Source organism: Setaria viridis, chromosome 5, assembly GCF_005286985.2.
Source record: "Setaria viridis chromosome 5, Setaria_viridis_v4.0, whole genome shotgun sequence".
Lineage (NCBI taxonomy): Eukaryota > Viridiplantae > Streptophyta > Magnoliopsida > Poales > Poaceae > Setaria > Setaria viridis.
Genome location: NC_048267.2, coordinates 10,493,187 through 10,769,449, shown reverse-complemented (window position 1 = coordinate 10,769,449; position 276,263 = coordinate 10,493,187). Strand labels below are relative to the sequence as shown.

Below are 276,263 nucleotides of genomic sequence, written 5' to 3'. Positions count from 1 at the left end.
TTTTTTCTCTCAAAGTGTGGTTGATTTATCTTGGTAAGACACTTCCACTATTTCCGCACAACCAGTATTATCCTGTATGATCAGGCTCATGGTGATACTGTTCTTTTCCCTCACAGGAGCCCTGATGGTTATTCACTTTTTGCCTGCTCCTTGGATGGATCGGTTGCCAACTTTCACTTTGAAGCAAAGGAGCTTGGATACAGGTTAAGTGACTCTGAAATGGACGAATTGAAGAGGAGCAGATATGGTGATGTTAGAGGACGTCAGTCAAATCTGGCTGAAAGCCCTGCACAATTGCTGCTAGAACAAGCATCAGCAAAACAATCAGCTGGCAAAAAGGGGTCTTCCGTTGCCCAGCCATTTCAAGCACCCTCAAAAGTTTCTGCAGATGTGCCTAACCCAGCTCCCGTTGTGCAAAGTCAGAAGGCTCCTGAAGCTTCACCTGAAGATGATAAGAAAATAGCAGGTCCCACTTCTGATGATGTAAATAAAGTTAACCGGTTATCTAGTCCCGTGAAACAGAGAGAATACAGGCGTCCTGATGGCCGGAAAAGAATTATCCCAGAGGCAGTTGGATTTCCTTCCAACCAGGATAACATACCCAACCGTTCTCAGAATCAAGTTGTGGATTTTTCATCTCTGGATCAACGAATGAATGGAAAAAGGCCGTCTTATGGCAGTAGTGGTAACTGTAATAACTGCGAATTTAGGGATCGCTCTGGTGTTACAGCAAGGGCAAACATAACTGAGAGTCTTGTTATTCAAAAAGCTTCAACTAGTGCTGGCAATGATGGAAGGCTGAGTATAGAACACACCGGATCTGTAGTTCCAGGCTCTTTGACCTCATGCTCTGCTCTTTCTATCCATGTACAAAATAAGAAAGACAATGAGGATTCTATACCAGTCTGCCTTGAAGCAAAGCCTGTAGAACGTGCTGCAGGTGATATGATTGGTGTCGGTGGTGCCTTTTCAACAAAAGAATCCGAGATAAAGTGTACAAGAGGTACAGAAACTCTTTGGTCAGATCGTATCTCTGGTGAGGTTACTGTCTTGGCAGGCAATGCGAATTTCTGGGCTGTTGGTAGTGAAGATGGTTGCCTGCAGGTGAGTAACATCACCTATCAGAATTTTTCTTATAAAACGATTCTGGTTTCAATTTGGATGCTACTATGCCTATCTAGTATTACTGGAATATGCCTTTTATTTTCTAACAATCTATTATTCTTCAACGCATAAATTTATTTTTCTGATTAGGTTTACACAAAATCTGGAAGGCGAGCAATGCCAGCAATGATTATGGGATCTGCAGCTGTTTTTATAGATGTTGACGACTGCTGGAAGTTGCTTCTTGTCACAAGGAGAGGTTTAATGTACATATGGGACCTCTATAATAGGACCTGCATTTTGCAGGACTCTTTAGCTTCTTTGGTTGCATCTCCAGATGAGGCATCGGCAAAAGATGCTGGTAACTATTTTGCATCGAGTCTTCAGTTCTCACGTGCTACCTGAGATGGCTAATCTGAACCTGGTTGCATTTAGATTCTTAGCATTTGTTGAAATAGTTGACGCTTACTAATTGTCCTTGCTTTGTTGACAGATACAGTAAAGGTCATATCTGCTAAATTCTCAAGATGTGGTTCCCCCTTAGTCGTCCTTGCCAGCCGTCATGCTTTTCTTTATGACATGGGCCTGAAGTGCTGGCTAAGGATCGCTGATGATTGTTTTCCAGCATCAAATTTTGCTAGCTCATTTGGTTCCACTCAGGGTGGGGAGCTAGGCAAGTTGCAGATTGATATAGGCAAGTTCATGGCTAGGAAGCCTATTTGGAGCAGGTCAGTGTGCAGAACTGTGCACCTTCGATTGCTTGAGTATTATAGGCTCTTGAAACTTGCATTGGCATCCTTGTGTGCTATGTATCAGAATTTTCAAATCAACTGGTGTGGGTGTTTCTGTTTCAGGGTTACAGATGATGGGTTGCAGACCCGTGCCCATTTGGAGACCCAGCTGGCAGCTTCTTTGGCTTTGAAATCAGCACAGGAGTACCGCCAATGCCTCCTGTCTTATGTACGGTTTTTAGCTAGGTAGGTTCATAATATATTTATTCACTTTCCATGTCTATGGATTACCAGTTAGCTTTTAGCATTGTTTTTGGTCCTCAGTTCTGTTTCCGAATTAGTTGAGAAAATATGTGAGTTTGTACATCTTGTGAAAATCTTTGCTGAAATGCTTCTTTTCATTTGGTCTTTTTTGCATGCAGGGAAGCAGATGAATCTCGTCTACGTGAAGTTTGTGAGAGCTTCCTAGGTCCTCCGGTGGGCATGGTTGGTTCTGTGTCATCTAGGGATCCCAAAAATCCGGTGTGGGATCCTGATATTCTTGTAAGTCTCCTTTTCCTTGGCCATTTGCATACTAGACTTGCCCACCTACATTTTTTTCCACAAAAAAGTCACTTTCAATTTGTCACATCTGACAAGTAGCGTCCTTGCTAGATAACCATGAGGTTTCATGAACTATAAATATACAGCACTCCTAGTTCTCATGTTTCTTAGTTGACATGATGTTCCAGTCTGTAAACTAACCAATGGCAACTCTGCAGGGGATGAAGAAGCACAAACTTCTTAGGGAAGATATACTTCCTTCCATGGCATCGAACCGGAAAGTCCAGCGGCTGCTCAATGAGTTCATGGACCTCTTGTCAGAGTATGAAGCTGCTGAGACCAAAGCTGACCCGATGGACGTCACACCGACACCGCATTGCACAACAGAAGCTAGCAACAAGGTGATACAGCCCACAATAGAAGCCAGCGACAAGGTGATGCAGCCGGCAGCAGAAGCCAGCGACAAGGTGATGCAGCCTGCAGCACAAGCCCGTTACAAGGTGATGCAGCCTGCAACACAAGCCAATGACGAGGTGATGACCTCGTAGTTGTTGCTGCCCCTGGCATGCTCCAGTCCGGTTGCTGGAGACTTTACTGACCTCTCGATTGGTAAGTATGATAGGATAGTTCGCTGCGGGATACAGCGTCTCTTTAGAGAAGTGCTTTTATTAATCAATTAGCTGTGCATGTAACTGGTAGATTGTTTACATGGCGACCTTGGGCAAACACTGACATTAGATGTAACGCTGAGTGTAACAGTAGAAAAGGAAACGAGGTCGCCTGGTGATTATTGTGTTACAGTAATCTGTAAAAGGACGGATAAACTCATGTCCTTTTTGGTTGCAAGGCAATATCGGCCTTGATGGTTTTTAGCTAAGGCTGTGTGCGTTTCCTTTTGTAGAAAATGCAGCAAGAAGAGCTTGCAGAAGAGTTGGAGTAGGATTATTCGGGCACGGACGTGAGTGAGACTATAGCTGTTGCCTGTTGGCAACTGAATGAAGATTTGCACTAGGCCTTGTGGGACCCTGTATTATTCTCCAAAACTGATTCAGCCGTTTTTCATATCTTGCCTTTTCAGCGCTATTAGCTGAACATAATTTGTTTGCGTGCATGGTTATCGATCAGGCTAACATCAACTTATGACAGTGGCACAGTGGATGGTGAATGGTGATTGAGGGAAGGCGAGAGAGAATTTCAGGCTGGCTTACGTGAGCAGAGCTGATCCACCATCAAATCTGCAAGTCCCAAGCAAATCACGGTGCGCCGCGGATTATATACGTACGCTAGGCGTGTGAATCATGCGCATGACTTGTGATTGAAGATGGCAGGAACTCGGAAGGCGTGCTGCGCTTCACCTGCTACTGTGTGGGCCGGCCGGCGCGCGCGTAGGCATCTGCAAGAAGACCCTGTTGGTGGATGCGCACCTGACTATGGTACGCGTATAAATAGAACATGACAAACAATTATTATAAATATGATAGGGTAAACAATTGTTGTCATATAAACCTGAGTAAGCAATAAAACATCGTACACATCGATTAAAACACTTGTTTAATGATGAGACATTAACAATCCATCTTTATCAACTAACGGATAGAGATACGTCAACTTTTCAAACAACCAGAAGTTTGCCGCTCAGCTATAAACACACACGATTCTAGCAATCCAACAATTCTTCTTAAATGCATAAAAACCAAGTACAAACAATTCGGTAGTCTTGAAACATATGGAAGCTGCAGGGACAAAATATCACAAACTTGAATATTAAAATGTACATGATAAAATACATATTCTAATGTGAAGAGGCAAATAACATATCCACGTTAGCGTAAAATTCTTTTACCGTCGGATGGTTGATTTACGGCTCTTGTCATTGGCTGAATGATCCGTCTCTTCTTCGGAGGATGACCCCACGCGTCAACACCTGATTCCCTTGGGTAAAAATATCTCTCTCTCGAACCGTTCTCTCCCAATCGCTGGAGCCGAGCGCCGCTTTGCGCACCACCGGTCCACCGCCGCTCGACGCTCGCGCTCCATTGCCGCGGCCGCCTCTCCCGTCAGCAACGCCGCCCGCAGCCGGGCTCGTTCCTCCACGCATACGATGGACATCCCTCCTCACCTGCTCCCTTGCGCCCTTGCACGCTTCCGTGCCGCCGTGCGCCCTCCTTGCCCCCGCCGCCGAACACGCCGTGGAAGCCTGGCTGGCATACCCCGCACTATCAGCCCCCGCGGCGTCTGCCTCCTTTCAGGAAAGGATGTCTTCTGTGGTCTTCTTCCCTAATTTTCTCCTTTTCTTCCACGCTTCCACACTGCTCCTGTATGCAAGGTTCTCCCTCCTGCCGGCTTCCCTCTGCCCCTTCCTTTCGGTGCCCCTGCTTTTGGGAAGCGCAGATTCATTGGCAGGGATTGGAGTTGCTGCTCTCTATTTTCCCTATCCTATTTCACCTGTATTTGTTTCTTTCCAATTTTCTCTTTCTTCCTGTCATACTGATTGACGTCTGCTCCAACGAGTTTTGTGTGACTAATCTTTTGTCTCTTTTACATCTATTGCTTCTTAAGGATAAGGTGCTGCTGGAGAAGAGGGATTGCAGCGCTCCCAGTTTAACTTGGGGTCAGTATTATATCTTCCTCTCTCCCCGGCATGTAAGTACAAGCTGGCACCGGAATTTCCAGGGTAGAAACAACTCTTGGTAGTATTATGCTGTCTTGCACAGCTTCTATTTTCTCCTGTCTTCCATTGTCCAAGCTCATAGTACATTTTGTCAGTTGTCACACAACGGGGAAGATGAACTAAAGTTAACAAAGAATGTTAGATGGTAAAGATAATTGCATCACAGTTTCAGTTTCCAAGCTGTAAGTCAAGGGCCATCTTTTTCGTAAGATCCTCAAGTTGTTGGGATTTTGGTCAACATATTTGACCAGATCCTTGAGGTATCATTCATATGTCTGATTACAATTGAATCATAGAGAAGCTCCATGATACCATTAGTTACATACCAACCTCTTATAAAAAGACTACTCTTTTATATAGTAGCCAGTGATATATCTGAATTCTTATTTTCTATATGATTTTTCCTATTTAGTTATATTGTTGCATTTCCTTAAGAAATTTAATAGATTGCAGGAAATAAAGCTTGATATAACTTAAATTTTCTCCATAAACGGCTCTTAATGGTAGATATTTGTCCATCTTTATGCCTTTATATAGATACCTCAATTTCTGATATGCTATAGACCTGCAACAGACACTTTTATGTAAAAAAAGATCATAACCAGTACCATTTGCAATATCATGTGTGGCAATTTCGTAGGTCCGTGTGATTTGCAATTTGAAACCATAGTTGAATTCAAAAGTCATTGGCTTGTGAAATTATATTCCAATATTGCACAGAAAATAAAATGCCACATGCTGCTTTTTGTCATGCATTTATTTGTCCCATTAGATCTCTTCTAGAGTATTGCTAAATTAAGTCAACTTACGCTCCATGTTTGTAACAAAAAAATTGGTGGCAAGCAGCTTGATGCAATGTAACAGTATTTAGCCTCACATTGCACCTTGTTCTCTGGAAGGGATCACACTTAATGAAATTATCTGATTTCTTTGCAGAGTACCATATTTCAGTGTGAACATGGAGAAGAGTAACAATAATTTCAAAATTGCAGTCTGGTAAGTTAATCTCACGCTTCTCATTGTTTAATCCAATCCATGTTTTTCCTATTTGTGTATTAGGTGCACAGATGTCCTGTTAGTTTAGCATTTCTTTCAACATCTCCTTTCCATGTAATGTCTACATTCTTTGTTTTGCTGCTGTAGGCTATGCTTTATCTGTTAGTGGATGGTTCTAGAGATGTATGTGGTTGATGCAACAATGATTCTGCAGCAAAAGGTAGTTTGCTCGGTCTCATGGTAATGCCAGACCTAATACTGCATAGTTTAAATGTTCGTGTGACAATACAAGCATCCTCTTTAAACTAGGCAGAAGAAAACTCTAAACCATGGGTTCATGCCTATTGCATTTCATTTCAATTCTGTGTGGAGTACATCATGCTACTAGCAGACTGAACATCTGTGTTTCCGTTGGCACAATTAGCTTTTACCGATATTAGCTTGAATGTGCATAACCTCTTTTCAATCACAATGGACTTGGTAATTCTTCTATGTTTCTGCCTCAGTATAGGTCTTTCTCTCATGCCTTTCTGGTTAGTAGAAATACTACAAGATTAATCTTAAATAGCAATGCTGGACTATTTACAGGCCAGAACAGTTTTTCCGAAGAATTACAATGCTCCCTATCGAGGGATGTGCTCTAAGAGGAGGCTTCTGTAAAAAGAGTGACCATCATGATGGTTCAGCTGGGGCAGTGTGCAGCAAGGTTGGAGGAGGACAATAGTGGCAATGAGTCAATTGAAGTGATAGCAGATAATTTCTCTGAAATTTCTCTTGGTTCTTTACTAACCGATACAGTGAGCCTTTGCCTGCAATCCTAATTGGATATAATAATAAACTTCTACCTACCTGTTGAACAGCTGATCCCAACCCTCCCTCTGCATTAGAGAGATGGATCAATCAGATGAGTACTCTTCAAATGTCAAGATCGGTGAAAGGCCTCCTTGGTGCTCCGAGGTACTGCAGCTGCAGTAGCATGGAACACATTTATTTGTAGCAGCCGAGAAAGGTATGCGTTTAATTCTTGTGAATGGAAGAACAGAGCACCCTGCAGTTTTCCAGTGGTTGAATTGAATGTGTCTTGAAATTCTACAACTAAATCGCTTTTTTCTAACTATACTGAAACGATCAGATCCTGCTTCTAACATGTATTATGGGTGTTATCTCAGATTTCTATGAAGTACATTTATACTGCCATAGCATCCGCGTTGTTATGAAGTAACATGATCCTAGAAGATGGATAATTTCACACTCAGTTTGATTGATTCAATAATTCTTCTAGAGACAAACTTACTTGGACATGATTTTTAAATTTATGCACTAATAGGAACTGTAGTATACCTATATATTTTGAACAGCGACCCTCAAGTTAGTGTTTTCATGGTGGTTATTATATGGCAATTTTATCTACCATGTCACAATTCCACACTGATGTTATAATGCAATGTCTACTTTATGACATTTTTTTTGGGTATGGTCTGCATCTCCCTTTTCTCAGTGTTTTCCATCATACTGTTTCAGCTGATCACATGTATGCTGTACAGACTAATGAGTGTTTCACTAACCACCAAGCCGTGTGGATTTCATGTATACTAATTCAGCAAAGGAAATAAGGACTAAAAATAGTATTTGTCTGCCTGCAATATTAGGAAGGATCCTTGCACAAATTTCTTTATCAACAGTTATACACGTCAAGCACTCATTCATAAAATTTTTGCTATGGGTATCAACTTCCACATGACAACCCATAGCTGGACCATTCTCTTTTGCCACCATTGATACTTTACAAAGCTGTATCTAGAAAGTTCGAGCCTCTTAAAACAATGGTCATGGCCTTTTAGAAGTGCTTTCCTTTTATCCAAGTCAATGCTAATACTTTTATAGATCTATATTTTGATCAAATAAAGGTAGCTGCTACTTATGGCAATGGTAATTTTCTTGCAAGATCCGAATGATCTTCTAAATTCCCATCTACTAACTTTATTGAACAATGCTATGCTTTAGGTGAACAGTCTCATCATGGGTACATCTAATGTATGGCAATGCCATTTTGTTTGCTAAGATGGTGATGAAAAAAAGATTATAATTCAAATTATCAAAACATGTAGACACTCGATCTGCTTCAAAATAACAAATTAAAGACTGTCGCAGAGGCAGAAGGCAACCAACGCCAACCGCCGCTCAACGACCGCGACAACGCCGACCAGGTCAGCGCCCGGGACAGATGCAGGCTCCCCGTACACGCCCGCAATCTACTAGCCGACCTCGAGCAGGCCGGCCACAATGTCTTCACTACCCCCTAGGCTAACCTGGAGGCTGTGTACGCCAACCTAGAGAATCTCCCAGATTAGATTCAGACCAAGTCTGGCGAATCCGGGCGCGACTCCAAGTTGCCAACGCCCAGATCGAGGAACAGGCCAACAACCAGCCCGCACACTCTCGGTTCACAGCTACCCGGCACTCTCGGAGCCGATCCGGGCATAGCAGATCCGACCACCACCGAGGTGACCGCGCAGGAGGTCGGATGGAGCCAATCCCCGAAGAAGTGGTGTAGCAAAACGCTAACCCACCCGTCAACGACAACTTTAACAACGATCGTCAGCGCAACAACAACGATAACCGCCGCCGCGGCAGGAGAGGCGACGATGAGGACCGCGGCCGACCAGATCGGCAACGCGATCTCCGTGATGAGTTGCGTGACCTCCGTCAGCGCCGCGACCTCTGCCCCGACCTTAACAACCGCCACAACGAGCGTGACGAGTATGAGCTCCGACGCCGAGCCGAGTACGACCGCGACTATGGTGCTCCTGGATTCAACCGGGACATAAATGCTAGGACCGGCGTCGCTAGGAAGATGAGATGCGCCGCCGCGCCGACTACGACCCGTGTACGGCGCTCTCGAAGACGCTTATGACCCGCCCAGGCGCGATCACGGCGGACGCCACAGGGCTCCACCAGTCTAGTACTACCTCGACGACGACGACGACACAATGATCGATGGCTTCGCTGCCTTCACTCCACGCCTCAGTGCTGTCGATTGGCCGGCCACATTCAAGCCGACAATCAATGAAAAGTATGATGGTCGTTCCGATCCCACCATCTGGCTCAAGACGTACAGTACCGTAGTGAAAGCCGCCAATGGCACCTACGACCAGATGGCTGCCTACTTCCCGGTGGTGATGGGTCCCGCTCCGCTCCTGTGGGTGGAGAACCTCCCTCCGAACAACATCGACAGCAGGGGTCAACTCGCTAGAGCTTTCACCCAGAATTACCAGGCTACCTACAATAGGCCGAGCAACACGAAAAAACTCAGCCAAGTCCGCCAGAGGATAGGTGAAACCATCCGGGAGTACGCCAACCGCTTCTTCGAGAATCGCAACAGGCTAGCCGGTGTTGAGGACTGCAACATCATCATGTATTTCCATTCCGGCTTGATGAACCGCACCATGTTCTGCAAGATGTACGAGGCTGCCCCCAAGACGGTCGGGCAGATGATGGAAGTTGCCAACAAGCAAGCAGACATCGAAGAGGCGGCGAAAGTTCAGTTCCAGAACGTCAAGCACCGTCCGGCCGACGACTATGATCAGCCAATCCATGACGAACCCCAAGCACGTCCAGAGTCCCGACTTCGAAAAAGGGCCCAAGAGGTCCTCGCCGCTGAAGTTGATCCCACTAGGCCGACCACCTTCAACCGGGAAGAATTCGACGAAACCCTCAACACTCTGTGCCCCTTCCATAAGGACGCATGTCACACACACTCTTCGAGATTGCACAGTCCTGAAGAAAGAGCTCGGCGTCCCGGTGGAGTACAAGCGGCCCCACCGCAATCGGGGTGACAATAGGCGTGGCTACCAAAGTCATGATAATTGCAACATCCGCGACAACTGCTGCCGCGACGGCCGCTACAACGATGACCGAGACCGCCGCCGTGACGACCACGACAACTGCAGGCGTGACGACCACGACGATCAGAATCGAGAAGAGCGCCGCGACCAGCCACATCAGGACGCACAACGGCCCGGTGCCGACCAAAACGGGGAGTTGCAGCGACCAGAGCGCCAAGTCAACATCATGATAGGTGGCCATAACGCCTTTTGCAGCAACCGCAAGCAGAAGTTACACTAGCGAGAGGTGCATTTTGTTTCTGTACATCTAGTCTAGTATCTGGAGAGGTGCACTTTGTCTCTATACATCCAATCTAATATCTGTGCTGGTGAGAGCAATCTATAACCTTCTCTAGTCAAGATCATTGGGTCCACATCCCAGATCCCGGGTCCTACCCGCTGGTGGTTTGCCCGACCATAGATCGGGCCCTACTCCCCAAGGTGCTGATTGATGGTGGCAGCAGTCTTATCATCATCTTCACCGAGACCTTGAAGCGCATGGACTTCGACTTCAAGCGGCTCTAGCCCTGTGAAGAGCCCTTCTACGACATCGTCCCTAGCAAAGGGTCCTATCCGATTGGCCGAGTTGTTTTGCCGGTCACCTTTGGCACACAGGCCAATTACGGCACGGAGTACCTCACATTTGAGGTGGCGAACTTCAAGACTTCGTACCATGCCATCCTTGGCAGGCCCATGTTGGCGAGGTTCATGGCGATCCCGCACCACACCTACCTCGTCCTCAAGATGCTGGTCCCAAACGGAGTCCTCTCCGTCTATGATGATGTGGAGACGTTGTACAAATGCGACATCGAGGCAATCCAGCTTGCAGAAGCCCTGGAGTTATCAGCTAGGACCATTGCCATGGTGGCTAAGGCTTAGAAGATCAATAAGGACCAGCTCACGATCCTTGAGACAGAGCTGACGCCCACGGCGATGCAGCCTGACCCTAAGGTCAAGAAGATCTGTCTTGGCCTGGAAGACCCGACCAAGACGGCCCTCATAGGGGCCGAGCTCTCGGAGAAATAGTAAATCGTGCTCACCAGTTTCCTTCGGGAAAACTTGGACATATTCGCGTGGAAGCCATCTGATATGCCCGGTGTCCCCAGGGAGCTAGCTGAGCACTCCTTGGACTTGAGCAAGACTGCGTGGCCGGTTAAGCAGAAACTTCACTGCTTCGTCTAAGATTGCAATGAGGCCATTAGGGTAGAATTAAATAAGCTCTTAGCCGTCGGATTCATCCGTGAACGTAAGCATCCCGACTGGTTAGCAAACCTAGTCCTTGTAAGAAAGAAAATCGGTGAATGGAGAATGCATTGATTACACCGACTTGAACAAGTACTGCTCTAAGGACTCCTTCCCTCTTCCACGCATCGACCAAGTCGTCGACTCTACGGTGGGGAGCATCCTGCTCTACTTCCTCGACTGCTACTTAGGCTATCACCAGATCGCCCTTGATCTTGCGGACCAAGACAAGATGGCGTTCATAACATCCTTCGGCATCTACTGCTACAACACCATGACCTTCGGGTTGAAAAATGCTAGCGCCACCAACCAGAAGGCAATTCAGGGTTGCCTCGCAGCACAGCTGCACAGGAGCGTCGAGGCTTACGTCGACGATGTGGTTGTCAAGATAAAGGATGAGGAAAGCTTCATAGCCGACCTTGAAGAGACTTTCAAAAGCCTCTGGGCTTACCGCTGGAAACTTAACCCCGGCAAGTGCGTCTTCGGTGTTCCGTCTGGAAAGCTCCTGGGCTTCATGGTTAGCCAGCGAGCATCGAGGCCAACTCTGTCAAGGTGGATGCGCTCAGAAACATGGCGAAACCATCTAACAAGAAGGACGTTATAAAAAATACTGGCATGATGGTGGCCCTTAGCCGCCTCATCAGCAAACTTGGAGAAAAAGTCTGCCCTTCTTCAAGCTCCTTAAAAAGGCGGACAAATTTGAGTGGGACGACGAGGCTAGCAAGGCACTTGAAGAGCTCAAGGCTTTCCTCATCACCCTCCCGTCATGACGGCCCTGGCTGATCATGAAACGATGTACCTTTACATCTCTGCACGACGCATGTTGTTAGCACCGTGCTAGTTGTGGAGCGCCAAGAGCCCGACCATACACACATGGTGCAGCGATCAGTGTAATACGTTAGTGAGGTCCGCAGCGACTCAAAGATCCGCTACTCACAGGTTTAGAAACTGCTCTACGCAGTTCTGATCGCATCAAGAAAGCTGCGCCACTATTTTTAGGCGCACAAGATCCGGGTGGTGTCATCATACCCTATCGGCGAAATTCTCCACAACAGGGACGTCAACGGCCGAGTTGTCAAGTGGTCCGTAAAGCTTGGCAAGTTGAACCTCGATTTCTGCCCGCGTCATGCGATCAAGTCGCAGATTCTGGCCGACTTCGTGGCTGAGTGGACGGAGATCCAGAAGCCGCTTTCTCTGAAGAGGCCAGAACATTGGACCATGTACTTTGATGGCGCCCTCAACCTCGAAGGAGCCGGCGCGGGGTCCTATTCATATCCCCCAAAGGCGAGCAGCTCTAGTATGTGCTCCAGATCCACTACAAGGCCACCAATAATAGCGCTGAGTACGAAGCTCTCATCCATGGCCTACGCATCGCTGTTTAGTGCCTCCACGGCTCCGCCAGTCCTCGTCCTCGAGGGCTGGGTGCCTAATTATGATCGGCGTGCCTCCGCGGCTCCACCAGCCCTCATCCTCGAGGGTTGGGCGTCCAATTCTAGTCAGCGTGCCTCCGTGGTCTTATACATCCTCACATTCAGATGTAGGGGCATATTTTTACTCAGGTACAATCCTCACGTACTCAAAGATAGCTAGCATCCCAGGATAAGAAGCTACAACGCAGAAAAAGAAAAAAATGCAATATAAGAAAGCTGCATGGAGCACCTTCCCACTAACAGTGCCTTTGAGAACCTCGCGGGGTTCACGATACAGCCTTCTCACGAGGATTCTTCTAGCATCGTTACCTCCAGGCTTCATCGAAGAGACTGTGAAGGGAAGGAGCATCCTAGATTTCTTCACGAGAATTCTTCTGGCATCAGGCTTTCAGGTGGGTGCCACTCCTATCAAAGACTACAAGTTTCACGCCTACGAGTGCTATTATTTGGGCCATGGTTCTTGTGATGACCGGTGGTCAATTTATAGCAAGATGGCTAGTGTGCCGCCAAGATGCTGCAGTAGATCCGTGAGGGTTCACGACAAGCCTCCCCCATACCGATACGGTTCTACAGTGTTCATGTGATGCTTGGCCTGATCCACAAGTACTGACGGGAATCTTGCAGTTGCTCAGGTGGTGTAGTACTCTCGTGACCAGGCGTCTTTATTGCTTGTCTATCATTGCTCCAATCCTTATCTTCAGAGATTTGGGTGTGTACTCTTGGTCAGCGGGCCTCCGTGGCTGCGCCTATCCTTGTGCTCGGGCACTAGGACTGGTCTCCGGGCTCAATTTTTTCTTCTTTGACCATTAGACCGATTATCCTAATCGCTTCAATGTTCGGGGGCTACTCCTACAGAATGCGTCTTGTGACGCCCTCCGTAACCTTCGCTTCGACTTGTTAGATGTCTGACCTCCATCAACTCAGCACTTGTCTTCGCTTTGCACGTTGGCTCTGCGTTCGCTCGGATTTTCTTCTTTTTGAGCACTGCGCAGCCTCTCCGTTACCATGACGCCATCGCAGCTTCAGCCGATCTCATTTCAAGTTTCGCTGTGATGACCTCAAGTTCCTGTTCGCTTAAACATCGCTCGGGGGCTCGAGGGATATGGGTACCCCATGGCTCCCTACCGATCAGGATACTGGCCGGACCTGACAAGTGGGCTCACCCGACCAGGGTGTGTGGGTCGAGGACATAAAGATACTTGGAGTACACGTCAAGGCAACAAGACAGTCCAAATCTACTCGAATATTGTGGAACGCGTATTGTAGTCCGACTCAGATTACCTTCCATGTAACTACCGAGTAGATTAGATTCAAACCGACTTGTATAGCCTATATAAGGCGGCCAAGGGCACCCCCGAGGGCATTTGAACATCCAACCGAACCATTGAGCAATATAATCCACCAAAATATAAGACGTAGGGTATTACTCTCCGGAGGTTCGAACCTATCTAAAATTCTCGTGTGCCCTTTGTGTTCTCGCGATGACTTTCGAGTTCTTGGTTTCGCAATCACCGTCACCTACAAATCAACCACTTGAGTAACCTCCGGTGGACTGCCGGGCTTATAAATCCGACGCTATTCTTTCCTGCCAAGATTACACCACTAGGATACAAGGAAGTGTGATGCAAATTAAAGAAAAGTGCTGATGAAGGATGCAATAGTCTATATAGGCAAGCCTGCAAATCTCTGTTCCCATTTGCTTGCTCAAATACTTAGCTCGCTGAAAATCACTAACAATGCAATTGATCCCTTAATGTGTCTGCTTTGAAATGCTTTCTTGTGTTTGGATACAGTTACTATGTGCATTATACGTAGATGAGGTGAAAACAAAGTTTCTGTTGATTATGTAATCTTAATTAACCACGGCGCAGTGGCTACCTAATTTTTTCACACTATATCTGCCCAATGTTCCGCCAACATATATCTAATGGTGACAATTATATATATGTTTACTAATAACACTTTCAGGCAGGTTCTCCTGATGCTGAAAGATTTGAATCCATCAGCCTTTTTTGACCGTGCCTAGAAGGAAAAAGCATGGAAATACTATCGATAACAGTTTACTAAAAAAACTTTGAAACTAACGCCTGTATTTTTTCACATTACCATTACCCCAGTGTCATAAACTTCACTAACAGACTATACTAAATATCTTTTGCAGATTTAGGCAGCGGAACTGTTGATGCATCCCACACTTGCGCCTGCAACAGCGAGCCAGGAACTACGTAATCATCGTCCAGGAAGGCAGGAACTAAGTACCTATTGTTGTCGTATGTGCTTGTGTTCAGCACTTTCTGTATGTTTGGTGAGCCACAAAAAATACTTACCTGTCCGCCTAAGCCTATAAGAAAATATATGGTACTCTATTATCTGTGATACAGCATGCGCTGTTACATGATCATAAACTTTCTGCCTTTTTGTATTGTAGATGCCAAAAACAATTAACCATCTGAAAAACAGCGTGGAAACTACCTCTCCCTATCCATATAATTGTTGTAAATTATCTGTGCCTATTTGAACTCTAACTATCATAAAACTTGATAGTCCTAAGTCATCTAGAACAATATCATGTGTATCATATATATGCTAACCTATGCTTATCTAATATGGTTCCGTCAATTCTTCACTGCCTGTTTTTACTACTCTATACACCCCACAACATTAACCGCATACAGCTACGCGCGCCAATCACTAGTAGCTCTGGAACGGAGAAGGTAGAACGCGAGCTATATGGAGCACGTGTTGGTGTGTAAATGTTTCAGACAAAACTCAGTACGGTTCAAGCTGCGCTAGCCGGGTAGCAGCCGGTGTAGGTGTAATTGGATCGTTCAAGGCAGACACGCTGACTCGAGGTCCATCTCACTCTCACAACAAAAGCCACAGGTTCGTGATCCAATCGTGCATGAAATTCTTGATCCTCCAGTCAATGCATGCGTGCAACCAGTAGGATCTTGCAATGTGTGTGTGGTGCGGTTTAGTTCATGCATCAGAGAACGAAGCGCGTGCACTTTTTCTCTACTGGATAAACAGTAGCACACAACGGCTCACCAGTGCCCACACAACTTGGTCTATGGATCAACAAGGCAGCTGCAACTGCAAGTCTCTCAGTGTCGACACAAATGCAACGTGATTCCTCGAATGCTTATTCAGAACATGAGCCAGACGTTGCTGGGAAAGAACAACGCGCACGCGTTTCATAACTTCATTCTTCGACTATCACTGTCGACCTTGGCCACGCGCTTCGACTCCGCGTCGTCCTGCGGGCCGGCGGCCGCCAGCTCCTGGCCCTGGCCCCCGCCGGCGCCGCCGCCTGTCGCGGTGGCGTTGGCGCCGCCTCGACATCGAACGTGCCAATTGCCGTGGTGATCAGTACGGGCTCATCGTCGATGTCTTGTGCTTGCGCCGACGACGGGGAGGGGGGCTCGTGCTCGTGCGCGAGCGCGGCGTCGAGCAGCAGGCTGCTCCGTTCGTTGAAGGAGTCGGTGAAGCTGATGACACGGGCCGGGTGATGCCGTAGTTGGCAGTTGAAGCAACGGAGGAGGTGATACGGCCAAGAGCCGGCCGGAGCCTGTTGGAAATGCCCATGGATTATGTATTCCACAGTTTCCAGACAGAGATCACTACCTCACTAATCACTATACCAGTCTAGCTCTAGCACGCACTAGGCGCTACTGCAACTAATTAACCTCAGCTAGTCAGTAGTGAGGGCGGCTGCGTGCGTGCTCGCTCTAATTGAATTTTTGGCAATCGAGCGATTAGCCAGCCATCCCTCGTAACGGCAGCCCACACGAGTTTATATAGGGAACGGTTAAGGAGGGTCCTAGCTTCCCACCGACAACGACAAGCATAGCAGACAATTTAACGTGTTAAATTAGATTCCGATCCATCGGTCGATGTATGACTTTATTTACTTCAATTTGTACTACTCCCTCAGTTACAATTTTTACTAGATTCATAGATGTTGTTATGCACCTACATATAGTGTATATCTAGATACGTAATAACTAGCAACATCTATCTATTAATAGAAAAAAGTTAAAACGAACTGCATTTTGGAACGAAGGGAGTACTGCGGAATTTGACTTCCTCAAAAGAGGCAATATTTTCAAGAATGATAAAAAAGATCTCATAGAGAAACAACAAAGGCGGTGAACACCTTACTAGGCGGCAACTGTAAAATATTTTCATGACACTCTATAAAGTTGTCAGGCCATATAATACATGCAAGTACACGCCATTCCTTAGGAGTCTTAAATCGATTCTATGATACATGTATTGTATCCATGATAAATGAGCTCAGTGCACACATGGTTTTCTTATTTTGATATCGAGCCCAAACTGTATTATCTTTATCTCTTCCTATTCCTATACCTAACTCTATGCCACGTCAAATTAAGATATCAGCAAGTATGGAGGGCAGCTTATTTATTATTATTACTTCTTCATGTTAAACTGTATAGCATATATTTATTTGTTTATATTTAAAAGAAAAAAAATGCAGAGAGCCGCCATGTCATGTGAGAAGAAACATACACCAAAGCTAAGCTTGCAAACGGACGCTAAAACATAACGAAACTAATTTAAGCGTTCTACTCTACCACCACGCAGGTACAGTATATATCACGGCTATAAATTTTGTCGCTTTGCTAATCTTCTTCAAAACTTCATTCTACGCTTCTACTCAGTAGATCGGAAGCATGTGTGTGATGTTACACCTCGTCACGTACCGAGCTTCCAAAATCCAAAGTACTACACTGCCTTTCATTCGGAGCGGAATTCAAACCAAAATGGATGGCATTGCAAGAAGCAATCCTCATCCTCCACACACCCTACCGGAGACGACGACGCACACCAAGCTGGCGGGCGGGCGGCGGCAGCACGTACATGCGTGCGTGTTGGAGGGGTCGAGCCGAATGACCGATGACTTGCGGCCGAATGTCTAGGCATTCACACGTACTACCACTCAACACCGAAGTTTATCTGCTTCGATTTCTTTCGTCGACTCAGATTTGCATCGGTCCGGTTCCGTACCACTGCGACTTATGTGTATCCAGTGGCGGGCGCAGGATTTGGACTATGGGTATTCAAAATTGAAGATGACAAGAAAAAAAACTGACAGACTAAAAATTATAGTTTTATAACACATAATAATTAAGTGGTAGCAACATCATTGATTAATAAAATTTATCAGAAATTGAAATTGTCCAGCTACTAATGATCAACATATCAAAGTGGCAACATGTGAAATAAATAGAGGCTAAAACAATAAAATGGTAACAAGATTACAACTTACAAGCTATAGGACAACTTTCCGTTCTGCAATGCTTTGAAAATGAGCGATGATGTCTTTATCTTTAGCTTGCATGAAGAATTCCCTTTCAATCAATGTGACCAAGCAACCATTCAAATATTTCTGCCCCATCTTACTTCTTCTCTTGTTCTTTATCAAATTCATTATAGAAAAGACCCTCTCAACACCAGTAGTTGCAACAAGGAGAACAAACACCAATTTGAGAAGTTTATAAACAATGTCATACCGAGAAACCTTTCCTTCTTTAACTAGCATCATAGACAACTCTGCTAGACTTCTCAAATTTTTGAAGTTTTCATCATTTCTAACATCATTGATATAGTGGTGCAACTGAAAATGAAGCTGGTTTATTTCTTGAAATTCAAAGTCATGTGGATAGAACCCAGCAAGCTTAACCAAGTTCTCAACATTAAAAGCAGAAAAGGAATTAGCTGGACTGAATGATGCCATGCATCTAAGTAGCTCTGTATTTACCTCATCAAACCTATTATTGAGCTCTTGAACTTGTCTATCAATGACACCCAAAAACATATCAGCATGAAACCGGTGATAATTAATGGCACCTCTGTAGAACTGCCTTGATCTTTGCATAGGAATATACTTCCCATTCATGTCAACAACTTTAACATTGCGCTTCTCACAAAAAGAAGTGACCTTGGTAAGAAATTCTTGCCATCCAGAATCTTGTCTCAAAACATCCAGTTCTACCTTTGTGAACTCCAGAAGATCCATTGCATTTACAATATCTTGCTCCCTCTTTCGCAAAGCATTGCACAAGTCATTGGTGTATCCAAATATTTCATTCATCAAGTGTAGCAGGAAAACAAACTCAAAGGACTTAAATACTGTGAGCATAGTTTGAGCCCCATTAGCCTCAGCCCCTTTACTTTCATTCCCAATCCTAAAGAGAACTTTCTTGATTGAAGGATACAAGAACATAACATGCATTACTGTTCTGTAGTGAGATCCCCATCGTGTATCACCTGGCCTTGCTAAGCCCATCTCTTGATTCAATCCTTGCCCGGTTTCAATTTCACCCAATTTCAATGCTTCAATCATGTATTCAGCTTGAGCAATGCGAAGCATACGGATCTTTTTACAAGACATCCCTAGAACATTCAACAAATAAGCAAGTTGCCCAAAGAACCAATCACAATCAGTATTCTCCTTAGCAACCGCTACAAGTGTTAGTTGAAGTTGATGGGCGAAGCAATGAACATAATAAGCAGAAGGGGACTCATCCATAATTAGTTTCTTCAAACCATTAACATGACCCTTCATATTACTAGCTCCATCATACCCTTGACCACGTACCTTGGACAGGGGCAATTGATATTTCATAAGCAAGGACTGAATTGCTTCTTTAAGAGTCAATGATGTAGTATCTTCAACTTGGACAAGACCTAGAAACCGCTCAACTGGTTCTCCTTTTTTATTGACAAAACGTAAACAAAGAGCCAATTGTTCCAGTAGGTATGCATCACTTGACTCATCAGCAAGAAATGCAAAACACTCATCACCAAGTTCGTCTATGATAAATTTGGTTGTTTCATGAGCACAAGCATCAATGAGTTGTTTCTGGATCTTGTGATCTATCATTTGACAGTTTTGTGGTGCATTCTCTAGTACCACCAGATTAACCTCTTCAAAGTTTCCTGCTAGCCATGCTAAAAGTTCCCGAAAATTCCCCTTGTTGAGTGAATCCTTTGTTTCATCATGACCCCTAAAAGCCAACCCTTGACGCAACAGAAATCTTATGCACTTAAGTGACCATGTCAAGCGAGCCAGATACTTAGCCTTGAATTGTGAAGTGTTTGATGCAACAGATTCACGAATTGATGCCTTAGGTCTCGTGAACAATCTATATTTCTCTTCAGCTTCACTATGAGCACTATCGATAGCACCAACATGCCTATGAATTCTCCTTTTCATATTCCAATTTCTAAACCCTTCAACAACAAAAGCATCTCCACCAGGAAATTTGCAGCTATCTTTGAACAAATAGCAAACAAAGCAAAATGCAGCATCTTTATCCACACTGTACTCAATCCACTTAAATTCAGCAAACCACTTATGTTGGAAGCGGCGCATACCTCCACAATCATGTTGCGGAAAAGCATCCCTCTTCATCTTTGGTTGACATGGCCCCAATGCAATGTATGCCCTTCTAACTGAATCTTGGTCATTGACATCATAGCTTGAGATCGGAGCCCTCAATCCAGGATCATGCTCAATGCCATAATCATTCTTGTCTTCATCACTAGAATCATTTTCTTCCACGGGTATGGATTCACCAATTTCTGTTGTACCGTGCTTTGGTGGCTGATTAGATGTCACAGGTTCAGGTGGTACCGTGCTTGTTTCATTACCACTTTGTCCTTGGAATAACACTACTTGCATTTGACTTTCATTGCAAGATTGATTAACATTCTCCGGTTCAGGTTGTCTCTTCTTTGCAGCAGCCCTTGCCATGAAAATCCTCAAATCAGTAGCGGCACTACCCTTCCTCTTCATGGTTCAAACCTAAAAGTTACACAATTTCAAGTTATCAGATATTTACAATTTCACATTGAACTAAATTCATGAGCATCCACATTTTACAAGTTGATGTGCTATTCCAATTTGACATACAATTGAAAATGCTTACCTCAATTTCACAAACAATTAGAACAATCAACAGTTCATAGAATCACAGATTCACAAATTTGGGGGCAGTACTGAATCGGACGGCGGCCAGTATAGCACGCCCGCGGCCCGCCGCCGCCTGCTCGCCGGCCGCCGGCCCGCCGCTCCAGGGACCAGTGGCGGGCGCGCGTGCCGGGCTTGCAGGCCGAAGGCGCCACCTGCCGGCTGCTGCGCCGGGCGCGCCGCACGCACCGTGCCGGCCAGCCGCGGCCCCGCGCCCGCCGACGCGCCTCCGCAGTCCGCCCTCCGCCCCCCAGCCGCCGCCTGCTCGCCGGCCGCCGTGGAGCCGCCGGCCCGCCGCAGCGCCGCTCTGGCTCCATGCGCGTGCAGGCCAGGTGCGCCGCGCCGGCCGCCCGCGGCCTGCCGGCTGCCACCGACGCGCCTCCGCCCCCCCCAGCCGCCGGGCGCCGCGCCGCCACCTGGCCGCCACCGCCGTCCGCCGGTCTGCCGCTGCCGCCGCCACAGGTTCACGAGCCGTGAACGGTGAATCCCTAGTGGCGGGCGGCGGCGGCCTGTTGTGTTGCGTGCTCAGGCGTGGGGGGCCGGGGGGAGCACTCGAGTGGGGCGATGGGCCGGATGGGCCGGTTGGCCAGTTGGGCCAGAGAGGGAAGTTGGCCTCCGGTGGGCCTTTTTGAGAGAAATATGTGTGATACTTCTATATTTTTGTTTTTTTCATACATATACCTAAAATACACTATATATATGAAATTTTTTGGCAAAAATAATGGGTATTCAATTGAATACCATTGAATCTAAGTGGGCCCGCCCCTGTGTGTATCCCGTTTGGTTAATGTCGTTTGCTTCAGCGTATTTACTCGATCCTCGTGTGCTTGCGGAGATCACCCAAGGGTGAGAATGTTTTTTTTGTATGGGAAATAATTCCATTAACTTAACGAGCCAGTGATATCACTGGCTACTGTAGTTGGCCATATGGCCCGCGGCCCGTGGGCCAGCCCACGGCACGGTTTTTTTGCCTAGCCCCGGCACAGCGACTGTTGTGCCTGTGCCAGCCCGGCCTACACCACGATAAAGGCCTGAGCCGTTGCCTCAGGCCGCGGGTTAGCCCGTCACGGTCTAGCCCATCTGGCCCTTGGGCCACCAACGGGCGGCACGGCCTGTTTCAGCCTGCTAGGCCTGTTTCAACCCGACTTCTGGCCGTATAAAAGCCACGGCCGGCCGCTCCTCCCCCCGAAACCCTACCCCCTTCGAGCCGCCTCTCCCGCTCCCTCAGCCCGGCAGGCCTCGCTCCCTCTGTCCCTCGCTCCTTCACCTCCTGTCTCGACACCTCCGCCTCCTCCCCTCGCAGATCCGCCGCCATCCTTGCCCATCGCCGGCTCACTGGTAGCCCCTTCACCTCCCTCCCCAGCTCCCTGTAACCGCTCCTCCCCCTGACCCCTCGCAGATCCACCTCCCTCCCTGGTTCCCTTGTCGAAACCGCTCCGCCCTCATAGATCTGCCTCCCTCCCTGGTTCCCCACCGTTGGCATTCGTCTTCTTCGGCTCCGGGCTCCGGCTGCGCAAGTAATCTCGTAGTCTTGTTCCTCTTCTTCTGATCCTCCTCTCATTCCCCTTCTTCTGAGTTTTGATCCTCCTCTCGCTCCTCTTGCAGGTCTCTATTGGGGGTCGCGCGTCATTGAGAAACGGAGCTGCCGAGGTGACGACATCAATGGCGGAGGGCTCGAGGGTGTGGTCTGGGTGTGCTTGAGGGCGAGGTGAGCTCCTGTAGTCCTGTGATCTTGTGATCTGTATACTCCTGTAGTCCTGTGATCTTGTGATCTATAAGCTCTATCTGCAAACTATGTCTTTTGATCTATGTCTTGTGCTCTGATTAATACTACTACTACTACTTCTGATTAATACTTCTATTCTTATTATCTTGTGACTAATACTTGAGGACTTCTGTTTTTATTTCTATAAACTGCTACTACTACTTCTGAGTAATACTTCTGGTCTTGTGATTATAGTCTTGTTATCTTGTGATTAGGACTTGAAGTCTACTGTTTTTATTTTGTAAACTACTACTACTACTTCTGATTAATACTTCTGTTCTTATTATCTTGTGATTAGTACTTGAGGTCTTCTATTTTTATTTTTGTAAACTACTACTACTACTTCTATTTAATATTTGAGGTCTTGTGATTATAATCTTGTTATCTTGAGGTGTACTATTTTTATTTCTATAATCTACTACTAGTTCTGATTAATACTTATGTTCTTTATTATCTTGTGATTAGTACTTGAGGTCTTCTGTTTTTATTTCTACTACTACTTCTGATTAATACTTGAGGTCTTGTGATTATAGTCTTGTGATCTTGTGATTAATACTTCTAAGTAATACTTGTGATCTTGGGATTAATACTTCTGTTTTTGTTTCACTGATTATGATCTTGTGATGTCTTTGTTTACTTGAGGATGGATGACGATTATTCAACCTGCTACAACGATGAGTTGCGGTTGATGGGGGAGACCGGAGATGATGATTCTGACTTGGAGGCGGATCGGCATGAGCTGCTCAGTGGTGTCGTCCCTAATGCCGATGCTGATGATTAGCCAGGTGCTGGAGATCCTCCACCGCCTGCTGCTAGCTCTAGTGCAGGTACAAGGACGGAGAGTACGGGCAGCAAGAGAAGTCGTTCTTGCACCTCTAAGGTATAGGATGACTTTGAGCCACTGTACGAGGTAAAGAGTGGCAAGAGGGTAAGAACTGATGCTAGGTGCATCCATTGCAAGAAACTCTATTCCGGTATTTTCTCTAGTGGTACTGGACACTTGCATAGGCACCTTCCAAGGTGCCCAGTCTTGCAAGGAGCTACACGTATGGCTCAGTCCCAACTCAAGTACAATCCTGATGGCCCTCTCCATCTGTGGGAGTACAATCCTGATATTGCTCGTATCCAGTTGTGTAGGTTAATTGCTAGACTAGACCTTTCTTTATGTTTTGGTGAGTCTGATGCATTTGAGCAGTATATTCAGGTTGCTCATAATCCTAGATTCAGTTCGGTGCCTAGGCAAACCACCACCAGGAATTTTATTAAGTATTTTGATGAGCGTCGTACTAAACTTGTGGCTTCTTTGCAATTTATTTCTGCTGTTGCTCTTACATCTAACATATGGTCTAGTAATGCTAAGGAAGATTACCTTAGTGTGGTTGTTGATTATGTGAATGCTGATTGGCAACTAGAGAAGAGGATCTTAGACCTTCGTTTAATTAACGATGTTTCTCATAATGCTGATAATATTGCTAAGCGTATAACATCTGTTGTCACTGATTATGGTTTAAATGATAAGATATTTTCTATAACATTGGATAATGCATCGGCAAACACTGCCACCATTGCTAAGCTCCATCATTCACTGTCTGGTTACATGGGTAAACTATTTTTTCATCAGCGTTATGCTTGTCACATTATTAATCTTATTGTTAAGGCTGGCCTTGATGTTTTCAAGCTTATGCTTAGTTCATTTAGAACTACAATTTCATTCCTAAATTGTTCTAACCAACATATTGTTGCATACAAGTCCTATTGCATTGTTGTTGGTATCCGCCCTTGTAAGTTTGCTTTGGACATGGATGTTAGATAGAATTCAACTTATCTCATGCTCAAGCATCTATTGCCCCATAAGACCACATTTCATCAGTTCATAACCACTCAATATGGTTTGGTTGAAGGCTAGACAATCATGACAGAATTACACTGGTACGTTGTTGAAAAGATTCTGATATTTCTTGAATAATTCTATGATTCTACTATTGTTTTGTCTGTGTTTATTATCCTACTACTCCATTAGTCTTGCATCATATTCTTGAGATAGCTGGACATCTTAATTTCTATGCTGATGATGCTGATCTGAAGCATGTTGTTGCACCCATGAAGTCTAAGTTTTTAGATTATTAGTCTGATATACCTATGCTTTATTCCTTTGCTTTTATATTGGATCCTAGAGCTAAGATTGCAGATTTTAGCAATGTTCTTCAGCCATTGTCTCAGCTAAATGGTAAGGATTATTCTAGTTACTTAACTGGATACGAGCAACATCAGGATTGTAGTCCCACAGATGGAGAGAGCTATTAGGATTGTACTTGAGTTGGGATTGAGCCATACGTGTAGCTCCTTGCAAGACTGGGCACCTTGGAAGGTGCCTATGCAAGTGTTCAGTACCACTAGAGGAAATACCAGAATAGAGTTTTTTGCAATGGATGCACCTAGCACCAGTTCTTACCCTCTTGCCACTCTTTACCTTGTACAGTGGCTCAAAGTTGTCCCATACCTTAGGGGTGCAAGAACGACTCCTCTTGCTGCCCGTACTTTCCGTCCCCGTACCTGCACCAGAGCCAGTAGCAGGCGGTGGAGGATCTCCACCACCTGGCTGATCATCGGCATCGGCATCGGGGATGGCACCACCGAGCAGCTCACGTCGATCCGCCTCCAAGTCAGAATCATCATCTCCGGTCTCCCCCATCAACCGCAACTCATCATTGTAGCAGGTTGGATAGTCGTCATCCATCCTCAAGTAAACAAAGACATCACAAGATCATAATCAATGAAACAAAAATAGAAGTATTAATCACAAGATCACAAATAGTACTCAGAAGTATTAATCACTAGATCACAAGACTATAATCAGTGTAACAAAAACATCATAAGATCATAAAACTATAATCACAAGACCTCAAGTATTAATTAGTAGTAGTAGTAGTAGTAGAAGAAGAAGAAGAAGAAATAAAAATAGAAGACCTCAAGTATTAATCACACGATAATAAGAACAGAAGTATTAATCAGAACTAGTAGTAGTAGTTTACAGAAATAAAAACAGTAGACATCAAGTGTTAATCACAAGATAACAAGACTATAATCACATGACCTCAAATATTAATCAGAAGTAGTAGTAGTAGTTTAAAGAAATAAAAACAGAAGACCTCAAGTACTAATCACAAGAAAACAAGAATAGAAGTATTAATCAGAACTAGTAGTACTAGTTTATAGAAATAAAAACAGTAGATCTCAAGTGTTAATCACAAGATAACAAGACTATAATCACAAGACTAGAAGTATTAATCAGAAGTAGTAGTAGTAGTAGTTTACAGAAATAAAACAGAAATCGTCAAGTATTAGTCACAAGATAACAAGAACAGAAGTATTAATCAGAAATAGTAGTAGTAGTATTAATAAGAGCACAAGACATAGATTAAAAGATATAGTTTGCAGATAGAGCTTACAGATCACAAGATCACAGGACTACAGGAGCTTACGGATCACAAGATCACAGGACTACAGGAGCTCACCTCGCCCTCGAGCACACCCGAACCACACCCTCGAGCCCTCCGCCGTTGATGTCGTCACCGTCGTCACCTCGGCAGCTCCGTTCCTCAAAGACGCGCGGCCCCCAATGGAGACCTGCAAGAGGAGCGAGTGGAGGATCAGAACTCAGAAGAAGGGGAATGAGAGGAGGATCAGAAGAAGAGGAACAAGACTATGAGATTACCTGCGCAGCCAGAACCCAGAGCCGGAGAAGACGAATGCCAACGGTGGGGAACCAGAGAGGGAGGCGGATCTGCGAGGGGAGGAGCGGTTTTGATGAGGGAACCAGGGAAGGAGGCGGATCTGCGAGGGGTTGAGGGAAAGAGTGGTTACAGGAGCTGGGGAGGGAGGCGGAGGAGCTACCAGTGAGCCAGCGGCGGGCAAGGACGGCGGCGCATCTTCGAGGGGAGGAGGCGGAGGTGTCGAGATTGGAGGAGGAGGGGTGAGGGATGGAGGCGGCTCGAAGGGGGTAGGGTTTCGGGGGAGGAGCGGCCGGCCGCAGCTTTTATATGGCTAGAAGATGGGCCAAAATAGGCCTAGCAGGCCTAAATAGGCCGTGCTGCCCGTTGGTGGCCCAAGGGCCAAATGGGCCAGGTCGTGATGGGCCAGGCTGCGGGCTGAGGCAGCAGCCCAGGCTCGGCCCGTGGTGTAGGCCAAGCCAGCACGGGCACGACGGCCGTTGTGCCGGGCCGTGCCTAGGCCGAGCCAAAAAAAACCATGCTCTGGGCCCGTCCACGGGCCGTGGGCCATATGACCAACTATAGCTGTTGGTGCCAAGGCGAATGAGTTGGACTCCAGAGCAAGCTTCAGCAACATGGAGTCCGTCTCGACCAATACCTTATTCATGCCTAGCTCCTTAGCTGCTCTGATGCTGGATATGCACGCAACCACCTCTGCATGGAATGCATCCAGTGAATGGGAGCACCTTCCTGCACATGCTCTAATCACCTGGCCTCCGTCATCTCTTATAACATATCCCCAGCCACCATCCCCCAAGTTGGGCGAATAGGATCTGTCAGTGTTTATCTTGAAGACCTCTCTATCAGGTCTGCACCATTTTTTCTGCCTACATGGTGATGGAATCTGTTCTTCTCTTCCTATTGCTAGAAATTCGTTAGACTATTTGGCTATTGTAAAAGCGAGTCCTAACACCTCCCTCATCCGTTCCCCTTTCTACACCCGGTTTCTCTCCAGCCACCATTGCCATAGCAAGTTAACAACTCGCATCTAATCGCCTTCCCCTCATTCCCAGTATGTGATGCATTACTTTCCTTGCTAATGGTTTACCTGACAGGACACTTCTGATGATTTCAAGTCCCAACTCCTGCCACACTGGTTTGACATGTTTGCAGTTGAAAAACAAGTGGCCTCCATCCTCATTCAGTCTTCCACACATTATGCATCTCGTGTCAAGTTCCATGCCTCTCCTCTGTAATCCCATCCTGAGTGCAATGGAATTGTGTGCCAGCCGCCAGAGAAAGACTATGATCTTTCATGCGCATTTAAGCTTCCACATATCCTTTCAAAATTTTTCCTCCATCATGCCCTCCTGCGCCGACGATTGAGCCCCCTTTCTACTACTGTGCTGATCGAGTTCTTTTTGCACTTTGTAGCAGACCTGACACAGAACATTCCTCTACTGTCATAGTGCCATGCTATCACATCCTCCAGCTCTGTATGCACCGGTAAGGACAGTATCAGCTTAGCATCTTCTTCTACAAAAGGTCTGCGTGACCACTTGGGCATCCCATTGGCCAGTTGCTGGGTCTATTAGTTCATCCACTCGGCACAACAGATTCCTACCCTGTGATGTTACAGGCCATCTAGTCCAACTCCTCGGGAGCTAAGGATCTGACCAGATTTTAATGCTTCTCCCATTTTCTACTCTCCATATTATTCCTTCCTTCAGCACTTGTATTCCCTTCAAATTCTCCGCCATGTATGTGACATCCCGTTTGAAGTCCTTGCATCTAGCACACTAACGTTGGGGAAATATTTTGCACGCAGCACACGTGCACATGGAGAATCCGGATTTTGGATGAACCTCCAACCCTGCTTGGCCAACATAGCTAAATTGAAGGTGTGTATGTCTCGGAATCCTAATCCTCCCTTCCCTTTCAGCCTAGTCAGTATCTCCCATCTGATCCAATGCATCTTATTTTCCACTTCCTGGCTGCTTCACCAGTACCTGCTGATCATCGTGCTAATCTGCTCACACATCTCCTTAGTGATATCAAAACAACCCATAGCAAAGGTTGGAATGGCCTGAGCAACAACCTTGATGAGAACTTCCTTTCCTGCACTCGACAACAATTTCTCCTTCCATCCTTGTATTCGCTGCCATATTCTCTCTTTTAAGTATGCAAAAATGTTTGTCTTTGACTTCCCTACATAAATAGGTAGCCCCAAATATCTTTCATTCATTGTTTCCTTCTGAATTTGTAGCTCATGCATCACCTCTCTTCACTTAGTCGAAGCTGTATTGGCACTAAACATTATTGCTGACTTGTCTTTGTTAATCATCTGCCCCGAGCACTCCTCATATAATTGTAGAATACTTTGTAGCTGCTGCGCATCCCCTCTATCTGCACAAAACAAGATCAAAGAGTCGTTGACAAATAGCAAGTGGGATACTCTAGGAGCGCTTTGTGCAGACTTGGACCCCCTTCAAATTCCCTTCCCTCTCAGCTTTCTCTAGTAACACAGAGAGGAACAGGTATGGTGACAATGGATCGCCATGCCGAAGACCTCATTCTGGCATGAAAGACTCTGATAGTTCCCCATTCACCTTGATACGATATGAGATGGACGAGAAACACTTCATAATTGAGTTAATCCATTGGTTACAGAAACCCAGCTTCACCATCATATCATGCAGATAAGTCCACTCTACCCTATCATATGCCTTACTCATATCAGTTTTACCGTTGCATACCCTCCCATTCCCTTCCTCTTATTTCTCATATAATGTGTTAACTCATATGCAACTAGAATATTGTCCGAGATCAGTCGGCTAGGGACAAAGGCACTCTGTGTTGGGGAGATTATCTCAGGAAGTATTCTCTTGAGCTGGTTTGCTAGTACTTTTGACACAATCTTGTATAGGACGTTACACAGGCTGATAGGCCGCAGGTCCTTGATTTTATCCAACTTTGGCACCTTCGATATAAGCACGATAGTCGTCTCGTTCCACCCATCTGGAAATTGGCCTCCATTCAACACACGTAACACTTCACCTGTAACCTTCTCCCCCACCACATCTTAGAACTTTTTATAGAAGATAGACGGCATACCACCCGGCCCTGGAGCTTTCATATCCCCAATGGAATCCAGTGCACATTTCACCTCCTCCGCATTGAATTCACGCGTAAGGCATGCATTCATCTCATTTGTGACCTTTCTCTCTACAGCTTGGGTAAGACGTTGAGTATCAGCCACATCATTTGATGTGAAAAGGTTGTAAAAATAGTTAGTGATAAAACTCCTCTTCTCCTCCTCTCCTTCCACCCAACTTCCATCATCCTTTGTCAGCTTTCTAATTCTATTACTTCGTCTCCTCTCAGAGCATGCTGCATGAAAAAAGGACGTATTTCGATCTCCTTTCTCCAGCCACCTAACATGGGCACGCTACCTCCAATAGACATCTATATGCTCCTCCAACTTTTCTAGTTTGTATCTCAAAACCTCCTCCCTTGCCAAATTATCTCTATTTAAGCCTCCTCTCCTACATCTCTCCAGCTCTACGTTAAACTTCTTTTTTCTCTTCTCTAGGTTCTCTAACACATTCCTATTCGAGTCCAACAGGCCCCCCGCTACCACTTTCAGACCATCATGGACTGAAATTGATGATCCTTCCATTGCTTCCTTCCATGCCTCTATCACCACTTCTGCACATCTTTCTTCTCCCAGCCAACTCGCCTCAAAATGGAACTGCCTGTGTGATTGTCTACCCCTTCGCTGGTCCATCGGCCTATCTGTTGTGATTATAACCGAACGATGATCCGAATGGTGCGGGTCCCCACTAACCACCCGCATTGCTGGGAGTGCACGCGCCAAAGATCATTTCCACTGTCTGGTCAAGTCTCTCCCTTATATACTCGTCAACCCTATGGTTGTGATTACGCCAAGTGAAAATATCCCCTTCAAACCCCAGATCATGCAGCTGGCACTCCTCCAGAGCTTCCTTGAAGTGATCCATGTATGCTTGGCTTCGAACTCTGCCCTCCTCCTTCTCATGTGAGAACAAAATCTCGTTAAAATCCCCTGCACATAGCCATGGCTTGGCCGGGCTTGTATTAAGATCGTGCAAGTCCTGCCAAGTTTTGTGTTTCTAATCGGTCTGTGCCTCGCCATACACCCCAGTAAACCCCCAAACAAGACCGTCTTCCTCCTTTATTTCCGTATCAATGTGATACTTCAAAACATTATGAAGCATCACATCGACTCCTTTCCTCCACAACACAACCATCCCCCCTCTTTCCCTACTACCTCCTTAACCACCATGTTTGTCAACCCGAGCGTCCACCTGAACTTCTCCATCTTGAGCCTGTCTAGTTTTGTTTCTGACAGGATGAAGGACCGGAAATGCGACCAGAGGGGGGGGTGAATGGGAGCCGATTCAATTTTTTTTCAAGAAACTCGGCCAAAAACCCACAATCCTCTCTTATAGCAAAATCAAGCCCACTTAGCTATGCACGAGCTAATGGACCTCAGAATGATGCTAGGAACCCAATTTACGAATAGCGGAAGCAAGAAAGTGTCCAAACAAGCTCCGGAAGAAGAACTTTGAAAACCAACACCTCTGTGCGGAAAAATTCGGAGAAATCTTCGAAAAATTTCGGACTTGCGGAAATTTCCGGAAAAACCTTCAGAAACTTCCGGAGGTCCGAAAATTTCCGGAATTACTTCCGGAATATTCTGGAATCCTAGATTTCAGCCTTCGTGAGGAGAGAAGAAAAATCCAAAACTCAACCAAACGACCTCCAAAAATCACGAAATTTGAACCATAGCCTCACAACAACATTCCAAAGGTGTTCCCAAAGTTTCAAGTTGAAAATCTTACAAATTGGTCACAAGATTCCATGAATTTGGAGAAGGGCACAAGAAGGGGATTTTTGGGAAATCTCAAAATCCAAGGTGCTCGTGCATGGATTTTCTAGGGGATCATCCTAGCTGTTCTTGCACATGTCCTAGCACCGATTTGCCTAAGAAAAACACCTCAAAACACTGCCAATCGTGAGATCCAAAAATTCACCCAAAAATGCTCCGAAAATGGGGAAAAAGAAAAACGGGAGAGACACAAGATTTAGCCATGGATATGACACACAAATTCAACTAAATCACGAGGTCAACATCTTTACAAGAGGAGGACTAGACTTATCCCTTCATCCACCCACTAAAATGAAGAAATCAAGAGAAAAGAGCAATCACCCTCTTATCTCCCTCTCTCCTCTCTCTCTCTAAGCACTTGGCTAGCCTCTAAGCAAAATGATTTAGGGTTTTCTCAAGAGGTGCTAAAACAACTAGCCCCCTATCCCTATTTATAGTCTTAAACTAGTTACTAAACTACCCCTACAACTACTACTAGGATAACTACCCACGCAGGGGTATTTTGGTCTAAGTTTTTAGCGGCGCATCGGACAGACACGCCGCCTTCACGACTTTGCTTTGCCTCGACGCAAGCTTCGTGATGATGCCACATTCCCTCCTTCTCGAAGCTCTGGCCGCACCGGGCCCGCCCCTGGTGCCCAAACCGAGAAACCTGCCTGCACGGTGGTTTTGAGGCCCAAACCACCCAAACCGTTGATCTTCTCTTGGCCGCCACACGACCTCCTCGATGTTGACGCGTGTCTGGTATCCACCAAGCCTTTGATGCCTCCAAGTTGTTCGCTCCCGGCTCCCGAGCCGCCTACTTGACTTGCCTCCGTCCCACTTGACTTTACCAACGCCGTCTCTATCACCGTCATGTTCTCTTATCGTTCCGTGCACCATGTGGACCGCCCATGACTCCACCCAGACTCCTCAAATCCATCGGTCCAAGCCTACTCACGTTCATCCTTCACCGCCCTTGGTCCATCGGCATGAACCTTTTTCTTGACCTTCACCACATGCCGTCGACCGTCACACCGCATCCTACACCTGCACATCACTAGCCAAGAGCAACATCAATCCAACACAACGGTTGTCAATTACTCATCATCCAAGGGTGACCACCACTGGTCCTCACAGGAATAGAACATCTGCCTTTTCTAACTTCTGGAGTTCCAGAAGTCCCTAAACTGTTGGGCAGTTGCCCAGACCCCAGCAGTTCCAAGTCACGATCTTCATTGGTTCTTGCAGGAATGGACCACTAGCCCAGCAAACTTCAACTTCTTATTGGTCACGTCCATCCTCAGGTCCTCCACACCATCTTCCTTTCCTCCCGACATATCTACCTCCATCAATTCCTCACCCAACCTTTTCTTGCTTGTTACCATTTCGCTCTCGTCCCCTAGCCTCCCATCACCTCCCACTCGTTTGTTGCATGCGGTCTTTTTGTATGTACCTTGTTTCTTCACCTTTTCATTTGGCTTCTCCTTCTCCTTGTCCTTGCTGCCATCCACCAGGATGGGTTGCTCAGTAGTGCTGGTATTCAACTCCCCATCCTTCACATTATCCAACTCCCTGGCAAGTTCCCCCAGTACAACCACCTTATCCTGTGTGCTTTCTTTCCCTTCAACCCCTTCCTTCTTGTGTCTATCATCCGCTGGAAACAAAGCTCGCCCTGGTAGCTCAGATTTGTGTGCCTGTACAACATTTTTTTAATGAACTTGTCACCTCTTCTCCATCAAAGTGATCCACCCCCTCCTTATTCTTATTCTTATTGCCTTCCTCCCTCTTCCACGATGGATCATCACTGCTGGATCGTCCAAAAGAAAACTTCGAGCCAGACTCTCCCGGATAGCTTCTACCCCCGCTTTCGCCTGATCTCCAAGATGGAGCAAACCTCCCTCCTCGTGTCCTCTCAGCACTACCCTCCTCTCCCCTTTTTTTTTCTAGCATAAACCTCAATTTCTTACTAAATTGTTGCTCCTCCCCCTCCTTTAGCTGCTTATTGCAAACTTTATCAATGTGACCGATAATCCCGCATGTATAGTAGAAATCCGGTAGGAACTCGTACATGCACCAATGGTTTGCGGATATCGATCTTCACCTTGATTCAAAGGAATTGTCCCACAGTTGTGTTATCCTCCTCCTTGTCCATCATCAGGAACTCTCCCAACTTGTGGCCAATGGCCTCCCCCGTCACCTTGTTCATCATTCTAAACGGAATCTTGAAGGCCCTGACCCAGATCGGAATGTAAGTGAATTCAATCTCCTCCAGAGTCTTCTCTTCATCATAATCCACCATGATCACCAGGTTCTTCCCAAACATCCATGGGTCTTCATCTATAGCACGCCATTTCCCCAACGCTTGGAGGAAAGTGAACAGAAAATGATTTTTCCCTAAATCCTTCCACGTGACGCCCTTGATTGGGCACCAAATCCTTCCCAGCACCTACGCCAGCCCATCAGTATTTACCAATCTCTCCACTAGCACCTTCCCAACCACCTGTGGGAGAGCCGGCCCCGACCTCGCTGGTCTTGCCATGGCGATCTTGGTGCCCTTCTTCTCTGCCGCTAATAGTTGCATCCATTTCATCATCCCCTCGACTGCCGCCATCCCTCTCCTTCCTTACAGTTTTGCCGATTATGAGAGTCACCTGCCGCTGCGATCAGATCAGGCACGGGGACATGAGAATGAGAGGGACATAGGAACCCTAGGGATGAGAATGTTAGCTCCTTGCATAGAGATAAAACACACTACCGTTTCCCAATTTGTTACCATCTCGTTGATGTAATGGTAAATAAGCACGAAGGCCTCCTAGCTGGGTCGCGCGCGAGAGAGAGGCCAGCGTCCCGTGAGAGATTCTACGGCCTGCAAGGAATTGGCTCGGTCCAGTCAAGCAGGCAACGATGAGGCTTTTGGTAGGTGCGCACGACATCATCGTCCGGTGGCCCTATAGCAGGCCATGACGGGCTTCGACGATGGCTCGAGACCGCAGGAATAGGCGTGGGCTGTAGGAAACAACGATGTCGGGCCGCAGGAATGGCATGTAGTTATCATTTGTTGCTCCAAAAAAAATCGAGAATCCTATTCATCTTCCGGAAGATGGGTAAGCGCTTGACCTTCAATCTTTAAGATTAGTGCGGATGTCTTCGGCCGCACGATCTTCTTTTCATTTCTTCTTCCTTCCGTCTCTCTCAATGCTACACGCCATCGTCGGGACCAAGGGGTCGGTGTTTTATACCCGACAACCTACCGAGGGGTATCCCAAGGTAGTAGATTGGTTGGTGAGGGATTGTCGGACCTGAAACTCTAAGGTAAAAGCGAGGACACAAGACACTGATTTATACAGGTCTGGGCCGCTAAATTGCGTAATACCCTACATCCTATGTGGGGTGTAGTATATTGCGCCCTGCGCTTGGGTGTTGTTTGTTGTTGAGGAGTTGGTCCTCTGTTGTGGTTCTATGATGTCTTAGCCTACCGATCTAGGGACCCTTGCTCTTCTTTATATACTTTAGGGGGTGGGATTACTAGTCGGTTAGAAGGAGGAGTCCTAGTATGATTATATGGTATGAGTCCTAGTATGATTACAGAGGAATTCTAGTAGGAGTCCGTCTTCTTCCTTCCTTGCGGGTACTGGGGATCTATCCCTGGCAAGTCCCCGAGTGCTTCATAGTCGAATGTAACAGTCTTCGAGTACTTTTCAGATTCTCACCGAGTAGTTTTACTTCTCCTCGAGTACTTTGTTTGGCTAAATCTTCAAAGTTCTTCAAAGCTACCATGAGGCTATGATGTGTTCAAACCCTTGATTGTCTTGATTTTGTAATCTTCATTGTGATATGGAGGGTGGTGAAAGTCGCACTCCAAATGGAGTAGCCTCTGAGCCTTAGGTTGAATCGAAGAATCAGGCTCAGGGTCAATAAAAATCTTGGGTATAGCTTATCAGCCCCTGAGCCTTGGAATGATTAAATAATTAATTTAAGGGTCTTTAGTCTTCACGCAAGTCATCTTTCAAGTAGTCATTTGGCGTCCAGCACCCGAGCTTATGCGCCAAGTGAGCCGTAGAGCCACGTCGAGTAGTTATTTGGCGCTTAGCCTTCGAGCTTGAGAGCTAGCGGAGCTACCGGAGGTATTCCGAGTAGTAATTGGCACTTAGCTCTCGAGCTGGGAGCTAGCGAAGCCATTGGAGGTACACTGAGCGTCCTGGAGAGTCGTCACCGAAGCTTGACCTGCAAAAAGAGATGCATACATTATGTAGCATATTTGTAGAATTTGGAACTACTGTAATTTATTCAGTGATGAATGTAATGTAAATGTTGTGTGTCATGTTCTTATTTCGACCGTATTTTTTCCGAGTAGTTAGCCTGTTACATTTAGGCTTCCAGTCCCTATTTAGCCATTGCCACTGCATGTGAGATTTTTGTCTCGTGTACATGTATTGACACTACTACTACGGAGATCTTTGTCTCGCATCCTAGCATTTAGGCATGGCAGAAGATCCGAGGCTTTCACGAATTAAGATGTGTTCTGCTCAAGGAGATTAGTGATCGCTAAGAGAAGACATTTAAATTAAGATGTGTTCTGCTCAAGGAGATTAGTGATCGCTAAGAGAAGACATTCAAAATAAGTAGTCAGCATTGCGATGGCAAAAAGATTGTGCGATTGCACGTAAAGTAGTCATTGAGACTTTTCTGCCTTTATAGCGAGGAGAGCGCATGTTGCCGCGCATAGGATTTGTGCCTCCTTAGGGTGGAGCCACTGCGAGTCTCCAGCACTTAGTGCACCAAATCCATGGCTGTAGCCTCCGAAATTCGGTGTACCAAGCATGAAGCGGAACTTTCAGAACTCAATGCACCAAACCCGTGACGATAGCCTCCGTAATTCGGTGTACCAAGCCCATGGTTGTCGGTCAAGCAGTCTCAAACTGTGAGGGGCAGACGAATCGATTCGAGTTCTTTAACCATGAATGGTGAACCTAACCTCACGACATCCGCGCACCACCGAGGGGCGCTTCCTGTGTCGGCCTTCCCCATCAATTCCCTAACCCGTGTCGGGCCCATTTCCTTTGGTGCAAGGTTCTACAGACCCGGCCTCTGCTGTTCTGTGACCACACTTGCCACCACGTGTGGCTGCAGGGGAAACTCCGTTCCAAGGACAATGGGGCGACCGCTCACATCTAGGTTCAATCCGGTACTAGAAGCGACGTGCGACGGATCTGATGGATGTGACCGGGGGAATGGCGCTAGAAGCGAGGTTGCTCAGGTGAGAAGACAGGCGGGCTGCGGCTGCGCGGGCGAGCGCGAAGCAACAGTCTGTCGGGGCGCAGATCTGGCAAGGCGGAAAGGAGCTGTCGCGGCCGGGGTCAGGGTTGGCGACGGAGGAATCGTCACGTAGCGCAGTCCGAGGCGGCGCGACTGTGGAGGGACGGCGGAAAAGCCGGGAGGCCTCAGGCCTTGTAGCCGGGGGTCCGGCGAGGTGATGATGGGTGCGAGGTGCGAGGCGCTGCAGAAAGGGTTGCAGAGGGCTTCCGCTGCGATTGGGGAAGAGGGCGCGAGAATCCATCCGGTCACGGCCGGCGACGGGGCGGAGCGGCGGGGGTCGGAAGAGTTGAGCCACGTGGCGGAGAAGCTCTGAAGCGGGCATGCTACTCGAGTGCGTCTGCACCGGGAGATCTGGGGGAAAGATTTTGCGGGTCCACCGGTCAGTCTCGGTTGGTCCACTGCTCAGATTGAAGGGAGACACTGTGGGAAGACTTAGAAGGATCCGGCGGGATGGGTTGGGGTCGGCAGGGGTCGGACCGGAACTGGAGGTTGAGCACTTAACTCGGGGAAGCTGAGATGGGGGATTAGGGACTCGGATTAAGATTAACTTGAAAGATTTTTGGGTCGGTCGTGCAATCTCTGGCTTCATTCCACTCCACCAGAAGATTTGACGGAGATCATGATACATCTTATTGCTGCCAGATGGATGGAGAACTTGGAGAGATGAGCTTCATCTAGGATTTGGTTTCTCAGATTGGGGTCAGACGGTACAACCAGTCAGGTTCCATAATACACCTTCCCAGTCTCATCCTGTCAGAATTGCTTATACCCTTCATCCTTCAATGAAATCTTCTTTGTGATCCACCTTACTTCCTCATCCTCTAACTGTGCTGACCCGATTTGGTCTTCTAAAACAGACTCAAGAGATATGTGGCCGAGGTTTCCAGGGGAAACAATTTCCAAACTGAGTTTTCCCATCTCATGACACAGAGTCTCGGTGAAGGTTGTTTCCAACAAACAGTTGCAAAAGGTCTTGCGGCTAAGAGCATCGGCCACCACGTTGGCCTTGCCGGGGTGATAGTGCACTTCCAAATCATAATCTTTTATCAACTCTAACCATCTCCTTTGGCGCATGTTGAGGTCGGCTTGAGTGAAGATGTACTTGAGGCTCTTGTGGTCGGTGTAGATGTTGCAGTGGGTACCCATCAGATAGTGTCTCCATATCTTTAAGGCATGAATCACTGCTGCCAACTCAAGATCACGGGTTGGGTAGTTCAGCTCATGAGGTCGTAACGCCCGTGAGGCATAGGCAATGACTTGGTTGTCTTGCATAAGAACACACCCAAGTCCAGTGCCAGAGGCGTCACAGTACACGTTGAACGGCCTAGAAGGGTCGGGTTGAGCCAAAACCAGGGCTGAGGTTAGCAAGTGCTTCAGGATCTTGAAGGCTTCTTCACACTTGTCGTTCCACACAAATCTGACCTCTTTCTTCAGCAGTTCTGTCATCGGCTTAGCTATCTTGGAGAAGTCCGGTATGAAATGCCGATAGTAGCCTGCTAGTCCAAGGAAACTTACAATCTGGTGCACTGAGGCGGGAGGCTTCCAGTCCATGACTTCCTGTACCTTGCTGGGGTCGACGGCTATGCCATTCCGAGAGATAGTGTGTCCAAAGAACTTGACACTATCTAACCAAAATTCATACTTAGAGAATTTGGCATAGAGCTGATGATCTCTCAACCGCTGGAGAACTACATGAAGATGATCGGCATGTTCTTCTTCGTTCTTCGAGTACACTAGGATATCATCAATGAACACCACTACAAACTTGTCCAACTCGGGCATGAACACCGAATTCATGAGATACATGAAATAGGCGGGTGCATTGGTGAGTCCAAAAGATATGACCAGGTACTCGTAGAGTCCATATCTTGTGGAGAAGGCAGTTTTGGGAACGTCACAGGGTCGGATCTAGATTTGGTGATAACCTGAACGAAGATCAATCTTGGAGAACACTCTTGCTCCAACTAATTGATCGAACAAGACATCAATGCAGGGGAGTCGGTACTTATTCTTGACATTCACCATATTGAGGGGTCGGTAGTCCACACACATGCGTAGACTCCCATCCTTCTTCTTTACAAACAGGGCTGGGCAACCCCAAGGTGAAGTGCTGGGTCGGATGAAGCCTTTCTCCAACAGATCATGCAACTGGGTCTTTAACTCGGCCAGCTCAGCAGGTGGCATCTGATAGGGTCTCTTGGATATTGGAGCGGTGCCGGGGATCAACTCTATGGAAAACTCCACATCTCTATCGGGCGGCATGACGGACAAGTCATCTGGGAACACGTCTGGGTACTGATAGACAACCGGAAGGCTTTCTAGCCGGGCTTCCGATAGAGGGTACGCACAGGGAAGTGCGTACTTAGGGTGTTTCAAGGGTAGGGTAGAACTGCCATGAAAGGGTGAGTTGATGTGGAGAGTTCGGGCAGCTGCATCTAGAACCACTTAGTGTCTGGTCATCCAATCCATCCCAAGGATGATATCTATTCCTTCCAGGTCAAGGATGATGAGATTTTCCTTGAAAAGAGTTTGGCCTAGCTGGAGAGGTACAAGAGTAACGATCTGGTCTGAGGCTATCTGTGGCGACCGACCCTGAAATCTCCCGAGTTAATCTTAATCTGAGCCCCTGATCACCTGCCTTAGTTTTCCAAGCCTAAGTGTTCAACCTCCAGTCCGGTCCCGACCCCTGAGACCCGACCCCTCTCTGCTGGCCTCCAATTCCGACCCCGCCAGCCCCAACTCCCTCCGGGTTGGACGGTCGAGTGGGATCCCTCCTCGAACAGCGAGGAAAGGGATCACTAACGTCTTGGCTGGCCTCACCAAGGACGTCCGACCCCTGCGTTTAGCTTCCGCTTGCTGTTTTACCTTCTGTTGTTTTCTTTTGAAACCTTGTAAAACTCTGATGATTTGTTTTCTTGGCCGAACTAAATGGTTAAGTTGTTTAACTTGGTGGACTTGTTGTATCCTCTGGAACCACTCACCTTCGTGTGAGTTTGCTAACTCGATCCTGTTCACGTGGTTAATCGGATGAAATCCGACGGCACTTCGTGTTAACTTGGCTTAGGCATGGGTGTCGCATGTTAGGCGACTTAACCCTGTTTAATCAAGTTAATCCGAAGTGGATTCGCCACAGCTGGTACCAGAGCCGGTTTAGCAATACAGAGAACCCAACAAGCCCTAACACACTTCTTTGAAAAGATAAAAGTTGCAAGAAACTTTTTGAAAACTGTCTCGTACGATCATTAAGGACGACTTTAGTGCGAGAGGCCCTAGGGGATTTTGGGTTGTTTTAGGTGGCTAATATTTACTTGGTTATCTTGCTAACTCTTCCAGCACTTCGCCACGTTTATCATACGTGTGCCGAGTTCTGCATCACGAGTATGCGAGGGTTGATAGGGAGTTCTATTCAAAGGACCCTATCATCGCGGTTGTTTCGCCCACGTCTATCATACGTGCGCAGGTTCCGTATGTAATCCATACGAAGGTTGGTACGGTTCGATTCCAACGAGCCTATCAGCACGGTTGTTCGCCACGTCTATTATACGTGCGCTGATTCCGCATCGCGAGTATGCGAAGGGTTATACGGTTCCATTCAAAGGGAACCTATTTCCACGGTTGAGTGCTGTCCATGCAGCCTTAAACGCATGGGTGCCGTTCCTATAGTGAACGGTAATGATTGGGAACGCTTTCGTGGGTGCTGGCACGAAAGGTTCGTGTGGCGGTGTTTTCTGCAGGTACACTAACCGCGTTTGCTTAGGAGACGTTGCTAGAACCGACTAGCTATTATAGGGAGAGACGTACTGGTTGACTTGCTACCGGCACTAACCGCGTAAGACCAAGTTTTGGCAGTTGTTTTGGTTGAGAACGAGGTAGGCCGTGCATGCGACATAAGCTAAGAATCTGTTAAGTCACCCTCCTCAAAAGCAACCTTGCTCGGAGAAGCTCTTCTTCGGTTCTAAGGATTTCTAGTTTCTTCCAGCTTGTTCTCGGTTAAAATCGAATGCTTTCTCTGTACGACCCCTGACCTTTGGAGTCCATCTCACGTGGTTTTGGTTTCTTGGTTCCAGATGGCCGTCCCCGGACACGTTCTGTTTGGAGCGGATGGCACCTTCCATTCAACGTGTCTACACTTCGAGGGCTTCCCCGCGATCTTGTGGGATACCTTGAAATGGTTCGGGTACCAGTCCCCACCGTTGTATGCGGGACGACTGTACCTGGAGCGAGGCGTCCAGACGTGCAACGTACAGGCGGTAGTACCTCCTCCTCCTGTGCGGCCCGACTAGCCCTCGTTCGGGATATCAGCATACGGTCTTGCTCCGGAGGACACCTGGGAGTCCGCCGCTCTTCAGCTCCTTACTCGTTTCTGTCAGCTACACCCACTGGAGGTCACCCTAGACCCCATCGGCTTGTTCCCTGCCAGGAACCGGTTGGACCCGGCGTGGCTCGATCGCGTCAGCAATATCGAGGTGCTGGCCACCACCTACTCTATGGTCACCATCACCACCAACATCCGGTGTATGTCAGCCCTCTATCGGATGATTGAGCTCCAAGGAAGGGCCATGACCATCCTTGCTTGGACCGCTGTGGATGCCCAAGGACACCTCCAGGCCGCTAGAAGAGACCTGGTAGGCCAAACCTATCAGCTTATCCAACGAGGCGTTCAGATCCATGACATGCAAGACAGAATCTCTGAGCTCGAAGGAGAAGTAGCCGACTTGGTGGACGGCATGATCGAGCTATCGGAGGAGAAGATGGAAGTGGAAATGGAGCTGGCGGTTGCCAATGCTCATCTAGACGAGCATCACGCCGAGCTCGATGATATGCACGCCCTCCAGGTGCAACTAGAAGCTCAAGAGGACCCTGAAGAGGTGGAGGAAGCGTCCAGTATGGACATTGAAGAGGACGACGCCCCTTCTCCTACTCATAGTGTTCATTTATAGATGGAGAGTTGCAAGGAACCCACTCTTTTGTTGTACTCCTCGGCAGCCTAAATTTTGGAAAGATCTGTAATAGGTTAGCCTTGAGTCGAGTACTCCCTGTGTAGGAACACCTCTGTAAAAAGATCCCAATGAAATCAAATCCTGAGTCTGACCTTTGACTCCTTGCAAATGTTGGAATGTTAGACTAAGTGAGTTGTGCTGCGACCACACACGCTGTTTTCTGTGGGTCTCTCCAAGTTGGCCGACCCCGGTTCGCGAGATCGGATGCGCTCGACCCCTCGAGGCAGTTCTCTGCCTCGCCCGACCTTTCGAGGCAGTCTCCGCCTCGCCCGACCCCTTTTTGGTGTGGATCGTTGCCGACCCCTTTTTTTTGGGGAAGATCGCCTAGCCCGACCCCGTGGCTTAAGTTCGGCTGTAAGGAAATTCCAGGAGTCTAGGTATGGTATGGTTCGCCCGAAGTCTAGTACACAGCTAAGACAGATGCTAACTAACATGGCAATGAGAAGAGTGTATCTCCCTTATGAGGACGTGTGTTGCTTTATCAGCAAGAGTTGCATCGGAGAATTTTAACTTATGCGTTCCATCTGTTGGAGTACTTCTAAGATTATGAATTTAATGGAACGTTAACTCTTGCAGATGGCGCATCGCACTAGATCTGGTTCTGTGCCCGGCAACAGCGAGCAGAGACAGGATCTTCCCCTACCCCCGCCCTCGTCTCCGCTAGAGGCAATCTTAGTGGCTCAAACCGAGCTACTGAGGCATCTTGTACAAGGACAACAGCAGCAGCCCCATGGGGAAAGGGCTCAGCAACAGCCCCATGTTGCTCGCTATGAGGACTTCTTGGGGACACAGCCCCCTTTGTTTCAGAAGACACAAGAACCGCTCGACGCCGACGCCTGGGTTCGTACGATTGAATCCAAGTTCGAGCTCCTCACCGCCCCGTGCCCCGACCATAACAAGGCTCGGTTTGTAGCTCAACAGCTGCGTGGTTCCGCCCGGCTCTGGTGGGACCACCACCATGCTATGTTGCCGGCCGGCCATGTGGTCAGCTGGAACGAGTTCAAGACCGCGTTCAAAGCGCATTACATTCCGGAAGGTCTCCTGGAGCGCAAGCTCAACGAGTTCCTGGCTCTTACCCAGGGAACCCGAGATGTCCTGCACTACGCCCAAGCTTTCAATGATCTGTGCCGTTATGCCGGCTATCATGCGGACACAGACGAGAAGAAGCGGGACAGATTCCGCCGAGGATTAAGTTTGGAGCTCAGAGAGAGGTTGAACCCCATCAAGGTGGATACCTACAACGAGTTGGTCAACCTGGCCATCTCTCAAGAGGATTGCATGCAGGCTCTCAAAGCCGACCAGAAGAGGAAGGCCTCCGTGGCATTTCCGAGCCAGCCAACTCGAAGGTTCAGGATGGTTCCTCCACAAGCACCCAGCCGACCCCAGCAGTCGGGAAGGTGGATTGCCCGACCCCCACCAGCAGCAGCGCCCCATTTTCCCGGCTTCCAACCACAGGCGCCCCGGCCGACCCCACCACCACCACCGCGCCCTGCAACTGGTAACCGCTGCTTCACCTGCGGCAATGAAGGGCATTTTGCTAAGGACTGCCCCAGGAACAGAAATCAGCAGCATGGCCAGAACCCCATGGCGAACAGAGGAAGAAGGCCCAAGGTGCAAGTTCGACAAGGACGGCTCAACTACACCAGCTTGACCGAACTCCCCGAAGGTGCGCCAGTGATGACGGGTACTTTTCTTGTCTTAAATCAAGCTGTTGTTGTGCTGTTTGATTCGGGAGCCTCTCATAGCTTCATCGGGAGTAAGACTAGAGAAAGATGTGAGCTGGATGTCGGTCACACTAAAGAATCCTATGTGATCGCCACTCCGGGAGGAAAGATAGCCTCGGATTAGATCGTTACTCTTGTACCTCTCCAGCTAGGCCAAACTCTTTTTAAGGAGAATCTTATCATCCTTGACCTGGAAGGAATAGATATCATCCTCGGGATGGATTGGATGACCAGACACCAAGTGGTTCTAGATATAGCTGCCCGAACTCTCCACCTCAACTCACCCTTCCATGGCAGATCTACCCTGTTCTTGAACCCTCCAAAATCCGCACTTCCTTGTGCGTACCCTCTATCGGAAGCCCGGCTAGAAAGCCTCCCTGTTGTCTACGAGTACCCGGATGTGTTCCCAGAGGACTTGCCCGGCATGCCGCCCAATAGAAATGTGGAGTTTTCCATAGAGTTGATCCCCGGCACCGCTCCGATATCCAAGAGACCCTATCGGATGCCACCTGCTGAGTTGGCCGAGTTGAAGACCCAGTTGCATGATCTGTTGGAAAAAGGTTTCATCCGACCCAGCACATCACCTTGGGGTTGCCCCGCCCTGTTTGTGAAGAAGAAGGATGGGAGTCTCCGCATGTGTGTGGACTACCGACCCCTCAATGCGGTGACCGTCAAGAACAAGTACCCACTGCCACGCATCGATGTCTTGTTTGATCAGTTAGCTGGAGCAAAAGTGTTCTCCAAGATCGATCTTCGTTCAGGTTATCACCAAATCAAGATCCGACCATGTGACATCCCCAAAATAGCCTTCTCCACCAGATATGGACTCTACGAGTACCTGGTCATGTCTTTTGGACTCACCAATGCACCCGCCTATTTCATGTATCTCATGAATTCAGTGTTCATGCCTGAGTTGGACAAGTTTGTGGTGGTGTTCATTGATGATATCCTAGTGTACTCGAAGGACGAAGAAGAACACGCCAATCATCTCCATGTAGTTCTCCAACGGCTGAGAAATCATCAACTCTATGCCAAATTCTCCAAGTGTGAGTTCTGGTTAGATAGTGTCAAGTTTTTGGGACACACTATCTCCAAGGATGGCATAGCCGTCGACCCCAGCAAGGTACAGGAAGTCATGGACTGGAAGCCTCCTGCCTCAATGCACCAGATCTGAAGTTTCCTTGGACTAGCAGGCTACTATCGGCGTTTCATACCGGATTTCTCCAAGATAGCTAAGCCGATGACAGAGTTGTTGAAGAAAGAGGTCAGATTCGTGTGGAACGACAAGTGTGAAGAAGCCTTCAAGACCCTGAAGCACTTGCTAACCACCGCCCCAGTTTTGGCCCAACCCGACCCCTCTAGGCCGTTTGACGTGTACTGTGACGCCTCTGGCACTGGACTTGGGTGTGTTCTTATGCAAGACAACCGAGTCATTGCCTATGCCTCACGGGCGTTACGACCTCATGAGCTGAACTACCCGACCCATGATCTTGAGTTGGCAGCAGTGATTCATGCCTTAAAGATATGGAGACACTACCTGATGGGCACCCACTGCAACATCTACACCAACCACAAGAGTCTCAAGTACACCTTCACTCAAGCCGACCTCAACATGCGCCAAAGAAGATGGTTAGAGTTGATAAAAGATTATGATTTGGAAGTTCACTATCATCCCGGCAAGGCCAATGTGGTGGCCGACGCTCTTAGCCGCAAGCCCTGTTGCAACTGCTTGTTGGCAACAACCTTCACCGAGACTTTGTGTCACGAGATGGGAAAACTTAGTCTGGAAATTGCCCCCCATGGAACCCTCGGCCACATAGCTCTTGAGTCTGCTTTAGAAGACCAAATAAGGTCAGCACAAGTGGAGGATGAGGAAGTAAAGCGGATCACCAAGAAGATCTCCTTGAAAGATGAAGGATATAAGCAGTTTCGGCAGGACGAAACTGGAAAAGTGTAGTATGGAAACCGACTGGTTGTACCAGCCGACCCCAACTTGAGGAAGCAGATCCTAGATGAAGCTCACCTCTCCAAGTTCTCAATCCACCCAGGCAGCAATAAGATGTACCATGATCTCCGTCAAACCTTTTGGTGGAGTGGAATGAAGCCGGAAATTGCCCGGTATGTTTCAGAATGTGACACCTGTCAACGTGTCAAAGCCAGCCATCTAAAGGTAGCGGGTACTGTGCAGCCCCTACCTATTCCCTCTTGGAAATGGGAAGACATCAGCATGGACTTCATAGTTGGACTGCCCCTTACATCACAGCGACATGACTCCATCTGGGTTATAGTGGACCGCCTGACCAAGTCTGCCCACTTCCTTCCTGTCCGCACCACCCACACAGTCAAGCAGTATGCAGAGTTGTACCTCGACCGCATAGTTTCCCTACACGGTGTACCTAAGACCATCATCTCTGATCGAGGAATTCAGTTCGTAGCACGCTTTTGGGAACAGCTACAAGCATCCATGGGCACCAAGCTCATCCGTAGCTCAACCTATCATCCTCAAACCGATGGTCAAACCGAAAGAGTCAATCAGATCCTTGAAGACATGTTGAGAGCTTGTGTCATCCATTATGACAAAAATTGGGACAAGTGCTTGCCCTTGGCAGAATTCTCCTACAACAACAGCTACCAGGCCAGTTTGAAGATGGCACCGTTTGAAGCCTTATATGGCCGGAGATGTCGGACACCTTTGAATTGGTCACAAACTGGAGAAAGACAGATCTATGGCCCTAACTTAGTGGTAGAAGCCGAAGAGCAAGTAAGGGTAATTCAAGCAAATCTCAAGGCTGCCCAAACTCGACAAAGGAGTTATTCCGACAGGCGAAGAAGGCCCCTACAGTTTGACATTGGTGATCATGTGTATCTTCGAGTCTCCCCGACCAAAGGAGTGCAACGGTTTGGAGTGAAAGGAAAGTTGGCTCCCCGCTACATTGGCCCTTATGAGATTGTGGAGATCTGTGGACCCGTTGCTTACCGGATCCAACTCCCAGAACAGCTATCGGCCATACATGATGTCTTCCATGTGTCTCAACTGAAGAAATATGTCCAAGTTCCAACCGAGATCTTAGAGCAAGAGCAGCTTCAGATCGAGCCCGACTTAACCTACGCCAAGTACCCAGAGAGAGTTCTTGACCAGAAAGAGAGACATACCCGGCGCCAAATAGTCAGAATGTACAAGATCCTCTGGAGGAACCACACGGAGGATGAAGCAACGTGGGAAACAGAAGAGTATTTGAACAAGCACTTCCCAGGTTTTCTGTCTTGTCAAGGAGGTAAGGACTGTACACCCTACCCTTACACCTGAATCTCGGGACGAGATTCTTTTTAAGAGGGGTAGGCTGTGGCGACCGACCCCGAAATCTCCCGAGTTAATCTTAATCTGAGCCCCTGATCACCTGCCTTAGTTTTCCAAGCCTAAGTGTTCAACCTCCAGTCCAGTCCCGACCCCTGAGACCCGACCCCTCTCCGCTGGCCTCCAGTTCCGACCCCGCCGGCCCCAACTCCCTCCGGGTTGGACGGTCGAGTGGGATCCCTCCTCGGACGGCAAGGAAAGGGATCACTGACGTCTTGGTTGGCCTCACCAAGGACGTCCGACCCCTGCGTTTAGCTTCCGCTTGCTATTTTACCTTCTGTTGTTTTCTTTTGAAACCTTGTAAAACTCTGATGATTTGTTTTTCTGGCCGAACTAAATGGTTAAGTTGTTTAACTCGGTGGACTTATTGTATCCTCTGGAACCACTCACCTTCGTGTGAGTTTGCTAACTCGATCCTGTTCACGTGGTTAATCGGATGAAATCCGACGGCACTTCGTGTTAACTTGGCTTAGGCATGGGTGTCGCATGTTAGGCGACTTAACCCTGTTTAATCAAGTTAATCCGAAGTAGATCCGCCACACTATCTTTCTTCCAGGAGTGGAGATCACATATGATCCTTTAGTGTGACCGACACTCAGCTCACATCTTTCTCTAGTCTTACTCCCAATGAAGCTATGGGAGGCTCCCGAATCAAACAACACAACAACAGTTTGATTTAAGACAAGGAAAGTACCCGTCATCACTGGCGCACCTTTGGGGAGCTCGGTCAAGCTGGTGTAGTTGAGCCGTCCTTGGCGAACTTGTACCTTGGGCCTTCTTCCTCTGTTCGCCATGGGGTTCTAGCCGGGCTGCTGATTCCTGTTCCTCGGGCAATCCTTAGCGAAATGCCCTTCATTGCCGCAGGTGAAGCAGCGGTTACCAGTTGTAGGACGCGGTGGTGGCGGTAGGGTCGGCCGGGGCGCCTGTGGTTGGAAACTAGGAAAACGAGGTGCTGTCGCTGGTGGGGGTCGGGCAACCCATCTTCCCGACTGCTGGGGTCAGCTGGGCGCCTGTGGAGGAACCATCCTGAACCTTCGAGCGGGCGGGCTCGAATATACCACGAAGGCCTTTCTCTTCTGGTCGACTTTGAGAGCCTGCATGCAATCCTCTTGTGAGATGGCCAAGTTGACCAACTCGTTGTAGGTATCCACCTTAATGGGGTTCAACCTCTCTCTGAGCTCCAAACTTAGCCCTCGGCGGAATCTGTCCCGCTTCTTCTCATCTGTGTCCGCATGATAGCCGGCATAACGGCACAGATCATTGAAGGCTTGGGCGTAGTGTAGGACGTCACGGCTTCCTTGGGTGAGGGACAAGAACTCGTTGAGCTTACGCTCCAGGAGACCTTCCGGAATGTGATGCCCTCTGAACGCGGTCTTGAACTCGTTCCAGCTGACAACATGGTCGGCCGGCAACATAGCATGGTAGTGATCCCACCAGAGCCGGGTGGAACCACGCAACTGCTGAGCCGCAAACCGGGCTTTGTTATAGTCAGGGCACGGGGCGGTGAGGAGCTCGAACTTGGATTCGATTGTGCGAACCCAGGCAGCGGCGTCGAGCGGGTCTTGCATCTTCTGGAACAAAGGGGGCTGCGTCCCCAAGAAATCCTCATAGCGAGCAACATGAGGTTGCTGCGGAGCCCTTCCCCCATGGGGCTGCTGCTATTGTCCTTGTACAAGATGCCTCAGCAGCTTGGTTTGAGCCGCTAAGATCGCCTCCAACGGAGACGGGGGCGGGGGCGGGGAAGATCCTACCTCTGCTCGCTGCTACTGGGCACAGAGCCAGATCTGGTGCGATGCGCCATCTGCAAGAGCCAATACTCTATTAATTCCATGACCTCAGAAGTATTCCAAACAGATGGGAACGCACATGTTAATTCCTCAAATGCGACTCATGCCGACATTGCAACACAACACAGCTTTATAAAGGAGACACACACTTCCTCTTGCCATCTCAGTTAGCAACTATCTTAGTTCTGTACACGACTTCGGGCGAACCATAACCATATCCTAGGAGTTTCATTATATTTGACCTTAGGCCAAGGGGTCAGGCTAAGCGAAACAGCACAGGAAGGGGTCGGGCGAAGCGAACCGCGCGAGAAGGGGTCGGGTGAAGCGATCCGCACCAGAAGGGGTCGGCGAAGCGAACCGCACAAGAAGGGGTCGGGCGAGGTGGACAATCGCCTCGAGGGGTCGGGCGCATCCGACCTCGTGACCCGGGGTCGGCCAAACTTGGACAGACCCACAGAAAATGGGTGTGTGGTCACAGCACAAACTCACACAGTCTGGCATCCCAAGCGTGTTGCAAAAGAGTCAAAGGTCAAGCTAAGATCTGATTTCAACTGAGATCATTACATTGCTGGTCTTAAAACACAGGAGGAAGTACTCAACTAAAGGCTAACCTATTACATGACTATCCAAAACTTAGGTTGCCGAGGAGTACAACAAATGATGAGATCCCTACAGCTCCCGACCTACGAGGGAACACTGTGAGTTGGAGAAGGGGCATCGTCATCCTCAATGTCCATGCTGGACGCTCCCTCGACCTCCTCAGGGTCTTCCTGCTCTTCCAATTGCATCTGGAGGGCATGCATGTCGTCGAGCTCGGCGTGGTGCTCGTCCAGATGAGCATTAGCAACTGCTAGCTCCATCTCTAGTTCCATCTTTTCTTCGGACAGCTCGATCATGCCATCCACCAGATCTGTCACTTCTCCCTCGAGTTCGGAGATTCGGTCTTGCATGTCGTGGATTTGTATTCCTCTCTGGATGAGTTGATAGGTTTGTCCCACCAGGTCTCTCTTGGCGGCGTTGAAGTGCCCCTGGGTGTCCACGGCGATCCGAGCCAAGACAGCCATGGTCCGGCCTTGAAGCTCGATCAGCCGATATAAGGCCGACATACATCTGATGGTGGTGGAGATGGTGACCAGCGAGTGGGATGTGGCCAACACCTCTATGTTGTTGACGCGATCAAGCCATGCCGGGTCCATCCGGTCTCTGGCAGGAAACAGGCCGATTGGGTCCAAGGTGACCTCAAGCGGATGCAACTGACAGAACTGAGTGAGGAGTTGTAGAGCAGCCGACTCCCACGTATCTTCCAGGGCGTGACCGTAAGTTGAGACTCCGAGCTGGGGCCACTCGGGCCGCACAGGAGGTGGAGGTACCACCGCCTGCACGTTGCACCTCTGTACACCATGCTCCAGGTACATCCGTCCCATGTACAAGGGCGGGGACTGATACCCAAACCACCTCAAGGTGTCCCACAGAATAGCAGGAAAACCTTCAAAGTGTAAGCACATTGAGTGGGAGAAGCCATCGGCGCCGTACAGAACGTGTCCAGGGGAGGCCATCTGGAACCAAGAACCAAAACAACATGAGATAGAACTCTAAGAAGAAAGGGGTCGGACAGAAAAGCATTCGGATTTGACTGAGCTCAAGCTGGAAGAAAACTAGAAATCCTTAGAACCGAAGAAGAGCTTTTCCAAGGCAAGGTTGCTTTAGGGAGGGGTTCACAGACTTTAGTTTATGTCGCATGAACGGCCTACCTCGTTTCTCAACCAAAACAACTGCCAAACTTGGTCTTACGTAGTCAGTGCCGGTGGCAAGGCAACCAGTACGTCTCTCCCTATAGTAGCTAGTCGGTTCTAGTAGCGTCTCCTAAGCGAACGCGGTTAGTGTACCTGCAGAAAACACAACCACATGAACCTTTCGTGCCAGCACCCACGAAAGCGTCCCCAAACATTACCGTTCACTATAGGAACGGCACCCATGCGTTCACGGCTGCATGGACAGCACAACAACCGTGGAAATAGGTCCCCTTTGAATGGAACCGTATAACCCTTCGCATACTCGTGATGTGGAATCAGCGCACGTATAATAGACGTGGGCGAACAACCATGATGATAGGCTCGTTGGAATCGAACCATACCACCCTTCGTATGAATTAACATACGGAACCTGCGCACGTATGATAAACGTGGGCGAAACAACCGCGATGATAGGGTCCTTTGAATAGAACTCCCTATCAACCCTCGCATACTCGTGATGTGGACTCGGCACACGTATGATACACGTGGTGAAGTGCTGGAAGGTTAGCAAGATAACCAATAAGTATTAGCCACCTAAAAACAATCCCAAAATCCCCTAGGGCCTCTCGTACTAAGGTCATCCTTAACGATCGTACGAGATTTTTCAAAAATTTTCTTTGCAACTTTTATTGAAAGGAAGTGTTTAGGGCTTATTGTGTTCTCTATCTTGCTAAACCTGGCTCTGGTACCAGCTGTGGCGGATCCACCTCGGATTAGCCTAATTAAAGCACGGTTAAGTCGCCTAACATGCGACACTCGACCTTAATCATGCTAACTCGAGATGCCGTCGGATTTCCTCCGATTTAACCACTTTGACCGGACCGAGTTAGCAAAACCCACACGAAGGTGAGTGGTTTCAGAGAAGACAACAGGTCCAACAGTAGATTACAAGTTGTTACACACTTAGTAAAAATCAGAGTTTGACAAGTTCTGAAGAAAAACAACAGAAGGTAAAAAATAAGCGGAAGCTAAACGTAGGGGTCGGACGTCCTTGGTGAGGCCTGCCAAGGCGTCAGTGATCCCTCTCCTCGCCGTCCGAGGAGGGATCCCACTCGACCGTCCAACCTGGAGGGATTTGGGGCGGCCAAGTGCCAACAGGAGAAGACTCGGGAGCTGCTGCTTCACCTGAAAAAGAAAGCCACAACAAGGCAGAGCTACTAAGCTCAACAAGACTTAACCGACCGGGAGTAAGCTACTCCACCACTTCTAGACATGCAAGGCTCTTTGGCTGAGGGGTTTGTTTGCCAAAAGCACTATGTAGATCCTTATTTTCAAAGTTTTACCTCAGATTCTAAGTTCATTATCCGGTCTAAGTTAGCAACTTACTCTAAGCAAACATAGAACCAACCAGAGGGTATATAACATCATCAAGACCATGTCATCATTAGATTCCTTTATTACTCAGCGTAGCATAGCGATCAAGCAGTCTCAAACTGTGAGGGGCAGACGAATCGATTCGAGTTCTTTAACCATGCATGGTGAACCTAACCTCACGACATCCGCGCACCACCGAGGGGCGCTTCCTGTGTCGGCCTTCCCTATCAATTCCCTAACCCGTGTTGGGCCCATTTCCTTTGGTGCAAGGTTCCACAGACCCGGCCTCTGTCGTTCTGTGACCACACTTGCCACCACATGCGGCCGCAGGGGAAACTCCGTTCCAAGGACAATGGGGCGACCGCTCACGTCTAGGTTCAATCCGGTACTAGGCTTCCTCATCCCATAATGAGTATGAGGTTAGTACTTTCAAACACTTGATCACGAACACCACCACTGTCGGGACTTAACAGATTTCATAGACAGACAGGGCGATCAGCCGACCACCAAAAGTTCACCAGAACCCTGCCCCGTCCACCGTCCTTATAGTTGTGACAGAAGGAGAACAACCAACTCCTACAACTCGCGAGTGACAGGAAATCACTCGACTTTTACCGCTTCCTATTTAAGCATAGCAACTACTCGGTCCAACAGCTAGTGTTCATATCAAGGGATCTAAGTTATGCATCTATGGTTGCAAACAACTCCTATATGTAAATGCACAAACATGATGAAGAAGGCATGCGCAAGTTTGGGAAACTGGGGTTCATGCTCCGGGGCTTGCCTTCAAGCGAGGAGGAAGGGAACAGGTCTTCTGCTGGGGCGGCTTCGGCTTCTGGAAGCGGTGGCTCGGCTACAACTCCGTCCTCTGGCGCCGGGTGCAGCTTGTAGACGCCGTCAGCGAGATGGAACTCTACACGAAAGCAAAAGCAGGGGGCTAGCACTTAGGCGGTTATTTCAACAGCAACACTTGCGAGTTTTTGCCCAGAAACTTTGTAGCAAGGCTACGGAAAAAGTGGGGAAGTTCACTTGAGTTGGTGGAGAGCAAGGCAAAAGGGTCGGATGGGAAGAAACTTATGATCTGACCCTTAGACTAGAGGAATAGCTGTGCTGGGGGTCCTCAGACTTAACACAGAGAAGTCCCCGATTTTTTCTACACATATACCCTCAGGTCAAGGAAAAAGGATACAGCCGAGTCCTCGGGCGAGGCGGAGAAAGGGTCGGCGAAATAGACAGGGTCGGGCGAGACGGAGAAAGGGGTTGGGCGGACAGACAGGGTCGGGCGAGGCGGAAAAGGGGTCGGACGAACAGAAGGGGTTGGACGAGGCGGAAAAAGGGTCGGGCGGACAGACAGGGTCGGGCGAGGCGCAAAAGGGGTCGGGCGGATAGACAGGGTCGGACGATTAGAGAGGGTCGGGCGAGGCGGAAAAGGGGTCGGGCGGACAGACAGGGTCGGACGATTAAAGAGGGTCGAGCGAGGCGGAAAAGGGTCGGCAGCTTACCTTCGGTTTACAGGTGAAGCTTGGGGTCGGGAAGGAGCAGACTTGGGCGGAAGGATGGAAGCACTAGGACTTGGGCAGCGGCGATGCCCGGCGGTGCTCCGGCGGCGGCGGTGCTTCTTGTGGACTACAAGCAAGCTCTAGCACAGCGCGGAGGAGCAAGCGGCTGGGTGGATTGGGAAAGGTGGGTGTTGAGCGGAGAGGAGAGCTCCTCAGGAACTTAGGTGGCAGCGCTTGAGCACGAAGCAGAGGAACGGCGGCAAGGCAGCGATGGCGAAGGGGGCTCCGGTGGGACTCTGGCATTTCCTTTTATAGCTGCGCGGGAAGAGAGAGAGCTGGAGCAGCACGAAGATCGGGAAGGAGCGATGGAGTGCGCTGCCATGGTGGCGATTGAGCAGCGGGGCGGCGGAGCAGGACTTCGGGGATGACACCGTCGGCCATTGGGCACTGGAGACAGGGCGGCGCATGCGCGGTTTTGCCGGTGGTTGAGATTTGGCGGAGGCGGGCGTCGTCGTGCGACGGATCTGATGGATGTGACCGGGGGAACGGCGCTAGAAGCGAGGTTGCTCAGGTGAGAAGACAGGCGGGCTGCGGCTGCGCGGGCGAGCGCGAAGCAACAGTCTATTGGGGCGCAGATCTGGCAAGGCGGAAAGGAGCTGTCACGGCCGGGGTCGGGGTTAGCGACGAAGGAATCATCGCGTAGCGCAGTCCGAGGCGGCGCGACTGTGGAGGGGCGGTGGAAAAGCCGGGAGGCCTCGGGCCTTGCAGCCGGGGGTCCGGCAAGGTGATGATGGGCGCGAGCTTCGAGGCGCTGCAGAAAGGGTTGCAGAGGGCTTCCGCTGCGATTGGGGAAGAGGGTGCGAGAATCCATCCGGTCGCGGCCGGCGACGGGGCGGAGCGGCGGGGGTCGGAAGAGTTGAGCCACGCGGCGGAGAAGCTCTGAAGCGGGCATGCTACTCGAGCGTGTCTGCACCGGGAGATCTGGGGGAAAGATTTTGCGGGTCCACCGGTCAGTCTCGGTTGGTCCACTGCTCAGATTGAAGGGAGACACTGTGGGAAGACTTAGAAGGATCCGGCGGGATGGGTTGGGGTCGGCAGGGGTCGGAGCTGGGAACCAGCGGAGAGGGGTTGGATCCTCAGGGGTCGGACCGGAACTGGAGGTTGAGCACTTAACTCGGGGAAGCTGAGATGGGGGATTAGGGACTCGGATTAAGATTAACTTGAAAGATTTTTGGGTCGGTCGTCACACGAAGTAGACCATTCTCGATTAGTTTTCTAGTCGAGATGAGTAGTCGAAGTAGACCATCCTCGACTAGTTTTCTAGTTGAGACGAGTAGTTGAAGTAGTCATCGGCGACTTGATGCAGCCAAACGTCGAGGTAGCAGTGCTCGCGTACATCTTCTATGTACATTAGGCTATGATTTTGAGGTATTGTGGTAGCCTTCCATCTGCGTGTAGCATAAATCCCTCAAAATTGCTTTTCATGGAGAGTAGTTGGAGCTGATTATTTGCCTCAATCCCCGCGTGACTATAACAAATCTTTGTCATCTTGGGAATTATGGCGTGCGTCCCTCGATCTGCCTGATCTCCCAACTTTGAATCGGATTTTCCTCTGCCTTGATTGATGAGCCGCATGAAGTAGCCTGCGGCGGAAACTGGCTCGATCTTCGATTGGAACGTGGAGCGCATCGATTCTGTCTCGGCGATGATTTGTCTGCTCGGAACTTCGACTCGGCGACTTGCTTCTTGTCAAGTAGATTGATCTTGATGTTGAGGTCCTTCAAGCTCGCCCGATGATCTCGACGATCACCCCTATCTAGCGCACCAGATGTCGGTATTTTATACCCGGCAACCTACCTAGGGGTATCCCGAAGTAGTAGATTGGTTGGTGGGGGATCGTCGGACTTGGAACTCTAAGGTAAAAGCGAGAACACAAGACACGGATTTATACAGGTTCGGGTCCCTAGATTGTGTAATACTACGTCCTGTGTGGGGTGTAGTATATTGTGCCCTCCGCTTGGGTGTTGTTTGTGTTGAGGAATTGGTCCTCTGTTGTGGTTCTATGAGGTCTTAGCCTACCGATCTAGGGACCCTGCTCTCCTTTATATACTTCAGGGGGCAGGATTACTAGTCGGTTATAAGGAGTAGTCATAGTAGGATTACATGACATGAGTACTAATAGGATTACAGAAGACCTAGTAGAAGTCCGTCTTCTTCCTTCCTTGCGGGTACTGGGGGTCTATCCCTGACAGGGGGGAGGGGGCGGAAGTGGCCGGCGGTGGCTGAGGCCGGTGGGGTGGGGGGTGAGCCGCGAATTTAGGGTTTTGGGTTTCTGGGGGGCGGGGCTCCAATGGCCGTCGGCCTTAGAGGAGAGGGGGGTAGGCTCAACGGCGGTGGCAGTACGACCGACGATGGAGGGTGAAGCAACGTGGGAGCGCCGCTAGCTAGGCAGACCAGGAAGTCCGGCGGGCAATGGATGGCGGCGGGGGTGACGTCAAGCTTCAGATTAGGTAGGGAAGGGTGGAAGGCGGCGGTGGAGGGTGGGCGGACAGCGCAGCGGTGTGGCAGCCGCCGGTCGGGACGGAGGACGAGGCTGTGGCGGCGGGGAGCGTGGGGAAGATGGAGAGAAGAAGGAATGGACCAGGACTTTAAAAATAACTCTCCTATCTATCTTCCTACTATATATACTGATAGGAACCAAAAAAATCTCCCTCGCCAGGCTCGCCTCGCCTGGTTTATCATTTGTTACAGTATCATTTATCCGAGCGCGACTACCACAGTGAGCATGTGCAGCTCGACACTTGCCGGAAAGAAAATACTTGCCGGAGTAGGTATGCTGCGGGTATCGGGACGAGCACGAGCAATCTCCCGCTGTCGCACTCGGGGAAGAAGGACCTGGGCGCGCCGTCCCCGGACCAGGCCTGCATCTGCCTGAGTGCGCGCGCTAGTGAGTGACGCGGGCAGACGTGTTGCTCCTATCCGCTAGTGAGTGACGCGGACCACAAACCAGAGGGAACGGATCGCCACGTCCGCGCACACAGACTAGCCAATCAATCGAATTCTACTCGTCTGCTTCAGAGCAGTTCGTACTAGTACTTCAGAGCTTCTGCCCTGGTAAAAAAATAAATAAAAAAAGGCCCCAACGAAAATTCCGCAGCCATAGCCCCCGCTTCCCCCGCGCGCAGATCTTTTCTCGCTCCCCTCCTTCCCCGGCGATCGCGCCGCCTTACCGGCGACCCCCGGGATGGCGACCTCCGGCGCGGCGGAGGTGGACCCGGGAGACCGGGAGCGGCAGCAGCACGACCGCCGCCGCCTCGCGTCGTCGCTGACGGCGCGGTACTCGGACTGGGTGCTGGAGGCGCTGGACGAGCTCCCGGGGAGCTTCCTTCTCACGGACCCGTCCCTGGCGGGCCACCCCATCGTCTACGCCTCCCGGGGCCTCGCCGCGCTCACCGGCTACCCGCGCCGCGAGGTGCTGGGCCGCAACGCGCGCGTCTTCCAGGGCACCGCCACCGACCGCGCCGCCGTCGCGGGGGTGCGGGAGGCCGTCCGCGCCCAGCGCGCGCACCAGGTCGCCATCCTCAACTACCGGCGGGACGGGTCCCCGCACTGGGTGCTGCTCCACCTCGCACCCGTCTTCCAGGCACGCGACGGGAGCCTGCTCCACTTCCTCGCCGTGCAGGTGCCCATCGATGCCGCCAGACGGAGGGCGGGGGCGGGCCGAGGTGCGCCGGGGGCGGTGCTCGCCGCGTGCCGGGAGGAGGCCAGGGTGGATGAGGATTTCCCGTGCGCGAGCCACGCGGGGAAGGTGTTCGTTGATATGGATAAGAGAGGTCAGTGTGACTTGCCCCTGTTAGTTGCTTAATTAGGCTTCCATTCAACTCTATTTGGCAGTAGTAAAGTATGGATGATTACTGGTACTCCATAGTGGAGTACTAATGAGCAATGAGACTGGAGCAACCATTAATTGCGAGTAAGTTCAGTTACTAACCATTAATTTCGAGTGAGTTCAGTTACTAACCATTTGTGAAATGTGTGTTACAAACTTGACCTACATAAGACTGCTCGTGGACACGTCTTTGTTTGATTGGTTAGTCATTTCGGCCACCATAATTTTAGTTGCACTGATCTTTCATGGGGATGGTCAGTCAAGCTGCTAGCCGCAGTGGCACATCACTCAGAATGCACCCTTGTTTCACTTCTTGATTTGAAGTCTTTTAGTTATGTTATACTGCTCCTGCTTTTCCAAATGTGGACTATGCGCAGTTGTAAACACAAATATGTAGGTGATAGTTCTCCCTTTGGTGATGCTTACATGATTTGTTCACCAAAAAAAGGAAGAACTAATAGGTCAAATCAGGACAAATCATATTATGCAATCCCCTGAATGAAGGTTCAGTAGCCAGCAATAGCTAAACAAGACACCTTAAAGTTTATCTGGGTTTGCCTTTTTTATTTGTTCTATACTGTCATATTAGCTCATTTTGTGGCAGAATAACTATACGGGCAATTTCAGCTGGGTGTTGTACTTGACCTACCATTTTAATGTTTTAACTCGCAGAATATCGAACAGACAGTAAGTGAATCAAGTTGTGAATATGTTGTTGCTAGTTTGCTGTTGCAGGACTGGAGGCTGAGGAACCGTGTGTTGCTAGTGATAGCGAGAAAGAGAAGGCAACCAATACAGCTAACAGCATTGTCTCTGCTCTGAACCGCTACAGCAAGCTAACTAGTCTAGTGGTCAGCGGGAAGAGATGTGACTCTGTTGGCATCCCAGCACTCAGTTCTTCATTAAACCTATCTCTCGGTAGAATCAAACAGAGCTTTGTATTGTGAGTTATTTGCATATCTTGTCACTATTTAGTTGTCTTGTCTTATTTCTTGTGTTCGAAATATTTGATGTCTAATCCATGCATGTCTCATTAAAATGATCCTTTTGAACTGTTCACAGGACTCACTCCTGCTTGCCTGACATGCCAATAATTTATGCCAGCGATGCTTTTGTATCATTAACAGGTAGTTGTTCTTGGACTGTTAGTACCAGAGTATGGATTCTAGCAACATTTTGAAGTAATGTGTTAATGTGATGCACAATATAATTAACTATGCAATATGTGCAAATTCTGATATATTACTGGTATATTTTCATATTGTTTTCGTTGGCTCAAGTTAATCAAACTGATTATAAATACTTGGTGCATCAGTACAGAATACTCGTGTCTTTTGGGATTATCATGTGAAGTAAAGAGCATATTTTTCACCCCTGCAACAGAGTGAATCCTAGGATGGTCTTGATTTAAAAGATGTAGGTTTATGGGCTATATTTGTTATTTCCTTCTAAAATGATGTAAAAATGCAAGTTAAAATCTCTGTCCTTAGTGATGTTATTGTGGTGACAGACTTATTGATGCATTTTTCGCATATAACCAGACATGATTTTGATGTAAGCTGTTTAGAGACCACACATTTCTTTCTTTGGCAGTTGTGCATGCTGGTAGTATTTTCTCCTTTTTCTTTGTTGTTATTCTTTCTTTGGTAGTTGTGCATGCTGGTAGATTTTTCTCCTTTTTCTTTGGTAGTGGTGTTATCTTGGCAGACACCAGTCCATTACTCTATGGTGTTATGCATTAGATATAACTAGCAAAGCATGAAAGAATGGTAGAAATACTCAAATATGTTGCATTGGGGGAAATTTACTTGGAGCTGTTTAGCCTGGACTGTGTGGAGGCTGCTGCTGGTTACAGGAATGACTTATGTTGCTCTTAAAACTTTTTCTTCAGGATACTCAAGAGAGGAGATATTGGGCTGTAACTGCAGAGTCTTAAATGGTCCAGGTACTAGCTTGGAGGTTTTTGAGGAGGTGCGGACCAGGATTATATAGCTTGTATGACCATTCCCTATCATTTTGCTTACTTTTTTCAATTTCTATTCGAAATTGGATGTACAGATAAATCAGCATATTTGTTCTGAGCAGGCATGCACCGTGGACCTTCTAAGTTACAGGTGCGGTTGCTCGTTTTTTGTACTGGTAGCTAACAGGTTCAGCTTATGTAAAGAACTTGACAGAAATTTTGCCTCTTCTATCAGGAAAGATGGAAGTTCATTCCGTGATCTTCTACATGTATCTCCTATCAGAGATGCTTCAGGCAAGGTTCGCTTAGATCTTTCTCAGGACTTTCCTGAATTCCTGAAAGAAGCTGTTTTCCAGATGAATTAAACAATTCCTGCAGAATGGTTAAGTTTTAGAGGGTCTGTGTTCTTTATTCATGTTTCGATGGAGCTTTAGAGCAGAATGGATTGGCAGTTTGCAATCTATCAGTCAGATATACTGCAAGAGCAGTACAATTTTACGACTGACTTCATGTATATGCAGGTCGCGTTTCATATCTGGGTTCACCTTGACGTGGGCGCAAAGCACGACTTTAACGGGTTGACCCCTGAGGTATGGCAGCTTGGCGCTGTTGGTGCGGTGAGAGTTGCAGTGAGAGGCTTGTCGGCTTCGGGTAGCCTGTTGAGACCTTCCCAATAGCGACTCGAGTCTCCTCGCCATCCTACGACTTGTCGACTTGCCAATGTACATCGCTGCTACCTATTGTATGTAAAGTATAACTGATTAGCACAACAAAGAAAACGGATTGATTTTTAAGGGAAATTCCTGGTAAATATACGATGTTGTTCCGATCATGTAACCATGCGAAATGAAGCAAAGAAATGGAAATAGAGGCTCCAGAAGTTCTTCGATCTCACTGTTACAACTTTAATTGGTTTTTTTGACCCCAAGTGCATTAAATTGATATGTGTCGGTTTGACCTCACAAAGGTTTGGTCAGATAATAACTGACTGTTCTAGTTACAGTTAAGTTTGGATGTTAGCACAGAGAATTCACTTGTCTCTTGTCTGGAACTGGAGTCCACAGGTTTTGATTTTTATTTGGTAGGATTAGGACGTCATGACTCATGTCGTACCCGACTCGCCTGAAAATGACCTGTCCTGCAATGCAATATACATCTGCAGTAGCAGGCTTCAACAATGGCAGCCTAATCTTATCTCTAAACTCTTGCGTCAGATACACTGGCACGAGCAACTGGTCCATCCTTCCGCAGCCTCTGCAACAACCGTATTCATACATGAACATGAAGCGCTTGCGATCTCCATAGCTTACTTCGTACACTAAAATGAATAAAACAAAAAACCAAAATAAAAAAATGAAATTCCCATAACTGACACGTGACGCTATTGCCCCAGAAGCACCAGATACTGCGTACGGGAACCTGGAACTGTGTTGGTGGCGATGGCGAGAGATTTTTTATTTATTTAGCATTAAAAAGATGACGTGCGTGCTTCGCAGATGACAGTGCTGGCGGCCAGCGACCAAGTGGATGCGCGCGCAAGCGAACAACCGCAAGCGCCACGACGGACGCCGCCTGCCGGTTCCTGTCTCGTTTCCTGGCGCGTCCGGCGAACCGCGAGAATTTTTGTCTCGCCGGAACGGACGCACGACGCCGCGGTATGCACCGCGGAACCCGAAGGCCACGACGTCCTGAGAGGTCGCTAGCTGCAGCCAAGGACGCCGACTGCTGTACAGTGTACACTCCGCTACTGGCACTCTTTGCAGCCGCTCGTGGCAAGGCAACAGCCTCCGAGGTCGTTCAGTCCCCGTCCCCGGTCGGTCACCGTCCGTCCTGATGCTAACGTTTTTGCTCCTGCCGTTACACAGCAACAGTAGAAAGTAGAAACATTTGGAGCTTTATTTGGACCCTCGGTCAATGCTACTAGTAGTGGTAGGCTGGTAGCAGGAGTGGTGAGACTTGGGTCCCCGTTCGAGATGTTGTTTCTAACCTGTCACTCTATCAGTACTACTTCCTAGAACGGCTAGGAGAAATTTTGTATGGGATCCGACAAACGGCGGGTGTACAAGGAATCGTTCTCGTGTCCTGGGACTGAATGGCAAGGCCACCCGAATGCCTGATGTGTCGAGCGGCAACTAGCCCGCGAATCCCATCGTCACAGCCGCGCGCCCCTGACGGCGAGGGAGCTAACAGTCCGCCCGTTGTCCTGCCCGTGCAATCTCTGCCGGAGAAGCAACGGCGCATGATCCGACGGCGACGTCGATCCGCGGAGCACGTACAGCTAGCTCGGCGGATGAGCACTGACTAGGATGTCCCTCAGGCCGCCGATGCCGACGGGAAGCTGCCGGGAAGACGGCCGGCCGGCCGCGTGATTAGCGGGTTCGATCTGGCGGCGCAACCGGCATATGCCAGTCGGCTCTCGCAGCGCGCCGCCGCCGCCGCCGCCTGGGACTGGGAGAGAGCGGGCGTCGTGGCAGCATCGGTGTCGCTGCCCCCCTCGTACGGGGTTGCGGCGCCTTCCATGCGCACGCCGGGACCGCCCGACCGGGGAGGACCAGATGCTCTGCTCTAGTGGCGGCTCGTGTTCTACTTATGTCTTAGCAGCAGCATCTGGGCATCCGGCTAGAGGGGATGGCAGCCAAAAACGTCTCTGTTTGGCTTCCAATTCTCCATACATGGAAAGGTGGCTTACGGAACCTGGCCATATTTAATGTCCACTCCTTTTGGATGGCTCGATGGTGCCAGCAGCGACGAAACATTGCACCTGAACTCCGGCTCCATCTCAATGAGGATGATTCACTCTCGATCTTATGCAGACGCCTGCGAAATTCGCAGATACACTATATATAATACAAAGATAAAACCAGAAATCCTGCTGTCACTAAACCCGCAAAGCCGGCGAAGACGGATAGATGCTTCTGCACTTTCTTCAGTGGTAGTTCCAGTGCCAGAGCCACTCAACCAGGCAGTAATTAACCAGCAACTAGCTACGATGGGTCCAGGTAATTTCCGAGCTAACTAAATCACACTCACGTGCTAAAAACCGGCCGGTCAGGGTTGGCAAACATCTAGATCGATCGACGTACGCATCACGCATGCTCGATCGGGCAATGCGTGGTGCCATCTAATAATTAAGACGAGACTACGCTAGCAAGATTCAGTTAATACGATGGCATCGCTGTCGGCCGTCGCCTACCTCACGCACGCACGCACGCACGCAGAATTTACTAACCGTCACAGAGATCAAAGTAAAACCACCGTATCATCACGAGGACGTCGGCACACGGCCACTTTTCTACTGATCCCACTGTTGCTACACCGGCGTGACTGCGTGAGACCGATCGGTACCTCATGGTTGGCACGCCGGAGACAGTACAGTGGTAGTAGAAGAGTGAGCGAGGTAAATGGCTACCAGGTTCGTGACAGGTGTCGCCTGCCTCCGGTCAGGTGCACCGTACCGTGCCCAATGTGCCAGTAGTGCGCGCGATCGGTCGGTCTACAGATGGCGGGAATACGGGCCATGGACTGGACTCGGACGCTATTTTGGACCTGAACAAGATAAGTTTGGACTCGGGATCTAGCTAGGTCGGCATCGGCACACGGCCTCGTTTCATCGGGCTTGAATTATTTTTTTTGAGCAAATATGGTAGGTGCTCTACCTTTTCATTATAGAAGAAAAGCAGGTAGGTAATCGACCCTTGAAACAAGATGTACATTCATGCTATTACTACACTGAAACGACACAGCCTATTCAACAATCCTCACTATCGAAAACCTCAAATTTTCCGGTGCATTTCCTCGGACACTCGGCAAATAATTCCTTTACCGAGTGCTGAGCTAAAAACACTCGACATATAAATTACACTTGGCAAAAAATATATTTGTCGAGTGTCGGAAATAAAACACTCGGCAAACAAAAACTCGACACTCGGCAAAGAATGGACACTCGGAAAAACGTCACCACGTGACCGCCACAAGGGCTAGGCGACGTCCGACATCGACTACAACCTGGAGGACCCACCCTCGTCGTACAACAATGCGACCATCCATAGCCGCCTCAGTGAATACACAACGATGGCAAGGGAGGTCCATGGGCCAGAGTATGATCCGAGCTCCTAGAATCTTGATGGAGAAGTCGTCATGAGGGTAGCAGGAGGCAGGAAGCATGGCCGATACTGGATTGGCGACAGCACAATCGACATGGCCAGTACTCCCACACTCTCCCAGATTCGTGCAAGGAGCATGAGCTCGACCCAGCGATACGCCCAAGGCCAGACACTGCACGCTTCCAGATGGAGGCACTCGAGATAATTTCTGTTTTATTCATCGTTCATTGATTTTTACGTACTTTTGCTTTGTATTGTAATATTGGGATGAAATATTGTAGGCCCAGGTGGAAGCATAAACGAAGCGACGATAGGAGTTGGAGGCAAGAATGGAGCAGATGATTCAGCAGAGGCTGAAAGAACAACGGCTGAGCATGGAGCAAATGTTCCAATACATGCAGGGTTTTGCATCGAGTATGAGTCAACCTTTGCCACCGCCACTGATGCTATTCCCTCCACCTCAACCACCCGCAACTACTCCTGTGAGTCACTTGACACCTTATACTGCAGATTGAATACTTTGACTTAGAGAACTTGTTTTTGTCGTAAATGTCCAAATGCCAAATGATATGTTAGCTCAAAGTGAAATATGCTATGATATGTTAGCTCTAAATGTTAGCTCAAAATAATATGTTAGCACAAATAGTTTTTGGCCACGTTACTTCCAATTTAGGAATCATAGTTTTGCCTGATTGTTGCTCATATTATATTATTAAGTGCATGAAATATAAATATCAATCTTGTCTCACACATGCAATCTCTTCTTCTTTGTGCAGAATCAATCGGCGGCATCGAATAATCAGCCTCAGGATCCGGATTTGTCGCAGTGGTTCCCATGGCCTCCGCATTAACTACTTGTGACTTAGTTGTGACTTACTTGTTACTTGCATTTGCATTTGTGGCTTAATTGATGCTTATTGTGAATTATGCCTGTGATGCTTATTGTGAATTATGCCTGTGATGTTTGTTTGAGTGGGGGGTTCATTATACGTGACCGAACCATAAAAATAGGAATTTTATGGTCGCTTTGCCGAGTGTCATATACGCAGTACTTTGCCGAGTGTTTGTCCTTAACACTCAGCAAAGAGACAATGCAATCTTTTCTATACGAAGTACTTTGCTGAGTGACACTCGGCAAAGTTTTAAATATTGCTGAGTGTTGTTCGGTTTAACACTCGGTGACATTTTAAATATTGCTGAGTGCTTTCTTCGTAACACTCGGTAAAGTTTAGATTTTTTTTGAATATTTTTCCGCTGTGATACTCGGCAAAGCTTAAATTTTTGCTGAGTATTTTTGACACTCGGCGAAACCTTCGTCACCGTCTTCTTGGATTGCCGCCGGCCTGTACCCAGATACTACTGGTAAGTCTACATGCTGATCGTCGTATACTAGTAAACCATGCATGGCCAGCCGTGCAATCATCTCGTGGTCATCCGTAACTAACGGTGGGTCTTGGGCTTTTAGCTCCCTAGCTCCTTTGACTAGGGGAGGGTTTGTCCCGTCGAAAATTCCAAAAGCGCAGGGCGGGGTGCGACACGTCGCCGTAGCAATCGACACGTGACGCCTCTGAGAACCTTCGGATCAGGATCCGGCCTGCGCCGCGCGCGCGCGCGCGAAATGAACCATCCATGAAGCCTCTGCTCGCTTCAGAGTTCAGAAGACTACTTTTATTATAAAAAAAAGTTCAGACGACTTCGAGTTCGAGCTCTCATCGTCATCATCACCAGCAGCAATCCACGGATGCCAGCCTCGCCCGGGCGTATAAATTGGCGAGCTCGACACGGCAGCAGCGGCAGCGGCAAAGTGTAGTGTGTAGCGGAGCGATCGCGAGCAGTCGGTGTGCCGTGAGCGTGCGTGTACACGGCGGCGTCGCTGGGGCTACTCGGCCACGAGGCGAGCTGCTACGCCGCAGCCTCCTACCCGCCGCCCGCGGCCTCCTCGTACTGCTTCCCTCCCGAGCTCGTGGCGGACAGCGGTGCCGTGACGATGGAGTTCCCGCCGGCCGCCGCCATCTCTGACTACTTCTTCCTCCCGGAGATCATGGGCGCTCGCGCAACCGACTACTACGCCTCGCCGCCGGCGCCGGTGTTCGCCAGCGGCGGCGGCACCAGCGGCGGCGGCGCCGCCGCGGAGAATGAGATGGTGAACGTGTAAGTTTTGCATCGTGTTTATACGACGTCTAGCTTGCTTGCGTGCAATGTGCGCCGTCCCGTGATGTTGATTAGGTGTGGTCTGATCGAGTTCAGGAGCTACGTGGACGATGACGGGAGGAGGATGGTGATGAGCGGATCGGGTGGGAATAATGGCGGCGGGCGGCCGTCGCCGCGGATCGGGTTCCGGACGAGGTCGGAGGTGGACGTGCTGGACGACGGCTTCAAGTGGCGCAAGTACGGCAAGAAGGCGGTCAAGAGCAGCCCCAACCCGAGGTAACGCACTTGCTGCCATTGCTTCCTGCACGCAGATTTCTTTCTTTCTCGATCGGTGGCTGTTCGTTCTTCGTTGCGCTGTGGCTGATGAGCGATCGGCCGCGGCAGGAACTACTACCGGTGCTCGGCGGAGGGGTGCGGCGTGAAGAAGCGCGTGGAGCGGGACCGCGACGACCCGCGCTACGTCGTCACCACCTACGACGGCGTCCACAACCACGCCGCGCCAGGGTCCGGCGGTGCATGCCTCGCCCCGCCGCGCGGGGCCCAGACCCAGAGCATGCCGTGCTCGACGCCCCTGGTGGCGGCGCCGTGGAGCGCGCCCGGCGGCGCTCCCTGTGACGCGTGGGGGATGCACACGCAGCTGATGCATGCCGCGACGGCGGCTCACTCGTTTTCGGAATCGTCGTACTGATCGGTCGCTTGTTCTTACTACGGGCCACCATGTAAAATGTTCAGAAACGTGGAGATCGAGACGAGATCGATCCCTGCTTTTTTGGGTTTGTACCATATTACCGTTATAGTTACACATACACACACTGAATCGGTTTCGCTTGACTATTCCCTTAGACTGGACATTACTGGCTCTTGTGTCATTGTGTGTAGTCACGATGTTTAATCTTACTCACTCCATTTTTAAATATACGATTGTTTAGGACAAGCTAATTAGTTCATTTTAAAATTAATTTGGTTATCATAAACGTATAACTATGAAGGGAGTAATTTTTGTAGTACTGATCGATTTGCTAATCAGGCTTTGCTAAGAACACAGCGTGAAATTCTATTATCAATAAGATGGGGGAGTGTGCCTTTTGTTTCTCAAGATGGTAATATAATGTTCTCAACACCCTGTTTCTGCTAAAAGGAAAAAAATGAAAATTAAAGAAAAGAAAACCCTATTTCAGGAACTGGCAGATATGATGGGCAGCATACCCTAGTAAAAGACAGTAATGTATTTGGCGAAGTACATATGTTGCAAAAACATCAGTTAGGGCGCCATTCATCAGTGCACCCTGTCGTCCTGATCCTCTTATGAGCACTCTGCAACTACGGTGGTTGGTTGACTTGGTTCAGACTTCAGATCAGAGTTCTAAAGTCCTGTTCTAAAGTCAAAACGACCTATAATTTGAAACGGAGGGAGTATGTGTCTAAAATCATAGCACTGTAAATATAGTTTGCTTGTCAGGTCTCAATACTGTGCTTTAAGTCACTTAAAACAGCATAGCGCAGGGATGCTAGGTGAATGATCGTGATCAACTGAGGATATCCAGCATCTCAATTACCTCGCAGCGGTCGAACTGAATGCTGGGCGCGATGGTGCTAGAGGGAGTCTGAATGATGTATATTGGTCTGAAAACGTTCCAGAAACTGAACAAATGGACAGAACCCGATTTCCTCTCGAACAAGACAGAACCCAGTTTCAGAAACTGAAGAAGACATGGGCAGAACCCAATTTCAGAAACTGAAGAAATGGACAGCACACGCATTAGTGCAATCAAGAGAGGATCGTAAGTTTCCACCGGTGTATATTTAGTCAGCTTTGATTGGTTCGCGGGTCGTTGTCTTCTCTGACGAGCAAGCAGCTGCCTTCCTGGCTAATTATCTCCAACTAGTACGGTGGTTGCTTGACCTGGTTCAGATCAGAGTCCCTCCAAAGCCATGCTAATCAACTTCGATTCAAGCTTGAAATTTATCTCTCTCATGTCTAGTTTAGCTTGATTGACTGGTCTTTTAACGCTCTCTACATGATTAATTCGTCTACGGCAGTTTAGAGATCGATCGAACAGCGCATGACTTGATCAAATGATTGTTTCTTGAAAGAATCAAATGTCCCCTGAACTGCATGCATTTCAAAGACCTCGCTTGGGATCTGCAAATTGTTGAATAATGGTGTTTGACCACTGCCCTAGCTCCATCATTATGCATTTATGCTCTTCATCATCATGCTGCACTTGCAGGCTCAGAGTTTAGTTTAGACCCCCATCAGATTTAGCTGGAACAACCTGATGATCAAAACTTCTTTAATCCCAATCATTCATGGTAGATACAGTTTACTCATCTGCTCTATGTATATCGGCTGATCACTTGATCCCTGTTACATAGATGATCACCATTTCTTCCCAGCCAATGACTACTAAAAATTCCAAAACTACTCCAATCAACAAAGTAAGTAACCACGATGCACTTATTAATTACATATGGACCACTGCCCTACACAAAATCTAGTCCGTGCATGCGCGCGTCGATCACTTCTGGGCGGCAGCGGCTCCGCCGCGGCCCATGACCGACGTGATCGCCGCCGCCAGCGCAGACTGGAAGCTCGGGTCCGACGTGATCGCCTTCGCGAGCGTGTCCGTGACGGCCGGCGCCACCGCGCCATGGCCGCCACCGCCGAGGCTGCTCGTCCTCTGCAGGTACGACTGGGCAGCGTACAGCTGCTCCGGCCTCGACGACACGCCCAAGCCGCCGCCGAACAGGTGCCCCAGCGCCAGCGAGCCCTTGGCGTAGTACGACGGTGGCGCGGCGCCGTACGCGAGGTAACCGCTGCTCCACGCCGCCGGGACCGCCTTGGACTCGTAACCGGCAGCGTAGGGCGTGGAGTGCATGAGGGAGTGCGGCGCCGCCGGGGTGGTGAGGTCGAGCGTGATGGTGGGGCAGGAAGCGGCGGTGGAGACCATGGTGGTCGGGCCGAGCAGCCCGGCGGCCGCGAGCGGGAGGTGGTGGCCGTGGGCGGCGAGCGAGGCCGGGGAGGAGGAGGTGGTGGAGCCCGAGGTGAGCATGGCCGCCGCGGCGGAGGTCGTGGACGCCATGGCCGTGGCCGCCGGCGGGAGCTGGTGGTTGTGCTGGCCCTCGTACGTGGTGATCAGGATCGTCGTGTCCTCCGCGCACCGCTGCACCTGCTTCCTCACCGGGCAGTGGGGCGCCACCGTGCAGCGGTAGTAGGCGCGCGGGCAAGGGTTCCCCTTGGAGATCTTCTGCCCATACTTCCGCCATTGGCAACCATCGGGCATCTGATCGATCACCACAACAACATGAATTAGCTCAGCCATAACTATCGCATTAATCTAGAGATCAAATTGATTATTCAGGTAATTGGTGGTGTTTGCAACGATTTCTTGTTCGTATAGTAGTGTGAGGTAGGAGAAGTGTCACGTACCGTGGGAGTGTCGCATTTGACCCTGACGGAAACCCTAGCCTTCTTGGCCTGCTGCTGCACCTCGTCGTCCACGCCCTCCCCGGCGGCGCTCGGGCTCTTGCGCGTGGCGCAAGGCGGGGACGCGGCGGCGTCGTCCCGGGCAGGCTTGGCGGCGTCGTTAGCGCTGCTGCTGTCGGAGCTCAGGTTCAGGACGCCAGGCGCCGCCGACGCGCCGCTCGCCTTGTCGTCGTCGGCGGGCACCCCGCTGCCCCGCGCGATGCCGAGCCCGAGGGAGAGCTGGCCTTCGCCGGCGGTGGTCTCGGCGGTGCCGGACGAGGACGAGGACCTCTCGTGGCCCTTGCGGCGGGCGCCGTTGGACCTCGTGCCGAGGCTCAGGGAGACGAGATCGTCGGGGGCTTCGTCGACGCCATCGGCTCCGGGCGCCGGCGCCGGCGCCGCCGGGAGCTTAGCCTTGGCAGCTTCTTGCTCGTGCACCTTGACGACGTCGAGGAAGTGCATGTGCAGCGACTGGTACTGGTTGACGATGCGGGACAGCATCGTCTTGAGGCGCTCGTTCTCCTCCCTCACCTCGCCCATCTCCGCCTTGGCCGCCTCTAGCGTGCGTTCTTCCTGTAGCGTCAGAACATCCATGCAGTTGAACCAGATGAGAATTACGTCGCCGATGCGATAAACATGACACGATCTTGCTAGCTCAAATTCTCAACCGAATTTCAATTCATCATGGAACCGAGAAGAATTCAATTACCTGCTTGATGCCTGCGTCGCTTTGCGTTGTTGCGAAGCTTTCGAAGACTATCGGGAGAGACCTCGCGCTTCCTGTCTGCATCCACAAAAGCCAAACCATGATCAGATCTCCGTTGCGTTGAACTAGACAACTAAAGAACAAAAGAGCAAGGAAGAAGAAAGAAGAACAGGGTGTGGCCGTGCGCTGAATTCATACCGCTGCTGCCATCTCCGGCTTGGCGTCGGCTCTCTTCTCCTCCTTCACCGGCGCCGGCCTTTCGACAGCGACCTCCATGGCAGCCAAGCTATCAATTAGCTTGACGAGAGCTCAAGCTACGACTAGGAACTCGCCGCACCGGGCCACGAGACGGCCGCCTGCCCCTTTTCGAGCAATAGCTTTCGGCAAGCAATGCCTTGCTTGTCCTGTGGCACTAGTACCTCTGCCCTCGCCGTCCTTATAAAGAAGGAAAGAAGGAAAGAGGCAACGAAGCTTAAGCCTGGAGTTTCTGACTCGCTTGGAGTAACCCCAGACTAAAGAATTGCGAGATGCCGCACCGTACCGAATCCCAGTGGCCCGGCCTATCGGGGGGGCCCAGTCGTCGTCGTCGCCTCGCCCATACGGCTGGGCGCATCAAAAATGTCAACCGGCTTAGCTTGCCATGCCAGCCCATGGCCGGGGGCGAGAGAGGCGAGATAAGCGAGCGCCAATAGAATACTCGTCGTCCCCGTTGTCACCGTCGTCTTCGTCGTCGTCGTGGCTGCGGTGGTCTCCCCCCATCCCAAACGTGTCCTGCATGTCGTTGCCGCCGCGTCGTCGTCTGCACTGGTCCACGCGCCAGGGCTCTCTACGCTAGCTGCTAATAAGCCCTAAGCTACTGCTACTCCGGCGACCGTTGGATCAAGCGGTTAGCCGCCGTCGCCGCCACCACCGTCGCCGCCACAACTTTGCAGGCAGGTTCGCGAGGTTGACGGGGATGGCAGGTTCTTAGTTCTGACTTGTCCAGCTGACAAAATGGATGCCGCGTTCTTATTACATGTCAGCTAGCTCCCGGCGGCCGGCGTGTGTACGTACGAACGCAGGAGCTCGATCGCGGCCTTGCATTTCTTTAGGGGTGTCCGGTTGACTTTGTACGGCCGGTGGGGAGCTAGGTGCTTGCTGCTATCTGTCAAGTTGAAGAAGCAACCGGGATGTTGAGGAATTGTTCAGCCAACCGGTGCGTGGATCAAATCTGGAGAAATTAAACACGCTAGGCGCATCGAATTATTCTGCTGCCGCTCACTGACGACGACGCTGCTTCGATGTCTTCGGATTTTAACAGGTCAGGTCAAGCTGCGAAAACTCGGACCTGGATGAAAAGTACAGGTGTGCCCAAGCAATCCACTTGTCGGCCGTTTACCTTTTAACCTTTCGTGGAGTATCTACTTTCGAAAGATCAACCCACACATAGGAACGAGAGACGGATAATTCATTTTATTTTATCGGGTTCGGAGCAGAGCGGATATTACACATAAACAAATAATTATTTCAAATGTCGGAAATGGAAACATAATTGGACCGGTGTTGGAGTGAAATCAGACTTAAACGCAGCATTAGTACTTGTAATCAGTACTAGTTCACATCATCATATCGAGCAGGTTCTTCCAAGAGCCCAGTGGGAGCCGTCACCATTGGGAGAGAGGAAAAAAGGTCCTTCCCCTTTCCTAAGTCGCGTGTGAACAGTACATCGTCGCAGTACTGCGTGTACACGGACCCACAGAGTCAGCATCACCCACGCGCGTATCTATCCACCATGTGCCGAATTGGAGAGGAGGAGGAGGGATCGGAGCTGGAACTGGAAGAGAAGAGACCATCAGGGGGAATAAAGAAACGCAGCATGTGACGCGAGAAGAGACCATCCTCTCGATCGAGCCCGCATTGATTAGCCGCGGATACGATCGATCCGTGCGCACGCGATGCGACCATGCACACACACTCCTGTAGCTTTTATTCCATCCAACTGGTGCCGCGACCGCGACAGTTCGGTGTTGCCATCCAATAATCGGGTTCAAGTGATTTAATTAGCCTAATTTTATTTTTTATTTTTTTTGGGGGGAGGTTTTGGTTGGCCTACTTGTTGAGATTCCAGCGAATCCCGTTGAAACTGTTGCAGCGCCACCGTACCCGCGGGATCGTCGACCTCCCCTTCCCTCTGTTTCCATTTCTTTTTGTGCCTTTTTTTTTTATATCGGCAGTCATGGAGGGCGTACGTGACCTCACCTCACCACCCCGTTGAATATCGGCATAGCTGCCCTGCCTTGATCCGTCTCCACCGCGACGTAGCATTAACCAAATTGGATGTGGTGATCGTGTTCCCATGGGTTGCTACAGGGTTTGTGCAGGTGGGGCCCACCGGCGAGGGAGAAACCATGGAGATGGAGTTTTTGCTGGAATCTTGGATCATCGGATTGGCGGATTGCCTAGAGAAAGTAGAGTGCACACCACCACCATACACACACACTCAAGAGCTCCCACGACTTTCCATCAATTACAGGATTTACGTACCTGGGAAAATGAAGGCGAGTCGTATTTCAGATCGGAGACTCTCGGAGAGCTTTCGCAATCAGGGGATTCGGTCTAAGGGAGGGATCACCCATGATGTATGGCCCCTATACAGATGGCGTCATGCAATAGCAACAGCACAATTTCTTACAAGGAACACACAACTTGGAGTTGAAAAAAAGCAGAGCAGCGGAGAAAAAAATGGCATAAAGATATGTAAGCACATGGATGATGGATGGACTCAGTTCAAGTAAACTGCATGTTTAGTCAACGGATGCATCAAGGGAGGCGTCTTTCCTACCTAATTCCTAAATGCATATACTAACCACCATTTCCCAAATGAATACAGCTAACACCCAGCCCAAAGAAAAAAAAAAGAATTGGTCTGATGAGTAAGCTGGTGAGCGGACCTTGTTTGTCGACGCATCATGTGAGGCCAAGCTTTTCAACGATCTGGTCAAATCTTTGGACCCTCAAGTGGGGTAAGCGATGCGGATTTCCATCACATTTTTCTTAAGGAAAGACCCCCATGCAGACGCTCCTTGCATAGCCTGGAGAAATTAGGAGGAAACAAATGCATTCTCTTCTTGTTCTCTTCCCGGTGTTTGATGCTTGGAAGCCACTGATACATCACCATTCGGCAGATTCAAAACCGGCGTCGCAAATTCAAGCTCACCCTACCGACAGCCCTCGCCGAGTTTTCCAGCTGTCTGTCAAATAATGCTGGCGGTGTTTTCGTCTCATGGATTACTGAGTCCTGAAAAGAAAACTGCGAAGTCAGAAGGACATCATTCTGAGAAGTCGTCTTTCACATGGATCAGTTCAGGGAACTGCCCTATGGGAACAATTGTAATGTAACTTAGCCACAGAACGAGTAGAATAGTAGCAAGCTCTGGCAACCTGTGCATTCAAATACTCGAGGTCAACAATTTGTCAGAAATTATGGAAGTGTCAGATCATGGATCTGTCACACCAGGACCGAACTGAAGACTAATGACGGACAGATATAGTATGTAATTCAATTGCTACAGATCATACATCACCAATAAAACTTGTTTGACAGATTTGGAACAGTAAAAGTAGTATAGGGAAAAGGGTCAATGGAACCCCGCAATACTACTTATTACCTCCATTGATCCATCAAAAACTTACCAAGCACAAGTAGTATAGGGAAAAACGTAAACCGACAAACCATCATGCGCCTCCAGGGTGACTCCCATGGCGTCCCCGACCCTGTCCACCAAAGCCCCACCAAATCTCCCAAATCCACCACTCCCATCGCTGATTCCACCCAATCCACACCAGATCTGAATCCGCCCGAAGCCGATCTACAATCTCATCGTTCTACCGTCCCGATTCACCTCAGAAAGGAAGAGATCAAATGCGTGAGGGGGTCAGCCCCATCTACCGTCCCCGCCGGCGAGGATCTCTCGGTGATGCTGTCTCTGCCTTCCCTGCAATGGCAAGATGCTCCAGCCATCCAAGTCCAATCCTAAATCCAAGCTGATGCAGCCATCATCCTCCCGGATCTTGCATGGGAGCTTCAAGTACATGACGCCCTCATGACGACGCACGACAACGCGAGGCTCGATGGCGGCCTCGAGGAGGAGGACCCTCTGACTAGAGACCTCATTCAAAGGCTCAACCACCAGAAGATTAGGCAAGATCCGCCACTGGTTCATGACCTCATGGCCACCATGAATCTCAGCAAGAGAGTTATGGAGAAAGAGAAGCAAAGATTCACTTGAGCAAAGAAGGGGAAAGGAATTGAATCAATTGCACCCACTGGTCACCAATCGCAAGGACAATAGTCGCATCCATTTCAGACAGAGAATGGCTCAGACAGAGGGAAGTTCTTATTGCAGGGGAATGGCGCAGCAGCAAAGGAAGTGAATGCTCAAGCATCAACACCTCAGTTTTGTTCCAAGCCATGGACCGGTGACCTACGACAACATAGACATGAGCTTCAGACAGAGAACAACACAGGTAGCAACAAGGTATTACTGCAGGGAGATTGCTCAACAGCAAGGAAAGTGGGGACCAAAACATCAATTCCTCAGTTTGCTCCCAGGCCATGGATCGGCGACTGAAGATAGCATTGCAAGGATCTCCATTCGTATCCAGCAACAAGTCTACCCAAGGACAGCTCACGGAACCCAACCACATTGATGAGCATGGCTTCCAGGTAGTTTAAGCCAGTATTCTGGTGGCACAAACTGGGATCTCATTCAAGGAAGGAGTATCAATTCCACCAACCAGAGGAGATCGAGCAGAGAAGGAGGTACATTACTCTGGTCAGAGGCAAATGCCTCAATTGTTTCTCCACTGAGCATAGAGTGGCAGACTGCCGGTATAGCACTAAATGCTAGAGATGTTTGAAAATGAGGCACAAGGCTCGATCCTACCCGAGAGGAGCAACCAGTTTAAAGAAGCTAGAGCTGCGCCTACACCACCCATCCACCGCTCCATCCGCCACAAACCCTCCTCCCAGTTCCTGCACCACAGCTGGTGTGGCCGTGCGCTCTTCCTGCTGCACCTACCTTCAAGCGGTCAAAGGAGAACCTGCTGCCATGGTGACCTACCCCAGCGACCCGTGCGCACCTTGAGCTAGCGATCTGTGCGATCTCTGTGACCGGGACCATCAAGCGCAAGAGGGACGCCATGATCGATAATATGGTCGTCTGTTGGCTCAACGGCAACAGACACGACATTGACACCCACCACATCGTCAACGCCCTCGACGAGTAGCTGCACATCGACCGACACAAGATCAAGGTGGTCAAGCACTTCCCCGAGCAATACCTGGTCTTCTTCTCCAACAGCAAAGTGTATCAGCACATCATGAACTACCCCAAGGTCTGGAGCAGGGGTCGGATGTTCAATTTCGAACCCTAGTCAGAGCATTAGGGGGCCGTGGAGAGCAAGCTGGAGTTTCGGGTGAGACTACATGTCGAGGGGCTGCTGGCACACGCCTAATCCGAGGAGGTGGCAACCAACATCATCGGCAACAACTGCGCCATCCACTTCGTCGAGGGCCACTCCCGCCGCCAAGATTGTACACGCACCTATGACCTGTGGGCTTGGTGCTCCAATCCTAGGAAGATCCCCAAAAAGTACTGCTCACCATCACTAACCCTAATGGGAACAAGCTGCAGACGCCATCGAGCTCTACCACAACCCGCCACGAGGTTGCAAGGGCGCTTACGACTACAAACTCCACATCCACCTGGATATCGTGGAGGACCTCTCCTTCAACGGCGGCCATGGTGGAGGAGGTGGGACGCACAACAGAAAGCCACGATGCGAGTTCCTCTGGAGCTATGACGCGCCGGATTTGCAGGGGGAGCGACGCCGGGGTCAGGGGCACGACTACTGCAACGGCTGGGACTACCGCCCCCGCAGAGATGACCACGGCGACCACGACGACAACTTCCACCATGGGGTGCGGCACCATCGCAGCCAAATCTCCTAGGGCAGGACCACGCGCTGTAGCGGGGCGATGGAGGACTGCTACAGCTCCAACCATTACCATGGCGGCAGACAGATCGGGCACCACAGTAGGGTCGGGGCCCCTGTAGATGCCACGAAGACATGGCACCAGAAAGATGGCACCAGGCACGTCTCCTTCGCCAACCCGCTGGTCCAAATACTGGGTTAGAATTTGCCTCTCCATGATCAAAGCCTGAAGTTTCTTCATTTGACCTCTTCTAGTTGTGTATTGCGGCCAGACTAGATGGACCCTATGAGGGACCAACTCCTCATCCCCCTTGTTAGTGCAAGACATCCCACCAAAGAGCGGTGCATTATGGACATGCTGAATGCAGCTCCGGGATGGAAACTAGTCATCTCGCCACCCTCCAGAGGTGGTGAAGGGGCGACAGCTACAGAGGAGGATTGGAGGAGCAACCTCACCCAAGTTGATCCCACCAAGAAGGTTCGCAGATTTGATGAACCTACCTCTGCTATTTCTATTCCTGAGCTTTGCATTTCATTGAATGTGAGAGAGAACATGGCAGCATCAAAGATCACCCCACCAGCCACCCAAAACCCATCCATTCCCTCTGCACCTAGCGCAACTGCTTTGGCCAAGGAGACCAACACTCTGAACAATCCAGTTCCTTGTGAAACCTTGGTGAATGCAGTGAGCAACACTCGTCCAGCTGCATCTGAACAAAATGCCAACAGTGAGCACAATGGTGAAAAGACACTCCTGCAAATGGGAGAGCACACCCAACCTTCTACACAGTGAACAACCCAGTGTCCGGTGCAACGCCGGTGTTTGCTGTGAGCATAACTCACTCACCTGAACACGATGAGAATGAACACAATGATAGTGTAGAGCACAACAAAGAAAGGACACCATTGAACAATGGAGAGCTCTCCCAACCTGATGACCTAACAGCCTTCATTGATTTCATTTCACACACACCCCCAGTACCAATTCTGAACACTCCTCCAAAAATCAACACTAGGCAACCCCACCAAGATCAACCTGAGATTACTACCACACAAAGGAAGAGCTGTTGTTTGGCAGACAAGGCCAAACTACACCCGAGGAAAGATAGTATCTGTTATCAAGTAAGCTAGGGGAATTATCTCCCAAGGTGACAGACTCTAATGTTGATTTTGATCACCTGGCGCAGCACCTCCCAAAGCCCCTGACGGGTATGAAGATGGCAGCCATCAAGATGCTGGTGGAGAAAAGAAACTAGCCCAGAAGCAAGAAGAAGAGCAAGATCATGCCGGTGACAGTGGACAGCCCAGCTCTGATGCATGGGCCAGAGGCCATGTAGGCCAAGGCTCGGAAAGCCTTCCTGAGGACCCGATCCTCTAGTTATCTTAGTTGTCTTTCATTTAGCTATGTTTTGCAGCAAACATTCAGAACTTCTTGAAGTTGTAATAGTTAATAGGCCGGCAATTAGGCCCTGCGGCTTCAGCGGCACTACGGTCATAGGCCCACTACCGACGTCCAGAAGCTCGCCAATCCGTGCGTGTTGCAGATCCACCTTGACGGACTGATGTTCTTTGGCTTTGTATTTGGTCCTCGCGCCAAGCCGAAATTGTTATCTTGTCCTAGTTGTGCTCCCTATTTCTAATGTCTCAAAAGGATTGTAATATTCTGTGTTGGAACGTTAGAGGGCTCAATGTCGTGACTAGAAGAGAGACCGTCCGCACCACGGTTCAATCAACGGGGGCAACCATCATCTTCCTTCAGGAAACGAAAATCGCACACTAGACGTCGTGACTGGTTAGTGAGATGCTGGGCCCAAGTTTTGCAAAAAAAATATGCAACGCTGCCGGCAAATGGAATGAGAGGAGGCATCCTACTAGCAGCAAGTGAGAGACATTTTAGTTTGCACAACATCTCGACATCCGAGTACACAGTCTCATCTACTATCACAATGGACACTCATAGGGGTCTATGGGCCTCAAGCTGATCAAGATAAACTAATGTTCCTAGAAGAATTAAAGACACTAAAAGAGGAAGTTCTGGACAAATGGCTAGTCGTGGGAGATTTCAACCTCTAATTCAAGGCCAAAGACAAAAGCAATAATAGACTAGACAGACGGCTAATGAACAGTTTCAAACAGACTCTGGATGAGACCCAAGTCATGGAGATCAAGCTAAGAGGGAGACGTTTCACCTGGAGTAATGAGCAAGACAACCCGGCGTTCATCCACATTGATCGATTCTTTGGGTCACCAGAATGGCTTATCCTCTTCCCAAACCTCGACCTACAGGCTCTTTCGATCATGGGGTCAGACCATTGCCCTTTATTCTTAACAGGGAATGTGGTGAGGCAGCATTATGCAGGGTTCTATTTCATTCATACTAGGTTAATATGCTGGGCTTGTTGGTGTTTAGACTCGACACCTACCGAGGTAGTATTTTGGTTGGTGGGGCTCGTCAAGATCAGGAACTCGAAGGTAAACGCAGACACACGATTTAGACAAGTTTGGGCTGCTACGTTCTATGTGTTGGTTGGATTGAATTGCTTTGGAGGAGGTCCTTGCCTCGCCTTATATAGTCAGGAGCAGGGTTACAGGTCGGTTGGTTACAAGAATACTAGTTGGATATGACTAGAAGAAGCCTACCCTATTACAACGAGTACTTTTCTAATATTTTACTAGTTCCTGTCTTTCCATGGAGACTACACCGTCCTGTGCCATGATCTCCAGGTCAGATGCGTCTCGGTATCCAGCCTCATATTTGGTTCTGTCCAAACCTTCTGTGGGCCAATAGATGTATGTACGATAAGCCTCCAATTACTTTTAGTCAAATGCAACAGTTCCAAGTACTTTTGTAGACTTCACCGACTAGTTTTAGTTCTATTCGAGTACTTCATCTGGTTGAATCTTCAAAGGTGCCCAAAAACTGCCATGCGGCTAGAATGTGCTCAAACCTCATTCAACTTATTCTCGTATCCTTGAACCTTGAATTTTATATGGAAGTACGACGAAAGTCGCACTCCATACGAAGTAGCCCCCGAGCCTTAGGTTGAATTGAAGAATCAGGCTGAGGGTCAATATGTAATTTGCATCAATTTCCCCTTAAAACCCGAAGAAAAAACTTTTTGTCGATGGACACGTGGCACACAGCCCCCGAGCCTTTAGGCGACTAGTTTGGTGGGTATAGGTCAAACTTGGTCAACGTGACCATCTTTTGGAATATCCATATATTTTTCCGAAATGAAAGAAACCACCAATCAATTTTCCTAGATTTTAGGAATCCTTTAAATCGAAGACCATTCACTTGCGCAGTTTTTACTATGCCACTATTATAAATAACGGAGAAATTTATTCGTTCTGTTTTATCCTTGCCATTCTCCTTTCCAACTTTCACACTGTAGCCCTAGCGCCGCTGCCACTATTCGATTTCCAAATGCTAGCGCCGCTGCCCCCCACCATGCAGCCCCCGAGCGTATGAGACTGAAGATGCTCGTGACATCAAGGATGGGGAGGAAGACCACTGCATCAAAGCCCGCCGAGGAAGTGAAGAAGAAAAAGAGATCTGGCAAGGGGAAGGATCCTCAGTTGCCAGTGCCCAAGTATGGCAATACCAATAAGACCGCGCCGCCCAACGTCGTGTGCTCTTGGAAAGAGTTGAAGGCAATCGAGGGTGACATCAACGCTCTTGTCACCGTAAAGTTGTTGCAAGAGCAATGCTATATTCAGTGGAGATCCGCCTTCGGGAATGGATACCCATTGGAATCATATCCAAACGAGATGGTAACCTTTATGCACTTTATTGAGCGAGGCCTTGGATTGCCCACCTGTGCTTTCTTCCAGGGTCTTCTTGATTACTCCAAGTTGGAGTTAGTGCATCTGAATCCCAAAGGAATTTTCCATACTGCTATTTTCATCCACTTCTGCAAAGCTTTTTTGGGGATCAGGTTGAACTTTCAGTTATTCCCGAAGTTTTTCCGTGTGAAGCCACAACCCTTGAGGGAACACACGTTGTTGGTTGGAGGTGCCGGAATTCAGATGTGGGAGATAGTAAGCACCCTGTATTTGCTTTACAGGTTGATAGACTCCAATGCCAGGTGGAAAGAAAAATGCTGCTACATTGGCAACCATGATCCGAAACTACCCAAGCTGACAGGACACCGCCCCTCTTGGAACAACCGGTGGCTTGATGAATCGAAACATGGAGATTGCCTCCAATTACCCGAACTTATGGATAGAATTGCCAAGTTGAAACAAGAGGGGATCACTGGAATTGGAGTAGCCTTTAGCTTTATGAAGTGCCGAATCCAGCCTTTATAGCAACGATGCCACTATGGTTATGAATACACTGGTCTCAATGATCCATCCAGATTTTCTCTTGATGAAATCAGCACAGATGAGATCATGTTTAGGCTCAAATGGATGTTCAAGAATGTGGGCGGGATCTCCACTATTGTGCAGGAATTCAGTGCCCTACACCCACCAAATCCTATAAGTACTCGTGACCGTGGCCCTCGAGTACTTATTTTAAATGTACTAGTCAACTAACTTGTCTCATTTTGTAGGAAGATGTTGTTTTGTACTTCTCCGCTCCTCCTCCTAGATCTGAAGATGTCTGTGAAGCTGCTCCTCGCTTGTTTACGCAGGAAGTCATGAGAGGCGAGGACTCCTCCAGTGGCACTAGTTCTAATGCTGCGGATTGATACAAAGTCAAGGCCTGACCGTCTGCTAAGGCTGGATCTTTCTCTATGGAAAAGAAACGCTCAGCCATAAATGAACTTGAAGTCGTGATCCCTCCACCACCAAAGAAGAAACGGATTGCCCTTGCAAAACGGGTCGTGAATAAATCCGTCACTGCGGATGATGTACCTCCCAAGGTAATTACCTATGAGGAAGGACAAGATCTTGGGTATCATGTACTCCCAAAGGATGTTTCCAATGTCACCATCGTGTCTACTCAGGATGACACTAGTGGTTTATATGTACTCGAGTTGGCAACAGAAACTAAGAAGGTAGCTGCTTTGGCTGTTCAAAACAAGTCGCCGATCACCGAGGAGGTGATCGTTGTTGAAGATGATCCAGAGCCTGTTGTTAGCAATGACAACTCCTCTGGAGGTGCAGTGAACCGTGCTAGCGCAGAGATGACGTCAACAGCGGGGGTGGTAACTAAGGCTGGTAGCATTAGGCTACGACTTCTGAGGCCGTGCCAAAGGCACCGTCTCCCACTATTAAGCCACTGCGCCTGATGGGAGAACCCAATTGAAACTAAGGATAACTTCAAGGTATCCTCTGTTGCTCTTTTGAGTACTTATTATGACTCGTAAGTAAGCTGTTTGTGATAGAATTATGTGCCCTTCTGCAGGAAATCCTCGGACATAGATTTGGCTAGGCCTGACTCCAATCCTATGACCAATGTACGAAATAGCGGGCTATAGCGCCGTTATTGTGGGCCTATAGCATTTTGGAGGCATAGGTGCTAAGCTACAGGTGCATAATGCCGATATGGCCGCTACGTTCGCTATAGCGTTAAATAGCGGCAATAAATGGCGTAGCGGCATATAGCCTGTAGCGCCGCTATGATGGAATATTCAGGCGTGGGCCAAAATGCGTAGGCAGGCCGATTTCCAGGCTTCCAGCACTTGTTCGGAGGCCCAATAGATCGATCATGTATATGTGCTACTCCTGCTCTCCTTGGGAACCCTAGCACCGGAGCCTCCTCTCTGTCATTCCCGTCCAAAAATCGTCACCGCCGTCGGCATCTAAATCGCCTGAGCTGAGAGACGAGACCGAGAGGTGAGAGTGTATCTCCCGTTTCCTGCCGTGGCTGCTTGTGCCTGGGCCTGGGACTCTCCTCTGTTGCACCTGCAGACGGCAGGTCAGCAGCACGCCATCTCCTCTGCAGCTGCACCTGCACACGGTAGGTCAGCAGCACACCATCTCCTACTTGTCTGAATGAAGTGTGTACTTGTTTGTTTTAGGAACTAAAATATTAATATTTGCCATTTGGTTATTTGATTAATACTTGTCCATGTATTTTTGCAATCCGCTAGATAGCTTAGCGTTGCTATAGCAGATGCTATAGCACTCATAGCGTTTTTGGAAGGCCTCTGCTAAGTTCCATAGCCCACGATTTTGTACATTGCCTGTGACTGATGGTGGCAACCACTTAGCTCAAGACATCATCCAGGCTCAAGTAGTCCTTCCGTCGCAGGAGCAAATTGTGGAGAAGCCGTCTACTCTAAGGGCTACGACTGCTGTGGTGGCTCCTATGCATGAGGCGTTGGCATTGTCAACCGATGTTGTGCCGCTAGCCTCTGAGCAACAAGTACTCGAAGAAGTGGCGGCGACTACTTCTAGCATCATTGCTACTCCCGTAGCCCCCGAGCCAGAGGTGGAAATTGAAGCAACTACAGTTTTGGAAGTCATGGCCGCTGACGCGTCCTCTGAGCCAGGTCCGTCAACAAACCTTGCCGTGGTTCCGCAAAGCACAACTGATTCTGAAGCTTGTGTAGATCCTCTGTCAGCTGGAGAAATTCGTCTTGAAGAAATCCAACTAATCGATAACCCCTTATTGAATATGGACGGGGTCGCTGAAATGATGGAGATGCACCGCCGTATCAGCAATAATGTAGAGGTATCTTCTTTCTGACTTGATTTGTTGATAGTTGCCTTGTAATTAGTACTCGTGTACTAATACGAGTAACTATTGTGTGTGTCGCAGAATGTCATCAAGCACTCCTGCCGCAAATCCCAAATGCTTAAAGGATATGGGGACACAGTACTTCGTGCTAAGGCCCTTGAAAAAGAACTTGCTAAGGAGAGGGAGCATTGTTCTCAATTAATGATGAAGTATGATGGAGCTGCCACTGAATACCGGAATCACATCTTGCAACTTGAAGAAGAGAAAGACTGACTCAGCAGATGCAACAAGTCCTTGAACCAGCGAATTAAAGGTAATTGTGCCACCAACAACCTGTGCCACCAACTGCTCCTTCTTGCCGCCGTGTGAAGATGAAGGATTTAAGAGTCGGCGACTCGACGCTCAGGCCAGAGGAGGACAGACTCCATGTCCCCACCTCTTTCAAGTTGGAGTGGCAGCTGCGTGACTAGGAGGGATCCGCCCAACACCACGGCGCGTCACCTAGAGGAGGCCCTCATCGCGGACTTCAGGCTACGCTCGGGCGACGTCGACGTCACTAGGCATCATCCTGAAGCATTCCTCATCCATTTCCAGAACAGGCACAGCTGCGAGGAGGTCAACGCAAAAAAGGCAAGTTCAAGTGTCGCGGCGTGGAGATCTGCGTCCACCCATGGTGAAGCCTCACGGGCGCCCTCGGGGCGGCGCTCTTCTACAGGGTGTGCCTCGTCCTCGACGGTGTTCCGAGGCACGCGTGGCAGCCAGAGCTCATCAGAGGATCGGCAGTTGCACCTGTTCGCTTCAATGCATCGACACCAACCTGTTCCACCCAACAGACACCCGCGGCATTAAGCTGTGGGCATGGACGGCCGACCCTAGCAGGATCTCGAAGGTCATGTGGCTAATCTTCACCACCAGAGCACTGGATACTTCTTCTTCCTCTGTGCAGGTCCTAGACACTCCCCCCCCAATGATGGCATCGAGGAATCAAGCATCGGGTCATCATCCATATATGGGAGATTCACGACTTCTCCAAGGTGTCGACTGATCAAGATGACCCGGACGTCACCATGGGTGAACCTGAGTAGTGGCGCCTCCCCTGGTACTGGGGTAAACGGGACAGCGACCAGGCGCCAAATGGCTGCGTTCGAGCCGTTCCAGCACCCACCGCAACCACGCGTACAGGAGCAGTGGAACGAGCGGGAGGAGGAGGACCGTCATGATCGTGCGCGCCACGACCGCGTCGACGACCACCCGAACTTCCACGATGTCTACGACACCAACGACCATGACGACGACGACAATGACCACGCACGACACCACGACGATGCCTATGGGCGCTACCACAACACGGCGCACAGGGAGCACTCCCGCTCACCACGACGCTAGAGCCGGAGCTCTAGCACCTACGGTGGATGCTGTTGACACGCCGCCAGCGACAAGGACACTCCAATGACACCGGAGGAGCTAGAAGCGCGTAGACAGAGGGACCTCAAGCTCCTCTTCTCCCTCAATGTCACCACCATGGAGGATGCTGCCAAGAAGCTTCTCAACCTGCAGTTCGTGCTGCAGCTAGTGCAGGACACCCCTTCACCATGCCCGCTTCATCACCTATTCTCTAAGGTGGTAGAAATGGCGGAGCACCCCGAGGAAAAAGCCTGGTTCGACGTTGCGGCTGACAAGCAGAGACTCAAGGTACCAAACATGAGGCCTAACTCTTTGGTGTCTGCACGCCTTGTCTTTTATCGCATCAAAGAGAAATTGCCTCCTCCCCCTTCGCCATCCATACAGGAGGTTGACGACGCCCTTGCCAAGCTGCAGGAGGCGGCTGCCAATGACCCAGTCCGCACACAACACCAGCAGCAAGAGGGTGGCAACATCGAGGCCGCCACCGTCCACGACCAAGCAAGCCCCATGGCTGCTGTCAACGATGTCATCGGCCCCATCTAGGAGCTCACCGACAAGATGAATGAACCGCAACACTAGCAAGAGAGGGTTGGCACGGTCAACGATGAGAGCAACGACAATGGCAACCAGATCCTTTAGGTTCCTCCACCAACCCCCAGCTTAAATTCACCTGGTTCTCCAAGAGGAATCGCTGACCTCTTCTCCACGCTGGATCAGGGGCTCCTCCAAAATCCACCAGTTGCACCAGGGAGGAGGGGTTGCTATCTCAAGAAGCCTTCAATGGAGATTGCATGTCTGCGCTGCAGCAAACGATAGGCTTGTAGCAAGATTGAGCATCTGTCCGTGGAAGAGAGGGCAAATCACATCCTCTGCCGGCACCTGGGCTACATCATGGACGACACTACACCAGCGGAGGAAGCCATCAGGGACTTCATCACCACTTTCCAGGGCCCCATGCCCCAGTACATCATCAAGGTGATGATAGCACTATTCCATCTTGAGGACGGAGACCTTTGAAGGGCGACCAACACTCTCATCAAGATCGAAGGCGCAGAAGCGATGGAAGCACCAGTGGAGATCAACAATACAGCCTAAAATGAAGAAATCTCTGATCCTTTTCTTAGCCATGTCTTTTGCTTCAGTAGTTGTAACGACTCCCCAGTGCGGCCCTCTGCGCAGGGCGTTCAGCAGCGCCGGTCGTGTCTTGCAAATTTCGATCCTACCATCTTCGTTGTCTACTTTTAGAACTATGAGCTCTGTAATATGCATGATGTTTGCTACGCTATTTCCTAGTGCTCCCTGGTTTATTGCTATGTCTTTTGCCTCATCACATCGATAGAGCTTCATGTTTTCTCCATATGGCAGCCAATGATCTTCAAATTTTACGTTGGAATGTTCGAGGACTTAACTCCAAAGCACGTCATTATACCGTGCAACAAGTCCTTGCATCATCACTGTGCCACATTGTGTGTCTCCAGGAAACGAAAATGTCATCAATCGATGACCAATTGATTCTAAACGTAGGGGGTACAAGCTTCGTAGCTCTACCTTTTTGCCGACTGGGAGAGCTTCAAGTACAAGGGGTGGCATTCTGATCCTTTGGAACAATGACGTTGTTGACATAGACTTCATCACCAAACGCGAATTCGCACTCTCCACTGTTGTCACCATAAAAGCGACTGTTGTATCATTATTGTTGACGATAGTCTACGGACCAACATAAGGCCGCGACAAATCACTTTTCCTACAGGAAATAAGAAGCTCAGCACACAACAGGGCATCAAATGGCTAATTCTTGGTGACTTCAACCTAATCTACAGGGCAAGAGACAAGAACAACTCCAACTTAAACCTCAACAGCATGCGAAGTTTCCGAGAAACTCTAAACAACTTTTGGCTATCAATGCCACCTGGGACTTGGCCTTCTCGTCACATGTGCTGCAAGCCCTTTCCACTTTGCACTCTGATCACTGCCCTTTGCTTCTATTGAACCAAGAAAGTCCACCACAACCACGCCATTTCAAATTCGAAAACTTTTGGCTATCAATGCCGGGGTTCAAACTAGTGGTCCAAGATGCTTGGTCTTCTCCAAACACTCACACAGCACATCGCCTAATCTTCAGGCTTGCCAGGACAGCGTTGGCCTTGAGAAAATGGAGCAAGAATCTATTCTCAGAAGCGATACTTTAATTTCATATGGCATAATCGGTCATCCTCCAGCTGGACATTGCACAAGAGTCTCGAACTCTATCCAACTATGAGTTAGCCCTGTGATCCAAACTGAAGAAAAGGGTAATGGGCCTTGCCATTTTAGAGCGACTACATAAAAGATAGTGCTCCAGAATAACGAACCTCTCACTAGGCAATGCAAACACATGTTTCTTCCACCTAAAGGTTAACTCTAGGAGAAGGAAGAATTTCATCACCAAGCTCCAGAAAGAAAATAGTTGGGCAGCAAGATAAAGCTAACGTCGCTCACACACACTTTGCCAACGTCTTAGGAAGAGAAATTGACTTCAACTAGGAACTATTCTCTTGGCCGTCCATCGACTTATCCTCTCTAGACGTAGAATTCACAGAGGAAGAAGTCAGAAGGGCACTCAAGCTCATGCCCAAAGACAAGGCTCCGGGACTGGATGGTTTTACAATTAATTTCTTTCGTAAATGTTGGGACATAATCAGAGTGAAGCTGATGAACATGATCAATGCTTTCCACAGCCTATGTCATGATTTCTTTGACATCCTCAATTCGGCCAACATAGTGCTAATACCAAAAAAGGAGGAAGGCGATTCTATTGCTGACTTCAGGCCAATAAGCCTCATCCATGCTATAGCGAAGATCATAACGAAGATGATGACCCTAAGGCAACAACCATTCATGAACACGTTGATATCGGAGAGTCAGAGTGCCTTCATTAAAACAAGAGCAATACACGACAACTTCATGTATGTCAGAAGCCTCGCTAGACGTTTCCACGCATCTAGAACCCCGTCCCTCATGCTCAAGCTAGACATATCCAAGGCTTTTGACTCCGTGCGCTAGGACTAACTGCTAGACCTCATGCATCATCGAGGTTTCCCCCCGAGATGGAGAAGCTGGGTAACAACTTTACTAAGCACTGCCACATCCAAGGTCCTCATGAATGGCGCGCTGGGAGAGGACATCCAACATGGCAGAGGGCTTCGACAAGGGGACCCGCTATCACCCCTGCTCTTCGTTTTAGCAATCGACCTGCTACAAAAATTGCTACACCTGGCAACCGAAAAGAAGGCCTTATCGAAATTGAGAGGTAAAAGTGCTCTCCTACGACTATTTGGCTGCGTCATCAGACTAAGCACCAACATTCAGAAAAGCTCAGTTGCACCCATACGCTGCAATGGTGTCGACCTAGATTCCATCTTATCATCCATCCCGGCAGCTAGAGCAACCTTCCTGGTTAAATACCTCAAACTACCTCTCTCCCTGGGCAGACTACAAAAGGTCCACTTTCAAACATTATCTGACAAAGCGAATGCACGATTAGCCAACTAGGCTAGCAAGCTCCTCACCCCAGCGGGAAGAAGAACATTAGTTAGGGAAGTCCTATCCCCACAGCCAATCTACTACCTTTCTACCCTGAATGCTCAAGCCACAGTACTAGAAGAAATCGATAGACAAAGGAAGCATTTCCTCTGGACTGGCACAGACCAGATTGTGGGTGACAAGTGTAAAGTGGTGTGGCACATAGCATGCAAACCAACTAAACTGGGTGGCTTAGGGATATTACATTTAAAGAAGTTTGCAAGAGTCCTGAGACTACGTTGGCTATGGAACGAATGGAAGGAACCGCACAAACCGTGGGTCGGCACGCCAACACCGTGCAACGAGAAGGACAATATTTTGTTCGCATCCACAACGACCATCACGCTAGCAGATGGGGAGAAGGCTAAATTCTAGGATTCAGCGTGGCTGCAGGGGGAGGCCCTGAAAAATATTGCGTGGTTGGTGTATAAAGTATCAAAAAATAAGAAACGGACGATAAAGGATGCCATAACAAATGACAGATGGATCTCGGACATAAATGTGGCCATTATATCATCAATGACACATCTTTCAGAATTCACCTTCCTCTGGGCTCGAACAAGAATGGTCCTATTAAACCTAGGAATGCTAGACTCCATAGTCTAGAACCTGACCAGACACGGCGAGTACACTACAGCATCGGCGTACAGCGCACAGTTCCAAAGCTTAGCACCCTCGGACATGAAGCACCTAATCTGGAGGATGTGGGCGCCACCCAAGTGCAAATTCTTCTCATGGTTAGCCTTTCAAAATCGACTGTGGATAGCAGATCGACTGATGACTAGAGGATGGCTCAACCAAAAAAAGTTTGTATGGTTTCCAATTCGCACGACGAAACATTATTGCATCTGCTAACAAAATGCCATTACATGGTACGAGTCCGGGATAAAATTTTTGAGTGGATGGCTGCACACGTCCTGCCTAGAGGAGATTGGTCTACATTTTCATATGTCAGCCAATGGTGGGCACAAATAGGGTCAATGACTGGCGCACCCCTGAAGGGTTTAAGATCACTAATTATTCTTGTGTCATGGGGAATTTGGAAGGAGCAAAATGATAGAGTTTTTCAGCACAAGTTCAAAAGCCTAGACCAACTACTCAGAAAAATCAAGGAGGAGGCACGATGTTGGATTTTAGCGGGAGCAAGGCACTTGGGCGATATCTGTCAAATTGAGGAGTGATCGCCTTTTCAACCACACATCTGGACATTCATTTATATTTTTTTCCTTTGTATTTTGGAGTAGGCCTTGTGACTCTCTTCTCTATTAATTTAATACGAGCCTAGCAATCTCTGCCGGGTATACAGTTTCAAAAAAAGGTAATTGTTATTCTAGCTGCTTTCCAAATACTAATTCTGCTTGTGGTAGTGACCCTTTGCTTCCTTAATGTGTAGAGATTGAGAAGTCGAATAAAGAACTCCAGGAGATAGCCACCGATTGGACCAATGCGTTCAATCGTGTGACTAACCAACACGACAAACTTGTATTGCAAGTTGAGAAGTTGGAGCATAACTTGGAGAAGGAGAAGAAGATGTGCAAGGATGGCGAGGTTGATCTTGTTACTGCCATGGAGACCATCAAAGATCGCGAGGCTAAGGCGAAAATTGCCACATTCACCCTAAATAAGATTTGTGAGGCCACCTGGCTGATTGCGGATATGATAGAGTACCCAGCTGAAGGTGCAAAGACTCGTCCACTATCAGAGATACTCAAGGATGCGCTAGAGAAGATTTTTGGCTATATTCAGAAGATGGTGAAGTCTATCTCCCAGCACGTCTTGAGCTTTATGAAGTCTTTCTATCCCTAGGTAAATTTACAACCCGTTGTTGAAGGGATGATGTCAGACTGCTCAGATGAGCAATTGAAGGAGATTATGCGGGAGATGGATCCCATCACTGAAGAATTAGCCAAGCAGCTAGACCTTGAGTAGATCTAGAGATGAACAAAAATTAGTATTTGTATAAATAACAATTGTCAATGCTTCTAATATATTGAAGTCTTTTATGCAATTCTTGTCTTGCTTTGTGACTTGTTATTTTTTAGTGCATCTCACAATTAATCCTGATCGTTGCTCGTATGATTAATGTGAGTGTCTACGCACAAGGCTTCTTTTGTTTGCCTCATCATATGCATATTGTAGAGTACTTAGGATGTGTGTCCTTTTGTGAAGCACGAGTACTCGAGCTATCTGGATAGTAGACTACCGGGCGAGTAGTCAGTTCAAGGTTTCGATGACTAGAGTCTATCTTTAAATCCTCTCTGAGTTGTATTGATGTTATGCTCTAGAAAGCCTGGAACTGCAGACTTGTTATTACAAGCCGCAACTAGACAGATTTATCTAGTGAATAGTCACTCAGGTAGTTAATTAACTCCTGAGGAACTGATGGCTTCTTTTTTGCAAGCTGCCAAGGGACAGATTTGTCGAAAGAGTTAACTAACTCATGAAGTTTACTGTATACTTGCTTTGCAAGCTGCAATTGGACAATTTTGTCCAGCGAGTTGAATAACTCAGGATGAATACTGCAAACTTGCTTTGCAAGCTGTGATGAAACAAAAATAATTAGTCGAATTACGCCAAAAATAAATTTTGCTTTATTGAATTGTAAATACAGCTAAGGTCGATGGCCGATTACATGAATTGTAAATCTAATTTTATGGATAAAAATGACATAGATGCTCGATGTTCCACAAGTTGTCGACATCTTCACCGAAGAGATATTAGAGCCTATACGACCTAGGTCCAGTGACCTTGGAGATGATGAACGGTCCTTCCCATGGTGAGTTTAGCTTGTGCAACCCCTTAGTGTCTTAGATACGCTTTAGGAACATATCGCCTACATTGAATGAATGTTCTTTGATGTTGCGATCATGATAGCGGCGGATCCCTTCCAGGTACCTTGCAGACTGGACGAATGCTGCACAGCGGGCTTCTTCGAGGCTGTCTAAATCTAGACGCCTTGTTTCTTCTGCTGCGCCTTCCTCATACTACTCGACTGTTGGAAATTTACACATGACATCGGTGGGTAGGACAGCTTCAGATCCGTAGACCAGAAAGTAGGGCGTTTTTCCTGTAGGCTTGCACGGCTGGATATGAAGCCTCCAGAGAATATTGGGTAGTTCTTTGATCCACTTTCCTCCTTTGGTATTTGAGATGTCGTGCAACCTTTTTCTTGAGAGCTTCCAGTACCATCCCGATGGCACACTCAACCTAGCCATTGGCTCGTGGATGAGCGACACAGACGTACCGGACGCCGATCTCGCTATTCTTGCAATATTCCCAAAACTCGTGATTGTTGAAGTTGGAGCCCAAGTCTATGATGATGCAATTGGGGAACCCGTAGCGGTGGACAATTTCATCGAGGAAGTTGAGTACTCAGTTTGCCTTGAGGCAGGTTATTGGCTTCACCTCGATCCATTTGGTAAACTTGTCAATTGCCACCATTACTCGGTTGAATCCTCCAGGCGCCGTAGGAAGTGGGCCAATCATGTTGATCCCCCAGCATGCAAAGGGCCAAGAGGGTGGTATGGTGATCAGCTTGTAGGCAGGGATGTACTGCTGCTTGGCGAAGAATTGGTACCCTTGGCATCAGCAGACTAGTTCCTCGACATCAGCGAGAGCTGTAGGCTAATAGAACCCTGATCTAAAAGCTTTACCCAAGATTGTGCATGAGGATGCGTGGTTGCTGCAAATGCCTTTGTGGATCTCCTCCAACATGATCTTGCCGTCTTGCCGTGGGACGCACTTCATGAGCACTCATGATGATGTGCCTCTTCTATAAAGCTTGTCTCCAACTAGAACATAGTTCTTGCTGCACTGTGAGACTTGTTCTACCTCTTTCTTATCTGAAGGTAGCTTGTGCTCTTTGATGTAGTCGATGAAGGGAGCGGTCCAGTCTACATCGATCATCATAACCTCCCAATATGGTGCGTTAGGATCTCGATCAGTGGTTGTTGATGGTGTTGGCTCCGTTATGGATGACTTGTGTAGCTCATGGATGAAAACCCCTGCTGGAACTTGAGCGCGAGTAGATTCGAGCTTTGATAGGACGTCTGCAGCAATGTTGTTGTCGTGGATGACATGGTGGAACTCCAAACTAGAGAATTTGTTCTCTAGCTTGCGTACTTCTAGACAGTACGCATCCATGTTCTCCTTGTGGCAGTCCCACTCGTCGTTGACTTGATTGATCACCACCAGTGAGTCGTCGTAGACCAACAATCGCTTTATTCCTAGCGAGATTGCCAGGCAAAGCCCGTGCAGAAGCGCCTCATATTCAGCTTTGTTGTTGGACACTTCCCAAAATATTCGCAGGACGTACTTGAGTTGTTCGCCTTTGGGAGATATCAAGAGTACCACTGCACCAACGCCCTCGATCTTGAGTGATCCATCGAAATACATGACCATATGCTCTAGACGCTCCACTAGCGTTGGTAGTTGATTCTCCCGCCACTCTGCCATGAAATCGACTAGGGCTTGGGACTTGATTGCGGTCCTCAACTTGAATTCTAGGGACAATACTTCAAGTTCTACCGCACACTTAGATATTCTTCCTATTGCATCCTGATTGTGGAGAATTTCTTCGAGGGGGAAATGTGTGACGACGGAGATCTTGTGCTCCTGGAAGTAATGATGTAACTTCCGCGAGGTGAGCAGTATCGCGTACAACAGCTTCTGGACCAGTGGATATCTGGTCTTGGAATCTGACATCACCTCGTTATGAAGTAGACGGGCCTCTGTAATTTGAATACATGGCCTGGTTCCAATCTTTCAACCAAGATCAACGTGCTGACAATGTGACTAGTCGTGGTGATGTAAAGCAGAAAGTCTTCGTTGGGGTTTGGCTCCGTGAAGCCCGATGGTTTTGATAAGAAGTCCTTCAATTGTTGTAGGGCTTGATTTGCCTCCTCGGTCCAATGAAACTTATCTTGCCGCTTGACTAGTTTGAAGAAGGGTAGGCCCCGTTCTTCAAGCCTTGAGATGAATTTGTTGAGGGCCGTCATGCATCCAGTCAGCTTCTAGACGTCCTTGATGCCTGATGGGGCATGAAAGTCAGTGATGGCAGAGATCTTCTCTGGATTTGCCTCAATTCCTCGGTGACTGATGATGAAATTGAGTAGTTTCCCGGACGGCACGCCAAAGACGCACTTTATCAAGTTTAGCTTAAACCGGAATTCTTGCAGGCTGGCGAAGGTCTCTTCCAAGTCAGTGATCAAATCGTCGGGATTTCTAGTCTTTATGACGACATCATCCACGTACGCTTCGACACTGTGGTGTAGCTGTTTCTTGAAGCACTCCTAGATTGCCCGTTGATAAGTAGCGCCTGCGTTCTTTAACCTTAAAGACATTGTTGTGTAGCAGAAAGCTCCGTATGGGGTGATGAACGCGATCTTGATCTGGTCTTTCTCCTTGAGAGGTATCTAGTGATACCCCGAGTAGCAATCGAGGAAATAGAGGAGGACGCATCCAGCTGTGGAGTCGATGACTTGATCAATCCTAGGGATCCTGAAGGGATTCTTTGGACAGTGCTTGTTGAGGTCTATGTAGTCGACAAACATGCTCCACTCATTGTTATTTTTTTTTTGCACCAAGACGGGATTAGCAAGCCACTCTGGATGATACACTTCTTTTATGAAGCCCGCCACAAGTAGTTTGGCCAGCTCTTTCTTGATGGCTTTCCTTCTATCTTGGGCGAATCGTCGTAGGCGTTGCCTTTTTGGTGTAGCTTTTGGATTCACATTGTGTGAGTGCTCGATCAACTCCCTGGGTACCCTCGGCATGTCCGTTGGTTTCCACGCGAAGATGTCTCGGTTGGCCCGGAGGAAGCTGACGAGTGCACTTTCCTATTTAGGATCCAGCCATGTGCCAATCAGGGCTATCTTGGAGCTATCACGAGTTTCAAGGTCAATGGCTTTGACGTCTACAAAACTTTCAGGCTTGAACTTGGTTGCCCCTGACTTCTTTTCTGGAATCTCGAGTTCTGATGGGGACAACTTCTTGGATGTAGTGAAGACTTGCATCATCGAGTTTGGTACTTGAATAGTTGCTGCTAGCTCCACGGCTTCTATGTCGCAATCGTATGACCTTTTTAAGTCTTCGTGTAGGGAGAGTACTCCCTTGGGTCCGGCATGTTGAGTACTAAGTACACGTAGTGCAGGATGGACATAAATTTAGCCAATGCTGATCTTTTGAGGATGGCATGGTACGATGTTTAGAAGTCTGCCACCTTGAACCAGATGTATTTTGTCCGGTAGTGTTCTTTGGTCCCAAAGGTAACTGGCAAAACCATCTATCTGAGGGGTACAGCCGCGTTGCTCGGGACGATCCCGTTGAACAGAGAGTTCATCGGGGTGAGCATATCGGTGATGTCGAGGCATCTTCTTCAGTGTCTTGGTGAATATGATGTTGAGATAACTGCCACCGTCGATGAGTACTTTGGTAAGTCTGGAGCTAGCGACAACCGGGTCCAAGATGAGGGGATACCATCTTGGATCTAAGAAACTAGTCCATTAGTCCTTTCTGGAGAAGGTAATTGGCACCTCGGACCACTGCTTCTTCAGGAGCTCCTTAAATGAGGGCCTGTCTTGGTTCTTGCCGACACCTTTCTTGGACGACTGCGAGATTGCCGCGACAGTATTGTCTAGCTTGGGCCTGTCGTTCTGACTTCCCAAGTAGTTATATCGGTTGTCATAGTTGGGCGATCGTTGTGGTTCTTATCATTGCGTTGGCCATTGTTCTGATTGTTGTTGTTCTGACCTTTGTTGTGATTGGACTCAAACCTTTTGATCTCCCTGTGTTCTTCATTGTCTTCTTCATATGCCCACGTCTGTGCCATGATCTTGAGAGATTTGACATCAGTGGGGTGTCTTCTGCCAAAGTGTTGAAACATCCATCGGTTGCGAAGTCCATTCTGGAAGCAGTTAATTACGTCGCGCTCCATGACATCCACGATTGTGGACTTCTTGTCGAAGAAGCAACGTAAGTAGCTCTACAGAGTCTCGCCTTCTTGTTGCTTGACCTAGGACAAGTCGATCCTTTTGCCAAGATGTTGCATTGCCCCCGCATAGTTGTTGGTGAACGCCACCTTGAGGTCCTTCCATGAGTTGATGGAGTTCTTGTCTAACGATTCGAGCCATGTGAGTGGCGCCACCACCATGCAGATGGGGAAGTAGATGACTTTGGTATCGTTATTTCCCCTAGCTAATTGTACTGACAGCGAGTAGCACCGGAGCCATTGGACTAGGTCTTGTTTGCCATCGTACTTGGTGATGCCCGAGGGTTTGAACTTTTCGGGTACAATTGTCCTCCTCACACGTCTAGAGAAGGTGGGGAACCCGTCAGTATCATCCCCTAGGTGTTCGACTTCTTGCTCACGCTCACGGCGCTGTTCATCGATGATGGTACGAGCATCGCGGCTGGTGTTGATCTTGCCACGGAGGTCTCCTACTGGGCGTTCAAGCTCTAGATTAGCCTCACGATGGCCATGGCCTCCCGAGGGTCCTGCCCGACTACCTTTAGTTCTAGTTTGGCATGGTCCTGCACCTCCAAGTTGACTTGGTCTGGATAGAGGGCCTCTATGGTTGCTGCCATGTTGACTTTGTTGGGATGCGAAGCGTTCGACTGACTGTATCGGATTTTGCTGATCGAGTTGTTCATACGTGAGTTCCACCAGTTCAGCCAACTGTCTAGTGTACTTGTTCTAGGGCATCGCGTGAGTGATGAGATCAATAGACGCGACGGTAGCCAGGGGAGTACAATAGTGACGCATTTGAACTGCTTCAAAGGCATTATCCAGGTTTTGGATTGGTAGATCCACTACAAGGTGGTGGCGGCGCTCTGCTCTTGCGGTGTTTCTTGCTCGTCGTCGAGTTCTTTGAGCTTTGGTCTCTTTCTCCGACAACATTGGTGGTGACCTCATTCTACGAGACGTCATCTGGGTGACGCTCATGTTGCAGGTTTATGTCCCGTTGCTCTACTTCTTCGTCCTCTTGTCCAGCAACAACAGCGAAGAGTTCTCACTCTAGAGAGTAGCTTCCCGAGCTTGAAGTGATGACATCTGTGGTGCCGCCTTCCTCATAGATGGGTGACAGAGGAGCTCCCTCCTAGCACGGGTGAGTGTCGAGGTAGGTGATGAGGCGCGAATCGTCGTCCTTGGTAAGAGCGGGTGGCTTCATGTTGGGCTAGTAAATGAATCTACCTTGTGGAGTTGATGTGATTACCAAGCCCTGCTACGGACCTGATAAAGGAGTCTCCTCGTTCGGATCCGAGTAGTAGTCGAGGTCCTCGATCGTATCCGTATCGGATTGTGATCTAGACAGGGCTTCGTGATAAGCAGTGGTCGTGTTGCAGAGTCTGAACGGGAATCGACTCTGATGGTAATCTGACTCACACGATGGCTTATGCGTCGGCTCGTGCAAGTCAATCCGACCGGCGGAAGTTGTACTCAGACTCGAACCCCCAGCCTCTGACTAGGTCAGAAATTAAAAATTCGCCAAAATTCTTAATGAGATCCTCCAGAGGTTGGCGCTGGAACTTCATGGTTTGCTGCTTCTTCTCCAGGACCGACGCAATGTGGCGGCGGAAATTTCTAGCGCCGTCTGCGTTGCAAACCCAGGAGCTCAAGACGAACATTGCGCCTGGTTCAAACACGACGATTGACTTGATGATGACTTGTGCCATCGAGTTTGCCAGTGGATTCTTGGCGAGATCCCCTACCTGGCACGCTAGCTGTCGGTGCGTAGACCCGGCAACCTACCGAGGGGGGTGCCCGAGGTAGTGTTTTTTTGGTAGGGCTCATCAAGATCAGGAACTCAAAGGTAAACGCAGACGCACCATTTAGACAAGTTCGGGCCGCTAGATTGCGTAATACCCTACGTCCTGTGTGTTTGTTGAATTGAATTGCTTTGGAGGGGGTCCCTGCCTCGCCTTATATAGTCGGGGGCAGGGTTATAGGTCGGTTGGTTACAAGAATACTAATCGGATATGACTAGAAGAAGCCTACCCTATTACAACGAGTACTTTCCTAATCTTCGACTAGTTTCTATCTTTCCATGTGGACTATGCCGTCCTGCGCCATGGTCTCCATGTCAGATGTGTCTCAGTATCCAACCTCATATTTGGATCTGTCGAAACCTTCTTATGGGCCCACAGATGTATGTACGATAGAGCTTTCTTGAAACCATTCAAGAGGTGTGGAACCAGCCGGTCAATACACAGGATGCCATTCTACATATGCATGTTAAGCATATTCGCACAACAAAAGCACTCAAGTTGTGGAAACACCAAAATATGGGTAATCTGGCCCTCCGCCTAGCTATAGCAAACGAGGTCCTCCTCTTCCTCAACAAGGCACAAGAACAATGCCCGCTCACTCCCGAGGAACTAGAATTCTGACGATATCTAAAGGCCAAATCTGTTGGCCTTGCGGCCATTCAGAGAGCACGTGCGAGATAACACTCAAGACTAATGTGGTTAAAAAAAAAGGAGATGCATGTACACGGCTCTTCATGCTACATGCTAATAACAAAAAAACGAAAACTCCACATTCCATCCCTAAGCACCCCACATGGCAACACATCTGACCACCAACAGAAAGAAGAAGCAATTTATGAGCACTTTATCGGCCTCTTGGGGTAAATGCAAGAGAGATCACTTTGTCTCAATTGGAGTCACCTAGGTTATCAACCGCATGACCTGATGGAACTGGAAGCACCCTTTGAGGAGATAGAGATCAAGAAGATAGTATTATAGATGCTGGCTGAGAAATCACCGAGCTCGGACAGTTTCATTGGTCTGTTCTACAAAAAATGCTAGCCGACCATAGGAACCAACTTGATGGAGGCTCTGAGCGCTTTTCATTCTCTAAAAACAAGACGCCTAGAACTAATCAATGAAGCCAACATAGTGCTACTGCCAAAAAAAAGATGGAGCAACAAACGTCGCCAACTTCCGACCAATCAGCCTCATTAGTAGCCTTGCAAAAATAATCACCAAGATCCTGGCGGATAGGCTCGCTCCAAAATTAAATGAACTAGCCTCAGTCGGCCAGAATGCCTTCATAAGAAAACGGTGCATACATGATAATTTTGTCTACGTTCAGAGTGTGATAAAAGCCTTGCACAAAGCGAAACAGCCATCCCTATTCATCAAATTGGACATCTCCAAAGTTTTTGTCTCCCTCAGTTGGACTTTCCTTATTGAGACAATGGGTGCCATAGGTTTTGGTCAAAAGTGGCGCAACTGGGTTACTACTTTGCTGGCCACATCTTCATCCAGAGTGCTCCTAAACGGAATACTGGGGAAAAAATTCAAACACGCTAGAGGGCTACGATAGGGCGACCCGCTATCCCCCATGTTATTCCTCCTGGACATCGATCCTCTCCACAAAATCTTCGAACTGGCAGTTGCTAGGAACATCATCAGCCCGATTCTTCCTACAGCAGCCAAGCTTAGATGCTCCCAGTAGGCGAACAACACGGCGATTTTCGCCAACCCGGACCGAGAGGAACTACACCACATAAATCAACTCTTGGAGATTTTTGGAAAGTGCTCAGGTCATAAAGTTAACATGAATAAGACTGAGATTTTTCCCATTCGCTGCACAAACGACCTCATCACCGACGCCCTGCCAACTTTCCTCGGGAAAATTTCACCCTTTCTCGGGGAATACTTGGGCCTCCCTTTGCACACACGAAAGCTTCGGCGAGTAGACGTCCAACCTCTAATAGACAAGATTGGTGCCCGGTTGCCGGGATGGAAAGGGAAAATATTAACCTCAGCCGGAAGGGTGACACTAGTCAAAAGTGTTCTATCTTCACAACCCATTTACCACTTAACGGTCTTTTCAACGCAAAAGTGGCTCATCAAACAAATTGATTGTATGAGGAGGAGTTTCCTTTGGAAGGGAGAGGAACTGAAAAGTGTCAATGGAGGTCACTATCTTGTTAACTGGCCGACTGTTTGCACACCTAAAGATTTGGGAGGCCTGGGCATCCTAGACTTAGAGCAGTTTGCACGGGCACTACACCTACGCTGGTGCTGGTTCCAATGGAGAAACGATGACAGACCATGGGTTGGGATGGACATACCTTGTAACAAAGATGACAAAGAGTTGTTCCATGCTTCCACAATGGTGAAGGTGGGCAATGGAAACAAAGCAAGTTTTTGGCACTCAAACTGGCTGGACGGGTCCTCACCAAAAAATCTAGCACCATTGCTCTTCCAAAGATCAAGGCGTAAAAAGTTCACAGTAAACAAGGCACTGCGGAACAACTACTGAATAGCATAGGTGTGCCCATTAACAACGGGGAAGAAATAAGAGAGTACGCAATGCTTTGGGAAAAAAATTCAGACCCAAGATTTTGATCCAGACTCTGACGATCAGATTCATTGGAGATGGATGGCAAATGAAGAATATTCAACACAAAGTGCGTACCGCATTCAGTTTGAGGGCTACACAAAAAAATTCAACATCGGGCCAATATGGAAAGCCAAAATAGAACTCAAATGCCGGTTCTTTGCATGGATCCTATTGCAAAAGAAAATATTGACAGCCCGACAATTTGGAGAAGAGAGGATGGCCAAATAACCCTCATATAAACTTTGCACCTCGGAACCGGAATCACCGACGCACCTATGCAAAGACTGCACGTTCACACGACAAGTCTGGGAACGACTAGTGATTTGGTTTAATTTGACTGGCCTTCCTCCAAGTTCAGTGACGACCTCGATTCTTGGATGGTGGAAAAAGTGTTGAGTAAAAGTGCAAAAACAGAACAGATCGACTTTTGACGGCGTCATGATCTCCTTCTGGTGGAATATTTGGAAAGAACAGAATCGGCGGACATTCAACCAAGAGTACAAAATAGTTGATGAAGTAGCATTCCTAACCAGAGAAGACGTTCAACAGTTCAATTTCGCGACACAACAGGCGGCTCAGTTTCCCAGCTAGTTTTTTTTTTCTTTCTCCCAATAGTTGTGTTTTTCTTTTTCGGTTGTGGTTCGGTGGGCGGGTCGTCGGTGGACCGCCTTTCAGTCGCCTTTGTAGTTTTATTTTCTCTTTCTTTTAATAAAAATTCGGCAAATCTCTTGCCGTCCATTCAAAAAAAAGTAATTTTTCTCAGAAGACTTTCCAATTGCTTGACCGAGATCAAGACTTGAATGGAAAGGAAACCATCAACAGAAGAGAAGTGGTAAAGTACACAAAATTTACTGTGTAGAAGAAGTGTCTGTTCCTATTTCACTTCCTGTAGAAACTACTAGAGAGGCTGGCTTTTATGACTATGACAGGACACCTTTGTCAACCAAGTCATTACGCTACCGAATATGGTGTTAGGTTATCGTTGGTATAAAAATCAGCATGTAGTTCATCACCGTTTGTTCACTGGGGAAAAACGATGCAAGTAGGATAGCTCATCAAAATAAGACATCAGACTCAAAATCTGAACAGAGATGTGAATCAAGATGTTGAGCAGCACCGCATGCATAGCTCAGAACAAACCTTCTTTAACACCGGAGATAACATCAGAAAAATTTCTGGATTGTAATGACAGCACATTGTGATCTCAATTTGGAAAACAACAATGACCAGCATAGTCAAACTGGGATCACTTAGTTTAATTAACCCAATGAGTGACAACATAAACTTCACAATTGATTTCTGGACTAAACGCTGACATGGAAAGGACAAATCTGTGGATGCACAATACAACCAAGGCTAGATCACCTGCTAATGCTAGTTAAACTGAACACTGGTGGTGTGTCGTGGCTTACATCATACAGTGGACTGCCTGTAATTAACTGAGTTGTTAGCAAATTAGTTAGGAGATGATGCTGATAGTAGCTTACTTGCTACTCAATATCATATAACTGTACACGAATACTGACAACTGTTGTTTGACCTGGTTGTTGATCTATCAAAATGAAGTAAACTTAAACAAAGTGCTACTTGGTGATTCTCACTATGCTTCCTTGAAAGGGTTCAGACAACAGCAATTGTACATTGTTAATAGTTCAACCTGCAGATGAAATGTGTTAGCTTTCACAGAACGTAAAAAATGTTAACTTCAGTTGACTTTTATGGATTAGTACCTGAGTTGTAGTGGAGGAATAGTTCAGCATGGTAGAATCAAGTAATTAACGAAAATAACATGTAATGTATGTTTATATGTTAGGTAAAAACGATGACAGGACAGCACAGACAGATGTGAAACTATGTAACGTCAGAATTTTGACCTTGGATTACTGAGTTTCAATGTACCAAGTACTATCCAAGTTGCATCTTCAACCCTGTGTGCTTAGCATAGACTATTCTCTTTTGGCATGGTCCTCACTCAACCATAATTTTACTCTTCATGCAGTGATTCAGCAATTAATTTATTATATGGCTAGTTTATTGCCCCTGTAATCATCATTAGCGATAACAGTGGGAATGAGCTAAAGATAAGGCTGCACTAGTCAGCTTCGAGGAAATAGCCCAAGGTTAACTTGTCTCTGTGCACACAAGAATGACGCAAGGTGTACTATTGTTCTCGCTTACTTAACAATGACTTCCTAAAGATCTGAAATAAAGGGCATATTTGGCAGTGCTGCATACCAATGTTTGAGGCAAGCAACTTTACAATTCTCTGGAGCATCAGGTTGAACAATTTTTTTAAGGAGGAGCTTTGTTTTCCATTTTCTAAAAATAGTATACTCTCAATCAAATTGAAATAGGAAACGAAATAAGTAAACATGCCATTTGAAAACAAAACAGAGGTAATTTGGAGAGCTGGCCATTTCCTTGCAAAAAGACAATGAAAAGCTATGATGGTTCTCAAGTCTACTTGGAAAGCATGGGCAAATGACAGCTTGTCCGCATCTAAGGTGGTACTGCTTAAGCAATTCTGAGAAAGTAGACCCAAAAATTTCTCAAGCAGATCAGCTTCAAGATTACACCTGTGCCAAGACCATTGATGCAATAATTGACGGCCTAATCAACGATCAGCTATATATTATAGCAGAATAAAGGAATGACTAATTCAAATGTCAACTGTTTAGGGGTGTTTGGATCTTTAGTCCGGACTAAAATTCATGTCATATCTAATGTTCGGAGGCTAATTAGGAGGACTAAACATGAGCTAATTATAAAACTAATTACACAGATGAAGGCTAATTCCCGAGATGAATCTATTAAGCCTAATTAATCCATCATTAGCACATGTTTACTGTAGCACCATATTGTCAAATTATGGACTAATTAGGCTTAATAGATTCGTCTCGCAATAGCCTCCATCTGTGCAATTGGTTTTATAATTAGTTTATGTGTAATACTCTTAATTAGTATCTAAACATTCGATGTAACATGAATTTCGATGTGATAGGAATTTTAGGAACTTCTAAAGAACCAACAGGGCCTTACAGTTGGTGCGAGAAAACCAAAGACGATCCGGTCACACCAACCTTTTGTCCAATGAAGATAAAATTGCAAGGGCCAAGGGGTGCTCACCTCTTTCTTCAGCAACTAAACATTTTAAATGTCAACCCTGGATTTGTAATGTGTGAACACATGCATCGGCAGCTTGGGCTGTGATAATATTGTACGGCAAATCAGGAGACTTCTCTTATCTCTGGTGACAATACATGTTTGACATTGTAACAGGATAAAATACAGCTACAATTGTGTGATGGATCAAGGTCTTATTCATACGGAAGCATAACTGTAACTCTGGGATATCCTGTGGGAAAGAACAAACAATTCAGTCCGAAGTGAGTAATATTTGATGAGTTTGAATAACGACGACCAATTAGTGCTTATCATTATGCCCCTCCATTTCTTCATTCTGATCAAATTTCTCCAAAAACACTTATCTGTCATGAAGCCATTAAACTACTGAAGAGACCATTTAATTATGCACGCCATCTAGATGGATAAGAAAGAACTCCCTATCTGCGACACACTTTATATACTCCTTGTGAACAGCGATGGAGTAATGAACGGTGGCTTGTCTCCTTTCCACTAGCTGTCTGGTTCTTAGCACATGCATCCTTTGCAGTTAGGGCTGCTTCTTGTGCTGCAAGAAAAGGTTAGGTGGTGATATTATTGTCCAGAAAAAGCATTAGAAAACAGAAATATGTATGATACTGGATATCTACAGCTGCTTCAGAAAGTTAAATATTTTAGCGATTAAAGTTAAGCCCCCTGCATTTTCATGATGTAAATAACGATGGGAAACTGTCTGCAAGCAGTTTTTTTTATTTGGGAATCAGTTCGCAGAAACCCTAAGAGTACAAACAATACTAAAACAAGTATAGTAACAAGAGTCCAGCACTCCAAGATGAATCCTAAACAAACAAGAAAGAAAATACAATCTGCTGGGGCAACTGGTAAATAATCAGAAAATAAGGACAGAGCAACTGAAAGAAAAGAGAATGATATCCAACTAATGTGAATCCCCAGACAAGCAAGACATCATGTTCCTTTGAATAGAAGAGTTGAATGTGTACAGCCAAGTAGCAAAAGCATCCAAAATATTCTGTAAGCAGCTGTAGCCGGATAAATCAGAGAAAAAATGTATGTAACCAAATTGACTATTTCACATTTCATTCATAGTAGGTAATTAAACCAATAATTCCCATTGCTTTCTTCTGGTACAGCAAATGGGTATGCATTCACAAGTGAAATTTATGCGCTCAGGAAAGAAGAACACAGACGAGATCCAATAATTCAACAATTTCCAACACTGCAGAAGGTCATATCAATCAGGCAACATTTTTGGCAACCCAAGAATGGGTACGACTAAATATCATGCTAACTGATAGATGCTACAGACTGAATACTGGGGGAAAGAACAAGAATATATATACACCAAGGAGCTACATAATCTATTGAGCTGCCAAGCACGTTCCTTGTTCTCATTGCTTATTACTAAGCAATTACAGTCTTCCAGTTGAAGTGATGATGATCAACGGAAGGCCCAAGGCCCAGCTCTCTATGTACTGATTTCATTTGATCACCTTCCTTTCAGCAATGTATTTACACCAAACACGTGCTCCAAGAAACCAAGGCAGCCTCACATGCACAGGAGTTCAATGGTCCAAAATTCTTGGGCCCATGTATGTTGATCCGACAAGATAAAAATCTTCTGGTGGTTCACTCTCCTCCAGCCACTCATATCTATCCGCTCCAGGCAATATCATCGAGCCTCCTGTAAAATGCACCTCGCAAGTCAGTTAGCAGTATTTTATCTTTCTGTTAGTATGCTTACAAGTTACAATGTGTAATATGACAAGGGAACACGGTACAGGATATTGAACTTAAGGTGTGAGTAGACAACATTCACAGTAGTTTTAGCACGTACTTTCAGTGAGTAGGAGCCTGATAGTTATTTTGGCACAAACAAAGAGTCCCTCTGGATTGAGCATTTTAGGAAGATATTGAACAAAGACATGACGCGCTTGCTCAACCAATGTTTTATATGGGACTACAATCATATAATTTTAAAGGACAGACAAACAAATTTAACAAGTTGGGCAGGTTATAGGATATGCATATCAATATCTTATTTATTTTATGCTAGAATTTAATTTCTATACACATATTTGGATAAGGATACGTGCTGAATGTTGAATCCAAAGATAAACATACTAGGCCGAGCCAAAAATTGCTGGTTTAAGAAGCAATGATATTCCATCTGTAACATCGAATGTATCAGCCATGTTAACTCAGGTAACAAATCTTACCAACAGAGATTGCAGAGGAAGAGACATTGTAGTACTGGCAATGCCTTCCCCTGCCATCATCATATGGAGGGCCAAGGACATCAAGCACGGCACAAGCATTCTGTGCGGTAAAGCAATGCATATTACCACCATCTTCTGGATATAGTACCGATGTTTCACGAGGTGCAGTCAAGATGCCATCAGCCTTTACTTTTGCCAAACGTGGTCCTTGCAATGGGACATCTAAGATCAAAGGAAAAGAGAAAACAAAAGAAATTTATTAGATTATGTGTGAGAACGTTATGCTTAGGGAAAATAATCATACCAGGTGCGTCTTGTTGGGCTGCCCAGTCATAAGATTTCACATGCATGGTTCCAAACAAAAGCTTGCTAAACACAGTCATCCCAGGGTGATTATGGAGAGGAATGACACCCCTTGAAGGCAAACAAAAGATGCCGATCTGTAGGAATAAGTACAGACATATACGCTTTAATAATCCAACGTGAAGCTTCAATATATGCTAAAAAATCAATATTTGTGGTTTTTTTAGTGATGAATAAGCATACCGAGAAAGCCTCACACTTGTATAGGTGCAAGTACGTGATTTTAGGAGTGCCACGGGGATCAACACGTCGAAAATATGACATGTTGGGAATTAGACCAACATCTGCTGCTGTGATACTATCTGCGGGACACAAATGGCGAAACCTATATCAGCAGAACAGAAAATATGCGTGAAACTTGGACAGTTCAACTCTCTTGCAGTTGCTGACTCTCTTAACTGGAACTCGGGAAGAAATTAACATCATAGTACATCCATCAGGAGGAATAAATAAATATTCTCCACCATTGCCATTATTCGAGAAACATGCTCAACTGGGCTAGCTAGGCAAGTGCATTGTCACTAACTATTCGTGGTACCTGGCAAGCTTTAGGCGGTCAAATGAAATAAAAAAGACCCCTGGTGCAGCTCCAAGATGGACGTAATCTTGATTGTATCCCACCCCCACAAAGCGAGATAATACCAGCAGTTTCATCATATGTGTGTGTATATACCATGGGCAGCACATGGTTTCTGTTATTGTCCCAGTAGTCTTTATTTTCACAAGGAACATACAACTGGCACAAGTCAGGCATTGCATTGTGTATTTCATTCTGACCAATAGCATGCTACATGCAAGCTGCAGCTAAATCACGCCACAAATTAACTGGCATTGCACATTTGCATCACAGCATGGTAGTTACATCAAAATCCAATGTGCTATTCCATTGGTCGCTTGCTGGTTTATTTATTTGCAGAAGATTTCCTTCTTGAGAAGAAGTAAGAGTCTAAGTTGGTGAATCCACCTCAAGCAATTGCATGTATATACTAGATGAGTCTAGAGTCTGTTCAGTTTTTTTGAGCGGCTCAACAATCCGTGTTCCCCGTTTCTACCGAAGTGTAATTCTCATCTCTAAAGAAAACCAGAAACTTCACCACAGGATCAGCATGGTTACTTACGTCCCCACCCAACGATGAACTACGATTCTATGAACGAATTGGACACAGATCTATAACGTCGAACATAACGCATGCACACAACCACGAGCACAAAGTCGCGATCTCCGGAACCACGAGATGAAGAGAGAATCAATTACCTAGAACGGACTTGACCCTCTCGATACCGGCTGGTGGTGGAACCGCGCCTGGATCAGCGCCGTTGAAGACCTCGCGGCACGCCTCGAAGAGCCGCTGCACGGCGGTGACGGGCGCGGCCATCGCTTGGGGCGCCCCCGCGCCGCGCCGCGGCCGTCGCTGCCGCCGCCGACGGATAGCGCCGCCGACCCTCGACGCCGACCTGCTGCCTTCCAGCTCCGGGAGGCCGCCGCTGGCCTTCACCTGCATCAACGCCCTCGCGGGAATGCGGAGGGCTTGAGGAGAGCTGATGGCGATGGGGTCTAGAGGCGAAGGGTTTTGGACAACGGCTGCCAAGCAAGCGTTCGGAGTTCTTGAGTGGGCTGGGGAAATTTAGGAGTAACCGAAGATTTTTATAGTGAACGTGGAGACTGGTGAGTATTCTGTACTTCTTTTTTAGACTTGTGAATATTCTATGTACTGCAAAATGCTTTTTGCTACACGGCTTCGTATTGAAACAAAATACTTCCTACAGACAGCAGCACAATCAATCATTTCAAACTTCGATTAGAAATTGTTGTTAGCGTGTTAAGGTTTGGATATTTAAAAGTTACATAAATATATTTCTCTTGAATAAAAATAGTTTTCTAAAATGCAATTTTTTTATATTTTGTAAATATTCCACAACTAAATGTACAAATCGAATTGTGAATGGTGTATTGGTGTCTGAAATTTGTGAAGTATGCATGTTCTAACTGCTACTAGTGGAATGTTTGTATTTGCGATGAATAAGAGGGCCATATCATTCAATTTGTTGTGCAATGAAAATGCAAAGTCACAACAATGAAACTACCAAATGTAAACTCCAAAGCGAAGATGATCAGCCCTGAGTGTTTTTGTCTTTGGTTGATCTCTCCTGTGTAATAGCAATCATGTAATGAGGTGTACGTGTTCGGTGCCATCTCTCTTGTTTGCGTTTTAAAATGTCGAATTCATCACATTGGAATTTGCGATGCAGATAAGAATGTCTCTGTGTCAACTTCCGTGTTGTTAGTAAGAGCTTAATAGCCACAGCGAGTTAGTAGGAACGCTACCTCGGTAAAAATCTTCCAAACAAATGACTTCGGGCAATGATATTTCTGCCTCCTATACGCTAAAGCTAAAGCGGTAGCAGAACTACTATTCTCGCTGCTTTTTCGTCGCCCTCGGCGTGCTTTTGTGTTGCCGGCGGTGACGCCACACAAGGAAAACTGGGTTCGAAGTTTTATAAGCTGCATGGAGAGAAACCAAACCAGAGACCATCGGCATCAGACATTCCTGTGGGCTGGGCTGCGAGCCAAACAGCCCTGGAAAACCTGCAGGGAGGGGGGTCCGGGTCCTTTTCTCCCTTTGTTATTGCATGCCTATTTTGTCATGTACAATGCAGAGCTGGTAGGATTCGCGTGCTCATGACGACCAGTGCTCGCTTGCAGAAACATGCCGTAGCCTTTGTTGCCTTTTGCACAGGATTCCTTTTGGATAAAAAGCCTGTGACTGTGAGCCTTTCCGGGTATTATGATATTCCCTCCGTTCCAAATTATAAGTTATTCTAACTTTCTTGGAGAGTCAAAGCATCTCAAGTTTGACCAAATTTATACAATAAAGTGCTAACATTCATGATATCAAATAGGTGCCATTAGTTTTTTCATTAAATATATTTTCATAGTATATCTATTCGATGCCATAAATTTTTATGATTTTCTCTATAATTTTGGTCAAACATAAAATGATTTGACTCTCCAAGAAAGTTGGAATGACTTATAATTTGGAACGGAGGGAGTCCTTTTTTTATAAGGCATCAAGATACTTTGAAGCTGATCTAAAAAAAGATGCTTGTAGCTGATCGTGTATGCATTTTTATTTATTACTTTACTGCATATAAACTATAAAGCCTGGGAATTGTCTGATCATTCCATGAAGCTTTGGAGTTGCAGGCATAAATGAAGAGCAAAGCAGAGGCGCGATACCTGGAGCATTATCCTTAGGAACTCCAAAGCAACGAACACAAACAAAGCGGTATGTTGACCAACACCAGCGGCGCCCATGGTAATGTAACCTCTGGTATACTACGTTGTTGCAGAATCCTGCACGCATGATGCAAGCGCGCTGGGCACCCAGGCCCGGTTGACAAAGATGCTCATCTGACTTGATGCACATTTTACACTACAAAGGCCAGTGGCGAGATATACTTATTAAACCTCACAAACGAATACATAACCTCAAAAATCACGCTCATTTACAATCATTTATCTCTTGTTTTACAACAGCCAGTAGCCAAAACTGAAGCTCCGGTGAGATAGCTTAACTAAATTAAAAATTATTCTTCATCATCGCTATCGTTGTAGCCGAACTGGGGCCGCCAGAACCTGGAAACCTCCTTGCCGGGCAAAGATACAGGGGCTGAAGACTTCACAAAGTCCCGGTAGTGAAACACACTGCCTTCTGGAGAGCTGCCCGCCATGGCGATCCTGCACCCGTCCACAGCCATGGCTGACAATCTGCTTCTCCCTCCCAAGTCTGCAGGCTCACCACAGCTCAATGTGTTCAACAGTTCCCCTGTTCGAGTTTCCCAGACATGGACCTCGCAGTCTGATGGTACCCCGGTCACCACCTTATATGGATCCAGGTGAAGCAGAGTCACTGGGCCATCTGAATGCAGTTCCGCCACTGCATTTGGGAGTTCTTGACCCTTGCGGATATCCCAAAGGAGAGCCCTGCTCAACAAATAATGATGAGTAGTTGTCTAGGTTTCACGATTTCAATAAAAACTGAAGCATAAAAGAAAACATTAGTTGCACGAATTTGGCAATCTTACTTGTCTTTTGTGCCGGTGCATATTAACCACTCGGAAGGCAGCATCTCACAAGAAAGTATTCCATGGTTGTGGAGTGCAAGAACAGAAGCCTTCTTCATTGTCCTCAAGTCGATCGCTGTCACTTCAGATCCAGCGACCATGTAGCAAAGGGATTCATGGCACTTCAGTGCAATTGGTGGACCGCTTGAGTTGATGTGAGTACTGCCTACACATGACGATGAACCACTGGAAGCAGCCACTGTATCCCAAACTTTAACCTGATACAACATACCAACATGAAAAGAATGTAGCACGGTTCCTAAAGTAAATGACTTAGTAAAGAACAGAAGAGATGGGCACTAACAAATTTAGGCTCAACTACATTTTCTCATTGTGGTTTACCAGATATTTGCTACTGCTGTTCTATTACCTTTGAATCTTTGGAACAGCTCACCAACAGGGAGGACTTATGCCTGAAAAGAAATAGAGAGGGAGAAGGGTTACTAAGAAATTGATCCGATGATCATGATTCTAATATGTCATAACATGGTATGAGTAGTTTTTTCCCTTCTATATAACGCAGGTACACGAAGCTGTGCAAAGTCAGAAACATATGCTGAAGGCACACAGTGAGAATCAAATTAAATGAAAATCATTACTTGAGCAACACTGGTACTCTATATGGAAGTATGGGTTAACAGCATAATATGAATTCTAACAGTCTAGTGCGTTGCATTAAGATAGTTCGAGAGTACATACCGAGTAACAGATAAAAATGACAATGCTTTTTCATGCCCATGAAATGTTGCTATTAGAGGGTGATTTTTCGCCCTCGTACTCATAGACCATAGGCGAATGGTGCAGTCTTCCCCTCCACTTGCAAGTACTTTAGATTCACCATCCACAAGCAACTTATCAACCAGAGCGGTGACTGGTGCTGAATGGCCCTTGTAACAGCGTGAGTGACCCTACATACAAAATGTTAAGACCCCTCATAACATCAGTTTTTGCATCCAATGGAGGTAAAGCTGACCTAACAAGGCATGTATGCAATGGACTCATAGTACACAAGTCAGACAAGGTCTCAAGTAAGATCAAATAGAAAAGCTTGAGATCAGCCAATCATGAAGGTCTACATTTGTATATCACATTACAATTGGCAAAACCTTCATCAGAGAGGGTGAAACCCATGTCAGAGGCTAAGAGAGGAAGCTTATCATAAATAGACTTTGTGGAAACTTGAGAAAGAAAGCCAAAAGTGTAAGTAGTCCCATTCATCTATGTGCCAGTGAAATTTGGAACTGCAAAAGTTTCTATAAAAAAAGACACTAAATATATTTTCAAAACCATAAACCACTGTAGATGTGCTTTCATTACTTATGTTGTCAAAAAAACATGCTACTTTAAATAATAAAAAAAGTCTCGCTACGCCATCTCAACCTTTGGCGACGTGTAACTGTGACACTTTCAAGTAATATTGTGACGCCATGGCCCATGGCAGATCTAGAAGAACCTAAGCATACTAGGAGTAAGAAGATAATATTGAAAAAAGAGTGACAAAAGATGCGGTACAACTGTACACGACTACAAGAGCGCAACAGCATGTTATAGCCTCACGCGGAAGCACACAGAAGGCTGACAAGGCAAAGTGAGGACTGAGGAGGAACAGAAGCACAACTTTCTATAATAATAGATACTGAAGCTAGCGCAGGTGAAGGGACTCACAATGGCATAGGACGAAGAACTATGGTTTATATACACACCAGAAGCCAGTAATGAAAAGGAAAATGGCATGAAAATTGACAATAGGTGAGGCAGATGCAATTGATCCCACTTAATGTAAGTTTTCTAACCAAAGGGAGAAGGCTTTCATGATATGATCTTGTCCTTCTGCGGAGGATATCCCCTCAAAGCATGTAAAAAAATGCAGATGTCCATAAGCAATGTTCCTGCTGTAGGCAAGGACAGCAGTATCAACAGGGTATTAAAATGTCAAAATGAGGTACCTTCCAACAAAGACGGATTGTTCTGTCTGTGCTTGAAGTGACTAATGCTTTTTCATTTTTTTGTGTATCACTTCGAAACAGTGGGGTATCAATCAGTGAAAATGACCTGCACGGTTAACAAAGAATACTTTAGAATCAAGTGCTGCTATTTCAGCTATCAGGGTGGATACAAGTAGCACATTAGCACTACATGCATCCGTATCGTAGTTGTAGCGAAGACACATGGAGAAATTATGAGAATCATGATTCAGGAAAAATGTCCAAGTATAAATATAACTACAATTACAAGACAGTGAAGGATAAAATTTTTACTCTCTTGATCATTATTTAGGGGATTATACTTGCGGAAAATCAAGGGCTTAATTGGCAGCCCTTAATTCTCCTCACAAATCAAGAATAATTATGATTGAGACTGAGGAAAGAACAAGTTCAACATTACATAAACTGGTCTGAATTATCTACAGATGGCAAATTTGAGCAACAGTTATTTGTTTTAGAGTTACCTCATACAAGTGATCCTTGCACTATGATTTCTGTGAGTCTCCACCACTCCAGATACCGGCCAATCAAAACTAAGTTTTTTGGCAACTGAACCCTGCACAGAAGAAACGACACATCATATATGTAGGTTCAGACAAAATAAGGTCTTGATATTAGAACAATCACTAGTAGTTAAGAGAAAGAGCAGATCTTCTGCTAAATAAAAGATGAAACAGATCTTATTATTTCTACTCACCTGAGACAACCAGACAGAGTTCTTATCAAGCATTAGGTGGCTCGGTGATGTTTCCGCAGGATTTAGGTGAAAAATAGCTGATAGAGGGTCATCAAATTTCATTTGATGTACTTCAGTGTGCCTACGGATGTATAGTTCTCTGAGCCCTACAGCTCCACAAATCTTCTCAAATGGCCATTGATCCCTGAATGTTTACATAATTACATGAAAACTAAGTGGACTATAAGATGAATATATCATTTTTACAACAACAATAACAAAGAAAGCCTTTAGTCCAAAGCAAGTTGGGGTTAGGCTAGAGACAAGACAAACAATCATGATATTATAGAAGGTTGATTTGTTAGGAGTGATCCGCCAAAGCCATTTTCTTGACAATGTATGTCACCATCAAGTTTCATGTATAATAATATCATTAAAAAATATCATGAACATAGACAATTAGAAATAACATCTCTACTTAATCCATTTGAAGCTGTTCACTGTTATTCAAAGGTTCAGCATCCTAATTTGTAAACATGGAAGATTGCATTGTTCCCATCATTGGTAATTTAGCAACAAAATGCATGGTCATTGCTGAAACTGAAAGACACTGAAAAACTAATCTTGTGTGGACATCACAAAATTGTATACAATTAATTGCTGGAGGTAACATTTTAGTGTTAATAGGAAATATATGTAATTCTGCATTGTCCAGCAGCAAAGATCATGTCCTGGCAAAATTCACCAGATTGGGCAAAACAGAATTCCAGGCTTAATTACCCAAAGAAGAAAATTACTAATCAGGGATAAATCACAAGCCCAACAAGGATGAGCTTCTTAACCTCTGAATCGAAACAAAAGCAAATGGAATTAGAAGATTTTCTTCACTACACTTAATAAATAGCCAGAACCTAAATAATCGTTCCTCTTCCAAGCTTGTGCTTTCCCAGGTCCAGCTTTAAATTTTGCCCCCGTGAAAGCTTTAAATCACATCCATAATATAACTCGATAGCATCAGCCCCGGAAGTCGCAAAACTTTGCCTAAGTTTCAACCTTGCACCATCTCCAAATCCCAAATTCCCAATCATCAATAAACAAAGCGGCATACCGATTGTTCCCAAAATTTTGCCCTAGACGAAGGCAAATGTGTAACGAGAGGTACCAACGCATGATGAATTCCATGTTCTGAACCATACAAGAGGGGGGGCGTTAAGAGTCACGACCTGAAGAGGCGGTACCAGACGGCGTCGCTGTAGGCGGCGGCGCGCAGGGGCCGGCAGGCCATGGCTAGGCTGGCGACGTCGCGGTGGCCGAGGTAGCCGGCGCAGTGGGCCAGCACGTCGCCATCGAGGTCCGCGAGCGTCCGCGCCGGCGGTGCCGACATCGCGGTCGCGGGCGACGAGAACCCTAGGGCTGTGCAGCGGTGGCCACCGTGCCGGGCGGGCGGCCCTGCGGCAGTGGCATTTGTTTCGTTTCCTATCTAGTTCGAGTTCGCCTACAATAAACGAGCGAGATCACGAGCCGGAAAGCCTTTCCCGGAGAATTTAAATTCTTCTATTTTAATTTGTAGGTGGTTTTACCTTTTCTAAATTATAATAATATATCCATACACCTAAAAATCAAAACAACCTACAATTTGAAACACGGAGGGAGTAACTTCTATAAAATAATTCCTCATGCAATTTTCCTTTCCTCAGCAGAATTTTTTCCTGATATCGAAGACGTCGGAAAATACAATTATTTTTTAAAAGGGCCTTTTAGTTAAAAAAAAGGGGAAAAGGCATTCGAGACTGGATCACTAACATCAGTTCGAATGAGTTATTTGCCACAAAAGAACTCAGATATAATTCAATTTGGAAAGAATTACTGAAATTAAAAAAAAATGAAATGGTTCGAATTGGTTTTGTACCCTTTTTCTTCTTCTTTAATAACATGATTCGACGAACTCCTGAATATTTGAGAAAAGAATAAATCATAAACATTATTGGAACCAACGAAATTTCATCAAGAGGTAGGAAGAGATAGGTGTTATGTAGGGGATGGGCTAATCTTATCTGGACTGTGCACTCCTCATTCCAACAAAAATGCAATTATAACTTTATCATACCATTTTAACTTCGATCAAGTTGATATAAAAAGTATTAACATTTATGAATTTGTGAAATTAAATAAGTATTACTAAACTTATCAAACGTGGACCACTCGCCCACTCTTATTTAGAGCATGTTTGGATCCCTGGCTAAACTTTAACCCCTATCACATAAAATGTTTAGACACTAATTAGGAGTATTAAACATAGACTAATTACAAAATCAATTTCACAACCCCTAGGCTAAATCGCGAGACGAATCTATTAAGCCTAATTAGTCCATGATTTGACAATATGGTGCTACAGTAAACATTCGTTAATGATTGATTAATTAGGCTTAATAGATTCGTCTCGCGATTTAGCCTAGGGTTCTGCAATTAGTTTTGTAATTAACTTATGGTTAGTCCTCCTAATTAGCATCCGAATATCCGATGTGACACGGACTAAACTTTAGCTCCAGGATCCAAACACCCCCTTAGGCTCTGAAACCATTTAAAGAAGGCCAAAGCTACAAAATAAGAGCTTCCCTCTTGTAGTTCATTTTTGTCTGTGAGAGGAGCCATGATTCCTTTGAATTCTAATACCTTACTATGTCCAATTTTTGAACAGTTATATCAACATCTAAAATTCACATGACTTTGAAAATTGAGAGAGAAGAAATTTTCAAGCGAATAGACATTAGGGAAATTAAAGTTAACGAGAGGTCAAAATGAGAGAATGAGAAAATAGGATCTACCTTTGGATTGACTTTCTCCATTTTGTTGCTAAAATTTTCTTTGTTCCGTCAAGATTGTAGGCTAGCATTGGAGTTAAGAAGTAGCCGAGGAGGAAAGACCATCAAATAATCAAATGGACAGTATACCCTTTTTATTGTCTCATATCAAATGGTACAGAAGATCGAATTTGCTGTCTAAAAAGTCGTATTAACCAAGATAATGTGACAAATAAATACAAACCAAAAGTAACAGCAGCATTAACCAAACAGAAAAGCGTCTTTGTGTCACCATTCATCTCCCTGCAGTCAAGTTTACCCATTTCATCATCATCTATAAAAGAAGGAAGTTCAGGGCAGGTCTGCCTTCATGCCACGGATGAACTCCTCGGAATGCTCCTTGGTGACGCAGCTGGCGAGCATCCTCGTGCCGTCGAGCGGCAGCGGCGCCTTAAGGATGACGACAGAGGCGATGAAGTCGTTGTTCACCAGTGGCCCGGCGAACACCGGTGGGCCGAAGCCGTAGTCCACCTCCGAGAACCCGAGCTTGCTCCAGTCCGAGACGTAGGTGGACTCGTAGTTGAACGTCATCTGGAACGGGTCCTGGTCGGTCTCCTCCTTGGCGAACTGGAAGAACTCCACGGCCATCCTGTCCTTGGCCTGCCGGATCATGTCCACGACCTCCATGATAGACGAGCCAAGCACCTTCTCGGCCGGCGCGGACATCTTCACGGGGAAGATGGAGTTGCCATAGTAACCCCTGTCGAGCTTGAGCAGGTGCCTGACACTAGCGAAGAAGCAGAGCTTGACCTCGGCGTTGGGCTCCAGGTTCAGAGCCCGGGTGCGACACTGCCAGAGCTTGGCAGTCAGCACGTCGAAGCCCGAGCAGAACTTGCCGCTGTGCTCCTTGTACTGCTTCTTGAGGCCGTCGATGTAGCCGGTCGGGAAGTCGAGGACGATGTAGTCCAGCGCCAGCACGGGGAGCTCCGGGAGCGGGCCGGGCTTGATCTTGGGGTTGGGGAACTTCTCCCTGTCCCAGACGGGCTTCACCTTGGGCTCCGTCAGACCCCGTGCCATGTCGCCGATGGCGTTGATGAACTGCGCCGCGCCCATGCCGTCGGCCGACGCGTGGTTGAACCGGAGGCCCATCACGAACCCGCCGCAGGTGAACTTCGTGATCTGAAACCATGCAAGAATGCCATTCAATTAAGCACCGAATTTCAAGCCACAAAGAAGATGTCACGCTACTAGTCTACGACAATTTTCGCTTGGAACTTCAGCAAACATCATGAAAATCCATATTTTGTTGGATATGGCACATTGTTAATTGGTTTATTCAGTCATATTGTTCTGCAAATAAATTATTGTTTTTATCGAACGAGACCAACGCCAATTCTGAATCGAGAAAAGCCATCGCTCTGTCTAGTCCTTCCAAGCCATAAGAGCTGACATGCCAAAGCAATGGCCATCACGCGGTGGCAAAGCACTCACAGCTGCAACCAACAGCACTAAAAGGTGTAGAGTACAGACTACAGTACTCGAGAAAGGTCTCCATGAGCGGCCTGTACGCATCTCATCTCCAACAACCCCAGCAAACCTGTCGGTGGACCAAAGTATCTAAAAGCGGAGAAGAAGCCAATTAGCCAAAAGCCTTAGCTCAAAAGCAACACATCCACGTATTTACGAGCACAGCGCCACTAGTACCTGGCTGGCAACGACACAACAACCGGCCAGCTACTGCCGGTCAGATCAGATGACCATGCCCCCCGTCGAAGCGTGCAGCGATCGGCAAGATCGCCATTGCCGTGACGATCGCCGGAACATCGTGGTCAGAGCATGGCCGGTTCGGTACGCCTCCCCTCGGACGACCACAAAGCCCGTGTGTTTAGGTTGTGCAAATGGGGAACGGAATGGACCCCCAGAGTATCATCTCGGGGCATCGCTTTCAGTTCAGGCAACGACGGAGAGGGAGTCCTCCCCCCGTCCACGCAAGTGCGGACCTGCCTACCAACCCACCAAACTCTCGACGCGTAAAGCGCCGCACCGAGCAAGCCAAGCCCGGAGTCGAAGCAAAGTCACGCCGCCGCCGACAGCTGTCGCAAGGCCGGTGATGCCGGTGGCTTCTGTCGCTAATTGCCTTTGTTCGATCGGCAGCCGCAAGCCTAGCACTGGATTCTACTAATTCTATAGTGTCAGTGTGACTCCGGCTCGGTTCCTCTGACGCGGCGTGCAGGTGAGAAATCTCGAGGCAATTTTTGGCCGTCGTCTGGCCCGGGTGGTTCCTCGCGCCAGAGGCCAGCCAGACCACGCACGCGCACGATCGCGCGGCCACATCCAGATCTGCGGCGGATCAACCTCACCGGCCGGCGGCCGGCGCATTCAACACCAGGCCGTCCGCTCCAACCGCCCCGCCAACTACGTGCACGGCGCGCCACCGCGCACCAGCCGTTAATTCCTCGTGCATTTTGTTTTTAGCCCACACTACTAATCCTATTTCTTCGAGTGGGAAAAAAAAAGATCGGAAAACTGAAAAAAAAAATGTGATCGTGCGACGGGAGTCAGACAGCGCGTGGGACCCACGTGGCAGCCTCCTTAACCGACACGGTCAACCTCCCCCACCAATTCACCTTCCCGGGAGCTTTTGACTTCTCGGTTCTGCTCCGCCCGCCCCCGTCGCCTCACCCCTCACCTCCTTCCTCAGATCTACCGCGCGCGCGTGCCCGGATCTGACAAATCCCTCCCGCACGCAACCGCAATCGGCCGGAGCCAGCACCACTAGCGGCTAGCGCTCACGTATCGCGCATGCTTCAGAAGGAGGGGGGGGGGGGGGGGGGGGGGCGGGGTGCGGCGCAGCTGGATGAGCAAGGGGGAATCGGATTGGATGGCTGGTTGGCGGTGGTTACCTGCATCATCATGATGGTGTTGTGGGGCTCGACGCCCCAGCGGTCGTCGCCGGGGTAGGGGACGAGGTCCTCCTTGGGCAACAGCAGCGGGCGCTCCAGGAACCGCACGTCCTCGAGGCTGCAGTCCGCCTCGGCCTCCGCGAAGTAAACGCCGTCGGCGGTGCAGCGGATGGCGGGGCACCCCGGCTCGGCGCCCTCCACGATGCGCCCCGCCAGCGGGTAGAAGAAGGCCAGCGCCTTGCCCAGCGCCTCCCGGATGACGCCCGGGGCCGCGTCCGCGCCCGACCGGAAGATGTGCATCGACTCCACCAGGCCACGGTGGGTCGGGTACCGGTCCACCCACGCCAGCGGCAGCGTCTCCTCCGGGGTCGCCGACGCCGGCTTCACCGGGCCCTCCGAGATCCGCGTCACCTTGAAGCTCGCCATGGCCACCGCCGCACCACGACGACGCCGACTGCTCGCCTCTGCTCTAACTCTCCCTCCCCTTCTCGGGTCTCGGCTTGTGGCGTGGTGTTTCGGGAGCTTCGAGCCTTGCTGTCGCTGAGCTTGAGCTCTGGTCTTAAATGGACAGGAGGAGGAGCTGGCCTTGCAGCGTGCAGAAACTGTTCGGCGCGTGTGTCGCTGGCGAGTGGGGCCCGCGGGAGAGCGCGTTGAATTCCGGTGCCAGTTCGGTGGCGGCGACGGCCGAGATCGGCCGCTGGATGGATGTTTGACGTACAGATGCCGCTTGCCGTTTGAGGCAGACGCAGGTGGTGTTGGATAGGATGTGATCATCATCTAGAATCTCGATTTGACAGATTATGAACGTGCTCGAGCAAATCCAGGGACTACTTCAAACTTCCATACATTTGATCAAGTCAAATGAGGTAGCTACGATGTTTCAAAGGTTCAAAATTGTTACGCCGGCGAAAACCCGAAATGGCCTGCAGTTTTGAGTAGCCATGCTTCTGCGCCGACACCGACAGTGCCTTTCCAGCAGTCTGGACTCTGGAGTCTGGACATTGCTAAAGTCCTCTCACGTTTTCATCCTGCGTAGCGTAGGAACCTTCCAACGGAGTCCTTGTTCTTTTTTTAATCCCTGGGACGCAGAGAGAGGTGCTTCATTACTATCTGGATCCTTCATTAGAGAGATCAATGTCTAACCACTGTAGTATTCAATGGGTGTGCATACTTTACAACGCGATTGCAGAACCAATGGAGAACAAAATACAGGATTGATTCCTTGCATAAGTAGTGCTGTTCCGCAGCCAGAAACACGACTTGTTATAAACACGCAAGGGGAGCGGCTGATTATATTAAAAAGAAGAATAAGTTCAGATTAGACAAACAACAAATAAACAATCCAGGATGATCAACCCACATCTTAACACGCCAACGCACAACTCAAACTCAACTCAACCACACAACATCGACCGGTTGGATTGGGACACAACCGAGTCTCTCTCAACTCTGCCCGGTCGAATTGGGGCATCAACACGAGCCTCAACGACGACTCCGCCCGGTCAGATTGGGACATCGACCCAAGTCTCCACGAACTCTGCTCGGTCGGATTGGGACGTCGACACGAGCCAGCACACAACCAACACCACAGACTTGATCCTCTTTTTTTCTTTTTTTAAAGGAAAGAGAAAGAAAGGAAAAGAAAGAAAACACCCTCTCAGAAACAACCATCGTCGAAGCAAGCCACCTCGCCGGAAATGCCTAACATCGTCTTCAAGAAGGCCATGACGTCGAAGACGTCGTTTATGCCAGCCCAACCTGGATTGGATTTTCACCTGGCTCATACGACAGGGAAGACCGGGCCAACCAAGGTCCGCGCAAGAGATGCTTGACGTCACCTTCAGGGAGGACATGACACTAATGGCACCATCGACGCCATCCCAAGGAGCGATGGGTTTTCACCCGCATCATCACCACGGTATAAAGAGACGGCCGGCGCCACCAGCCCCACCACCATGGTGCTGCTAGTGATCCTCCGCACGGTCGCAGCCAATGACACCACCACGGCGACGCTGGCATACGCCCGAGCAAACCGTTGTCGGCCACACCACCGCGGTGCCACCAACACACTGATGCACAACACCTAGGAGCCCGTCTACTGCACGGGCACGCCGCGACGCCACTAGAGTGACTAGCTGCCGCAGGGCCCGGCCGCAACCCCAGCCGCATCGCCATGGAGCCGCTGGGTGCTGCTGCGCGCCGACAGCGGGTGCTGTCGCCGCTGGACCCCACCATGCGCCACATGCGGGCGCCGCCGCAGTCGGGCACAGTAGGGCAGCCGCCACGCGCCGGCCGCGAGCCCCGCTGCAGCCGAGCCGTGCCTCGCACCGGCCGCCGACGTCGTCGTAGCCGAGCCACGCCGCCCGAGCCACGGTCGCCGGCGCAGCCGTGCCCGAGCCAATCCGCACGCCCGACGCATGCCCCGCCGTAGCTGCCCCGCCGACTAGATCACCGTTTACAATCTACACCCATACCAGTGATCTCGGAAAGCAAAAAAACTACAACAACACACAACTTGCGAATTGAATTTGCTTTTTAATTTATGTTAACAAGCTTTTCTAGAATATGACCCGTGGCGGGACGAATATGACATTTTTAATAATCAAGTTCGTCGACAAACTTTGGTCAAATTTGTAAGTCGTTATGGACTTATGGTCACAAGACTAATTAATTCGATCATTGATCAATGGGCACACGAATTGAGTTTTTGTTTTCGCTAACATGTTGCCATCCGTCTAGCAACATTTAGATTGAGTTGTGGCTCTGTTCTTCGAGTTCGAACGCAAGCCTTTTTCTACAATGTTTTCTTCTCTTATTCCCCCTCTTCTTCATAAATAAATCTGCTTCTGGTTGCAAAGATAAATAGGATGTGGTCGTCATGTACAACAAATGATCTTCACACAAGAACTCATTGATTTTAAGTTAACATATCTGCCTACTAGGGCATTCACGGTGCACTAGACCAAATGTTAGAGGCCACACACTCTCTCCAACTAGGATTTGGATAACTAAATGGACAATTTTTTAATTTTTGTAGTAAAAGAATCTAAGAATTGTTCCCTGCCTTTTCACACTCATCGCATGAAATGTAAACAACAAATCAATGTTGAAAAGCTCCAAACGGAAACTAAATATACTATAAAAAAGTGAGTGCATATACTAATGCGAGGGCCATCATTCTAGTTGACACAGAAATACTGGAAACAAAACGATTTACCCATATGTGACATATGGGCAATCAGAACCATGAGCTGATATGACTACCTCCCACTAATGGAAAACTGAGCATTGTTCCTAGCTCTTAGTACCGGTTCATTTTTGACTCGGTATTAATGTGAGTATTAGTACCGGATCCAACGGCTAGTTCCCCAGGAGCTCCCAGTGACCCTCTTGAGTACTGGTTGGGGGTTTCACCCGGTACTAAAGGATGCACATTAGTACTGGGTGGAGCCTCCACCCGGTACCAATGTGCAACTTTTAGTACCGGGTGAAGCCTCCAACCGTCAACATCACACAGGTCAATTAAAGGAGGAACTTGATTTCAAGCCTGAATTCCCGGTATGTGTTGAATTTCCACATCGTGTGATACTTTCTTGACCACAACAAATATTTCATAATTTATTTTGCCATATATATAGTGTTTGAGATAGAATTCGGGAAATAATTTATACGGATACGTATGTGAGTATGACCATGGCTTTGTAGATCCCAAGCGTATAACCGACCGCGAATTCAGAGTACGTACACAAATTTTTAACAATAAATTAGTTCTAATTGTGCAGACCCATTAATCTACTATATAATAACCTTTGCCAATGATACAGATGAGAGACATGAAGGAAGCACTCCTCGAGATGGAAAAAATCAGGGCATTTTAAGAACAACTCAGTGGATTTCTTCTAGACGAGATAGTAAATCCAGCAGGGGAGTTCCATAATGATGGATCAAATCTGCATCACCGTTAGGACTCGGGTTCAGAATAGTTGATCCAAAATGTTGAACTTAGAAAGTTGATGCAATGTAATATTATTCATATATGTGTATGCACAATATGTCTATATATATATAATATTATCTCAAATATAATATTATAGATAAATATAACTTTATATATATTAGCATATTAGAAATAGTATATGTAAAGGAAATAAATACGAAATACTAATATAATAGAAAAGAAAATGAGAAAAAAATATAGAAAAAAGAAAAAAGCCCTTTAGTACCGGTTGTTTATATCAACCGGTACTAAATTGACCTCCACCACGCGCGACGTGGCAGCTAATTTAGTAACAGTTGGTATAAATAACCAGTACTAAAGGCTCCCATTTAGTACTGGTTATTTGATCCGGTACTTAAGACCCTCCTTTAGTACAAAACTAACAATACTGGTTACACAACCGGTGCTAAAGGTGTGCTTTCGTAGCAGTGATCTAGAGGAGTTGATACTTCGAAATCAATGGGTCCATGACATCAAGCCTAGAGTGTGTGTGTGTGTGGGGGGAGGGAGGGTAATGTCCTCCCACCCGGTATACTATTATGTACACATGTATTTGCTTACCTTATTTGGTTTCCTACTCCATTCATACGCGCTGGTCGCAAAAGTACAGCCTGTTTGATCTCATGACTAAAATTCAGTCCACTAGTGGTCTAAATAGAGGACTAAAAGGTGGACTAAAAATTACTTGCGCCTCAACTAAATTAATCTTCCAAACTCATCTTGGGACTAAAAACAATCAAAAGGAACCAATCATACGAGAAATGACCGGAGTATACCTCTACCTTATCCCTTCGCGCACATGCAAACTGGAAGAATAAAATGAATTTTTTTTTGTCCCCTAGCTATCTTTAAGTCATGGGATCCAAATAGGATATGAACTAATTTTAGGCAGCTAACTTACATGCTTATCTTTTAGTTCTAAATGAATGATCCAAACAGGACCTTAAGTACTACTAGTAAGTAGGATGTTATCAACATCTAGAATTAATCGTGATATCGCACTTTATTAAGTTAAAAAAGAAAGACCAAGAGTATGTTCCGTTACTTCTATACCAATAAATGAACAAATAAAATTGGTGGGACCGGTTAATGTATTCCATCCGTTGCAAATTATAGGTTGTTTTGGCATTTCTAAATTCATAATTTTACTATGTATATAAATATAGTGTATATCTAAATGAATAATAAAATTATTAATTTAGAAATATCAAAACGATCTATAAATTGGAATGGTTGGAATGGAGGGAGCAGTATTCTTTTTCTAACTGCCGGCATTTATATCTCATCTTGTCGTCCTTACGATTTTCTGAAAGCGAATGGATGCATAGTGCATAGAAAACTTGCCCGAGTGCGTGCCCCGATGGAGACAACATTGCGTTTGCGCAGCCGCCCTCATTTGGTTGGGAGGATGAGCATGTGCGGTAGCCAGGTAGACGCGCAGCTATTGGCAGTCCACCAGGAAGGTGACCTCTCTGGTCCTCATCTCCAGACCTGTCGCCGGCCACTAGGATGTGGTGCAGCCTCTGGTGGCCGCCGGGTTCCATGGATCAATTCCCTGATATCCAGCATGTGTAGTTGGTAACTTGGTATGGTTTGGTAGCGTTCTGAATGGAAGAGAACACGATGTCGCACGTCGTCGTCGGTATTATTTTTGACCTACTGCGATCATATTATATACACGTAGTACGTAGCTGTAAATTCAGTAAGGCATTGGTTAGGTGTCGACTCCATTACATGGATCTTCAGGCTTTGTCAGGTGCTCTGGTTGCATTGGGTAAGGTCGTTTTCTCAGATGATGCGTGGTCACACACACAGGCTGTAGGCAATTTCAAATCATTGCAAAACTTGCGCGCACTCATCGATCCTGTCATTACCCGCCAACAATCAATCAGATAGGCATTAGGGTGAAGGCAGCCACGCACTCTCCATCAAAGGAAGCAACCACTACTGGCTGTGCTTTCGGCTGGTACGGGGCCGCGGCCCTGCTGCATCAACGACGTGGCCTAGTTGCAGGTTTGCAGCAGGCAGGTGCATTGACTTTGGAGCCCTATTTTAGCAGCTGCAAATTCCTAATCCTGCCCGGATTAAACTGTGAAGCAGTCAACGTAAGTGCCAGAAGAGCGCACAGCACAACGCGAACGGGTGGGGAGGAAGAGGAGGACCATGTAGTCGTCCATGCATGCGACGCACGAAGGTGCCAGACGTAGGCTGCAAGGGATGTTGACGGTCAGCTTGGCATGGAACGGAAAAGGATCTCGCGTGCCCGTGTCATGTGACGATGCAGGTTGCTGTTTCCCTTTAAGCTGGTGGATTTGGTGCGGATGTAACACCGGCAACCACGACCTACGATTGGTCCTGAAAGGGCTTTATGCCTTTATCCACACACACGGATGATTGGTGCCGCATGCTCTCGCCTGACGAAATCTTGGGTGAATCCGTGAATGCTGAGCCTGCATTGCTTGTTTTGGAGAAAAATAAACATGCTCTCTGCTGGTGCCTGGTCACAGGGACAGGGTTTAACACAACTTAAAAGCACCTGAGAGCTCCTTGGCATCAGCTAAGTAACGTTAGCTAGAGACTTGTTTAGTTCTCAAATTGGAAGTGGCAAAGTTTGCATTTTGCTATAAATACGCAACTGTAGCATTTCATTTGTATTTGTGAATTATTGTCCAAACATTGACTAATTAGGTTTAAAAGATTCGTCTCGCAAAGTACAACAAAACTGTGCAATTAGTTTTTAATTTTTTGTTTACATTTAGTACTCCATGCATATATTGCAAGTTTAATGTGATCGGGAATCTTCTTTTTGCATAGTGCCAAAGTTGGAAAAAAAGGACTAAACAAGACCTAAGACGGTCTGGCATTTTGTGGTCGACGAGTTTACTGTGGCCGAATCATGTCACCAACATTAAGCTGTTGGCTGTAGCATGGATGTCACTGTAGCGTCAGAGCTTCATCTTCGTCCAAGTTGGTTCAGCTGTCCATCCTGATCGATGAGGCACGGTCCATCATATCACCAACATGTTTGATTATACTCCTATTTTAGAAGCTTACAAAAGTGTAATTTTGAACATATTCCTGATGGATGTGTTGGGCACTATGAATTTCCCACGAGAAGCTCACCTGCAAGGGCTTATTTGGGAAACGCACTAGGTTACCTTAGGAATTTTTTAGGCGGTAGCTTTAGGAGCTTTTGAATAAACTTGAAGTTTGAACTAAATAAATACAAAAGGTTTAAATCGCAATCTCCTCTCTGAAATAGGCACGAAATTCAGCGCGGTTCGGGACCAAATTTTGGATGGAACGGACTATTTGCCTTTCGGGCTATTGTTCCGAGCACGATAATCCACAAATGAAAAGAATCAGGAGGAAATGATCCTCCTCACCGAGCTGAGGCGCCCTCCCATTCATGCACAGAGCCCACAGAAACCGAGGCTGGCCTGACAATGCGAATTCGGCCCACTCTTCTTATTTCTTTTCTTCAATGTTCTTTTTATGGCTAATGAATTAGAGGTTTGTTATGGCACTTGAGAGGCCACACCTAAATATTCTGAAACGTTGATCTTTCAAAAGGGTGCGATAACTTGCAAAGTCGATGAGCTATATCAGAGAAAAATTTAGGGGGAAAACGAGGAAATGTTTTAGCTCAGTGTGTAAAACTTATGGTTCACAATTTGTTTTCGAGGAGCAAGGAAGGTTTTTTTTTCCTCACCGAACAAGCAACTATTCCCCACACAATGCCGCTCCCACCCCGCACGTGCCACTTCCCCAACCCCCGCCGGCGCAGGCACCCCAGCCTGCGCCGCCCAAGCTCAAGATCCTCCGCCGCCCACCCTCACCCTGCAGCGTCGTGGTCGCCTTGTGGACCTCATCTAGCAGCCCGCGCAGCACCCCGTGTAGCAGCACCCAGACGCCTCTCCTTTCTCAGATCCCGATCTGAGGAGGTACTTCACCGAAACCCCACCGCCCTCGCCAGACTGCGGTCGCCCGCGACCCCGTGAGGCGTCCCAAGTGCCCAACACGCTAGAGGAGGTGCAGCGCACCTAAGCGGAAGTGGTCAGGGCGCGCCATGTATCTCCTCCACCACGCACACAACGACCGGCACGGTAGCAGCTCCAATCCACCATTACTATCCCACCCAGGAGCAATTACTTTGCTCAACGCCACCTGTCACCTCCGCGGCAGGCCTACCGCCGGTCTAGCCCGGCGCGGCATCACCCCTCTCCTCAGCCCACTGAGGAGCCGGAGCCACGCTGGAGCCGCGTTCAAAGCCGGCACCGCGCGGGTCGTTACCAACCAGAGGTACGGCGGAGCACGGCGCATTCAAGACACGAGCGACGCCCCACTTCAACCGGGACACATCTGTCTCGTCGGGTTTACAAGCTTTCCACCAGAAGACGTTGAGGACCAATGGTGGTCACCCTTGGATGATGAGTGATTGACAACGTTGTGTTGAATTGATGTTGCCCTTGGCTTGTGATGTGCAGGTGTAGGATGCGACGTGACGGTCGACGGCGTGCGGTGAAGGTCAAGCGAAAGGTTCATACCGATGGACCAAGGGCGGTGAAGGATGAACGCGAGTAGGCTTGGACCGATGGACCTGAGGAGTCCGGGTGAAGTCACGGGCGGTCCACATGGTGCACGGCACGACGGGAGAACTGACGAGATGAAGACGGCGTTGGTCGAGTCGAGCGGGAGGCTTGGCAGATGCCGGACACGCGTCGACATCGTGGAGGTCGCGTGGCGGCCAAGCAAAGATGGACGGTTTGGGTGGTTTGGGCCTCAAAACCACCGCGCAGGCAGGTTTTCCGGTTTGGGCCTCAAAACCGGGGGCGAGCCCGGTGCGACTGGAGCTTCGAGAAGGAGGGCACGTGGCGTCATCGCGAAGCTTGTGTCGAGGCGAAGCAAAGTCGTGAAGGCGGCGTGTCCGTCCGATGCACGGATAAGCTTGGACCAAAATGCCCCTACGTGGGTAGTTATCTTAGTTGTAGCTGTAGGGGTAGTATAGTCTTTCGTCCTGGACTATAAATAGGGATGGTGGGCTGGTTATTTCAGCACCTCTTAGCTTAGCAACTCATTATCTTTTAGCTTAGAGGCTAGTCATGTGCTTAAAGTGAGAAGAGAGAGGAAGATTAGAGAGTGATTACTCTTTTCTCTTGATTTCTTCATCTTTAGTGTGTGGATGAAGGGAGGAGGCTAGTCCTCATCTTGTATAGAAGATGTTCTCGTGATTTAGCTTTATTTGTTATCTCAAATTGTGCTAAATCTTTGATTCCCGAGTGTTTTTCTTTTTCCCTATTTTCGGAACTTTTTTTGGGGAATTTTCGTTCATCATGTTTGAGCCCGAATCTCGTGAGATTGGTTGAAGGGAAATGTTGCTAAAACCTTGGAGAGCATCCTTGATATGATCCCCTTCTAAATCTCTTGCGGATCCGGCTTGGATTTCGAATTTCTTCCAAATCGTGTTCTTGAGTTAGGGTTTCGGTTTTCTCCAAGATTAGTGATGTAAACTTGAGCTTTTCAGGATTTGCTTTATAGATCTATTTGCCCTTGGGGTATTGCATCCTTGTCTCAAGTTTCATCTCGATTTGTGAAGTATGGGAGGAGATCCTATGATTTGAAGTCTCGCCTGTTCTTCTTGTTCTTCTTGTGTTCTTGTTCTGTTCGTCTCTTTTCATTCGCAGGAATCGTTCCACCGGGAAGGGGCAGGCAGCAGGCACTCACGTGCGTGGAGCGAGCAGCCTGGTCAGCGGTCCAGCTCACGTGTGAAAGGTGGCCTAGCTGTGCTCAGGTGCTTGAGGCCTAGCGTATGCCAAGCAGGCTCGGGCGAGGTGGCAGCAGCACGCGGCCCAGTTCAAGCCTGCTTGCTGCTCAGGCCGGCCACCAGGCCAAGTAGGCCAGCGCAGGTCACCAGGAGCACCAGACCGTAAGAAAAAATCCACTAGCAGACCATGCGAACGTCCAGCACAGTGAGCACCTCCTTTTGGGTCGTTAGTTGATTCATGCCATTGCTAATTAATCTTTGCTATTTTGTTTAGCATTTTAATCTCTAGTGTCTCTTGCTAATCAGTGCTACTTGCGTTAGTTTTTTTTATCACTCTTTGCTAGTCATGCCTAGCACTTAAATTAATCTTTGATTATGCATGCTTAGCTAGATAATTAGCTAGTAGTAAGCTTGGTTAACCCGGTGTTGAGAAAACTTGGTGGAGTCAATTCATATCTTGCTTCCGCTATGTCTTGTGCGTCTCTTATCGTTCCTAGGGTGAGCTTGTCACGAGTTGACTTGCGTCATCTTGACGATTGAACTCACGGTGTGGTTTGGGGTTGCGTTTGGGATATAGGCCTTGTTCTCGTTGAGAATTTTTTATAGACTCCCATTCACCCGCCCTCTGGTCGCTCTTTCGGTCCTTCAATTGGTATCAGAGCCGGTTAAAGTTTCTCCATACCCTAATCAGTTTCGAAACCTATTATGGCAACCTCTGATCGTTCTTCCTCGACCGCTACACCCTACTTTGATGGCTCTGATTATCGGTATTGGAAAACTCGCATGAGAGCCCATCTAAATAGTAGGGGAGTAGGGGTTTGGGAAATCACTCAGGATGTGACTTATGTGATTCCTGCTACTTGTTTGACTTATGATGAAAGGGATAAGTATCACGCCAACAGCAAGGCGGTTGATATTCTGTTTGTGAGTCTGAGTCGTGCTGAGTTCGATCGAGTCGAAGATCTCTCTCTTGCTCATGAGATTTGGTCTCGACTTCAGAGTTTCCATGAGGGAAATAGTCAGGTGAAGGCTAGACTCTTTGAGACTTATAGGCGTGAGTATGAGAACTTTGTTCATTTGCCTGGTGAGTCTGCCGATGCTTTGTTTCAGCGTTTCTTGGCTATTGTGAACAAGATGAAAACAAATATCACCGTCTTACTCTACACTGATCATGATAGAGCTTTAAAGCTCCTGCATGCCTTGGATCACGAAGTGTGGGGTACGAAGGTTGATGCTATCATCGAGTCACCGAATTATGAAACACTTTCCACTGATGAACTCTTTGCCAGGTTGAAATCCATGGAGGTTAACAAGAGGCTCCGAGCAAAACAAGGAGGCCCTACTGATCCAAATAGTATGGCTCTCATGTCAGGCTCTGGACAGCCTAAGTCTTTGAGTAACTCTTCTTCTATGTCGTTTGCCTTGTCTTCTTTGGTTTCTGTTTTAGAGGAGCAGCTGGAGGTTCTTGATAATGATGAGCTTGCCTTGATCACGAGGCGATTCATGTGCTTCAACGACAACCGCAAGAACAGGCGAAGGAACAACAACAACTGCTTCGATTGTGGTGAGCCAGGCCACTTCGCCGCCGATTGTCCCGACAAGAACAAATCCAAGAGTAGGTACGACTACAACAAGCACAAGAACAAGGACGGCACCAAGAAGAAGAAGAAGTACACCGACCGCGAGAAGGAGTATCGCAAGAAGGCCAAAGCGCGTGCCTTCATCGCCTCCCTCAGCGACGTCGACTCCGACACCGACGACCACACCGACTCAAGCTCAAGTGAGGAGGACGATGACCGCAAGGCAAAGAAGAAGGACGGCAAGAACTTCAATGGCCTCTGCTTCTACTCCGGTAAGAACCGCGACGGGTACTGTGTCATGGCTCTCAACTCCAAGAAGGATGACAAGGAAAGTGACTTCGACACAGAAACTGAGGTAAAGCCTACTCCTGAACAACTTGCTCTAGAAGTAGAAGAACTTAATGATTGCTTGATCAATCAAGACAAACTGCTTAAGAAGGCTGCTAAAGAGCGAGTTGAGCTTAAGGCTAAGTTAGAAAGTGCCTTGATTGAGATAGATATGCTTAAATCTGCTTCTACTGTTTCTGATGTTGTTGAGTGTGGTGAATGTGGTGTTCATATGGCTAGCCTTGCATCATTACAATCTAAGCATGCTTTGTTTGTAGATGAATTGGATTTGACTAGAGCTGCTTTAGATGAGGTCAAGAATAGACCTGTTTTGCTTGGTGCATGTAAGTCTTGCCTTGCTTTGCAAGTTCAGTTGGATGATGCATGTGCTAAGCTTAGTGCTTTAGAGAAGTCTGAGTTCATTGCTAGATCTAAACTTCCTGAATGCACTGTTTGTCCTGAACTCAAGCTTAATTTGCAACATGCTGAGGATGAAAATTCTTACTTGCGCACTGTTCTTAGTTGGGTGTCAAGTAGGGAACCTCAGCTAGGCATGATGATTCAGGAGTTCAAAAGGGCTGATGGTTTTGGGATTGGGTCTGTCATGAAGGATTGTCATTTTAATGGGTTGCACAAGTTCTTTGATGGGTTGTGTGAGAAGGTGGGTCAAAACAGTGGTGAGAGAAAGAAACCAAGTTACAACCAGTGTGAGCCACCGGCTGACTACACCCCTCGAGAGTCACCCACTAAAAATAGAGAGCAACCCAATCTAGCTTGTGAGCAAAACTTGTCTGAGTGTGTAAGAGATGGAGTTTTCATTGAGACACCACCCAAAGCACCCAAGAAAGCCATTTGGGTGGAAAAGCCAAACCACCTCAAGAACAAACTTGACACACTTCCAGAAATTGCTCCTAAGAAACCTCCACCAAAACCCCAAGACAAGCCACAACCTAGAGTGAATCCTCAGCCAAAACAGCATGCTAGATTCCACTATGAGTATTGCAAGAGATGGGGTCACCTTGAGGAGTTTTGCTTTCGCAAGAAGAAGGCTTTGAGGCGTGAGCGTGAGTGGGGCAACAGGGACATGTACCACCCTTCTCATGGTGTACATGCGCCTAGAGCAGCTCCTCCACCTCGTCGTGTGGATAGTGTGCATTTTGCTCCTTCGCGTATTTTTGCCACGCATGCTCCTCGCCATGATCAATATGGCCTAGGACAACATGGCCATGGCTTTGAGTCTCGGAGCTACAACGGACCACGTTTTCCCCCTAGCGTTGGCCGTAGCCCTCCTGTGAGACGAGAGATGGTTGATTTTGCTAACCCCACTCTTGAGCAAATGGTTCGACACTGGTATTCTACTTGTTTTTCTAACCCCAGTGTTGAGTCATATGCTCATCCTTGGTCTCCCTTTGTTTGAGCAGGTCGGAGGCCTGGAGAACACGTGGCTTATTGATTCCGGTTGCTCTCGACACATGACCGGTGATCACAGATGGTTCTCCAGCCTCACCCCGGTGATGACCAAGGAGTACATCACTTTCGGGGATAATAGTAAAGGTAAGGTGTTGTCTGAAGGTGTTATCAAGGTGAGTGAGAATTTCATGCTCAAGCGAGTTGCTCTAGTTGATTCTCTTGGTTTCAATTTGCTCTTTGTGTCGCAACTGCTTGATGATGGTTTTGAGGTCCGTTTTAAGCAAGGGACCTCAAGGATTTTAGACTCTCGAGGCGATCTTGTGTGTATGATCGTCCCCGAGGGTCAAGTGTTTCGAGTTGATTTTTCCAAGTCATTTGGTCTATCTCGGTGTTTAGTGGCTGGCTCATCTTCTGAACTTTGGAAATGGCATAGGAGATTGGGTCATTTGAGCTTTGATTTGCTTTCCCGCTTGAGTACTTTGGATCTTATTCGTGGTTTGCCCAAATTAAAGTTTGAGAAAGATCTTGTTTGTGCTCCCTGTCGACATGGGAAGATGGTTGCTGCTTCCCATCCACCTGTGAATCAGGTGATGACTGAACATCCAGTCGAGCTGTTGCATATGGACACTGTTGGTCCAGCTCGTGTTTGTTCAGTCGGTGGGAAGTGGTATGTGCTTGTGATCGTTGATGATTTTTCGAGGTATTCATGGGTTTTCTTCATGGAATCTAAGGATGAGGCATATCCTTATGTTCGAGATTTGATCTTGAGGTTGAGAAACGAGCGACCAAAAGATGCCATGAGAGCTATCCGCAGTGACAATGGCACATAATTCAAGAACGCTCGTTTTAAAGCCTTTTGCAATGATCTTGGTCTTGAACACCAGTTTTCATCGCCTTATGTCCCTCCTCAGAATGGTGTTGTTGAACGGAAGAATCGGACCCTTTGTGAAATGGCTAGGACGATGCTTGATGAGCATAGGCCGAAGCCGTCAACACTGCTTGCTATGTGTCCAATTGAATCTTTTTGCGAGCTTTCCTGAAGAAAACTTCTTATGAGCTGATGCATCGACATTCCCCCAAAGTGAGTCACCTGAGGGTGTTTGGCTGCAAGTGTTTCATTCTCAAGCAAGGAAATTTGGACAAATTTGAGTCTCGTTCTACGGATGGGATTTTTCTTGGTTATGCTTCTCATAGTCGTGCTTATCGTGTGCTTAACCTTGAAACTAACCGGATCGTGGAAACTTGTGAGATTACATTCGATGAAACTATGCCTTGCACAACTCCTGTCTTTGAAGTTGCAGGTGAACATGAAATGGGGCAAAGCATCTTTGAGGAAGAGGAAGAGTGTGTAGATGGTGGTGAGGAAGAGGATGATGAAATTGACCGAGCTCCAGCTGTTGCACCTGTACCTTCTACTTCGACTACGAGAGTTGATGGCCCTACCTCTACTTTCACTACTTCGAGCCATCAACCAGTACCACTACAAGATGAAGAAGAAGAAGATCAGAGTGATCCAGCTGCTGTTGAGGGGGAGGCGACTTCAGAGCGAGAGGCTCCACGGCACATTCAGCGTTGTCATCCTCCACAACAGATGATTGGTAACTTACATGAATGCACCACTAGGCACAGCTCTAGGCAGATTTCACACTTTGCACATTCTGCATTTGTTGCCTCTTTCGAACCCCGAGATATTGGACATGCTCTATCTGATTCAAATTGGGTTAATGCCATGCATGAGGAGTTGGAGAACTTTGAGCGAAACAGGGTTTGGGTTTTAGTTGAACCACCTCCGAATTGCCATCCTATAGGAACAAAATGGGTTTTCAAAACCAAACAAGGTGAGGATGGGTTGATTGTGAGAAACAAAGCGAGGTTGGTTGCCCAAGGTTTTAGCCAAAAAGAAGGGATAGATTATGAGGAAACCTTTGCTCCTGTTGCCTGTTTGGAAGCAATTAGTATCCTTCTAGCCTTCTCTGTGGCTAAAGGTTTTAAGCTCTTCCAAATGGATGTGAAAAGTGCCTTCCTAAATGGTTTCATAGAGGAGGAAGTGTATGTGAAACAACCCCCTGATTTTGAGAGTCCTAAATATCCTGATCGTGTTTTCAAACTCTAGAAAGCTCTCTATGGCCTAAAACAAGCACCCCGAGTGTGGTATGCTAGATTGAAATCCTTTTTGCTTGGGAATGGGTTTGAAATGGGATCAGTTGATAAAACACTCTTTCTCCTCAGGCAAGGCAATGGCTTATTGATTGTTCAGATATACGTGGATGATATTATCTTTGGTGGTTCTTCTCATGCTTTGGTTGCCAAGTTTGCAGATGACATGAGCAGAGAGTTCGAGATGTCGATGATGGGTGAGTTGACCTTCTTCCTCGGGCTACAGATCAAGCAAAGCAAGGAAGGAACCTTTGTGCACCAAGGGAAGTACACGAAGGATGTGTTGAGGAAATTTGACATGGGTGATGCTAAGCCACTCTCCACACCCATGGGGACGATGACGGCACTAGATGCGGATGAAGATGGCGAACCGGTGGAACAGAAGGAGTACAGAAGCATGATCGGCTCCCTCTTGTACCTGACGGCAACAAGGCCGGACATACACTTCTCCGTGTGTCTGTGCGCTCGTTTTCAGGCTTCACCAAGGACATCTCACCGTCAGGCAGTGAAGAGGACTATGAGGTATCTCCGCTTTACCCCTGAGTTCGGTTTGTGGTATTCTGCCTCCTCGACACTCACGCTCCGGGGATACTCCGATGCGGAATTTGCTAGGTGTCGCTTGGATCGCAAGTCTACCTTGGGTACTTGCCAGTTTCTCGGTTCGTCTTTGGTCTCTTGGTCTTCTCGCAAACAATCTAGTGTTGCTCAGTCTACCACCGAAGCTGAGTATGTTGCTGCTGCTAGCTGTTGTTCTCAGCTGCTTTGGATGATTTCCACTTTGAGAGACTTTGGTTTGGATTTTACTCGTGTACCCCTTCTTTGTGACAGCACGAGTGCTATTAGTGTAGCCAAGAACCCCGTTCTCCACTCAAAAACCAAACACATTGATGTGAGATATCATTTTCTGAGAGATCATGTTGAGAGAGGGGACATTGACCTTGGCTATGTTGCTACCCAAAACCAACTCGCGGACATTTTCACCAAACCCTTGGATCAAGCCACTTTTGCTCATTTGCGGGGGGAGTTGGGTGTTTGCTTTCCTTTCTGAGTTGGGTTTTTGGAGCTTCTCTTGTATTATACTTGTATCATTTTTGTACAAAACTTGGTAGGATAGCCACTTCTTCATGATAGCTTTGAGTTCTTCATGTATATCTTATCATGCTATCTTTTGTGATATATTGTGGTGGATGATACATATGAATATCATGTCATGCTTTACCTTAGTTCACATTTGGGTATGGCATGTTGTTCATCTGTATCATTTTATCTTAGTTTCCATGCATTTTGTATCATATTGCATTTTGTATCATGTTGCACTAGATGAGCTTCTCCTATATATCTTGTGTACTCTCTTATGCTACTTGTGAGCTAGTGCTGTGGTTGGTGATTTTGATGCAATGTGCAGTTATGCTCTTGATGATATTGTATACTTGTTGAGATAACTGTTTTTGAAATTCAATGCTAAATTCTACTGTATTAACTTGCTTATCACCCATGTGTAGATGCTTGGTTATGGTTTGCCCTTGGTTGAATACTGGTTCCATATCTAGCTTATGTTTGGAATTCATGTTCTTTTCAATTGGGTCAAAGATCTAGGTATCATTGCAAATGTTTAGCCCATGATGCACCCCTTGGGGAAGCATGGCTTCTTTGTGCCGCAAAGGCACTTCATGTATTTTGCTTTGTGTGAATACTGAAAACAAAATATGCTGAAAACTTCATAAATTCACCAAGTTTTTGTGCTTAATGTGATATTATTGCTTGCTTAGTTGTTACAAGATGTCTACCAAAAGAAGTAGACGCTTGGTTTCAACAAGCTTTAAACATGACTTGTGATGCATATGTGGGTGTTTGCAATGATCTCTTGTTGAGAATGGATTTTCCTAGTATGAGCTCTTGATGGACTAGTCTATTCTTGCTTGGGTGATTCTTAACTGGGTGAATCCTCATGTGGTGATCTTTTTATACATTGCTAAAACTTGATACTTGCTTCACCTCCACTGTTGTAACTTGATATCATCTTGTTGGTGATGCTATTGTTTCTTATGATCTATCAAGCTTTATCTCCCTAGTAGCCTTTGAGAGTGCATTGTGATATATTTGAGAAGCTTGTTAGGTTCTGCATTTCCATGGCATGCACTTTGTGCTTTCATGCTTTTCTTGATGGTTGCATTGTCAACAAGGGGGAGAGAAATCTACACAAACTCTTTCATCTATCAAGGGGGAGACCTTGCATGTATGCATGATTTAAGGGGGAGTGCATATGTTCAGGGGGAGTATTTATGAGTTGTTGTTATACTCTTGTTATGCTCCTATGCTCTTGTACCGGTCGCGTTGAGTTGTTTACCTCTTCTTGAGGAGCCGGTTTTTGATTTGAGTTTGGATTTTCATGTGATTGGTGTTGAGCCCGTTTTCTGCCTCTTCTTGAGGGATCACATGATTTTGTCTCAGTTGTGCAGAACCTTTGCCCTTATCTTAGGGGACTGAGATTTTATATTTTGAGTTTCTTATTTTCAGTTTCAATAATATGACTTTGTGGGGTGTTGTCAATGCACTCATCAAGGGGGAGATTGAGGACCAATGGTGGTCACCCTTGGATGATGAGTGATTGACAACGTTGTGTTGAATTGATGTTGCTCTTGGCTTGTGATGTGCATGTGTAGGATGTGACGTGACGGTCGACGGCATGCGGTGAAGGTCAAGCGAAAGGTTCATACCGATGGACCAAGGACGGTGAAGGATGAACGCGAGTAGGCTCGGACCGATGGACCCGAGGAGTCCGGGCGGAGTCACGGGCGGTCCACATGGTGCACGGCACGGTGGGAGAACTGACGAGATGGAAACGGCATCGGTCGAGTCGAGCGGGAGGCTTGGCAGAGGCCGGACACGCGTCGACATCATGGAGGTCGCGTGGCGGCCAAGCAAAGATGGACGGTTTGGGTGGTTTGGGCCTCAAAACCACCGCGCAGGAAGGTTCCCCGATTTGGGCCTCAAAACCAGGGGCGAGCCCGGTGCGGCTGGAGCTTCGAGAAGGAGGGCACGTGGCGTCATCGCAAAGCTTGCGTCGAGGCGAAGCAAAGTCGTGAAGGCGGCGTGTCCGTCTGATGCACGGATAAAAACTTGGACCAAAATGCCCCTACGTGGGTAGTTATCTTAGTTGTAGCTGTAGGGGTAGTATAGTCTTTCGTCCTGAACTATAAATAGGGATGGGGGGCTGGTTCTTTCAGCACCTCTTAGCTTAGCAACTCATTATCTTTTGGCTTAGAGGCTAGTCATATGCTTAAAGTGAGAGGAGAGAGGGAGATTAGAGAGTGATTACTCTTTTCTCTTGATTTCTTCATCTTTAGTGGGTGGATGAAGGGAGGAGGCTAGTCCTCATCTTGTATAGAAGATGTTCTCGTGATTTAGCTTTATTTGTTATCTCAAATTGTGCTAAATCTTTGATTCCCAAGTGTTTTTCTTTTTCCCTATTTTCGGAACTTTTTTTGGGGAATTTTCGTTCATCACGTTTGAGCCCGAATCTCGTGAGATTGGTTGAAGGGAAATGTTGCTAAAACCTTGGAGAGCATTTGTTTATTTTGTTTAGCATTTTAATCTCTAGTGTCTCTTGCTAATCAGTGCTACTTGCGTTAGTTTTTTTTTATCACTCTTTGCTAGTCATGCCTAGCACTTAAATTAATCTTTGATTATGCATGCTTAGCTAGATAATTAGCTAGTAGTAATCTTGGTTAACCGGGTGTTGAGAAAACTTGTTGGAGTCAATTCATATCTTGCTTCCGCTATGTCTTGTGCGTCTCTTATCGTTCCTAGGGTGAGCTTGTCATGAGTTGACTTGCGTCATCTTGACGATTGAACGCACGGTATGCTTTGGGGTTGCGTTTGGGACATAGGCCTTGTTCTCGTTGAGAATTTTTTATAGGCTCCCATTCACCCCCCTCTGGTCGCTCTTTCGGTCCTTCACATGGAAACCGCCAGGGAGTCAAGATTCACTTCATCAAGTGGCGAAGCCTGAACCACGTCCTGGGAGTGATACTCTTGTATAGGGTTCGCCTGTGCCTGAACAGCGTCCTGGGGCACGCTTGGACAGAGGACATCGCCGAGAAGATCACCAGTAAGTCATGTTGCCTTGAACAGGTTGAGACCAATCTTATGCATCCTACAGAGATGAAGATGATTGATTTGTGAGCTTGGACTGCGAATCTGAGCGCCATATCCAAGAAGGTCTGGCTCACCTTCACCAGCAGAGCGCCTGACAAGCAGCTCGAGTCCGTCCTTGTGGCGGAGACACCGCCGAAGCACTGGCAGCACGGGCGCAAGTACTGCGTCTACATGCACCTCGACAAGATCCACGACTACACCCGCGCGATGGTCGACCACAACGGCGTCTTGATGCTGGCAAAGCGTCGGCTCCAAAATGGCATCTTGGGGTGGCTGATGGCGCCGAGGTGCCCAGCCGCCTCTTCGAGGCGTTCCCGCACCACCCTCCTTCCTCGAAGCCGTACTAGTTCAAAAAGGGCGGCGACAAAGGTGGCGAAGGGAGGGAGGAACGCGGGGACAAGGATAGGGAGTCGCACGGCCGTCGTGGGTATAACAATGACCACCCAGACGCGGACAGGTTCTTGAGCAGCAGGAGGTCGGATGACGATGACGACGGCGAAACACGTGGTTCCAGCACCAGCACAAGGCGGGGCACAACGACGCCTACCGTGAACGGGAATGTTCACCGCGCAGGCGTGACTAGAGCAGCAGTGGTAGGCACGGTGGGAGCGACAGCACACGGAGGTACCGGCTCCCAACTGCCTCCACTCCCTGACGAACATACTCTTCGCTCCAGAGGCATAGCGGATCTGTAGGTCCTCTTTGCGTGGCAAGCTTCGGCGCTCTAGGACGCCATGCGCAACCTCCTAGCAGCCTATGGTGAGGGGACGCGGGGTGGCGCACGTGCCACCGCTCATCTCCTGCAGGACTACATCCTCAAGGCGGTGGCGCTGGCCACGCAGCTAGGCCTGGGAGATGCCATGCTGTGCGGTGGTGATGGGAATGAAGCCTGGTCCCCGCTTGAGCAGGAGGTGATGGAGGCTCCAGTGGCCAGCCTTGTGGTGATGGCAAACGGCGGACAGGCAGCACACGGGGCTCGCGCGGTCAGCCATGTGGTGCCAGTGCACGACGTCTTGGCACGCATCAAGACAGCGCTGCACCACGACTTCGGCACCTCCCACCGTGATGACGAGGCCACTCTGTAGCAGATGGAGGCACAAGGCCGTGAGGGGCCACCTTTCTTCGGCCCCCTCCCTGAATCACCGATCTGAGCCGCAGCTCACAGTGCACTAACTGGGCAGGCAGCCCGGCACGCTCCAACTACTGGGCAGGAGGCTCGGGACACTCCACCTGCTGGGCAGGCCAGCATGCGCACCCCATCCCAACAGGAGGTCGATGAGGATGACCTTACTGACATCGCCGGCCTCTTCGTCACGCCACCGCAGCCGGCACTACGTCAACCGCCGCCACCACCATCGCCACGCCAGGCAAGTGACATACAACCACCTCCGCGATGCCACAAGAAACGAACCTTCAACATGTTGGCAGTACACCACAGTGCCCATCTGGCCAATGCGCCGCAGATGGATGACGTTCGCCGCGTGCAACGAAATCTTTGCCGCAAGCTGGGGATGTTTCATGATGACCTTCAAGTGGGCCACTGCCGGCGGAGATAATTGTTGAACTCACAGCAGTGTTCAACCTTGACGACAAAGAGGTGGAGCAGATGGACATCAATATGGCAGCCATGGTGGGCGACGGCATCGGCGACGTGGAGGACGCTGCTGCGATCCTGGCCGCAGCATAGTGTTGCTGTTGTTCGTCTCCGTGCGGTATCTATGCATCACGACATCAAGATGTGCTTGTATCCTATGTTTCACGCCAGGATGCCACAGAACCTAATTGGGTGGCGACGGCGCTGCTACGTTTCTGCTACTTGCTTTCGATTGGACTGTAAGCTTCGATTTGGTTGTAATCGCGACATAAAGACTTCTCGACACCACAAACGCTTCTGCGCCTGGATGTCACCAGATTGCCATCAGAGTCTCCTCCTTCCCAAATATGATTGGCTCTGACATCAGCATGCTCTGCTAGAACATTCGTGGACTGAACCAACAAGCCTGCAAGGATGTTGTTCACCAGACAATCACAACTACACCCTGCCACATAGCCTGCCTCCAGGAGACTAAGCTCCAAACCATTGATGCATATTGGCCCTGACATCAGCATGCTCTGTTAGAACATTCGTGGACTGAACCAACAAGCCCGCAAGGATGTTGTTCACCAGACAATCACAACTACACCCTGCCACATAGCCTACCTCCAGGAGACTAAGCTCCAAACCATTGATGCTCAAACCTCCTGCTACCTGGGAGGTTTCAAGCTCAGGCAGCACACCTGCAAGCCTGCCGATGGGCTGTCAGGAACCAAAGCAGGTCTCCTTCTCCTATGGAATGATGACCAGGTTGATGTCTCAGAAGTTGTCATCGGAGATTACCTCATATCGGCAACGATGCAGATGCGGGAATGCGGCACCCGATTTCGACTCTCAAACGTCTATGGCCCATCACGCCATGCCCATAAAGTCGCCTTCCTTGAAGAAATGAGATCGATAGTGCCAGCTCAGGGAACAAAATGGGTCATCATGGGAGATTTCAACCTTATTTACAAGGCAACTGACAAAAACAACCCAAACCTAAATCATTGTCTCATGTCCCTCTTCCGATACGCGCTAAGCGAGTGTGGCCTAAAGGAAATACACCTACAAAACCGTAAGTTCACTTGGAGCAACGAGCAACAAAGTTCGACCCTTGTCAAGCTAGACCGCATCTTCTCCAACGCAGAATAGGACGCTCAGTTCCGAACGCATGTCCTCCATGCTCTATCCACGTCGCATTCGGATCACTGCCCATTGCTACTAACAAATCAAAGCCCCCACGACGACCTCGAACATTCAAGAGCTCAAGATGCCGTGGTTCACTAAAGCTGTCCAGGCAGCTTGGAATTCTCCAATTGAGCATCATGAACCTTTCCACCGCCTATACCACAAACTTGGCACCGTAGCTAAAAGACTCCATGAATGGAACAAGAAATTCTTCCCTGATGCCAAAATGCAACTTCTTATGGCCGCAGATGTCATTCTCCAGTTGGACAAGGCACAAGAACTCCTACCACTTTCCGTTGGCGAGATAACACTACGCCAAAAACTCAAGCGTAGAGTACTCGGCCTTGCAGTCATCGAGCGCGCTCACCAAGCATCACGAATTACAAACCTAAAGCTAGAAGACGCAAACACAAAATACTTAGCAAGATCAACAGCAGGTGGCACAAAAATCATGTTCAAAGGCTAAAGAATGGAGTGGAATGGACAATCAAACATGAAGAAATGGCAAAGGTGGTGCAGGATCACTTCCCAAAAATGATGGGCCGGACAAACCAACACGTGGTGGACATTGACCGGGACAAACTGTAGTTACCAACCATAAACTCTCAAAACTTTGATGAGCCTTTCACAGGGACCGAGCTCAAGAGGGCAATTTTCGAAATGCCGGGTGACAAGACCCCTGGATCGGATGGATTTACAAGGGCTTTTTTTGAAAGCTGAGCTGATGTCATAGAGGCGGCGAATGCTTTTCACAATCTTCGCATGGGGAGCTTGCCACTGATCAACACGGCCAACCTTATCCTACTGCCAAAAAAGGACAGAGCAGAGTTAGTGGCGGACTTCAGACAAATCAGTCTCATCCACTACTTTATCAAGATCATCACCAAAACCTTAGCTCTAAGGCTTGCTCCGCATATCAGAGCAATAATCTCCCCAACGCAGAGCGCTTTCATAAAAAAAAGAAGCATACACAACAATTTCCTATCAGTCCGCAACATGGCTAGACGTTTCCATCGAAACAAAATCCTAGCGCTCTTTCTAAAACTTTACATTGCGAAAGCTTTCGACTCGGTGAGATGGGACTACTAGCTAACTTTGTTGGAGAAGCTAGGATTCCCAACCAGGTGGAGGGACTGGATTGCTACACTTCTGTCCACCTCTTCGTTGCGGGTCATGCTAAACGGAATCCCAAACGGGCTGATCTCTCACAGAAGAGGACTCCGCCAAGGAGACCCACTCTCCCCGCTACTATTTGTCATTGCTATTGAACCTCTTAGAGCGCTGCTGCACCTGGCGACGGAAAAAGGTCTCATCAGTAAATTAAGAGGAAGAAGCCTAAATGTCAGAGTCTCCATGTATGCGAATGATACGGCAATCTTCGTGAACCTGACAAGAGAGGACATTGGTGCCCTCAAAGAGCTACTAAAAAATTTCGGGGAAGCTTCTGGCCTAAAGATAAACTTCAAAAAATCGAGCGTATATTGACCTGGACCATGTCCTTGACGGATTGCCACTCATCAAAACAAAGTTTCCGACCAAGTACCTAGGCCTCCCTCTGACCACGGGAAGACTTAAGCGCATCCACTTCCAACCAATTATAGACAAAGCCATCAGCAAGCTCACTGCTTGGAACGTAAAGAACATAGCACCGGCGAGCCATCTCACGCTAGTCAAAGCAGTGTTAACATCACAGTCGGCCTACATCATAACAGCAATTAATGCACCTAAAGCTACCCTGGAAGAAATCGACACCATACGGAAAAGATTTTCTTGGGCCGGTGCGGCAGCAATCACGGGTGGGAAATGCAAAGTGAACTGGATCCGTTCCGCCCGGCCAACGCGGTTAGGTGGCCTGGGCATCCTTAACCTCAAGCGCTTTGCTAGAAGCCTCAGGCACAAGAATGGAAAGAGCAGAACAAGCCGTGGATAGGATCGGATATCCCATGCAGCAAAACAGACAAGAAGCTTTTTGCGGCGGCAACAAAAAGGCACAACGGCTGGTTTCAAGGACAAAGGCCGATTGATTTTGCGCCGAACCTGTTCACGATCTCCGGGAAGAAGCAAAGAGTGCTAGGCGACGCTCTGAGATATAACAACTGGATAAATGACCTCAACATCCATCATACGGGCTTTTCACTACAGCACCTCCAAAAACTTATTTGCCTTTGGAAGGCAACCCAAACCATCAACCTAAACCCGGGAGCACATGACGAAATCACATGGAAACCCACGGCCGATGGAAACTACTCGGCAAAATCAGCTTACGACGCTCAGTTCTTTGGCTCCGCGGCAACAAACTTTAACACACTCATTTGGCGAAATTGGGCACCCGCAAGTTGCAAGATTTTCTCCTGGCTGGCCGTTCAGAACAGGCTGCGAACAGCAGATAGACTACAAAAAAGAGGCTGGTCGAACCAATCAACGTGCCCCATATGCAGAAGTCAGCCTGAAACAGCTATACACCTTTTTGCTGACTGCAGATTCACTAAAAAGTTATGGGCATCCATCTCGGAGTGGCTAGCAATCTCAACATTGCACCCGAGGGAATGGGCGCAACATGATGGTGATCTCCATGTGTGGTGGATGAGTAGAGCAAGATCAGCTACCAGCTCGCGCAAAGGCCTCTGCTCCTTAATCACGTTAACCTCCTGGGTAATCTGGAAGGAAAGGAACGTGAGGATTTTTAACCGGAAAGAAGCCACAAGCGATAGAGTTTTCTTCGAAGCTAGAAATAAAGTAGATAGTTTGACGATGGTGGGGGCTAAACACCTCGTCACCCTTGCCGGCCGACCTAGCTAGTCCTGCGCCACGTGTTTTTATTTTCTCCCATCTAGATGCCCTTCTTTTTAATATAATTGGCCGCCTCGTTCAAGAACACGCCGGGCACCTTGGGCACGCTGTTGTGCACATTCACGACACGGAGTGCCCGCACGCCGAGCTCCTGCTCGAACCACTCCCGGAACTTGAGGTTCCCGACGCGCGGCCCCACGAAGGAGAACACGCAGACCGGCGCCGCCCTGCCGCCCGGCGACGAGGCATTCGCGCTGATCTCGGCGATGTTGAAGGCGTTGAGCATCGCCAGCTCGCTGCCCAGGCTGTGGCCGGTGACCGTCACGCTCACCTCCTCGCCCTTGCGGTGGTAATGCTTCACCAGCCTGTGCACCTCCGCCAGCAGTTGCTCCCGCGCCGAGTACCTGCAGAAGTGGCACTCCGCGTCCTTGCCGGTGTAGAGCTCCGTGAACCCCATCTCCACCTTCACGTCGGGGTCCGAGCACGGGATGCCCATGTCGCTCAGCCGCCTCTGGTTCACCGTCAGGTCGGCCACCCAACTCGAGCCGGGTGATCGTGCCACGCCACGCGACAACGATGTCCCGGCGACCAATGCGCGCCGTCTCCTCGTCGGTCGACACCGCCACGTAGTCGATGAAGGTGCCCGACACGCTCCACAGCTTGTCGGCGGCGGCGGACTTGTGCTTCCGGTTAACGAAGTTGGGGAGCTTGAGGTCATTACAGGTGGCGTAGAGGTAGCGGCTGACCTCGTACCCGGAACCAGCGAGGCCAACGTCCTGGAAGAAGGTCTTGGTCGGGACCTGCAGCTGCCACAGTAAGGGGAGAAGCGGTCGTAGTCGAAGCTGGTGGCCTGCACAAACTCGCTGTAGCGGATGACCTCAGCGCGGAGCACCGTGTCGATGGGTCCAGAAGCCCATCCCAGTTGCCGGCACCGTGGATCTCCAGCCACCACGCAGCCAATTGCTGGCGGTTAGAACTGCCCACCAGCACACACCGCTCTCTGGTGGCAGATGATGTTAGCCACCTTGATGCTTTCTGTGCTAGCAGTGTGATTACATCACCCATCAGCACAGACGATTTCTATGCCGTCGGGTGCTTATGCCGCTCGCCAGGAATATATATTTTCCCATTCAATATATTATTTCCGTGAGTTATTTATAATTTTTATTTCCCGTCATTTTTTAGCTGTCAAATTGAAATATGTATCTCCAACCACTTAACAACAAACTTGAATAATAGATAATTCTCATTATTAAAAATTGCATCGTAGATAATATATAATTCACATTATTAAAAATCCAACATTTGGAATAGAGCTATTCTTTGCCACGCTAATATTAAAACTACTACGCCCATCTACGAAGATTTGTGCGCTCGTCCGCCATCAACACGCCATCTTTATCAAAGAATGCTCCATCCTCATAACAAATCTCGCATAGGATGAACCTCACCATGTCCGTACAAATGTTGTCGATTTGTTTGTCTTCGATCTTGCTATAATTACTGTCAGGCATCTATAAATATACAGTAAATGAAGATTAGGATGTATTACCATTAAGAAGTTAGTACATGGCAGTGTATAAGAGACTTGCGTCTTCAGGGTTCGTTCGGTACCTCCCATTGTTTCTAATGAACTCGCACACGTAATATCCGCATAGCACAGAGCCGGGAGGTTGCCTGTGGCAATGCAAACAAATAGAAAAATGATGAGTTGTTATTAATGACAAGTCTACGTTATATAAAAGAACCAAGTTTTTATGTATTATGTTCTTACGAATCTATGATATATTATTTTCATAGGTTTCGTCCTTTTTGGATCTTTTAGTATGTAAAACTTGTATGCACTTTGAGGATATAAAGACAAGAATTAGTAATACAAGTTAGGTTCATAGAATGTCAACATGCATTTAAGTACCGCCAAGGAATATCTTATTTTTGTATAATGCCTATAAAATCCTTGTACCTATCTCTATGATAGCTGGCTGAGTCGAGGACCACTGCTTCTCCTATTTTGGGTAAAATAATGATGCAAATTATATTAAAATAATTTATATTATATACAGCATTAAATATCACCCAGTATATATATACCTAGTATATATATAGTAATTAAAACTAGCTTACTCAAAACCATAAAGAGCCGTGATATAGGCCCTGTTTGGCACGGCTCCACTTCTAAACTCCAGCAACTCCATCAAAAAATTCAGCCAAACACCCCAACTCCAAAACTTCATGGAGTTGCCAACTCCATGGAGCTGTAGTGCAAATGGAGGTGGAGTTTTGGAGCACCTCTTTTGCTACTCCAGAAACCTCTCTTTTGAACCTCCTCGTGGAGTTGGTGGGTAATTACCCACCAATGCCACTGGTTACAAAAAAAACGTTTCATTCTATTCTCCCGAGCCCCACTCGCCGCCAGAGCCCCGCCTGTCGCCACTCCCGTGGCCGGCCGGCCCCGCCGCCCGTCACCGCCCGCCGCCCAGCCCGCCGCCCGTGGAGGGTCTCCCGTGTGCGGCATAGTGCAGTGGAAAGGGGGGATGAAGAAGATGGGATAGAGAGGATGACAAGTGGGGCCTTAATTGGGCTGCAACAATGGCAATCCACACTGAAATCGATCTTTTTTGGAGCTGAGAGCACCCATCTAGCCAAACATCCCATTTTTGTTCTGGAGTTTTGGAGCGGAGCTGGCTCCATGTGGAGTTCTGGAGTGGAGCAGCTCCATCCGGAGTTGGAGCCATGCCAAACAGGGCCATAATCCTTATTAGCTTTTTTTCTTTATTACTTTTGCAATGTATACGAACACTTTGTGCATTTCTTCTCCGTGGGCTTTTATTTTTATAGCATCTTTCTCCGCTTATGTCTCTACTTCTATTTGTGCTTTGATCGTTTCCGTCATTTTGAGCTTGCACACTGGCTCGCTTATTCGTGCTGGGTCAAGGTACGCTACCTTGAACCTGTCGTGCATCAATTCTTCCTTCCTCCATTGCATCCTACAGAATAGGTTACTCAGGTACTTGAAATAAATAAAATACGTATGTATTTAAAACTCGTGTCCGCGGTACATGTGGATTTACAAGCACCATACGGAAATGAGATTCACGTCGAGATGTTGTCGACGGTAAAGTCTGTGAAAATTCTCGAAATCGATCACAATCTGGTATGAGAGAACGCCAACGCCAAGGAAAAGCTTAGTTGGGACATGCGCAGTGATTGCTCAAATGCCTTGCTTCAGTGCATTCATGATCCATACATGCAACTTATTCAGTTCCCATGGGCCCTCCAGCAGATCCCACCGATATAAGAATGGTTTGCCATGCTCATAATCCATTGGGACATCATCTGACGCAAAGAAATTGAGGTTTTGATCCTTTTCCTTTTGCCGAGAGGCGCTACGAGTTACAGATTTTTCACCGGAAAATGAAGCCTTCTTCTTCAATACGTTTAAAAACTCGACGTCTGCTGATGGAGCCTTTTCATATGTGTTGACTATACGAGGTGTCGCTGGCCTATTGGGAGGTGATGCCGGCAAAGGCGATGTTGGATCATTAACTTCTAAATCATCTACCCGTTCATCGCCTTCTAGTACTTATGTCCCATCATCCTCATTGAGAGCTTCTCGGACAGATGATAGCATTTGCTGCTCGTCCTCATTGTTAGCTCCCTGCACATGTGACAGCGTTAGCTCCTCCGTGTCAACATTTGAATCTGGAAGGGGTAGTTCTTGGCTCGGCCGTGAGGTTTCTGGCGATGCATTCAGAACGATATCTTGACGATGCTACAGTATGTACTGGTTCATCGCATCACCGAGAACCTCAATCCACTCATCAGTAGGGATGTCTATCTCGCACGACTCATCCAACACTGTAACAACTTGCACCCAGGCGTATTCTAGCAGGTGCCTTTGGGAACACATGATCCGTTACTGTCATGCTGGTTGCGACCTCTCGAAACTTATTTTGTTTCCTTTCATAAGGTATAACCAACTTGCATGGTGTATCCACTTGTATGTCGTCAACGGGATATCTCACATTTGCAATGGAGCCAGCACTACTCGGAGCAACGAATCCTGCCTAGGCAAGTAGCATGGTTGGTTCTGCCTGTCGTTGAGCATCAGATACCGTCGGGTCAGCCATCGTTTGGCTCATCGCATGATTGGCCAAGAACTCTAAGAACTCCTGCTTGTCATATAATAATGTCATAATTAGTAGTGATACTCTCAAGATTAAACAATGATTGTCATATATCCTCTAAAAGAACTAAATTACGCATTTGAAGAGGCTGGAAATTTCACAGGTGTGTCTACAGTGTCTGAAATAACTTTTCACATGAGGAATGGGAACTAACCGTCTGTTTTATTCATCTGAGTCTTTTTGGATTTGGAGCCTTTCTTTCGATAATCTCGAGATGGCTTGCTGTATAAATCCTTGTAATTTTCAAGCAACACTATCTTTTCTTCTAGTTTTCCTTGCATTTCGTATGCATCTCCAACTTTTCGTATAATATCTTTGCTTCGAGGTTTACGACCACAGGCTTCTAAATCTTTGAAGAGCTAAGTCATCAGCACAGGCAGGTGAAGTAATTCATATGTCATGCTATGAAATAAAAATGCATAAAAAATAAATCAAAACTGCATCAGAAAGTTACAAAGTTAAGGTCCAAACCTTCACAAGCCTGTCGAGCATATTGTTTCTATAGTAGATAGACAACATATGATGGCAGAATCGCCAAGGAACCGAATGCAGGTCATGGCTTGTTTTTTTCTGCCACATTATATGTGCTTCCTCAGCTCTATTATCCTTCTCAAGTGCACGCACTAGTAGCTCATATGTGTTCATTGTATTTCCTTGCCCTTTGCTCAGCATCCATTTTATCACCTGAGGATTTAGTTGCATGCAATTTATTCACGGTGTATAGAAGATAAATACAATTGAAGGCACCTTACAATATATAATACCTGGATAATTCTATGCCATTGTCCCTCCTTTTCAAGAACTGAAAGTGCTTGCTTTAGTGAAGCCAGAGGAAAATCCTGCTCAAAGGCAACCCAAGCATCAAGGGTGCTGTAAACAGCTTCCCTTGAATCTTCGAGGCCAAGGAGCTGCAGTTAGCGAATGTGGCATTTAGTAATTTTGTTGCACTGGGCAATAGCAGCTAAATGACTTCAATAAAAATGGTTTTTTTCTTGAGAATTTTCAATATGCACAAGTGCACACTGAATAAGAAGGCAGGCTATAATATCTGCACCCAGGTCAATACCAAAAGATTAACGCACTGTTTTCATCTTTTTATACACGGAGGATACAATCCTAATAGTCATTCAAAGAAGAGCCAATGGGTGCTAGCATAATCTACTTTCCTAGGACAACAATTCATCATATAATGAATTAGCCGCTATCATTGTTCTACCCGAATCATGAGAAATGTTAACTCACTACTATCTATTATCATGCAAGTGAAAGAAAACTGTACACACACATACAGTGTTGAAAAGAAATTTCCTTTTCTCCTCTGAAGACAGATTTTTTCCAATAGGCCCTTGTTCCAATTCCCTTGTGCTCTTTTGTATGCGATTGATTATAATATCAGTATCCTGTGAAAGAAAGATAAACTCTTAATCTCCACCTTATGTAGTGCCACAGTTTTGAATCTAAACAAATCCAAATGCTCATATGGAAGCAACCCGGATGTGCAAGAAGCTATTCTATGCAATCAGTGCATCCTAGTAGAAACACTGAAGAATTCCATCTAGTTTGAAAATCAACCAGGCTATTTGAATGCTGAGCAAATAAAAATAATATAGGATTTTCTGAGTAGTGAACAACCAGAAGGAAAAACTAGCAATACGAAATAATTATAGGATATATAGAAATATTTCAATAAAAAACAAAATGTGATAGCATTGTGGGTACCTTCATGGGCTTAGTTGATTCCAACTCCTTTTGAAGATATACTCCACCGCTGGTCATGTTTTTGGAAGTAGAGAAATCTCTGGCAGCATGCTTGTTACACCAACCAGAACCAGATATGGACTAAACAGATTTTAGAGGGGCAGATAGTTTAGGAGTAAACAAAATTAAGGAAGAGCAACTTCTTGCTTAGGATGCAGAGGAGTGTACCTGTATATGGGAACTCCAAAATCTGCACAGTGTAAATAAAAACGAAAAGTTTATCAAACACTATCTCCTTAAGAAACAATGAACTGTGAAGATAGTAAAAGGGAACTTGTAATTATAGTTTGTCAATCAAATATTTAGAAATACAATTTCTACCCCCATCGATATAGACGCTTGCAAATGGGGAAAAAACTACTTTCCATATATAACTGGAAATATTTTAGTATCAGAAAACATATCTTGATTTCCTCAAGGGGAAAAAAGGAAAAGAAAAAAAATCCCATTGCTAGTGGAATCAATGCACAAGCTACTTGTTTGAACAACTAGTAAAGAACAGTACTAGGTAGTTAATCGTTGAATTTTAGTGGGACCATCCAAGATAATTACTCCATAAAATAAAACTAGCAGGAGCGCCCAAATTCGAAACAAGAATGATGAGAGGAAAGAAAATGAGACGTTCCAAGTGTCTCTTATACTGTCACATTAGCAACTCTATTCAGCACTTGACAACACTAGGGGGAAATCTAGAGTGTGAGCAGTTGAGTTACCCGAAGACAGCCCTGATCACATTACTTGGAACCTCAAGGCTGATGGGGAGTACTCCACAAAGTCAGCTTATATGGCCCAATTCTACGGTTCAATGGACACCGAGCTCGACACCCTCATTTGGAAAACGTACACTACGGAGAAATGAGATGTGGGTATCCTAGTGTGAAGAGGTAAACAGGAACAGAGCGGGGTCCGGCACAAGGTCGGCATCAAGCAACAATCCCTTTCTGTAATCAAAAGTGAAATGGCCGTCCGACACCGCCACTACGTCTAGGTAAGTGGTAGCGGTGTTGATTTGCTGGGGTGCGGGCATGGTGAATTGGTGATCTGAATTCTCAAGGAAGGATGGAAGGTAGGGTTGTAGACTAATGGTAGTGGACTAGGGGAGTGGGTAACGAAAGAGACGGAACTCACTGGTGGAGGGGGACGGGTCTGCAGGCGGCGCGGCCGGTGATGGGTAAGCCGTGAAGAGCGCGGAGGGAGCGCCGGAGATGCCCAAGCATGGCTGCGGCGGCGGGAAGCTCCTCACCGCGGCCTTGGGTTGGGATTTGGGAGCGGCGCCGCTGGCGAAGGCAGAGACGCGACGAGCGGCGGCGTCGCTCTGAGATCCGTGTGGGCTGGGCTCGCAAATTCCACACACAAGAGGTTGTGTGTACTTGTGTGTGTGCTGGCTCTTGCTTGGGCCGTAGAGTAGGTCTAGCCCAACGAGCATAGCAAAAATCACAGTCCAACGAGGCGCAATAGCAAAAATCCGATTCAACGGATTCCCACCTATTTTCTCTATTCTAAATTCAATTGCAAGTTATTTTAACTTTTCTAAATTCATAACTTTCGTTACTCATTTAGATATACATTGTGTACAAATATATATTAAAAAGTATGTATCTAAAAAATTAAAATAAATAAAATGAATGGAGTATTTCCGTGGCAGCCAAGAAATTCGATTCAATCACAGTCCTTGATCTGTTGCTCGACAATTTTTCTGCTGAAAAAAAAGGAAAAATTTGGGAACGAGATAAAGTCCATCTCGCACGCATGTAATAACATTTCCCTTTTCCGAGCTCCTTCTTGCAGCCATCGATCCTACCTAGAAATAGTCGCACGATATGAATCCGTGCTTGTTCCCATGGAAAGACACTCTTCTGTGTACAGTACGTTTGACCCAGCGTGTGTAGACATCTGAACGTTAGCGTATGGACTGGGCCGGGTGTACCACAGGGACGTTTTGTCCGATCCGGTTGAGGTAGGTGCAGGCCCGGCCGTGGAACGCGCGCAGCTGCCACGGTCGTGCATGACTAGAGTCGCGACTCGCGACGCGGGGCGTGTCCTATACTTCATTCCTCCCAGCCAGAGGCGTGGTCATGCACGCGTCGTTGGTGCCAAGTTTTGACACGCATGACGTGCCAAAACCACTGTCACGATGCATGTTCAACTCATCCCCACCCACCCCATGCATGCCTATATATACACACTGCTTCCTCCTCCAAGCTCAAACACTCCCAAAGCAACCAAGGAGACAGTAGCACTGCACAAGCAGCTAGCATGGTCTCATTCTCATCTCATCGATCACACCAAAGCAACTGACAATGGCAGCCAGCTTCTCTTCCTGCCCGAGCCTCCCCATCAGCCATCGCCGGCCGACGCTGATCGTCTTCCAGCAGCAACAGCCCTTGACCGGGGGGCGGTCGCTCCCTAACGCGGCGCAACGCCATCGTTGTTCCTGCCAGGTCGCCTCGGTGGCGACAACCGACCGGTGGGCCCCGGCAGTGACCGGGGACATTGACCGTGGCTCTCAGTCTCAGCTCGCCGAAACGTCCGGGCGCTCCGACGACGGGCAACTGGCCGCGCGGTGGCGGGAGATCCACGGCAGCAGCAACTGGGAGGGGCTTCTGGACCCCATCGACCCAGTGCTCCGCGCGGAGCTCATCCGCTACGGCGAGTTCGCGCAGGCTACCTACGACAGCTTCGACTACGAACGCTTCTCCCCCTACTCAGGCAGCTGCAGGTACCCGGCCAAGACCTTCTTCGAGGACGTCGGCCTCGTCGGCGCCGGCTACGAGGTCAGCCGCTACCTCTACGCCACCTGCAACGAGCTCAAGCTCCCCAACTTCGGGAACCCGAAGCACAAGTCCGCCGACGACGACAAGCTGTGGAGCGAGTCGGGCACCTTCATCGGCTACGTCGCCGTGTCGACTGATGAGGAGACGGCGCGCATCGGCCGCCGGGACATCGCCGTCGTGTGGCGCGGCACGACCACCCGCCTCGAGTGGGTGGCCGACCTGACGACCAACCAGAGGCCTTTGTGCGAGATGGGGATCCCGTGCCCGGACCCCAACGTGAAGGTCGAGATGGGGTTCGCGGAGCTCTACACCGGCAAGGACGTGGACTGCCGCTTCTGCAGGTACTCGGCGCGGGAGCAGGCGCTGGCGGAGGTGCGGAAGCTGGTGGAGCTCTACCACGGCCGGGGCGAGGAGGTGAGCGTGACGATCACCGGCCACAGCCTGGGCAGCGCGCTGGCGATGCTCAACGCCTTCGACGTCGCGGAGACGGGCGCGAACGCGACGCCGAGCGGCGGGGCGGCGCCGGTCTGCGTGTTCTCCTTCGCGGGGCCGCGTGTGGGGAACCTTGGGTTCCGGGAGCGGTTCGAGCGGGAGCTCGGCGTGCGGGCGCTCCGCGTCGTGAACGTGCACGACTGGGTGCCCAAGGTCCCCGGCGCGATCTTCAACGAGGCGGCGTTCCCGGAGGCGGTGCTGCGGGCGGTGGACGGGCTGGGCGTGGCCGGCGTGTACACGCACCTGGGCGTGGCGCTGGAGCTCGACCATAGGGCGTCGCCGTTCCTCAAGGACACCATCGACATCACGTGCTACCATAACCTGGAGGCGCATCTCCACCTGCTCGACGGCTTCCGGGGCCGCGGCGAGGGGTTCGAGCTCAGTGGGAGGGACCCGGCGCTGGTGAACAAGTCGACCGACTTCCTCCGCGACGAGCACAAGGTGCCGCCGGTGTGGTACCAGGCGGAGAACAAGGGCTTGGTCAAGACGGAGGACGGACGATGGGTTCTGCGGCCACGCCACAGGGACATCGCCGAACACCCGGAGGACACCGACCACTACCTCCAGCGGCTCGGTCTCACCACGTCAAGCTTAATTATGTGTGGCCTATCAACTCCCCTTATTCCGAAGTTCCTGCCGCGCCCCCTGGGCCTGGCCACATCGCCCCTTTTTCGCGGCGGTCCGATCGCAGACAATCACGTGGTCCGGAGGCTGCCACATGCGCACACAACTTTGCGAAAAATCCCTTAAGTTTTTCGCTAATCAATTTCAGATCCAGGGGAGGCCTTCCGTCTACAGTAAAGATGTCCGCCCCCTATGTTCCAAAATATTTCTATACAAGAAGAGAAAACCGCCCGCATGCCATTTTGCGAAAAAACCACCCCGCCGCCCACCCTCGACGCGTGCCAGCGGCCCGAGCTGCCATCTCCCGAGGTCCTAGGCTACGTGCTCTCGTCCCGCTGCCTCCTCTCGAGCTCTCCCATTTCCTCTCCACCGGTATCCCCTTGCGGGCTCCTCCTCCCTCCCCCTCTCTCTCATCTCTCCTCATCAAAACCGGCGGCCAGGCACGAGGCCCCAATCCGACGCGCAGATCCGGCGCAGGGCTGGCTCCAGGCATAGCCTCCCCCGCGCGGGGCCGCGCGGGGCTCACGGGGGGAAGCGGGGCACCGACAACGTCTACGACGCGCACTGCGTCTACGTCGCCGGCCAACTCTATGGCGTCGTCCACAAGGTGTCGCCCAATGGTGAGTGAGCGTGATTGCGGGTGTATTTGGTTGTATGCACCACATGATGCATGTATGGATGATCATGGAGGGTAGGGTTCAACCAATTTACTTGTACCATATGGTTCACTCTTATTATTATAATAATATATTAAGTGGGATGGCTTCATCCTAGATGGGATGGTACAATTCACCCAACCAAACAAAAAGATCATTATTATTTTATATCATTCCATACATTAATCAAATGATACACCTAATCAAACCCACGCTGCGTGAACGAGTTCGTCCGCCCCCTCCGTCTTCGTGCGTGCGTGCATGCCTCGTTAGTCTAATCGTCTCCCTGCTAGCAGTTCCTCGCCTCGATTGTCAGTTAGGGCATTACCGGTTGGTGGATGTCTGTAGACTTGGTCTCATTTATGTTAGGCTTGCAATGTTAGGAACGCCTTTCGCATTCCGAGTGAGGCCCCAGTAATTGCCTGGTTGGATTGAGATTTTGCCCAGAATTTTCCGGCAAAACTTTTGTACGAGTAGTATGGAGTGGTGCCATCATACCATGCAGAGTTAGGGGGTATTTGGCAACACTCCGCTTTAGAAAAAACAGCTCCACTTCACCAACTTCACAAAATTGCCTGCCAAACACGTCCAGCTCTACAAACTCAAGCTCCAGAAAAAAACGTGGAGCTAGAGGTTAGATCCATGTTTTTCCTAGAGTACCTTAGGAGGTGCTCCAAAAACATCGAACTTCCTCGTGAAGTCGGGGATTATTTACCCACATTTACCACTCGTTACACAATGTACCGGTTCATTTCTAATTTTTCCACGTCACCCCTGCCCACATCAGCCGCGCCCACGCCACCTTGATCGCCGAACCTCGCCACCCCTTTCCTACATCGGCCGCGCGGCCCCTGCTCGCCGGACCGCGCCACCCCCACCCGGCAGCGGCGTGCTGGCCACGTCTCCCTGGCCGGCAGAGGAAGAGGAGGGGAGGAAAGAGTCATCTCCCTCGCCATGGGACTGTTCTGCAGTTGTGGACTTGGATTGAAGCTTCGGTGTGTTGGAATGGGAGAGCCCGCTGGCTGCTTGGATGAGCTCCAATGTAAGCTTGGCTCCCTGTACTACAGGTGCTAGATTTGGTGAAGGTCGTAAACAAATGGGTAGATTAAATTGAGGAGAGCTGCTGGTTCGGAACAGATGAACGGCGAAGAAAGGAAATGTGCTGCTTGCTGCTGCTATTCGGATTTGAGAGCAGAGCAGGGAAAGATGCCGAAACAGCACGGCATCCTCGTGCTCCAAGATGTACAGACCACTGTCGCGCCTCAGCGCCCGCGCGATGTACCCCGCCAGCCAGCTCGGTGCCGTGTTCCGCGCGTGGCTGTGCCTCCCGCGCGGCGACCCTCGCCTACCCGCTCGCCGCCGTTCATGGGCCCCACCGCTCGCGGCAGGCCGCGCGGACCAGCGTCGCCGAGGACAGGGAGGACCGAAGGAGAAGAGAGGAGAGAGGCGAAAGAGAAAGCTTGGCAGTGGTTCTGATTACTTCCCAGCCACGTCTCCCCTCTGCGTCTCCCCCTTCCTGCGTCGGCCGCGCCGCCTCTGCATATGTGGTTCTGATTACTTCGAGCGCAAGCAGAAGAAGAGGAGGGAAGGAAAAAGAAGAGACAAACATGTGGGTCCGTTCACAAAGGGTAAAATAGACTATTCACAACAAGTGTTCATGTTTTTGGAGCTGGAGCACTGTCACCAGCCAAACATGTGCAGCAGCTTCATGTTTTTCTGAAGTTGGTGGAGTGAAGCTGGAAAAGTGTGGGAAAGTGTGAAGTTGGTGGAGTGGATCTGGTTTTGTGAGGTGGGGTGCTGCCAAACACCCCCTAATTGTGCCTGAGAATTTTGCTACTTGGAAAAGAAAGCTGTACAGGCATTTTTGTTTTGATCAATTACTTGTTTTTTCTTCTGATTTCTTGCTACAATTTCTCGGTGTTAGGTTATACTACTACAATTGCTGGAGGTCTCTCATCAGGGCCTGGTCACAGGGATGGACCAGCGCAGAATGCTACCTTCTCTCCAGATTTCGAGCTTGCTTATGTCCCCAAGATTTGTGCATTGTTAGTTGCCGACGGAGGAAACCGGATGATTAGACAAATCAATCTAAAGCCAGAAGATTGTGCACGTGAGAAGCAATCAGGTAAATGCCGAATGGCTTCGTTTTGTCACCTACCTAACTTATTGTGTTACTACTGCCACCTGTTATATGGACAAGATTTATCCATTATAGTGCTCCTGTCTTTCAATTTACTAATACCACAGCCTGGGTGCAAAAAGGTTGGTAAAATGTACTTTATTCTTCCATTGTATATGAGTAGATTTCTTGATTATATGTGTTCTGCCTCATCTAGATATGCATCAACATTTTCGCTTCCACTATTGAACTTGAATTTCACCATATTTAACTCAAACTGACAGAATGTTTTAGGGGTTCAATTATGAAATTTTGATTCTTTTTTCCCTCACCCCTCTTGTTTCTGGGCTCAAAACTTTCCCCCTATGATCTATTAGCAAGGCCTGACAGCGTTATAGTTGGAATAGTGATACAATGTTCTGAGAACTCTCTGCTCCGCTGTTGGTGGAGAAAATTATAAATATAAACTACTCCACTGAATGGTCTATGTGGCGGAGGCCGAGTCTAAAATTTGAACCTCAAGCAGACCACATCTTTTTTTTCGATTGCCATTGGTGTTTTGCATGTTAAATTAAGAGCCTCCAAACAGGGCCTGGATTATATCTTCAAATTCCTCATAAGTCTAATAACCATGTCTTGTATTGAAGTATTAATGATAATGTTGGAAACCAGAGAAAATTATTTTCAGAGTAAGATCGAAAAACACCAGTACTCTCTTGACATTTCTTTATTACCTTTTGAAGATTTTTGGAGGTGCTTCCAGCATTGACAACCACTTCTACACATCTTCATTTGAGAAAAATATACCTGTAAGTGGCTTTCATACATACAGTGGTTAATTTTTTCAGATAATCAGCAAAGTCAATGTCACATGTTCTATAATTTCTGGGCAGGTATTCCTTGGTTTGCTGAGTGTGTGGAATGTTTCATTTCTTGGTTACCCAGCTAGAGTAAGCAACTTCTCCATTGCCGAATTATTTCCAGTTATGAATTAGTTATTGGTACATGTTCTGAGTAGTCTCCTTTTTTTGTCTATTGAATGTGTGCTAGGCAATATTACCATATTCCCAGGCACTTGAGAAACTGGCACCACATATTCAACACGTACTTTACTATGCTTTCTTTTAGTACTATCTGAACATTCTCTTTTGTTTTTTTGGTCGTGGCATGCTGACATATGATTATTATGTTATAAAGCTTAGTATGGAGAGTAACGGAAAAGGTATCTCCATTGATAGTGTTCAACTTCCCTTAGAGATCGGTGAAATCGATTTTGGTGAACCTGGAACTAATGGCCAACACAGCTTCTATCAATTAATCCATCAGGTAATAATATTACTTCCATACATGTGGCAATGTTACCAACTTGTAGCAATTTGTAAAGTTGTACCACTTGATCTACATTATGATGTGCCTGACACGGTACTATATCATGCATGAGAGTATGCCATAGGGAACTTTACTTCATAATCTTAGGCTGCTAAAATCAACTCGCAGTTAGATCTTGATAACATTTAACTGTACCCTTCCTTTCATGATTTGCCATATGCTTCCTCAGAATGCCTTAAAAACAAAATAGAAAAAAAATGACAAAAGAAATTGATTTAGTATGTTATCATCCTGTCTGTATTGATATTTTACCTTTGCATGTTTGCATTTTATTTGTCTGCACTAGGATTCCAATTATTTCTAAGTTATATAGCCAGCGCATTTTTTCAATCTGTATTGCTGGGTTGATAAGTGATAATTTCTCAGAGTAATGTTGAAGACAGCCGGTTTTGTTCAGGCTTATAGAAATTGTGAAAGAAACTCGAGGATAAGTCTGTCCACCTATTGTGAATATGTATCTTTATTGATTGTAATTGTATTGGACCATGCAGGGAAGGGTCATCCCTTGCGATTTTATTGTAGCCTGTTTACTTGAAAGGTATTTCCCTGGTACATCTGACTTCCGATGCTCTTGTTGACATTGTAATTCTTCAAATGCCTTTTAAAAATTAAAACATTTACAACTACACGTCTGTTATAGGGGAAACTGTGAGTAATCATGATGAATTGATGTCCAATTTCTTTGCCCAGCCTGATGCACTTGCTTATGGAAAGGTACATGCTGAATGCCTATACTTTGGACATGTACGTGTTTGATAAATTTTCTTGCTTTGCTTACTGAAACTAACTGCTTTTTTCAGACTCCTGAACAATTGCAAAGTGAAAAAGTTCCGGAACATCTTATCCCTCGTAAGGTGATTATTGTTCACCTATTACTTAAATCGATGCATCAGCATTATGCTTAACAGTATATATTTATCTTTTCTGATTGAGCCATCCTGACATCTTTTTGTTAGCAGACTTTTAAGGGAATTGGCCATCGCTAAGTTTGCTGCTGCCTACACTATCTGCATATGAGATTGGACAGGCCTGTTTGCGTACATCATTTAAATTGCAACCATTCAATCCTCAATAGGATTCTTGGCTTGATATGGGGAAGTAACAATGTATATATTCTTCAGCTTTTATCCATCTACGAGCACCGGATTGCAGTTCAAGGTTTCATATGGGAAATTAACTCGTTTGATCAGTGGGGAGTGGAGCTAGGGAAGGTATGTGCTTGATTTTCTGTGTCTTGCTCCCATATTTTCATTTTGTTCAAAGTTCCAGTTGTGTTGGCCCCCCATCTGGCAAGTCCCACGTTACTTTATTTCTGTGTTAACACGTTTGTACGTTGTCTTCTTGGCACCTGATTTTGATTATGTTCTTCTTGGAATTTTAAAATCATGGTCCTTACTTCTAAGCCATCTCTGGGTATTAATCCAATGCTAAATTAAAAACTTTGATTGAAGTCCTCCAGTCTAATTATTAATTTCACTCTACTAAAAATATTTATTAAAATGTTTTGTTTAGGGAATATATTTTATTTTCTTCTGTTATGGCAACTCTTGGCATTCGGATCATTAGTGTCTGATGTAAGTCTCTCTCCTTCCTTCATTCTCTGGCATTCATTTAACATTTTCCTAGCTTTTTGTTGCCCTACAAAATTTATTTCCAGTTTCCTTCTAATTAGAAATTTCTCTTAGGTTTTCATTTTTTCTGAGATGCAATTCAATGTTAGTTGTCTGAACTCTTGTAATCAGTAACAACCAATAAGACCATCAATGTATGTAATTGAGATGTCTTATTTGTATCCTTCACTCATAGCTAAATTACCTGCAGCAAGTAAGCACTCATATTTTTTTCGTCTGTTCAGTAGTAAATTTATTATTCTTTCTTCTCATGCTTAATGCCATGACACTCACAAAATAGCTCCAAAGAAGGCACGATGATTTTTTGTTTCTAAATTAAACTGGCTTCTTCCGTTTCATTCACTGTGACATCATGGCTGACTGGCTGTGTTGCAAAACCACACGTATGACTAAGATGGGATGAAAGGAGAGATTTCTTGTGTTCAAAACATAAATGGTCGAATAACTGGTTTTGTGATAGGCTCTTGAGGTAAATTTATTGTCCCTGAGAAAGAGTAGTATGCAGTAACGAGAGCTATCAATTGCCTTATTGTAACTCTGCTGCCTTATTGTAACTCTGCTTCTGTAGATCATATTCTTGCTTGCCCTTGTTAATTATCTCAGACCTCATTCTCCAAGGTGATGCGTGGAATACCTCGGGCAATTTTCAGCTGTTGAGAAATGTTAGTGGTGCTGGGACCATATGAATAATTTGGGTGGGAGCATCCTATTTAGCCTGGCAACCTCTCCTTTGCTTTGATTAAAATTATATATATCAACAAGACAACAATACTTCCCTTGGCAAAGAAAGTTAACTATACTGTGTACATGTCTTCAGATTTTTTCCCCCTAACCTCCTGATGTTGGACTTGCATAATCAGCTAACATTTCTTTTTTCTTGAGAATTTTTATAAGATATTCTTGCATCAGAATCTCCTGAGTTGGTAGGGGTTGCTTTAGTCAAGCTTCTGGTTTCAGTTGCTTTGGCAATTTCATCAAGCCTTTTTAAATATAGGTCTTACTGCAAAAATATTAGCGTTCTTCTTATCTTTCCTTTAAATTTGGTTACCTGCAGTCCCTTGTCTTATTCTCATTAGTGTTTCATCCATATTTGCAGCTACAATAGTATGTGCTTGGTAAGAATGCTACCTCCTGTTGTCCAGCTACGCTACCTTTACCCTAAGGTTTTGTGCTTTCTTTACTTGGAGTTTGCTCCATAATCCATAATTCAATGGTACTGGTTGCCTTGCCTCTGTATTAGGTGTTAAATTGAACCATAAAATTTGATTGTTGTCTTATGCAATTTTTCCCACTACATTCCTACTGTCCAGAAAACATTTTTTAATCATCATATGATGTCGTTTGGCAAGAAATACTCAATTTCTTATCAGAGCAATACATATTGCCGTATAGATGCTTTTAAGACAAGATTTATGTGAAAATATATATGAAGTTTATCTTTTTGGACTTTAGTTAAAGGTGGTTGAGTTTTGGTGGCTGCCAACTCTTCAAAGAAAGTTTCACTGTATGGTAATGACTCTATTGATTCTTACGGGGGAAAAAACCCAATGGACAGTCCACACATTTTTGCAATAAGAAACTCAACACTTCATGAAATAAAAAGAGATCAGTCTGACAAATGTTGATACATCAATCTTGTCTTGTAAATCTACATCTGTGCTTAACTAAGTTTTCCTGTTAATTTCAGATGAAGTTAACCATTCTATAATCTGAGGTGAGTATGTTATTCTTAGTGCTATAATACTTAAAAAAATCTAAGTGTAATAAAACTATTACTTGGATGACAAATAGAGTTACCTCATAACTACTCTTTTCAAAGAATACGAGTGTTTCATCTATATTAGTTTTTCCTATGAACCTAACAGAACAAATAGTGATTCATCAATCCATATGTATTTTGCCTAGACTGTGCACTCATGCCCCCCCCCCTCCAATAGGTCACCTTGGTTTACCCTCGTAGTGTGGAGAAATGTGTAAGTTGAGTTTGTGGTCCAGTACAGTTTTATTCACCCCACTCATTGGTAACTGATTCTTATGCTGTACATTTTTTTGCAAACTTTTTGATCCTAACTACCTAATGGTTGCTTTATTATCACCTCTTATTTAGGACCAGTCAGGTACCTCCTTTTGCTCTCTGATTATGTTTTTGTTTCAAAATTTTCCATATATGTGCATCGCTAATTAGTATGGTTAGAGAAACCTAAATATTAACTATTTCAGGCCACTATGCATTATTTTCTTTTGATGATGACAGTTACATGGTGCAAACAATGGAATAAAACACCCTCTATCAATTGATATTCATCAGTATGTACTCTTAGAAGCTTCACTTCCCCATGTTATCCTTGATTACATAATGATCGATGAATACTGGTAAGTACATCATAGCGAAAGAGGACCTGGTTTTTCGATCAATCTCTAAATTGGTATTCATTTCATAGTATGTTTTAGGGTTAAACGAGCAGATGATTTTTTTCATTCGTATGCAGTATTTGGTCCAGCTTGACCATATACAAAACAGTGAAATTTTATGCAAGAAATTTCTAGGAAGCATTTGCTATGGTGTTTGCATTTGTGGGAACCTTGACTGAGAGATTCAGCATGAAGAGCTTTAGCTTGAATTAGCATGGATCAAGGTGACTGATATCTTGCATTAGAGATGTATATCTGCCTAGACCAGCTTCCTCTTCTTGCAATTTCCCCAAAATCACGCAATGCTCTGCTTTGAATACCGTCACACTTACATACATAGAAAATACTCCTCCACAGTCTACTCTTGAGATGTTTACCGATTTGTCCACTTGATCAACAAATATTGTTGTTAGATGTATTTATTTACTTTAATGCTCACCTTCTATCACTACTATTTAATTATATACTATGTTACCATAGCACTTATTTCAATAACAACTTGTTTACTTTTCCATACGAGCAAAGGCAACGTGATTGTGATTACTATACAATTATGCTACTTGATTCCCATTCCAATTTCCTACCTTCACATTGATGAATATATAGGAAGAATTACACAACTTTTTCAAAGTTAATGCTTATACTATCACATGCAGGCATTAATTGTCATTATTAAAATCATAATTTCTTCCGTCACATCAAGACATAAAGAACTAAATATAAGTGCATGCAACTGCCTAATTAGTACCACTAATTTTATTGTTTCCCCAAATGACACGACGAATACACGACAAGAAAATTAGCCACCACGACATTTCATACATGTCCACCTTTACCTACAGATGTTTGTAACTAGGACTATCTTATATAAATAGCTATCCAAGATGCAACGCACTTTCATCTCTTCAGACTATGACCTTTCCAAATGGTAACCACCTTAAGAACGAAGTAAACACGAAGGCGTCATTGTAATATGCAATAGGCAACCAAAAGCGTAGGTATGAATTTTCCCTTGTTCAAATCATTTCTTCTGTCGTACAACGCATCAAATCGCTACTACTCCAACATGAAAATTGAGAAGTTACTTTAAATGCTGCAGAATTATGTCATATGTTCAGATACCAAAGAAGCTATTTTTCGATCAAATTGCGCAAGAACTAGGTCTTTATGTGTCTAGAACAAATGTGAGAGAAATGAGTCATTCCATCTTCACTGCTTCCATTACTATTATGGGAACGCAGTGAACACCTCCTCCGCATAATAAGGAAGCAACTTACTACAGCGATTTCGTAGATACTGTAGGCGGAGCAATCGAATTAGCCTATGACGATGCCATTCACAGTATCACAAGCGAAGGGAAATTGACTTTGGTCGATCACAACCATGCCAACCTATTGAAAACTCAGAAAGAGAAGGATCAGCTATGTCTTGGGCATGAATTTTTGAAGACATATGTGTCGCTCAGATGAAACTCTTGAAAAAGATAGAAAATCAACATCACAACTTCATCGCTGAGATCCAGAGCTATCCGCCAACTTCAGCAACGCACTTCCTCTTGCAATTTCCCCAAATACAGGCAATGCTACTGCTTCAAAAGCCGTCACACTTACATACACAGGAAATACTCCTCCATAATCTACTCTTGAGATGTTTATCGACCAGTTTGTCTACTTGGTCAACAAACCTTGCTGTTAGATGTGCTTATTTACTTTAATACTCATATTCTATCACTACTATGTAATTATATACTATGTTACTATATCACTTATTTCAATAACAACCAGTTTACTTTTTCATATGAGCAAAGGCAACGTGACTGTGATTACCATACATTTATCCTACTCGATTCCCATTCCAATTTCCTATCTTCACATTGATGAATATATAGGAATAATTATGCAACTCCTTCAAAGTTAATGCTTATACTATCGCATGCGGACATTAATTGTCATTATTAAAATCATAATTTCTCCTGTCACATCAGAACATAAAGACCTAAACATTAGTGCATGCAGCTGCCTGATTAGTACCACCAATTTTATTTTTTTCCCAAAACATATCACACTCTTGATGCTAATACACGAACATCAATCCTTTTAATGAAAATTTGTCATAATTGGTTAGAAAATTGGCGTGCCGGAGGCGCGCCCTAGACTCTAGTGAGTGTAGTGCCGTAGTCTGAACGTTACTGTATGAAGTACATAAGGTTCATTTTCCCTCAAGCTCGCAGATTATAGAATCAAGATTTTACAGTCCAATCTTGTGATGCAAACACCCTCTAATTGCGTCCCACCGCATCAAGCAGGTCTGAATATTTACAAAGTACATAAGGTTCATTTCCGCTCGACGTGACTAGGGCATGTTTGGATCTCTAGATTATAGAACCCAAATTTTACATTGCGTGGTCCACAATGGGGTGCGGCTAGTAATCACTGAACGCAACAAATTCACCACTTGTCGCCTTAAGAATGGAACACAAGCACCTAGCGGGAGAAAACTATGCAAGAAAAGATTCTGCATGCAAGCAAAGACAAGATTGATGACATCATCCACATGCATGCAGTTTTGAAACAAAAAAAGTCATAAATCATAAACCGAGCACCCAAATTAAATTGTGAGTGCACTACTGCATTTTGTGAGTGCACTACTGCATTTCTTACGATATGAGCTTTGAAACAAGATCACACTCAGACTATGTTTGGATGAATTTTTTAAAAAAATATTTTTTAAATATGAAATATTAAATTTGATTACAGCAAATAAATACTTGAATAACTAGAACAAATAATTGTCTAATATGAAAAAATAACAGGATGGACAAATGATTATATACAACGAATGGAATACTAAACATCACTAAGATTGCATGATGCAAATAAAACAGACGTAAATTAGTGTACTGTAAATAAAAGATTGAAAAATTGATTGTGTAAGATAAAACAGTAGAATATGAACATCAAGTTAGAAGATTCTTTTAAGATATATACACCTAGAACAAATTATACGGACTCAAATATTATACTAATTGAACAAGTTATATAAACTCACGGAACAAATTATACAAACTTACAGAATAAAATAGTACAGTACACATCTAACACATTATATTAATTCACAGAAAAAAGATTTATATACCTTAAACAAATTGTAGGAACTCATAAAACAAGTATTTATACACCTAAAACAAATTATATAAACTCACCGAAAAAAAATGTACACTTGGGACAAAAATATTATGGATATATAACGGTATTTTAATCCACGAGTCTACATGCTTAACCATTTTAATGGATAAATACATTATATTTAAGAACGGAAGGAGTATTTATCTAAATAAATTATATAAATTTAAGGGCAAAATACATACATCTTAAACAATCACATTGTGACTATAAATAAATATCAATACATTAAGAAGTAAACAGATAAAATAAATATTATAGTTCATTAAAGTAGAAATTAATAGGAAAAATGAATACAAGAAGAACTAATATAAAAAAGAATGGAAAAATTTGAAAATATAAGACACCATACGAAAAAACGGAAGAAAAGAAACACGAAAGAAGTAGAATAATCATCAGAAGAAAGAAGAAAGGAAAAAAATAGAGAGAAAAAGAAAAAATGAGAAAGAGATTATAAACAGAAAAAAATCAAAAAAAGAAAAGAAAAAGGAACCCACCTCGGTGGTTCGCGTGCGGCGCGTCTCACGCTACTATTCACGTGCGAATGGTGCGGTGAGCAGCAAGCGGTAGAAGGTACTTGTTGGGCTGATTTTAGGCCACATGCCATTTATTATTGTTGGGCCACACCGGAAGGAGGAACCCACGCAGCAGGGGAGTAGAAGGCGACACGCGGCTATTTGCCACGTATGCGACATATAGCCGCGGCGCCACAATGGTGGTTGTATCCTCGGCCTGCTTATGCTTGGAATTAACCCTAAAATTGATGCCATGTGTTTCACACTTTCACTAATGCGGCTTTTTATTCATTGTTTTGGAGACATTTTTGTTGTCAACAATGAGGCGCTTGTGCTGTTTTTGCTGATCTCAACATTTATCATTCCAGGCTTGGGTAAGCGTTGGTATGTTTGTGTTTATGCGTGTGTCGATTTTATACTTGTGCATACGCGCTGATGATAGATCTTTATGGAAACCTGAAGGGAATCAAAGCAATCTATTTTTGGATAGTGAATGAAAGAATTGCCCTCGTATGTAGAGAATGGATGGGCCTAGAAGCTTAGTTGAGTTTGGGCTTTAGTTTGCCCAAGATAGAATTCAGCCCTCATATCTTGTAGACTGGATGGGCCACGATATGGTTGTTGCAATCAAGCCCAATACGCGTCTGAGCGCCTAGTAGCCCAACAAGCAGTAGCAAAAATCAGAGTCCAATTTTTGCGCTCATGCTCTCGAGCAACGATAGTGCAGAAAATCTCTGGTGCTCCCAACTTCCGAAAGACCAGAAAGGCAGAAGATACTACTCCTACATCCTACTCCCTCCGTTCCAAATTATAAGTCATTTCAACTTTCTTGAAGAGTCAAAACATCTCAAGTTTGACCAAATTTATACAATAAAGTGCTAACATTCATGATATCAAATAGGTACCATTAGTTTCTTCATTAAATATATTTTCATAGTATATCTATTCGGTGCCATAAACTTTTGCGATTTTCTCTATAATTTTAGTCAAACATAAAAATATTTGACTCTCCAAAAAAGTTGGAATGACTTATAATTTGGAACGGAGACTACTTATGCGTATAAAAAAAATACCACAAAACACCAATGCCGCGAGTAGTGAAAATATCTAACAAAAAAATGGTAGTGCAGTCCAATATGCTCTTGGTGCATCCACTCAAGAAAGAAAAAGAATGGCCGTGAATGGAATCAGATCCGGCCGTTGGTAAGGTCGACATCGGCCCATGGTTTCTGAACAGAAGAAGCAGAGAGCGAGATGAAGTCCATTGCTCACGCAAAGCTTCTATTAGCTGCATTTCCAACGCAAAGCCGATGGATCGATGCGACTCTGTCGGCTCTACACTGTGGCACCGATTGGTTTCTGGCAAATTTACTATCGGTAGAGTCGTCTTATTGAGCCGGATGTCACAAATTTGGTTTATCCCGTTGTTTTATTGAGTTGGATGCGACAAATTTGTAGCCTGTTCGTTTCAGCTTATCAGCTGGTTTATCAGCCACCGAACAATATTTTTTCTCTCACAACAAATCAGCCGTTTCAGCTTTTCAGCCAGCTTATAAGTTCAGCCGAACAACGGTGGTTTCCAGCTCTGACAGGCGATGCGCTATATTCTTTAATCAATCTGCTTATCGGTGTCCTGTCAGGATAAGCACGCTGTTAATAAACTTCAGTCAAATGTCACATGTCTTTGACCGGAGAGACCGAGGGAGATTAGATAGTACTCTCTCTGTTCTGATTTACTGTTAGCTCAAATTTGAGACACTCCATCCGTCGCTTTCAACTTACTCCGTAGACAGCAGTCTCGACGCCAGAGAAGAGAGATTCTAGGCTACTCGGTGGATTCTGGAATCCGATCCGATGGATTCAATTCCGTGGCAGCCAAGTCCAGTCCTTGATCTGGTCCAACAAATTCCGTCGCCCGCCGTGTGACGCGCACGCCCACGCGCCCCTCGCTGGTGAGCCCGGCCTGTACAAGTGGGCCTCGATATATAGCACTAGTGGGTGGTGACTTGGGTTTAGTCCAAACCCACGCCACCTCCCTCCTGAATCCCAATCCCTCCAGCGCGAGGCACGAGCTCCTCTCCGCCGCTCCGCTGCCTTTCCTCTCGCCGGAATCCTAAACCCTAGCGCCCCCGCGCGCGCGTCGAGAGTCGAGACCACTCGCCCGGACCCGGGAGGAGATGGGCACCGGGGGAGACGGGGAGAAGGCGGCCCCGGCGCTGCCGCTGGAGGCGCTGCTGGCGCTCGGGCTCGACCAGCGCACCGCGGAGAACGCGCTCGTCAACAGCAAGGTCACCGCCAACCTCGCCGCCGTCATAGCCGAGGTGAGGATCGCTGCCCGGTCGCGCTCGCCGTTTTGGGTCTCCGCGGGGGGTAGTGTCTACTGTTGATGCGGAATTTCGGGGTTTAATTTAGATTTTAGCTTGTCCCGGGTGTGGGATTTGGTGTTAGAATGATATGGATGCAGACGTGCGCACTTTTTTTATGCGTCTCGTATATGATTTTTTTTAAAATCCGTACTGCCCAATTTAGCTCATTCCAGCTCGATTGTGAACTGTGGCGAGTAATTCTGGTTCCTAGTTCTGCAAATCTGCTACCCGCTTCACGTTTTGTCACAGCACCACCACCATTTGATCCACGCTTGCTTGGTTTCATCAGTACCGTTTGTGTGATCTGCTTAATGCTTTGCCAAAAGTTTCTCTAGGCTTGTCTTGTGCTGCTACATTTTAGCCTTTTCCCCACCTACAATCCTGTTTGGATAATTTTGCAGTCCTTTATGACAGACATGCCCAGCACAACTAGTCATTTTGTACATAGTGTGCCTGGTCGAATTCAGTACAACTCGATGTGATTTAGGATAGGAATTCGGACATCTTGAATGCTAGTTGTTACTGTCACCTTTTTCATGAACTTATCCTAGCATGGATATTGATGTTATCTTATTGTTATTCTAACAGTTTGCACTGCTAATCTCATTGAAACATGCTGCATTTTCCCATTTAATTAACTGGTCTTACCTGTCAACAACAGGCTGGCATAAAGGAATGTGACAAGTCAGTTGGCAATCTTCTCTATGCAGTAAGCACCTAGACCAATGGATCATGAGTAATCTACTAATTGAGGATTTTTTATGTGTAACTCATAAAGCTGAACTTACTCATGTGTAAAACAGGTCGCCACTAAGTACCCAACTAATGCACTTGTTCATCGTCCTGTCCTTATTAAATATGTCTTGTCAATAAAGGTATGCCCCCGTTTTTATTCTTGAATTCTGTGAGTTAGTTTTGTGGGTGCCAACATAGTGTTTTCTTTTTTCACCACTCATTGTCTTGATGATGTGAACATGAAATCCCTTTTCAGATAAAGAACCCTGCACAGCTAGATGCTGCTTTGTCATTTCTTACCAATACAGGTCCTGATTCTCTGGATGTCGAGAAGTTTGAGGAAGCATGTGGTGTAGGTATGTTTCCTTTGAACGCCCTGTATCAATATGCTTCTGCAAATTATAATGTATGCGATGCATAGCTCTTAGAATTTTCTGGTATTGCTACGAGCTTATCTGTTTCTTCTGATACTGATGAATTTTTTCTGTTTATACATTTGCTGATTGAAAGGGTTTGTTGTTATTGTTGCTTTTGCTGCTCCTGCTATACGTTTGCTGATTGAATGCATTTTCCTGTTGAATATGAAAAAGGGAAGCTCTCAGGAAGTAGTTTATTCTTAGACTCGGTCCATTTCATCGGAAACACTGGGTGCTAAGACAATAATGATTAAATTGACAAGTTTGACTATTGGATATGAAACGACATTTACTTTTGTTAATAGTTTATTCTCAGTTCATATCACCTGACCATTTATAACTAGGCCACAATACTGTGCCTGCAGGTGTGGTTGTTTCTATTGAGGAGATTAAATCAACTGTTACTGATGTTCTTGAGGAGAATATGGAAGCTATAAAGGAGCAGCGGTATCACATGAATGGTTTGGCTTCCAATTCGACTTGCATGATAAATTGCAAAGAAGTTTATGATAAAAAATCCGCATTATGCTAACTGTTTTGTATCATATTGAATGCACATACACACTCTTAGTTAGTTTAGTAATTTATACTGATGGATGACCATGGGACCTAATCCTTAATCATGTCCTTTTCCTCAGTTGGTACCCTATGCGGACAGGTTAGGAAGAGACACCCATGGGGTGATGCTAAGGCGATAAAGGTGCAAAGCATATATGAAACATGATTGTTTGGGTTGTCTTATTTGTTTTGAGCACCAATATATTTGGGTTGTCTTTTATTTGTTTTGAGCACCAATATAATCTGCTTGTACAGGAGGAAATTGACAAGAGGCTTGCAGAAATACTAGGTCCGAAGACAGAAGCTGACAATATAAAACCAGTGAAAAAGAAGAAGGAAAAACCGGCAAAAGTTGAGGTTGGCAAGATGATATGTACTATCCAAGTTCAAAGTAGTGTGATTTGATTTATTGCACCACTTAGTTATGGTTTCTGTGAAATGCAGGAGAAAAAAGTTGCAGTTGCCACTTCTGCCCCACCATCTGAGGAGGAATTAAACCCGTATACTATATTTCCTCAGCCAGAGGAAAACTTTAAGGTTCTGCTCCACTCTTCTCTGGCATACAAGTCATAGTTATGGCACTCAGGCACACCTATAGAGTTTGTTATAGTTTGTTTCTTTTTCCATCACAGTAAGTTTTCTTCAGTGATTCTGATTTCTTCGTATGATCTAGGTTCACACAGAAATATTCTTTAGCAATGGGAACATATGGAGAGCACATAACACAAAGGAAATTTTAGAAAAACATCTGAAGGCAACTGGAGGAAAAGTGATGACCCGTTTTCCACCAGAACCCAATGGATATCTTCATATTGGTCATGCCAAGGTTTTGATAATCTCCGTCATGAATGCATTTCATGGACATCAAATTTTTAAAATTTGGGGGTATATACTTACATGCTTCATCATACAGGCTATGTTTATTGATTTTGGGCTGGCTAAGGAGCGAAATGGTCATTGCTACCTTAGGTAATAAGATTTCCATTGGGAATGGTTTCCTCTAGCTAACTAACCATTTTTAGAAGTGTTCATTCATGGCTGTTGATGCTACCTTCAGTATAATTTTAGTATAAAAATGCATTGGAAGAATTCCTTTTCAGCTTTGTCCAAATTTTCTGTTGTAGATCATGGAAATTTATGCTTTTCTTGTTTATACAACATTTATTTACCCCTACATTGCTGTGAGACTTGTGCTCAGTTTTGCTTGATTTGTAATTTGATGAAGACATTGATGTTGCTTCAGTTCTTTTACATTACAATATTTCATGTTTATTTGGACAACAGGTTTGATGACACAAATCCAGAAGCTGAAAAGAAAGAATACATAGATCACATTCAGGAAATCGTCCATTGGATGGGATGGGAGCCCTACAAAGTAACATACACAAGTGACTATTTCCAAGCTTTGTACGAGCATGCAGTTGAGTTAATACGGAGAGGGCTAGCCTATGTAGATCACCAGGTACATACCACCTCTCCTGTTCACCATTTGATCCAATAGTGATTAAAGTGCAACCTGTGTCATCATGGGGAAAGGATGTTGATGTTTAGTCCTTGAGAAATAAAATGCCTGCATGCTGACTTGTATACTTACCAGACCGCAGAAGAAATCAAGGAGTACAGGGAAAAGAAGATGAATAGTCCATGGAGGGATAGACCAATTGAAGAGTCGCTGAAATTATTTGAAGACATGAGGCGTGGGTTGATTGCTGAGGGCGCGGCAACTCTCCGAATGAAGCAGGACATGCAGAATGACAACAAAAACATGTCTGACTTAATAGCATATAGAATAAAAGTAAGTATGGTGCTCAACTGAGAATTTAATTATCATAGCACAGAACATCAGAACTCATTGTTTATACACGTACAGTTCACCCCTCATCCACATGCTGGCGACAAGTGGTGTATCTATCCAAGCTATGACTATGCTCATTGCATGGTTGATTCTCTTGAAAACATCACACATTCGGTAATTTTTTTTTCTTTACCAAATAGTTTTGAGTTGGGTTAACAATAACATGTGAGGGACTAAGCATGTTTTTTTCTCATTTGTTAGTTGTGCACACTTGAATTTGATATACGTCGCCCTTCATACTACTGGCTGCTTGTTGCCTTGGACCTCTATCAGCCATATGTGTGGGAATATTCGAGGCTAAACATATCAAATACTGTGATGTCTAAAAGAAAGGTAAGTAAATGAAGCTAAATGAGAAGACCAATGCTATGCTAGTTCGTGTTATGATGTATGATCAATAATGTCATATTCTTGTCCATTTGTCGTTGTTCTGGTGCAGTTGAATCGACTTGTGACAGAGAAGTGGGTAGATGGGTGGGATGATCCCCGCTTGTTGACATTGGCAGGACTCCGGCGACGGGGAGTATCATCAACCGCGATTAATTCGTTTATCCGTGGAATTGGGATAACTAGAAGGTAGAAGTACATGAGTTGCTGTTTTGGAATACTTATAGATATGTTTTGGTCTATCCATAATCACATAATTTTTTATATACTTCATTCTGCTTTATCTGAATGTATTTTGTCATATTTTTTATACAGTGACAATAGCTTAATTCGTGTTGACCGTCTGGAATATCACATCAGGGAAGAGCTTAATAAAACAGCTCCTCGAACGATGGTTGTTTTGCGCCCTCTAAAGGTTTGGTGTTCAGTTCTGGTTCTAGATTACGTTGTGCCTTTGTGGTCCATTATTGTTCATTGTGCTACCTTTTTTATTTTTAGGTTGTAATAACTAACTTGGAAGAAGGAAAAGTAATGGATCTTGATGGGAAAATGTGGCCTGATGCTTCTGATACTGATGCTTCCTCCCACTACAAGGTATCTCTCATTTTTAGTGTATGATACAAGAACAATATGCCTTTTTGCTCTATGTCAACTTAAAATGCTGTGTGCAATGTGCTATAAGAAAACCATAAATTCACTGCTCTGTGGCCTTCAAATCTTCCATAGTGCATAAATGTATCACATTCTTTCATTATGCAGGTTCCTTTCTCAAGAACTGTCTACATTGAGAGTACTGATTTTCGCCTAAAGGACTCAAAAGATTACTATGGGCTAGCCCCTGGTAAATCTGTCATGCTAAGGTACCTTTATTTTTGAGAAAGTTGTTCTGGATCTACTTGCCTATCAATTTCACATTCTGTACAGTAACATGGCATTTTCCCCTCAATTACTAGGTATGCATTCCCCATAAAATGCACAGATGTTATCTACGGTAATAGCCCTGATGATATCGTTGAAATTCGAGCTGAATATGATCCTTTGAAGACTTCTAAACTTAAGGTAACAGTCCACTGGAATCTTTTCAAAACTGTTAGTTTGATTCTGCTATTTGGGCATTTTGCAAGTAAGATAAATCTAGTTTGGACACCCAACAAAAGAAATCTGGATGACTGACTTGGCTTGAAACTCTTACAGGGTGTTCTGCACTGGGTTGCTGAGCCAGCACCTGGTATTGAACCATTAAAGGTGGAAGTTAGATTGTTCGAGAAATTGTTCATGTCAGAGGTATTGTGCAGCTTACTGTTCTTACTGCTGTTCCAAGTGCTTGTTACGCTGAGAGTCACCAACATCTTTGTTGCTCTGCATCTAGAATCCTGCTGAATTGGAGGACTGGCTGGGGGATCTTAACCCACACTCAAAAGAGGTGATAAAGGACGCCTATGCTGTACCGTCACTTGCCACTGCGGTTCTGGGTGACAAGTTCCAGTTTGAGCGCCTCGGTGATTTCAGAACTAGAGAACCTCATGTTTTTACACCATTCAATCAATGGGTTTTCTTGACTCAACTAATCGTCCTACTTTGATGTGGATTTCAGGCTACTTTGCGGTAGATACCGACTCCACGCCTGAGAAGCTGGTGTTCAACAGAACAGTTACCCTCCGCGATTCATTTGGCAAAGCTGGACCCAAGTGACCGCGTCGGTTTTGTTTGGGTGCAGAGGCGCACCTGAACTATACAGTTTGTGAAGAAAATGATAGTTTAATCCATGACAACAGTTTAAAGGCCTTCCACCCTGTAAAATGTGCATGTGACTGCTGTTTGCTTGCTTTGATTGAATCTGATTTTGTATGATCTTTTTAGTGGTAGGGTACCCAATTTGTGTCAAAAGCTACATATGCATGATTTGGGATGTCCGCAATCAAAAGCTGCATATACTATCATTATTTGGAGCTTATTTCCGGCATGGTTGTTGGTGACATAAGAAGTAGTGGCAAACTGTCCTTATAGCATATAAGCATACTACTACTAATTCTACTAATTCCGTTCCAAATTACAGGTTATTTTGCCTTTTATAGATCCTTTGTAGCTAGATTTTGATATGTATCCAGAGTAAAATTATATATCTAGAAGAATTAAAACAACTTGCAATTCGAAACGGAGGGAGTACTGACAACCTGTAATTCAAAATGGAGGGAGTACTTGCAATTCTTATAGATCCTTTGTAGCTAGATTTTGATATGTATCCAGAGTAAAATTATATATCTAGAAGAATTAAAACAACTTGCAATTGAAAACGGAGGGAGTACTGACAACCTGTAATTCAAAATGGAGGGAGTACTTGCAATTCGAAACGGAGGGAGTAGTGGCAACCTGTAATTTGAAATGGAGGGAGTACGTAGCGTAACTAAAACAACTTGCAATTCGAAACGGAGGGAGTACTAACAACCTGTAATTCAAAATGGAGGGAGTACTTGAAAAAAATGGAGGGAGTACTTGCAATTCGAAACGGAGGGAGTACTGGCAACCTGTAATTTGAAATGGAGGGATTACGGATAAAGGTTCTATTTGTTCTAATTTTGAAATGCGACGCATGCACTGGGGGTTAAGAAAATTTGAAAGATCAAACACGCGTGATGACAATGAACAAGCTCGCATTCTAGGCGGTAAGATAAACCAGTGATGAGAGCTAGAAAGACGCGACATGCCATCTCACTCTAAGCACTAAGCAGTCATAAAAATTATCTAACCTACTATTTCTACCTAACTCAGAGCTCTACAAAACTCGGGCAAGGCGTGGGTAAACGCATCCTGCCTTGCTTGATCACCCTCTCTTAATCAAGGCAGAATCGAACGTGCCGCGCTGATGCCTGTTGACCGAAGCATTCTTTCTGCGCTAGCGCTAGGGCTGGTTGATTCTATCGTCAGCAGCTGCCCGAATCCCAAACCCTGTCGAGAAACAAAGATTTCCACGTGAGCCTCCAGCAAAATGGAATAGTTCCCTCTATAATTACGTCAACCATTTTCAGAAATAGTCCAGCCGAGAAAAAACAAAGGGACAGAACTAACCGACGACTCTGAGCTGCTGTACCCTATTCGCCTTACTGTTCGTTGCAATCCTTCCTGCAACAACCGAAAAAAAAGAGAGAGAATCAAACGAACTGGCAACCACATACGAGCAATGCTATTGAGGCAATAATGAACAAACTGCACTTGGAATGCACTGCTCATGCTCCAGGAATCCTATCATTTAAAAAAAATCAACCAAATTTCTTCTCCTTGTGTTCTTTCTGACAGTTTTGCATTTGGCAACATTATCTTGGCATGGAGACTTGAGTTTGGTAGGTGCATGCAGTCGATATATCAAAAAGGAAAAATCGAGAGCTTAAAATGTAGTGGGATTAGGAAGTGCAATGAGCTGTCAACAGATTATACTTGAAAAACAAGTCTTAACACAAGAGATTCCTCTTATTCTTTTTCTGTCTCCTTTAAATTTTTTTGTTATGTGCAGTCAAGCTTTTCATAGCAGGAAAAAATGGTCATAGTTCATTTTTAATGGGAAATAAATATTTCACCATACTTTCTATATCAAAGTATCTATATGATTTTCTACAAATAATATAGGATAAGTGGCGTGATGAATTCCAAGATGTTGGCACCAGAAATAGGGGAGACATACCACGCGTTCTGGCAGCTTCTCACCCCTTTGTTCTATGAATTTGCAGAGATAATTCACAGCCGCACACGAATAGTTCTGTTGATAAGATATTGTTAGTCATCATGGAAGAAGACAGTAGTTTACTGCACTTTGTTTTATATCATGCATCGAGGAGGAAAGACAATGGAATCCTTTACTTCCACTGTCATACAACAAGTTGAGTTCATAATCCACAAACAAGAAACTTTATAAGCCTGCTACTAAATTTGCTAGTGTTCAATTCGAGAAATTAAAGATTATGTAGATGCTGCTCAAAAAGGTTATAAGTTACCTGTTTTGCTTCAATTGAATCCATCTTATGATCCTGCAGGAAAAACAGATAAATGTATGCTAAGACAACTAGAAAAGTGAAAAACAAGGGTGAATGAAATACAAGCTCAATTTCTCACCAGACCCATAACCATATTTTTTATTTTGTCCATGTCTGAACCAATGCTCTTGATTTTCAACTTTGCTCCAGTAACCTGAATGAAGGGGTTATATGAGATTATTCATATAAAGACTACTTCACATTGGTGCATGGATGTCCAAGCCTAACTCTTGCGGTTTCAAAGGAATGTACAATCTTCCAGGATTACAGAAGTTCAAGAAGTACCTGATCAAAAATTTCGCCAGAAATCTCCTTCTGCTGCTCCAATTTATCATCCAAGTGCTGAATGCGTTGCGATAAGTGCTTTTTAGCAGCCTGCACATGTTGCATTAAAGTATTAAACACATTTAGATTATTTGAGAATCCCACAAGCTATTTAATAAAATAGGTATACTTTCAAACAAGGCAGTTACAATATCACTTTCAATCCAAGTTGAAGGTGCACTTGATTTAGAAAAAAAAATAGAAAACGTGCTTAAATGAAATCAAAACTGATTAGCATGCCCTTCAACCATAAGTTGATGCAAATAACTAATCATACATCTATTTTGAATAAACTAAATAAGATCAAGGCTTGTTTGAATGATGAGGACTACAAAGGTCCTAAGTAAGTTCAAAAGAATATTGCATTTCTTTCTAATTTGTTGAGATACTTCATTTAAATCTTAGTTCAGCATCCAACTAATTTATTAAATACACTTGTGTGGTTGAATATTCAAGAACCTAAATATGAGCACACAAAGAATACCATTATCTATTCAGAGAGAAATATGTCATCCATTTTATAATAATATTGTGGCACGCCATTATCTAGAAGCTTGTGTGATAATCTTCATTCATTCTGAATAATAAAGGGAATTGAATGATGACTTTGCAAGGAAAGGGATGTTGTTAATACTTACAGCAAGAGAGCCCTGCACTTGTTCTAGATGTTTAGTCATGCTTGCAACAGCATTAGCCATATTGCGCTTGGTCACATACATCAGGCTAGAGAAGGAGATACCCTGAAAGTGTGCATTTACAGGAGAAATTATGGTTGATCAAACAAGAACCACTAACTCCAAAAGGCACTCAACCAGAACAGAATAAGCTCAAGTAAATAAAAAATGGCCTAAAATAATCCATAACATTTTTAATTGTGTAACTATGTATGATGATGACGTCATCTAGCTAGTTTTGGATTTTATGAGGCTTTATATAGTTCAACAAAAAGGCACACAGGACTTCAGAATCAGATCACTATGGCCGAATTGTAACAAGCATGTGCCATGTGACAGATAAATGCCACTTGGAAGGAGGCAAAACCTATTTCCAGTTTTTGCTAAAAGAGAGTAATGGTAACGAGTATATATCTTAAAGCATAGAGGTTGAGGAAATAGAAATTTTGTTAAGATAACTGGAATTGTCATTGATGAATTAGGACTTACTTTCCACCACATGTAACAATAGCCGACTGCACCAACAGCCACAGCAGGTAATATCAAAGCTGATCCAGCTGAAAAGAGATAAATTGAGGGTTTTAATCATGTGGAATTGTGTACATAGCATAAGCAAAAGGCATGCATGTTCATATTCAAAAAATAGCCAGTGTGCACAAAATTTATTTATATTCCTGCACAACCCTACATCTCACATGCAGTGCTTGCTTACTTAGTTACTTTAATATGTTGGCACACGCATGCTTGCTACCAAATTACAGCGATGCAAATATGGAAAATAGCACAAAACTTAAACAATTAATATGTATGAAGAATAGCTAGTGTGAAGACAATTAGTCATATTCGATGCATGTTAAGACAGGATTGGATGGTAAGACAGCAAAACTGAAGTGTGGACAGAAGAAACAATTTCAGCGCAGCAGCTGAGTTTGACAGACCTCCCTTGCCCATATCCACCTGAATAACAGCGTTATTATTGGACGATAGCAGCCGAAGCTGCCTAGTCATCATCTCAATTTGGAGCTGGGCGAGCTGCAAAGCCTCCTAAAAACAGATTGGAGCACAAGCACACAGCTGGTCATATAGGTGAGATAGATCAACGAACACTGCATTGTATATTCACAAGCACCGCGTTGCGCAATGCGCGCGCGCGTGACGTACATTGCCGACGTCGGCGACCGATTCCGCCCCTTTCTCGCGCATAGACCCCTGCGAGACCACCGGCAGCACACGGATCAGGATTCAGCTCACAAAGCATGGAGCGAGAACGAACCACACCAAAATTAAGGATCAGGATCGATCGGGGAGTGGTGCGGCGATCAAGGAAGCAGTCCGTGATCAGTAACCACACGCACGCACGCACGTACCTGAAGCTCGACGAAGATCTCGGCGACTTTGGGGAGTTGAGACCCGACCAACCCTGCACGATCCAACAGGAAAAAAAAAAGTGAGGGAAAAGCAGAGCGAGCGGGTAGGAAAAAGATCGGGAAGCGCAGGGGCAGAACGGAGCCGATGCCGATGAAATAACCGGCGTGTATGTATGGATGGCGTTACGCACCGACGCCGACGAGGAGGGCGGCTTTGGTGAGCTGCATGCCGGCCTGCGCCATCGCCATTGTGCTGGCTCTGCGCGCGATCCGCGGCGAGTGTTCGGGGCGACGACGAGGCGGTAGAGGGAGGAAGAGGAACTGCTAAACCCTAGCTTGCTTGGGCAGGGAGTTTTAAGGCGCCGCACGTTTTATCGAGGGTAACTCGAACGTGTTCAGCCCGGGAAGTGGTTGCCCTGTCAGGCTCGATCGCATTTTCTACAGCGAAGCGAATCAAGGGCCTGGCACGTGTCCAAGATGGGCTCGCGGTCGCCGGCCTAGCGGGTCGGGTCGTCCCGCGGTCACGTCGTGATTTGGTTCAAATTCCTCTTGCATACGCCAACTTAAGTTGGCCTCACTTTTTTATTTAAAAAAAAGTTGGACTCAACTTTATATCAATAGACAACCGGGTTCATCTCCGATTTTGGATTATGTATGGATTAAATGTACTTTCACCAAGTCCAGGCTAATAACCGTCTAACTAAATGTTCTCTCTTGCGAATACCGTCTAACTAAAAATTGGGAAATGCAGAAGCTTCAAAATAAAATCAACTCTCATAAACCAGGCATGAAAGTTATACAGAAAACTCACTTAGACTACACTCGTACGATCTTTGCACTGCATAGGTACGCAACAAGAAACGCCTCTTAGCAATGCTCCAGGCAAGTAGTGCCGCCGGCATACACATGGTACAGCAATTTCACATGATGGCAACTACCGTTTACATGGTACAGCAATTTCACATGATGGCAACTACCGATTACATGCGTCACTAGAATTTCATTCAGTGCCCACTGTACCAGATCAAGAGCTGAGATAATTTCAGGCCACAAACTGCAACAACAGTCAGCAATTTCCTCCCATGTCTCAGGTGCAGGAGGGTGTGACTCTAGTCAGAGTCATTGCCGGAATCCACATCAACTGGTGCTTCACCACGATAGACAGCGGATTCCTTTTCATAGCGTTTCTTGTCAACCTGGGCCTGCTGAATATAAGGCTGCTTCTCCTCGCCTGCTCATGACAAGGAAAGAGGAAACCATAAACACGTAAATTATATTTTTTTTAGCTGTAAACATAACAGAAATTTTTTTTGCAAAATACACCTCACAGATGAATAGATGCTGGCATTATTACTCAAAGTGAATATAATGGAGAATGGTATAGAATATTACTTGACATCTTTTGCCACATCTCCCCAAGCTTCTTCGCAATCTCGGTCGTAGGCAAATCCGGGTTGCTGCTCTTCATGTTCTGCATCATGAAAATAAACTCTAAACTCCCGTTTCAAGATCAGATACCTAGCATCTATGAATAGTAAGTTTCCAGTATTGGAAGGTTTCTGCTCCACTCTCAGTGCCACAAATATCTTATAAACAAAGAACATGTTACAAAGTAACCTGCAATGTTGCTCAACTGTTTCTTAAAAACAGCTCTAGCTAAACTGTATCACCCTTGCCAAAGTTATGTACTACTATCTACTATGCTGGGAATTATTAACCAAAGGAACTTACTCCTCGCTCAGCCATTGAGAAATACATGAACGGCGTCATTGCTCTTTTCGGAGCATTAGGATCTTTTTTCTTCTTTGCCTTTTTCTTCTCTAGACCATCCTCATCCCTGCCCTTAGGCTTCCTTTTCTGAACAGGCTTTGAACTGCTTGCTTCCTTCTTGGATGATTTCTGGGGACAAAAACAATGACACATTACCGCAATGGCTTCACACTTCAGGCTTGCTACAGGCCTACAGCAACAATAAGTTACCTCTTTTTCACCACCGCTGTCACTAGCGTCTGAATCCTCATCACCAGAATCATCAGTAGGAGATCCACTGTCATCCTTATCCGCGACAAAATCTTCGTCCTAACATGAAGATAAAGAAAAGTACATGGAAGGGCTCCGTAACAAGATTAACAAGTCAGCATCAACCAAAACAGGGCACAATACCTCTTCATCACTTTCCTCATCCCCAGCCTGATTTTTAATGCGCTCTAGATGTGGGTCAACAGCATCATCATCAGTGTCCCTTAGAACATCTGTAACTACACCACTCGTACCTTGACCATCTCCTCCAAGGTTCATTATTTTTATGTTCTTTCCACTAAAAAGAAAAAACGCATAAGTTTTCTGTACAACAAGAAAGATGACGAATCCAATAAAAAGGAAACATACTTGATGAAGTTGAAGAGGTTGTGGTATTCATTCCTTTGAATATTTCTGAAGAGATGCTCTTGGTCATTTTTCAGTTTGACAAGGAGATCAAAATAGTGAGATGACATACTGGCACCCCCAGCACCATGCCGTTCAAATTCGACGAACTCAATCTGCATTGAGTATGTAATGGGCATGAGCATCAGTTACTATGATTGGACACTCAGCAATGCATGAAAACATGATTACTAGTTTCTACGACAAATATAAAATGATACCTCCTCATGCAGAATGAGTGTAGGAGGCTTTGGCAGAAAGAAGAAACCCTTTTCAAGTGGATACAACAGTCCATCTTCAGCTTTGAGTGAAGATTTAACTGCATATCCATCTTGGCAACTTCTGAAAGAACCTGGTCTTGTGACTTTAGCACCAGATAGCCCACGAAGGACTTTGGTAAATACCTCATGTATTAGACCCTATGGATAAATAAAAAACTCAGTATAAGAAAAGGATAAATTTAACACTCAGGTGTAGTTACCAGTAAGTATCAATTGCATACTTGTCCAAAAAGCAAAAAACCAACTATGACTGAACCTGGCATACAATAGATAATCAAGCCTTAATTGAGACCAAATGACATGAGGATTACATAGAACTAGGCTACTGTAACGATAATCCAGTAGATGAAAAATTGGCTAAATAACAAATTCAAGGATTTCTGAGGGAGGGAGGGCAAAGATGGTGAAGTGATGGAGCCTGAATTGACCAAGAAAACACATTACCAAAAAAAAACATGCCAATACACTGTATAAAAGCAGCAGACCATAGAATTTCAGAATATCAATATTCACCCTTCGACCATCGATCTGATCGAAACCTTCTCCACTGAATATCTTTCTACATTTATAGCAGGACATACTACAACCAATAATTAAACCAACCCCTCCATATCTAAAATAGTATGATTTTAAACTTCTTCAAGGAGAGGCAGCACATTATTATGTATCCCTACTAACACCATCTCTCATAGTGCCCAATGGCTTGATAAATTCGTCAAACTCGGATCATAAATTGCATATTAGCATGAAAAACATTTGGAATAAGTACACTCTCAGTCCCTCGTAAGTTGATATTATCAGACATAACTAGACCATTATTTTTTATATGGAGAGAGTAGGTGGAAGAATAGTTCTTTTTCTCAAAGTTCTTTTTTTCTGAAGGAACTTTTTTCTCCAAGTTATTAACAAAAGCATGTAATGGAACAAATACTGAACACGAAGAAGGTAAGCTTAAGAAGATATGAGCATAGTTTGTCTCAAAATGATGCAGCACCAATCTTTCAAACACAAGAGGCTGTTCCTAATTTTCTATGACAACATTTTTCCAATAGATAGGATCAAATACCATAAGAGTAATTAAGTGCTTGCTCAGCCTAACTTAAGTATCAGCTTCAAATCCAAAAATATGTTTGACAAAGGCGAAATGTAATAATTATTAAGAAAGCATTAAAGGAAAGATGCAATATGTTAATGGAAATAGCTCACAGGTGACTACAATACAACATCTGTCAACAGCATACATAATGCTTGAGATGGAGTTCTCCAAGCTCAGAAACTTTTTTCGACATGTGCCTTCTAAGATTTTATCTTACAATCTACATTTCAGATTTTAACTGGAATGAATCAAGTCAACAAGTAAGCTGTATTTTTTAAAGTAACAGATACCTCACCTTGTAAGATTCCTCAAGCCTGTCTTTGTATTTGTCAGCCAGAACCTCTTTACTCAATGCCAGATCCCTTTCAACTACTACCTCCGTCTCAAACTGTTAAGACATAGGGGAACAAATTGGTCTATTCAAAACAAATCTGAAACCAAGTGGTAATAAACTGAAAACAACTAAATATCATGAAAAAATTTGCAGTACAATACCTGAATAACAATGTGAGGATACAATGTTTGTCCTTTACGGATTGGTGGATCAAGAGTGATAACAACAAATGTATGAGGATTATTTGACTGCAAAACTCAACCATGCAATGAGTTTAGTTACATGTCAATGTGCAATATTCTGCACAGCACAACACAGGATACAAGAATGGAACCTTTGGCAAAAGAAAGAGGCGAACAATGCTGCTGTATTGGATTTTAAAATCATTAGCTTGCCCTTGGAGTCGTAGAAATGACAGATGAAGCTCAACACTATAGCGTCCTCTGCATTGACAAAAAAAATAATAAATAAAAAAATTCATTAGCTTCCTAGGGAAAATACGAGACATATCATCCTGAACAAATCATCTTGTGTTTCTCATAAGATAAAAGGTTCATATTTCCACCTTGGTGTAAGAATCGCAATTCCTTCAAAGGTGACAACTGGCTCTTCAGAGGATCCAACATCAGCAAATTTCAATATAGTCTCCCATAGAATCTACAGAAAGAGGAAATTTCAGTAGTTAGTATCTGCAACTTCAATGTGCTCCATTTACACAGTGCTGATTGAGCGAACTTACATGAGCCGGAGGGCGATTCTCATCCCCGACAAACTGAGTATTTGAAGTAGGCACATGAAAACTTAAATCCATGAGCGAATCTTTCTACAACCATGAAGGATTAAAATTTTAGCACAATACTTGATGATGTATACATGATGAGCAAGTAAATGACAGTAATACCACAAACAATATAGTATTGGATGGCAATCAGAAAACACGAGTGCATCCACTATAACTACTACAAACCTCATTGGCCCCAGTAGTATCATCAACATGAAACTCTAAGAGAACATCTGTTTTTCCTTGCATCTGGGTTTGTGCAACATCTGGTAGAGACACTTCAAATGCTTGCTTTGTACCAACCATAAAGGTAAGCATGTTTCCTACAGAGAAAGGGTGGCATACATTAAAATCAACTTGAACAAATGTTAAAATAAATTAAAAGATCACCCAATTACCATCGATATCAATCCCTCCCCAATTGTGACCACTAACAGAAAGCTGTTTTTCATCTGGTGTGACGCCCATATTCTTTTGTATGAAGTTGGTCAAACTGCTTACATCCTATGCAAGAAAGGACAATATCAAATACTTTTGTCAGGCAACATTAAGAGACGAACATTAACGTCACCAGTCATCTTTACTGACAAGTAAAAGCATACTCCCAGAAATAATTGACAATACTTCAAGACAATAATCTAGGAAAATCTGATAACTGGAATATATAACTTTAAATTTACAATCTGCAAATAACACAGCACCAGTCCCAAGTATTATACTGCGCCATGCAAAATCCTGAAGATTATTCCTTGAGAATTTCCATCGGTATTTTCTTAACTACATGATATATTGTATGCACAAAAGATAGCATATTCTGAAAGACTCCTGCAAGACAGGTATACCAAGTGGCACAAATGAATATAGCAAACAATATACCTGTTCAACATAATTTGAACAAGGAGTGTTTGCTTTATTAGTGGATAAAGCTAGAACAGCTCAGGTTTTATAATCGACACACAATGACTATATACCAAAATAAGATAGGACATGTAGCATGACTGAAATTATCCAAGATCTATGCAAAATTAGTTTCACAGAGAAGTAGCTTGATCTATTTCATATTACAGTGATATGCATTATTAATCATATGCCATAATAAGAAGGAAAATCTTGCCAGTAATGTCGATTGACAAAAAGAATACTAAAAAACTGAACAAAGTTAGTGCTACTTTTTACTTTGTAGGTTTTGCGTCAAACCAATTTATTCTAATTTCATTTCAAATATCAACATCATTAATAAACTACATAGTATTAAAAAGAGAAAGGACACCTGTTCACGGAAGCCAATAAACCTGTAGAACAGGCCATCTTTAATCCTGACTCCAAGTTGATATGCTCTGGGGACTTTCATCCATGTAACTGAGGTTACATCAGCTTTGTCAATCTCAATGGTCTTTCCTCCACCTTGTCTCTTCCATGCAAGTCCACCTGAATGCACTTTAAACTGACCGGGGTTCTGCATAGATGCAAGAGTCATGACAGTATGTCAATATCCCAAACATTAACAAAACGTATTAAATTGTATACCGTTCAAGAGAAAAACACAGGTGTACAAACAGTAATAGATTTTGAAAGGAATGAAGGCATAACATGTAGTCTTAAGGTTCACAAATACAAGTATAATAAAGGTGGTCAGGTGTCAATACCGGATCATCTTCCAATGCATGAGTGGTACAAGCATTGCGGGTATTATCAGATCTAGGTTAGGGCAAGCATAGGTATATACATTCAGATGAGCGCAGAAAATATATTGGCGACAGGGCAAACATTGATTGTGCATCAATGGGGAAAAAAATTATAAGCACCGAATCTAGCACAGGGTGTGCTTTCTTTTTATGGGGTGCGCTACAAAGGCATTCTGCTTGTAAGCTTCAAAAAACGCACAACCGATTTGTAATTCATTTCCAACCGTTAGTTATCGACGGTCTCATATTCTGCAACCGCATAGAAACCTCAAGCACAAATTGGGTCATACCCAAGCCACAAAAACGAAATCCAGCAAACCACAGGAGGAAGCAACCCCCCCCCCCCCCAAAAAAAAAAAAGGAAGAAGCATTGAATTTAACCAAATGGAGCAGAATAAAACAAAAGGCGAGCAAATTTTGGCCTAAAATGCGGTGCAAACCCTAAACCCGACCAATACGCAGCCGCAAGTAATCGTAGGGAAAAAAAATTGAGCCAACAAGTTCAAATCAAAAGCTAATTAGAGAGTTGCCAGCGACGACGTCATCTCGCGATAACCTATTTTGGAACGAAACCCTAGAACCAAGCAAACGACGTTGGCGGCGGAGGCTGAGGAGCTTACCGTGCCGCCGCGCCCCCCGAGGAGGATGTTGTTGAAGTGGTGCCCGTCCGTCATCTCTGCCGACGAGGCGCCTGCGGCCGCCGCTTGCTATTTCGTGCGCGCCGCCTCCCCTCGAGCTCCGCTTCTCCGGCGGGGGGCCAAGTCGAGAGGCTCGCTTGCTTCGGTGCGGCTCTGCGGAAGTGCGGAGGCGGTAGAGGCCTAGAGGGGGGGCGCGGCGCAGCGAGAGCTGCTTCTTATAGAGCCGCAGCGAAATTTCTCGCCCACTCACCGACACGCGGACCCCACCGGCCAGAGGCCTCGCTCCGGCTCGGCTATCAAAGCCGGGCCCACAAGTCGGGCCGGGCGTGCTCGATTTCTCCTCGTCGTCTCGTCCCTTCGCTTCTCCACTTCTCGCCGTCCCCCTCGCGGTTTTGCGCATCTCTCTCTATCTGCGCTCGTGGTGCTCGGCCATGGCGGACTACCACTTCGTGTACAAGGACGTGGAGGGGACGAGCACGCAGTGGGACGACATCCAGCGCCGCCTGGGGAATCTACCCCCGAAGCCTGAGCCCTTCAAGCCGCCGGCTTTCGCCCCCAAGGTCGAGGCCGACGAGCAGCCCAAGTCCAAGGAATGGCTCGACGCGCGCGAGCCCGAGGAGCTCGAGGAACTCGAGGACGACCTGGACGACGACCGCTTTCTCGAGCAGTACAGGTATCCCCTCTCCTTGGACTCGATCCGGTCTGCGTTCTGATTGCTGATCCGTGATGGTGTCCTTTTCTTTTCTGTTTCCGTCTGTTCTTGGCTGCATCTTGAGATGCTCCAGTGCCTGCAGCGTTTGATTTGATCTGACTCGCATGGTCAAACGGTATAATTGGTTTGCTTCCTATAGTAATCTGATATCTTTCCATTGTTGATCTGGATCCGGTGCTGTACTACTGGGCTTTGGATTGTTCGTTGCGTTTTGTGATTGGTTTGGTATAAGTGGGAATTTATTCTGGCAATTTGATTTAATTTGATGTTTGCAGGAAGATGAGGCTTGCAGAGCTCAGGGAGGCAGCAAAAGCCGCGCGATTTGGCAGTATAGTGCCAATTACCGGATCGGACTTCGTGCGTGAGGTGTCTCAGGCGCCATCAGATATCTGGGTTGTGGTCTTCCTCTTCAAGGACGGGTAACTCTTTCTTCATTCAATTTACTGCAGCCCTTGACGTGATATGTCAACAAATAACTATTTATGGTTCATTCACCTAATTGAAATTGGAGCAGATAGAACTGTATTCAGATTCTAACTGCACTGTATCTATTTGTGTTGGTTTTCTATGGCAAATTGCCTAAAAATCTAGGACCATGAGTTATGGCTATGGTTGACTGTAGGATGGGAATTCTACATTCTTTGCTGTGTCTCATAGCCAGAGATTTTATGTGATGAAATAGGTTCTAGCAGTTCCTGACCTTCATACATGTGATTTATGAGCATGCTTTCATCATGAACTTAGATCGCTTAGCAACTGTTCCAAAATGTGTTCCCTTACCATTTTTTATCGGACTTACTGGACATTGTTATGTTGATTTTGTCCCCTTTAAGTTGCGATGTAATTAGTGGTATGAACTCTCTGTTCACTCCTCTTTCCTGGAAACCTTGATTCGAAGTTGTAGCTTTGTAGCTAATTTGCCAAGTATCTATTCTTTCAGCTTGGAGGATCTTCCATGAATCTGGTGTGCTCTTTTCTGTAGGCTGTTTTAGTGTTTCCAAAAGGTGTTTACACCTAAATTATACAGAAAAGATATCTGGATTCATTAGAATGTAATGAATTCCATACGATCTGATGCATGATTTCTTTTAGTAAATTTTGTCTCTTATCAAATTCTATAAAATCTGATGGCAGGATACCCGAATGTGGGTTGCTTCAGAATTGTTTGGAAGAATTGGCTACAAGATACCCAGCGACAAAATTCGTTAAAATTATCTCCACAGACTGCATTCCCAACTACCCAGATAGAAATGTTCCTACAATATTGGTGTATAACAACAGTGCTGTCAAAGGGACTTATGTTGGTTTGCAAAAGTTCGGTGGAAAGAGATGCACACCTGAATGTAAGTTATTACACAGTAAAATTTGTATCCAGTATCTGATTTCCTACTTTCCCTTAGTTCATTGATTCCAGTTGCTCCAGTTCTGTGCTGTTGGTTTGGACTTTTATTTAGCGCATACAATATTTGACAATGGAACATGCTTATTTAGCACACCAATCAGCTTCTTTCCAAACTTCCTTGACTTGAGCAAAATATTTGACCTTCAGGTGACAAGTTTTAAACTTAAAAGTACACAATTTGTTGTGACATACACCTCCAGATCCAGTCCTGATGTATTTTTGTGTTGTTCATGTGTCATAGTTAGATAGTGTTTGTCTAAAACTGCAACATGATGATCCACAGTTATACATTACTGTTAGCATATATTTGATCCTTTTCTGTAATTAGAAATCAGATAATCTATCCTTTACTTGTTGGGTGACAATCTTTCTTTCACTGCATCATGATTCCTAGAAAATAGAAATATCCCATTGCCATACAGAGGTTCCATCTACTTGTGCTTTTACACTAAATCACCGTTATGTTCCCTTCAGCTGTTGCATTAGCCCTTTGCCAGTCAGACCCTGTACTGAATGATGGGCATGGCGGTGGCGATTCATCCCGGGACAATGTCATAGAAGGCGTTCGCAGGAAGTTCATAGAGAAGGTTGTGGCCCAGCATGAAGAGCGGGAGGAAGAGGATAGCGACTGAGCTTATACTGTTTGTGTTAGTTTGTCTCAGCTGGCAGGTCCTGTTTGGTTCCACTTACTGATCTTATGTGGTTGTGTGGATGAATTTTATCGCATTTTACTGATTTTGTCTTGTTTGCTGATCTGTGCCTGGTTTGGTGGTTAGAGTGAAAGATCTGTGAATTGGGGGCAGTAAAATCTTGGTGTCAGTAACCTTTGAGATGTAACATTACTCTTTTTTGAGAGATCAGATATGATTATGGAAGTTGTATAATTGCATGGGAAAAGTTCCACCCAAACCTGAATCCACAGCATTTGAATATCCAGACAACCTTTCTCAACAAACATAACGTCTTGCCTTAAATTAACTGTTTCATATATATGCATCAGTGTAACATTTGTAAAGATAGTAAAAAGTTCTAACTTAAACTATGTATCTAAGAAAGTTTGTGACGCGGCATGTTAACAATCTAAGTCCTAGGGACCGAACCGATTATCACGATCTATCCAAATTCCAAAGTGCAGAAAATCATGTTAAGGAGAACTGGTCAACGTAGGGTCTTGCCAATAATCTTAGTCCAAATTTTGGACTAATTCAACAGATTTTGTTAGTGGTTCCTGTTGTTACCTGCTTGATTAACCAGGTCTCATTTCAGTCATTTGCTTAATTTACTTGCAAGATAATTAGGTAATTCGGTGGAAGAGAGTTTGGCTGTGATGATGAGAAAAATTATCTACAAGCCGGTTGGAGTATGATAGGTTTGTGGCTGTGAGGAAGATAATTAGATGAGCAAAATTTTAAAAAGCAGAAGGACGATAATGGATTTGATATTTTGATCAAGCTAGCTCCCCTTTCTTATGCAAACATTTAATGAGTAGAAGGATGATAATGGGCTTAATGGCTTCCCTTTTCTTATGTTAAGAACTGCATGAAACATGCTACATTGGCACACACGACTATACTGGGCGATTGCGGTGGGAGGAAAATGATTGGATGGGTGAAGTTTGTCATGGTTACTGATGTTTTCTGCTTGTATTGGTGAAATTCTGGCTTGTTTTCTGGTTGCGTGAGTGAAATTTGTCTCAGATTACTGATCGTTTTTTTTTAGTTACTGTTAGTGAGGATTGTATGTACAAGTTGTGTCATAAATTAGTACTCTTGTTTGAAAAAGGAATTACTGTGCCATTTGTATATGATGAAGGGTCCATCCAAACTCCAAAATTCAGATAACATTTCATCAAGCAAAATCTGGTGCGGATATAGTCCATTTTCTCGACATTACATCACAATTAATTCTTACATTAGGCAAGGATTGTATGTGGCCCATAAGGGAAAGAAACTGATGCGTTCAAGAGCGATACATGTAAGCTCCGGCTGCCTGGCTCACGGAGCCCTTGGCCGCGTCCTGGCGCGCGCGAAGATGATGACCGCGCTGACGAGGATCCACGGCGGGAAGATCCCGTTGATCAACCTCGACGACCGCAGAAGCTCCGGCACCCCGTTGACCGCTACCGCCGCCATCACCGCGGGCACCAGCAGGCCGGCGACGATCACCGACACCGGCTTCGTCCACGACTCCTACAGCAAGGAAACGGAAGCAGCTGTGTGGGTTCTGAAGTATCCATGTACCGCGAGGTGGAAACCGCAAAAAAGAGGAAAGGACACTGACCTTGGGCTCGCCGTCGAGGGCGATGGCGGCGCCGTCGCGGAAGGGCAGCGCGGAGTAGCCGGCGGCCGGGTCGCACCTGATCCGGAGGCCGCGGCGGGATCCCTCGGGCTTGAAGGCGTAGAGCGCCCGGAGGCCGTGCCTGGCCTGGATGCAGCGCACGTCGAGGCGGTCGCGGCGAGGGCCCGCCAGGTCCGACCGGAAGATCGCCACCGGGCCGGTGCCCCGCCGATACAGCCGCACCTCCACGAACGGGTCCAGCCGCCTGGCGCTCCGCTCGAGCAGCGGCGCCGCCAGAGATTCGCCTTCCGCGGGCGCCATCAACCAATCGCCCCTGCTCCTGATCTCTTGAGCTCACTAGATTCTACCAGAAGTGCCATCAACCAATCGAGTGTAAAGATGGCTTTGACTGAACGCGGTGTTTTGAATAAAATCATCACATCTTAGCTCAAAATTGATCTAAATCCCCAAAGTTTGTATGGCAATCCCGTTCGTGTGAAATATGATATTCTACCAAACCTTTCTTAGGTTACTTCGTCCATATGCACAGAAGACACGAGTTCATATAAAATGTTGGCATAATGCTAGATTAATTGAGTTTGTATTCCAGATCCAGCACAGGGTAAAAAGTCTGGGACGGAGCAATCTCCACCGGTCCAGCCAAGATTAGAGAGACGCACGGCAAAGCTCATACAGGAGAACAGCAGTCACAGCTGAATTCGGCTGTTTTTTAGTTACAAGCACAAGCATTTTGGTATGTAACGGACGGACACGGTGAGCTGCGAGATGCAATATTGCAATGCATCAGTCTGCCGTCCAGCTCTGCTCCACAACCTCCCGCACCTTGCGGTTGTACTCTCGCTTGTTCTCACTGAACATGCGGGCGGCTTCCGAGTTAGCAGGCGAATTCGGGTTTGGATCACACAGCAATGACTGCAAAATGATACACCCTCAGGTTAGTCACATAGTGTAACATCAACATACATGGCTTCAGCTCAAAAAAGAAAAGGAAAAGGAAGATATATTATATATATGGTTTAGAAAAATCACAAGGGTCAAAACAGAACTAACACGGATCAGCAGACATACAGATTCATAAGTAAGCAAGAACCATGTGCTTAAAACAATAAATCTTAGAAGAGTTCAGTGGCTGAAAATTCACATAACATTGAAGGGGTATCGAATATGGAGTATGTCCCATGTCTAAACTATGTACCATGCTATGGGTTGCAATGTTTAAATGTCATTGTAACAAGAAAAGGTCACAAACACTGGAACAAATAATCTGGGCTGCTAAGAAATAAAAGATTTCTTGTACAGTGTACCTGGATGGATGTAAGTATGGCAGCTACATCATATATTGGGCTCCACTGATTCTGCAGGATATCTAAGCATATACTCCCATCAGCATAAACTGCACACCGTAAGGAAATTATGTCAGTGTGGCATTTAAGTGGAGATTAGAAGATAACATTATCCATAGATCATAGCAGATATATCAGCATCCAGCAGAAGTCAAGACAACGAAAGGCGGAGTGCCGTTGGTTCAGAATCAAAAGCACCACATGCACTCCAATATGCTGCATATGCATGCTTTACAGATGCAAGCACGGTTATTGTAAAATCATAGGTATTCACAGCACAAATACACATCTACAAAGAGGATAATGAAAAAAGCACATAACATTTGTCAATATACCAAGTTTCTGATGTCTGAGAGCTTAGAACAGGTGAAACCTGGGAAAACTAAAGATGCCTTGAAATTGGGAATAGTAAAACATACTGAGGAAAAAATCATATCTAATTGTTTTCCTGAGCAGTGAGCACCCACATACTATATATGAGAAAAGACAACTTACTGTTAGGATGAAACATCCGAGAAACAAATCGCACAGTTGGTGGCTTGTTTGGATATTCTTCAGTAAACTGGAGAGTCAGCTTGAACGTACCTGACAATAAAACAGCATATCAGTGAAAGGAGAGGAGTTAAGCAATATAGTATGCACAAGCAAAGCTATACATGATCTAAGTGAGATGATGTGAGTCACTGTATGTGATTAGATCCATTTCCAATTTAACAATTTCCCGATTTATGGACCAACAATACATGACCAGTTAATTCCAAAGGGTAATGTTATGACTTTGCAAGCTTCGAGAGAATTACTACTATACAAATTTACATATAAGCCATATGCAATTGGCACCACAAGAAAGAAACCAAAATAAGGTGACAAGCTGCACACAGACGAAACATTATATTCCAACAGAGAGTGCATTATGCGATAGCTAGAAATGGCAGAACATTTTGGTGCAGTGTATCTGTTATCTTCTACTGAAGCAGCTCACACTACAACAATGATGACAAGGGGACAACTGGACAAGAATGTAGCTATTGATTACCTCCATTAACATAGAATAAATATTGCATTTCCGTTTTGGCACAAAATTCGTTCCCTAAATATATGCTTTTAATCAAGATTTCATGAGAAAGAAAAAGTTATAATTTCAATAGGTTTAACAGTAACTTTGTTGGCTACTATTGCTCTTTGCTATAGAAGTTAACTTGGTACCATTTTCAACTTATCAAGACTACGACACACTGATATCAGCATGTTACATCATGAAGTTCCATTAAAACTGTGGTCAGTCTCATGTCAGCTCGAATTTTTTATTCTAGTGTGCCATGCATTTGACAGTAAGGTCAATAAACTCAGTCACTCGGATAATTGGAAATTTCTTTCTGCCAGAGACCAATAAATGAATCACTTCTCCTATTAGTGGATTAACACATTCCGTATCATCACTTTATAGTATTAGTAAGTTAGGCGTTACACTAGCATTGCCGATAGCAGCAGCATACGCACGTGCACTTAATTGTTTGGATATGTCACAAGAAGCACTTAGCAACCAGCACACAATGAGTTTGTAACGCAAAAGAATGAAGCATAAATAATCAATCCGTAAAGGAAATTCAGATTAACTAACCTCCATCCCATGGAGTATCGTCAGGGCTGCAAATGAAACCAACATATACAAAGACGTTGTCAAATTGCTGTCCAAACTAATAAGGGGAAAGAGATGGTTCTGCATCATACCCAAAGATCACAGCATTCCATAGCAGTATGTTGCTATCCTGCGGGGCGCCACTTATGCCGGCCGGAGGGTCCTGCATCAGCCGCTTGAAATCCCTCATCAACCGCTTCCTCGCGGGAGTCGACATCCTCGGATGTCTCTGCACAACACAATCTCTACGTGAGACAAAGGATCGTACAAATCCATCACCGATCCACCACCACCAACGCGCCCCATCCCATACAAAAATCAGGCGCGAGATTAACAGCCCAAACGAAAATTTGGGGGGGGGGGGGGGGGGGGGGGGGGGGTGTGCAGGGGGCACTAAAGTTGTTAGCATCCCCCACCGCGCAGGGGAACAAGCCCGCAACAAAATCGATGGATCGTATCCCAGCCAGGACGACATGGATTTGAGAAATCGCAGGAAAGAAAGATCCTTCGGAGCTTACCAGGGAAAGAAGAAATCAATCCAGGTCCGGCAGATGGATGGATCCCCAGTCCACACTCGTGAGAGGAGGTAGGAGGAGCCCCGGAACGCGTGAGCTCGCGGAGAGGGCGATGTGCCGATGTAGTGATGTCCGATGAACGGATTGGGCAGATCGACGAAGTGGTGGAGTCAGAATAAAGGGGCGACTGGTATTATTGATTTTTCCTGGGGTTTTTAGTGAATTTATTCTTTCTATACTATAGTTTTGTTCTGGTACGCGAGGAACAAAACTTGATCGGCGTTTTCTGTAATTTTGCCACTGGCCCACTGTGGCTAAATTATTTAGAGTTGTTTCCCTGCTAAAATTTTGGCATGCCAAAGTTTTGGCAAGCCAATATTTTAGTCACCAAACACCAACATTTGGCAACTTCTCCTATTTATCTTACTAAAATCGTGGCAACTTTTTTGCCCAAAGTTTTGGCTTGGCCTACCCAAGTTTTAGCAAGCAACCAATCAGGGTCTTAGAGCCGCTTTTTGGACACCCACTGTGCTAATCCATTCTCGAGGCCTGCTGGGCCATCGAAGCAATGCCCAACGTATTGGGCCGCTATTTCATTCAGGGCCGCTCACTAGGTATGCACAAATGCCCTTCCTGTTCTCTGCTCGATTCAGCTCTGGCAGGGGCCGTTCCGTCTCAACACTAGAAACCTGGCGCGGCAAAGCCGCGCCTTTTATTGGTTTAGCCAGTGTTTTCTTGTTATAGCAAGCACTTGTCCCTGTCAGATTACAGGTTGGCGCTGTGTTCCTGCCAGTGAGAAGAAATTTGGTGATTTACTTCGTGCACACAACAAGCTACCCAGAGGAACGCTTACATCGTTGATCAAACATGCACATTTAGTATTCACTCCGTTGTTACATGTCAGGAGTTAATCTAAAGTTTGAAGGCCTACGTGTTTATATCAAAATTTAAAAAGTCAAGGGCTGAACCTGCACATAAATGGAAGTCGAAACAGCTTCATAATAACTCCTTTTTTAATTATTACAGTGAGCAATCGCAGACAACCAGTCGATGGCGAGTGCAATCGTGGAGGAGCAGCAGATGGTGAACGCAGTGGCTGATCTGCCGGCCGCCGTGAACACCTGTGCGGACGACGACAATGAGCCGGCCGGAGACTCTGCCGAGCGGGACAAGAAGATGAAGCAGGAGGAGGAGGAGGAAGAAGGAGATCATCATGCCGCAGCGAGAGGTTGACTACGCCTTGTCCTTCGAGCCCATGGCGCCCTTGGAGCCGGAGTTGCTGGCGAGCTTGGAGGCGATGGGTTTGGGACTGGATCCTGACCTGGTCGCCTTCAGAGAGAAGCAGAACAGATGGATGCTCTCAGTGCAGGAGGATTTCATGCAACAGATTGCGGACAAAGGGTACGTCTCTACCGCGGTCGAGGTGAATGATGACGAAGACGGAGAGGAGGATGGTGAGTACGAAGATGATGACTACGATGACGGTGACATCTTGGCCTTCGGTCAACAAGTTCCGAGTGCCGCCGTGAGCACAGCGGTGGACGCCGCGGAGAACAAGCTGGAGGGGAACAGGAAGAAGATGAAGGAGATCATGATGCCGCAGAGCGAGGTGGACTACGTCCTGTCCTAGGAGCTGGAGACATGTGACCCGGAGACAGAGGCGTGGTTGGAGGTCTTTGATCCTGAACTGTACGCCTTGGGAGAGAGGGAAGATCGCCGCATGCTCGCGGAGCAGGAGAATTTTAAACGACAGATTGCATTGAAAGGCTACGTCTCTATGATGGTCGAGGTCGCCGATGACCATGAAGAGGAGGAAGACGAAGGAGAAGATTACGTTCTGGATCATGAGACGCTGGAGGAACCTAGAAACTAAATTAAATCTTTGTTGTTTTTCTTTAATCGGTAGGAGAGCATCAGTAAGTTTTTATTTGGTCAAGCACACCGAGGTTAATGGAGTATGTTAGTGATCCCTTGTATGGTGCTGAAAGAATTATGTTTGGAGATCAACCAATGCATCGTGAAGTTTATTCTTTGAAATGTTGCTTCGTCAACCTTTAATAATCTGTGTAAGAAAGTAATGGCCAATGTGTATACTTTTCAAAAAAACAATTCAGATATAAAATAGTATGCCAGCAGTGTTTACCCCCACAATTATAAAATTGATATTTGATAACAATACATCATCATAACACATTATAAAAGCACAGAAATTGCATACATGCCTTTTCTTCTCTGGAGCCATGCAAATCTGACTAATGACCACACACATGAACAGTTTACGCACCATCCTTTCCCCCCTCACTGGTAGGAAGGGATAGAAAAAAAAGGAGAAACAAGAGGTCAATGCATTTTGTTACCACCAATGGACCAAGCTATCCATGGAGAGGCATTGTGTGATCAAACTGAAGCACATTCCCCAGCGATTGAAGTCCATGATCGGGGCCAGCAGTCGCACCAAAGAAACAGTTATAGCTATTGTTGTTAGACTGGGAACAATATTATTGGAGGTATTTTTGCCTTTCGTTGGTTGCATCTTAAGCACATCGTAAGAAAAGATGCGTTGCAAATTGGATATTATTCACGTGCTTGCAAATTTACAGTCGTTAACATAAATCATTATCTTGGCATCACATCTTTCAAAGAATAACGCAAGAATGGACAAAATGGTCCCCTCCTACCATATAGACCAGTGGTGTTGTTGTATTTCAGTTACTTTGTTCATATGATTTGATAAGATCAACCTTTCAGATTTCTTGCAAATTATTGCTTATATGTTGCTCTCAAAAAGGCTTTGGTAATATTATATATCCTTGCAGCATTTTGGTTGCATGATGTCTTGATGTTGGATACAGGCCTCGTGTAGTATATGGCATAATGCCTTGGTGTTGGATACAGGCCTATTGTAGATGATGACAAACGTCCAGCTGTGAATCTCGCTCCATGTGAAGCTTCGGTTAACATAAGCTTGTTGTTTTTTCTTTTTATTAACTATTTTCATGGTTTGGTCTGAATTTTTCTCCCTGTGTTTACCACTTTACCTATGTAGATATATATTGTCATGAAAATCTTAAAGTAGGTATGTTGTATGAGCCCAGCTTAGATTGAACCATTATATAGTCAAATAGAATTATTAGAATCGTAGGACAGATATCAGGTAGATCTGTATAATCAGAGAGACAGAAACTGTAGAGTGAGAATATTGGCCTTGATTTTTGCTGCGGGTAACAAAAGCCCTTACGAGGAAAATGCAAATGGTCTTCTAACGATGCATGCTAGTTTTGAAACGGTTGTCTTTTTACTGTGTAAAACACATGTAACTGCGTTACCATAGGCACAGTAATGCTTGAAAACTGTTGTCCATTTTCTTTAGATGCTATATAGATTTGCTAGTGGGTTGCTTGATATTCGAAATTTTGATGCAGATACTACTGGAGGATAAAGAACATGATGTAGATGGCTGATAATGGAAGATAAGTTTTTTGTTTGTGGATATCTGTTATGACAGGATTTTTTATTCGCTTAAGCGTTACAATTTTTGTTTACAGAGTTTTATTTCAGTACAGTTCATTAGTTCATATGCTCCGGTTGAGGCCTAAAGTTGAATGTGCGGCATCTTTTAGGTTTTCACATGTTACCTAATGGCTTGCTCCAAGTGGTTAGAGAAGCGACTGCAGAGTATTCTCGAAGTAAAAAAATAAAAAAGTTAAGAGAGGCTTTAGTGGTGACAATTGGAAGCTTTCCTGTGGTTGAGATGAAATTTCTCATTTGTATTTGTATTTTCCTATCAGTATAGCTCCTCAATGAAATACTTCCATGGTTACATTTGACAAGTTATTTGGTAGGTATATACGCTCCCTAGCCATGAAATTTATCATTTCCCCCCATACTCTATAGTTTCACATGTTCTCATCTGATCAGGAGATTAGCCAGCGTGAAAAAGGAAAGAACAGAAAGAACTGAAGAAGAGCAAAATTTTCTGTACTCTTGTTGATTATTATGATTGGTGACAAGTTGAGATTATAGAATATTTACAGATCTGGACTACCTGACTTGTAGAATATTTTTGTGTTATTTTTGCTACTACCTGAATTATAGAATATTTTTGTGCCTGACTTGTATGATATTTTTGTGTTATTTGGTATAATAAGTTGTTTCTTGCTTGACCTTCATGTTTACTTCAACTGATGTTGGGGCGATGCAAGGATATGAATTTGGGTCTTTAGGATAATGTGCATAAATGTGGCATGACGATATAGCACTGCTTTGGGACTGGAAAGTATTTTCCTATGGGTGCAATGAATTGCATTTTTTCAATGCTGTACCTGGGAGGTGGATACAATGACTATGGCACAGGATACTGATGGTGGTTGTAATTTGATTAGCAACTGGATCAGGATGCAAGCACAATGTTGCTCCAGTAATTCTGAAATTATTTTGCAGATCACAGTCTGCTATACGACTTCTAATTCTTAGCTTTGACGATGATTGCAGGAAAAATGGTTTGCGACAGGGTTATAACTTATAAGGGCTGTCAATCCAATAGCGATTAAAGATTTCATAATTCAAGTTGGTGACTTCTCGACGGTTCGTCACGCATGCTATTTTTCTTCGATAACTTCCCCACTAAGATATTTCTCCAGGCGTCTATTCGTCAGTGGGCCTCTATACATCCATTTTTCTTACAGGATTGAAAAGAAATTTGCAGCATATTGTCCATTCAGATCAAGAAGAGGGAAAGAAGTTAAACGACATGTTACTCCTCTTTTGGCAGACCTTCTAAGCGAGATTCTACTTTCCCAGCATATAGGATTAGATAAGCGGTTAGCTGTGTGAAGCTATCTCAAGTACAGCCCCATAGATTTAAACATCAATATTGCTGATTTCTCCACACCAAGTAAAATTAACATTAATGAGATCCATGCAGGTACAAGATGCAGCGAACGCCTGTTGACAGTATGGGCTTTGCATGCTTATTTTGAATTTTGTTTGTCATCAGGACTTACATCAGACCCAATCACCCAATGATGTTGCTGCCTACTCCTACCAATCTATCCAGCGACATTAGAGCACCTGCTTCCTCACTGCAGCTGGCTCAGAACATTTTCTTTCTGTGTGTAAATTAACGAGGAACTGGCATGGACGCGGCGAAGGGCGCCACCCATGCTAGTACATTATAATGAACTAGGAATATGGGGTATTCAGGGCTTCAGGCTCACAAACATAGTTTGCCTTTTGGTGCTCTGATTCTAATCCAATACACCAACGAGTCAAGGAGCATGATAGTTTCAACTTTCAACCTGCTTCAGCCGTTGCCTCTGTATATAATAGCTGCTCCCTCTGTTCCAAGTTACATGTCGTTTTGGACTAAGTTCATGAATGTTTATATGCATCCAAATATAGTGTATGTCTAGAAAAAAGCTAAAATAACCTACAATTTAGAACGGAGGTAGCACTTTGTTCTGAGCGCAGCTCCTTTTGGATGTTGTGGATGCAGCGACTGCCAGAGTTACAGACACAAACAAACCTGTTCCACCAATAAATTTTGTTCCAATCCGATTAGCCAGATAAGTACCACCCATCACAATCGTTTTATACCAGGAAAAAGTGCGCGTTATTTGTCCGCAGGACGAAGAAGGTCTGATGGCACGAGTAAGCACAAATCAGCAACCACAGAATACATTCCGAGAGCACAATTCGAGTATTCACATGACGACAGTATTCTAAGGGATAACGGTACAATTTACATAGTTTCCACGAACTAAATGCTGTACAAAAAAACAAGGTCGAATACCAGAGCCATTACAGGTTTACAAGCTTAAGCAGCACGCAACGGAACAACTAACCCAAAGAACCTTGTTCCTGTGGCAAAACACAGTATGCAGAATACCCCTGTTCTAGTTAAGGGGGTTTACAACCTTCGGGACCATGCAATGATGCAACATCATACTCAGTCCAGCTAAACCTGTTCTTGTTATGCCTGCTGCATGTTCTATCTAAGTTCTGTTCCAGTCAAGGGGTTCATTGATAGGCTTTGATCCCCGCTCCATCACAGGGCAACGAATTGTGTACGATGGCCCTCCTGTCGTACATATATCTATAGGCCCACCAGAAGGTTTGGACATTAATTGGATATCGAGATGCATCTGACATGGAGACTGTGGCGCAGAACGGCGTAGTTTACATGGAAAGACGGGAACTAGTCGAGTATTAGAAGAGTACTCGTAGTAAAAGAGTAGAACTCTTTTAGTCATATCCGATTAGTATTCTTGTAACCAACCAACATGTAACCCTGCCCCCGGCAATATAAGGTAAGGCGGGGACCCCCTCCAAAGCATTGGGTCATGTATTTCGATGGATCACTCAAACTCGAGGGCGCCGACGTAGGAGTACTCTTGATATCTTCCAAAGGCGAACAACTCAAGTATGTCCTGCACATCATTTGGGAAGTGTCCAACAATGAAGCTGAATACGAGGCGCATCTGCATGGGCTCCGCATGGCAGTCTCGCTAGGAATAAAAGCAATTGCTGGTCTACAGCAACTCACTGGTGGTGATCAATCAAGTCAACGACGTGTGAGACCGCCATAAGGAAAACATGGATGCATATTGCCTAGAAGTACGCAAGCTAAAGTTGAGCATATTTCAAATATCGATCACTCCATGTCTCTAGTACCTCATATCAGAAGTGTAACTGCTGCATGAGTGGTCCGCAACAGAAAATAATTGTTGTTAAATTTACAACAAAATGCATAGAAAATAAAATGGGTCAACAGACCGCAACGTTATCGGCATCCGACATCCCGCTAGGATTCTCTCGAATGGCATCAGCATAGAAGGATGAAAACTTCCCCACTTCGGCCTTGATTATGTCCCAACGGCTCTATAAAGACCTCAAACTCCTTTTTGGGTAGGATCCCCTCCTCAAATTGTACCGCTGCACAATCCTATCCCACATGCGATCTTTTTTTTTCGCGGTACTTGTAATTGGGTCACAGCTTATTTCAAGCCATGACTTCACAATGTTTACATCTTCGTCTGGGTTGAAGTTGCCTAACTTGGTCCTATTGACAGCCTTTTTCCTCCTTCCTTTTTCTATAGGAGCTAGCGCTGGAGGGACGAGCACTTCCTCCACATCTACCTTATCATTTTGCACAGATGCATGTGCCATTTCAGCTGGATGAAACACTTATGGACCATTGGTACTTGGATAAATCATTGGGACATTGGGTGGAAGCTGCTCGAATCCTTGGGGGAACCAAGATGGAGGACCTTGGTAACCATGCATGTATGGGTTCCAGGCAGCCTGGTAGGGAGAATTGTTGCCACCAGAAAAAGCTCCCTGTGATCCATCAGGAACATTGGACTGGTTAGAGTCCATCCTGAAATCACAGGCAAAAAAGATATCAATAGTAGCACATGACATGATTTAAGCATGATATGTGAGTATGTAAAGTTCTCGTGAGCCACCAAGTTTAGATTAAATGTAGGGCACAACTTACTTTTTTCAAGTAACTGATCAAAACCCACCAAGTTTGTTCATGGAAAACAGAGTCCTAGTACAAAATTATTTAGCATAAGAAATGACCTGATAAGCAGAAAAATTCAGACAAATAGTGTTTAACTTTATTAACTCTATACATGTTTTTTTTCATTTCCACTATGTGATCTTGCAATTATCTTCTCAGGAACGCAAGACAAAAAAAACTCTCAAAGAAGGCAATGGTAATGCCATTATCCCTATGCCACTTATGCTGGATAACGAAGCAGAAGAAAAGGCATTTCAGAGAAGGCACTAGTAATGAAGCAGAAGCTCCATATTAGAATGGCATGTCTGGTGTTCAGGCTAAATGTCAAGGTTTGGTACCTATTAGATTAAGGCATAATATTTAGATCTTTATTTGCAAATACTCATGTGCCTCTGTAAATTGCCTTAGCATGTTCTTTTCTCCGAGATGCAACATAGAAGCAAGCTAATTATTAATTAGCAGCAAGTGCCAACAAGCAACAAGTGGGAACGTGCCGGCTGCAATATCCTCAAGCATCAAAACCCAATCTAGTTAACCCTAAAAGATTTGACACCGAACAACCTAGATCTTGGACAACCGCAGGGGGTAGCAAGGGTGAACATACCTGAGTTGGGCAGGACCCCAGTTGGAGCGCGCGGTGGAGCTCTCATCGGATGTGCCCGCCTGAACCGGTGAACCTCGCCGCCGCCGCTTGCACAGATGGCTGCCCTCTCGCCGAACCTTTCCACGCTTGTTTCCACCTGCCACGCTACTCTGGCCGCCAGATCAAGCCTCCTCCTTCGCTCCCCCACCTCCAAGGCCCTCGGATCTAGGGTACAACCTGCCTTCTCCAGGATGGCACCCTTCTCTTGCGCCGAATAGATCGGTCGGAACTGCCGCACTCGGCCTATTCAGTGCGACGTCGGAGGCACACTCTCGTCGACACCCTCCTTCGGCAAGTCACAGTGCAGCCTCTCTTCGGTTCCGAGCACAGGCGCAAGGGTGGTGTGGTAGGGGCTGGCGGCGGTGGGAGGCTAATGGCATATCCCTGGGAGTCCAGTGGAAATAGAGGGACGGAGCCGATAAACTTGTTTACCGTGACGCTCTAGTACCGCGGTGCGGGTAAATTTACGCTATATATGTACTGCATGAACGGGTAACATGGCTATTTTGCCAACAAGAGACATGCGAGAGCTAAAGGGGGATCAGGAAGCGAGGAATGCACGGCGAAAGGGGTTTGGGGGAGTGAGGAGCGCGCGGATTACCTCGATGGTACGTGGGCGCAGGCATGGGGGCGAGCTGCGGTCTCTTCTCTAGCAATGGTGTCAGGAGGTGGTGATTGTTCCTCGCGTTTGCTTCGGTTCAGAGGTGAGGGGTTCAAGAGGAGGGATCGATATTATCATCATGCTTCGAAAAGCCCCGGCGCCGATCGGCTTGTTGATCCGCGATAGGCTGGGCGAGGAGCGGCCAAAGGGCCTCAAACGAGGCGCCAACAGACTTGCTGGGCTCCTACATTGCCTTGCGAGAAATGTTCTCATTTTGCCTGCATTACGAATCTGCAACGCAATGGAAATTAGCCGGACGAGCGAAAGGGAATTCGAATTCAAGTTGCGGTTTGCGTGAATTTGAAGGGGAAATGGATGCTGGGAGCATACAGTACAGTGTACCGGTTGATGTTTCGATCTTGGCTTGGCAGGACAGAATCCATCTTCAGTCGGCTGCCTCCAATGGCAATACGGGCTGAAATTGCCAGAATTGGCCCAAGGCCCTCCTTCGGCGACCCCATTGTATATCAAGCCCGATGGAGGCTGAAAGAGGCTGCCAAGAATTAGAGGAGATCTCAGATTTTGGGATTGGGGGATTTATGGGATGAACAAATAGGGATTTCTTGATTTTCTTGGGAGCAAGAACAAGAGATCTTTGGGGTGACAAACACGATGAAGCCATGGTATGTGTGAAGCTAGGGGGATGTTGTTGAGGATGGTTGTGGGGGAGACTCAATTGAATCGAGTGAAGGAGCGAGCTTTCAAAGAGCCTCTTGTGTCCAGACTTCATAGAGAAAAGATGGAGGTTGAAGAAAGGGGTGACCGAAGGATTGGCATGGGGCTGAGGATGGGCCCACGTAGCAGTTGCTGGGCCACGGCCCACGTGGTACGGCAGATCAGTGGATCACAGCAGGCAAGGCGCACATCCAACCAAAATAAACCAATGGTAAGAGCAACTACAAAAGGCTGCTAATCTTACCCCAAAACCTTCTTTAGGGAAAAAAAGAGAAAAAAAGAACTCCAACAGTCCACCTAAAACTCCCCAGAAGATTAGCGGCGGAAAAAAACACCCTTCACCCCGCATATATTCGTGACGCCCAGTCTTCCCCAATCCGCCCATGCGCGTTTTTTTCCCGGGCGCACACACTAGGGCGCCGGCCGCCCCGCAGCACCCACCGACCGCGCGCCCGAGCAGTCGGACCTTCCTGCGCACGCAGCGGCGGTGGCGGGGTGAGGGGCTGCGGCACTGGCGGGGCGAAGGGTGGTGGCGGCCAGGCGAGCGGCAGCAGCAGCACCAGCGAGGTGAGCAGCGGGGCGAGCTGATCCCCGGGTTGTCGGAGGAGGTGGCGAGGGAGTGCCTCGTCCGGGTAGGCTTCAACCTGCTGCCGTGCTCCGCCGCATCTCGCGCTAGTGGAAGTCAGAGGTTGCTACGAGCGAAGCTTCCCGGTTTCCGGGATTTTGGGGTGCGGCAAGGGTCTGGGCAAGGGCGGCGCCAAGCACCACCGCAAGGTGCTCCGCGACAACATCCAGGGCATCACCAAGCCGGCGATCCAAAGGCTGGCCAGGAGGGGCGGCGTCAAGTGCATCTCCGGCCTCATCTACGAGGAGACCCGCGGAGTGCTCAAAATCGATGCAGTGTTGCTCATGGCTCTATGTTGTGTACAATTGTCTTGTTGTTTCTTTGGAGAACCCATCAGAACTAATCAACCTGCAATCTGAAGAACCGCAAGAATTATATGTATCTGTGGTGATTTTTAATTTGTTGGTCTCCTTGGTTCAATCTGCAAAGTTGCATTCCTGTGCTGATTGATGCTTGTTTCAGGCTTCAGTTTGCGCTATTTGCTTGGTTTCTTTGCCTGTTTCAGAGTCTGGAAACATTATGTTCTCTGCAGCCAATTGATGGGTGCTTTTGTGTAATGCTATTCTAGACTCAATTGTAAGCGTAAATTCAGAAAGCTGCAAAGTGAAGAAATGAGTATATTGACGTTCACAAAGCGAGAATGGAACAAAGGTCAAGGGGTACGGGTGCTTGTTTCAGATTTCTACATGTTTTGAGGCTGGGATCTTCAGTTTGGACCATTTGTCTGGAACTTTTGCATTAGCAGTTTCAAACATTTAAATTGGACCTCAATGGTCCGGAAGCGACCACATGCCTCAATGGACATAAATCCTTACTTTGATCCGGCGTGACTTGGAGGGTGCAGGATGCAAGGGCTGCCGGCGTGACTTGTCCTCCGTGCGTAGGGGCTGCCGGTGTGACTGGAGGGCGCAGGACTGCTCCTCCGTGCGCAGGGGCTGCCGGTGTGATTGGAGGGCGCAGGACTGCTCCTCCGTGCACGGGGCTGCCGGCGTGAGTCCTCCGTCCGCAGGGACTGGTGGCGTGAGAGGGGTACCGGACGAAGGATTTTGACGGGTACCGTGCGCACAGGGGTTGGTGACGTGAGGGGGCTCCTGGTCGTGGTGGTGGGGAAAAAAAAGCAACGGATTCTAATGGGCCCAATACGATGACATGGCCTGTTTTGAATTATTAGGGGATAGTTTTTAGCGATCTGTTGTGGGTTGATATGTTTTTAGGAGAAAAAAATTTAGTATAGCTCCCAATATCTCATTTAGGAAGAATTTTTTGAAAACTCCTGGAGTTGCTCTGACACCAGATTATTATCACCGTGCAAATGAACTTTGGTAGGCGTTCAACCACAAAACGGTGGAACAAACAATATATCGAAATAACAAGTGACAATGGACAAGTAAGAGTCAGCTAAAAACCCTTTTGTGCATGACATGAAAATAGCTAAAATCATAACTATGACCGTGTGGCACCAGACACGCACCACTATGGTAATCAGTGGAGTCAAATGTATTCCTCAGCATGGATCAATCCCTTTGCAGCAACAGCAACCACCCCAAATGGACCGTTAATTTGTCGTTCGCTTCCAAACCTTTTTGCATGATCTGAACTCAAAGTAACTAGCCCTATCTGATCCTGCACTAATTGGAAATAGGCGTAGCATGGTCATGAGGCCCACTGGCAGTGGCACCGTTTGGATCGTGCTCTGGGCTCTCTCTTCTCCACTGGGTAGCTCGGGCCCGGTTCGGGACGGCTCCGTGCGTATCCGCAGCACGAGCAGCTCTTATCCGCGCCCTCCCCTCCCTAAACCCTCAACCAGTCACCCATGGCGATGGCCGGCGCCGCCGCCGCCGGTCGCTGCCTCCTGCTCTCCCGCCCGTCCCCCCTCCGCCTCCGCCTCCTCCGCGCGGCCCTCTCCACCGCCGCCCCCACCCTCACCCCCACCTCCGCTCCCGCTCCCCCTCCGCGGCACGAGCTCCTCCTCGAGCGCCTCCGCCTCCGCCACCTCAAGGACTCCTCCTCCCCCGGCTCCCCGAACCTTCCCCCGCGGGGGAAGGCGGCGAGGGGCGGGGAGCGGACCTCGCAGCACCCGCAGCAGGGGAGGAGGGTCGAGGCCGCGGAGAGCTTCGAGGAGCTCGGGCTCGGGGAGGAGGTGATGGCCGCGCTCGGGGAGATGGGCATCTCCAAGCCCACGGAGATCCAGTGCGTCGGCGTTCCCGCGGTTCTGGACGGCACCAGCGTCGTGCTCGGCTCGCACACGGGATCCGGGAAGACGCTCGCCTACCTGCTCCCTCTTGTTCAGGTACTTCCTTCTTCTCAATATGGTGTTGCTTGCCTGTACAATTGTAATAATCGTGGAGGAAAGAGTAAATTGCTCTGCATTATGCATTCATTTTTATTTCACCATTGTTAGCTCATGATTTTAGTAAAACGATGGTACACGACTTATGTCATTGAGGATCATTTCTTGTCCTTTGAGACGTTTTCCACTCATTTTGTAAAATCGATTGAGGTGCCATGTTTTCATCACTACGAATTCCTGATGGCTGCTTGCTGCTATATCATCTAAGGCTATTGAAGCCAAGAAAAAATTTATCGCCCATGCAAGTCATCTAATGACAAAGCGTGATTACAAACCTAATATGTTATAATCTTATTGGATTTGAATAAAGCAGTTTTTTCTTTCTCCAAACTAGAAATTAGGGATTTTCTCCATTATATATATCTGTGAGTCAGGATATGCCTAACAAAAGGTAACCATGGCACTTTCTTTATCTTGTAGCTACTTCGGCGTGATGAAGCAATGTTGGGAATGTCAATGAAGCCAAGGCGGCCAAGAGCAGTAGTACTCTGCCCCACAAGGGAGCTAACTGAGCAGGTTGGTCATGATACAAACTATTTTCTGGTAACAATGCTATATCTTGGTTGCAGTAGTAGTTCATGCACATTGCTCAAACTACAGGTCTATCGTGTTGCAAAGTCCATCAGCCATCATGCGCGTTTCCGGTCAACGATGGTTAGTGGAGGCACCCGTCTAAGACCCCAGGAAGATTCTTTGAACATGCCTGTTGACATGGTTGTTGGTACTCCTGGAAGGATCTTGGATCATATTAAGGATGGTAACATGGTTTACGGTGATATTAAGTATCTGGTATGTTATTAAGTTTGTGTGACAGATACATACCATTTTGTGACATCTTCACTGTTCTCCTAATAGTCTTATTTTGAATTTGTTTTTTTTTTTTTTCGTTTGCAGGTTCTGGATGAGGCAGATACAATGTTTGATCAAGGCTTTGGACCAGACATACGGAAGTTCCTTGCTCCATTGAAAAATCGTGCCACAAAGCCTGGTGATCAGGGGTTCCAAACTGTATTAGTTACTGCTACCATGACAAAGGTCTTATGCTCACCAATCATCCCTCCCTCCAAACCTATCTGATTCTCTGCTTGTAATTCATATATGGCATACATGGTTAGTACACACTGCTTATTGGTCCACCTTTAAAGCATCTTACTTGCTGCACCAATTACTATTTAAGTACAAAATATTTTGACCTCTTCCATGTAGCAGTATTGATACTTCAGATATACATATACTCCGTCTGTTTTTAAATATATGATGTTTAGGACAAGCTAATTAATTGAAAAATGAATTAGTTAGCTTGTCCGAAACGCCATATACTTAGAAACAGAGGGGGTATTGTTTAATTAGTTATTGTTATTATGTATTTTAATCCCCTTTTTTCGGTATTCCTTTACTGCAGGCTGTACAAAAGTTGATTGATGAGGAATTTGAAGGTATTGTCCATTTGCGGACATCAACATTTCAAAAGAGAGTTGCAACAGCACGACATGACTTTATCAAACTCACTGGCTCAGAAAACAAACTTGAGGCTCTTCTGCAGGTTAACTCTTCACTCCTCTCCTATGCACATACACCTGTCTTTCCATCCAATCCAAGCTACTTTCGAACTGGACATTTTTGAAAGAAAATTCAACAGACTAGTTTTGTATTTGTATTCTCCATTTCTTGTTATATCTTGTTGTCAGTACAATTATGTTTCTTCTTTGTAAGACATGTGTCGTTTTCTGGTACTGTGTTGTTCCACTCTGCAAGAAGTCCGAATGAGAATCTTGCACCTCCTCCTTTTTATGATAAATATAGCAGAAATAATTCAAATAATTGCAGCCTCTGACAACTCATCCTCTTTAATCTGCTTGGACACGCTCCAATACTCATAGGAAAATCCCCAGCCATATTCAGTATGCCTGTGCCTGCAATCAAATAAATTGCCCCAAGGGCCCCATACTCTGTTGGGTGGATGAATTTTATGCCAATTTTTGTGAAAATGTGAAGTTGTGAACTATGAATGAAATAGTAAACACACTATTGCATCTGGAATTCAATTAAGAAGTGATCTTTCTCAAAACATCTTTGGCCTCCTGCTAGTTTGGGCCTTTGGGGTAATCTGCGAGGCAGAGTCATTCTTTGCTTGCTTTTATCATTAATCAAGTTTTATTTTGTCCTATGTGGACTTTAGTATTGAATGTGGCAGAGTCGGAAGACAGAGGCAGAACTGCAATACACATATATTTAAAACTATCTAACTCATGAGATAATGAAGAACTCTATTTTATGTAGGTTCTTGAGCCAAGCTTGGCGAAGGGAAACAAAATTATGGTGTTCTGTAATACTTTAAATTCAAGTCGCGCAGTGGACCATTTTCTGACTGAGAATCAGATATCTACTGTTAACTATCATGGAGAGGTCCCGGCCGAAGAGAGGTTTGTTGTGTTTCTTATTCTGTTCTGTTTTTTAAGCAGGTGACTTCATTTTTATGAGACCTGGTAATCAATTGTAGAGTTGAGAACCTGAACAAGTTCCGTAATGAAGAGGGGGATTGCCCAACATTGGTATGCACTGATCTGGCAGCTAGAGGTCTGGACTTGGATGTTGACCATGTCATCATGTTTGACTTCCCATCGAATTCGGTATGCGTTACACTTACTACATGGTCTGATTGCATTTACTCCCATCATAGTGATTCTTATGCACATCTATCTTGTAATTATCTTTTGTGTTTTTAGATTGATTATCTTCACAGAACTGGAAGAACTGCACGCATGGGAGCCAAAGGTAACGATTCTCAGCTATAACTGTACGCATTTACTTGCTCTTTATCATTTCTTTGCTAATCATGTATTCTATTCACTATGATCCGTTATATTTTTGTCATGACCTCATTACGGACCAGAAACTACCCTCCATTGTTGAAGCTTAGGTTACCATTTCAATGTCTTCGCTGCAGAGAAACTTTGCTGTTCATTCAGTAAAAGAATTTTCAATTGTAGTTTGGATAAAAAAAAGTCAGTTACACTTTTCAAGCTTAGAAAAAAAAAGGAATAGAATAAAGGGAGTTTGAAATGGCTCTTGTGAAACAAAATAATATGTGATTTTGTGTCAGAAGGGAGATGGGTTAGCAAAAATATGTTTGCCACTCAGAGATATCCACAAACAGTGAGTAGTCGTGGCTTTATGATCTTTGGACAGGGAGCAGTTTTGCATTTTCATATTCTGTCTACTCATGAATCCTCATTGTCATCCCAAATGCAGGGAAAGTTACAAGCCTTGTGGCTAAGAAAAATGTGGCTTTAGCTACAAAGATTGAAGAGGCCATGAAGAAAAATGAGAGCTTGGAAGCTCTGACAACTAACAATGTCAGAAGGGCTGCGAACCCACAGAGTGCGAGCACCAAAGGAAGGACCTCAAGGTCGGCTAAGACTTCAAGTGCTCTTAAAGTTGTCAATCAGAAGGGTAGAAGAGGAGTTGTGCTATCTAGCAAGTCATCTAGGACTCCCAAGGACACGACTTCAACCCGAAGGCGCTTACCACCAAAGATTCAGCCAAAAGCGAAAAAATCGGCAGCACCCCAGAAAGCGAAGCTGGTGAAACCCGCAAATAACAGCGTGAAGGTTTCAAAGAGCAAAGCAAAACCAGCGGGTCGAAAGGCGAAGGGTGATATTCTGAACAAGTTGGGAACTAAGCTCAGCGTGGTCGGATTTAGAGGTCGCAGCTCAGGCAAATCTGCGCAATCTTCATAAGAGGCCTGGAGATTTTTGTCCCTGCTTAAGAAAAGGTTGAGATTTTGGATAGGGCACCCTGTAAATATCTGGGGCTTATTTCTTCAGTTTTTTTTTTCCTTGCGGGCTTACAAGTTAAAGAATAGAATCGAGATCTTAACACAAATCTTGTAATATCTTACTTCTGCATAGACTTTGGAATAATATGTTGTATTACTTTTACCCACGAATTCTGTCGAGTACTCGGGTGTATGTATGCTCATTGTTTTTTAAATTCTGGAAACTAGCCTTGCCTACCTTCGATATCCACCATTTCACATTGCTCAGCACTCTAGGACTAGCATCTGAATGCATTTGCCCACGTCAGATTGAAGACGGGTGCTTTCATAGTTGTGCTCAGTTTGTTACAAGATTGAAGCGATCGACAAATTTCAAAATCTCGAATTCTAGAATGCTTCTAGAAGGATCGCTAAAAAGAACTTTCCAGAAGGGAATGGCACAGAAAAGTGGGAACAAAGCGCTCGAAAATATCTGTTCGGAGACACGGATAGGACCACCAGACACGTGTTATCACTCCTCTATGACATGTGGGCCCAGAAACAACACTGCCTCCTAGAGAAAGACCATTCGAAGGACAGAACTCTAATCTATTCTAGATTCTTCTCCACCCACCATCAACACCCACGCTTACGAGGCGCCCCTGCACACTCCACCAGCTTTCAGAATGTTCCATCACCTTCTAGACTCAGCTCTCACCACCAATATAAATCGCCTCTCCTGTCCTGCCTCGTCACAAGCAACAGAAAGAATCACACAAGTGCAAGAACAATCCACAGATCAAGAAACCAAGCAACCAAAGCGACTAAGCGAGATCCCCAAAGGAAAGAGCGACCAGGATCCGCGGCGGCGAGATGGACGCGAGGATGTTCGGGCTGGAGACTCCCCTGATGGCGGCGCTGCAGCACCTGCTGGACGTTCCCGACGGCGACGCCGGCGCGGGCGGCGACAAGGCTGGCGCAGCGGCGGGCGGCCCCACGCGCACCTACGTCCGCGACGCACGCGCCATGGCGGCGACCCCGGCCGACGTGAAGGAGCTCCCGGGGTCCTACGCGTTCGTGGTGGACATGCCGGGGCTGGGCACGGGCGACATCAAGGTGCAGGTGGAGGACGAGCGGGTGCTGGTGATCAGCGGCGAGCGGCGGCGGGAGGAGCGCGAGGACGCCAAGTACCTGCGCATGGAGCGCCGGATGGGCAAGTTCATGCGCAAGTTCGTGCTCCCGGACAACGCCGACATGGACAAGATCTCCGCCGTGTGCAAGGACGGCGTGCTGACGGTGACCGTGGAGAAGCTGCCGCCGCCGGAGCCCAAGAAGCCCAAGACCATCGAGGTCAAGATCGCCTGAGAGGCTGAGAGGATGAGCGAGGATCGATCAAGCCTAATAAGTTCAGGACTTCAGGGGAGTGTCAGTGAGTGTGGTGAGGATGAGAGCAGTAGTGATGTGGGGTGGCATGAGTGATAGTGACTAGTGTGTTCATGAGAGTTTCTTCCGTTCTTTTGTGGCTGTGCGGTGCTCGGTATGTGGCTTTTGTGCTACGGAATGCAGAAGCTGATGTGAACTGCTTTCTGAATAATTAAATCTGCATCTTGTTCGTTTCTTGCTCTTTTCTTGGATGCACATCTCACTCTGAATGGCTTGTACAAGTAGAATTGTTAAAACGCCGTCACCAGATGACTCAAAACATTGTTTAGGACTAGTGCTCGAGTAAGCAGAATCTCTGTAAAAATGTTTTGATTTCTGATGTACCAGAAACATGTTTTGAGGACACGGCCACGCCTAGTTTAGGAAATGTTGGGAGATGGTTTAAGAGTTTAGACGCGCTGTTGTGGTGTAGTTTTGTTGCTTGCGCTGTGGAAACCTTGGGGATAAGATTTGACCACAATTTGATGAAGCATCCAACTGAGTCGCCGTTGTTCAGAAAAATTAAGGCTCCTTAACTGGAAAAAAATGATCTACGATCGTGTTGTTTAGTGGTGGCTGCTTTTTCCGATCTGGTAGCTGTCTGTAGAAATAATTCAACCCATAGCATTTTGGTGGGTCATGTACTCGAGTTATGGGTTGTTAGTTCGTGGTGTTTCCACTATTTCTGCATCATGTATTGAAGCAACAAATGCTTTCTGATGTTCCTCAAGCTGCAGGGCAGAACTAGCTCAGATGCCAGCATATCTCCTTCAGGATTTACTTACCGCTTAAGTTTCATCGGAGTTGTCGTCAGACCAAAAAATGGACAAGATTTATATTCTTTTAGTAAAATTTTAATGAAATTTTAAAAAATAACGAGTTCCATCCAAATGAGAAGAGAATTTCTCTAAGTTCGGGAGCATAACTTAAAGGTGAGACCTAACACCTTACTAACAAGGGGCTCGGTTGATTGTTAGTGGACTGAGCTCCAGTAAAAGTGATGGGGAAGCTAAATCCTACCCAGTTATTTTCACCGGCAAAAAACAACCCTCTTCCGCATTAACATTTTTCTTGTTACAGCATATGAAGCGATCGCAAAATCTCCTTTCAAATTCAAAAGTAGAAGTCTGGAACTCTCTGGGCAAAAGAACGGAAAAGTGGAGCAAAAGCCCAATAAATATCTCAGCGGAAAGACGGACGGATAAAGACAGGGCCCACAGACACGTGTCATAGCTAGCGAGATGACAAGTAGGTCCAGAAAAGTCTACTGTCTCCTAGATTTCCAACCGCAGAAGCTCTATTATATTCCAGATGCTTCTCCACCATCATACCCGCGCCAACGCCGCGCCGCGCCGCGCGCACAGCCCCTCCCCCCTTTCAGAACCTTCCATGGCCTTCCAGACTCTACCTCCTCCCACCGGCATATAAGCCATCCCTCTCCCCTCCTCACTCCACGCAGTACCAAGAAACACACGAACACCTGAGCAATCCGCAAATCAGCAAACCAAGAAACCAAAGCAAATCGAGTGAGGGAGGCCAAGATCCGCGGCGGCGAGATGGACGCGAGGATGTTCGGGCTGGAGACTCCCCTGATGGCGGCGCTGCAGCACCTGCTGGACGTTCCCGACGGCGACGCCGGCGCGGGCGGCGACAAGGCTGGCGCAGCGGCGGGCGGCCCCACGCGCACCTACGTCCGCGACGCACGCGCCATGGCGGCGACCCCGGCCGACGTGAAGGAGCTCCCGGGGTCCTACGCGTTCGTGGTGGACATGCCGGGGCTGGGCACGGGCGACATCAAGGTGCAGGTGGAGGACGAGCGGGTGCTGGTGATCAGCGGCGAGCGGCGGCGGGAGGAGCGCGAGGACGCCAAGTACCTGCGCATGGAGCGCCGGATGGGCAAGTTCATGCGCAAGTTCGTGCTCCCGGACAACGCCGACATGGACAAGATCTCCGCCGTGTGCAAGGACGGCGTACTGACTGTGACCGTGGAGAAGCTGCCGCCGCCGGAGCCCAAGAAGCCCAAGACCATCGAGGTCAAGGTCGCCTGAGGCTGAGGGGATCATCGATCGAAGCTGGGGAAGCAGTGCCAGTGAGTTCTGCCCAGTGTTGAGGCCAAGCAGCCATGCCGTAGTAGTATGCTTATAAGTGCTTGTTTCGTTATGTCTATCTACCACCTACCTATGCGATGTGTGTCTACTTGCTTTTGTTCGAGCCATGCCGGGTTTGAAGCTTTGTAATGCAGAAGCGAATGCCCTGATGCTTTTTCTGAATAAATAAATCTTTTGTTCATCTCTGTCTCGATTACCTTTTTTGCCAAAAGGGCCGTGTCTCGATGAGTTAAATCGTCAAAATATAACCAAATATGTCGGGATGAACCAATTCAAAGTAAAATCAGGAGTAACTTGCCATAAAATATGGAATTTCAATGTATCCAGCAAGTTAAAATCAGGAGTGCAATGACGAATTTGACATGGCATTCGCACAGGTCACAAATCTAGCTGACTCAATCTAGGAGGCAACCGGCAGCTGGTATCTGGCACTACAGTTGCGTTCATGCTCTCCGGTACGGAACCATCAGAAACAGGTTTGGTGATGGGCGGGGCCGTCATTCTTCTCCTTCCTTTGGACACAGCATGGTGCCTGCCTGAGCTAACCATCACCAGCATACAAATCCCTTTCTGATATCTTGTGCAGTACATTTGTCGACATGTATGGAGACACATATCCGCGGACCTGGATTTAAAAGAGGATGAAATTTGTTAAAACAGCAGAGTATGGCCAGCGTCGAGATGGCTTTGCAAGAGGATGAAATTTGTTAAAACAGCAGAGTATGGCCAGCAAGAGGATGAAATTTGTTAAAACAGCAGAGTATGGCCAGCGTCGAGATGGCTTTGCGTCTTAAACAAGTCTTGTGTTTGTGTGTTTCTGATTGCAACTATGAGCAACAGAGATTTTATCCCTTGAGAAGTTGCCTAACATCTCAAACAAGTTTTGTGTTTTATTTCTGATTACAACTTCTTTCTTGATAAGCAATATGTGATTCTTAGAACACATGCAGGTTACCCATTAGCTACATTAACCAATGTGATTATCTGTTCGAGAAAAAAACCAATGTAATTATCACAACATGCGGTAGCTACTCTAAAATCTCCTTGACAGAGTCTTGCGTCACCTCTATGTAAAACACCAAGCCTAATGCCAGGAGAAAAAATGTTACCTGCAAAAGACTAGTTGGTATCTCAATGAATCCCTGCTGCAAGAGATCTACACTTTGCAGACGTTCGAGAGGGACAGGAGTTATTACATATAACAGGCCTTTTTGAACGTCAACGCCTCTTATGATGCCTGCACAAGTACATCGTTATTATTTGCGTGAATACAACATAAATATCACAGAAAAATTGCATTCTGAGCTGCTGAAACCACATTATTAAGAATAAACTTGACTTTGTTCACAACCTGCATGCTCTATCTAGATTCTAGATGAACTTCCCCCAGCTGTCGACTGGTTGGACCCAGTCACCCAGGATTTTAATAACCAGAAATGTGAACTTACAAGCCAATTCTGGGTCCCACTCCCAAATGAGCTAGCTATCCTGATTTAAGATGTTTTTGCAGTGAAACTGAACAACAAAATAAAAGGGCAGCTGACAGAAATATTACCTAGCCCAACGCAGTAAGGGGTTGATCTTGTGGCCTCAGATGCACTGGAAACTGCCAAACCAACTATTGTTGCGTTCAGACAACGCCATATCTCACCAGCAGGTACCTGGGCAAAGAGTTACCATGTTGATGTCCAGGATTTTCACCAGCCATAGAAATACAGCGTAAACTACTAGCACATTTTCTGCCTTTACAATCACAGTGAACTCTACGTAGATCTTTGAGTATGCAAATCCACGATGTTGATAATGTATTTTTTGTCAACGACTAACTGGTAACGCATAAAACTAATGTATTTTTTGTCAACGACTAACTGGTAACGCATAAAACTAATGGCAAGAGCACGTAGCAGCAAGGTCAAAATGCTATTGTATTTGCATCTCTAGTCAATGATCATTTGTTTGAAACTTTGTTTACGAGTTGAAATAAATTATAGGAATTGTCTAAAAATGTTCGGCTTCAGGTGCCTTAATTATTGGACATTTCATCATAGGAAGGAAAGGCCAGTGACTAAACATGTCATTTCATTCAAAACTTACGTTGAACTCTGAAAAATGTAAATAACGAAGAAGCAATGGGAAAGCTCACTGACCTCGTGATGAAGATGCATAACTGTAACATCTGAAAATGGTACTTGATAAGGTGGAAGTGAAGCTAGGGCATACGCAAGTTCCTTATTAGTTGATAGAGATATGTTGCTTGGAAAACATCGCTTCAAGTACTCTACAAGCTGACGTTCACGCGTCGCACAGGAATCTTTCATAATTAACAACCTTGATAATATAGAGATGATGTTAGCCATTGCTTCCTTAGAAGCTCATGTCATCACTTTCTGTGAAAATATACACAAACTCATCAACTGCAAGCTACGTGCAAGCTGATGCATCTTCATAGTATGAAACAAAGTATAAGTTTACATAATGATTATCACTTTAAAACAAGACACTTGCATAAGTGAAGTTATTAACAGATAGGAAAACAACAATTCGTGACTAGAAACAATCCTGGTAGGAAACACAAGGATTTGGACACAAATTAGGCATTCTATGCAGACAGAGTTAAAAAGTGGTATAAAATTGCTGGGAAGTATGGAATGCTTTATCTAATCAACAATGTAGAGAATATGTAAGACTTCCTCAATACAGCTATATTGGGGGTGCAATCACTATCATGTGCAAAACAGCATAATGTTCCTAGGCACAAGCTTACATCAATATCTCAAAATACAGGAAAGACTATTTCAGTTTTTTTTAACTTTAAACTGGAAAAAAGATTACTTACGATCTATTCGAGGCATCACGAAATGCAGCGTTGATGTTAATCATCTTAGGCCCTGTTTGCTCACCATCTAGCCAAAACATTCCATCAGGGAGATTCTTGCTCTCCATTGTGATGCGTATCTGAACAACAATTGTGGGGCAGATATATCTTAGCATCTCTACAAGCATATCAAAACCAGCACCTGCAATAACAAATAGAAATACAAAAAGAAAATGTTATATTTTCACTGACACAAGTGTGTGGTAAGACAGAGCAAATCAACTTTGGAATGACCAAGAGATACCTTTTACCCAGCCAGGAGTGTTGACAATTAGAGGCACCATTTCATTCTCGTTGCACCGATATTTTCCAACGAAGCAATCGTACAAATGGAATAGGCAATTCAGATATGCTTCTGGATCTCTTTTCGAAGAAATGTCACCAAAGAAGCAGCACCTGATTGGATTGAATATAAAAATAGGAATACATGGCATTAGTGAAACCCAAGCAAGGATAGCATAAGTTTGAAAATCCTAACAAAACAATAGCCCGGGTGAAATCTTAAAAATTACGTGGTGGCACTAACACAATACTACAATTGTTTCAGTAGTCTCTTTTAATGAAGAAATCCTACAACAAAAATTGTGCGCAAATTTCTGAAGTGAAGAAATTAAATTAAATTACCACCCTACAAGCTAATCAAAACTTGATACCCTAAAACACAAATGAGAACAGAAATTAGACACCTTTCAGCTTCCCGTAGAGTTGGGTTCAGCAAATCTGCACAAAAGCCAACAACCATCGTGTCAGTGACCCAGGAACCGAGCTTACGCTACGGCCAACTTGGGATAATCGCCTCAACCAACACCCAGTCCTCACACGCTTATATACTAACCTGCGATAGCTTCCTCGACGACGTGGAACGAGAGGCATCCCGGGGGCGCGAACTCCGGCTGCCCCACGTCGGTGTCCAGATAACCAACCTTCCCGTACCTGCAGAGCACCACGACACCAGAAGTTAGAGAACCACCAGCATCGCCAACGGACTCGTGAGGGCGAGGGCTAGGGTTGGGCTCTGTGGTGGCTTGCCTGGGGAGCAGCGCGTTGAGGAGGATGCGAGAGAAGGTGGATTTGCCGCTGTTCTTGGGCCCGCACACGACGACGACCGGAGGCGTGGGGTCGGAGGAGACGAGCGTCACAGCGGAGGCCCAGTCCGGCGGGACCACCGCCTCGGTACGGGGCGCCGGCGAAGAGGGGCGCGGCGGTGTCCGCGTCGGCGTCGCGCGGGCGCCGGCCATGTCTGGTGCCTCCTTGCCGTGGTTTCGCGAGTAGCAGAGCCTAGGGTCGGGGTCGGGTGGAGCTTCCGCGGACCCGCCCCCGAAACCCGAGAATAAAACCCGCCCCGAACCCGAACTGAGGTTCGGGTGATAACGTGCACCCGCCCCCGAAACCCGAGCAACAGTGACAGAACACCGAAGGACTGGGGGGCGGCGGCGCTCGGGGGCGAGCCGGCGAGGGGCGCTGGCGGCGGGGCGCTCTCGGGCGAGGGGGCGACGGCCGACGGGCGCGGGCGGCCGGCGGTGGGACGAGGGGCGGGCGGCGCAGCGGCAGCGACGGGGGATCTGGGGGTGCGCGCGCGGGCGAGGGGGCGACGCGGGCGGCCGGCGCCCGGCGGCGCGCGCGGGCGAGGGGGCGAGGGGTGCGGGCGGCGCAGCGGCAGCGACGGGGGATCTGGGGGTGCGGCCGTGCGCCCGTGCGGGAGCTGTGCGGGTGCGGCGCACTGGCAGGGAGACGGACTGGAGGGGGAAGAAGCGGAGGGTGATATACTTAGGCCTGTTTGTTTTGTTTCAGCCAGCTTCTCGTCCTCGGGAGCTGAAAGACCTCAGGAGCCGAAAGACCAAACGAACGGTAAGATTTTGAGCTTAGTTTATCGTGGATCAAAAACTCTGACTTTCCACGGTATAATGGAAAGGTGGAAAACAGAGAAAAACAAGCTTCTAGTGTTATTTACTCGCCTGCCATAAGTAATGTTGCGAATCGGTATGTTTCTTTTTCCTCCCTCCGCCCCTACCGTCCTCCCTCTGCACCACATCGAGCCGCCGCCATCCTCCCTCCGCCCCTGCTCATCCTTGTCGCCCGCCACTTTCTTCCCTTCGCATCGGGTCATCGCCGCTCTGCATCGGGTCGCCGCCCTCCTCCCTCCACCCAGTCCCGCCTCATCCTTGTTGCTCGGCCCCGCCTCATCCTCGTCGCCCGACCCCTGCTCGTCCTCATCCAGCTTTCAACCACGAGAAGTTGGGTTGCCAAACGGATCCCAACTTTCAGAAAGCCAGCATTTTAAGACGAGAAGCTAAAAGGCAGCTTTCGGAAAGCAAAAGCTCAAACAAACAGAACCTTAGAGTTATTATTAGACTGAGCTATACCTATTTCTTTTGCCGAAACGTACACTTTGGACCCCGTGAGTCACCCGTGGAGGGAAATATAACCCACCCCCAACCCGCTCAGTTTTAGGTTTCGAACCCGCAAACCTGCGTGGGAAACAGACCCGCCCCCACCCATCGGGTCTAAAACCCGCAGGTTTCGGATCAAACCCGCCCCACTGCCATCCCTACAGAGCGGCGGCGCGCGCGCGACGCTACTTCTTCCGGCGCAATCTAGCCCGTTAAGTTCGACATCGGACAGCGGGCATAAACGTCCGTCCTCTCTCTAGGCCTTGGCGCGTGCTCAGCCCATTGAAGACTCCTTGGGCTCATCCGGAAAAGAACAAGTTGGGCCAAGAAAACAAAATCAATTATCGGGCTCGACCCATTTTCGAGACAATTCAAAATTTTTGTTGAACTACGTCGCATACTTTTTTTTTAGGTGGCAACGGTGGGCCCAACTGAACTCAATTGATCAAGGGCAGGAGCCCATGTAGTTTTACAACGCCGGCGCTGTGTCAGGGATACAAGGTGAGGGGGAGCACTCTAATTTAGGCCCTGTTTGGCACAACTCCACTCCTAAACTCCAGCAACTCCATCAAAAATTCAGCCAAACACCCCAACTCCAAAACTCCATGGAGTTGCCAACTCCATGGAGCTGTAGTGCAAATGGAGGTGGAGTTTTGGAGCACCTCTTTTGCTGCTCCAGAAACCACTCTTTTGAACCTCCTCGTGGAGTTGGTGGATAATTACCCACCAATGCCACTGGTTACATAGAAAAAACGGTTCGTTCTATTTTCCTCCGATACTCCACGCACTCGTCTCCACCGCGCCTTGGCCGCCCGTGGCCCCTCCGTCCTGCGCCTTGGAGCCCCGCCGCCGGCCGCCCCCAACGCCGCCCGTCGCTCCCGCCGCCGGCCACCCCCAGCGCCGCCCGTCGCTCCCGCCGCCGGCCGTCGTGGTCCCTCCGTCCCGCGCCTTGGAGCCCCGCCGCCGGTCGCCCCCACCGCCGCCCGCCCTAGCCTCGCCGCCGGCCGCACCCCCCGCCGCCCGCCCGAGCCCCGCCGCCGGCCGCACCCACCGCCGTCGGCCCGAGCCCCGCCGCCGGCCGCACCCCCCGTCGTCGAGCCCACGCGCGCAGGAGCCGCTGCCCGGCGTCCGTCCACGCGGCGTCGTAGGACGCGGACACGCACTGCAGGCAGTACGCCTCGGCGTTGGGGAATATCCGCGCCGCCTCGGGCGCGGCGAAGGAGCTGAGGCGGTCGTACAGGACGACGACGCGGCGGGAGCGCGTGGAGAGGCTCGCGAGGAGGCTGGCGACCGGGCCGCGCGCGCCCGCGACGAAGGCGTCGCACATGGGGATGAGGTGGGACGAGAACGGCGAGGGCGCGGCCGGGTCCGGCGGCGGGGAGGCATACGCGGGGACGGGGACCTCGAGCTCGTGGAAGCGGATGCGGCGGAGGGCGTCGTCGCCCCAGCCGTGCACGCGCGCGCGTGCCTGGCGGACGTGCGCCCCCGGCGCCACGTAGTGCACGGGGAGCCCCCGCGACGCGAGCTGCAGCGACAGGTGCAGCATCCCGTTGAGGTGGCCCTGCGCCGGGAACGGCACCGCTACGACGGCAACGGATTCCATGGAGGTCTCAGGCTTGGGCGACAGAGCTTGATGTTGTAGCGTACAGTAGTTGGCCTCCGGCTCCATGTACTAGTGGGGATAGAGAGGATGACAAGTGGGGCCTGAATTGGGGGCAACAATGGCAATCCACACTGAAATCGATCTTTTTTGGAGTTAAGAGTATCCATCTAGCCAAACACCCCATTTTTGTTCTGGAGTTCTAGAGTGGAGCTGGCTCCACCTGGAGTTCTGGAGTGGAGCAGCTCTACTCGGAGTTGGAGCCATGCCAAACAGGGCCTTAGTTTAGCAAAAGAATTGAGCTCAATAAGTATCAGGCTGAAATATTATATAATTTGGAGCTAAATATATATATGGCTGAGTTGGATTGTGAAGAAAGCATGAGAGCCATGATCCATTACCACCCCTACCGTACAACAGAGTACCCCAACCGTACAATAGAGATGGAGGGAGAGGATAAACACCGATAGTCTAAGGGTGTGTTTGGTTCGGAGACGACGTGGGATGGGATGTCCCCGTCCCCGTTTTTTGTATGGGATCGTCCCGTTTCGTGTTTGGTTGGGAGGGATGAGTCCATCCCAGTTCATTGTTTGGTATGGAGGATTGAGAGAATGGGATGGATGATGATTTTAACACCAATAGCCACAATAAATGGACCCCACCTGTCATCTAAAAAGTAGACCCCACTTGTCATTGTGTATTTAATATTTTTCCTTTTTTTTCCTTAGGCTTATCATTCTTCCGGCCGTGTCAACCTGGGCCACAGCCATGGGCGTCGCCGCCACTGCTCCACCCCACCTCCCCTGGGCCACAGCCGCTCGCGCCGGGGGAGCTCCTCCACGCTCCTTCATGCCCGCCGAAGCAACTCTAGTGCTCCCGCCTGCCGGCGAGAGCTTGTCCTCCTCCTCTTTGCGTTGGCTAGCTGTCCTCCTTTGCCCGCACGGAGATGGGGTGAACCGCGTGAACGGGGGATGACTCCGTCCGCCACTTTTAGTGGGACAGAGGCATTCCGCATCCGGAGGGTATATCCCCTCCTAAGGATATCCCCGTCCCATATGTCTGTGTACCATACGCGGGATGGAGGAGGAGGATCGTCCCGTCCCGGGTTTCACAGCAATCGCAGTACAACTACGTCACATACTCACGTCGTCTTTGCATTTCAAGTACGTGTTCATGAAAATCATTTACCCGTTCTCTTACGTGTATGTATACGCTAGTCAAAAGCCCTTGCTTATATTGTTGTAATTTTGCGGAATAGTATTCGAAAGCCCACTTCTGAATGGCGTTCCAGCTACTTTTTTTTTTCTTATATGATTGTACGTGGCAGTATTACTTGTGTAACTCTTCATCAAATTGCCACAGGGATGGAATCACCTTGCAAATTTAAACTCCTCCCGGTGATCAGAACTCACAGACCTTGGTGTCCTGAGATTTCTCACGTACGTATCCCCAAGCCAGCATCACCGTACTCCCCGGCGTCGCAGAGGAACAGCAAGACGAACCCACCGGAAGCGACGAGAACCGCCATGCCGTAGACGAGAAGGGCCAGCGGCCGCGGCATCGCCGCCGCCACGCGGCAGGCGAACATGCCCGTCAGCGCCGCCGACAGCGCCCAGACCAAAACCCTGAGCCGCCCCCTCGCCTCGCCGGTGGGCGCCGCCACATCGTGCCTGCCGAGGCAGAGGAAGAGCAGCGCGAGGGCGCCGTGCGTGGCCGCGACGAAGGCCACGGCCCGCGGTTCGCGCTCCTGCGCGGCGCGCGCGAGGTGGGCGGCCGCGAGCACCAGGCAGGCAACGTGCGGGAGCAGGACGCGGAGGCGCGAGCTCTTCTTCTTCATCCGCTGCGGCGACGTCGGCCTAGCTGCCTGCTTGCAGCCGTCGTCCATGGCCATCTTGTGTGGCGTGCTCCTGTCGATCTGCGCCTTGTCTTGGCATTAGTAACGGAACACCACCAGATTTATAGCCTGGCTGAAAGCGTGAAGCATGGGCGACGTCGTTGGCGGGGATTTCATCTGAAGTCAGGAGGACGTTGACCCAGGTCCACTTCTTGCTTTAGGTCTCCTCCCGTTCAGACACAAGGGCAAAAAATGAGCAGAGATTAGCAAGTGTTGTTTCACCAAATTACAGTAAGTTAACAAGAAGCAAATAGATGAAGCAGTCAACAGAGACCTGCTGCTTCTCCGAGTGATTAATGATGAGCTCGATAACGAACGCGTACGATGGGCAGAAATTTCACGGCCTTGCTACTCGCATCATCGGCCGCGTTATCTCGAAATTGATTAATAATGATGAGGTTAATTGCCGAAAGCTTCTGCTTGACTTGCTCCGTCCAGCATACGAGGTCAGCGGTCGTGGCGTATAAAACCGTCTTTGGGATCACTGGAAATGGCGCTGCATTTTTCCCGGTGCTTTCGTCCCATCGTTTACGCTAGTTCTCGTGGCAAGCGAGCTTTTTTTTTCTTTATCCGGTGAAGATGGTGTGACCAGGAGAGAGGAACAAAGGAGTAGGTCATTTTAGTTTTTTCAAAGATATACGCTGTATAGAAAAGTTAAAACGATCTACAATTTGGATCGGAGGGAGTAGTAGTTTTATTTTAGTCGACAAGCTCAGGCGTGCGAACGGATTTAGAACAGCTGATCGTTTAAACCTGCAAATTGACCTGGTTTCGGTTGAGAAATCATCACGTTTTTAGCGGCTAAAGAAGACTTTACCGAACATGGCAATAAGAACTCCTGCAGGCTGCAGTTGCTTCGCATGACATTTTACATTGTTTGCAGTTGAAGAGCAAAGAGTAATTACATTCCTACTTGAGCGTTTTACGTTTTACATTTCTCAAAGTTTTCCAGAGAGCAGAATGAAAATAGCAAGAGGTACCCACAAATAATAACTTGAGGGGTACCGAATTTCGGTACCAATGGTGCCATCTTTCATACCTAGATATAAAAAAATAGAAGTTTGATATTTCTTCCTTGGAAAAAATAATACTACCTCCACCCTCAAATATACGATATTATGACAAGCAAATTAGTTCATTAGTTCTTGTATGTTTTGAAGGACCGTAAAAGAGGCTCACTAGAAATGCAAGTGGGCACCTAATGGGTAATTTTGGGTAACTCTCTTAGTTCATTTTCTATCACATTCTCTTTGTCTTGAAATTCAGATTAGTTTAATTAAATGAGTTTTGGATCCCTTATTCCAAGTAGGGCAGTACCTTTTTTTTAACTCTTGGATGTTCGTTTGAACAAATGGAAAGTTTATTTTTGGTCTTTACAACGATGGTGCATGTATTAAAGTTTGAAATCTAAGTTGTAGCATTGACAGGAGATCGACAGCTAAAGAAAGAATAATATGAATTATTCATCAACTGGAATACATGTTTAATTACAGGCTACAGGGCACACCACGTGATCTTTGCTTCATGAAAGACTGTACACAATTATTATTTGAAATGCCAAAAGAATAAAAGAATAGCGAGATTTCCAATTTCCAGGATGTGTTGCCGTACAAGCGCGCGGGGGCTTAAACACATGGTTCGTTAGACCTTCTCCTCCGGAGACAGCACGTGCGAAGCCGTCGCCGGCCGGCGGCCGGCGTCAGCCTGTCCACGGCCGACCTCCGCGTCGCAGCAGCCCTCGGCGTCCTTGCTGAAGAAAAGGAAGTAGAACCCGAGCCCGAGGACCACAGCGGTGACCCCCCACACGGCCAGCTTCAGCGCCAGCCTCGGCATGGCGTCGGCGACGCGCGCCGCGAACGTGTTGGCCAGCGCCACCGAGACGCCCCACACGGCGATCCTGAGCCACCGGCGCTCGGCCACCCTGGCGGCGGGGTCCCGCCGCAGATGCTCGAGCCTCGCGACGCAGCCCACGAGCAGGGCGAGGAGGGAGTAGGCGACGAGCACGAACGCGAGGTCGCGGGGGCGGTGGCGCGCGCGGTACGCCGCGAACGCGAAGTTGCCGGTCACAGCGAGGGCGAGGGCCACGGCGAGCGCGCAGCGCGCCGGGCGGCGCCAGCCCCCGCCCTGCTGGGCCCGCGCCGTCTGGCCCGGCTGATGCGGCGGCACCGGCGGTTCTTGCGCGGCGGCGAACACAGGCTCCATGAACGACGGCGACCGTGAAATGGGGATGGGGCACTGTGACCGCCGGTGATCTTCGGAAGTTCAGAGAGCTCGAGTTGCCGTTCGATCGATGTCAATGGAGTGTTGCGGACTTGCAGTTGCAGGTGTCTGTTTGTTGCGTTTGGGAGCTCCACTAGGCCGGTGCATTTTATAGGAGCACAGGGCCGCCGGAACAAGCCAAAGAAGTTTCACAGAAAGCGCAGAGAAAGTGGCGTGGTGTGGTGCTCAAAGCGTTGTTCCCCGCGTCCCTCGGACGTGTCCACCGTTGCTATATCTGAAATTCTGAATGTGACAATAGACTATTCAGAAAAGAACTCGAAATATTTTTTGGCAAGGAAGAAACCATTTCAATTTAAAAATCTCTTTTGGACTTCAGGTGTAATTTCCCTCCCTAGTTAAAAAAGTTTGACTATTGTCACTACCACGAAAACACGCCATTGCGCTCGGTCAGAAATCATGCACGCTACGGAGCACCTTGGCTTCAAATTCTACCTTCCACAAGGAATTTCAGAGAATTTTGAATGAGTCTTCAAAAAAACGGTTCACTTCCCGTAGAAATGGAGAAAACATCTCTACTGAGGCCTAGTTAGTAGTGGCATGCACGAGCACGACCCACCCCCTTCAAAGTTGCAAGTTGCTAGACTTTCTTATCCATTATCCCCATTCCCTTTTGCAAGATCCGAATGCTGAAAGTGTCCGAACCGATAGTCACTGGATGAATCAAATCGACAAGCAGGATCTAAGTTTCTTCTGGATGTTGTTGGCAAAGTATGGCATTCAGGCTTACCTTTTATGCCAACCGCTGCACCCTTTTGTTTCAAACCCTGGACGTGTAAATATCAGAATCTTTGTGACACAAGTTTGTATAAAGGACCCTTCAGGAGCTTACAAATGTTGCACGTCACAAGATACACAAATGATTTCCAGTCTTATTTTGCACAACTGAATTGGCGATGACAAAAAACTTACAAGCCCCACTTGTACCAAACAGACAATCACAGAAGATACGTCCAGGTGAGTCAAAAGACAGATCAGAAGTGCCTAAAAGAGGATGCTGAATTTGTGGACCAAAATCGTGAGTGCATGAAGATGAATGTCTTTACGAACTGATTACAGGAGCATTAAGGGGGCAACTATACTGATGTTTCGTGATGTCCGATAACACTAATGTCCCTTGAGTTGACCATGAAATCTGATCCTCAGAGATCCAATGTTAACAATCCTGGCACTTTGCCTACTTCGCCTTCTTGATAAGAGTTGAGGTACGGAATTCAGCATCATCCTTAATGAAGCTCCACCAGAGATATGTGAGTGGAATGGTACTCGCATGCCATAGTGAGTGGGCATCAGCATAGCCCATGTACGGCGGAAAGTCGTAGAGCTCAAGAAGCATAGCCAGCGCTCCACCAAAAACAACTGTCCAAAGTTTGAGTCGTGATGGATGTCGGGTTACACCAGCCCAGATTGCCCATGTCAGAAGTTGAACCACAGCCATCACCACACAAACTTTCATGTTCCACCCTGACAAAAGATTCATCAGATAAACTTCGGAGTAGCATGTCTAAAATTGCACAGATACAACCAGTTTGTGTGAACCAAAACTGAGTAAAACCAATACTTGTTCTGTTGTTCACTAATGAGTAATGGCAACATTTTGTGATGGCTTTTGTTAACAAATATATAGCTGTACGTAAAGGAGGTATATGGTTGTATATACAAAAGACACAGTGAGCAGTAGAAGATTGGTAAATCTTTGAAAATAAGCAATTGATATATAGGTGAGATTGATCTTTGTGTACTGAGGGCAAATGGTTTAGCAAGCAACTTTACCATAGTCAAGCTCGTAGAAGTTAAGATACAGGATGTGTGTTGTAACAAACGCCAAAATAGGGGCTGCAAACATCACCCTGGTAGCCTCATCCTTGACATTGAAAGCCCTTAGCAGTGAAAGGATTAAAGAGTACCCAAGCAGGGCAACAGCTGAAGAGTAGTCCAGTTTCTCAGTCAAGTCGATATCTCTACAGAATAAGAATGATGAATTAGGTATCACAGATTACAGCAGTATCTCCAAGTTGCAGAGTATCAAAGGCTTTGGAAAAGTTCATACCTAGTGTGGAAGATAGAGCTCCAGAACCATGCATTCATTGATAAGATTGCATAGATATGCCATAAGCTAGTGTATTCATAATAAGTTCTCTTGGTCTGGGGTCTAAGGGGCAATTTGTACTTCACTAGAAGGAAAAATGAAAGCCAGCCAGTGAAATGCATCAATAGGTTGATGGCAGATAGTGCAGCTGAAAGAGGTTCCTGATGAAGGATGTCAGAGTTAACTGAGATGTCGACAAAAACTAGTGCTATAAATAGCTGTTTCACTGTGGATCATTTCAGCATAAGACATACCTGGAAGACAGAAATACGTAAGAACGGCCATTTTCCATGATATTTAACAGGGTTCAGACCAAGCGACTGGCGTTCACCTTCTCTCTGCATCATGCAAAAGTAACGACAGTCTGTCCGACAGCTCAGCTGTTTCCACTGACTGTAGATTTGCTCCTGGTTGTACCAAGAACCTCCAACAGATGTGTCATTCTCTTTGTTCTGGCAGTGGCTGATGATATTCTCCCCAATAATGCCTGTAGTTTGACACTCCTTCACGCAAGTTCTGAAAGAGCAGGATAAAGATTTTCATAAGCTTCTAAATAGTAGTAAGTTGAAGTAATTCACCACAATAAAGGGTAATAAATAATCTCAACATGACATCAACAAGGATGGACTCACAATGTGACACTTTTGTGCATATTTTATCTAAGGCAAATCGGAAGCCAAAACTACTAAAATCACTTTCAAATTCCAAGAGTGCTATCAGTATTAGCATCTGCAAAATGAAAGGAACCTACAAGAAATAAGTACGGCAAACATGCAAACAAGAATATAATAATCATGACAGGCAAAAGGAATTATAAGCAAATCTCACGATAGTGATAAAAAAAGACATTAGCATACATAATTGCTCCTCAAAATGCGGCATATATCTACTTAAACATGAAATTTGGAGATTCGGAGAACATAATAACATTACAGGAGCTTGTACCCTCTTGGCACATGAACTAGTTATGCTGCTTTTTAGTACAACATATGCATGGATTGAACTTCAAAGAAAGCTTTGCATGCCCAGTTTTAGTCATCTAATAACACTGCACGTCTGCACGTGAGGTAATACAGTGGAAATCCTACAAGCCAATGCAATAGCATCAGCAGTTCACCAGGACCATTGTCATGAAGGGCCTGGTAAGAACTTTCCTCCTAAGAACTAGTGATTGGTTTTTTTTTTATTTGGATGTTGATAGTTGTTCTGCATTAGATTCTATTGTCAGAACCAGCTCCGTCAGCAGACCTAACGACACATTATCTCAGACAAGCAACAAAGCAGTCCGTAAGCCCACCATCTACCCCACTCTGTCTCATCCTCTTTTCCTAATGTTGCACCAAAGGGTGCATGCAGTATGCTGTTTTATATGTTGTTTAACTACTTATAGAAATGGATATACTTATGCTCAAATAAAATCAAATAATATGGGCATTCAATATCACCGATTTAAGCAAGATCCATTAAAAAACACGAAGAGGTAAATATGCCTCGTAGCAACCAAAATAAAAACGGGGGAAGAAGAAGAAGAAGGAACAAAAAACAGGACATAATGCTACCATCATGGATCAGCTGCAGTAAGAACAACGACAAATTTACATAACCAACTAAATGGGAAAGACATACTGTTCACTAGGTTGAATTCATCCTAAAACAGGGAATATTATGTATAAGTTGCAGTTTGGAGTTCAACTATCACAGGCATCCATAGCATGAGAGACAAATCACTGTGAAAATTAAAAATTTCAGTTTATGCTATGAAATACTAGGAATATAAATAAACAAAACCAGAAAACATGTTGTTCACTTCTTTCCTAAACTGAAACAGTAACCCTTCGGAAAATTATAGTCTGCTATAAAGTACACTTTAAAAAATGCCACAGGTGGACAGGTATATTTGGAAGTCACGCTGATGAGCAAGCATACTACCTCAGAAAAAATATACAAAGGCCAAGAAGAAAAACAGTCCAACCATGAATACCCTCTCTGCAAAGAAATACTGGAGGGATCCACAGCCTATAGGCTATAGTCCCCGTATAAGGGCCCTAGTCCAACCATACTGCCTCAGAAAAAAAAAATATAAAGGCCAAGAAGAAAAACAGTCCAACCATGAATACCCTCTCTGCAAAGAAATACTAAAGGGATCCACAGCCTAGTCCCTAGATGCACAAGGATTGGCTTCAAGTCTTAGGCATAGAAAATAATTCGCACCAGAATACATTACCACTGCTGGAGACCAGTCAAAATCGAAGAACCACACTGAGATGCGTCTCACCTGTACCGCGGATCAATATCCCCGAGGCTGGCCTCGACCGAGCCGAGCACCAAACCAAGCGCAAGAAGGGAAGCCAATCGAACAACCCAGGCACCTCCGCCCATCGCGGCGGACGCGCCCTGGATCCTGCGACAATCTTTTAGCGAAAAATCGAAGTTAGTGGGCACAATACACATGCGTGTAACTGGGTCAGATCCGAATACTACTAGCTTGGGTGCTTGGTATAGCATAGCGGGAAGGGAAGGGGACTACCTGAGGATGCTCGTTGCCGGCGAAGGATCCGACGAAGACCTGGCGAAGGGCGGCGCCGCTCGCTCAGCCGCCGGCCGTCGCCGAACAGAAAAGAAGACCACGAAAGAGGGGGCTCCCTATACAGTAGCGCATACACATACTGGAAGTTGGATTAGCACTGTGTCGCACGGCCCACCGTGGCCCAGCAGCGCATAGCCCAAATCAGGGACACGACCGATCCTTCCTTTAAAAAAACTAATCCAACATTTTGAAAAGCCTAATTCAATGTTTTTAAAAGAATGTTGAAATAATATATTAAAAATATTGAAACGATGTATCTAAATGTTGAACCATTGTATTTGAAATGTTGAAATAAAAAAGTAAAATAACATACTGGATCTTAATGTTTGAAATTCATTTGGTATCCCATCCCACCTCCCTCCTTTGGTGTTGTGACACCTATCCCATGCATGAATGAGCCCATGCCCCCTTCGTTCCACCGCGCGGCCGATCGGCCTGCAGTCCGGATAACCCGGATACGAGTTTAAGCTCAGCGGAAGAGCTGCCGTGGGCCGGGAGTTGCGAAAAAATTATTGTGGGTTGAAAAAATTATTGTGGGTTGTGAGTTGCGGAAGGAAAAGAATGAACTGTATCATAATGAGTGGCAGGTGGGTGTTTTTATGAAAATATCGATCTCACAGCCGGCCACAACATGTCCTCCACTGCTGTGAGAATTGAACTAGCTAAAAACCGCTTTTGGCTGTGACTTTGGATGGAATGGTTGGCTTTTGGCTTTTTGAGAATTTACAACAAGTTGAAAAGTCTAACCAAAGGGAGCCAGTCTATTTGTTTGAGCTGCAGTTTTTGAGCTTTTCTGAAAAGCTGCTGCTGGCTTTTCAGTTTTGAAAAACCAACACTAGCTTTTTGGAGATGTATTTAGCTTTCTAAGCTCAAAAAAGCTAAAAAAAAGCTCATGAGATTTCCAGCTTTCCATATAAACTCAGCTTTTCTAGACTTCCAGCTTCTCGGAAATTGCATGAGAAATTCGCTATTTATTTGAGCTTCTGGCTTTTCATACTGACAAGCTGCCAGGAAGCTCAAACAATTAGAGCCTTAGGGGGTGTTTGGATCCTTGAGCTAAAGTCTAGTCCATGTCACATCGAGCCTTCGGAGGCTAATTAGGAGAACTAAACATGAGTTAATTATAAAACTAATTACACAGATGGAGGCAAATTCACGATACAAATTTATTAAGCCTAATTAATTCATGATTAGCACATATTTACTGTAACATCACATTGTCAAATCACAAACTAATTAGGCTTAATAGATTCGTCTCGCAAATTAGCCTCCATCTGTGCAATTGATTTTATAAATAATCTATAAACATTTGATGTGATAGGAATTTTAGTCCGGTGTAAAGAACCAACGGATCTCGAACTGTGGACGATATAAAATCTTGTTGACGATGGATATAAATCTCCACGAAATAGAGGATGTCTTCACTGTTCACCAATCGACCCAACTCACATGACTAGAAAGCATTTTAACCAAGCAAACATTTTCCAGGGGCAAGACGAAAATCGTTGGCACTTTTGTATTCACAAGAAATTACAATAAAAAAAGGTATCGTGACAGAGAAAAAAGTTTGACAGATTTCCTGCCGACCGTTTCGTCAGAGAAAAAAAATCGTCAGCGACACAAGTAAAGTCGAGCGAGATCGCCACGTAGTTTGACCATCACTGCCGTCCTCCTCAAGGCGGGGGAGCCGGCGCGATGACTCGTCGCATCCCGGCGGTTCCGGACTTGCAGCCTTGCAGGTTACGTTGCGTGCTCGTATTGTGGAGGGGAGGAAGCGGACGACGGGCAACCACCTCCCCGCGCCCACGGCCCACCACCCCTCTCGCCGCCCGTGCTCCTCCGCGTCGCTGGCCGTTTCCCTCACGGCGGACTCGCCTCCCATCGTCTTCCCGCGTCACATCCGGCGGATCCCAACCAAGGTTGCGTGCTCGCCTTGGGGACACCGCGCCCACGGTCCATCATCCCCGCACGCCGGAACAACCCGCCCATCCCTCTCGCCGAACAGTCATCTCATCTTCCCTTCCACGAAAAGCCCCAACTCCAAGCGACTCGATCCGTCGATCATCCCAGCGGCGGCGATGGCGTCCGCCTCCCTCCCGGCGCCGGCCCCCGGCCGCGCGGCGCTGCTCAAGGCCTTCGATGAGTCCCGCACGGGGGTGCGCGGCCTCGTGGAGTCGGGCGTCTCCTCCGTCCCGGAGATCTTCCGCCACCCGGACCCTTACGCTTCCATCCCGCTCGCCCCGCCCGGCGCCTCCATCCCCGTCGTCGACCTCTCCCTCCCCTTCCCCGACGCCGCCGCCGCCGCCGCCGAGGCCGCCCGCACCTGGGGCTTCTTCCACCTAGTCAACCACCACCGCGCCCTCCCGCAGCCCTCCACCGGCGACGACTACCCCGCGCGCGCCCTCGCCGCGGTGCGCGCCTTCAACGAGCTTCCCGCCGCCGAGCGCGCGCCCCACTACGGCCGCGCTGTGGACGGCGGGGTCAACTACTCCACCAACGTCGACCTGTACAACTCCCCGGCGGCCAGCTGGCGCGACACCATCCAGGTCATGCTGGGTCCCAACCGCCGCCCCGACCTCGCGTCCCGGATCCCCGCCGTCTGCCGCGCCGAGCTGCTCGAGTGGGAGGTGCGCGCCACCGCCGCCGCGCGCGCCGTCATGGGGCTCCTCTCCGAGGGGCTCGGGCTCGGGGCCGCCGCGCTGGAGGAGGCGTCCTGCCTCGAGGGGAAGGTCATGGCGTGCCACTACTACCCGCACTGCCCCGAGCCGGAGCGCACCATGGGCATCGTCCCGCACACGGACCCCGGCGTGCTCACCGTGCTCGCGCAGGATGAGATCGGCGGCCTGCAGGTGAAGCACCAGGACCAGGACGGCAGGGCATGCTGGGTCGACGTCAAGCCCATGCCCGGAGCGCTCGTCATCAACGTCGGCGACCTCTTGCAGGTACAATCAGATTGTTTCCTACTGCGAAACCTGGTATAATCAGATTGTCTCGTAGTGCGAGAGTAGCCAGTGCGGTTGTCTTGTCAAAATCCAGCTCGAAAAATTTCTAGGAATGTTTGGAACACCTAATGTTAGGAACCAGCCATTCGTAGATCTCATTCGTATAAGATTTTGAAAGTTATGTTTATAAGAATTTTCTATCAGAACTCATTCGTAGATCTCATTAATAAATTTATAAGATTTTGAAAGTAATTTTTTAAAAACAAATCTATGGTTTTTATGTTCTAAACTAACTTTTCTCGTTCAAGAAAAGAAGTAAATGTTTTTTGGATTGACGGTGTTGAAAAGTATTTTTCAAGAAGCATCATGTGTGTAGATATGACTCTAGCGAGCTTTGTTTAGCAGCTTTTGAATGCCATGACGTTATCTCATCTAACTTTTTTCCCCTTCCCTGGACTCCTTTCATCAGATAATGTCTAATGACAAGTACCCGAGCGTCGAGCACCGGGTGACCATGAACACGCACAAGGAACCCAGGGTTTCAATCGCCGTCTTCTTCAGTCCTGGGAAGAGAGGGGACTCGAATTTGTACGGACCATTGCCAGGGCTGGTTTCTTCGGAGAACCCACCCAAGTACAAGAATTTCACCATGGAGAAGTTCTACGGGACCTTCTTCTCACGGGACCTTGCGAGCAAAGCTCTAATTGATCACTTCAAGATGTAATGTAGCCGAAAAATTCAGACCTGTGTAGTGTAGACGGGTACGTGGTTGCTGGTAAGGAAATTGTTCTGCTTCATAGTAGCAGTCATAAACTCATAATAGATTATAGATTTGTCCTCCATTTCGTTCTCTCTCTTGTGTGTCGTGTGCTTGCCATGCTACCAACGGCCAGCGACGGCGACGGCGCGAAGCAGGGGCAAGCACGAAGCAGAGTAGCCTCGCCACCGGGCTCTTCTAGCTTCAGCGCCAGCAGCGGCATGGCCTCGGCCACGCGCGACGCGAACGTAGACCGCTCACACGGGAGCAAACTGAGCGCTTCCGCCGCCTGGTCACCCTTGCTAAGGGAGCAGTGCGGAGGAGCGGAGAGCTGCTGCCGGCTGCTCCTGCTGCCCGCTAGATTCCAGAGCGGGGACGACGTGTAGACTTAATTGGCTTACCATTTCGTCGGGGACGAAAGACGGCGGCGGCCATGGGCGAACTCCCGCCGAAGCCGGTGACGGAGAAGAGGGAGAGAGCGCCAAATGAACCCACATAAATGAAAAACATTGGATTAGGGGTGTTAGTGAAAATTTTGTTTCATAAAATCCCTGATTTGGATTGTGACTATTAATCACGATCAAATAAGGGGGTAATTTGTAAACATCTAGGCCACCAAAATTACCCCAGTGAGGTGGCACCGCCGCCGCCGACCTCCGCTACCCTGCTAGGCCGCATCCCATGAGATCCTCGGTCAGGTTCACGCACCCATATTCTATCTGCAGCTCCCGTGCGCCGCTCGCGGTCCAATTGGCCCTCAGAGATATTCCCAGGAAGCACCGGCGCGCTGCCGAATTCGTGGTTCAGGCGGCACCCGCCCACCAGCGCAAGGATGGCGGAGTGGTATGGCATCTTAGGGTGCGTTTGGTTGCGAGGATGAAGTGGGACGGGACGGGACGATCCCACTTCGTCCCGCGTTTGGTTGGAGGACAGGTGGGACGGGGACATCCCTACGAGGGAATATACCCTCCAGATGCGGGATGCCCCCATCCCACCAAAACGAGCGGACGGGGGCATCCCACTTCGCCCCCGTCATGCGCCGTCTGTCCACACCGGCGGGCGCGGGCGGGCGCAGGCGGCGGCCGGCGGGCGCGTGCGAGCGGCCGGCGGGCGCGGGCGAGCGGCCGGCGGGCACGGGCGGGCGCGGGCGGGCGCGGGCGAGCGGGCAGCGGGCGCGAGCTCCACCGTGGCCGGCCGGTGGAGGAAGAAGATACCTGTTAGTATGACAGGTGGGTCCCACGAACGGTGTTAACAGAAGAAGAAAACGGTGCTCGTCCCGTCTACAGCGATCTCTCCAACCAAACAAAAAATTAGGACGGACCCATCCCATTCAACCAAACAAGAAATGAGATCATCCCATCCCGAAAAACTGGAACGGGACCGTCCCGTTCTACATTGTCTCCCAACCAAACGCACCCTTACTCTCACTAGCTTCTACCAACCTTCGTTTCCAAATACTTGTCACTTTTGACCATGACCACTTTATTTGTTTCAAAATATTTGGCACTTCATGTTTTCTAGTAAACACTTTCCCATTTTGCCCTTATACAAATATAGTAGGAAGGTTCTGTAAGGTTATTTTGGTCATTTCATTCTTAAAAGTTGAATTGCCTTAGTAATTGTGTTTGGTCAAAATTGTAAGTATTCACAAACGAGGTTAGTACATTAAAGGGCAGGCCGGCATGGCGGCTGCCAATCTCTGTTCTTCTTCTTCACAGGCTGCGAAAGCTCGGGCTGCTGCTCGCTCCGCTTCGCTCCTCGTCTCCGGCGTCACCCTCTTCTTACTGATTACTAAGCACGAGGCATGGGTAGAGTTACAAACTGACAACCGCTATCTGAATTCTGTTTGTTGCCCTTGAGGCTTGAACTATCTGAATTCTGAAACCTCTCTTGATTTTGTGCGAGCATTTTTTTTTTGAATGGCGATTTGGTGCGAGCATGAGATGAAATTGAGTAAAACTCTGATTCGATTTGACGCTCTTGGGCCGAGTCGGCTTGGTGATCCAGCGTGGTTTTATGTACGGTGTGCTTTTATTTGACTCCATTACCCACTTTCAAACAATGCAAAAATTGCCTAGGTCATTCATGTGATGCACAATAGATGGAGAGATTTGCTTCTAGGTAGATACAAACATGAATTAGGCTGGTGCTCACTTTGCAGCTGTGGTTTTGTTGATCTCTGTTTTTTTTTCTCCTTTTGCATCGTTCTTCTAGTTCTGACTAGTCTGATGACTCTGATCTCAGTTAGATGTCAGTGCTTAGATGTTTTTGATTTTGTAGTGATGGGAGAAATATGTTGTTGTGTCAGGTTAATTTCAGTCTAGGAGCAAACCTTTCTTAATTTTTGCCTTGTTGTTGGGGTACTCTGTTTTTAATTTTCTAGTGATTGGACAAATTTGGATTTATGCCAGTCCAGTTTCAGTCCATGAGCTAACATTTCCAAATTGCTGTGCTTGTAATTGCCGTTCATTTCCAGTCGTAATTGAGAAAAAAGACACAAGAAATAAAACCTTTTCGTTATGAATCTAAAGGTGTCCATTTATTTCATGAATCAAGATTAATAATTGGCAATTGTCGTTACCTCTATTTTTTTTAACAAACCTGGTCAGTGGAATGAGATCATATGCCAAAAAAACTGTTCTTGTGGTGTTAAGCCTTTTGTGCTGAGAATACCTTGGACTAGCAAGCTTCTTCTAGTTTTCCTTCAGTCCTCAAATAGGAAAATAAAAAAATTCCTAATCGATTAATTACAAACCAAAACAGCTTGAAATAAAGTTCCAAGTTCATACACACGATACGCACAGCTTTGAAAAGTTCAAATGTTCACACAATTTTTAGCAACAAACTACCATGATTATGTCCAACACTTAGGAGTTCAGAGACATACTCCGTATAACACTAGTACTATGCATACCAGAACGTCCAATACTTTGGAATTCCAAGCCACTGGAGCCTACTATACCATATGAGCTCCACTTTGGGATAAACGGCCACGGAACTTTTGACTATTGGCTATTTATTTCAGTGAAGGGATGAACCATAAGAGCTGGTCTCGCTGGGGGCGACGGTAGTAGTCATTGCGGTCCAGGCCAATTGCAAGGGTTTCGACAAGCTCCTTTGTACCATGCTCAAGGTTGAACGCGCACAGGTTGTTGTGGATGTCGATGAAGTAGATGCAGTTTGCTTTCAGGTTGGGGTGGTCCTTGGCCAGGAAACAGAACGAGTTGTAGTGGCTCACAAACAGTGCAAAATCCCCAATGTTATCGGTTTCGACCCAGGAAAAGGACCCCTTGTCCAATATCCAAACAGCAAACTTATTCTGACTCTGGCGCTTAACCCTTATCAGATCACCAGCTGGGGTCTCCACCAGACAGCGAAACCTCCACTGATGTGTCATCTCCTCATCTGGCCATGCACGGGGCGGCTCAGCCCACACCTCAACCGTACCATACATATCACACGTGTACAACCGACCTCTATGCTTGATGATGTCATCCAAAATGTGTGTTGATTCGACCGACGACCAGTTATTAGATCCCTTTCGTGTTATTTTATAACCTTTCTGGTCACCGTAGAGGACAGCAACGATAAAGTTCCTCTCGTTCATTTCAAGCAACTTGGCCTTAGAGAAGATCCTGCGTCCTATTGGAGGGAGTTGGATCTGCCTGCCACTGATGGGGTTAACCAGCTGCATGGTTCCATAAGTTTGACTGAAGTAGATAAGCCATCCATTCAAAGAACCAACTGGTGCCCAAACAGATTCAAAAAACGACGCAGTGCTAGGGAGACGGATGTTTTGATTCTTTCTCTCGGGAATGCAGAAAAACTGAGCACCAAGCGGGGTAGGATTTGGGGGCAGCATCAGCCATGGGTCCACCCTAGGACAGTATGACACATCCTTGCAGACATGGTTCCAAGATGTGCACACGGCACGAAATCTGATGTAATCAGGGACAGCAAGCTTCTTTATTATTAGACCAACAATATCAGTTTGAAGAGTGGCCCAATCTGCCATGCCACTAGACGTAATTTCTAGGCGCCTGAAATATTAACCTTAAATCAGTAGGCACAATGAGTCCATGATGCAGTACAATATACTCCCTCCGTTTCAAATTGTAGGTCGTTTTGGCTTTTCTAGGTTCATAGATATTATTATGCATCTAGACATATACTATATCTAGGCGCATAGCAAAAACTATGCACCTAAAAAAGCCAAAACGACCTATAATTTTGGAGGGGGGGGGGGGGGGGGGAGTAATAAAGATACTAGTGGCAAGTTTGTGAACAGGGTAAAAAATAACGGAAATGTTATCACTATTCAGTATCCAATCCACTCAAACTGAGTTGAATTCACATTGTATTTCTTATAGAGATAGGTACAACTAAAGAGCAGCAGATATATAGGTATCATGGAAACCATTTGACAGCTGCTCTCATTTATATCTGGGCTGTTATTGCAGAAATAGAAAAGTACACGACTTAAAAAAAATCTGCAAACTGTTAATCTTAAAGTCAAATTGGCAAACAAAAATTGACAATCAATCATGAAGCTTAATATATCTATATATGAATCTTCAGATAATATAACCTTGTGGACAGGCATGAGCATGCCAGTTTAATGCATGCTTTTGAAACCAAAACTTGTTTTTTTACTCCTTTCTATTAGAACAAAGCAATAAGAAGCATGCGCTAAGTACATTTTAATATCTTGTTTCAATCAAACAAGAGCGGGCTCAAGACTGAAACAAATCATGAATGACAGAGAATTACGTCCAATGACAGAAAAAAATGTAACTTAAAAAGTCTGTGTACTCATTAATGGTGGGCCCTTAAGTATGTGAAACAGTACCTTGGCACCTTTGCAGACATGCCACTATTAACCAGTTAGCTGTTGTAGAAGCCCAAACTTGATAACAGGGGTGCCAAAATATCTTAGAACTTCAGCAGAATGAGGAGGAGAGAGCATCTCCTGTTGCTTTAAGACAAGTGACAGCATCAATTATCATAATTGACTGAAGAGCAGTAAAAAATAATCAGCGCTTCAGCACTCAAATAGCTTGAAGTAAGGAGGACCATCAGTCCAAGTTGCTAGCTCAACAAAAATCCATTATGTCCTCTGTTACTGGTAAAAAAGTATTCATTCATAAAGAATTCATTTCTTTGTATCACCAGCATTCAACTTCACTGGCATAACATACAGTCAGTTTATTTTTTTTTCAAAACACATATTATATCTGCACCCAGTATTTCCTACATATATGCAAGTAAATAAAACCTTGCAACATTAGCAGTCTGAATTATGAAACCATCTAGTCTTTTTATGGTTTACATTCTAAACCATACAAGATGAGGATTATAGAAGGTAAACAAACTCAATTGCCAAAAGGATGAGGTGATAGGTACCATCACATTAAAAAATAAGGATCAAGTTGTTGAAGATGATAATTTCCTGTAGACAGTGTTGTAAAACAGTGGGCTAGGTGGGCAGTAGGTTGTTGCCTGGCAGCTAATCGCCGATTAGGTGGGCTCCGTGGTTACCTAGGCAGTTAGTTATAGAGAGCCTATGCGACTGATTAACGATGGTGATAAGCTGCTGCTCCAAGGATGTTTTTTTCTGTTAGATCATCACAGGACTACAGCAAGAGCCAACTTTTAATGAACATCCTGACACAAACTATGAACAAATCACTCCAATCCATTGGACCGGCCATAGGGGCAACCAACTAGAAACACCACCAAAGATCGCGACGCTCGTTAAGAGCTATCAATCTCTAATGATCGCAGGCTCATGCATCGAAACAGTTGAACGGCAGCATGATCACACCGACGCAAGATGAAGAACTTATCCCCCGCCCCAAACCCTACATAACCCCCCAATCTACCACCCTCAACACCACGTCCCCGCCGCCCAAAACCATGATCGGCGCCGCACGACTACGGATCGATCCACTGATCGCCAAGGAACACCAAACCCCCGATCGAATCAATAAACACCCAATAAATCTCGAAATCGACCGATCAAACGGTCTGCACACCGCATGGAACCAATAATCTTCGGTAAGGGGAGAGGGAGGACGGCAACGGATCTCACCTCACCGCCGCGATCAACAGCGATTGCGGGAGCCGCGGGGACGAGCAGAGGATGCGGTGGGGATCTCCGGGGAAGAGCAGGCGACGAGGTGGGGTGGGGGGTTTCCGGGCGATTTCTCGGGGGAACCCGCGGCACGGAGAGAGGCCGGGATTGGAGATCTGTTTCCAGCGATGGGGCCCGCCCAAGTGACTTTTGAGGGTGCTTGGACCCGCTAAACTTTAGCACATGTGATGTTTAAATGTTAATTAGAAATATTAAATATAGTTTAATTATACAAAACTAATTGTATAGATGGAGTCTAATTCGCAGGACGAATCTATTAAGCTTAATTACTCCATGATTTGACAATGTGGTGCTACAGTAACCATTTGCTAATGATGGATTAATTAGCCTTAATAGATTCATCTCGCGAATTAGACTCCATCTGTGCAATTAGTTTTGTAATTATCTCATATTTAATCCTCCTAATCAACATCCGAACATCTGATGTGACCGGTAGATTTGGTCCCACGTGCAATCCACGGTGGTTTCTTTTTTTTTCTTCCCAACTTTATGTAGTGGCATTTTGCGAAAGATGATGACATTTGTCATGTCAATGACATGTGGGCCATGAGGTCCACTTTGCATTCTAACGTGGAATTTCGTTTTCCAACTTTACGTCTCTTTTGGGTCCTACTTTGATAACACTAACTTCACGCTAAAATGTATTGCAGACTAGTCATCGCCGTACACACTGCAATTTATGGTGGCATAGACTCGAAAGGGATTTAGTTTTTTAAGAAAAAATGACGAACAAGGATTTATTATGTACTACTCCATCCGTATCGAAATATTTATCGTTGTTGACTTTTCCATACAATATTTGACCATTTACCTTATTCAAAAATTGGTAAGATAAGTCATGCTTAAAATACCTTTGATAACAAAACAAGTCGCAGATAAAAACAAATGATATCTACATAATTTTTTAAATAAGATGAATGGTCAAATATCACGATAAAAATCAACAACGATAAATGTTATCGGAGTTAGTACCGTGTCGACCACAGCTTTAATAGTCCAAGCAAGTCAATTGATTCGAAAACGTAACACTGTGATTGGTGCCTAATGACCATCACACACTTGTTGGATGATGATGGTGTTACTTTAGCACTTCTGGATGGTATTCTAAAATTGAGATCTTACATTATTTTTTTAATAAAAAAGAATGACGGGATTGTTTTCGAAACATTTGACGGGACTTTTATACATAGGGCTCATGAGCTTACTAGCATACTGGAGGGGTTCGTGAGTTACCGGCCCATACAAAGGCCCAATAAAAAACTGTAGACCAATGAGGCCCAAGCAGATCCTCCTCGATTCACAGTTTCCCTCAATCTGGCGCGCGCACGGGCCAATAGTTGGCGCCACGCCGCCGCCACATGCTGCTTCTTCCCCAGCGAAAACACAAAATTTTCCCCGCAAACCGCCGACGCGCCGCGGCCGAAACAAACCGCCGATTCGAAATTTCAAAACCAAAACAGGAGACGCCGTCGCCTCTCGCCTCCCATTTCAACTCCCCACCGAACCGAAATGTTCCTCAGATTCCTCCGCGCCCTCCCCCTCCAACAATTCGCGAAAATCTTTCGAGCTCGCGACATCTTTAAACCCGTCTTCCCTCCGCTCCGAATTCCCGCGCCCAAAAGGTTTCTCTCCTCATCCCAAATCCCCAACCTCGAGCCCATCCGTCCCGCCGCCCACTGTCCATGGACATCGCCGAGAACGGCGTTGGGAGCGGCAGCGTCCGTGACCTCCCGCCCTCGATGCGATTCAAGTACGTCGGCGCCCAGCTCGGGTCGGCTCCGCGCGTCCTGCTGCCGGCCAAGAAGCGCGTGTTCCCGCGGCCGGCGGCGGCGGAGGCGGTCGTCTCCGTTTGCCTCCCGGTGAAGAAGAGGGCCATTGTGGCGCCGCGCCCGGAGGCGCAGGCGGCGGCGGGTGTCCCCGTCTGCCTCCCGGCGAAGAAGAGAGCCACTGTGGCGGCGCCGCCGGTGGACGCGGCCTGCCTCCCCGTCAAGAAGCGCGCCTATGCGCTGCCGACGGATGCGGTTTTGCCGGCGTGCCTTCCTGCCAAGAAGCGCGTGGGCGCGGCGCCGCCGCCGCCGCCGGATGTGGTCGCTTCGACCTGCGTCCTAGCGAAGAAGCGTGTCCACGCGCCGGCGCCAAGGGACGCCGCCGCCGGTTCTGTCCCGGTGTGCCCACCGGCCAACAGCCGCGTGTGCACGACGGCGCCTGCGGGTACGGTTGCTTCGACCTGCGTCGTGGCCAAGAAGCGCATCCCCGCGCCAGGGCCTCGGCATGACGCCGCGCGTTCCGTCCCGGTGTGCCTACCGGCCAACAAGCGCGTGATGCCGCCGTTTGTGTCGCCTACGTCCGTCGAGGCAGATGGTGCACGGTTCGGCATTGCTAAAGAAGCCAGGCCTCAAGGATCCAATAAACACAATGGCGGCGCCATCAATCCTAGAGTGGCGAATGGAGCTGAAGGTTGCGCGAGAGGCAAAGAGTTGAAGAAACCTGAGAAGCCCGTCAATCCTAAAGGAATCAAGGAGCAAGTATCCATGAAATTAGTCAAACCCAGATCTCCAAGTAAATCTAAAGATCTGGAGAAGAAAGCCTGCAAGATCGTCAATGGCAATCAGTCTGAAGTTGTTGCAGCAGTGCGCGAGAAATCTGACAAGGCAGCTGATGTTGCAAGAGCAGCACTCAAAGAGGAGTCGAGGAATGGACGTGGTGAAGCGGCTGATGCTGAAGGTCGCGCGAGAGGCAAAGAGATCAAGAAGCCTGAGAAGGCCATCAATCCTAGAGGAACAAAGGAGCAAGTGTCCATGGAACCAAGCAAACCAAGATCTCCGGATAAATCCAAAGATCTGGAGAATAAAGCCTGCAAGATCGTCAATGGCAAGCAGTCTGACTTTGTTGCTGAAGTGCGCAAGAAATCTGACGAAGCGGCTGATGCCAAGGGAGCAGCCCTGAAAGAGGAGCTGAGGAATGGAGCTGATGAAGTGGCGCAAGAGCGAGAGCAAGAAGCCGTGGAGGAGGATGACGGCGTGCTCTGCGCCGTGTGCGGGAGCACCGACGGCGACCCGTCGGACCCCATCGTGTTCTGCGACGGGTGCGACCTCATGGTGCACGCCTCCTGCTACGGCAACCCGCTCGCGCAGGCCATCCCCGACGGCGACTGGTTCTGCTCGCTCTGCTCCGCCAAGAGCAAGCCGGCGGCGCGCCCGAGCTGCTGCCTGTGCCCGGCGAGGGGCGGCGCGATGAAGCGCACGACGGAGGGGCAGTGGGCGCACATCTCTTGCGCGCTGCTCGTTCCGGAGGTGTTCTTCCTGGACCCTGACGGCCGCGACGGCGTCGACTGCTCCCGCGTGCCGGCCCACCGGTTTGCCAAGGACTGCTACATCTGCGAGAGCAACAACGGGTGCGCGCTCGAGTGCTCCCAGCCCAAGTGCAGCCTTGGCTTCCATGTCTCTTGCGGCCTCGACGCTGGCCTGTGCATCGAATACCGGGAGGGGAAGGGCGGCGCCATCGTCGCCGGATTCTGCAGGGAGCACACCGAGCTATGGGAGAAGGTAAAATCATGCATAACCTCTAGTACTTGTGGAAATCAATGCTACTCATGTTTTGTAGAAATTTGGCAATAGCAACGTAATGAAAAGTTTTCTGTCTGGATTTGTGTTTTTGTGTTACAGCAACAACTGACAGGCAAGTACAAGATTGTGGCAAGAGGGCAGGAATGATGTGAAGACACTGAAGAGGACGAAAATTTATGTCCCTAATTGCCTTTGTAAACGCTGGAGATTTGCTGGTTGTTAGTACTTGTTAGGATTTATGATCTCTCCTACTGTTTAGTATTCATTCTGCTTTGCTAAGTTGTAGGAAGTCTAGTGATTTATGTTAAGAAAAGTTGAATAAACTGTCTTTTGTATCTTAGAAATTTGAGGAGTGATAAATGTCAGGAGGTTAAATGCAGAACTGAGCTTCAGATCTAGATTTAGAATCACATGGTACTTCAAGAGCTGTGTAAATTAATTTAGCACGTCAATTGGGTTTCAACATTCAACCACTTATTTCATAAAAAAAAACATTCAACCACTTAAAGAGCTGTGTGAAAAAGTAGAAAGTACATTTGTACATTCATAAAACCATGAGGTTATATTTGTACTAGGATTGTACCTGTGTGTTGCTACGGGCAACAAAACATTTATATTAAAATATATGGTGCGTTATATAAGACAATAATAATGTGAAAATAAGCACAAATATTAAATAATAATATGTTGGTATAGTCAAAATAAATTATCTACATAAGCATCAATTTTCATACGGACGTATCATGCACAAATCATTGTATACAAAAATGGTTGTCTTCTCAAGCAAACAATAAACAGGGCAACTTCCATTGGTAGCCATTAGAACCTGCCAGTCGACGATGAAGTTCATTCACTGCAATACAGCTGCCAACTTTCAATTGCATGTGCAATGCTCAAACACCTAAGATATAAAATCTTAATTGGAATATCAATAACCACGATTATTTCAAAACAAAAATCACTAACCACATGTTTCCTACAGCGAAGACTTCTAATTGAATTGCAAGTTCAGATCGTCAGCCAATAGTATGACATCAATTTGCATCGTTTGTATACTGTGTCCATTTGATTTTCTAGAGCTAGATGATTTCTACAATACAAGAACGAAGCACCCTAGCAACGTTGTCTGAAGATACTGCATATATAAGGACACGTTAGCTGCTCACATACTTGCACAACAATATAGTTTCAGAATTAGTACAAAAGAATACATATGGAGAATTAGAAAGTCCAGATAATTCAGCTTAATATAATCAAATTTAAATAATTCAGCTTATTTAACTCCAAAAAAAGGTGTAAAGGACAAGATGAAATTTCTAACCGTTGATGACCATCTCCTGGAGCAAGCATTGGAGTGACTTGTCAATCTCAAAGATCACTACAAAGCAAAAAAAAACTTCCCATCAATGCAAAATAAAATTCAGCCTATGAAACATTTTTCAAGTATTTATCAGAGAACACTGGAATAAACACTTCATACACCACTTGCTGCATCTTGCAACTACTGTTCCTTATAACCAGTACCATGATCCCTTATTATTAGATCTCCAACTTCAGCGCTATCTGAAATAAGCAGGAATAAAAATGAAATAATCCTCATTTGGAAATTCAGTTTCAGTATCAAGATACCAAATCACGGTTCCAGGTTGTACATCACTTAATTATCCAGAACTGAAACATATGAAAAATTAGTACCTATTGAGGGATAATAAAATCATCAATTTATATCAGTTGCTCCTCTGAAAGTAGAAAAAAATGCACTTGCAAATTAAGAACTTCTAAAGCCCTTGTCTTGTCACTTCCAGGCGCATTAAACAAAATGGCATCAGGATTATAGATTATAGTATCAAACATTGTGCAGAAAAGAAAGTGCAGCAGGACAGACTACTTGTCTTAAATTGTCTTAAACTGGGAAATCTGCTGCTGTAGTATAACTCACTGTCAACCAACATGAATAGGAATTAAAATCCAGGATACTGATTTTTAGCTATAAAAAGCAAACAGAGAGACAAGCTACTAAACTGTTGGTAAGCTGACGATAGAGCCGAGCTACTGAGATCACCCATGCATTTTTCTCTGCCATCGTCCTGTTTCCAGGAAAATAAACGTAAGTTGGAACTTGTCATTACAATACATATTTCACAAGTGGGTCAGGTTTATAGTTTACTGAACTGAAATAAAAGCTGAATGGTTTGATATTCGCATGTTTCCTATGGTAAAAGGATAATCCCAAATGTTGTAGCCTATAAGAGTAAAACACAAATTGATTGGTAAGAAAGCATTAGCATGGCAGCATTACTGCTGAAAGTTTGTGACGGACCTCTCACAAGTGGCAGCCATCTTGACAATCCTCCTTGTCGTAGCGAGTGCGGCTTGCAGGGCAGCGGCCCTCTGTCTCCTTATTGGCCATGTCTATGATGTGGTGGCAGCACCACACGCAAATCTGCACATAGACGAAGAATTGATTAAATGGCAGTTCATCGTATAGAAGGATTATTGATATACATACATCATATATATCCGCATTTGCATGGATTGAGGTGCTGATCAGTGATGTCCATCTCCTCGGCGCAGATAGTCTTCATCATCACTCATGTTAGACCTGATGAACGAGAAGTCAAAAGGAAGAGCTGTTAGAATCCAAATACGAGGAAGAAGATGACGCCCCAGACCAGAACAGATGATCCATGTACTGTAATCAATTATTTATCTATTATATCTGCATTTCCATGATAATAAGCATTATGCTCCAGAAACTCAGTACAAAGGCAAGTGAAATGCCAAGAAACAAATCTAGAGAAGAGAAGGAAATGAAAATTCTTACATCGACAGAGCTTCTTGGTAGATAGAGTCCTGTTCTGAAAGACCCAAAGATTTCCACCTGCCATGGAAAACTGGGAATCACCAAGTAGTTCAAAGATATCTGCTACATAGCACAAGAGAATTAACAGCTGAGGTCATATATATTTGACAGTATCGGTGACAGCTTGCACGGCAACTGTCCGTGAAGATTGCTCTTAAGTGGAAGGTGCGATAAAATTACAGAAGTCAAGAAACTCTATAGCATATAGTTAATATCTATCAGCGCCGCATCATTTGAATTCTAAATCTTAAAACAGCAATATATACAACTACATGGTTATAGAGTCAATTTAGATAAACAGTCTCATAAAGAAACAGTAAAATGATTAAGAAACAATCCCATAAAGAAACAATCTGATTACTCTTTAGCACTCTTTATCTAAATTTATCCATAAAGAAACAGTCCCAGAACTCATCGCCTTTATCCTCCTGTATGTACTGTTTCATCAGATTCTTTGTAAAATGATTAAGTGACATCCTTCACAGTAACACAAGCAGGTGCAACAACGCTGCGACATCATTATATTTGCACCGCGGGCCTCCCGTTGTGCTTGCATTGTCACTGCAACAGTTCAAATAAACACAAATGGTACGAGTTTACATGATGGTTTGCCCAGAAACAAATCAGGTTCGAAAATTATAAGAATCACAGACCAACAACATCGCAAGCAGACCGTAGCAAGACAACCCCTGTATTGGGTCGCACTGAATATTTCTTTGGACTTGTGGTTTTCACCTGAATTAACAAATAAAACAGTTAAATAAAATGCGATAAGGACTCCTTAAATGTATGCTACCTTTTCAAGATTAGGCTATAATCACTAAATCACTATTAGCCTTAACAATTCGAGTAACTACAGGCACTTAAACAACACAAAGGCGCCACACTGACCATTGTTCGAACAACAAGGAAAACCAAAAATAACCAAAATTAAACGGTTGGGTATCATAGGAAAGCAATGACCCCTCCAAGCACCAAAGGTATAATATCATTAGCTATCTAATACCTCTGAAGTGTGAGCAATAGATAGGCAAGCACGAAGACTCGACAAATAATCTAAAGTTTCTCTGAGTCGCTCGAATCGCCCTTTGGTGCAGTAACCTCCAAATTGAAGGCACGTCTTCACGTGCCAATACAAAGGGACCCAATTTTTGGATTACTACCAATTCCAGAAATGTCAACCACACCAGCTAATGCTTTTTGCATTTTTGAAGGTGGGCTAAAGTTTAGTCCTCCCATTAGCCCTCCCGTTTGGATGGACTGATGCATGAAATGCTAAACTTTAGCACTTTCACTCGTTAACGCTTGGATCCTCTAAATAACAATCCGATCTCTGTTCCTTGCCAATAGGCAACTTGGGCGACCAAACGTCGTGCCGGTTCTGCCCACCATGTGCTCTACAAATACTATTTAACTCTATCAGGAAAAGTTCCTTTTTCCGATTTGTGAAGAAGACATTATTCCCCCTATGCATGGTGCTTTTCTGCAGGCTCATTTTGAACATTTTCAGTAACGGCACAAATTCCACTCCCCTTTGCTCTCCACTCCCACACCCTTTCTCAACAACAACAATAGCTCCCACACCCTTTCTCAGATTGGAGAAAATCACGGGTCATCTATATTGACTTGTTTCCCAGTAATGCTGCCATAGCAATAATCACCACGATCTTACTATGATTAATCCACCGGTAACCACACACCGGGTGTAACAATCCACACACGATCATGTGAAGTAGGCATGCTCGCACGTCGTTGTCAACTGCCATCATCACAATCAATTGCAGGATTAGTGGATTACTTGGAAGCACAAGCACGTATGGTGGTGGACCGGTGGTTGCGAGTAGTACCGAGTGCTGACAAAGGTCATAACCAAGCAGAGGTTAATTATGTGGTGATCGTCACACTTAGGATAGCGCTACGAGAGGTTTTGCTAGAACAACGGCATGTCCATCATCTATTGTGTTTACCTGTTAAAATCAGGTCACATCGCCATTTATATGCCTCGCAAAAAAAAAACTCACTTTCTTTATTTTTTTTTTCTCTTTGATTTTTCCTCTAGAGACCATCTTGAAGGATTAATAAGTGACGAGCTATTCGGAAGGACTTTTATGAGAAACGCCATCATAGGTGTGAATCGTAAGGCGAAAATAGCAAAAAAAATAGCAGAGGAGCGGCGGGCACCAGTGTCTGACGCCTCCCCTTGGAAGGGACGCAACGAACAAGCAAGCAGCGGTGGTGAAAAACTGCGGTGGAGAGGAGGCGAGCGGCTCCCATCCCATCCACTTCGCCGAGCTTTCAGAGGCTTCCATGGTCTGAATCGAAATCTGGCCGGGTCTCCAGCAAGCGAAGCAAGCGGGCGGAAAAGCCCTCGCGCTTTCTCCGCTTCCTTCCTTGCACTCCCAACCCCAGCGCGGGGAGGAAGAGGAACCGGACCTGGCGGCGCTGCCCCGCCCAGAATCGCTCTCTATCCCTTGTGGTATCAGCCCACCCAGACCGCGGCGCGTGCTGCTGCTTCTTGCCCTCCACGGTAAGTCTGCCCCCCCTCTTTACCCCCCGATGTTCCGTTGCTTGCCGTGCGGGTGAGTTTCTTGGGTGATTGGATCCCTTTGGGTCGGGATTTCGCAGGATTCGTCGGGATCTTGTGTTCCCGTTCCGGATTTCTAGCGCGGATGTTGATTTGATTCGATTCGAGCTGTGGGTTTAAAGTTAGTAATCGTTCTGTGGTGGGGCGAGTAATCGAATCTGGAAGGGCCTCCATTTGTGGAGGTCGTTGGCTGTTAGGCCCGAATGGTCAGTTCGTAGTGTTATCCCGGTGAGTTGAATATGTTCGATTAAATTACTGACCCATGTTATCCGAGGAACTATTGCAACGGTCATCATTCGGGCTTAAAGCTTGCAGACTAGCAATTGCGGATGCAAACTTGCAGTCTGAATGCAGTATAGGCTAGAGAAGCGTGTCTTGTTTCCTCTTGTCCACGAAGTTTGGGGTACAGACGAAATTAAACCCACTGTCATTGTGAAGAGTAGCATAGGAGCCATGCAGTTCCTTCCTCTATTGTATTGGCACTTGATTTTTTTTTTGTTTTGTTGGTAGAATTCAACTCTCGAGTTCAGTCATGTGTTCCATGGTCTGCACTAGCTCTAAGCCCATAACTAATTACAGTATGCTTGAATGTGTTCTGACATACTTTTCTTTTCAGAATAGGGAAATCACATGTTATATGAGGAATAATCCCTTGCTTTGAATTCTGTAATGACAATAGGCGACAGTGCTATGCTATGATATCCTACTATTTAACTTTTGTGTACTGGTGTTTGGAGATTTAGACGGAGCACTTGCTGATGCAGGACTAATTTCTATTATTTTCTATCCATCACCAATGAGTTTATGAAACTCTCCATGCATTTATGAGTTTATGAATCTCTGCATGCATTTATTCCTATGATCCTATCTGTCTACACAAAGAGCGCAAATTTTCATGCCTTTGTTCCTAACCAATTTACTCATACTTTTATTTGAATAGAAATCTTATACATATTCTTGCTCTTCAGTGCAGTATCATGAGCATCCTTGGAAACTTGCATGCTTGATGTACCCTGCTGCTTTCATTATGAAAATTATTGCTATCAAATTTGTTGAAGTATTCACGGCAGGGAGGAATCTGTTGGTCAGTTATTGGTATTAAGGCCTCTGGCACTTTCCTTGCCGAATATCTGTAGAACAAATGGGAGAAGGTAAGTGTTTTCAACTTTATATTGTTTTTCGTGAATCGATTAGCCTGCCTGTCCTTTGTAGCTGGGTATATTGGAAACTTTGCAACTGCAACACCTTCATTCTTGTCAATTTGTGGTTTTCTTAACCTTCAGAACAGGATGTTGGTATACTTGTCAAGTAAAAACATCAGAATTATATAAGCTAACTTCAGTCAAATATATAAATTCGGTCCATACTTGTGATGTGTGAAAATGTGCAACACTTCAGGACAGGACATGTATACTTGCACTATACATTATATTAGATTATGCTAGCTGGTCATATTCTTTCTTTGCTCTGCACAGCACACTCGGATGAATTTTGCCACTGCCAGGGTTGTGTTGGCAAGTATACACTACTCAGAGATGAAGAAAACCCACGGTTGGCAATCTTTGAGAGGCGGCTTCCTTGCTGTGGTTGTGGGATAGGATGGTCTTCGTAAGTATGCTTTACCCCCCTATCAACTTTGGTTTAAAATTCTCCATTTAACATGCTTCTATTGCAGTTTTCTTTTAGGTTTCTTGTGCCCATTGATTTGGTACTTTGCAGCCACCCTTTACTGCTGCAAGTACTACAATAAGGATCCTCGAGAGCGCCCTGGTCTTGCTGCCTCGGCTGTTGCGGTTAGTCCTAATCCCTGAAAATGTTACTTTCCATTATGAAAACAAATAGGTATCTGATGTTTTCCCCTGTGGAAGTGCAGCTATTCGTGTCTATAAAACATCACATGCCCTTGTAGCTGATATGATTTCACATGTGTGTTGATTAGTAGTGTGTGTTGATCAGTAGTTTCGCTTGACAGTGTGCTGGACATTTTTTCTAATGCATCGAACTGTAAATTATTTCCTGTACCGAAGCTGTGGGGCTGAAGATTAAGCCAATTTTTCCTTAAAGAAAAAAAGTCTATGCTGTAGGTTCTCTCTCTTGTATATATATGCCTGAGAGGGGTGCAGCTTTTGTTTGGCTGTAAGCATATCATTTCATCTATGATGCAAAACTTGAAATATAAATGATTGAAGGGTGGACACGCCATTTCTTTAGATCTTATGCCAATGAACTTGATTGCTTGAGGCTGATACAGTTCAATTCCGTCTGACATCTTGATTTCCATCGCTACTTGCAGGCACTCATCTTCACAGTCCTGGCAATTATCGCCCTTGCCGTGACGCTGATAATATGCGCATACAAGTAACATCCAGATCATGGAAAACAGGGCAGTTGGACCCGTCATTGGTAGCTAAGGCATTCAGAAGGAACTTGTAGTTTCAGTGATAGCATGTCTTTTCAGCCATCCTTCATGTATCACTTTAGCAAGTTCTTGATCGAACCGGCCGTAGCTACCGTCACATGTGGTTCCTCTGTTTTCGGTTGACCTATTGGCTGCCGTTGTTCATCAATGAGGATGTTCATTACTTCATGGCAAGTTCTGAGTTCGGCGTAACTTTTTTGCTATGGTATCAGTTCGTCAGCTGTGATCCTACTAAATTCTCGATGCGCGGCCCGCGACGAGCTTTGCCAATTCGTTCAGTGCTACCTCGAGAGACTTCGAAGTGACCCTGCGTGACTGAAACTAACCATCCATCAAAGGACAAATCATTACCTTTCTATGTTTGCTCACGTGATCGATCTCTCAAACCGGGGTTGATGGTTTGGTTTACGCAAAGATCACTTTGATAATGAAAACCTATCCGCATCTCAGTGACGTGGCTCCAGAGCTCATTTGTCATCCTCGAATGTGATGGTTTTTAACCAATCTAAACATATTTTGCGATGGTACCATGTTAATTATTTAAGACTAGCAAAATGTCCTATGTTACTGCGGTAAAATATGGGTTTTAAACTCGTGAAGTTTTTTTTACTAATATATATTAAACTACACTTAATTGATCTCTACACATTTGTTAGAAAATCACAGAATTTTGATAACATATTTTCTTCTACTCAAATTTACATTATATTTCTACTTTTTTATTTAAGTAAGATAGTTGCTGGAGACAAAAATAGGTACAACTATGTTGTACCATACAACACGACCACATATCTAAGTATACTCTTTGATCCAAGTTTGCGAGGACTATGTTACATGATCCGGTTTAGCAAGTACTATTGATATCTGAACATAGCATACATGCGTAACGCAGTAGATCCCCTCAGTAACAAGTGGCACACATCCATCCACCGGTGCTGCTCATTATGCGATTTCTCTAGTGCATATTTTTTGATATGCACCTAGATATATTATATATTTACATACATAAGTTAAAACGGATAGTATTTTGGGGCGGAGGGACACAAATTTTACCGGTTGGCCGGTCTCATCTTGTTGTGGGACCTACATGAGTTGCTGAAGCAGTGCCTACCTGTTCCAACTCAAGCGCGGCCTGCTGTCTCAGATAATCGCTTGCTTGAGCTTCAATGTGCAAATCAACACTTGTTACACTGACATTTCTTGCACTGCTTGCGACTGAGCTGTAGTAGCTCATTGCACGAGACACCTCTAGCTCCAAACATTCCTTCAGCCCCACCACCACGTCAGTCATTGCTGGTCGTGTCCGTGATGGCTCTTCTTTGCACTGCAGTGCCAACTCTGAAACCTTCCAAACAGAGTTTACATCGTACTGCCTCTCCATCCTCGGGTCAGCAATGCTCTCGATGTCGTCGCCCTCCGAAAGCTTCTCGCGCATCCACTGAGCAATGTGGATGCTCTCGGTATCGCCGATGGGAACCGCCGGAGGCTGGCCTGTGATAAGCTCTAGCAACACAACTCCAAAGCTGTATACATCATTCTTTTCACTTAGCTGCGATGTGTTGTAGTATTCAGGGTCAAGATACCCCAAGGTGCCTGCCGGGTGGGTGGTGACATGGGTCCTGAACTCATCCGAAAACTCCTTCATGAGCCCAAAGTCAGCTATCTTCGCCTTAAGATTGGCCGATAGCAGAATGTTCTGTGTCTTCACATCCCTATGGATCAGCGGCGGTTGGCATGATTTATGCAGATACTCCAATCCTGCACCGACATGTGGGGGACAGTATGATTTCATCTAGATAAGCATTAGATAAATAGATTGGTAAAAACCGACAAAACCTGGTAAAAAGTGTGGTTTTGCCAGAATTAACTAGTGTAAGTAGCTCGTACATGCGTGCAGGTTCAGTAAACCGGAATGTATCTTACTAGAATTTAGTACTATTTCTCATATCTTGGGTGTGCAAAGGTCTTACAAACCTTGGGCAGAGTCGAGAGCAATCTTGAGACGTTGATGCCAGGTGAGGGGTGTAGCTGCAGAGGCCTCTCCTGTGATGGATGGTCACAACAAAATGGTTACAGCAAGGTCTGTGCAAAAGGACAGTAAAAGTTGCATGTGGTTTGTTGGTGAAATTTGACAGAATAACTATGGCCCTTCATTTATGTTGCCACAACATATGTTCTCTAACTTATAATGTGACATGCGAGCGCCACCTTCAAATTGAGAGAGAATAATACAGAGCAGTAAACAGGGAACAAATAATAAACGTCAGACATACACAACCGAATATTTCCATGCCTAAGAAGATTGTGTTTTAAGATATGTCCCGGAGAGAGAAGAGTACACAGAAGTGAGAACCAGAAGTAAAGTTTCTGAGAAAAAGGGCGTTGCTGACTTGCCTCTTAGACGGCCCTCTAGGCTTCCTCCTTCCATGTATTCATAGACAAGGGCCAGATGTTTCTTGTCCTTGCAATATCCTACCAAGGAAACCAGGTTCCTGTGGTGAACTCTAGTCAAGTGCTGAGCCTGAAATATGTAACAAGAACACTTGTAGAAATGCACACGAAGCATAAATTACAACTAAACCGCTTACCTCAGCTAAAAATTCCTTATCCCCTTGGGAGGATGTTTTTGAACACATCTTGATGGCGACTGGACTTCCGTTCTCCAAATAGCCCAGGAACACAGCACCAAACCCACCTCGCCCTATTTCTTCTCTGAAGTTAGATGTCATGACCTTCAGCTCCTTGTAGGTGAACTGTCTGCTCTGAAATGTATTCGCCCTACCTCGTGGGCTGTGAAGCCTTGAGTTGTTTGCCATCCATGCATCTAGAACCGAACCATATATTATGTGAACAATCTTCAGCTAATACAAACTTACTGTTTCCTTGATGAAATGTTACCTTTTCTTTTTCTCATAATTCGGAAGATAAGAAATGCTGCCACAAACAGTAGAGTTGCGACTGCTATTGGAACAACTATTGCAATGACAAGTGTTCTGTTGCTTTTCTTACAGGTAGAAGCACCATTATCACACAGATTCGCATTGTTACCAGTCCTAGCATTGGAATAACACTGTCTCAGTTAATTAAATTTAGAGAAGGAAAATCTGGCAACGTACTTCGTTGATTCAAGTCGCAGGAGTTGAGTTTCTTCTTTCTAGTTTATATATTGTCCACCGATCCTTTATGAAAGAGTGCATTATCCATCTCAAAAGTGCCTCTTTGGATGAAGTGAGCTCTTGAAATATAAGTTTGGTACGTGATGCAAACCTTAACACAAGGGATCCATTTTGATGCTTCTCTAGTAGAATTGCAGGTACAGATCCAACGAATTTATTGCTTGACAAATCACTGCAGAAACTCTGCACATGTTTAACTTGTTGACGCCACTTGCAAACTGATATTAGGTGAACTGAAATACTTACAGGAATTTCAATGATGGCATTTGCGCTAGAAAATCTGGCACGCGACCAGACAGACTATTATTTGACAGATCCCTGGAATTACATACAGACCTCATGAAAATGCTAGAGTAGATATGAGAACCGATTAGTATGAGTTGAATGTCCTACTACTTTAATTAATTTTCCAAACGCTAAATTTGTAGCTAAATATTATAGGTATGGAGGTAGAGAACCTTAAGGAGTTAAATTCTTAATGTACAAAGAGCAACATCTTGTATCCTCATATTGGGCACTTACAGATGTTGGAGGGATTTTAGATATCCAAAGGAAGGATCAACATCACCAGTCAACCCACAAGATGATAAGTGCCTGGAGCAAATCCAATGAAAGGTTAACACCAGGATATGGAAAATATACTTCTTTGTAGTTATTTATTAGCATCGATGTTAGTCTATAATTCTATTTTAATATTGTATAATTCTTGTAAGTGTACTACTTACAGAGCTGTTATCCATGCAGAGTCAGATGATGAATAACTGCAGTTCAAGCCATCCCAAGCATATGTTTTTGGGGCACAAGGATCACCCATCCAGTTTTTCTTCACCGCATACTTTGTGCGAATAGTTATCATGGCCTTAGCTGCTCATATGGGTAAAAAGGAAGGCAACTGAAATTATGCTTTAGGACACCCAGAAGGCCAGAACATTCAAAACTGGACTCGTAAGTTCTAATTTGGATTAAAGATCTTTGACATACGTATAAAAAACTACACATTTAAAGACACATTTCAAAATGCTAAACACTTTAGACCTCTCTATTTTGAAAAACTAAACTTTTGTGTCATATGTTTTAGAAAAGTCATATTTTCACCCTCCAACTGTCGCAAAAGTACAGATTTAAGGGCATGTTTGAACACATGGTGAGTTGGTGATACAATAGCCATAAAGGCAAGGCTGATTTACTTGCTATCAAAATGTGTCTATCCCTATGAAAACAACACAAGGCAAGGTTGGTTTTTGCAAGTAACTGACAACATTTTGACGAAGTGAAAGTGTTAAACAGATACCATCCATGTCATTCGTCGTAGGCTCAGTCATTGGCTTTACTGTGTATATCTCGAAAGCATTCAGGATGGGTGGATGCGTGGCCTCTGGTGTGGCGACAAGCGAGAAGGTGTGTTGGCGCGCCGCCCGCACCATCCTTTTCACGATCTCTGCCGAAAGGTATCTCGGTGTGAAGCCCTGACTACCATTCCATGTAGCGTTGTCCACAAGGATATCAAACTGCCTCAGGGTATTGCGCGGCAATCTCTGAACTTCTGCGAAGTAAAGCAGCAGAAGGTACGTCGAGTTGTCACTACTCGAGGCGGGATCTGGGCTCCAGGTGATGTCGATTCGGGTTCCATTCACTGGAGTGGCAGTGCTCTGCAGTATCTTCGTTGGCTTGTCGAAGTTGCTGATACCTGAGACGTCGACAGTTTCCGTGGTTGTTATGTTGGTCAGTGCAGAAACATCGCCGTATCTTTGCCAGTGGCGGTCATACCTATCAGTGGGGTACCTTTTGTTTTCAAGAAACCGAAATGATGTGAGAATTCTTCTATAGGTTTACGTATTTCAAACGAGGCCTCTTTGGAAGAAAGCTGGGTATATCGTCAGATGGATTGGGAGTCAGTCTGACAATAATCACGCTAGCTCACCTAAACAATTGATCGGCTGGCCAGAAATGATATCGGTTGAAACTGAATGCGGCTGATGGCCGGGCAATCCTGAGCAGAACTAGTGACTGGTTGACCGTGGCCTCCGGGTACATGGTGGCCCCGAGCGGCATCAGGTCAAGCCCAGAGATGAATGGAGTACCCAACCCTGTATTCACCAAGCACACCTGTTCATGCACACATGTCCTGTCAACCGGTGAATTCAGTTTGTACTCTTACATTCCGGCCGGGTAAAATTTTCATTCATCAGGTAGCTATTTGAAGCTGAGAAATGAGACACGACAGGACAGCAAGAGATCGACGAGTAACCTGCAAGGAGTCTCCCGGCGGCACGGTCAACGCCTCGACGCTGTACGTGTTGGTGGCGAGCAGTTGCAGGGTGGTCCACCAGCGGTTGGCGCCGAGGTGGAGGTCGAAGACGGGAGGCTCGTCCAGCCCGTCGTAGTTGCCGTAGAAGAAGCTGGCCTTGACGAGGTACTTGCGCCGGGCGTAACCGGCCGGAGCGTGTAGCAGCTCCGCGCGGCGGCGCCGCCGGGGAAGTACCGAAGGGTTCGGTACCTGTCGTGCAGGTTCGGCCCGACGTACGTCGGTTTGACGCCGGCGGTGAGCCCCGCGTCGGTGAAGCCGGCGTCGGAGACGTAGACGATGCCCGGGATGGACCGGTCAGGGTAGGTCTGGTCCGCGGGGATGCCGCAGTCGATGCTGAAGAAATCTGGCCGAGGAAACGCGATCACAGCAGAGCTCAGCTCGGTCTTGGTGTGTCGTGAAGGGGAGAGTAAGATCGAGTTACCAGATGCTGATTCATGATTGTCGCCATCGACTTACCTGCAGAACCGGGCTGGCCATGGATGACAGTGCTAAGCGCCGATGCTGCTGCCAAGCATACAAGGCCCAAGAACTGCAAAGCAGGAGAGGGAGCCATTGAAGTCCCTAACTGCCTATCCATGAGGCGACTTATGACTTATCCATGCCGGCCATCGATGCGACCATCCTGAGCGCAAGATTAAAGTACAGCAAGGGACGTCAATGTATGGCCAGTTAAGAGTCTGCTGTACGGTTTTATATCTTGCCGGCGTATCTCCAGCTGGCGCGTTAGATAAGTCATAACGGAGAACAGGTAGTATAAACCAGCAGGTTTTATTAGGAGGTGGAGGAAATTTCAGCTAATATTGGCTGCCGAATTCTTCAGTCAACTTCTAAAAAGTACATTAATAAACTGTCTCATGCATTACACGTAATATTCGGACGGCTAGGAGCAAGAGCAGAATTAGCCAACCAGCTAGCAGCGAGCCTCGTGCGGCTGCTGAACAAAGAACAGGATCCTCTCACAATGCATTGGCAGAGTCAGAGAGCTAGAGTGCGGTGACGTGAAATTGCTCTCAAACCTCTGATCCTTAATGAAAAGCCACCGACTGAGTGCTGTGGTAGCATGATGGCAACAAATACATCGGTATGGTATCGTCAAATAGGCTGTCTCATTTACTGACACGTGACCTGCGGTGATTTAATTGACCACTCATAAAATGAGTTATCTTTTCATTTGTTTCATATAGTAATTCAAAACCTCCTAATTTGTGGATAGAACAAAGAAAAAATTCAAGTTGCATGACAATGACAAGTGGCCCAATGATGTAGAAGTAGTCTCCGGCCTAGTCCTAAGATTTATCGTAGTGAGACCATTGCTTTGCGAAACAACGGATAAAGTGAAGCTTTGTTTGTGTCTTGGTGCCCAAATAAAGTGAGCTAACCAAGTGCTCACACGAAGGAAACACGTATCACAATACATTTTTTTTTGCAAATTATCACAATACATGAACAAGGTGGTCTTGGAGCCTTTTTTTTTATTGGATTGGATAGCCCCCTTAATAAGCTTTTCAGGGAGTCTAAGATCATCGAAATAAGACATCGGAGTGAGAAGTTGTGGCTGTTTTAAGTTAGCCGTGTCGGAATATTCAGGTTCAGGCAAGGGTGTTCTCTGTTTGCGCTGATTTTGTCGGAGTATCTGACACTCCGACAGCTGGTGAATTTTTCGGAGCTTCTGAAGGTCATCCGGCAGGGATCCTTATAATTGGTTGTATGACAGTGTAGTTTAGATGAATTTACTCACATAATTTTCATATTTCCAAACTATATAATTTGAGAGATATATTAAGACTCAAATTCAAAAATTGACCCAAACACTACACAAGCTGTGTAATAAAGCGAGTATATTTTTAGCGCAGTGTAATATGCATGGTGTGCAAATTAAAGACATCTTCAAAGGCACGTGCAACGCAGCACATCTGCAGTGCAAATGTGCATTACACACACTCCCTCAATCCTCGTATACATGCTTTCTAACAGCTGAAGCATCAACACATTATTCGTAGCAACATTAATTAATGTAGTAATTAACACGTAGCTAAGCTAAGCTAAGCGATCTCTTCTCTCTTGTGCACCCTCACCTTGAGCCCGTCCTTCATGTGGAGTATGATGGAGAGCTTGGGCCGCACCACGGCGCCGGCGTCAACCTCCACCCGGAACCGCGGCAGCACGGCGGCGACCACCGCCTTCATCTGCGCGTACGCCAGGTCCCTGCCGAGGCACGTCCGGGGCCCCACGTTGAACGCCACGAACTTGTACGACGGCTCGTGCCGGAGCCGCCCCGCCGCCGTCAGCCACCGCTCCGGCCGGAACTCCAGACAGTCCTTGCCCCACACCGCCTCCATGCGGCCCATCGCGTAGAACGACACGATCACCCGCCGGGATGGCCCCACGGGCGTGCCGCTCGGCAGCGTGTCCGGCCGCGCCGCCGCCTTGTGCTCGAACGGCACCGGCGGGTACAGCCGGAGCGACTCCGACAGCGCCGCGTGCAGGTACACCAGGCGCTTAAGCTCGGCGGCGGTGTGGTGGTCGGCGCCGGACGACGGCGGGTGCGCGCGAAGCTCGTCGAGGATCTTCGCCTCGACGTCCGGATGTTTGGTGAGCAGCCAGAAGAACCATGTCAGGGCCGAGCTCGTCGTGTCCCGGCCAGCGACCATGAGGTTGAACGTCGTGTCGCGCAAGAACCGGTCGAACTCGGCGCCCGACTTGCCGACCTCGTCCTGGCACGCCAGGTAGGACGTGAGCAGGTCGGCGTCGTCCGCGCCGGCGCGCTCTCGCCGGAGCGAGATGAGCTCGGCGATGGACGCGTCGAGCACCCGCCGAGCCTTCCCCATCCTCTTGTTGTGCCCGATCTTGAGGTACTTCTGGAGCCTCAGCCAGGGCACGGGCGTCACGTGCCGGTAGAACAGGACCTCCTCGATGGTGTCCATGGCGGCGGCGAACGGGACGAACGGGAAGCCGGGGGCGAGGCAGCCGGGGTCGACGCCGAACACGAACATCGCCGTCAGGTCGAAGGTCAGGCGCACGAACACGTCCTGCATGTCCACGGTCGCGCCCGACGCGGCGAGGCCGTCGAGGAGGGGGACGAGCCCCTCCCGGAGCTTGCGCGCCGTGCTCGCGGCGACGGCGGCGCGGAACCGCGCGTCCGACAGCAGCGCGTGCGCTTTGCGCCGCTGGAACGCCCACCACTCGCCGTCGGCGTTGAAGATGCCGCCGCCGAGCACGTCGAACAGGGCGGTGAACTCCTTGCCCTTGGGGTAGTTGGCGAAGTTGGTCGTGAACACGTGCGCCACGTTCGCCGGGTCCGCTGTGACGACCACGTCGACCGGCGAGCCCCACGGGCCCTCGATGACGTACGAAAGCCCCGCCGCGCACATGAACTCCGTGACCCACTCATGCACGCGCCCGGCGTTGATGGTGATCGCCGGGAGCGCGCCGATCACCGGCCAGTTCGTCGGCAGCCCGTCGCGCCTGTTCAGCCTGTGGAATAGCAGGAGAAAGCAAGCAAGGGAGACCATGAGCTCCGGGTACCTGCCGAGGAAGCCGAGAAACCATGACGCGACCTCCATTGCTTCGCTTTCTTGAAGCTGAAGTGTGTTATGAGCTAATGAATTTTGAGTTTTTGGGGAACCTTTGTTTTATAGTTTTTTCGCTAGTTTGGTAGCAAGAGAGGCTGATGCTTGTGAGGTTTATATAGGTGACTTCGGAAGGGGTTTGGTTTAGGTGTGCAAGAGAAAGACTAAAGGAGTGTGGTTTTTGTCATCTGGTGCACGGCAAGGCTCCTGAGCTGACAATCTGACATGGCAAGAAAAGAGATGACCAATCTTTTCTTCTAACCCACAGATCATATCGAATTCACCATCGAGAGAGATATGCAGAAATCGGGGTTGTTGCCACATATATACACGTAGATATTCATTTGTTTAAGTATCCTCCTGGAGTTCTGATTGGTGCACACTTTACACCTTGCAAGACGATGCAAGTGATTGGTTTTAAACAGTAATGTGTATTGCAGATGCCAAAAAGCAGCATTTTTATGTTTAACAGTTCAATTCCTCCAATCCACAGACCCTTTATACTTTTGTAGTATATAAGAAGTTGAAAACTCTCAGATATACCAAATGAATGTGATACCAGAATAGACCTTGTTGGTATACCAAATGAAGCTTCTTGTGATGATGAAAGGCTGCCTAATGGCCTCAAAATAGATTATTACTTCAGTTGTATATGTCACATAGGTCTACCTAAGTCTGAACTCTGGAGCCAAGATAAAGAAAGTGCATTTAGAAAAGTTGCAAAACTATGCAGTGATGTGCTACTTCTTCTGAACATTTTTTGGACGAATTATTCAAATGTAAGTAAGGTAATTAAGTGCAGACAAAAGGATCTCAATCAGGGAGGATCTTTTCATCAGGAAAAAAAGAAATTCAGGATGAACTTCAATTACCAACAACTCTGTGTGCCTGAAAACAAGAGCAGCAACTTGTTGGCTTGCCAGATGAAACCCAAGACCGCATGCAGATGTTTTTGTGTGGAGGCAACGCGAGAAGATACGCCGTGCTACGGGTTTATGTGTGGAGCCGCGAGTTTTTTTTTTTTTTTTTGTGTGTGTGTTTGGGGGGGCGGGGGGGGGGGGGGGGGGGGGGGGGGGTTGAGATGGCGAGATCGAGATTAGACGGGATAGAATCAGGAGATTCAGGATGGCGTACTATCCACTTTTGCTCATTTGTACTGAATCCCCTAAAGAAAACCCGTCAATCTCATATAGGTACAGATTCTGAGAACATTTTATGTTTAGGCCCTTCTATTGTTTTGCCTTCTCATTTTTTTAGCTCCAATATCTCTCTCCGCAAATTACTCTATTACAAGTTCATCTCACTTTTTACAAGTTCTGTTCCTCCCTGGGAGCCTGCTGCTCGCACACTTAAGTTCAGAGACCGCTAACAGTGGCTGTCCAACATCACAGTCAAAAAGGACACCGAATCCTACGCCTAGCTCCCATTGTAATTAGACACTGGACCTGGAACTGGGAATCAATATGCTGCTCCTCCGAATAAAGTAGATTTTATGTGGTTGAACTGTAGCTCAAGTGGTACCTGTAGAGATTGTCCTAATGTGATAGAGAGATCACACCATGGTGTGGATGCCTCTTGCAGTTGGAGGGAGACGAGTGCCATGGTGTGAATGCATGGGCTGAGTGGGCAAGGATCGTCCTCACGGCACGAATGATGGTGCTTCTCTATGACCTTACATCCAAGGTACACCATTGTATGTTGAGAATTGCGGCGCTGTGCATTTTATTGTAAAGGTGCCTTTTGTTTGCGAGGAAAGGTGCCTTTATTCAGATGAACCTAACAATTATTTCTTGATTGCACCGATAAAGGAGGTTATGATCTATCAATTTGTCCACTCCCTAGAGGACTAGAGGCCTAGACAGCAGGCCCATCTATCAGTTCTCCACCTTCTCCAGTGAAAGCAGATGAGGGCATATTCAGTTGGGATATATGAGTATTACTTGTACAGGCCGTCAAGCTAGGCATATGTCACGAGATTTGAGAAGCATTGTGAAAAAGGTAGAAAATTTTTATGTCATTTTCTTCGTGGAGTATTGCAATCGTTGACGGTTAAATGTTTTTTTTAAAGAGGATGATTGATTGGTTGTTGCAAGCCTGCGTGCCACATCAGTTTTTAGTCCAGACTTTAGAAAATCGAAAGGCCCATGTATGTGCTGTTTTGAATGGATAAATGTATCTTTGTGTTGAAGTAAAGAAAACTTCTGATACCATGACAGGTAGCATCTGAATATGATACGCCAGACCAGGTGTTGAAAAGGAAATGTCTAATGCAAAACAGAGAGAGAAACACTTGCGGTAGACGGTGTTAGCATAGGTCATCTCTTTCATGCGTATGCCGTGTGTACTCTCCTGTGACAAAAGATGTGATCGGCAGTTGTATGCTGATCACACAATCCCAACCAATTCAGTTGGGGTCGGAATATAGGATACCCACATACTGGTAGATGGATATGGAATATATGATACATTGTACTAACAGGTCTCGAATTCACATAGAATCAGCTAAAAGGATATTGGACACTGACACCAATAACCTTACAGTTTTGTTACTATCACTGACATCAGTTACCATACCATTGTGTTCCTATCACATACTTGCATTGTAATACAACTCCAAATATATGGTTTCAAACTTCTAAATATTCAAAGTCATGCATATTGTTGCATAAACGGGTATATAACCCCATAAAGCAAGAACTAAGTGATAGGAAGCATCAAGCTGCCATCCTTCTTGTGAGCCTAACCATCATCCCGTTCTGTGTGTGCAGTATGACGGAGCTCTGTGGCATCACAGCATGGTCCTTGACCAGCTCGACCTTGAAGTTGTGTATAATGGAGGCAGCCGTGATCTTCATGTTGCTGAGGCTGAGGTCCTTTCCGATACAGCTCCGAGGCCCGGAGTTGAAGGACAGGAACTTGTAGCTTGGCTCGTGCCGGAGGCGACCGCTCTTGGACACCCACCGCTCCGGCCTGAACTCCATGCAGTCCTTGCCCCATATCCCATTGATCCTCCCCATGGCATAGAGCGAGAAGATGACCCTTGTGCCCTTGGTCACCTTGGTGCCGTTTGGTAGAACGTCATCGACATGGGCCTCCTTTTCCTCAAATGGTGTTGCCGGGAAAAGCCTGAAACACCAGCAATGCCTCTCCAGTCAGATGATTAAGGTGACACTAGCTTGTTTCCGAGATAGTAGCCCAGGAGACCATGGACAAGGTAAAAGATGTCTCACCTGAGTGTCTCAAGGAGTGTAGCTTGGAGGTAAATGGCAGACCGGAGTGCGTCGCACTCAAAGACAGAGAAGTCCCCAGGCCACGTACTGCTCTTCAGGCCCTTGAGCTCCTCGAGTATCTTCGCCTCGACGTTCGGGTGCTTGCACATCATGTAGAAGAACCATGTAAGCGTGACGGCAATAAGGTCCTTCCCAGCGAGGATGAGCCCCACTGCAGTATCACGCAGGAACTGGGTCTTCTGATGTTCGCTCATGCTGGGATCCAAGGTCACTTTCATGTACATGGAGAGTAAATCTGCTTGGCTCCCGTTGCTCCCCTGTGCCTTCCGTTTGGCAATCTCCTCATAAATGAACTGATTGATCACCATCTTTGCATCGGCTAGTTTTTTCTCTGTCCCAACATTGAGCCACCTCAAGAGCTTCCACAATCTCGATGGCACAATGTGTCTGAACAACAATGCCTCCTCTGCTTCCTTTGTGGCTCGGCCAAACACAGGCATTGGAGAAGACACCGATAAGCAGTCAAGATCAGCTGCAAACACCATAAAGTAGGAGACATCGAGCGAGAGCCTCATGAAGACATCCTCCAGCTCGACCTCTGAACCGTGATTAGCCATGTGGTCAAGATAAGGTAGCAAGACATTACCGACCTTTCTTGCGATGGTGGACATCGTAAAGGACCTAAACGCACGAGCGCCGAAGATGGATGTTGCCACACGGCGCTGATACTCCCAGGATTCAGAGTCTGCCACAAGGAGCCCATCGCCTAGAATGTCAAACATCTCAGCAAACTCTCTACCTTTTGGGTACTTGTCAAAGTGGGTGTTAAGGCAGTGGTTGACTGTGGCTGGATCACAGGTTATCAAGAAGTTCATGTCCAGCAACCATGGACCAAAGACCATGAAGGTGCACCCGGCCTCACGTAGCAGATCCACAACCTTGTCATGAATGCAGTAACGATTCACCACGAGGAAGGGAAGCATCCGAACAATAGGCCAGTTCAGCGGGAGGCTGCTCTTCTGGCTTTGTCGGATGAGGCGGAAGATGGAAAGCCCAAAAAAGCAGATGATTGCTAGGAAGACCTCTGGATAGGATTGAATGAAGCTCCAAAAGGGGCCCATGGTAGTTCAAGGTTATGGGTCGCACAGGGAAGAAGTGCATGCAGCAATAGGCCTAAGCTTCACCCTTGGGTTTGCAAATTTCAAATGTATGGTTTTGGTGCACTATAAGAAGCTACCCGTGTACAATGATTTCCTTGTGGGATTGGTATCCTTGACTTCAGGGCTCATGACATTCATATGTCCTATTATCAAAGTTGAAATTATGGAGGTCAAATTATTTATCTAGTATATCACATTTAGATTTGTTCAGATATGAAATTTGATTTCTGATGAATTATTGATATTTTATACCTGGATATTCATTGAATGTTCCTCAACGAATGGTAAACAATATGGCATGAGAATATGCATTGAAGACTCAATTTGACTCATCACAGTGGCTTATTCGCTAACACATAAATAATTGCTCTAATCTTCTGTTTGATTCTAATTCTTCTTAGACTGGTAATTTATTGAGGCTGGGAGCAGAATATTTCCATAAACCCAAAACATAAGCTCAACTTGTTGTTTCCTATGCAAACACCCAAAAAGTGTGGGATACCGAGATGCAGAATTCCTCATGCGAATTTTGTGATGGTGCAGTATGTCAAAATTGCAGGAGAGATGCTATACGCTTGCTTGACTGATACCAACACGCCTTGGCTTCCTAACTAGAGTCTGGAGACACATTAGCTACAAGGTGAGAATATCATCTATTTTCCATGAGAGAACCTTGCTAGTAGCAACCTTACAGTTTATCAATGTCCTACACTCTTAACAATGGAAGCAAGGAGCCAATTCGCCATCAAAGTTGCATTGCAGCAATGGTTAAATACTTAAATTAAGGTATGACTTATGAGCTCACACATATCACTGCAACAAACAGCAATGAACCCAATAAAGAGAAATGCATAATTTAATTGCTAGTTCATAGATTCATCACAATACACGTAGCGTTTTGAAGTAAACATTTAGACCACCAATTTGAAAGCACATACACACAGAGAGAAACCTCTAGGTAACCTTCTGGAAGAAGGCGTCGATGCGGCGGGTCCCACGCGGCAGCGGCTTTGCTTCTCTTCCACCGCCGCCACCGGCGGATCCGGCGACCGGGCGAGCGCGGGGAGCCTCCTCTTCGGCGTGGAGGCAGTCGAGGAGGAAGTCCGCCGTGGGCCGGTGCGCGCGGGCTGCGGCCCGGACGTGCGCGGCGCGCACCGCGCGACGGCCGCGCCGCGCCGCCGCCGTGTGTGCCCCGGCCGCAAGGCTGCCCAGGAAGAGCTCGGTGGCGGCGGCGATGAGCAGCGTCGCCTCGCTCGTCACCTTCTTGATGTCCCGGTCCACCCGCATGATCCGCTTCACCCTCCCCACCGGTAGCGCCGGCCGCAGCGACGCCCCCTCTTCGGCCTCCGCCTCCTCCCGGTCCTCTCCGACCTGCTCCATTGGCTCGGCGGGATCGGTGGCCTCCTCCCGCTCCTCCTCGACCTGCTCCGTTGCCTCTGCGGGCCCGCCGATCTCCTCCCGATCTTCCGCGACCTGCTCCATTGCCTCGGTGGGCTCTTCGACCAGCTCGCCCTCCTTTCTGAGCTCCTCCTCCATTGCCACGGTGGGCTCGTCGACGGCGGCGGCGGCGGCGGTAGCCATGGCTAGGGTTTGCGTTCGGAGGTGGATGTTGGTCAGTTGGTGGTGTGATCCGCCGTTGGATTCATCGGTGTGATTGGATTGGAGAGAAATGGCGGGGAATTTGGGGAAATTTCCCGCGCGATCCCGACTCCGATCGACGCGGGCGGCGCAAGCAACAACTTCTACGGGCATAGTGGGCTGACGGGTCACGCGGTTGCCACGTTTAAGCCCACTGGGCCACATTTAGCAAAGCCATCTTCCTCTAAAAAAACAGCAAACTTATTTATTTTTTTACCCTAAAAAGTATTTTAATTTTAATTTTCATTTTGATTTCTGATGGAGATCCATGGCCACCTGACGTTATGCTGATACGTGGCCACGTCAGACATCAAGCAACCGCAAGTCTAATTTCTTATGGCGGCTAATCGATCAATCGAGTAGCTAATAAGGCACCGTTCTTGTTTTTTGCGTGGTTAAGCTATCAGGTGTCGTTGTCTTATCTGATGCCAACTTTCTTCAAAAAAATAAAAGTTCGATGGTGATTTCGTCTCCAATGGCTAATTAAGAATGTGTTTGTCATTGTCCTTGCACGCAGGTTAAGGTCCATCATTAGCACTGATCCTCCAAGGAGTGTGTGGTACAACATTCAGATTTGACTTCAGTTTGGTTGGTTGTGCAGCATGCACTCAACCTAGCTAGTGGGAAAACACCGATGCGCCTGCTTTGGACACAATCACACAACTTTCCTCGGTTGCGTGAAGAGTAAATCGTTACGTGTGAAAAAAATTATATTGCATTATGTTCCGATCCAAACAGTGTTGGATGGAATTTCCTTCTTTCGCAAGAGACATGGTACCCTTTCCTCTTGTATAAATATGTAATCAGATCAATTATTCGATCAATAAAAGAGAATCCTCAGATTCATTTTTTCAATCTCAGCTCTCTTTCTACTTTCAACACGTTATCAGTCACGCATGCTCTACGATGAAAATGCAACCATTGAACGAATGGAAGAAAGAAAGATGTGTCGGCCTTTGTCCAGCGACGATGCAAGCAGTATCGGGTTCCTCGCCAGCGACATCTTCCACGACTTCATTATCACCAACCATGGTGAGGTACCGTGGTCCAAATCTCTAATTACAAAATCAAGTACAAAACTGGTGAGACGTTATACTGCATCTACACGTAATGAGACAAGATGAACGAACAAGTTCGTACATGCTCAACGCAACAAAAGATGCACCTCATCCATCCTATGCAGCTACGCCATTTGTGAAAGATGCACCTCATCCATCCTATGCAGCTATGTCATTTGTGCATGGCGGCCACTAGTGGCACCGATACCTCATCCGAGTGTACAAAGACGACGGCTTCCACATCATGGTTGACATCCTGCAGGATGCCATGACTGGGACGATCATCGGCGACAAGTCTCGTCGTGGATGCCTCCTCGCTCCACCACTAGACCAAGACTAGGGCCTGGCCCTGCATCATCGGCGGCAGCCCCGTCCACAGCCTTGCTAGCACCGCTCTCGGTGTCCAGTTCTCTCGGCCGCATCGCGACCGTAGACCGGCAATGGCCTGCGGCTGACCACAGCCGGTGCCTAGGGTTGGCAAGGATGAAAAAGGGTGACGGTGGCACCGCCGCCCGCCACACCAAGCCCCCTCAGCCACGTCGTGGCCGTGGACCGCCGCTCGGGCATTCGGCGTGGCACCTGGAGCCCCGCAGCGCTGGGGCTCTCCTCCAAGAGCTAGAGGGTCGGCCAAGGCCGGTAGCAGGCGGAAGGCCAGTGAACTGAGGGTGGCGGGCGCAAGGCAGAGATGGGGCGGAGGCACGACTGGGAGAAGGCGACTCTACGCGGATGCGCGGCCCTTAGGCCAGGAGCCAGGCGGCGGTGGCGGCTGGCCGGCGGCGCAAGTCACCGGCGGCAGCTCACAGGACGGAGCGGTTAGGGATTGGGAACCCTAACCAACTCCTTCCACCCTTTTATACAGGCCGCAGGCCATCAGGCCGGGCCTTCATGGGCTGCCGCAAGCCAATGCGACCTGCCAAGCCTGCAGGCCAGGCCATGGCACTGGATTTGGGCCATTGCCGATGGGCTAGCCATTGGCCAGGCCGACGCGGCCTGCACAGACCGCAGGCTGGCTGGGCTACCTTGGACCGAGCCGCCAGACTGGACCAGGCCACAAAGCCAAGGCTTACCATTATTTACATGTCTAGAATTTTCAGTTTTGCATGTTTCTATTTTAACCCCTAGATTGTTCTGTAAATATGTGTTGTCATGCACATTGTTAGATATACCATCAGGTATTAGCACCCATGTAATAAGGATGCCAAATTTACCACAGTAGTTAAGCATCATCATGATCCACAGATCTTTTGTTGGTGTTAAACAATGTTTACATATGCAATTTATTTTGTTTTCTTAATTAATACTTAATGAATATTCTACATCATGTAGAAGGTGATGCAAAATTATAATCAAGGTATATAAATATGATTTTGGAATAACACAAGGTGATGTGACCTAGGCACTGGCTGCGATAAGTTCTTCTCTGAGATTGTGCTTTTAGGCAGTAAATTACTTGCTCATCACTAAAAGTTTTACATCTTATGATGATTACCAACAATGTATATATTCAAAGATTCATACAATAGAAAATTTGTATTCAATATGACTATCAAGTCATTCATTCCCACAAAAATATAAATAATATATTTACAGCAATTGCACTGCTCATTGACATATACCTTTAATTTATTGCAAGAATCATCTTGCCTTCATTATTTTTTGCATAATCATAACACCAACATGGTGCTTACTACCCAAGTGACCATCTAATTACTAGTGTAACATATAAGTGGAGAATAAGACATTTATTGCAATCATGCAAACTATGCCTATAGCAACGAGTTTCTTGTCCACTACTTCAAAGTCTACACCATTCTGGTAACTTCCTTTTGATGTGTTAATTCACTAGTACATGATGATCGAGTCACACTTAATAATAGCAACGATTTCATCGTCTATTAAATATGAGTTTCACACTACTTGTAATTCAAATCGCATTTTGAATGTACAAGATTTTGCATATATTAATTCAAGATTCATCTTGAATTCAAAATTTAGGCATACAATTTTGCTTAAATAAATAGCAGAAAAGCGCAACATATTTGGTTGACTATGTTCTATCATATATACATAGACTATGTTTTGGCAATGATCATCAGATCATTTATTCTCACAAGAATGGAGTCCAAAATATGTGCAACAACTTCTGTCGCCTGTCAATTATAGAATAGTCCACTTCTAATCAAGTATCAACTTGATTAAAATTTTATAAAAAAAATATTGCACAACAATAATATTTCATGCTATACTGTCAAGTAAATTCATTAAAATACATGATCTACTCATGTAGGACATGACTAATGTTTCCAAAATGGAATTTTCTGAATTCGCATTGGATGGGATTTATTCTCTAGTATGGGAACTTGATATCAACACTATCATTGGGAGATTCATGGCACCAATGTCACCATACTTCTACCCTACTCAAAGTACCCAATCCATTATTGGCATTACCACACATGCACCTTTGCGTGTTACTACATTTACTCCATTCAGATTTTACAAATCTGAGTATCCAAAGGAGCAAGATTCATTTATTCTTTAAACTTCCAGTAGAGTTATAAACAAAGAATAGAACTTTCAGTTCATAGAATTTACAACACAATGGATCTCATACATAAATGTCACTTTCCTTAAAAGTGACCATAACGACAAATCTAACGTTTGTCTAAAGTGTGGTTGTATATTTCATGTACACATTATTTCCAGATCAAATATTTGGTTCAAACAATACCTCCATTTCATTGGAGGGAAGTGAGTTTAAGGAGATCAATTTGAAGCTCACTTCAATAAATTAGATTTCCATATGTTACCATATAATTCATGGAAATTATCATTAATTCAACACTATAGTACCTCATACATGGTATTTATTCAGGATTCAATTAGAAATAAAAGGAATTTCATTTAGTGGATCATATAACAACTATCACAGTTATGGGAGGTATATACTCTTCTCACGGGTATTCAATTATTAATTGTAGATGCACTCATATATTCCACAAATACCCAACATATGATTTCATGCCATCCATTTGTATGGTTTCATATCGAAACCTATTATTAAAAGTAATGATGAAATATCAACACTGAACTTGGTACAATGCACATGAAAATTAAATATTCCTTTCATATCATCTAGGATATGTTATATGTCCATACATTAATCGCGTATTCATATAATACCTGAGTAACACACAAAATGTATTATTATCCGTCATTCATATAATACCTTAGGTCTCTTGTGGGGATTTACACACAAGATTGTATGTTGATAACACCTTGAGGACAATTACAGGCATTAGGGGGAGATTAATACCACACATAGAATGCTAGGAATCCAAAATGAATGCTACATACATTCAGTCCTCACATCCATGTACATAACAAAGAATATTTGAACCATCGGTTCAGAACATCTTATATTTGCAACACATTACAAATAGCCTGCCAAATGCATTTGCTTATCAAAAGTGTCATCTTATCCAATCCTTACAATTAATGTGCCAAAAAGAGTGATATCTAACATAATCACTCAACTCCCAAATTAAAATAAGAGGGGGAGAAGTATAGTCACTAGGGATATAGCTTATTACAAGCATCCATGGAAATAGGGGGAGACATCCTCCAAGATAGTAAATGCAAATCAACATCATTCATGTTATTAGACATTTTATGGATATTGAAATTCAAAACCTATGAATGTTCAGTATTCAAAAGCCCAGTACATGTGCACATAAATTGAGGTACTAGATCATTGGAACACCCTAACTTTATCATCATGGGCAATGAGATAAGAGTTCTAGAGGGTTAATATTTCACATGCTATATTGGTTTCACTGAATCAATTATACAAAGACTACAAATTGTCGACATATGCTCCTTAAAATTGCTATACACCTTAAACTGGATCCAAACCAAAAGTCCTAGGTAGAGTGTATCAACACTCAAATTGGGTCAAAGCAAAGGTGGCAATTATGGAGAATTTCTCTCGTTCACTGGTGAGAGGTATTTACCACAATAATATCATATTCTCACAAATGCATTCTTTATGAAAGCAAGGTGGTGAGATAATGAGAGATTGTAGCAATGGTTTTACGTAGAGACCGGGCATGCCCTCGTGGTATATGTGAAAATTATGTTCCCATATTTAATCATTGAAGATCAAATAACTTGATATATTTGGATATACAAGTCATCTTCGACTGACTTCACATTCTAAATCTAAATAGAAATCGCAACATATATTGTGTATTACTCAAGTCACTCCATGACTTGAAACAGTCAAGTTGATTGTGGTACAACTGACGAGAGTATCTTCCATAGAAGGATTACTCCAATCACTATGATTGCATGTGTGTTCATAAACAAATCCGACTTGGATTTTCCATCATCTCAACATACAAACAAACAAGCAATCATTTTATGACAGAATTTGAGATGAAAATTTGGGTAAAACCAAACAATGCTTAAGTTTACAACTTATGCATATATATCACTTTATCAATATTCAATTGATATTGTATACCAATATTCAAATAATATTGGACAAGCATATCCATCAACACTTGTGGTGATTCAATCCTTAAAGATGGATCAATATCCATTTAGACCCTGGGATGTTACTTAGTGCCAAGCGCTTGGGTATCATACAAATTGCAGCAGGCCTGATACTGCATTTGTAGATAACTTGCTATAGCTCAAATTAGTGCAACTCCAACAAACCCCATACTGGTGGGAGTCGAAGAGGATATCCATAGATATCTAAATGGCACCAAAAGGTCTTGATTTATTTCGAGACATGACAAAGTGGGATATCAAGATATTGGCTTACTAATCCCCATATTGCCAAATCATAGGCTGATACAGTTAATAAAGTTTTCATATGAGTCATCAAAATAGACTCTAATGATAACTTTTATATATCATTCTGAAGCATCATATAAACATTGTTGACTTCACAGAATGATAAATAGTGATTCCATTGAATCATTAACATTATCTATAAATGATAATGCAACTTATATTGCTTGGATGAAACTATGTTACATATGAGCAATATCATTAACTTATTGCCCAAAATGTTTTATCCTCATTTTTACAAAGTGAGGGAATAAACTTCTTGCAAAATATACTCACTAATGTACTTACCCACCACTACACCGTAGAATGGTGTTCATGGTAAGTGGTGAGTAACAACTTTAAATTTTGCAAGGCTTAGGGGGAGACTCTCCTGAAATTCTAATCTATCCAAATATTATATTGTACTCTTTTACCTACATAGGTTTTTTCTCACAAAAGTTATTCGAATATGATCCTCAAATCATAATATTATTGATCTCCAAACTTACTTATGAGTTTTTCCTTTTTAAGGTTTTTCTCATATGAGTTTGTAATGAAACAATAATCTAAATATGCCATATCATTTTCTTCTTATATTTTTCCACTGGGTTTTAAAGAAGTTTTAATGGCATATGGACATACAAGTTAGTTTCTCCTCAATATTTTTCCCATAAGGTTTTTGAGGAGTTTTCCCATATAATCAAAGATGATGGAACAAGGATTACATGAAGCTTACAAGGAGCTAATTGATCAAGGGGGAATGTTGTAAAATACTTTAATTAATGATCAATTAATATTAGAGATAATTATAGAGTACTTTCATGAAAGGGTGTGGACCTTTCATGAAGGGGCCAACTTCATGAAAGGGTGTGGACTTTTTATGAAGGGACCAACTTCCAAGGGACATGATGCCCTTTCTCCTTGTATAAATATGTAACTAGACCATTCATTCAGTCAATAAAAGAGAATCCTCGTATTCATTCTTTCAGTCTCTCTTTCTATTTTCAACATTCTGAATTGATCATCTAACTGCAGATGTCCTAAACGCATGTTTTTAATCATTACTTTATTTCTAAGGATGGTACATGCATGTTATAATGCTCAGGCAAACTGTATAAAATTTTCAAATGCATCATTAGTGCCAACGTGATTTGTTGCTAAACCATGAAAATATATAATCTCTGGATGGGGGTACATAACATGCATGTTTACTTATTAGAGTTATTTTATATATCAACAGTGGTAGTAAATAGTAATAGGTAATTTAGAAGTGTCTATATATAGGTACTTAATGGTGTATAAATATATTATTAAATTTTTATATTAGAATATGTTGGCATCTTTTTCATTTGTGATGCTCAACGTATTTCATTAAGGTTTTGTTCGGTTATTCCCCTTTTCCAAGGGGCAATTCTCACTACTGGAAAACTGAGCATTCGTCCCGAGGCTCGGTACCGGTTGTATTTTGACCCGATACTAATGTGAGCATTAGTACCGTCCCTAACGGATAGTCCCCATGAAGCCCCACGTGATCCCCACCCGGTACTAAAGGCCCTAAGGCATATTAGTACCGGGTGGAGTAAAGGCACATTAGTTCCCACCCGGTACTAAAACTCCCATCCCTCCCACCCCCGCGCGCGCTACCCGCTCCTCCTCTTGATTATCCCGTCTCCCCCCCACGGCGCTACCCGCTCCTCCTGTATCTCTCTCTTTCTCACAGTCTCCCCCTTATCTCGTCTCCCTTCCTCCTCCTCCTCTACTGCCTCCCCTCCCCTCCCCCTCCGCTCGCCCCTCACCGATAGTGAGGAGTAGTGGCGGGGCGAGGTGAGGTGGCGGCGGGCACATGAGCGGAGGGCAGCGGGTGGAGGTTGGAGGTCGGAGGCGGGAGCAGCGGCGGGCGGGCGGGCGGTGGGAGGAGGGTGGCGGAGGGCGGAGGTGGGGGGCGCGGGGCCGGGCAGAGGCAGGCGGAGGGGGGGAGGGGCGGGGCCGATGGGGGTATTTCCTTTTTTTAAATTTTTTAATATCCTTTAGTAGCAGTTATTTCAACCGGTACTAAAGGACCCCTTTACCGAACTACCAGTACCGGTTGCGAAACCGATACTAAAACAAGTTTCCCAACCGGTACTAATGGCGCATTCTCTTGTAGTACCTTTTCAAATCAAACCGAACAAGGCCTAATACGATAACTTCTTGCAGTGATAAATGCGGACTGTGGTGCTCTTGTCAATATCAAGATAGGATAGTCTAGTCTCTTGCTGGCGTGCGTAATGTTACGGTGTTTGCACAAGCTACATGTGAATGTGAGACAGCCTATATGCTGTGTTTCAAAAGAGAACCGATGCCTGGGTGAGCTCTTTATTTAGACAGCAAGGCCGAACCGTGTGCAGGCTGGATATAGTACAGCTGAATCAAGGATGGAATATGATCGCTACCTATATATCTATCTTACTGTACGGGGAAACACATTAAGTGTGTTTGGTTGCATGCACCGCATGATGCATGCACCGCATGATGCATGTATGAATGATCCTGGATGATAGGGTTCAAACAATTTGTAGAATAATATATTAAGTGGGATGGTTTCATCATGGATGGAATGGTAAAATTCACCCAATCAAACAAAAGGATCATTATTATTTTGAACCATTCCATATGTGAACTAAATGATATAAGCAACCAAACACACCCTAACATGTTGCACACCGCTAACACCCACCAAATAGAATTGAAGGGCGGTGGAGCTATTTGGCTCAGTGCACATGATTAACCAAGCTAATTAACACACAACAAACTTAAACGCTCAAAATTGAGCAGTTTCCGGTTGAGCACAGTTCATATTACGGAGACGCAGATGCACACACGCAATTTTGGTTCTTGATTAATCAAAGCAAAAGGCACGTAATAACGGTGTGGTTATGCACGGCTAGCTGGACGTTTCTGGTGAAGTCTACGCATGCCGTGTTCACGTGTTATTATCAAACTGTACGTTTGACGATGGTACGTTTTTCAGCTGGCCCTGTTTCCATACTGTAACACTGTTGACGATGGATTGATGATGTTCACACTACAGTGCACTACATGTAGGTGCATTCGTGCCAACCTATCTGCCATGCACTTGGAGGATGCGCACTCCAGCTCCAGTCTTTTTTCGATGTGATAGTTCAACCCGTGACAACCATCAGGGGTCAGGGCCAAGCTTGCTGGAAAACTAAATGAAATTGACTCCAGCAGCGAAGGAATCTGCCGCGTGTGTGACTAACAGACCCGGACTGCAATATATAGCGTGTAAGAGGAAGAGGAAGAGGAAGAGGAAGTGATCGACTAGAGAGTTCAGACGCTAGACCAGCAGCGAGAGCAGAGTCACCTTTTGTTGCATTGCACAAGTGATTGTGCGAAAATACGATCGCCACAAGCCACCAAAGATGGCATGCATGCGTGTTGATCGTCACTAGCCATGCACACAGGCACAGTTTGAAGAAAACATCAAATTGGGTTGAGCGTTGCAGACTAATAAACCGTGGCGGCTCCATGCATGAACATGGAAATGTTGTCAGGTCAGGTAGCGTGACAACTAACTCGATCGGCAAATGCAGAGAACCTTAGCACCAAGCGTAGTGTAGTACAGGCCTGATTCTCTCCATCATTAGTCATAGATTGAGGTTGTTAGCAACTAATTAACCTCCTCCGTTCAAGCACGAATGTCAAACAAAAATTATTAGATCCAAAGGACGATAGGTGTCACCGCTTCATCATTGTTAAGGCCAACGAAAATCAATTTTGCGCTGCTTACAAGCAATGTCTCCTGCACATTATTCGGGGAGACTAACCATCACATGAATAGAATAACCATCATGTGACACAATTCAGGACAAAATTTTGGTTAATAATTTTAGGGAATGATTGATTGTTTTTCCCCTTTTTCCCCTTCTTTTTGTGAAAGAAGTACGTACTATATATGTAAACAATCATATACACTATATAGGTATAAATACACTATACACATGCAAACAATCATATACGCCATATATGTATAAATACAAATCACAAATGTCACACTTGTGCAAATCTCTTGGGACATTGCAAAAACAAGTGACATCCTAACATAAATACTTAATTTTTGGTCAACCATATAATATCTTCACGAAAATGATACAAGTTCATCAATACTAATTTGTTGGCATCATTAATTATATTATTTTGTTACATTTTGGACATACATTTCATTTGTTTTCAGATGACGAAGCACCACGCCGACTGAAAACCGACCGAAACCGTCAATTTGGCTGATGAGCGAGTAGTATTGGTCAACTTTGGCAAGTATTGAATTGAATGTGTTAACCTCTTGTATATATATGTGGAGCGAACTGAAATAAAAATTGTTGTGCTACCAACTTTGTGTTGTTCCAGAATTTTATATGGCCGGCTAATCAATCGATGGAGTAGCATGGTGTTTATTGTTTCCCCTCGTGGTTAAACTATTATGGGTCACTATCTGATAGTGATTTCAGCAAATGCTTATTCAGGTGTTTATAATATTTTCCATGCTCACAACAAGCATTTTGCTAGCGTAAAGCACATCTACAGGATGTGGTGTGACATGGACACTCAGATTTAACTTAGAATTATCAAGAATTTGTCTGTTGTTTGTGCAACATTATTCATACAAGAAAACCCTGATACCCCCTTTTAACCCTTGCTCCAAACATCTTTACTACTTACTAGTCGATCCATATATTTTGAAGGGCGTAGCCTGACTATGAGTCTTTTTCCTATAGTAGTTTCTTAACTAGTTATAGAATCACAACTGTTACCAAGTTCTTTTAAATACAATCCTATGGTATTGATAGGATGACACATATATAACTCGCATGTTATTAGACTATAAATTTGATCAAACTATGAACCTAGGTAGATGGTCAGATAAACTACGCCTTATAAAATTACCGGCGGGAGTATTTCAAGAGGGCTGGTTAGGTCGTGACTGGTGGAATCTATGTAATTCCATTAGTCCTTAATTAAGGTCATGCCGACGAGCTAATAATTACCTATTGTTGATTATCTACACATGAATTGAATGAGGTGACTACTTTTTTTATAGTTAATTACTTTCGGAACACTTGTTTGAGTTGTACCTGTTCAAAATTCCTGTGGACGGTGAGTAGGATGCAGCACTACTGTTCTTTACAAATAAGGCCGGTGACAATGCGTGTAGATCAATTTGGGAGAAAGACCTCGTCTAATCTATATTATCAGTTGATAGTGCAAGGACGGCGCAATCAAATTAACCAGCTAGGCAGCACCAAACATCCTCTTTTAAGGGAAAAAAGGGGCACCAAACAGAACTAAGGGGGTGTTTGGATACGATGTGCTAAACTTTAGCAGGGTCATATTGGATGTTCGGATGCTAATTAGAAGGACTAAACATAAGCTAATTATAAAACTAATTGCACAGATGGAGTTTAATTCGCGAGACGAATCTATTAAGGCTAATTAATCTATCATTAGCAAATGGTTACTGTAGCATCACATCGTCAAATCATGGACTAATTAGGCTTAATAGATTCGTCTCGCGAATTAGACTCCATCTATGCAATTAGTTTTGTAATTAGACTATGTTTAATACTCCTAATTAGTATCCAAACATCCGATGTGACAAGTGCTAAAGTTTAGAGGGGTATCCAAACACCCCTAACTTGATGCTTTTTTTACCTTCTTGAACTATTTGTCTGTTGACATCAGCTCAATGCTGGCCTCTGAACAAGAAGTTCATTTTATTAGCTGGGCAGTTTCACCATTCTCATACGTAAGTAGGCACTTCATTGATCGAAACAAGGACGCATGACGGTAGTTTTGTTAGTTGGAAATTTCTGATTATTCACGTGCTACTGATAGGTTATTTTTCCTTCTTCTTCTGATTTTGTTATTGAGATTCAGCCTTTCAGGCATAAGTCCAAACCTTGATCGAGAATTCAGGTTCACCAGATGTACGTATTGACTTGTTGATGTGCCAATATGTAGTGTCGTCATGCATGCGTGCAACTGCGTGGGAGAACACATGTAAACATAGGGTAAATGACACCACCATGACAAACCACAAGAGAATTTCGTTTCTCTCTGTATTGTTCCTTCTGATGGAACAATTGATGAGTAGCACAAAATTGCCATTCCTTTTCGCGTGGCTAAACTATTCGGTGTACATCTCGCTGTCTCTGATTGCGACTTCAGCGAGTGGTTTTTCTTTGGACGTAATCTTCAGCGAGTGGTTAGCTGCCAGGTGATTATCATTTTTCTGTCTCCAAATATGTATTTTGATAAGTTAAATAGTACATCCACAATTTGTGGTTGGATGGACATGCACAATTGACTTAAAAATCCACTGGATTTAATTGCTCCTCATTATGAATCACTTAGGGTCCCATTCAGATGTGGCAGCACTTTGTGGTTTGTGAAATTTCATCCTTGGTTTATTTCACCATTGGGTTCCTCAGTGCACCTGTCATGCACTTGATTGGAATGATCAGCAAGATCCAGCACCATTAGATTCAGCTGGAAAAAAAAACGACTCGATCGAACGCGACAAGGATAGCCGGTTGAGACCGATAGACCCTGAACATCTGATGGGTGGTTGTACGCTCATAGCATACGCATCGCGTTTTCAGCTGAAAGAAAACAAGCACGCTATGTTGACATCAAAGGAAGGGGCTTGACTGATGTAGAACTCTGGTCCAACCTTTTTTTTGCTGGTGCCACTTTATTGTTGCTCTGTTGTGCCAAAGTTATGATCACCGCGTGGAGAACATGTGATTTCATGGGAATGCATTTCATTTCTAAAAAACCATTATTGGCAAACACCTAGGACAGAGCTGTGACATGAACTTCTTATGGTCCATGGTTTCCCAAAGAGAGTTACATTTGAGCTTGCTCACGACAAGCATTTCGAGAGATTCATGACTGACGGGATCGGGATCCATGGAAGTCCATTGACCCTTATAACTAAGGTCATGCATATGCTGACGAGAAGCAGGCCAAGCTAAAAAGTAACAAGCTACTTGTTGATTATCTGCACACGAGAGGCAGCAGGAGATTACTTTATCTTATTTTATGGTTGATTACATTGATGCCGTGTTGTGTCTTGTGTGGATTACATTACATATACTGAACTCTGAACACTTGTGTGAAGGGCCCTCTAGGCCTCTATTCTAAATTCCTGTGGACGGTGGATAGGATGTGGTGTACACTGTTCTATAAGCAGGCTGGTGACCATGTACAACAGGGGCGAGATAAGCTAAGACCTCGTCGTCTAATCTACATTAATTGTCAGCTAATAATGCGAGGACACGGTTCGATCGGCCTGATAGCAGGCAGCACCAGACACTATTTGTTTATTTATTTTGGAAAAGGCACACACCATACAGAATTGGACAGTCAGGTTTTTGGCAATATGGATATATACTTGCTGCACAAATCAAATAGGAGTACTTTTTAATTAATTAAGTTGCCGCTGGCTGTTGTCAATTCAATCTGTGTCATAGGTGTTTGTAAGGACATCGATCGTATGTGTGTTCATAAAGGTGATTGTTCATGCACGTGAGCATTTATGTGTGCATACTATGTTTTGGAGAAAAGGTAGCCGTACACGTCTTCAACGATTTGTTATTAGGACTTACCCGCTTCCTAGTTCTGTTGTTTCTCTTGATCCATACGTTCAATGCCCATATGTGTGCACGCATGTGTAATTGTGTATGCCAATTTAAGAGTCACGCGACTGGAATAAACTAGAAATGCATGGC

General features: G+C 46.3%; 31 protein-coding genes, 3 long non-coding RNA genes and 2 pseudogenes across 54 annotated transcripts in view; 15 read left to right on the top strand and 21 right to left on the bottom strand.

The window, feature by feature from the left end:
• LOC117857280 (protein HIRA) overlaps nt 1-3,255 on the top strand; it is a 6,124-nt gene extending 2,869 nt beyond the window's left edge. For both annotated transcript variants that reach the window (XM_034739863.2, XM_034739865.2), the window contains 7 exons: nt 1-33; nt 117-1,104; nt 1,255-1,465; nt 1,598-1,832; nt 1,959-2,081; nt 2,258-2,378; nt 2,597-3,255. The exon at nt 1-33 is cut by the window's left edge and continues 365 nt beyond it. In XM_034739863.2, the coding sequence (XP_034595754.1) occupies nt 1-33; nt 117-1,104; nt 1,255-1,465; nt 1,598-1,832; nt 1,959-2,081; nt 2,258-2,378; nt 2,597-2,926 (2,041 nt within the window). In that variant the 3' untranslated portion in view covers nt 2,927-3,255. The remainder of the gene's footprint in view (nt 34-116; nt 1,105-1,254; nt 1,466-1,597; nt 1,833-1,958; nt 2,082-2,257; nt 2,379-2,596) is intronic.
• Nucleotides 3,256-4,347: 1,092 nt separating this feature from the next.
• Nucleotides 4,348-15,028, top strand: LOC117856735 (uncharacterized). 6 transcript variants are annotated; one of them, XR_004640651.2, is made up of 6 exons: nt 4,348-4,825; nt 4,938-4,989; nt 5,986-6,045; nt 6,193-6,265; nt 6,634-7,054; nt 14,763-15,028. It is a non-coding gene; the product is annotated as an uncharacterized lncRNA (long non-coding RNA). The 6 variants fall into 6 exon arrangements; XR_004640649.2 differs by having other exon boundaries at nt 4,938-5,021; XR_004640652.2 differs by having other exon boundaries at nt 4,348-4,989; nt 6,634-6,822; nt 6,906-7,054.
• A 2,821-nt stretch (nt 15,029-17,849) lies between these two features.
• LOC140222781 (uncharacterized) lies at nt 17,850-20,384 on the bottom strand. The gene has a single exon (XM_072293915.1). It carries the CDS (start codon nt 20,382-20,384, stop codon nt 17,898-17,900), a length of 2,487 nt encoding a protein of 828 aa, XP_072150016.1. The 3' UTR covers nt 17,850-17,897.
• Nucleotides 20,385-55,838: 35,454 nt separating this feature from the next.
• Nucleotides 55,839-59,521, top strand: LOC117856963 (protein TWIN LOV 1). 11 transcript variants are annotated; one of them, XR_004640691.2, is made up of 7 exons: nt 55,839-56,608; nt 57,400-57,607; nt 57,727-57,791; nt 58,556-58,609; nt 58,723-58,778; nt 58,868-58,926; nt 59,149-59,210. XR_004640691.2 is itself a non-coding variant. In XM_034739420.2 (7 exons), the coding sequence occupies exons 1-7, from the start codon at nt 56,020-56,022 to the stop codon at nt 59,175-59,177; spliced, it is 1,059 nt and encodes a 352-aa protein (XP_034595311.1). In that variant the 5' UTR covers nt 55,839-56,019; the 3' UTR covers nt 59,178-59,521. The 11 variants fall into 11 exon arrangements, 8 of the variants coding, with proteins under 8 accessions (XP_034595311.1, XP_072149841.1, XP_034595314.1 ...); XR_011898214.1 differs by having other exon boundaries at nt 58,863-58,921; XM_034739420.2 differs by having other exon boundaries at nt 58,556-58,635; nt 58,750-58,778; nt 58,863-58,921; nt 59,149-59,521.
• A 4,879-nt stretch (nt 59,522-64,400) lies between these two features.
• Nucleotides 64,401-65,732, top strand: LOC117856965 (uncharacterized). The gene is made up of 3 exons (XM_034739425.2): nt 64,401-64,881; nt 64,978-65,157; nt 65,266-65,732. Exons 1-3 carry the CDS (start codon nt 64,718-64,720, stop codon nt 65,567-65,569), a joined length of 648 nt encoding a protein of 215 aa, XP_034595316.1. The 5' UTR covers nt 64,401-64,717; the 3' UTR covers nt 65,570-65,732.
• A 1,429-nt stretch (nt 65,733-67,161) lies between these two features.
• LOC117856962 (WRKY transcription factor 72A) lies at nt 67,162-69,810 on the bottom strand. Its single transcript, XM_034739416.2, has 4 exons — nt 69,252-69,810; nt 69,057-69,131; nt 68,312-68,920; nt 67,162-68,165 (listed from the first exon to the last, which is right to left on the bottom strand). Exons 1-4 carry the CDS (start codon nt 69,327-69,329, stop codon nt 67,401-67,403), a joined length of 1,527 nt encoding a protein of 508 aa, XP_034595307.1. The 5' UTR covers nt 69,330-69,810; the 3' UTR covers nt 67,162-67,400.
• Nucleotides 69,811-102,215: 32,405 nt separating this feature from the next.
• On the bottom strand, nt 102,216-105,414 carry LOC117855949 (plant cysteine oxidase 2). Its single transcript, XM_034738348.2, has 5 exons — nt 104,957-105,414; nt 103,885-104,003; nt 103,643-103,778; nt 103,339-103,560; nt 102,216-102,803 (listed from the first exon to the last, which is right to left on the bottom strand). Exons 1-5 carry the CDS (start codon nt 105,201-105,203, stop codon nt 102,685-102,687), a joined length of 843 nt encoding a protein of 280 aa, XP_034594239.1. The 5' UTR covers nt 105,204-105,414; the 3' UTR covers nt 102,216-102,684.
• Nucleotides 105,415-107,114: 1,700 nt separating this feature from the next.
• LOC117856719 (nuclear distribution protein nudF) lies at nt 107,115-112,050 on the bottom strand. The gene is made up of 8 exons (XM_034739091.2): nt 111,711-112,050; nt 110,509-110,692; nt 110,276-110,367; nt 109,773-109,878; nt 108,526-108,734; nt 108,197-108,239; nt 107,788-108,044; nt 107,115-107,686 (listed from the first exon to the last, which is right to left on the bottom strand). Exons 1-8 carry the CDS (start codon nt 111,869-111,871, stop codon nt 107,290-107,292), a joined length of 1,449 nt encoding a protein of 482 aa, XP_034594982.1. The 5' UTR covers nt 111,872-112,050; the 3' UTR covers nt 107,115-107,289.
• Nucleotides 112,051-113,418: 1,368 nt separating this feature from the next.
• LOC117856718 (acyl transferase 9) lies at nt 113,419-116,741 on the bottom strand. The gene is made up of 2 exons (XM_034739090.2): nt 116,192-116,741; nt 113,419-114,467 (listed from the first exon to the last, which is right to left on the bottom strand). The coding sequence occupies exons 1-2, from the start codon at nt 116,615-116,617 to the stop codon at nt 113,640-113,642; spliced, it is 1,254 nt and encodes a 417-aa protein (XP_034594981.1). The 5' UTR covers nt 116,618-116,741; the 3' UTR covers nt 113,419-113,639.
• A 24,437-nt stretch (nt 116,742-141,178) lies between these two features.
• On the bottom strand, nt 141,179-142,203 carry LOC117856218 (phospholipase A1-Igamma1, chloroplastic-like; annotated as a pseudogene).
• Nucleotides 142,204-144,149: 1,946 nt separating this feature from the next.
• LOC117854540 (pentatricopeptide repeat-containing protein At4g21190) lies at nt 144,150-148,430 on the bottom strand. Of its 3 annotated transcripts, none has more exons than XM_034736764.2 (8): nt 148,212-148,430; nt 147,252-147,273; nt 147,045-147,164; nt 146,615-146,725; nt 146,090-146,233; nt 145,797-146,009; nt 145,480-145,684; nt 144,150-145,310 (listed from the first exon to the last, which is right to left on the bottom strand). In XM_034736764.2, the coding sequence occupies exons 1-8, from the start codon at nt 148,298-148,300 to the stop codon at nt 145,261-145,263; spliced, it is 954 nt and encodes a 317-aa protein (XP_034592655.1). In that variant the 5' UTR covers nt 148,301-148,430; the 3' UTR covers nt 144,150-145,260. The 3 variants fall into 3 exon arrangements, with proteins under 3 accessions (XP_034592655.1, XP_034592656.1, XP_034592658.1); XM_034736765.2 differs by having other exon boundaries at nt 147,045-147,134; XM_034736767.2 differs by lacking the exon at nt 148,212-148,430 and adding an exon at nt 147,797-148,190.
• An 872-nt stretch (nt 148,431-149,302) lies between these two features.
• Nucleotides 149,303-151,702, top strand: LOC117855768 (phospholipase A1-Igamma1, chloroplastic). Its single transcript, XM_034738141.2, has one exon. The coding sequence runs from the start codon at nt 149,384-149,386 to the stop codon at nt 151,097-151,099; it is 1,716 nt and encodes a 571-aa protein (XP_034594032.1). The 5' UTR covers nt 149,303-149,383; the 3' UTR covers nt 151,100-151,702.
• Nucleotides 151,703-154,492: 2,790 nt separating this feature from the next.
• LOC117859007 (uncharacterized) lies at nt 154,493-154,851 on the top strand. Its single transcript, XR_004641084.2, has 3 exons — nt 154,493-154,557; nt 154,642-154,698; nt 154,799-154,851. It is a non-coding gene; the product is annotated as an uncharacterized lncRNA (long non-coding RNA).
• A 789-nt stretch (nt 154,852-155,640) lies between these two features.
• On the top strand, nt 155,641-155,991 carry LOC117859006 (uncharacterized). Its single transcript, XR_004641083.2, has 3 exons — nt 155,641-155,675; nt 155,778-155,851; nt 155,938-155,991. It is a non-coding gene; the product is annotated as an uncharacterized lncRNA (long non-coding RNA).
• An 8,897-nt stretch (nt 155,992-164,888) lies between these two features.
• LOC117857020 (glutamine--tRNA ligase) lies at nt 164,889-171,148 on the top strand. The gene is made up of 22 exons (XM_034739490.2): nt 164,889-165,198; nt 165,905-165,952; nt 166,047-166,118; nt 166,235-166,334; nt 166,760-166,855; nt 167,033-167,094; nt 167,208-167,309; nt 167,397-167,489; nt 167,626-167,778; nt 167,866-167,921; nt 168,237-168,414; nt 168,550-168,747; nt 168,823-168,921; nt 169,009-169,140; nt 169,247-169,383; nt 169,510-169,609; nt 169,693-169,788; nt 169,954-170,054; nt 170,148-170,253; nt 170,389-170,478; nt 170,564-170,693; nt 170,789-171,148. Exons 1-22 carry the CDS (start codon nt 165,055-165,057, stop codon nt 170,884-170,886), a joined length of 2,391 nt encoding a protein of 796 aa, XP_034595381.1. The 5' UTR covers nt 164,889-165,054; the 3' UTR covers nt 170,887-171,148.
• Nucleotides 171,149-171,796: 648 nt separating this feature from the next.
• LOC117857022 (uncharacterized) lies at nt 171,797-176,206 on the bottom strand. The gene is made up of 12 exons (XM_034739492.2): nt 175,776-176,206; nt 175,585-175,637; nt 175,379-175,426; nt 175,156-175,261; nt 174,707-174,774; nt 174,182-174,283; nt 173,505-173,594; nt 173,299-173,373; nt 173,181-173,213; nt 172,871-172,945; nt 172,261-172,314; nt 171,797-172,140 (listed from the first exon to the last, which is right to left on the bottom strand). The coding sequence occupies exons 1-12, from the start codon at nt 175,831-175,833 to the stop codon at nt 172,030-172,032; spliced, it is 873 nt and encodes a 290-aa protein (XP_034595383.1). The 5' UTR covers nt 175,834-176,206; the 3' UTR covers nt 171,797-172,029.
• A 133-nt stretch (nt 176,207-176,339) lies between these two features.
• LOC117857021 (FACT complex subunit SSRP1) lies at nt 176,340-183,013 on the bottom strand. Its single transcript, XM_034739491.2, has 16 exons — nt 182,806-183,013; nt 181,771-181,956; nt 180,899-181,004; nt 180,687-180,823; nt 180,459-180,542; nt 180,285-180,376; nt 180,054-180,162; nt 179,881-179,967; nt 179,681-179,773; nt 178,230-178,427; nt 177,973-178,124; nt 177,748-177,901; nt 177,565-177,663; nt 177,316-177,483; nt 176,977-177,055; nt 176,340-176,815 (listed from the first exon to the last, which is right to left on the bottom strand). Exons 1-16 carry the CDS (start codon nt 182,857-182,859, stop codon nt 176,694-176,696), a joined length of 1,920 nt encoding a protein of 639 aa, XP_034595382.1. The 5' UTR covers nt 182,860-183,013; the 3' UTR covers nt 176,340-176,693.
• A 144-nt stretch (nt 183,014-183,157) lies between these two features.
• Nucleotides 183,158-185,846, top strand: LOC117857023 (uncharacterized). The gene is made up of 4 exons (XM_034739493.2): nt 183,158-183,496; nt 183,811-183,954; nt 184,670-184,878; nt 185,412-185,846. Exons 1-4 carry the CDS (start codon nt 183,255-183,257, stop codon nt 185,567-185,569), a joined length of 753 nt encoding a protein of 250 aa, XP_034595384.1. The 5' UTR covers nt 183,158-183,254; the 3' UTR covers nt 185,570-185,846.
• A 913-nt stretch (nt 185,847-186,759) lies between these two features.
• Nucleotides 186,760-187,624, bottom strand: LOC117857024 (uncharacterized). The gene is made up of 2 exons (XM_034739494.2): nt 187,218-187,624; nt 186,760-187,126 (listed from the first exon to the last, which is right to left on the bottom strand). The coding sequence occupies exons 1-2, from the start codon at nt 187,533-187,535 to the stop codon at nt 186,932-186,934; spliced, it is 513 nt and encodes a 170-aa protein (XP_034595385.1). The 5' UTR covers nt 187,536-187,624; the 3' UTR covers nt 186,760-186,931.
• Nucleotides 187,625-187,774: 150 nt separating this feature from the next.
• Nucleotides 187,775-190,899, bottom strand: LOC117857025 (ubiquitin-conjugating enzyme E2 2). Its single transcript, XM_034739495.2, has 6 exons — nt 190,736-190,899; nt 190,310-190,446; nt 190,200-190,225; nt 189,074-189,163; nt 188,540-188,628; nt 187,775-188,147 (listed from the first exon to the last, which is right to left on the bottom strand). Exons 2-6 carry the CDS (start codon nt 190,432-190,434, stop codon nt 188,019-188,021), a joined length of 459 nt encoding a protein of 152 aa, XP_034595386.1. The 5' UTR covers nt 190,435-190,446; nt 190,736-190,899; the 3' UTR covers nt 187,775-188,018.
• An 11,739-nt stretch (nt 190,900-202,638) lies between these two features.
• LOC117856666 (DEAD-box ATP-dependent RNA helicase 39) lies at nt 202,639-207,226 on the top strand. Its single transcript, XM_034739016.2, has 9 exons — nt 202,639-203,151; nt 203,632-203,727; nt 203,812-204,000; nt 204,106-204,246; nt 204,614-204,754; nt 205,492-205,634; nt 205,712-205,841; nt 205,938-205,986; nt 206,464-207,226. The coding sequence occupies exons 1-9, from the start codon at nt 202,675-202,677 to the stop codon at nt 206,949-206,951; spliced, it is 1,854 nt and encodes a 617-aa protein (XP_034594907.1). The 5' UTR covers nt 202,639-202,674; the 3' UTR covers nt 206,952-207,226.
• A 299-nt stretch (nt 207,227-207,525) lies between these two features.
• On the top strand, nt 207,526-208,592 carry LOC117856668 (17.5 kDa class II heat shock protein). The gene has a single exon (XM_034739018.2). The coding sequence runs from the start codon at nt 207,842-207,844 to the stop codon at nt 208,331-208,333; it is 492 nt and encodes a 163-aa protein (XP_034594909.1). The 5' UTR covers nt 207,526-207,841; the 3' UTR covers nt 208,334-208,592.
• A 1,108-nt stretch (nt 208,593-209,700) lies between these two features.
• On the top strand, nt 209,701-210,679 carry LOC117856669 (17.5 kDa class II heat shock protein). The gene has a single exon (XM_034739019.2). The coding sequence runs from the start codon at nt 209,947-209,949 to the stop codon at nt 210,436-210,438; it is 492 nt and encodes a 163-aa protein (XP_034594910.1). The 5' UTR covers nt 209,701-209,946; the 3' UTR covers nt 210,439-210,679.
• A 90-nt stretch (nt 210,680-210,769) lies between these two features.
• Nucleotides 210,770-214,949, bottom strand: LOC117856667 (polynucleotide 5'-hydroxyl-kinase NOL9). The gene is made up of 9 exons (XM_034739017.2): nt 214,403-214,949; nt 214,209-214,306; nt 214,060-214,093; nt 213,618-213,769; nt 213,335-213,515; nt 212,646-212,826; nt 212,054-212,159; nt 211,608-211,735; nt 210,770-211,123 (listed from the first exon to the last, which is right to left on the bottom strand). The coding sequence occupies exons 1-9, from the start codon at nt 214,609-214,611 to the stop codon at nt 211,040-211,042; spliced, it is 1,173 nt and encodes a 390-aa protein (XP_034594908.1). The 5' UTR covers nt 214,612-214,949; the 3' UTR covers nt 210,770-211,039.
• Nucleotides 214,950-215,594: 645 nt separating this feature from the next.
• Nucleotides 215,595-217,432, bottom strand: LOC117856217 (putative cis-zeatin O-glucosyltransferase). Its single transcript, XM_034738628.1, has 2 exons — nt 216,848-217,432; nt 215,595-215,663 (listed from the first exon to the last, which is right to left on the bottom strand). Exons 1-2 carry the CDS (start codon nt 217,430-217,432, stop codon nt 215,595-215,597), a joined length of 654 nt encoding a protein of 217 aa, XP_034594519.1.
• A 1,099-nt stretch (nt 217,433-218,531) lies between these two features.
• Nucleotides 218,532-219,555, bottom strand: LOC140222960 (uncharacterized). The gene has a single exon (XM_072294177.1). It carries the CDS (start codon nt 219,252-219,254, stop codon nt 218,799-218,801), a length of 456 nt encoding a protein of 151 aa, XP_072150278.1. The 5' UTR covers nt 219,255-219,555; the 3' UTR covers nt 218,532-218,798.
• A 1,141-nt stretch (nt 219,556-220,696) lies between these two features.
• On the bottom strand, nt 220,697-222,166 carry LOC140222946 (uncharacterized). Its single transcript, XM_072294158.1, has one exon. The coding sequence runs from the start codon at nt 221,457-221,459 to the stop codon at nt 220,899-220,901; it is 561 nt and encodes a 186-aa protein (XP_072150259.1). The 5' UTR covers nt 221,460-222,166; the 3' UTR covers nt 220,697-220,898.
• Nucleotides 222,167-222,386: 220 nt separating this feature from the next.
• LOC117858409 (uncharacterized) lies at nt 222,387-226,302 on the bottom strand. The gene is made up of 6 exons (XM_034741473.2): nt 226,151-226,302; nt 225,899-226,034; nt 223,878-224,139; nt 223,585-223,784; nt 223,308-223,495; nt 222,387-222,998 (listed from the first exon to the last, which is right to left on the bottom strand). Exons 2-6 carry the CDS (start codon nt 226,000-226,002, stop codon nt 222,712-222,714), a joined length of 1,041 nt encoding a protein of 346 aa, XP_034597364.1. The 5' UTR covers nt 226,003-226,034; nt 226,151-226,302; the 3' UTR covers nt 222,387-222,711.
• A 1,641-nt stretch (nt 226,303-227,943) lies between these two features.
• Nucleotides 227,944-229,994, top strand: LOC117854952 (1-aminocyclopropane-1-carboxylate oxidase homolog 4). The gene is made up of 2 exons (XM_034737215.2): nt 227,944-229,152; nt 229,622-229,994. The coding sequence occupies exons 1-2, from the start codon at nt 228,289-228,291 to the stop codon at nt 229,874-229,876; spliced, it is 1,119 nt and encodes a 372-aa protein (XP_034593106.1). The 5' UTR covers nt 227,944-228,288; the 3' UTR covers nt 229,877-229,994.
• Nucleotides 229,995-232,633: 2,639 nt separating this feature from the next.
• LOC117858066 (putative F-box protein At4g17565) lies at nt 232,634-236,169 on the bottom strand. 3 transcript variants are annotated; one of them, XM_034741052.2, is made up of 3 exons: nt 236,001-236,169; nt 234,759-234,921; nt 232,634-233,949 (listed from the first exon to the last, which is right to left on the bottom strand). In XM_034741052.2, the coding sequence occupies exons 2-3, from the start codon at nt 234,776-234,778 to the stop codon at nt 232,926-232,928; spliced, it is 1,044 nt and encodes a 347-aa protein (XP_034596943.1). In that variant the 5' UTR covers nt 234,779-234,921; nt 236,001-236,169; the 3' UTR covers nt 232,634-232,925. The 3 variants fall into 3 exon arrangements, with proteins under 3 accessions (XP_034596943.1, XP_034596942.1, XP_034596940.1); XM_034741051.2 differs by having other exon boundaries at nt 234,759-234,878; XM_034741049.2 differs by having other exon boundaries at nt 234,759-234,884; nt 236,001-236,168.
• A 1,165-nt stretch (nt 236,170-237,334) lies between these two features.
• LOC117857435 (uncharacterized) lies at nt 237,335-240,011 on the top strand. Its single transcript, XM_034740093.2, has 2 exons — nt 237,335-239,608; nt 239,729-240,011. Exons 1-2 carry the CDS (start codon nt 237,746-237,748, stop codon nt 239,774-239,776), a joined length of 1,911 nt encoding a protein of 636 aa, XP_034595984.1. The 5' UTR covers nt 237,335-237,745; the 3' UTR covers nt 239,777-240,011.
• Nucleotides 240,012-244,631: 4,620 nt separating this feature from the next.
• Nucleotides 244,632-247,669, top strand: LOC117857437 (large ribosomal subunit protein eL20z). Its single transcript, XM_034740094.2, has 5 exons — nt 244,632-245,019; nt 246,045-246,227; nt 246,552-246,684; nt 246,752-246,869; nt 247,370-247,669. Exons 2-5 carry the CDS (start codon nt 246,218-246,220, stop codon nt 247,436-247,438), a joined length of 330 nt encoding a protein of 109 aa, XP_034595985.1. The 5' UTR covers nt 244,632-245,019; nt 246,045-246,217; the 3' UTR covers nt 247,439-247,669.
• Nucleotides 247,670-248,284: 615 nt separating this feature from the next.
• On the bottom strand, nt 248,285-253,635 carry LOC117857434 (probable LRR receptor-like serine/threonine-protein kinase At1g05700; annotated as a pseudogene).
• Nucleotides 253,636-254,804: 1,169 nt separating this feature from the next.
• On the bottom strand, nt 254,805-256,811 carry LOC117855718 (alkane hydroxylase MAH1). The gene has a single exon (XM_034738095.2). It carries the CDS (start codon nt 256,540-256,542, stop codon nt 255,022-255,024), a length of 1,521 nt encoding a protein of 506 aa, XP_034593986.1. The 5' UTR covers nt 256,543-256,811; the 3' UTR covers nt 254,805-255,021.
• Nucleotides 256,812-259,004: 2,193 nt separating this feature from the next.
• On the bottom strand, nt 259,005-261,545 carry LOC117854821 (noroxomaritidine synthase). The gene is made up of 2 exons (XM_034737073.2): nt 259,779-261,545; nt 259,005-259,674 (listed from the first exon to the last, which is right to left on the bottom strand). Exons 1-2 carry the CDS (start codon nt 260,897-260,899, stop codon nt 259,263-259,265), a joined length of 1,533 nt encoding a protein of 510 aa, XP_034592964.1. The 5' UTR covers nt 260,900-261,545; the 3' UTR covers nt 259,005-259,262.
• A 231-nt stretch (nt 261,546-261,776) lies between these two features.
• Nucleotides 261,777-262,713, bottom strand: LOC117854822 (uncharacterized). Its single transcript, XM_034737074.2, has one exon. It carries the CDS (start codon nt 262,688-262,690, stop codon nt 261,893-261,895), a length of 798 nt encoding a protein of 265 aa, XP_034592965.2. The 5' UTR covers nt 262,691-262,713; the 3' UTR covers nt 261,777-261,892.
• Between the last annotated feature and the right edge of the window lie 13,550 nt (nt 262,714-276,263).

What these genes read in the sequence shown, in the direction of transcription:
- LOC117856667 (XM_034739017.2), bottom strand. Translation starts at nt 214,611, where the DNA reads ATGGCCGGCGCCCGCGCGACGCCGACGCGGACACCGCCGCGCCCCTCT. An exon ending in CTCAACGCGCTGCTCCCCAG is followed by an intron (nt 214,307 to 214,402) that starts GCAAGCCACCAC and finishes GGTGCTCTGCAG; the next exon opens with GTACGGGAAGGTTGGTTATC. An exon ending in TTATGCATCTTCATCACGAG is followed by an intron (nt 212,160 to 212,645) that starts GTCAGTGAGCTT and finishes CTCTTTGCCCAG; the next exon opens with GTACCTGCTGGTGAGATATG.
- LOC117856962 (XM_034739416.2), bottom strand. Translation starts at nt 69,329, where the DNA reads ATGGAGGTCGCTGTCGAAAGGCCGGCGCCGGTGAAGGAGGAGAAGAGA. An exon ending in GCGACGCAGGCATCAAGCAG is followed by an intron (nt 68,921 to 69,056) that starts GTAATTGAATTC and finishes CTGACGCTACAG; the next exon opens with GAAGAACGCACGCTAGAGGC. An exon ending in TCAAATGCGACACTCCCACG is followed by an intron (nt 68,166 to 68,311) that starts GTACGTGACACT and finishes GTGATCGATCAG; the next exon opens with ATGCCCGATGGTTGCCAATG.
- LOC117857022 (XM_034739492.2), bottom strand. Translation starts at nt 175,833, where the DNA reads ATGGCGATGGCGCAGGCCGGCATGCAGCTCACCAAAGCCGCCCTCCTC. An exon ending in CGCCCTCCTCGTCGGCGTCG is followed by an intron (nt 175,638 to 175,775) that starts GTGCGTAACGCC and finishes TGGATCGTGCAG; the next exon opens with GGTTGGTCGGGTCTCAACTC. An exon ending in AGAAGCTGCCAGAACGCGTG is followed by an intron (nt 172,315 to 172,870) that starts GTATGTCTCCCC and finishes CGGTTGTTGCAG; the next exon opens with GAAGGATTGCAACGAACAGT.
- LOC117855718 (XM_034738095.2), bottom strand. Translation starts at nt 256,542, where the DNA reads ATGGAGGTCGCGTCATGGTTTCTCGGCTTCCTCGGCAGGTACCCGGAG.
- LOC117856718 (XM_034739090.2), bottom strand. Translation starts at nt 116,617, where the DNA reads ATGGCGAGCTTCAAGGTGACGCGGATCTCGGAGGGCCCGGTGAAGCCG. An exon ending in ACACCATCATGATGATGCAG is followed by an intron (nt 114,468 to 116,191) that starts GTAACCACCGCC and finishes GCATGGTTTCAG; the next exon opens with ATCACGAAGTTCACCTGCGG.
- LOC140222946 (XM_072294158.1), bottom strand. Translation starts at nt 221,459, where the DNA reads ATGGAGCCTGTGTTCGCCGCCGCGCAAGAACCGCCGGTGCCGCCGCAT.
- LOC140222960 (XM_072294177.1), bottom strand. Translation starts at nt 219,254, where the DNA reads ATGGCCATGGACGACGGCTGCAAGCAGGCAGCTAGGCCGACGTCGCCG.
- LOC117856668 (XM_034739018.2), top strand. Translation starts at nt 207,842, where the DNA reads ATGGACGCGAGGATGTTCGGGCTGGAGACTCCCCTGATGGCGGCGCTG.
- LOC117858066 (XM_034741052.2), bottom strand. Translation starts at nt 234,778, where the DNA reads ATGTCTGCAAAGGTGCCAAG. An exon ending in ATGTCTGCAAAGGTGCCAAG is followed by an intron (nt 233,950 to 234,758) that starts GTACTGTTTCAC and finishes TTAATATTTCAG; the next exon opens with GCGCCTAGAAATTACGTCTA.
- LOC117855949 (XM_034738348.2), bottom strand. Translation starts at nt 105,203, where the DNA reads ATGCAGGTGAAGGCCAGCGGCGGCCTCCCGGAGCTGGAAGGCAGCAGG. An exon ending in GAGGGTCAAGTCCGTTCTAG is followed by an intron (nt 104,004 to 104,956) that starts GTAATTGATTCT and finishes TGTGTCCCGCAG; the next exon opens with ATAGTATCACAGCAGCAGAT. An exon ending in TTCCTCTGCAATCTCTGTTG is followed by an intron (nt 102,804 to 103,338) that starts GTAAGATTTGTT and finishes TGCATTTTACAG; the next exon opens with GAGGCTCGATGATATTGCCT.
- LOC117854952 (XM_034737215.2), top strand. Translation starts at nt 228,289, where the DNA reads ATGGCGTCCGCCTCCCTCCCGGCGCCGGCCCCCGGCCGCGCGGCGCTG. An exon ending in ACGTCGGCGACCTCTTGCAG is followed by an intron (nt 229,153 to 229,621) that starts GTACAATCAGAT and finishes TCCTTTCATCAG; the next exon opens with ATAATGTCTAATGACAAGTA.
- LOC117855768 (XM_034738141.2), top strand. Translation starts at nt 149,384, where the DNA reads ATGGCAGCCAGCTTCTCTTCCTGCCCGAGCCTCCCCATCAGCCATCGC.
- LOC117856719 (XM_034739091.2), bottom strand. Translation starts at nt 111,871, where the DNA reads ATGTCGGCACCGCCGGCGCGGACGCTCGCGGACCTCGATGGCGACGTG. An exon ending in GTCTGGTACCGCCTCTTCAG is followed by an intron (nt 110,693 to 111,710) that starts GTCGTGACTCTT and finishes GTAAACATTCAG; the next exon opens with GGATCAATGGCCATTTGAGA. An exon ending in TGCACCGGCACAAAAGACAA is followed by an intron (nt 107,687 to 107,787) that starts GTAAGATTGCCA and finishes TTTGTTGAGCAG; the next exon opens with GGCTCTCCTTTGGGATATCC.
- LOC117857025 (XM_034739495.2), bottom strand. Translation starts at nt 190,434, where the DNA reads ATGTCGACTCCCGCGAGGAAGCGGTTGATGAGGGATTTCAAGCGGCTG. An exon ending in TCGGATGTTTCATCCTAACA is followed by an intron (nt 188,629 to 189,073) that starts GTAAGTTGTCTT and finishes TACGGTGTGCAG; the next exon opens with TTTATGCTGATGGGAGTATA. An exon ending in CCATACTTACATCCATCCAG is followed by an intron (nt 188,148 to 188,539) that starts GTACACTGTACA and finishes ATCATTTTGCAG; the next exon opens with TCATTGCTGTGTGATCCAAA.
- LOC117856669 (XM_034739019.2), top strand. Translation starts at nt 209,947, where the DNA reads ATGGACGCGAGGATGTTCGGGCTGGAGACTCCCCTGATGGCGGCGCTG.
- LOC117854822 (XM_034737074.2), bottom strand. Translation starts at nt 262,690, where the DNA reads ATGCCCGTAGAAGTTGTTGCTTGCGCCGCCCGCGTCGATCGGAGTCGG.
- LOC117858409 (XM_034741473.2), bottom strand. Translation starts at nt 226,002, where the DNA reads ATGGGCGGAGGTGCCTGGGTTGTTCGATTGGCTTCCCTTCTTGCGCTT. An exon ending in GATATTGATCCGCGGTACAG is followed by an intron (nt 224,140 to 225,898) that starts GTGAGACGCATC and finishes CTGCTCTTTCAG; the next exon opens with AACTTGCGTGAAGGAGTGTC. An exon ending in AGCTCTATCTTCCACACTAG is followed by an intron (nt 223,496 to 223,584) that starts GTATGAACTTTT and finishes CTTATTCTGTAG; the next exon opens with AGATATCGACTTGACTGAGA.
- LOC117854540 (XM_034736764.2), bottom strand. Translation starts at nt 148,300, where the DNA reads ATGCTTGGGCATCTCCGGCGCTCCCTCCGCGCTCTTCACGGCTTACCC. An exon ending in GGAAATTTCTTTTCAACACT is followed by an intron (nt 146,234 to 146,614) that starts GTATGTGTGTGT and finishes CGCTAACTGCAG; the next exon opens with CTCCTTGGCCTCGAAGATTC. An exon ending in AATGGCATAGAATTATCCAG is followed by an intron (nt 146,010 to 146,089) that starts GTATTATATATT and finishes CTAAATCCTCAG; the next exon opens with GTGATAAAATGGATGCTGAG.
- LOC117856666 (XM_034739016.2), top strand. Translation starts at nt 202,675, where the DNA reads ATGGCGATGGCCGGCGCCGCCGCCGCCGGTCGCTGCCTCCTGCTCTCC. An exon ending in CAAGGGAGCTAACTGAGCAG is followed by an intron (nt 203,728 to 203,811) that starts GTTGGTCATGAT and finishes CTCAAACTACAG; the next exon opens with GTCTATCGTGTTGCAAAGTC. An exon ending in ACGGTGATATTAAGTATCTG is followed by an intron (nt 204,001 to 204,105) that starts GTATGTTATTAA and finishes TTTCGTTTGCAG; the next exon opens with GTTCTGGATGAGGCAGATAC.
- LOC117857021 (XM_034739491.2), bottom strand. Translation starts at nt 182,859, where the DNA reads ATGACGGACGGGCACCACTTCAACAACATCCTCCTCGGGGGGCGCGGC. An exon ending in GGGAGGGATTGATATCGATG is followed by an intron (nt 180,824 to 180,898) that starts GTAATTGGGTGA and finishes CTTTCTCTGTAG; the next exon opens with GAAACATGCTTACCTTTATG. An exon ending in GGCTTGAGGAATCTTACAAG is followed by an intron (nt 178,428 to 179,680) that starts GTGAGGTATCTG and finishes ATTTATCCATAG; the next exon opens with GGTCTAATACATGAGGTATT.
- LOC117857020 (XM_034739490.2), top strand. Translation starts at nt 165,055, where the DNA reads ATGGGCACCGGGGGAGACGGGGAGAAGGCGGCCCCGGCGCTGCCGCTG. An exon ending in AATATGTCTTGTCAATAAAG is followed by an intron (nt 166,119 to 166,234) that starts GTATGCCCCCGT and finishes ATCCCTTTTCAG; the next exon opens with ATAAAGAACCCTGCACAGCT. An exon ending in AGCCAGAGGAAAACTTTAAG is followed by an intron (nt 167,490 to 167,625) that starts GTTCTGCTCCAC and finishes CGTATGATCTAG; the next exon opens with GTTCACACAGAAATATTCTT.
- LOC117857437 (XM_034740094.2), top strand. An exon ending in TGTGGGATAGGATGGTCTTC is followed by an intron (nt 246,685 to 246,751) that starts GTAAGTATGCTT and finishes CTTCTATTGCAG; the next exon opens with TTTTCTTTTAGGTTTCTTGT. An exon ending in TTGCTGCCTCGGCTGTTGCG is followed by an intron (nt 246,870 to 247,369) that starts GTTAGTCCTAAT and finishes CGCTACTTGCAG; the next exon opens with GCACTCATCTTCACAGTCCT.
- LOC117856217 (XM_034738628.1), bottom strand. Translation starts at nt 217,432, where the DNA reads ATGGAGCCGGAGGCCAACTACTGTACGCTACAACATCAAGCTCTGTCG. An exon ending in CGTGGGCTCGACGACGGGGG is followed by an intron (nt 215,664 to 216,847) that starts GTGCGGCCGGCG and finishes GCTGCCTTTTAG; the next exon opens with CTTCTCGTCTTAAAATGCTG.
- LOC117854821 (XM_034737073.2), bottom strand. Translation starts at nt 260,899, where the DNA reads ATGGGCCCCTTTTGGAGCTTCATTCAATCCTATCCAGAGGTCTTCCTA. An exon ending in ACACTCCTTGAGACACTCAG is followed by an intron (nt 259,675 to 259,778) that starts GTGAGACATCTT and finishes CTGGTGTTTCAG; the next exon opens with GCTTTTCCCGGCAACACCAT.
- LOC140222781 (XM_072293915.1), bottom strand. Translation starts at nt 20,384, where the DNA reads ATGGCAAGGGCTGCTGCAAAGAAGAGACAACCTGAACCGGAGAATGTT.
- LOC117856963 (XM_034739417.2), top strand. Translation starts at nt 56,020, where the DNA reads ATGGCGACCTCCGGCGCGGCGGAGGTGGACCCGGGAGACCGGGAGCGG. An exon ending in ATCAAACAGAGCTTTGTATT is followed by an intron (nt 57,608 to 57,726) that starts GTGAGTTATTTG and finishes AACTGTTCACAG; the next exon opens with GACTCACTCCTGCTTGCCTG. An exon ending in TCAGAGATGCTTCAGGCAAG is followed by an intron (nt 58,927 to 59,148) that starts GTTCGCTTAGAT and finishes ATGTATATGCAG; the next exon opens with GTCGCGTTTCATATCTGGGT.
- LOC117857435 (XM_034740093.2), top strand. Translation starts at nt 237,746, where the DNA reads ATGGACATCGCCGAGAACGGCGTTGGGAGCGGCAGCGTCCGTGACCTC. An exon ending in ACACCGAGCTATGGGAGAAG is followed by an intron (nt 239,609 to 239,728) that starts GTAAAATCATGC and finishes TTTGTGTTACAG; the next exon opens with CAACAACTGACAGGCAAGTA.
- LOC117856965 (XM_034739425.2), top strand. Translation starts at nt 64,718, where the DNA reads ATGGAGTTCCCGCCGGCCGCCGCCATCTCTGACTACTTCTTCCTCCCG. An exon ending in GAGAATGAGATGGTGAACGT is followed by an intron (nt 64,882 to 64,977) that starts GTAAGTTTTGCA and finishes GATCGAGTTCAG; the next exon opens with GAGCTACGTGGACGATGACG. An exon ending in AAGAGCAGCCCCAACCCGAG is followed by an intron (nt 65,158 to 65,265) that starts GTAACGCACTTG and finishes CGGCCGCGGCAG; the next exon opens with GAACTACTACCGGTGCTCGG.
- LOC117857023 (XM_034739493.2), top strand. Translation starts at nt 183,255, where the DNA reads ATGGCGGACTACCACTTCGTGTACAAGGACGTGGAGGGGACGAGCACG. An exon ending in GTCTTCCTCTTCAAGGACGG is followed by an intron (nt 183,955 to 184,669) that starts GTAACTCTTTCT and finishes ATCTGATGGCAG; the next exon opens with GATACCCGAATGTGGGTTGC. An exon ending in AAAGAGATGCACACCTGAAT is followed by an intron (nt 184,879 to 185,411) that starts GTAAGTTATTAC and finishes TGTTCCCTTCAG; the next exon opens with CTGTTGCATTAGCCCTTTGC.
- LOC117857024 (XM_034739494.2), bottom strand. Translation starts at nt 187,535, where the DNA reads ATGGCGCCCGCGGAAGGCGAATCTCTGGCGGCGCCGCTGCTCGAGCGG. An exon ending in CCCTCGACGGCGAGCCCAAG is followed by an intron (nt 187,127 to 187,217) that starts GTCAGTGTCCTT and finishes TCCTTGCTGTAG; the next exon opens with GAGTCGTGGACGAAGCCGGT.